The sequence below is a fragment of the Python bivittatus genome, unplaced genomic scaffold (assembly GCF_059951505.1).
Source record: "Python bivittatus isolate LINGU-HERP-01145 unplaced genomic scaffold, Pbiv_v1 ctg000070_np1212, whole genome shotgun sequence".
Classification (NCBI taxonomy): Eukaryota; Metazoa; Chordata; class Lepidosauria; order Squamata; family Pythonidae; genus Python; species Python bivittatus.
In genome coordinates this window covers 19832582-20120939 of record NW_028277034.1, presented here as the reverse complement: position 1 = coordinate 20120939, position 288358 = coordinate 19832582, and the positions used below count along the sequence as shown (strand labels likewise).

Genomic DNA, 288358 nt, shown 5'->3' with positions numbered 1-288358 from the left:
TTCAGATAATATAGGACTCTTGGTTGATATAATGGCTTTATATGTGGATACACGTGAATCTGCAGTGTTAGCTTTATGGGTGCAGAAAAGGCTTTTGATATGGTTCAAATCACATTTTTCATTCAAGAGTTGCAGAAACTCAGAATTCCTATAGAATTTATTTCTTGGATTACAGTTTATTATTTTAATGTTTCTGCTCAAGTAATTGCTAATGAGATTATTTTACCAGTTATTAAACTGCAAAATGAAACTTTTCAAGTTATTCTTTATCAGTTTTTATTTTCAATTCGGTGTTGAAATCCTTAGCATGCCCAGTAAGACAAACTTGGGAAAGTAAAGGAATATGTTTAGCTGAATTTGAATACAAGCAGACAACATTTGGATTTTTTTTTTTTAATGTTCATCAACAATCTTGACCTAAATTTGTAGAAATTGTACAGTCTGTATGTAAATATGTAAATACAATAAAATTAATTTTACACAATGAATTGGAGTAAATTACATATTATGCCAATTAATAAGAAAGATCATCCTTAGGAAAACAGGTTTTGTTTATTGACCAGAAGTTATTAATTACCTGGGGAAGAGGGATTATTATCCCCAGAACATCCAATTTACTTGATAAGAACATTTTAAAATGTAATTATCCAGAAAAAAAGAAGATATTAAAAAGTGAATGAGAATGCCTTTACCTCTGAGGAAAGAATTAATGCTGTAAAAAATAAATCTTGCATCAAGACTCATATGTGTATTTTGAGAGCAATGTCAATATTAGTTCCACTTAAATATTTTAAATAGATTGCTAAGTGGGGTGCCACAGGGGTTGGTGCTTTCTCCTGTCCTTTTTAACATCTACGTGAGGTTTGCTGAGTGAGCTAATCTATCGTCATGGGGGTGAGGTATCATCAGTATGCTGATGATACTCAATTACATATCTCCACTCCTGGTGCATTAAGTGATTCCATGAACGTTTTATCCTGGAGTCTATGAGGGTCTGGATGGGGAATAACAGGCTTAAGCTGAAGTGAGTTGCTGTGGTTTTTGGGGCTCACTGGTTCTACGCCATGCCATCTTTAATCCTGGATGGGATTGCACTACCCCAGACAGACCCAGTGTGCAATCTGGAGGTTCTCCTAGACTCACAACTACTGCTTGATGAGCAGGTAGCAGGCGTGGCTAGGAGGGTCTTTGCACGTCTTGTGCATCAGTTGCACGTGTTTCTGGATTGGCAAGCCCTGTTTACAATCACTCATGCCCTAGTCACCTCCAGATTGGACTACTGCAATGTGCTGTATGTGGGACTGCCCTTGAAGAGTATCTGGAAGCTATGCATTCTGTAGTAGCAACATGGTACAGAATGCAGCAACGCCGGCAGTTATGTGCGCTCTGAGAACAGCGCATGTTATACTTCTGCTCCACGAGCTGGATTGGTTGCCAGTTTGCTTCTGGGTCCAATGCACAGTGCCAGTTTTAACCTTTAAAACCCTTCATGGAATGGGACTGGGCTATCTGAGGGATATATCAGCCCAGCCCATCAGATCTCACAGAGAAGGCATGTTGCGGGTATCATCAGCCGGGGACCTGCATTTGGTGGGTCCCAGGAGATGTGCCTTCTCTGCTGTGGTGCCCACATTATGGAATATCTTTCTTCTCAAGATTAGATTAGTACCATTTCTTTTGCTATTCCAAAAGGCCTTCAGGACTTGGTTATGCGATTAGGCCTGGAGCTCCCAGAGAACTGGAGGCCTGCTTAGATGGCTCCATTGCTGAGGGGGCCATTTTTATTCTCCCTTCCCTATGGTTTGTATCTTGTTTTTTATGATATTTATTAATGTGGTTTTTATATTTTTCATGTTGTTTTTATACTTGTTTTTTATCCGATTGTTGTATGCCATCCAGAGTCGCTTTTGGTGAGATGGGTAACTATATAAATTTGCTAAATAAATAAATAAGTTAATGGTTAATTTTTTAGGGAAGGAATTTCTGTGTTAAAATTACATCTTTCTCTTATGATGATTTTAAGTTACCTGATTTCAAAAAAATTCATTAGGCTTATTTGTTAACCTTAGTCATTATTGGAATGGAAATAATGTGAATATGTAACCTTGTGGGCTCAGCTGGAAAGTTATTATTTAGTAAATTTGCAGGCTTGATCAATGCTGGGCACTAATTATTTGGAATTTGGTTACTTTTTCACCACTGAAAGTGGCTAGACAGATCTGGGCCTTAGTGAGTAGAGAATTTAAATTTGATTTTTCTTCTCATGAGAAGCTGGAAATCAGGAATCTTGTAGCACTTTTTCTGACTAACAAATTGTATTATTATTTTGTTTAATTAATTAATTATATTTATCATCAGATGCATGAAGTGAGCTACAGCTCATGAAAGCTAAAATGCCTTTTAATAAAATTTGTCAGAAAATGTGTTACCTAATTCATTCTGATTTTTTGGCTATCATAGATTAACATGGCTCCATGACACTCTGGAGTAATTTTTATTTGAAAATAGCTGATAACACATTTTTCCTGCAAATGTGCTTGTAACAGAATAATTACCCTCAGTCAGCTATTAAGTAATGATATTTTTAAAACTTTCAGGAGTCTATAAAAGGAATATCACAACTAGAAAGGATAAATGGCTATGTATATATTTGAAACACTTACTATCTATATTGTTCAATCATAATGCCCTTGCAGCCTTGAAAACACCACAGGTTTTAAAGTTGTTGGAGATGGACTTATGGAAACTATATCCACAGTTTATTATTATCAATTTTAAAAAAATATTTTAAAAACTGAATCTAACTTATCTAATTATCTTTCTTTATACCAATTTTTATATATGTATATACAAGTTATAAAAAGAGATAAATGAGATATTTAGGTGTTTTTTCATTATCTAGATTTTTGGTTTAGAATTTTTAAAACTTTTCTTGTTTTATGGGGTCTTTTAGGTAGTTTACTATACTATATCACTTTTTCTTTTATGTGTGTGTATGTGTGTGTGTGTGATGTGTCTGTGAGAGTGTCAATTAGGCATCTCTTTTAAACTATATAGTTTTATTCTAAAACAGCAAAATAGTTATATTTTTGAAGTTTAAATAGAAATGTAAAAAAAAGTCCCTATCTGTAGCAATGGCAATTTGTAGTGCGTAATATAATAAAGACTGAAAGGTCCTCAAAGGTCATTCAGGACAAATTTGCCAGTGAAAGAAATGCTCTGTCATAGCATCTTTGATAGCTAGTCATCCATTTTCTACTTTAAAAATCCATTAGCTTCTGGGTAATCTGTGCCACTGTTGAACACCTGGAATATTCAGAAAGATCCTCCTAATGTAAGTTGAAATCTCCTGTCTAGGTTTCAAAACCATTGTTTGGATCCTTTCTTCTGCAGTAACCCTAACCTATTTAGAGTTACAGGTAGTCCTCACTGAATGACCACTCATTCAGGGATTGTTTGAAATTATGATGGTGCTGAAAGAAGGGTACTTATGACGAGTTCTCATAGTTGCAGCTGTCACAGCGTCCCTGTGGTCACATGATTGCAATTTGGGCACTTGGCAGCCAGCTCACAATTACAACGTTGCAGTGTCCTTCGGTCAAGCAATTGCCATTTGTGACCTTCACTGCTAACTTCCAACAAGCAATGTCAATGGGGAAGCTGACCAGAGGTTGCAAATGTTGATCACATGACCGTGGGATGCTGCAACTGTGTGGGGTTTGCCTAGCGATGGCAACTGGGACTGTTGGAACCTATGCCTTGTGACTGCTTAGTTCCTGGTCCCAGTTACCATTGGTAAGTGAGGACTACCTGTATGCTAAACTTCACATAGGAGCAATGGTATTTGAAGGTCTTTCATCTGCGAATATTACTTCAGCTCTGCACTAACAATACTTAAGTTTACACTGGAAATTTCCTCTTGGAACAATAATTTTATTTAACAGCAGAATCACTGCCAGGAGATGGGTGGCCATATAAGTAATTTAAATAAATAAATAACACTTCATATAATGACTCAAAACACAAATCAGTGAAAATTAATAATTGAGTAAGCTTACAAAGTTTATCTATCCCCTTCACTCCCTAATAGGTTTCTCGTGTTAGAGCAAGGGATTAAGCAGAAATTCAGTTACTGAACATTTTTTCTAACATGGAGATAGAGTAATGAAAAAACAAAACAACTTAAAAACCCTCTAAGAAAAAATGTGGCATCCTTAGTCAACTCCTGAATTAGCCACTAAACAGGAATTAATGGATTTGCTGCCAATAGCTACAATTAAAATTTAAAATAGGTTTATTTTGTGGCCAAAAAGCTTTAAGGATTTACTGTTGCCCAGATAATGCACATCTGTGCTGATCACTTTTAAATCATTTTCTTTTCTTCAATTGTAGTAGGGTTGCTTTTTGTACTCCTCCATATGCATGTAGCTTGTGAATAATTGGCTGCTAAGAATAAAGTTGGATGAGTCTGAAGCAGCAAGAAAAACTGCATTAATTGCTTTGTGGGTTTTCTTGTATACAAGTTCCTTCAGGTGCAGATTACAACACTTTTAGCTTCCTCAGCTAGCTTTGGTAATGAATTAGATAGAAGGCCTTTAGAGCACATGCAGTCACAAAAAATTAAAAATATAATAAAGCCCACTGCCAACATATTCTAATAAGCTTTCTAATTGGCTCAAGTTGAGCAACTCCATGGGCATGAACAATTTAATAAATGATACCTTGGCTTTGTATCTTTGCCGGCAGCTGAAGACTTCTTTCAACTTTTTCTGCAGCAAAGGCAGATCTAAAATAGTAGGAAAAGTAAGAGTTCTATTACTAGCACTTTAAAATTCCCACTCAAAAGGATGAGGCCTTTGAGAAATCTCCCAGAGTTGCTGGGAGTCATGCAGCATATAAATTTAATATATTTACAATATATTATTCTATTGTATAAATTATTATTATGGTTGTTCATACAGTTAGCCAGATGTTTAGACTGGATTTGGCATTTTTGTCTACCTATCGAGCCCTTCCCAAGGACCTGGGATAGGCAGATGTTGTTGTTTGATGGTGTTAAGGGTATTGTTGCAGGATATAAGGTGTTCCAAGTAAAGCTGCCTTTCGCAATTGACGGTGATTTTATCAATGCTGATGGTGTTCAAGTGGTGCTCCAAATGTTTTGTTGTTGTTGTTGCAGTGGTATCTAGACAACCAAGCAGAAATAATTAAGGACTAATCTTGGCATATCTTCTGCTCTGTTTTGCAAAGGCTGATATATTTTCTAATAACTAGAATCCATATATAATTTTCTATAGTAAGTTTCCATAATTTTATTTTAGATGTGTTGAATCTGAAGCTTCCAGTATTCCCATTCATTGCCATGTTGACTGGGAATTACAGTTTTAGGTCAAAGCACTCCATTATTTTGGTAACCATGGACTGAAGGGCTCAATTCATAAGAAATGAATTTATCTCAATGGCAGAGTATATGCTTTTCATAACAAAAATCCCAAGTTCTATCACCGGCCTTTTCCATTAGAGCAAAGGAAGTCCTCTCAAGAAAGTGAATGAGGATATCATTGTGGTCAGTTCTAAACTAGGTGGATCTGCAGTAAAACAGAGTTCTATACTGCCCCATATTCTTTACTGGTTTGTTATTGGGACTATGCAAAATGTTATTCTAGATTCAAGGTAATTTGATTTAAACTCTATATAACATCAACTTCTAAATTGGATTATCAATCTGGATTGAATTGTTAAAATGAATTGGTTGCTTTTGAATTGATCTGAGAGTTTGATATTTTTTGTATGCATAGACATATTTTTTTAAATTTCTGAATTAGATCAGATAAATTTGGCAATCAAAATGGAAGTCCAGATCAAATCAACAGTCTGAACTGGATTGATTCAACAATTTGGATAGAATTATCAATTGTTAGTGTATTTTTTTGGCAAGACAATCTTAGATAGCCAGGCACTGGAATTCTAACTGAGCCCCAAATACATAACCATCTATTATGTCTGGCTCCTGAAATATTTTTTATTATGAGCCAAGTCTAAAAGCTTGTAGACTTTAAAGGGTAAAAGATGCACAGTAGTTGTAAAGCAATATCTATATGGCAAGCAAGAGGAAGAGCAAGTAAGTATAAGTTAATTAAAACACAATTAGGAGGTAATTTTGACAAGGGAGGAATTTAGTATTTAAAATAGATTTGGAAGGGCTGTGACAAAACTGCAGTCTCTTTGTTCTTCTTGTGTCCAAATTTTGCAAGGTGAAAAGAAGAGTGTAATGCACTGGGCAATTCACAGACAATTTACAGGTCTATCTGGGTGTATTTAAGGTTGCTGTTCTGATGTTTTCTACTTTTCTAAATGCTTTTCTACTTAGCCTTAAAGTATGGCTAACTTAAGATGTCCAAAGACCCTTAGAGGTGGGAGAAACTGACATCCATATTTTAGTTTTTTATCTTTGCACATATCAAATGTAAATATGGCATTTTTGTGAATCGCTGTGTGGAATCCAAAAAAGAAGGCTGTTTCTTTGCTCCCGCTAGGACACAGTATCTGGGCTCACATATTAGAATGTGCAGACTCTGTCAATTAAGCCAGAATGTGCTTTGCTTAAGTTAGGCTTAAGATATTGTGCAAACCCAGCAAATGTGTTTCATGAACCATGGCTTACGGACAAACTGGATCACTTTTGAGAAACCCATTAAACAGCAGCCCCTGCCCTGAAACTAGAAGGGCAAAGTTCACCGCAGTTTAACTTAGCGCATCCTACGTCATTCTTCATTTCTGCCTCTATTCATCTCAGTAGAGAGGCAGCGTTCAGTGATAATTCAAGCGAAGAGCAATATTCCCAGCAGCCTGTCATTGTAAGTAGGGCTGGAGGGTTCTTAAACATTCAGCCACTGTTGTCTTGCTTATTCACAGTGCTCCTTTTCTCTAAAGCTTCAAACACCTGCAACTTAATGAAAGCTTACATTGTTACTTCAAGTGGGGAGACAGCACATGCAGTGTCTACTTCAGCAGCAAAAGATGTGGAGGGTGACTTCCCATTTATTCACCCCACTCCCATGTGGGGGCATTGCCATTTCCGCTCATCTGCAGATTGCTGCAGCTTTCCCACTGGCTTTATAAGTTTAATATGAAACAAGTTGCTTTTGAACAGCCAAAAACATTATTCTAGCTTTGTTCTGGAAAAAATTCTCATGACTGAAATTGTTCATAATTCTCTCACTTTTATCCTAGAAACAAATCATAAGTTCAGAATGCAATGTACTACATTATTAGAACATTATTATTACTGCTACTTGTTTCTGTCCAATTTTTTGGAATAAGGCAGATGTTCATGTTAGAGAAAAGAATGCTGGGATAGAATGTCCTAGGTAATACATTTGGTAAAATATCAAATCATTTTGTCTCCTGACATAAATATTGTGTTAGGTTGGAACAGGCAATTTTAATTTCTATTTTTTTCTTTTTACCAATTAAAACTAGCCTGTTTTTCCCCAGTAATTTGTTTATTCAAGACTAAAATGTATGTTTGATTGTTCAGATACATTTTTTGCACACAGGTAAAACTAAACTTTCACCTAGCATCTCCAAGCAATTTTCCATGGCCAATTTTATCAAATCCATTTATGCATACTTTTTCACAATGTTTACATTTTAATGCACACTTTTCCTTAACACTACATATCTTCTCATGTATTTTGCATGGAAAACTGCATCACCAAATTCTGAAAATTTTGTTGGACACATTGTATGTATTGGATTCTTCTCTACCTTTGGGAGGTCTGAAGTAGGACTACTTGTATGAGCATTATGATGATTTCAACTGTTTATCCATATTTATTGTTAAAATAGCTAATGACTAAGAATCCCTAGTCACCCTGAATGTCATGAAGTAATAGGATGGGGTAAATCTAAATAAATAAACATATAATAAACAAAATATCTTCCTAAGCAGAGTTTGGCTGAATTTTCTGGAAGAGCCGACGATGTCTCTTTACAAAATAACTGAGGATGGGCCCTGGCTAGAAAATTTGTAGTCTAGTAGATAATCCATGACCCATTGGGTCATCATTTCAGATATTTCCTTATCTAAACAGAGGAACAGAATGACCATGGACAGGCAAAAAAGCAGTGGGAGCAGGAATGACTTCTGACTTCCTACTGGCTTCCCTATTGACTTGCAGGGAGTGTTTGAAATTTTCCTTCCTTCCTTCCTTCCTTCCTTCCTTCCTTCCTTCCTTCCTTCCTTCCTTCCTTCCTTCCTTCCTTCCTTCCTTCCTTCCTCCCTCCCTCCCTCCCTCCTCCCCCATGCATCCTCCCCCAGTTCCTTTGCACTTGTGCTGTATCGGCCACTCATGCACCCCCATGCACCTTCCCCAACCCACACCACACCCTCATGCACCCAACCCACACCACGCCCCCACACTGGACCCCATGCACCCCTTCTGACCTGCACCCTCATGCACCCTCCCTGACCTTCACTGCACTTTTGCTCATTCACACAGTCCCGTGCACTCTCCCCAACCCATGCCACATCCTTGCATACCCTCCCCAACCCGCACCTTCTCACACCATCCCCGACCTGTGTTGCATCCTTGTGAATCCTCCCTGACCCTCACTGCACCTCTTGCGCACCCTACACATGTCCCTGACCCTCACTGCACCTCTTGCACACCCACTCTCTCCCTCCTCCACCCAACAGCAGCCACTTAACTGCCTGCTGGCCTTGGACTTGCAACTTCCTGCCAGCTTCCCCACTGACTTTATTTATGAGAAGCTGACAGGGAGCATCAGCAATCACAATCTTCCTGCCGGCTGCCATTGACTTGTGGAAAGCTATCAGGGAGCATTGGAAATAATAATCATGTGACCGTGGCTGACTGCGGCAGCATGGTGGTGCTGAAGCGGCGGCCGTGCGGTAGCACTAAAGCAGCTACAACTTTGCCAAATTTCAGGATGGGATTTTGGATGCATTCTGTAATTGCATTCTGTATGTTAGCCCATTTGAGGTTCCTTTGTTGTAAAATGTTGCCTTATGATGCACTGTTTTGCCCAATTGAAGGTTACCAACAAACAGACACAAGAGCTTTAGTGGTATATAGATAACTGAACTTATGGAGGCAACAAAGGAAATAGATAAAAATAGAGGCAGAGGTAAAAAGGGAAAGGTTATGTAGTCTTTAAACAGTGCATTGGAACTAGGGTAACGTCCAGGATCATAGACTAAAATGGTCAGCAATATTAAAGTTAAGATGCAAAAACTAACTTGATCATGAACTCTTTTTATCTGCAAAAAGCTTTAAGAAATGTGCCTGTATACAGCTTATGGCTCTGGAGATCTGGAATCGTACAAGCTGTTCAATCCAGGACAATATAGTGCTCACCTTCTAGAAAAAGGAATTTAATTAGATCTCAGGTTTTCCTGGAAATATGTTGCTTTGATCTCAAAGTTTTTTTTCTTGATTCATGGGAACTCTTTGTAGTTACTTAATGGGGAAGGAACATGTATTTTGCACTTGTCTTCTTTTTTTTTTTGAGTCTATCTTAATATGTCTCAATATGTTCCAGGATTAAACTGCTAACATATAAAGCAGGTGTGGATGCTTAGTTCTGCAAAAATTAAACTCTGCAAATTGGATTACAGAACAGGCACTTTAGTCTGATAAATAGACACCTGACCTTATATACCATTTCATATATTCTAGAAGAAACATTTTTATGGATTTATTTCTTGTATTGGCAATTCTGGTAGGGAAAAAACCCCACCGTAAATAGCACTCAGTATTTTGCAGCATAGGGCCCCCATTCTCTTTTTTTTAACAAGAACTTTATTAAGTTATAAAAAGCATAAGGATAAAAGGAAACAAGATCTAACAGTCGTGGAGGAAAGTAGAGAGCAAGAAAGTTAGAAATAGAGAAAGAATACAAAAGTGGTGGAAAATAAAGAAGAGGAAAAAAAAGAAATACAAAAAGAATAACTTCTGACTTCTTATACAGCAGATGTAGATAAATCATATAATAACCTCTTACTCTAAAACTACTTCTTAACATACATATTTTGTATAACCTATTCATTTAACTAATCATCAAATCCATATATCATAATTTCATTTTTTTCTGTCTCCTGCAAACAGTCCAAAAGGGGCTTCCAACTGGCATTAATCAATGTTTTTTTTCTCTAAGCAAAGCTGTAAATTTTGCCATCTCAGCTATCTCCATTAACTTCACCATCCATTCTTCCAATGTAGGTAATGTCGAGTCTTTCCACCTTTGAGCATATAAAAGTCTAGCTGCAGTTATCATATAAAAAACCAAAGCTCCATGAGCTTTTTCCAATCGTTTATCCATGAGTCCTAAACGGAAATTCTCTGGTTTTGACTGTACTAACCTTAAACTCTTCTGGATTAGTATATGAATTTGAGTCCAATTTTTTTAGCTTTATTAGATGTCCACCAAAGATGGTAAAAAGCCCCTTCTTGTTGTTCACATTTCCAACATATATTTGAAACCTCTTTATACATTTTTGATAATCTTTCTGGTGACAAATACCATCAATACATCATTTTATAGAAATTCTCCTTCAAGTTACAGCACAGTGTAAATTTTAACCCTTTCATCCACATATTTTCCCATTGTTCCATTTATATATTATATCCAAAATTTTAGCCCATCTTATCATACAATCTTTACCTTGTTCATCTTCTGATTCAAATCTCAACAAACACTTATACATTTTAGCAATAAGATGTTTATCATTAGTACACAATTCAGTTTCAAAAACAGCTTTGTTTCATTCAAAACCATATGTCTAATGCCCCCATTCTCAACCCCCTGAGCTAGTCCAGAAGGATAATATGATTGATGGTATCAAAAACTGCTGAGAGATCAAGGAGAGCAAAGTTGGATGCACTACCCCCATCCCACTCCCACCAGACGTCATCCACAAATACAATCCAGGCCATTTCGGTCCCATCCCCAGGGCTGAAACCCAACTGGAACCGGTCCAGATAATCTGCTTCCTCCCGGTTCCTCCAAAACTGTAACTCAACTAGCTTCTCAATAAGCTTCCCTAGAAAGGGAAGGTTAGACAAAAATTATCTAAAAATTATCTAGCTAAGATTTGGTTTTTTAATCTGTGCTTCTATTTAGTTTTTAAAAACAAAATGTTGCCTCACTTAATTTCAGTGTTTGCAGCCAAAGCTCAGCAGTGGAGTCTGCTGTAGATGACAGTTTTTATTTATGGAGATTGTTTTGCTTTTTTTATCCGTAACTGCATGCATCTAACATTTTATCACTTCAACCTTCCAAAATTTCTAGTTGTATAGTACCTAACTTTATGTCCAGATTCCTTTCCCTTAATTGTTCTTCTTTTAAACCACCACTTAGAATCACCAATTCATCCTTGTGAATTGAAAGTAATTTGCAAAGGCTGGCTTCACATAACAAGCTAAGGCCAAACCAAACGAAACTCATTATGGCTTAGCAGAAGAAGTGAATCCTTTCAATATGTTTGGTAGAACTAAGGAATTATAGGATTACAGAGTTATTTAAGTGGTTTTTGTTTTGCTTTAAATATTGTAGTTTAATTTATTAGTATGGTGAATCTGTCTGAATTGCTAAGAATGTAAAACTTCTGCACAGTAGTAGTGTGTAATATCATCCATTCATGTGAAAGCTTTTGATCTGTAGACTGTGTGTGGCCCTCTGAAACCACCAGTACATCTTGTGCTCCTTGCATGTATTAGAAAAATTCCCTGCAATAAGTCTTATGCTCTTTATCTGTTAGAGGCCCGGCTATCACTGATAGGATATGTCCAGAATCCTGAGTCATTACTGTGGAATTGAAACAGGCAGTATTTAAAACATGGCAACCCTTTTATTTTTAGTTTTCTGGTTCCTGAGACTTTGGAGATTTCCACACTGATGCTATTGCACTTCCAAAATTCCTCAGAACCAGCTTGAAGGCAATTGTTTGTTTTCTTCACTCTGCCAACTTGAAATGCTGAGAACAAGAATTGAAAATTATTGTCCCTCTCTAAGATGCTGCAGATTTTGTAGCAAGAAAAATCTGTTCACCCACCACTCATGCAAAAAGGTTTGAGAAATCTGGTTTATTCTATGCTGAAAAGAAGACAGACGTTGACTTAATTGTCTATTTCACTTTTTGGTTCATTCTGTCTATGCTACTGTGGGAGAGCTGCAAAGTGGTCAAGATAGCATTTCCCGTGGAGGATGTAAAGTTCAGGGATAAGGCAAATTTTCCACCAGTGAGGAGGCAAATTTTCCACCAGTGAGGAGGCAAGGCCACCAAAAACAAAACCCAACAACAAGCTTAGTTTATCCTTGTCTGAGCTATGCTACAACTGAGGGGGAAATAAATTGACTCAGCTGTCCAATGCAGGCCAAGATTTATCAGAGTGACAAATAGTGCCAGCTCTATTCCATATATACTTGCTTGCAACCTCATGATACAAGTACAAAAGGAGCCACATTGTGATGTTGCAACACATTTCCTGATTTGCACTGTTTCCTGTCTCTGCAGACACTCCTGTTCACGGAGACTTTAGGAAAGGGTCTGGAGGATACATTCAAAGCTTTGGGGGAATACATGAGGTCTGGATACCTCAACTTCTGAACCTCTCATTAAAGATATGAACCATGCTTTTAACTATGGTTTATTGAATGAATCTAATTGGCTGAGTCTGTACAACATGCTGAAGTATAAACAACGAATTACAAATACAATCCGCAATGGCTGGGTTCATGCACCATGCTAAACCAAAACCAAACTAACTCCATTTTCACTTAGTGAAATATGTAAACTTAGCCAACATGTTTTATAAAAGAATATACATGAAGTGCACTCTTTCAAATAATATTCTCAGTACAAACTTTTTGGGGGTGTCTAATGACACTATCAAGAACTGCATCTAATACAGAAGTTCTATTCCACCTTCCAGGACTCTTATATGCACATGGGAGGGAATGATCTGTATGGAACTGAAGCAAATGATAGTATTGGTCTGCATGGGACATTTATGTTGTTAGCACTACATTGTATCACTCATAGGTATTTCATTCATCCACATACATATTTTCCAGGTCTGCCCCTAACTCCAAAAGGTTTACATTAGTTCACTAGTTATGGTGGGTTGTGCCTCTGTTTTGATTTGTGAAATGCTTAAAGTGTTGTTTTTTTAGATCATCTAGGTGGAGAATTATTCACAAAAACAGAGGTATTTGTGAATCTCATACAACTGGAAGGAGAACATTGGGTTTGTAGGCATCGCTCTTAATGACAGCACTCTTGGAGGACAACTTTTAGGCAAGACTGAGCGAGTCTTTCCCATCAGCTTCTCTTTTATGTGAAAACAAACAACAGTGAGCTGCTTGACAAGTTTCTGTGGGAAATACAAATGTTTTGTTCACTGTAATTCATGCTCTTTATTTCCCTAACGCAGTTGTCTGGTCCATCCAGTCATCTTTGTTTTTATCTGTGTTATTCCTTTTTAGATAACTTTGCTTGCTCCCCCCGCCCCCCGCCCCACCTTTACTTCTTTCGGGGACAGGCACTTTCCTCATGTTTTACCACCCCTTGTCATAGTCTTTTTTGCCTTTACTGATTCATTTCCTAGGCACCCTTAGGCCTGACTCACTTGTACAAGCAACTCCCAAGACCTTTGATGATTGCTGCAGATATGCCCCAGAAATGTAAAACCAAAGTCCCCTGAATCAGCAATCTGCAGCCTTGGCGCCAGAAGGAAAAAGTCCTAGCAAAATCCGTAGGGATTTAAGATGCACTTGCAAGCATTTTACACACCTAGCATTTCATGTGTGTATACTGCAGACATCTTACCACTTAGTTGCACATTTTTTTAAAAAAACAGCTGTTAAAAATCTGAACATATAAAAGGGATCCACCCAAAGTTCTCCTTGCTTTGGATATCTTTTAGAATATTTTTCAGGCTGAAGGGCTCACTTCACAGTATTGAATGCTATGCTGGCAACTATATCCCAAAAACTATGTGAAAACAAATAGGTGGGCCAGGGCAAAACCTAAGATTAATTTTATTTAATTTACATGTGTTTAAAATTTAATTAAATCTGTGCAGTTAATAATTTCCACCTTATAATTCAGTGAAATACTGTAGAGCAACGCTGGGGAAGTGTTTTGGGAATGGCTTGCAACCCTGAGCCCTTAAGAAGGGAGAACTTTGACACATTCCCCCATCTCACAGTGTTGTTGAGCTACAACTCACATCAAGTTGTAGTTTTGTAACATCTAAAGACCTATCAGTTTCCCATTAACTTAGTCTAAAGGATTTATTAAGCTGGTTTCTTTTTAGGATACATATCACCCAAAGCTCCTGCACACCAGATCAAGATTTGTATGTGCTTAAAATTAAAATGCAATTTGAAAAACATAAAACGCATATTGAGCAAACCAGCACTGTGGATTTTGAATCATGATTTCTAGTTTAGTGTGTTGCATAAACCTAGTCAGTTATGATTTCAATCAACCATTATTAAATCATCTCTAAGCATAATTTGTAAAGTCACAGTAAAGATACAAATAAAGCATTTGCTGCTATTAAAGTCTAGATTACAAGCACATGTGTAAGCAGGACTTTTCTTCAAGTTATTAGAAAGAGCACTGTGTGAAAAGACAATGAAGGAAAACATGCTAGGGCAAGGATCAAGGCAGAAAAGGACTGTTTACTGAGCTGCATCTGGGATAAGGGTTGACTGCTTCATGGATCACCAACCTCCACATCTGCAAAGTGCCAGAGAACTTTTGATTTCTTTAACATTAGCAAAGCTACTGCAATCTAATTCTTCCAGGAACACTTCAGTGCAATAGAATAAAACATTGCCTGTGCTTATCCCATAAGGATCACTTCTAAGCCTTTGAAGAGTCCTACTAGTTTGTTCTTGATAGGCCTCTCCAGTCACTGCTGAAGCAACTGTAGAAAACTGAAGGACAGGTGACTGGGTGGATGGATCATCAAGGCTCCTTGATTTTTATCTGCAAAGGAAGAGGTCAGGGTTTGAGAGAGACAGAGGAAATTTACCTGTGTTTTGAAACCAGCAGGACAATCAGAAAATTATCCTTCTGATCAAACAAGATCTTATTGCTCTTTTCAGTGTGGGTTAAGCTGCCTCAAAGAGCTAGTATAACTAAGCAAACCTCTTACTGGCTTAGTTCCAACACAGGGAAAGTCATTTTAGGATTGGCTAATTCCCACCTGTCACATAATCTACCTTAGATCCCAGCTTTTTGAGTTTGGGATTTCTCTCAAACAATTGGAGAAAAGTGCCCATGACATGTCCTAGCCTATTTTCACAATTGTTTGTTCAACATAAAAAAGGTATTACTGTCTGGGAGAAGAGGCTGTAATCTGCCTTGTTCTTTACAGGTAATACAAGATTATGCTAGGTAGAACAATGATGAGTTGTTCTATGTACAGTCTAGAGCTGGAACACTTGAGCAGTGCAGTGCATGGTAAAAGTTCCTGATTGCTCATGACCTTCAACAGCATAGCCACTTTTCATCCAGTGAGCTGCTACTTCTATTTGCAGTTGAGGTGGGTATAGGTATGTTTGGTGATTCTCAGGATTAGCAATGTTTGCACATAGTTCCAAGCCATAGGGTGAGTTTCCGCAACATTTGTAACCACAAGTCAACCAATTTTAGCTGCCATATTATGGGAGAACCCAGCCTGTGTGTTTAGTTTATGGTTTAGTGCAGTGTTTCTTAACCTCAGCAACTTTAAGATGTGTGGACTTGAATTCCCAGAATTCCCCAGCCAGCATGCTTTACAAAATATCTTTTCTTTGGAATTAACAGCAAAAGGGTGATTAGGGTGTTGATTTTAGAAAGTTATAAATGGACTAAATGTCCAGATGGATTTAATAAAACTTTGAAATTAAATATTAGAATTCTTCCCATGGGAAACTCCCATGGAAAAGAAGAAAAACATGATAAGATGAGACTCTGAAGGTTGGACACTGGAAGGCACCAGAAGGAAATAAAATAAAATAAAAGGAAGGAAATAAAATAAAATAAAATAAAATAAAATAAAATAAAATAAAAAGAAATGAGGCTCGGCCAAATCTTTTGTCCATATAGGCTATATTATGACTTGATGGAATCCCTCGACTCCCAGCCGCTTGACTCACAAGCAGACCACAAAAAGGTCAGTTCCTATCTTCTACTCATGAGGACCCATTGTTCTGAGTATGTGTGGGCGATCTCAGGATCTCTCCTTTTTGCCAGTCCAGATCCTGCATCCAGCCATCAATTTCAGCCATAATGTCCCTATTTCTTCAGTTCACTATGTCTTCACTGGAAGTCTGTAACATCTTCACTTAGAATTTCACTGAACTATGAGAAACCAAAGAGACTGAAACTATTGGAGTGATGATGAAAACAGGATGCACACTTCAGCCATTGTATAAGCAAAGCTTGCTTTGTAGCTGTAAAGATTGCTATTAAACAAATAAAAAAGTAATACTGTGCTGAAAACAGTATTCAGAAACTAAAACAGTTTCCCTTTTTCTACCAAGGAGAAGAAAAATTCAGATAAATACAGAACAGTTTTCAACACAATATCACCTATTAATAGCTTTAGTAGAATGCTTTATAGCTACAAAGCATGATTTGCTAAAGCTCTAAAGATTGCTATTAGTAAAGATTTGTTGTGTCTTTTAGATAGTTAGGAAACTCTGAAATCTCTTCTATGATCATTATGAATTATTACTGCATGAAAAATATGGAGTGAAAAAAGATGTAGAATACTTATGTATAGGGCAGTTTATTCTTACTGTTGCTATTCCTTCTTGCAATATCGCTTTAAAGAATCAAGCATCAAGATATAGGCAAATATATGTTATCCTCAATGTCTTCAATATTGTGCAATTAACTGCCTTTTCCAAAAAGATATGATTCTCCTGGTTAGACGGTTTTTTTCCCCCTCCTATGACTGAAGTCAGCTTTAATACTAGTGTAAATGGGTGTGTACAATTTGCTTTTGTATTTGGAACTTTTCACAACAGATTGGAGTGGGAAGGCTATACTGGCAGCAAAGCTATATGAACCTGAGATATAAAAATTGTGATCAGTAATAATGTAACATCAGCTGAACATTCTGTATGAGTAATAACCAATACGTTCTTCTTGGATATCAAAACAACTTTTTGGCCTTACAAGGCAATAAATTAGTTATGACCACTGATCTGCCTCTCCATGTATGTGCTATGTTCTGACAGCATATGAATCACAAATTAGGCAACTAAATTTTAGGAGAGAGATAAAAAGATAGATATACATATATAATAATTTAGGCTAGTATATTATGCAAATCCCATTTAGGTGGTTAGTTTATGGCTTGGTGTGTGGTATAAATCCAGATAATCGATTAATATCATAAACCAGTTGTGCTCCAAAATGGTGGATATGAAGCACCTAAGAGGGTTCACACCACTTTTTGAGAATGCATTTCAGTTTTGCTGGATGTAAAGTTGCCACCTGTTACCCCCTCAGAACCTCCAGTTCTTGGCAGTAGGCAAACTTCAAGCAAAGATGTTAGTTGCAGCTACTGCCATTTTCATTTTCCAAGTTGACTTTTATTGGCCAGAGGCATTCTTGGAAATAAAGGATGTTCGAAACTGGCTCTTGGTTTTCAACATGCCATTTTTCTTCCTCTTCTTCCTTTTTCTTCTTACCTTAACCCCAACTCTACTATCTTTATTTCAGGATTTGCATGTCTCAAAATTTCCCCATCCAGTTTGACAACTTTATTAAACATTCTTCCAAGGTATAAATTAATCTGCTCTAGTTTTTCATCAATTAACTAGCAATCAATTTTACCCAACACAATTATCTTGGATCCATTGATTTTCATATCGATAGTCCTCATTGCATCATGGAATCTGATAATATTCACTGGAAATCATTTGGATTCTCAGCCAACAACATGGCACTATCTGTATACAAAATACACATGCACAGTATACATAGCCCAAACCAACACATCCCTGCATTTCTTATATAGTATATTTATCTATAAATATAGTAAACAACCAAGATGACATCATACATTCTTTCCATACTTACTTATTCCCTGCTGAATGCTAAACCAATCCCAAAGTGTACCACTTAAATCTAACTTCTGCTTCACTTCAATTATATGCTGTTCTTATCACATTCATTTTTGCCCATGATCCACCCCAAAAATAGACTATCCCACATTCTGCACCTTTCATCTTGGTATCTTTTACTAATTCTCTTAATATTTCATCATAAACAATCAAATCAATCATACTTATATTTGTATTCATTCATTTAATTGATTAATTAACTAGCCATGCATATGTATAAATAGACTCATGTTTAAACTATAAATTTGAAGCATTTTTTCCTAAGCCTCTCCCTTATTACTGAGTTTCCAAATAACCTAATTACTTTTTATGTACTCTTTAGTCTTGTTTCTACCTATTCATTCATGTCCCTTAACAAAAAAAAAAAGTTTTTCTCCTGGAGAGCATTCACTCAAAATGTTGCATATTTTTTTCTGAAAATTCTTATCTAGTTCTTCCATTATTACTGGAATTCAAAATACAGTATAATCATCACCAACCTACTGATTCCTACTTTTATACACACTACAACAGACTAGATAATACCAATTCACAGTTTCTGACATTTTATCACTTTCTTTCATAATTAAATCTACATTTCACTTTTATGTATTCATCAGCTTTACTCCACAAGATCAGACCACTTCATTCAGATTTAGTACATCTTTTTCCTTTCCCTTAGTTTCACAGTTACAACATACATAATATTATTTCCTTCATTTTGTTAGTCAATTATGATCTTTACCGTTTATTTCTCTTACATTCCAAGTCATAATCTTCCATATGCACGGTCATCATCGGATGGGACCATAGATCTCCAAGATCGTCTTGTTAAATCAAAGCTAACATATAATGCTTTGGGGGAAGATAGAGAAGGCATATTAGGTTAGTAGCCATAGTCATACCAGTGACACATGCAGCACTCACTGTGAAGACCAGATCCACAGTTTTTGCTTGCCCATTGCCAGTACAGGCCATCCACTATTTCTTGCGAACAGGACAAATGATTTCATCTTTCATACCTGCTGCCTGTGTTTTTATGCTCTGCATTTTCACTGTTTTTTGTCCAGAGCTGTCTGAAGCCCTTCCAAGTGTTTAATTTACTGCACTTAATTCCAGTCTAGCAACATCCTAGCTCTGATTGCCTATGGCATATTCCCTCTTTCAGTGAATGGTGACTCTCCTGGGCTGCTATCTTCTAGCTGATTGACAGCTTCCTCTTTTTTTTCCTAGCTGAACCAATAACTCCATATAGGCCATGCTGTCCAGCAGACTCTCCTGACCACCATGTTTCCCCCACATCTTCCTAGTGAGCATCCTTTTGATTTCTGCCCGGCCTGATGAAACAATCTCCTTTTTCTTCTCGCCCTATGTCCACTACTGCAATGGCTTCCTCTCTCTATGATTGTTATTCCTTTGCTTCTGTGAACATGAATCATTAATTCTTCCTTGCCACAAAGTTTTTACGGACCTACAGTAGAATGAAGAAACAAATGAACAAGATCCTCCCTATCAAAACACAATGCTACAATGTGAAAAGAAAAGAAAAGAAAAGAAAAGAAAAGAAAAGAAAAGAAAAGATCTGTTTAGTGTCAAATGAGAAAACATGGTAAGGGGATGTGAAGGCATCCATGTGTCCAGGTAACTGGGAAAGCAAAGGAAAAGGACAGGGATTATTAAGGAAGGTACCATCCCTAAAATTAAAAAACAAGTACAGTACTGGTAGACTCACCCACATAGGGAACAAACAGCAAGGTTTTCTTTTTCTATATAGATGGGAATGAATAAAAGCAAGAGAATGACTCATCAGAGCTTATGGTGATCATAATCTGAACAGAGGCCCAGTCTAGCCCCATTGCTAAACCACTGCAATGCAGACTTGAATTTGTTAAAGTCAGCTTCAGCTACAACTAGTAGCACAAGCAACTTAGGCTGCCTGGTGAAATTGTCCTAAGTATCTGTCAGTCTGGGCATATTTTGGTCAATATGCCACAAGGGCAACTAACACCCATTTTTATTTTAAGCACACTATTCTATGCAAACTAGAATCTCTAAACTAGAAACTACCTTGCAAGCCGACATAATGTTGCCTACATTCCACCAACTAGGAGGTGTATGGAACATACTTACACACCCTTGTGATGCATGGTATCCTTATTCATAAACATTTTGCTAGCATAAAATGGCTGCTGCCAAGTTGCTTGACACTGCAACTCATTGTTTAGCTATTTCCTCTTAAACAGTGAAGAGATAATCACATTAAATGGTGATTTGTGGAAGGTGGCCATGTGCAATTTCTAAGAAAGGAAAAGGGGCCAGAATAAATTTGGAAAAAGAGAATACAGTTGAAGAGATTGAGACCAGAATGTGTTAAATCTTACTTCTTATTGCACAGCCTTCTTTTTGCTATGAGTTGTTTAGAGAGGATGGTGTCTCCATCAACTTTCTATTGCAACTGGGTAAGTGTCTCCAAGGGACACTTGTTCAAGATAGGCAAATGATTACATATATCCTGACAGGTGATAAGGTAGGGCAAGGATGGGGCAAGGGGATAATATAACTAGATTTTTTAGATCATTAGTTGATATGTGGTTTCCTGACAGATGCTGTAAATTGTCCAGAGGGCAAGCAGTCATAAATTGCTTCCTGCAAGTAGTGTATATTTACAGATCTTGTACAACTGTTGCCATGTACATAAATGCAAGTTAGGGTAGGGTTAAGTCTGCAACCTTGTGATTTATGAACGGAAGTTCCTTAGCATTTACGTAATAAAATAGCATGCCTAGAGTGTGTCATACATTATTTCATTAGGGTTACAATAGTCTTTCTCAACCTGGGGTCCTTTATAAGATTGGGATTGTAACTCCCAGATTTCTGAGCCTGCAAGTAGAATATACCTTGCATAAAACAGAGATCATAATTATTACCTTCATACTGCAGGTTTGAAATATGGCTGAAGCTAGAATGTAGAAATTTGCACGCTTCTACTAAATGAATGGTAGAAATGAATTCTTATAGTTCAGAGGTTACTATTAGCAATTACATTATGAGATTTCAGCTCTAACTTACAGCTAGTTTGTTATACTTCTATGGTACAGAAACTTATTAGTTCAGTAGTTTCTAGTAAAATAAATGGTACAGAAAAAATGCAGTAAGGGAAAATTATAGAAAACATCACTGCAAATGAGAGAGAAAAACAAGGAAAAGTGAGTTGCGCTAATTCAAAAACATTTTCCTTAGCTTCTATTTTGATTTCTCTTATTTGGATTCCAAAACTGAACTAACTGAACCATAGTTTCTGAAACTGGAGAATGTCTTTATTTTCTGAAAACAACAATCATTCACTCACATATTTAAAAGTAAGCTCGATTGAAAGCAACTGGATTTATTTCTAAATAGATATATATCTGTTCTGTCATTTTTTTCATGAGCCTTATATGCTGACATTTACATTCTTCATGTGTAGAAACTGGATTTGTCTCAAGTATTTTGCAATAACAATTAATGCTGTCACCTGGTGATTTGCAATTAGAGACTGACAAGGCATTACAATACTATTTATGAACAGTAGCAAAGGGAAGAAAAGATTAACTATCCAATAATTTCTCAGCAAATCTTTTCTAAATATGTGAACAGAAAATCAATTTCACCAGCCATAAATAAATATTTTACTCACCTTAATACTTCTTAAATAAAACCCAGTACTATTTGTCATATATATCTATTTTCTCCTACATAAGAAGTCAGTAAGGCATACTTTTATAGCAGCTGTTCTACACCATTCACAATTTTCCATCATGTCCTACAGAACCCAGCATAGCTTCCTCCCTTTTTATTTTCAAGATGTACTAAAGTTATATATTTTAGAGAAGAGTTATTTAATTAATTCATTGTCTCCCTGGTTTTAATACATAGCACAGTTCTTACTAGTATAGCAGTCTTTTACCTTCAACTACATTTAGTTTTTATTGAAAATAATTAGGCAACTTAGAGAAAGCAAATTAGGTATAAGACTTTAACTTTTCCTCAGCATGTTACTAACAAAAGTACATCTTCACTTAATTTGTTAAGAATTTGTTCAATCGGTTTTATAGTAACAAGACTGAGTAAGGTGCATTTAGTAACATCACTAATACTGAGTGGAGTTGAGAGACGGAGAGGGGTTTGGACAAATCCAGACAACCACATGACTCCGGGGAGTTCACATTGCTTCTCCACCTCTGTCTTAAACTGTCATAATATATCTTCTTCCGAGCATACATTTCATGATGGCCAAATAGAAATTGTATACTTCTATATGACAAAGCTCCTCAAGAATCACTCCTCAAAATTTGTGGGCTGCACAGTTAAACTAAGGAGGGCAATTTCACTAAATTTTCTTCTATGATATTTTGACTTAATTTTATTAGGGCATGCTGGTAGATGAAAGGAAAGAATGGGTAAAAGTAAGTATAACAGAAAGATTAGCAGCCAAGCCTGCTGCTTCCTTCAACCACTGATGTTCCTGACATGGAATACATTTAACTCAGCCCCACCCACACCTACAATTTGCATGGAGAATATCAACAGTCACATGCATTAGTAGAAATTTTTTCTACTAAAAATTTAAATTGGGACTGTAGTAGTGACACAAAATTAAATTTCTGCCTGTCCATTTTAAGTCCTACTCCAGGGCAAGTGAGCCCATGTTTATTTTTGAGTGAGGAAAACTCATTAATGTAGTTGGATTCTATGCATGTTTGAATCTTATTTGGCCCTGACCATATAGGCAAGATTCACAGCAAATTCACCTTGTGATTTAAACATCATATTTGACCTGAACATAAGCTTCATATTTAAGCATGTATTATAGTTGCTGCTGCCGTTTTTTAATTTTAAACTGCAAGTTCAGACACGTCGTTACATGAAAACTGGTTCGTGGTGCCACCAACTGGCGTTCTTCTCTCATGACAAGAGTAAGGTACTAGTGAGAAGAGATTTAATTATCCACATGGTATTGAAAACTTTGCTCTCCCCTGCTCTTAAAATGACAAGAAAGTGTTTCTGTTATGTGGCATGTATTTAGATTTGGATTTCCACCACAGTTCGCTTACAAATTGCTTGCATTTGTTTTCCAGAGGTTGCCTTCCTGGTGGGCTAGTGATGGGTAATGGAAATCATTGTGACCAGGGATCCATACTTACCCTGGAGCAAGCTTAGGGTAGGGGTTTTACATGCTGTTTGTTAGAAGGCAGAAGGTACAAACCTGTGGCCTTTTAAGGAGAACAAATTGCTTCAGCATAGCAAGATCCATTGCTGATGAAACACGCATAGGATTGCATCAAAAAGTAAATTAAATTATGTATATGTTCTTTCCAGTTATGCAAAAGGATATTGAATATCATTTTAAAAAAACATACCCAAATGGAGTAATTTATTGCCCTCTGGTTCTCTCACAAGGTGAACTAAAGTTAATAAAGAAATTAATCCTACTGTCTACTTTGCACAACTGAAATGGCTAAGAACAGGCATAACCACTTACATTATGGCACCAGCAAGCCATGCAACCGTCATGTGGAAATGTTGCTTCAGTCAGAGGTGAACAAGCATGTAAGAGTTGCATTATTGCAATTTTCAATCGTGTGTCCACTTTACAGTGATGGGTACAGCTTTTCCTGTGCCAAAAGCCACACTTAGCCTTTGACTGGTGGGCCAAAGACTGTACTCCAAAAAGCAATGGGTGAACCCAGGACAAAATCTGCATTTCGTTCCATTAATACTGACATTTAATTAAAACCAAATATAGCTACTTCTCCTTCTGTTGTAATGAAAGTTCCCAATTGCTACAAACAATTTAAGGGGCTACACCTAGGATTTTCACCAGGCCAAGTACGCCCCCCCCTCACCAGGGTCAACAGTATTTATAAAATGACAAATGTATTTCCATGAGTTCTAACAAAGATTGGGATATCTTCCCTTTTATTTTATAAATAGTTGTTGGATACCCCATATGGGGATGAGAAGCTCCTCTTCAAGATAGTTGAAAATTTCCCAAGCAAGGGCAGATACCTTTCTAAGTATGCCCAAACTGTCCTGGATAGCCTGAAAAGGTCAGCTCGTTATATGGTGTAAATACTGTTCTCATAATAAATAACTTCTTATATTACCTTCGGAACAGTTTATGATTATAACCTTATAATGTTTAGGCTTCTGCAATTTGCAACAAAATTTCAGAATGCTTTGTTTCTGGGGAAAGAGTTTGACAAACATAGTATGTTGTGCTGCGGCGGATGTCACTTTTCTTACCAACCCTTTAACCACATTTCAAAATTTGTAGGCTTGAGCAAGAATCCTTGTCCCTTTATTTACCTATATTAATGCTATAAGGCCCAGGATTTGGGGGAATATAAATGATTGTAGAAGTCAGTCTGACCTTTTGTACAATGGATAATTGGAACAGCCATGATAGACTACGATGGATAACAAAAATCTGATTCTCTTTAAACTCTTGGAACATTGCTAAATGACAGGAAATATCTTGATATTTTAGTTATGAAGGGGACCAATGAAAGGGAACTATATCTCATAAAATTCCAAAAGAATAAGATAATTATTCCTTGAGCTGTTTTAGAAAAAGTTGCACATCTAGAATTGTAGAATTTATTGTAGTCAATAAAACTGTAGGTGATTTTTATTAGAAAAATTGTAAATTGTAGAGTAGAATGATCCATATGCTGTCCTATGTGAGCCATTATCTAATTAATATAAATTATTTAATCTGCCCTCAAATTAGTGTAAATAGGGTGTTCACAGTCACTTGTAAAAGGAGGTAACACATATCTCATTTCACTTCCCTCTACTTTTTCTAGTTTTTTATCCTTATTTATATATATATATATATATATATTATCTTTCCTTATTTATAATTCTTTCTCCCTTTTTCTGATTACCCTTGGCTTCTGTTCTGATTCTGAGATAAAATGATCCATATCCCAGGATATAGGATGGATATATTTAAATGTTACTGTTTGTAATAGAATTGTTAGAACAGGCAGAAAAGCTACATAGACTCCACAGAGTTTTAGAAGAAAGATATATTTAATTGATTATTATCCCATTTTCTATTCAATATATGCAAAATTCCTGTTCAAACTACAGTGATTGCTTTATCACTAAATTCTAGTGTCAAACTTAAGTATATTGTTTTATAGACTGTTTCCTTCTACTATGTAATTTATAATATTTTCTCAAGAAAATGTTGCTAAATCAGTCTTCATTTTTATAATATTTTTATAAAAATAGTACTTTGAGATATTTTATATTAATAAATTGATTCCAATTAAAATATTGCATTTGTGAACTTTGGTATTAGTCATTGGATTCCAAACTAGAATCAGACCAATGCATCAGTACTTGGTACCAGCGTGTAAGAATAGCTGATGCATTTATTTACAATTATTTAGAGCGTGCTCCATGAGCTAAAGCTGCTCACCTTACAGTTTAACTAATTAAATGTTTATGCAATGTTTTGAAGATAAATGTTACATCTTATTAAGTGTACTTGGCATGGAGAGCTTGTTCCTGGCAGATAGCAATACTTTTCCATTGCAATTGAAGATGTTTTTTGTTTTTAATTGGAAAATCTAAAAGGTATAAGTATTTTTTTAGCAGCATAGATGAATAAACTAAAAATTGGGGTGGGGGGGAGCAGAATAGAAACAATTTGATGGCAAGCTTTTTGCCTGACTTTGAATAACAGGGTTCCTAAATATTTGTGTGCCCTGGATGCATTTAGTGTTATCTAATCCTGATTCCTGAACCTACAATTTCCTTTTAAATACAAAATATTGATTAGAAATCCAATCTACTATCTTTGGAATGTTGACTGAATGTCTTGATTACAAATTATATGGTAGAAAGAAACAAATATATACTATATATATTTGTAGTTACATTTTTGGAAGACAAAGGTTCCAAAGACGTTGGGATTATGACAATGAAATCTTTGCATCAAAATATAGCAATAATAATCTTATAATGAAATAATTTAGCAACAGATATTTTCTCATAACTGTAATATGTATTCATTTTTCAACTATGAAAAAAATGAAAAGCCTATGACTTAAAGTTATCTATAAAAATTAAAATTGTGAAAGAATCCTAACTGAACAGAAGGTACTGTAGAATATGGCATCACATTATGCAACATTGTTACAGTTCTTTTTATGTGATCCAACTCATACAGGAGAAAGTGAGATTATGGCAGTAAGTCCACTGTTACTACAGATATACTCATTTTCATACCTGCAGCATACTAATACAAATACATATTGATGCACATAGGTTCTCATTGTTTGAACCTTTTCACAGACATACACAACTTTCTCTACAAGTCAATGTGTATATAAGTTGTATACATATGTTGCCCAAAGATATGTTGTTCCACTCTCATTCTGCACATCTTTTATGCACAATAGTTAATACCAAGATGGGTTAATTGTTTTAATTAGGGGTTAATAAAGCACTAAGAGGCTAATTTTTGATAGCAGCTACATGATTCTTCCAATGGCTGTGGTTCTCATATTGTAGAATTATATTCTATTTTTAATCAATCCAAAAATAAAATAAAAGTGAAGACCGTCAAGATGCCTAGCACATAATGTATAATAAATATTCCATGTCTGTATCCCGTCTCTGTAAGAAGAACCTGTATTTATCCAGTTATATGGTTAATTGTGCCCCTTATCATCTAGATAAAAGATATAGTTGAGAAATGTTAATTGCTGCACAGGTTTCTTCCATATCAAGAATACCAAGGCAGTGTTGTCCCATTGGCAATATGGCTGTCAACTTATTTTCATAGTACATGTTTTGATCTATCTGAGCAGTATCAGGTATCTCCTGATTCATGGTTACAGGAATCAACATAATGGCTAAGATTCAATTAACTACTTTAGGCACACCCAAATATGTAGCATACCAAATGGAGTTCTTTTTTCATTAAACACCAAACTTTTCTTCTTGTGGTACATCTAAAACTGTTTCAGAAACTTGTATCAGTTTCTAAAATAATTGGTGGTGGTGAAGAATTACAAATCTGGTGACCCTGCCTTGGCTGTGTTAGCCTTGCGCAGTTTATTGAGTCCTGATCATGAATAGTTACAGACATAAGTAGCATTACATGATTGTGCCAGCAAAACAAAAAACAAAAAAACCAAAAACAACCCATAATCAAGTTATATTTTTCTGATTATATCCATGATTGTTCAGTACACAGATTATATTCTAGAAATGCCTAGAAATAGTTGGATCAGTTTACAACTATTTCTTCTGTCATTTTTCTTCCATGAAAAATTTATGTTAGTGAAGCTTCAATTGCTCCACAATGCCCTTGAGTGTCTAATGCCAGGAAGTACCCTATGGGAAAAAATAAATGGACATGTCTTTTATCTGATCCTTAAAGTGAAAAACAGCTTAAAATACCCCACATGAAAAGTATTAGGGAACTGAAAGAAATTTTAAAAAATGGGGACACATAAATGGGTGGGAGGCATGAGGAAGCAGAATGGAAGATGTATTTCAGGAGGGTGAATAGTTGGTTGAGAACATCTTTGATTAACCCATCATATCGTGGGCAAGAACACAGCTTCATTTTACCTCCCTCCCCCCCCAAAAAAGCAAGATTATGATAATCTCATTTTGAAGCCCAGATGTAGCTAATAAGTAACCGTTCTGCAAGCATTTGCATTACATAGCAGCAACTGTTGAAAAAACATTGCCTCGTAACTTCTTGCCTTTCCTTTTAATTAGTGCTGCTATCTGTCTATTGTGTGTGTGTGTGTATATTTTGAAGTCAGTTACATGGAGGCTCTGATTGCCAACAGTGAGACAATAAACCATTTAGGTTGGTAACTAAGCCAGGGCAAGCTTTCTTTGAAGTAAAAATGGCTTTGACTTGCTTGCTTTTGTCCTATTCAGTTTTAACTTTCTGAGTTAGTTATATAACTGTTCCATCTGGCCTGTTGTCAAGGTCTCAAATTAATGATAGCTATCCTGCACTTGGCTGAGGAATTGACACACAGGGTACCCACGTGCCAGTTCCCAGCTGCTAAATATTTGTTGACTGATGTATCTGTGGCAGAAGATGGCATATCTCTGCACAAAGATGCAGAAGTAAATTAGCTCATTACCCTAGCATAGAAAGGATGAGTCTCAAGTCACAAGACTCAGCCTCTGTTAAGAGTTGCCTTGGACATTACACACATGGGTGGTCAATCTCTGTGGCTCTTTACCTCCCCCCCCCAAAAAAAGCCTCTTTGGATCATGCAGCAGGTGGAAGGTGCATGATCACTTTCCTGTGCTTCAGTTTGTTTTCCCTCCTCTCTGGGAATCCAGCACATCTCTGTATGGCAGCCTGTGCCTCTGAGAAAGGGCAGAGTGGAGGTCTGGCAGAAGAGTTCATCCTTCCCCTGATGCACTCAGCTGCAGCTTTCCTTTTATTCCTGTACTGGGATTCCCATTATGCCAATAACATAGCATAAGCCCCAAAGACATCTGAGACAGAAAAGCTATTTAGTGTCTGCTGAGGTGACTCTGGACATGCACCGTGATGTTAAGTCACTTTCGTTTTACTTTTGGATAAGCATTAGTCAGGTTGTGCTACACATGAAAAGGATTCACTTGAAATGCAGAAGGGGGTTCAATTCAGCTCTCAAACAATGGCCCCCCTTCCCTTTCAGATGGTAAAGTATCTGTCATGGGGTAGCTTGGCTTCCTTGAGCCAAAGAAGCAAAGCATCAGGGTAGCTACACGGGACAGAATTGTTCTCTGCTGCCCCAGAAGACAAGAAAGTATAGAAATGGCAAGAAAGCAGATGTTGACAAAAGTTTATAAGAAATGTCCTAATGATGAGAAAGGTTAGGAATAGAACAGCTACCTCAGGCCAGCCACTGATAACACGAAAAGAAGCATCCTGACCTACAGGCTGTTTTCCACACATCCTTCCAACTCAGTGGCTGGGTTCTCATATCATACTAAATCATAAATCACAGGTAATCCTTCTGGAGCGAGGGGCAATCATCTCATTTTCATTTTCTTTTTGTTTTTGATTTCTGAGGATTGCATGGGATATGGCCAGTATTTTGATGATGCCACCAGATGAGGCAGAGCTAAATTTTCCTGCCCTTTGGAAAAGCTAAGAAGAGTTAATTCTTGAAGAGTGTTCAGTCATTTCTCTACTAGTGATTTGTAACTTCTTCTAATGTGCCAAAATAAGAATAATTAAAAGAAGTAAATAAATAAAAAAATAAAAATAAGACAGGCTTTGTTTACTTCAGAGATGCCTGGGTAATGCTATAATGATACAAATCACTAATATGGAAATATTTTACTTCTAATTCTAGAAAAAAATGAGATATTTGCACTTTCAAAAAAGTAGTTTTGCGATCAAATTTGAGTGTATGATCTGGGGCTGCTGGGCAAGTTGTAGTGTGGATATTAATGGAATCACTTGCACTCACAGTCTGCATAATGTTTGGTTTGAATTAATATGGTATGTGTGAACTCAGCCATTATGGCTTATACACCAACATTCATGATTTGAATGTTAGTAGGGCATGCAAATCTAAGCAATTGTGGCTCATTCAATAAGTCACAGTCTTGATTCACACATTGCGCTTAAACAATAATGTTTGTTTACTTAAGTCTGGTCAACTATGGGTTGAAAAGCATGGAATATAGTTAAAAAAACACAATTCAATATGGTATGTGAATCCAGTCTATGATTTTATGCAGTCAGGAGAGGCTTTTCACTTTACCTCCATTACAATTGGGGATATGAAATAATTCTTAATCTGAGTGGACTTCCAGTCTAAGTATTTACCTATTTCCTGGGACTAAATTATTTTTGCTAATATTTTAAATATAAAGTTTTTTAAAAAGTAATCTTCCACATTCCACATTTTCTGTTTCTTATACATACAAAATGTACTTTAATTCACATGCGTGATGGAACATAATGAATCCTTGTTTAGTCTCCAGAAAAAGAGTGTCTGGGAAAGAGACTTTTTGAAATCCACTTTCAGTAGGCACTTTGAGAGTCATTTCCTACTAAATTAGTTTCAGACAAGAATGAACTCTCTGTTCAAAATGGTTGGACTTGGTTTGTTAGCTACCTCCATTTCATATGTATTTGTTTTTAAGAGATGTGCAACATGGTTGGTTTGATTCACCTTATAAAGGGTTTATACACACACACACATGTTTATTACAAGTAAATTATTAAAAGGCCAGCAAAACCTTAAAATGTTACTGCTTTTATCTCTCATATAATCGTCACATTTAGGCAGATACTCTGAGATAACAATTTTGTTGAGCGTATGACTTCGAAAATGCTACACAATCTCAGTAACCTCTTTGTCACCCCCCTCGATTTTTGTAAAACCTTAAGTATATTTTTAAGTTTTAAAAATAACTTTTTGTGAATTAGTTCATCTCACCAAATTATTTTTTTTTAATGAATATTTTTATTCATTCTATTTGGTGACACTACAGTCTAAAAACATCTGCCATGCTGTCTTGAATGGCAGCTGGATAAATGTGCTTTTTCATTTTATTTCTGATGCATTAAGAGGTTAAAATAATTTGCAGATACCTTTCTGAGGCACATGAGGTGGAAAGAATTTACTGATACCTTTGAGGCACATGAGGCGGAAATAATTTGCTGATATGTATTTTCAGATATGATAAATGCTAAACTTGAACAATCTGTATGGAATTGGAAAGGGATTCCATAACCTTGAACATCTGGTTAAGCGCCAAGAAGTTAAATCTCTGAACATATGGTTCAGAATACATTTGAGTACATTTATAAGCTTTGAATTTAAGTCAAAGGAAATCCAGTTACCCTTTGATAAGCCACTGCATTACATGAGTCAACGTTTCACCATTAGATCTGTGGGGTTGTGTTTTTTTTCTCTCCAGGTCCTATCTAGAATGATCTCTCTCTACCACCACTTGTTGATACATTGGTCTACAACTCCCAAAATTTGAAGACACAGTGTGTTGGCAATGCTCCTTGGGAATTTGGGGACTTATATAAACAAAGGCCTGCTAAGCTATAATTTAGTTTGTTTCTTTTTTGGCTTTGGATGTTGAGTGAATTTAGGCTTTGTATTAATAATGCATGATTTATGCCTTAGGACAAAATGGGAACCCAGCCTGTATCTCTACCGAATGTTTAGTGAATCTCTATCCCATTCCTTTCCTTAGAATTGGTTGAGTTCACACAATATGCTAAGCTAAAACCAATTCTTGGTAAATAGGTAGATAGGCAGATAGGTAAGCCTGTAGAATAGAAGGTGGTCTCAAACCAACTCTCCAAGAAGACCTCTGGGTTTTCACACTCTAGCTTTGCTCTTAGGTAGCTGCTGGTAGTTCCTCTTTTCCAGAGATTGCATACCTGACATCCTCTCCCAACACCCACGTAGGAGAACCTCTCTCACATAAGGTGCTGCCCTTCTGGGGATTAAAAACTCAGAGTATAACAGCAGAAATAATTTATATAGTGCCACCTCCTGGCCATGGGTTGTAGATGCATGTGATTAGGGGATTTCAACTCTTCTTCCCACCCTTGGGAGATAGGCATCAACATTTATTTTCTTTTAAAAAAGAAAGACAGAAATAAAACTCTTTTTAACTGGACTAAAATGCAGATGACTTAAAAGAGATAAATTGCACAGCTGCCTAAATGAAATTAAAAAAGAAGAAATCTAAAAGAAAACCAATGTTCCTGTCAGACTGTAAGATGGTGATCAATTGCTTTAATAAAAATTCTTTGAGTATCTCTAGAGCAATATTAGAAAGAGGGAATACCCAGCATTATTACAAATTTCAAATACATTTCTAAGTATCTAAAGAAAAGATATTTGAATCCACCCATAAATATGGAATAACGGCTGACATTACACAATTCCTTAACTTGTACAGAGAAATAAGGCATAAGAAAAGAAAAAAATCTTTGCACCATGCAGCAAACAATAAAAAGCTGTTGTGGAAAATGGCAAAAATCATAGCTTCAGCCCAGCAATTTATGCCACTTGTTTTAAAATGACCAAGCCTTTTTAAAAAAATCTCCAGCAAGGGAGAGAGGGGCAGCAGGCTGGAATAAACTACCTCTGTATATGACCAAGTACATCTTTCCTTCATGGGGATTTTTTCTTAATTGAGCCTGCAGCCTGGAGAGCAGCTACAATCACAACACAAACCAACCATATTATGCTTTAGTATGTTGTATGAACTAAGGTTCTGTATGTCTAGTATATATATTTGACTACACAGCCATCTGTTTATCCTGAGTTGTTCTCTTAAAAAATTAGTGGGAGGTATGCAAAAGCTCCTTGAATTATCTCTTGCTGATTCTGGAGATCAATAGTAAAGGAACAAAAAGTCAAGAAATATGTCAAAGACTAGCACTTGGTAGAGCAACCACAAAGGCCTCGGAAAACGTATTTAGATGGTGAAGTGTGTCTATACTTACAGAGATCAGAATAGTACAGGCAATGCTATTTCCTGTGACACTCTATGGAAGCGACAGTTGGATTTTGAAGAAGCAGGATAGTAAGAGTATTGGCACCTTTGAAATTTGGTGCTGGAGAAGACTCCTGAGAATACCATGGACAGTCAAGAAAATGGACAAATGGATCATTGAACAAATCAACTCAGAGGCACAAATGACTAGGTTTAAAATATCTTTCTTTGGACACATTATGCAAAGATTAGTTTTCTGGAGACGGCTGTAATGTTGGAAAAGTAGAAGGAAAGAAAAGAAGAGGATGACAAGCAGCAAGGTGCTTGTTACAGTGGCAATGAGTGCACTGTTGAAAGATCTGAAGGACCAGGTTAGAGACAGATCATCATGGAGAAAATCCATCTATGTGATTGGTAAGAGTTGACACCAACGATGGCACATAATCAATATGCTGCAGAACTTACTATGATTTTGTTTGAATCACTCTTGCTTATAAAAAAATGGAATATGATATCAGACCAATAATCAAGGATGGTCGCATGAGTTCAATCCACAGAAAAGATTCTTTCAAGATGATAAAAAAAAAAACCCTCGCAATCTCCAATAAGGATTAAGAAGATTTATTTTTCTCTTTAACTTGTCGCACAGTGCATTAAAATACTGATGAAAGGAGTATTTCAGCCAGTTGTGTACACAGCATGCTTTGTTTAATTTTTTGCTATTTGCACACCCATGAAGGTTGCTTGCAGTGAAGCATGAGACTCTCTTATCATTAGTGGTTACACCTACTTCTGATGTGGTCCTGAAGTTCAGCTTTTGGCAGCTACTCTCAAAATAAAAATATTTATTTTTATGTGTAATTTGAGGTCTAGACCCTCCTCCTCTAGGCAAGGAACGGCTATAGTCTGTTCCTAAAATGCAGACAGTAAATTAATTTTCCATGATGTCTCTTCATTCAAATATAAATCAGAGGAACTTCAGCTTATGCCACTTTGCGAGCAGCTGCTAGGAGTGTAACAAAATGTTACCAATCTTCATTAAGGCAGCTTAACAAGCCCTTCAGAGGAAACAGATCTTTTGTTTCATATCCTACCAAACTTTGCATGCCTCTTAATTTGCATGGCTTTAGGTAGCACAGGAATACCTATGCGCTAGTCAAATTAGCTGCTTCCTATTTTAGCTTTGGACATGCAATTCTCACACAAGTCAAAAAAGGCTTTTGTCTGCTTTTTGATGAATATGGAGATAAGTATTTCCATTTAAACGTCCTTGATTTAGATGTTCAATTATATTAAACTTACCATATCTCTGTTGTTCATTTCTGAGGAGGCACTGACACAAGAAGTGAACTGACTACTTATTAAGCAGTATCAACTCTGACCTGGAACAATATAGAAGTCATCATATTGAAGGAACATGACATTACTGTCTATAATATGGAGAAAGACTTGGAGTAAATATCAATGTCATTACATCCCTATCTTTCTAAATAGATGATTTATTGAAGCACCATTCAATTAGTCTGTTCAGTTTTTTGATCTGCTCTGTGTGACTGAATAGCAGCAAGGGGAGGGGAAAACAGGAGCTCTTTCCTCACCTCTGATGATTGGAAGTAGGCACCCCTTGGAAGGCAGGCATGTGATTGCTGGCTGGCTCATATATGTATGTATGTATAGGCCGGGTGCTCTATATGTATGTATCTATGGGGTCTGCCAGTTCTGAAAAAAGTTCCACTCATATTGGGATGTTGTAATGCTTTCTTTGAATATACTTGTTTAATTATTTGGGGTCTAGGTAAATTCTCAGAGTTCCATACTTCTTGTGATCCACAATGATAGAATAAACCCATTCACTTGGTTTTTCAGTATGGAAACTAGTTTCTCTTGTTTTCTTTCTTCCCAATTCAGCTTTCAGTTTTGTTCTCAATACTCCTGGTACATTCCTTATGGCATGTCCACTGATTGGGCATCTTTACTAAAAAATAATCTGAGAAAAACACACAAAGGCCATGAAAGAGATTTACGTATCTGCTTAACTACAGTAGTTGAATGTGTGTGCGTGTGCGTGTACGGTATTTTCTCTGAGAAAATATGATCATTGGTAACTTTTCAGAGGTTTCTAAAACCAGGACAGTTCTTTGAAGATTTGGTATTACTAATTCTTTTATAACATATAGAGGGTATTTTTTCAATGTATTGTTTATTATTTGCATCTTTTCCTTTTTCTCTTATTTATTTCAATGTGCTAATTAAAAATATTTGCAGCTTAATAGAGATGTGTCTTGACTAGAAATTGGGTATGAAATGACTATAGATATCTAAGTCATCAAAGTGTATTAGAATATATTAATCATAGGATACTTTAGATTTGCTGGTTATTCAAGGATTGTTAGTTATCCCCCTATACTTTATTGCTTATATTGGTTTCAAATAAATATTTTAAAAAATACCATACAGAGGGTCTTTCCATTACAAATTGAGTTCATACCCACCCACTGTGGCTATTGGGTCCTCAGTATCGATGCTTGATTACTGGGTAAAGGTCTGACTTAGGTTTCACTCTGATGTATTTACTTTTAGTTATGAGACTGACCTGTGCCCTAGTATCAAGCTTATAAGTGGTGGGAATTCCATTAGTGATTCAGTTTTGTCAGCCTTGTTTCTGATGTCTCACTCTGTCCATATCAGTTGAGCCTGGGAAAAAAATCAGATTCATACTTTTTTGATACTTCTGTGTATAATATTAGATTGTAATATTTCTTTGGTCAATGACCAGCATGAAACTTCTGTGTATATTTCTTGAATGTTTTTGTTGTTTTGTGCATTTTAGCCATATAATTATATTTTCCACACTCGTCTCATGTCAGAAATGCAGGAACTAGAAAGGAGATAATTATTAATCTAAATTTTAAAAATTTAAAAAACTTTAATAAAAATATAGATTTATATAATTCTTGCCCACGTTAATGGTAAAGATATTTCCAACCAGCAAGTCATTCTGTGTGCATGTCTGTCCCAAGGGGCGCTGCAAAAGATGGATAGTTGTTTGAATAGCGCCACATTCACAGTAAATATCCTTGTCCTCAGGAAGAAACCCCCATTTTTCCATTTGATCTTTAGTTCTACCCAAGCCAGTGCACAGTCTATTTAAACATCTCCAAACCATCCACTCCTCCTCCGAACCTCCAGACGACTCCTCAAGTGGTTCTATCCAGTCATAAAGATGTTCTGCTTGGGATTTCCATCTTTTAATCGTTCTGTTTGAGGTGTGGTAGCAATCTCCTCAGCGCAATCTAAAAAGCTCCTCCTTGATTTCAATCTTTTTGTGGGAGGTACTTGGCCAAATAATGGGTGTGCCGGATCATGTAACACCTTTCCATATTCCACATCTTGTGCCATGCTCCCTCTAACACCTGGCGGGGCTATTCCCACCAAGATATACAGTTTATCAAGTGGAGTGGGGCGCAAACATCTAGTAACAATACATGTATCACTAAGCGCCCTATCCACATGTCTAGAATGTGCAGACCAGCCCCAAATGGGGCAGGTGTACTCTGCTGCCGAGTAACACGATGCAAGGGCAGCCATTCGTAGAGTAATAGGATGGGCACCCCTGGTAGTTCCAGCCAACTTTCTGAGGAGATTAATACGGGTGGAGATCTTTTGCTTTAAATTGCAACAATGTCTTTTAAAGGTTAACGTTCGATCCAATGTAACACCAAGGTAACATGGTTTCTCACAATGTACCAGACTCACTCCATCCCAGATAATATCAAGCCTATGTCTGGCCTGCCTGTTTTTAAGATGGAATGCACAGACATTAGTTTTTGATGGATTAGGTTTTAGTCCATTCTTGTTACAGTATTCTGACATATTCTTAAGAGCCAGAGTAAGCCTAACTTCCACCTCCTTGAAGCTGGCTCCCTGAGCAGTAAGTGCCAAGTCGTCAGCATAGATGAAAGACAATGATTTTTTTCTCCACACTTGTAACATTTCTATCCATATGCTGGGAATTATTTATAGACTTGCTTCATTCTATATCAGCTGCATTATTGGCATATACTTTGCTCTATTTTCAAGCTGTTTTGCCTACTGCTAGTTCCTTTGCTAGGACTAGACCCATGTTTCTGATTAGAGTCTGCCATCTCCTTCATCTCCATAAGTCTCTATCACAGGTGAGGGCCAACAGATACTTTGCTGTGTCCTATAACTTTCATTTGTGATTGAGCAATGTCTGCCGTTCAGTATGTATCAATAGCATTTTCAAGGAGAAATTCACCTCTCTAAGTCTTCAGCACACCATCACTGCTCTACAGGAAATCAGTTTTACTCTGAAAACATATGTTGTTAATATTATCAGAAGGTAATGACACAAGAGGTTAACTGCCTGATTATTAATATCAGCTTAAACGTAACTCTGATCTGTAACAAAAAGGAAACTTCAATATTGCAAGGAACATATCATTACTGTCTAGAACATGGGTAGCAAAACATCTAGGTTGCAAGAATCCAATGGGGATTTCTGTATCCATTAGATATTCTTATATTTTTGGAGTTTTGCATCTAGGATTGGATAGCCATAACTGTATGATTCTTATATCAGGAACAGAACACAAGTTGCTGCTGCAAAGGGGTTCATTAACATCTGTCCATACAATAATTATATAGCTGCTTTCAAATTTGTTGCATAACTTATTCCTATGTTTACATGCTTAGACATGTTTACATAACAAATTATTAGACAAATCATGATCTAATCTCAGATATAGTTCTTAAATTAGACATAGTTTGGTTGTCCCATAGATTTTACTGACTTTATTTCAATGGGTCTACTTTAGACATTATTAAATCTCAGTCTAACCCATATGGAATACTGTATTGCTTGCTAATTATTTGTTATCGCTTGTTGGATGTCTTTTGGTTTCTGCATTCTTGCATGAAAAATATAATGTAATGATGGAGAACACAGATAAATGTGCAGATAAGATTAATAAGTCACGCTATCTCACATATTTCTTTATTCATTTATGATAATATACAGCTTTCTCTCCATTAACTAGGCATTGAGCACAGTTCCCAACACAAATATATTCAGTTGGCTGAATGGAGCTGCTTTTTCATAAACGATGAAATACCCTTCTTTATTTCTATGGTCCTGCAAATGTCATCAGTATGCAAACTGAATAGTGCTAAATATGTTTGTAGCCATTAGGTAATGGAAATGTGTGGAACAGTAAAAGTCTATTCATGCCTGAGCAGAGGTTGCCATATTTGGTCATTTGGGCACTGACATATTTGCAAATGCAATCAGAAAAGAGTGAAATGTGAGATTTCTTCTTTCCAAACATGCACGCTTTATTCAGAATTGCGATTTCAGAAGGGGGTACCATGGTTCAAGTGTCAAAGACTTTGAGGGCTTTTATGAAGAAGTGGAGTAACACAAATGGAAGATAATGACATCTGGACTTCTTGCAAAATCAAGATAAAAACATTGTTTGGAATAAGGAACACAAACCCAAATCTAGCTTCCACCAGGGGGCACCAAAAGCTGATGATTCAAAGCAACTGGGTTTCAAATAACTTAAAGGGATAAAAGGTCTGTTAAATAACTAAGGCATGGAAAGGACAGCTTGCAGATCTACATCCATTCATTTTAACACTTACTCATCCAATACTGTTGTGCTGGTTTGACTGACATCAAAATAGTCACCAACATTAAGTGTTCCTTCTTTTTCAGTTCCAAGAGCATCCCAACCCAATGAAGCAGTTACATTGTGAAAAGCAATAATGTAATTATTCACTACAAGTTAATGTTTCTCTATTATTTGGGGGTGGTTATATGTTTGCCTTAATGAATCCCCTAAAGGTACAATGATATGGTATTGATTTTCAAGGCAAAATTTCACAATATGACCTTTACTGGGAGAAAATATTCTGAAGAATTGTAGGGAAACAATGACCATCTCAAGGGACCATTATCTCTGCACACTGACAGTGTGTGTAGGGGAGGAGATTTCCTACACACACACACACACACACACACAGATAAATAGCTTTTTTTTTTTTTTAACCTGAATGTGTTATATTTGGACAAAATGCTGTCACGGGAGGTTTCAAAGAAACTCTATGTCTGTCATATAAAGCTGTTGGAAAAAATGCAGGATATATACATGAGCATATATCTTAACAAAAATGTTTAAGACAGAGAAATTGTATGAATAGGTTTACCAGGGTCTTTCAGTACAGGCGGGGCTGCTAATAACAGAACTCGATACAAATGGGTGAGAAACTGAATCTGTGATTACTCAGAGGAAAGAGAAAATTTACAGTAACTTTTTAAAGGATAGGACTGACAGAACCCAGTGGGAGGAATTCGATTTAAGGGAAGTGTAGGAAGCCATGCAAGCTGCAAACTGCTGCATAAATAATAATAATAATAATAATAATAATAATAATAATAATAATTATAATTATAATAATTATTATTATTATTATGTAGTCATAGTAATTTTATTAAAAATTCTATTTACAACAGTAAAAAATTAATATAAACTAAAAAAACAGAATAATAAAAAAGAATAGAAGGTGCAGAAAAGGGAAAAAAGGAAAAAAATAGAAATAAATAGAAAAGAAAGGAAAGTAAGAATATAGTACAGAAAAAGAAAAATATATAAAGAAGTGACTTCCCACTTTCATCACAAGTATAAACAATTTTAGTAACATCGCCTCCTCTTAAAATACAACAAATGATCTCTTCTTCCCATATCCCATCTCTTAACAATAAATAAATCAATAAAGCATCATCATTTCAGTCCTGGTGTCAGCAAAAGTCCATTAAAGATCACCAGAATTAACAAGATATCTATTTTAATGTTGATCAATATTCCTTCCTTTTACTTCTAACAATCTTAATCTTTAGTCCATTCAAATAATGTCATAGAACTTGATTTATTTTCATGTTTTCTTTGTCCCTTCTCATGAGAGTCTTCAAAACTTTAACAAGCCTCTTTTGTAAATCCAATATAGGAAAATTATCCAAGTCACTCTCTTGGTTTATTGTTTATATATCCCTTTTAATTATTAAGACATCAGCCAGTTTCTTTTGTATGTCCAGTGTAACATCTTTTTCCATGTCATTCTTGTAGCCTGTTATTTGTAAATCTACTTTCAACTCAGTCTCAATCTTGTCAGGTAGAACTTCTTCCTCTTCCGTAACATATTTTAGATAGCCCTCCATAGGCAGATGTCTATGCTGACACTATTAAAATTAACCTGAGTCTATTGTTCAAAAACATCCTTCAATTTGTCCAATGTTAGAATATTTTGCTTGTCAAACTTATGTATAATTTTTAGTTCCCCCTAGTTCCCTCTAGTGTCCAATTTCTAAAATCTTATTATTTTTTAAAAAATAATTCAAACAAAATCATTTCCCCACAGGAAGGATTCTTTATAATTAATTCCAAAATCTTATTTCAAATTTATCTGGACCCTTAGTCTGTTTGTAACTTTCTAAAATCAAAGTTTTAATCATACTTTTGCTGTTTATTCCAAAGACATTTTTTTTAAGTTCTTAAACTTGTAGTTCAAACTTTATTTCACTAAGGATTGAAGGAAACTGCCTTGGTGCTGTAAAACTTGTTGATCCAAAGGTTCCTAATAGTTGAAAAGCAATTAAAAAACAATTTCGAAAACAATTAGAAAAGGAAGTATGCAAACTTAGTGTCCTTTCAAAGGCGCCAACCATGGTTTGAGCAAGATGGATATTCCCTAGTCTCCCAGAGCATTAAACCTGCCAGAGACCTCTATCTTGCAGTCTCCTTGTGAGGAGCAGCTACCTGGAGCACTTGTGGGTGATCTCAAGTTCTCTCCTTGCCCAGAGAGGAATTATTGAAGAACCAGTCTACTCACTGGCTCTTCATTCCGCAGTGGTTGTTGGCTCTGCTTTTTGGGGCCATCTTTAGTCCACCATTTCTTCCTCTTGAAGTCCAAACTGCTGCATAAATTATTATCCAGTGAAGATACAGAACTCAGGCATGTCTTTTCGCCACCAAGTTACTAAATTAATACCAGAATACAAGGAATCTCTTCACATTCTCTTGGTCTTTGAAAGAATTTTAACAAACTGAATGATTTTTTTTCTTCCTAGCATTTTTCCTGCATGTGCAGGGCCTGCTCCCACCCCCCACCCCCAGATCAACTGAATGTTGATCTGTTGGTTGCAACAGGAATTGACCAACTAGCTTGTCTCCTGAGCCTGACATTGGGGGCTGAGAGAGAGTGACTGGCCCAAAGTTGCCCAGCCTGCTTTCATGCCTAAGGTGGGACTAGAACGGAGTCTCCTGGTTTCTAGCCTGGAGTCTTAACCACTAGACCAAACTGGCTCTCAACAAACTGAATGATAATGATAGAAAAAAACCCTGGTACATTAAAAAAAAATCGGTCTGTCATTTGTAAATAAGATATGTGCTGGATTAAATGGCAAAAGAGAGAAAGTCTATTGTTGATTGACTAATAGCAAACAGCAAAGTAGGCAAAGTAGAGTTTGTAAAGCTATATAGACCATACTGTCTTACCTGTCTCTATGTACTGTATGATCATTCCTTGAAGCTGAAGTTTATTCTTTTATAGCATTCATATTGCACTTTTTCATCAGTGGCCTTTCTTATTTTATCCTTACAAGAATCAAAAGAATTGGTGATATTCAGATCACCCAGTTTCCTGGTCAAGTGTATCCATATTCCCCAATCCTACTTTAACCATTAAAGCACAGTGTCCCAGGATACCATCAAGGATATAGCCATCAGACTGTTTAGGTAGAAACAAAACTGTATCATACTGATCCACACATCTCTACTTTTCATTGGATCACCTAACTGATGGTGCAAGAGGATTCCAGGAGAGAGGATTCAAAAATTGAAGTACCACCCATACAAAAGTTTTCTCTCTAGTAAGCACCCATCTAATCTCAAGGGGAAAGAACATTATATGGAAAGATTGGGATGTTACATGGAAAATGAAAGTGTAAGAGACAGGTGTCCTTGGCCTCACTTGGCTTCCACATTATATACTATGGCAGCATTCCTTTGGCATTCAGAAGGAAGAACACAGGATGCTTTCTTCCCTGATGGCTTTTCCTGATTTGTTGTTTCTGATTCTTTCTGTAGAAAACAGATTTTAAAGTCTTCAGATATAAATCAGGGTAAGCAGACAGGCAAACCAAGACTTGTTGTGATGTATTACCCATCAAATTTGTGCTGCATAGCTGCCAGCTGTATGGAAACCCTGTAATACTGAGAAATACAAGAATACAAGCCCAAAGAAAATGAGGACAAGGTAGAGTCCATTTTAAATCTTTAAAAAAATCCTGGTTGTTAATTGCATTCAGAAAAAGATAGTTTAGGTAGACAGTTGGTTACATGTAGTTTGTTGTTCCTCTCCATAAAAATCCTTTTGCTAAAGGTGGACAGTTTTCTTTAGTTTTTTGATCAGAGAAAAGATTGAGAAAAGAAAAAATATATTCCAGATTTATGTCCTAACACACAGAAATGCTCATTCATTCAGGATTGTCACTGTGACTGAGATGATCTTCTGAGACAGCAGTAAAGTGGGAGTGGACTTCAAATCAGTGAACATTTTACAATTATTTCTCAAGTTGTGATGCCTTTCATTCTACTGTGCTCTGCAATCTTGGCTGCAGTTATACTTTTCCATATCTTGTGATATGATTGATCATTTTTTTTCTCTAGTATATGGGAAATACATGAATGTTAGAAAGTTTATTGTATATTTAGGAAAGCCTGTGATAAAATGATTGGGTTGAATTATGGAAAGTTTTATAAGGATACATAGTTGACCTTGGTTGCTGAATATAATCAAAGGGATATTTGATGGATTGATGGTCTGGGACAGAATGTCCATGAAGCATATTGGGGAGTATTGTTTTAGTCATGTGGTTTTTAGTTTTCCTAGTGTAAGCTGCCCAGACTCTTCTTAGAGTTGGGCAGCCTTAACAAATGCAATAAATAAATCAATAAAAATGTAGGAAAATAATTGAATGCTGAATGAATGGTTCCACAATGATCAGAGAGCAAGATAAGGATGTGTGAATGTCCCCTTGGTTTTTTAATATATTTATGGACAAATGTATAAGGCATGCTTGTAATGTTAGAGATATGTTACTGGAGACACGAAGATGCATGCAATTTTTCATGCAGATGATACCATGTTGTTGGCTGAGAATGACATGTCATGATGTAATGAGGAGTATAGAACTGAAAGTTAATGCATAGAAAACTAAGGCTATTGTGTTTGGAATAAACAATTTCAAGTTACACATAAATGGTGAAAAATAACAGCAGTTAGATGAATGGAAGAATGTTTATTAAATATGAGGAAAAGTATAGAGAAGTGTTAAGATGTGTAGATGCTGATATAAAGGTAATGAGTAGGATGTGGCCTGTTCCAAGGAATGAATGTCCGTTTTAAAAGCAAAACTGGCTAACATTGCTATATGGATACGAAGGTTGAGTACATCATGAAAAGCATAAAAGCAAGTAGAATGCATTTTGAATGGATTATTTAAGCAGTGGTGGGGGAGGGGTAGTTTAAAACAACAAGAAATTGGGTCAAGAATGAATACAACAGATGCTGAATGAACATAAATTGAATACAAAAGAAACCAGGAAGAAATATGTGCTTTGAGATGCTTTCATCAAATATAGAAAGAAAAAACCCCAAAACAAGGGATGATATGAAGGAAGAACAGATCGGTCAATAATAATAATAATAATAATAATAACAATAACAACAACAACAACAATAACAATAACAATAATACATAATGCCATAAACATTCACAGAATAGAAATTAGGAACCAAACTTTTTTCTCATGCGCATGCACATAACTAATTTTAAGGAAAACATAAAACAAGTTGTTAATGAATTATTTTAGTTTATTTATTATTATTATTTGAATAGAAATAAAGTTAGAGATAAACTAAAATAATTCATTAACAACTTATTTTATGTTTTCCTTAAAACTGGTTATGTGCATGCGCATGAGAAAAAAGTTTGGTTCCTAATTTCTATTCTGTGAATGTTTATGGCACTTATGTTCATGGAACAAAGTTCTCCCCATTCCTCTTTCATCTTCCACAAAATCTGTTAATGGAGGCTGAGGAGTCCTGGAATATATGAGGTGTTACAAATAAAGGAATGGGAGTTAAATCATCCCTCCAAGTGTAAATAGAAGAGCTTCTTGGCCCCAATTTTCTCTTGTTAAATGCAGAAGTATTGAAGTTTATGTAGCATTATTATATAGTCAATGCTTTATCAGATAGATTATAATATATAATATAATATAGTTATATAATAGAGAAGAGAAGAGAAGAGAAGAGAAGAGAAGAGAAGAGAAGAGAAGAGAAGAGAAGAGAAGAGAAGAGAAGAGAAGAGAAGAGAAGAGAAGATATGCAGCTCAGGGTTGCCAACATTTCATTACCTGACTAGGTAACATCATCAGTGCCATCATATGATGTTATCTTGTTGGGTAATGAAATGTTTGTAAGCAAACAACCAAGTTCAGAGAGTACAAAGGACTCCACAGGTTATAATATTTACATAAAAATAGCTTGACATCTGCTTAGTAACTAGTCAAGTTAATTGGTTTTGGTTATCAGACTTGAACCTTTTCAAAACAAACAGATGTTCAGCTATTTATAACAAAGAAATATAATTTTTTTTCTTGTTGAAGTTCTGATTTAAATGTTGTTTTAAATGCCAATTTCTTATACAACATGCCTTTTTAATTGCTATGTTACAAGAACATTTTAGTAGTATTACTCTCTTAATTTGTTCCTATAAAACCTATATTTATCTTAGCTGTTATGGCATTTTTCCCACCACTGAAATTAATTTGGCTAGTTAATTGGCATGTGAGGAAAATACAAAATGTATTGTTCTAACAGGATAAGGAGAGTAAGACAAATACAAATTAGTGGTGTAGTCTGACAATGGTCCTATATGACAGACCAATTACATTTTTTTGATTTTTTCCAAACAATGCAGAACTTCCACAAGCCTTGCCTTCATTAAATTCAGTTATAGTACCCATATATTAAACTTTCTGTATATGGAAACAATCAAGTATTGTCCATATTTTAGTTTGACAAATTATTTGACATAGTAATTACTTTGTATTCCAGAGATCAACCAGGTGCACCATAGTGCTGTCTGGTAGGCCCCTGGGTAGGCCCCTTCTTCCCAAGCATCTGCTGGAAACCAAGTGAATTTATATAGTGCCCAGGGGCAGACCAATTTAATAGTTCTATCTTCCCTACAAAAGTCAGTTATGGGCATGAGTCTCAAAGTGATCAGATTGTCACCCTGACCATGACAATGGATTGAAGTTAATGTTCTCTACCTTCACATATAAGTTGTTCAGAGGTGAAACCAGATCTAGCATATAGTCTGTCACATGAGTTGGCATCATTATGACTTGGGACAAGCCCATGACTATTATAGTAGGAATAAACTCCAAAGCTTCTCTTATCTCCTCTCTTCAAGGCAGAATACTAATACTTCCCAGTACATAGAGATTTGGGCAACATACCCCCAGGCAAGGTCAAAGAACTCAGGTAGGAAGCTGGCTGAACAACGGTGGGGTGGGAATTCTGAGCTTGACCCAGGTACCCAATTTCACATGAAGAACGTCACAAGATTATATCAAAGACATAAACTCTTTGCTAGTGGTCATCTGGAGTTTTGCAGCCCTATTTTTTGTATGTTCATGTGTACTAGGAAAGGGCTGGGGATGAACTTAGGCATTGCAGACTGTTTCAGGTCTGTTGTTAGGAGATGTGTCAGAAAAAAAGAGGAGCTGATTTCCCAGCTCCAAATCCACATTTATCTAGGATATGTACATCATAGTACTTTGAGGTTCATAAAAAAAGTATGCTAAGTTAGCTAAAAGTCGTTATATTCTACCTTTTTTCAGTCAGTTGTGGCTTCTCTTCTTCTTCCTCTTCATCTAGACAATGGAATCAACAAGAGAAGGAAAAATTATTTGGACCAGCTTAATATCCTCCTTTGAAGCCTGTGATTACACTACCTAAAATAGCTAGCTGAACTGGAAAATAATGGTAAGAGTCAGCATTTTAAATATAAGTTTTCATCTTTTCCATCTTTCTTGGCCTTTTGAGAACAATGGTTTATTCAGAGAAGAGGTTAATATTAAATCACAACCAAGTCAAATCAATAGCTTAACGAAGTAGTCATACTAGACTGCAGTTTGCTTGCACTGTTTTTTTAACTCCTTATGCTAGAGAAGTTACATGAGACAAGAATCAAGTTCTGTAGTAGTCTGAGGCTGTGGCAATAGGATCATATCATTAAATGGTGCATTTGATTATTATATATTTAAACAATAGCCATATGCTTATTTTTTTTCAAAAACTTTAGAAACTAATCTACTGTAACAGGGCATAATTCTAAAACTCATGGTGGGCTTCTGTAGTTAATCTGCTTTTGGATTATAGTACCAAGGTCATGGAATCTCTCCTTAAGTAAGGATGCTCAATCCCTTTGTGAAGGAAATGATATCATAAAGGGATGCCAAAATAGGGATATGTTTGAGCTGGAGATTGAGTGATACCATGCAGGACTGATAGCTATTTTACTGTAAAACTGGCAAATCCAAACTATTTGTTATATGGAGAGGTTATACAAGATTCTTCTGATACAAAATTCTTTTGAAAGGCAGCCTCGGGAGACTAATATTGGATCAGAAGGGATGAGAAACGCTCCTAGTTTTTTTGAGGAGTGTATTTTATGCACCACATCCCTCCTCCTGTCACTCCTTATTTATGTTTTCCACTATAGTTGGAAAAACCACTAGTAGAGATGGTTTGGCTTACAAAACAGTTCTAAAAAAATGGTTAACCAGCTCCTCCATTGCTCTTCCATTCTGATCATAATACTTCATGATTGCTTTTCATTAAATGGAAATAAAATCTTGCAGGAAAAATAACATTTAGTTATTTGGCCTTCAAGGAAGATTATGGACATGCTTAATACCTGCTTTATGTAAAAAAATTTTTCCTGAGACATAAAGTGCATATACTTAGGTAATTTTCACCGCCTCTGGGTCATATTAACATTTGTGTCTGGCTTTAAATAATATGTAAACAGATTTGTCCACCAAATTCTAAGGAAAGCTGGAGATCCTGGACTTGAAATGATACTAAAACAGATACTGTTGATTAACAGCTTCCATTTCTTTTTTGTTTCACCAATTTCCTCTGCTTTTCTTCTTCATCATTAGCAGTTAGTACAGTAGTTAGGCATGGGCAGCTTTCATGAAAAATTGCTTAGGAACAATCAGCATCAAATATACCAGTGGCTACAAATCAGTTATTTTCTGCACTTCTTTTATTCATGTGGCTGTATGTGGTGCTTATTGCAAAAACAGCAGTCTATTAACTTCCAGCCTAGATTTCTTCCAGCTCCACAGTTCAAAGATAATATGAAAATTGTCCTTATTGGAAAAATCACAATTATGATTCCAAGATGGATGTGGTAGTTCCTGTTCAAGCTCTTGCTAAAACATTGAGGTGCTCTGGGAGCTGTTTAGGTAATAATATTCTTGTCTTTTTAAGAATACTCTGTATTATGCAATACAAATTGTTTAGTTTGTTCTCACTGTTACATTTGAATTTAGGTTTTTGAAATTCAAAGTGTTCCACTAAAAAAAAAAAATCTGTGCTGAAGAGTTCAACTCTTTCAAAGCATTTCAAGGGATATTTTCTAGTCACTTTTTTCCTCTTGAAAATAGCTATATTTTTAAGTCCAGAACCAGGTGAAAACTCTAAATTAATTCAATGTAGACTGCTTATATCTGGGAGAAATAGAGAAAAATGTCATTAGTGGAACAAAATGTCGTTAAATCACATCCTCAGTATTTCATAATATAGTTTATTCCTAAACTTGATTAATTTGAAGGGTATTATTTTAATACATAATTTTATACTCTATATATATTTCACATAATGTATAACATACATTTAATAGTGCACTCTATCTCACGTTATGTTTAAAAATTTAACTTGCTTTTTGCTTTTTAAAGAGCACAGCATTTCCCCCACCTCATTTCCTTTAGTTAGTTCTTTTACCCAGAAACAGCTATCCGTTAGATGCCTGACTGAAACAAACTATAAATTAGCTTGGTACCAGGTAGAAAAAGTTGCCAAGAGAGAGGCCCTGAATTCCAAAGATAAGAAAGTACCAACATAGGATGTTTCCTTGGTAACAAGAAGAAGACAGTTGAACTTAGATTCACCTTCTTAGGACCCACCTTTACCCCTCCCCTAGACCATCCCAGAAATCCCTTGTATGGGCATGAGAGGATGTACTATCTGATTTGAATTTTTTTACACCTGTACATTTCTATAAAAATATCTGATGTTTGCTTTGCAAGGTATGGTTTCTTTCGACACTCATGCCACGGTGTTGATCGAGTCCACCCAGCTGCTTTTTGGCCAATAAATATCTGTTAAAATTTTTACAGAAGTCTCGTCTCAAGTTTTGTTTGGCTCTCTGAAACTTGGGTAACATTGAGTGCCTTACATTTTCTGGTGCCCGAACAGGAACCCGAAAGCGGGATCCCTTTGGGGTTGACTGCTTTTAGTCACCCCTGCATCGCCTTCACTACAGCGGATGGAAGAAACTGGCGAGGACCATTCATCAATGTCAAGCATGCGCCTGGGAGGTTTTCGAGTGACCTTGTGCTGGCCACCGTCGACAGACTCCACTCCAGCTGAACCTGAACGCATAAATCAAGACTTCTCATATCCTTTGTATAAAGACGGATCTGGGAAACTGGAGAGGCCGGTGAGTATAGTTTTATTAGGTGGGGAGTGTTGCTTTGTGAGTGCATGAGTGAGACGTGGGAAATTTCCACTAGGGATTTGCCTGTGAAGCAAGTACAGTAGGACCTGACCATGGTTCCATTGTTTGCCCATGTGAGGTGGGCGTTTTTTTTGTAGAAGAAAGGTTTAAAGGATGAAATAGATGTCTTACAACACAAAAGATATTCTCCCCAAAGTCCAAAATTCACACCAAAAGTGCCATTCTGCTGTTACCTTTGAACTACAAAAAGATATTGGGGCTGCATATTGTCTGAGGTCATAGGGTCCTCATCTATGACTTAATGGATATAATGACCAGGTATCTACTGTTTGAAGAACTGTCAGAAAGCACAATTTTGTTTGAAAACATCCTCAATTTTAGGAATTGACAACAGCTAGCAAGATCAATGGAAAGTGACTAGGAGGAAATCTAGTCATCTTTTATCTTCTAAAGAATTTGCTAGTCTGTCTTGTTTAAATATAAACTTATAAGGGAGAACTCTGAGGTTATGAACAATAAACTGAGCAAGTGATCAGCTTGGTCAATCTAGTTGATCATGGTGAGATATACAATAAATCATAAATTGAACAGACCTCAGTGAACTTTGGGCATGAGAGATAAAAATCTGCTGAATCTGAGTTTTGTCTATATTTCAGACAATTAATGGACTTTGCTCCAAATGTTTGTTTGGTGAATCAGTCCAAATAAAATTAACTGATTACCCTCAAAAAATGGAGCTCAATATTGTTTACTACACCATTTTTTCTTCTGCATATCTGTAAACACATATCTGATGCTGTCAGTGGCTATCTTGGCCTCTTTGAGTTCTCTCTGTTCATTGTCTTGTACCTGTATGAAATGACCTTCACAAATGTTGGTAAGAAATAATTTGTAAAATAATTTGTAAAATTGAAAAAAAAATTGTAAAAAAAAATAAAAATTAATAAATCATGTCTTCAAAAGCTCAGGCAGTTTTGAATGCTCCAATAGAGGGAACACAACCATTAATTTAAAAAATCAATTCATCAGTGATGAAGGCCTCACACTATCATATATTTTTAATGCCAATGAAACTGATTTGTAGGTTAATCCCCAGGAACACCCAGTCCTTCAAACATTATTGATTACTTATTTACTCAAATGTAAACCGATTCACAATTATACTATGCCAATTATAGCACAAAGATTAAAACAATAAAACAGAATTTGACAGCAATTATCTCCTCTCATGCCAAAGTCCAAAATCCACACCAAAAGTAAAAAAAAAAAAAGAAACTTCAGAGAGAATCCAGTTACACTATTCCCCAAAGGCCTGCTGGAACATAACTCTAGCATGAAAAGTCAGCAAGGAAAGATCTTGACACTAGCTTGTACTAACATCAGTGTGTTGCATATATTAACATCAGTTATTTTTGACAAGTCATGTCATCCAAGGGTATTATGCATCAACTGTTAATTATAAATGATAATTCAAAGAAGGCCTGGTTTACATCAAAAGTTTTTCATAACTGGTTTTTCAATTATTTTGTGCCAGAAAATATCACTGAAAATATCAGATAAACATGAATCTCTCCTAATTCTAGACAATGCTTCTGCTCATATGAAGATATATTGTTAATCAAAGATGAAAATATTCAGTATGTGGTTTTGCCAAAAATACAACATCAATCATGTATCCCATGGTGCTGGCATTTATTCTGGCAGCTAAAAGATTTTACAGTAAGAGATTTTTAGTTGCATTAGAGAAAAATCTGATAAGGAAAGAAACATACAGCAGCAATGTAACTTACAGTACCTCAAAAACTACTACTTAAAGCCAGCTATCTATCTTTCTTGCAGCTTGAATTTCAAATTTGGCAAATTGCTGGGAAAAACTCATTTATGGTATGCATGCTGACCTACTGTATATTTGACAGATGTGAAGTTAGTAACTAACAAAAAGGAAGCAACTGAGGAAGACGTCATACAATGATTAGAAGAATTTGAAGGCCATCCTGGATATCAGGTGAGATAGGGAAAGACATATGGCTAGCAGGAAGATGCTGAAAGCAACAAGGATGAGCAGTCAACTCCTCATATCAAGATTTCTGTGTTGAAATCCCAGGATCGTTTATGGATGTTTCTAATTCTCTCATCCTTAAATATACAAAGATAAGTGCTATTGTGATGACTTACTATTATATTATTGTTATTAGAGTAAAATATTATTTGTACAGTAATCTCCTGTTTTGAGATTGTTTGGCCCAAAAATTTCATTAGCTATATATTGGACTTTAGCCTTAAGGGATATTCCTTCTCCCTTTTTAGGTCATTAAACCTAGGGTTTAATGGTTTTATTTCTATTTAAATTACAGTAATTCTATTAATGGTAATAGAATCACTATTACAGATGTGTCATTATCTTAAACATTATAAGACTGCAAATGTTCATTATAATACTACCACTATATTATATCGTATTATAAGCTTCATGGCATGGCTGTGCTACTGTTTAAACTAGGGTATCATTTGAGTAAAAATGTTATCCATCTTCTATTTTTTGTATGACTTAAAAATGTCCACATTATTCTTTTCTTTTTTTTTAATGGGTTGCACACCTGTCTAAAAGGAGCAATATAGAATATATCAAGGCAGAACACTGGATATATGTCAAATTGAAAAGTACTGTTCACTTGATTAGAAATCCATAACCTGCTTTTTAATTGGGATTTAAGTAGTGGTTCTCTCACCATGGACTCCCTCCTCATACCATAGGTTCTGCTATGGTATAATGCTAAAATGAAAACACGGAATGTTTAATCTATATTTACATAAATTGGACTTTTGTGCTAGAAACTTCAATGACCAATTAGCATTCCCAGTGTAACTTTGAAAAGACCCAGATACTACAAAACTTCTAAAAACAGTCTTTCCTAAATTTGGGAATTCATAGGCAACATGCCCAAACCTAGAGACTGCTGCTCCTAGAATAACCTGACAAATGCTGGCAGTCAGTTCTGAGAGTTACAATCCAAACACGTATGAAGGAAACCGTATTGGGAAGGCTAATCCCAAATGACTTGGTATTAGCACATAGCATCTTTGAGCAAATGGCAGGGCTTCCTGTTGATGCCAGCAATAGGTTCCCTATTTTTTTTTAACTCAGAATTTCTAGCATTATTATGCAACTGGATTGAGCCTTCTTTTTTTTTTTCCCCATGTGTTTCTGAAAAGCATCCTATTGGGCTTTGAGATTCCTAAGACAAACAATTTGCTGAGCATCAATATTTGTAAAAAAAAAGGAAAAGAAAAATCTAGTGGGCAGGTGTCAATTATAGGACCATAGAAATCATTTAATTTTGGGTTCTTCAGCCAGCGAAGAATATTCTTTGTGTGAATAATACACAAAATGGACCCTGGTTTACAGCAAAAATATTGTTTGTAAGGCTTATTTAGAACACAATGCTTTCAGTATTTGAAAGGAATTAAGGCAGAAGTGATATTTTTAGTTCTGCAATAACCTTCTCAGAGAAACTCACTTGACAACAATTTATTTCTAGAAAATGTTAACTTTTTAAAAAAAGAGCAATTATCTCTGCTGTCTGCTGTCCATTGTCTGTTTTATTTATATCTTGCCTTCCTGCCCAGGCCATGTTCTCTCACGATGCCATCTAAACTCTGATTGGTTAGTTTATAGTCAGTGTCTTGTGGAAAAACAGCTACTGTTTTAACTTGCTTGCTTCACTGATTCTGTCATTAGGCATTATGCACATTCTTCTGTGACTTTAGTTTACATTTTTATATACAGACTTCTAAAATGTTTGTAAGCTATCCTGGGAAACTTGTGATTTAAATGAAAAGCTGCAGCCCCTCCTTGAAGTTTGGTGATCTTGAAAAAGCTATGCAGGGCAATCTTAGCTTGTATGGGATAGAGTCTAAAGGAAGTGCCCAGGCTGCAGACTAGATTGGGAAACAGAAAAAGCAGAACAGAAGAACACAATATGCTGTAAAATCAACTCCCTGTGATTGCCAAGATTGCAACAGGTACTCATCATGAGTACTCATATTTTCTTGGAAAAAATAAAGGACAAACCTGAAAGAGGTTCATAAGCATTTAAAAAAAAGTTGTTTATGTTCATAACTTTGCTTTTCAAAGGAAAATTCAAGAGCAAAACCGATAAAATAAATAATTAAATAAATTGAAAGGACAGCTTTCTGAAATAAAGGACTGTCCTTTATAATAAACGATGTACGGTCACTGTAATCAAGTGTCAAGCACAGTGGAAGGAAGGCTTACATGTATAGGAGAAATTAATTAATCAATTAATTAAATAGAAATAAAGTGCTAACAAATTCTAGTATTTAAAGCAGAGATGGACAATATACAGCCCTCCAAAAAAGTTTGAACTGCAGGCTTCCCTTATCAGTGCTAATTAGGGATGATGGGAATTGGAGTCCAATAACATCTGGAGGGTCACAGGCTGCACAGACTGTTTTTGTACTGCATTGTTTAATTAGTAAAGGAGATTTCTTCATTTCCTTTTCATGAAAACACTGAAGTGAGAGTGTAATGTAAATTCTTTCCTATTTATGTATTTGTTTTAAAAGCACTCTGAGCCAAATATTAGGCAGGGGTATGTACACTCAGAGAAGAATCTCATCTGGAAATTCTCTGAGAAGGTCCATTAGACTGAAATGCTTATTGATGTAGTTCCTTATGTGGCTTTTGGCTACAATTACTTTTCCTCAGCCTGAAACAGAAAAAGCATGGCCAGTTTTCATTATTCGTTATTTCCTCTTAAAGCTTAGGATGCAAATGTCACATCTGTTTCAGAGGAGACGCCTAATCTGGGCCATATAGATTAGGCACTGTTTCCATGGCAACAGTTGGGGAGGGAAATTTAGCTCTCTGCAGTTTCCACAGAAACTGCTCCCTGCTGAGACAGGTGCCTTGGAGGGAAAGGAAATGAAAGGGGTCACGTGGCCGCTGCGGCGGGCGAGCTCTTTGCATGCCTGCTGTTTTCCATGCAAGGAGCGGGGTTTGCTTTCCCTGTCATGTAGATGACTTCGGGATCCTCTTTGCCTGGGCCTACGTGGAGGTGCTTTGGTTGGGAAACGCCACATTCCGGGAGAAATCTGAGCACATCGGCTGTTAAGTTCCAGCAGTTCACGAATAGTTTTTACATGGAGACATTTTATCGGTAAATGAAAGCTCCTTGTTTTACGCTTCTTTTTCTAAAGAGCCAGCAAGTAAGAAAGGGGATTCAGGACAGGAGATTCTTCTCTGTTGGTGGCTCTTTTGCATTCATAAATTAAAATGCATGCTTAGGAAGCACATTTATGTAGTCAGTGGAGATGTATTTGGGAATGGTTTTGCTCTCGATTAATATAATGCTTAATTTATTTTTTAACATGTCCATTCCATGTCAAGTATGTTTGTAAGATGTAATAGCACGACCCTTTCGTTTAAATAATACAGCATTGTGGTTTCATTCGTTCTAGTTCTCAAAGAGGCAAAATGTGGCATCTCACTAAAGGCTTAGTACTGGCAGATGCACACACCGGCTATTTATTTTTTTCCATCCTCTTTATGAAGCAAACCTCCCAACAGAGGTGATTACCTCTGGCAGCTGTGTGGTCCGTGCAAAGGGAAAAGCAGCAAGTAGAGAGAGAGAGAGGAGGGAGGAAGCATGCACTTAGCAATGAGAGGCTTTCAGATGGCGACCTCCTTTTCCCGGCCCTGGGCTTGTAAAAAGTCGCCTCGAAAGACCTTTTCTCTCTTTTTGTAATTACAATATTAATCACCGGATTAGGGTACAGATCTCAAACTATTGCAAATGTTTTGGCCGTGAATATTCGGCGCGACATATTCCGGCCATGAAAGCCTTTGACAATATATTGCAAATGGGTTTGTGGTTTCTTTGCTGTTTTTTAGATTGCTAATTAAGGGTAGTATTTCGGTTTGGATTCTCTCCTTACCCTGTAACAACTTTAGTGTTCTTGTTGAAAGAGCACTGGCATGAAAGCCAAAGATAAAATAATTTTTTTGAAGAAGTATTGACCTGTCTTTCAAAGGAATGGTTTGTGATGCGGAAGATTTTGGGAGCTCTGCAGAAGAAGTATTGATGTGTGGCAGTGATAGACAGCAGATTTGCTGAGAGAGGTAAAATTATGAAACTTGACCCATTTTTCACATTACTTTTTAAATAAAAAATTATTTGAAGTATTATATTGAGGAACCTGTAAGGAATTACTTATTCCATAGAATAGGAGTCTTTGTTAATCTTGATGTCTAGTTTAAAAAATTGAAAAAATTGTGAGCTGTTGCTGAGAAATTCTACAGGATCTTGGTGGAAAAGCTGAGATAAATAGGCATTTATATTTAAACCTACATCTGAAGTGAAAAGAACAATGCCAGCAGAATGGTGAGCAATGCTTTTGTTTTGTTTTGTTTTTTTAATGAAGGCTTTTGTAATTGTATAAAGGGAGGATGGTCTTTCAGTGCCTTCCAAGCTTGAATGCTTAATAATAATGGTGCTTGGGAAACAGAAGAGTTGCTGTTTTTTCTCAGTGATTTAGACATGTAGTTTAATGGTAAGGATTTTACCCTTTTCCTAATAATAATTTTATTTATTTATTTATTTATTTATTACAGACTGATATAATAAAAGATTGACTTCGGGCACTTAATCTTTTTTGCTTGTTTGCTGGCCTTTGCTTTTGTAATAGATCAATCTTTGATCTTAGAATACCCGTATCTTTCTATATCTCATTAGAAACAAAGCTTGCACACTAGAAGTGATGGTTATGATACTAAATATTATTTGTATTTGAAAATTACATTCATAATGCCTGTAGTTTCCAGTTTGTCCTAGTTTCATATCTTGTTTATTTTAGGAATGTGTTACTTGCTGAATATCCAGTCACTGCATCCTGTTTCTTATGTCTTGTTGATGCTACAATTTTTTAGGTGGCTATTAAAGAGGGATGCATGAGATGCCAAGAAAACAATGATGTCTCAGTTATACATAAATACAAAGTAGAACAAGTACAGGTAGTCCTTGCTTACCGACTACTCGTTCAGCGACTGTTTGAAGTTACAACCAGTGCTGAAAAATGAGATTTATGACTGGTCCTTGAAGTTGTGGCTGTTGCAGAGGTCACGTGATCATGATTTGGGCACTTGGCAACCGGTGTGCATTTACTATGGCCACAGCATCCCGTGGTTACGTGATTGCCATTTATAACCTTCACAACCAGCTTCTGACAAGCATAGTCAATGAGTACGTAGGCAGGAAGTTGCAAGTCATGGTCACATGACATTGCATTTAACAACTGTGCCGCTTAGCAATGGAGTTAATGGTCCCTACTGCGGTCAGTGAGGACTATCTGTAATGAATTTGTGTACCTTGGTAGAATGCTGACTAAAGACAGAAAACATTTAAAATGGCGTAACAGGATGAGTAGTATGTGGTTTCTCATGAGGATTGTATGTTAAAACAGGTGAAACGGCGATGGATATGAGTATACTTAATGCCCAGTTTGTTATATGGAAGTTCAAGTTAAGCATGAAGTTGATGAAGTCATGAAAAAAGAAAGTTGAGAAATTTAACAAACAAAAGGCAAAATATTAAATACAATATTAATATGTGGAAGATGGTTTGCTTGGATAGGAAGAGATGGATAGGTATTGTGAATAGTGTTGCTGTAAACTAGCTCTATAGTCCATTTTTGTTATTTCATACCTTAAATTTCTATATCTTACTGTTTCTTTAGCCTTTTCTACATTCTGTATATTTATTTATTTATTTATTGTATTTCTATAGCTGCCCATCTCACATAAAAGAAAATAATATTGCTTACCCTGAAAGAAAATATAATGTATTTATGTGCTTATACATACATGTGTATGAAGCTTCTGTAATTGATTTTGGAAAGTTGGTGTGTGTGTGTGTATTAAAAATTTGTCACCGTCCATCTCGTTAGAAAGCGACTCTGGGCTGTTTACAGAAGAGATAAAATCCATTAAAATACAATATAAAACCATCTTAAATAATAAATATATTCCAAGGGATGATAAAATTGGCGAACAGCTCAGGGAGTGTTATCAAGGCGCCAACCACCCCCAGGATTGATTACAACTCTTGTCGCCCCATCCAAGCTGACAGAACCAGTTCTTAAGTCCTTTCTGGAAAACCGGGATGGTAGGGGCCCACCGCACCCCTGGGGGAGAGTATTCCCAAGGACTGGGGCAACGGCAGAGAATGCTCTGCTCCTTATCTAAACTTCATGTGGCAAATTTATGTTTTGAGTTCTCCAGTATAATTTTCTTCTCCTAAATACGGAAGACAGGGTTTCATTTGGAATAAAAAGGAAAATGTTGAGGATCACAAATCATCCTTTGCCAACCTGCCGCAGTCCAGCATTGGCTATGCTGACTGAGAGTTCTGCCCATTATCATTCTAACACATTTGGATGGCATCAGATTAGACAAGGCTGCATTATTTCTTCAGCTTTACCAAGTAGAAAAAAGAAACTACTTTGATTTTTTAAAAAGTCTGCCTTGAGAATGTATCATCAGAATTACATGAATGGCTGGGATTACATATGCTAAATCATAAATTGTATTTTAGAATCTGAACTGATTGGATTCATGCTGTTTTAAGTCACACTAACTGTATTTATGGCTTATTCAAAGTGAGGTTCCAGTAAATAGTAGCTATTATTCTTTCTGCAAGTAACAATAGCTGGAGGAGGTAAAAGATTTGGATTGGGTCAGTGATAAGGAAAAAAGGTCAATTTTGTCTCTTCTGTATAGCTGCAGTTAAAATAATTTGCATTCACATCTTGTTGTATTTAGTAAGATTGAAAAAATATGGCAAGTTTGTCAGAAAGCTCCCATATATATGATAGGTTAAATTATTTGTTTGTTTTTCAGTGGGTTTTGCAATTAGTTGCAGTTCTGTTGCTATGTGTACAAAGCACATATTTAAATTAATTCTCATTATGGTAAGCATTATGTCAAATGCTGCAATAATAGAATTTGAACTGAGCAAGAATTGATTAAAAAAAGCAGAAACAAATGTCATGTGGATGGCACCAGAAACTTCCCATGACATTTTACAAAATCTTTGCTGAAAGATTGTATTGTTGTAGTTAACAATTGCTGGTCCTTAGGCAAGCTATGCAATGGTACTTTCAGCAGAATAGAGTCAACTGGAGCCTCTCCCCTGCCCTGACAGTGTGCTGCTCCCCTTCTCATGAACACAACTTGCTTTCAGTTAGAGTTTTAACTATGATCAAATGGAATACTCACCCACATACAGAATGAAAACCAAAAGTATAGCTTTGACATCGTTTTGCAAAATAGCTTTTCACAAGCAAGTAACAAATTCTGACAGAAGTTAGGGCAACGCAAAAGATATATATCAGAACATATTCAGGCAGTGCAGAAAAAGTATAAGTACATTGTATATGCCTCTGATATATAATCTATAATTTAATTACTAGTGGTGTTATGTCAGCTTCCCTAAAGAGTCAGGCTTCTCTCAAGGAAAGCAAAATTGTTAGAATCTTATCTACTTGTTCACTGTATCTAATCTGGTGCCCAGTTGCAGAGCCCTAATTAAACATATGAATGTCATCCAGTGACATTCCACCAGAAACTGATTGATTTGAGTAATAAGTGATTTGTAAAGTCACAACAATTATGAAACAAATCACAAAAAATGTTTAATGTATTTTGAACAACATTAAACACTGTCCTGGTCATTGTAGTGGAGAATGGGGAGGAATAAACTGAGTCTATTGTTTGTATGCACAAGCATCATTTAGACCTAATTTTTAATAGCTTGTGTTCAGGGTGAATTCCAGGAAGCTTGATGATGTGTAAGGTGGCTTTGAATATTTGATACAGTTTATGCAGTGATGGTCATATGTGTTCCAAAGTATGGATTCTAGACTTGGTGATCCAAATGCCAAGTACCAAATAGCACTTTAGAATGTAAGCTGCCAGTGATATCACTTGAAACGCACGTGTACACACACTCCAGGCTTGCAAGCAAAGCATATTTTTATGTTCTCTCATTCTAATTGGGTTATTGACTGAGTCTTTTTATTATATTTTATGATTTCTTTGGAAGTATGAGAAATGCCTGTTAACAAGAAAGTTCATATAGGCAGATAAAAAATAAATTCCAGTGGTTAATTTAATAAAGTTGAATGAGTAAAGAATTGGATGGTAGTTCTCCCAACTTAATTCTCCCAAAAGTTTTCTATCAGAAGATAACACCAGGGTTGGCAACAGTATTTCACAAATAGGAAATAAATTATGCCAATAGATCATAAAGATCTGGAAAACTATATTTTTATATATTTTGTTACTAATAGCAGTGTTGTATTCCCATTAAGCAATTGTAATCTTGTGTTGTAATACTACTGTGCAGCAGGGCAAGAATGATTGTATATGAAAGCAGGAATCCATATTTTAGAAAGCTGTGTGTTTTATCAGATATAGGCACCATTATGTTCAGAAAACACAGACAAATTTGTGTTGTTTAAAACACAGGAATGTGTCCCAGTCATGCTTCAGCCATAAAATTATACTTTTACTTAGATAAATATTATAATGCCCTAAATATCATATGAGTCAGGCAATGGCATGTAGAATAACTTGAGACTAGCTATTGGGCATCTGCAAAGAACTCTTACTTTTGTATCCTGCTGCTGACCTGTAGCTGGCTGGGAGCAAAAACACTAAGTAAATATGTAGATTGTTTTGGAAATTACCCCCTTTTCTAGCTTTTTGGTTTTATGCTCCTTAGAAATGTTTGTAAGAAGTATAAAATATCACAGAAGGCTGAAGCTTCTCAGGTTAGTGCTTAGCGTGCTGGATGTAGAGGTGTTAAATTACCTGTCCCAAATAAAGATTGCAGCTGAAATGTCTACTTTGAGACATTTTGATTTTGAACAAGCAATGATTATTATGTTGCTCATATGTGGAACACTCACTTGTATTACTGGGTTTTTGCTAACCTAGGCCTGTAAGGTAGGAAAGATGACTACTTTACTCTACATTTCAGTTGAGAGGTCAAGAGAAAGACCGCCTTTAGACTGATAAATTTGTAGTAGAGTTGAAAGCCCCAGTATCCATTTTTCTCATTCGTTCCATCCTAGGAAGTATTTCAAGTAAAGCGCTAGTCCTAAAAGTATAGCAAGACAAACACTGTCCTCTTCTCCAGAGAAAAGGTCCATATAATTCTTTTATTTCACCCTTTCTCCCAGGAGGTAGACAATATTATGTATAGATGTATGCTTGTATATACAGGTAGTCCTCATTTAGCAGTTAGCCTTGGACAATGACTCTTTGCAGTTATGACAGTGATGAAAAAAAACTTGGTAACCATTTCTTGCATTTACGACCTTCACAGGTCTGTAAAGCAAAGAAAAGCTGAAGTAAGATCGTAAGCGTAGTTGTGGCTTCACTTAGCAACCGCTTCACTTAATGACCGAGTTGCCGGTCCCAACTATGGTTGCTAAACAAGGAATATCTGTACTAGGAGTTGATAGTCAACTTCATATATTCTATATGCTTTGTACTTTAAATCTTAGCCATGTTAGTTAGAGGGTAGTGATGTGCAGAATATTTAGAATTCAAACTGGTTTGTGTACAAGTGGGGGAATGAGTAGGCTTGTCTCTCCTTTTAAGAATAAAACACTATATCTTAACCAGTTACAAAAGAGGCTGATCATTGGCTGGAACTGTCCCATAATACATTGTATTACAAAGACTCTTGTAATCATTTTAGAAGTGTTTTAACTTGAAATTTAAAACAGCTGATTTGAGTTTGAAATGCTTCCAAAATTATAGAAACAGCCAGTCCCAAATGTGAAATAACTGTTTTGAAATCAAGCCATTTTAAATATGAAATGTTTTACAGAATTCCCTGTTAATTTTTCCTCTTTTTCTTGGAGGACTCCTCTAGTGGAAGGCTAGACTGAGAAATAGCGGCCCAAAGTCATGGCATGGTGTTTGTCACCAGGTTGGCAGTCCAAAGATCTAATCTAAACACTGGTAATTTTCAGTGCAAAGTAAAATTCTCCACAGTCTTTCTGTTTACACTTTTAAAAATATATTAGAAGCATAGAAAACATTACATGATGGCCTATCATGTAGGAATTATAGCAGACATGTGTCTCATAGAATGATTTGTATTTTTCCCTGTGCAAAGCATTTTTAACTCCTTTTCATTTATGAGCACTCTGGCACAGTTCTTGTAGGCTTTTTTCATCCCCCCCACTCTCTTTTTAAAAATGAAACACTATATCTTAACCAAACAGTTGCCAAAAAGGCTGATCATTGGCTGGAACTGTCCCATGAGAGAAAGGTCCCACCTCTTTGGTTGTGCTGACAAGCTGTTTATGTTTTTGCAAGGCTACTCTTTAACTCAGCTTCATGATCGTTATAATGGGACCAATTGTCTGAAGCTGCTGCGAGCAAACTCTTTTCCCCAAAGAGACTGTATTTCAATCCCTGCAAAGACATAATGGAATGCCTGTAAGTAAGCTTTGAATTATGCTATTGGGCTCTCTCTCTCTCTCTCTCTCCCTCCCACCCCTCCCCCTTCTCTCTTCTCTGTTTCTTATATTCTTCCGGGATTGGAGAAATCCTAAAAATGTTTGAAAAGTTTAGATTTGGGCAATTCATGACATTTTTGTTGGTCTGTTTTGGAAGGAACTCTTAAATTGGGGGAAAAAATGCTACTTTGTGTTCAGTGACATCATGCTTGTTAAAATTTCCATCAAACAACTGTGAGATTATCTTGCAGGGAAATAGTAGGAAAAAACAGTGAAACAAGGTTAATAGGACAAAATGATTAAAGATAGCATTTTAAAAGCAGAGTCGTGGATGAATGATCATGAGGAACTTCTCTAAAGCCTCTGAATGAAAATATATTAATGTGCAGCAGGACATCAAAGGATTTTTCTGTGCATGTGCTAGAGTGTGGGCATGAGTCATGATAGGTAATTAACAAAATCCTTTAGAAAACTGAAATTTCAAGGTATTAATGCTCCAAAAAATACTGAGCTTTAACAGTGGTGTTATGTGATGTATTTCTAATGTTAAATAATCCATGATATCCCATACCAGACTAATTTTTCCTCTCAAAGCTTATGAAACATTGTCTCGATTCTTACTATGGAATAATGTGAATAAGGTTAAAATTTCCTAAACGTCTGAGATTAACAAAAACATTTCTATAATTTTATAACACAAAATGTGGATTATTCATATAACTAAAGTTAACTGAAAACATTACAACTTTTATAAAAAAAACTTTTTTTAAAAAAAGTTTTTTATCCAATTGCATTGATCAAATTATATATATCACCATAGTACTGTAAATTAGGGAATGGTAGTCCCTCAAATCTAGATCTAGGTGATCTTTACAATTCATGAAAACTTAATTCCCAAATTGAATCAATATACAGTAATAACTTACTGCCTGGAGATGCAAGATATACCACTAATAACTTTAGAACTGCATTGTGTAGTATTTTGCTCATTATTTATTTAATCTCCACCCACTACTATCCTTTTTCTTAAACAATTAATAATTTTATATGAAGATATGCTTTGGTTAAAAGAATTATCTAGACTTTATAGAATGAGCAGAGTTACAGAGTATCGAGTGACATTACAAAAAACAAAACATACCCATGTTCTTTGCAGCTGATTCAAAGCTAAAAATCAGTGTAGCCAATGGATGAAATTCATCTAGTAAATTTCCATTAGTAGTAAAGGCTGTTAAAAGAATAAGGATATAAAAACTGATGACGTTACTCTAGATAAATATTAAATATTCAGATAAATAATCTAGAATCTAGAAATTTCTAGAATCTAGAAAAATTATAAGGAATTATAGAAGAAGGATTAAGGCAGTATTCATAGGCTTTATTCGAGTTTTCATGTAGATATTTCTAAAAGGGATGCTCAAGTCTTTGCTTATTTGCACAGGAGGATTTAATCACATATTTATATGACAGCAGGCAGTTTAGCAAACTGGGTATGCCCTTGTGCTAGTTTCACATCTTCCTCATAGGGCATCAGTGAAGAGAGACAGTCCTTTTACCTTGACCAGCTGAAATGACATTCCCTTGTACTTGTACTGCTGCTATTTCTGCTGCACGGATGAAACATTTACAGTATACAGACAAGAAGACTGAGATGCGCAGAGGGGGATCTGGTAAAGATAGCTTCAGTAGCAGTATATTTGCTAGCTTTTCAGCCTCTTTAAAAAAACTAGAGTTCTTATTCTGTTCATAAATAAGTGAATGTATTGTAAATTAGCCTCTTATATTATGGAGTGGGAACATTGTTAATATGCTAAATAAAGAAGCCCGATGTACTTCAGGCTGAAAACGTATTAGTGACTATATGAGCCTTATATTCTAAGCACATGTATTGGAATGCAAAAACTGGCCTCAGCATCACCTCAAAAACATGCTTAAAACACATCCTTATCTCCATCAATATATGCAGCTAAAAGGCCTGTAAAAAGGGAGATAAGGAAATTCTTGTATTTCCTGGAATTCTGTACAACACGTTTGCAGCAGCATCAAAGCATGGCTTGCCTGTGTGAGGAAGGGTTTATTGGATAAGGGATTTGTGTTTTCCAAAGATCACAACGTGCTTTTTTTTTCTTTGTTGGTTATTTCTGCCTGAAGTAAAGCAGCAACCATATTAATTTTCCTCTCGTACTGCCTTTAGCCCTCCCCTTCATCTGACTATTACCTTTTTAGCAGGGATGGTTACACCCAAGTTCTGGAGTCATTAGTAAACAGTTGTAATATACAAAAACATGCATCTTACCAAACTGAATTAAAGCCATATGCTATTGTTTGTTTTTATGCAATAACATACCTTACGTACGTGTTGAAATAAAACTATTATATTACTTTAAAATTAATGACAAATTCATATTTAGCGGCAGCTTACTATCTGATAGATAATTTCCACAGTCCATGAGTTGGGACAATCTCACTTAATAAATCAGGGTGAGATGATGGCACAGATAATAAAAATCAGATGGAGAGGAAATCCTCAAAGTCCCAGAGAAGCACCGTATAGCTAAATTTATTTAAGGGCACTGAACATGTCTTCCGTTTTCCTGAGTGTTCACAATTCACTTGCCTTTTATTTATGACCAAGTTTGTTTGTTTGTTTATTTATTAAATTTATCTCCGCCCATCTCTCCCTAACTGTGTACAGCCACAAGAAATAAAGCAGTTTTAATTGTCCTTAATAAAGGATATGGGATCTGAAACATATCAGGCTGCACAATAAACTTCTCATGGGCAATCTGAAGCTACTTTGACAGCACTGACCCACTAAAGTTACGATAGCAGCGCTGTTCTCTGCCATGTACTTTCCCAGGATATCTCTCAAGTAATGTCACTGACTTAAGAAACAAACGAGAGTGTGGGAGACAGACTGCTTTGCCTGCAGTGTGGAATTGTCCTCTGTATCAGGTCTGCTGGAGTGATACAGGAATTGATCAATTAATTAATTAATATGCTGCCCATCTCCCCCAGAGGGTGACTCGGTGTCTCACAATAAAAATCCAAAGCAGTAAAAAAAATGAAAATATAAATATCCATATCCACATTAAAATTAGCTAATAACAATTCTATATAAAAAGACTATACGATTCAAGATGGGGGGGGAGAGAGCAGTGTAAATTATCCCACCAGCCAGTTCCAACAATGGAGCCCCCATCAGGCCCCCAGTGTAAATTTAGCTTTTACACTACATTTCAGTCATATTTTGAGCAAAAAGAAGTGGTGTATGCTGTGGACTCAGCCTGGTTCAGTGTTGATTTCATTGGATATTTTTAATTTCACCTCCTTCCATGGTTAGATTTGGTAAGCTCAATGATTTGGATTCTGGTCCAGTGATGGAAACAGGCTAAATAAGAACTTACTCTATTTTAAAATAGATTGTAGAAATATTCATTTACACCATAAGGTTCTGAAGTTGCTTTGAAGGTACTTGGATGTAGTATCACAGTTTGAAAATAGTTTCCAATCAGCTGCACATGGACCTGATTTTTTAAAAAAGAAATACGCACTATTTCAATCAGTTAAGTTTAAAATACTCTGCTAATAGACTTTCAGGTTCTTTGAGAATCAGATTTCTTGCTTTGATGAAATGCTATCAGCAGCCATATGGAATGCATATCTGTGTTCCTCTCTTTGGTTTATAAAAAATAAGCACATGAATGATTTGAAAGCTGACATACAATATAATCTATTTCCCCCAAATGCTTTCAGTGACATGGTTTGCTTATTCTTCTTGGCTCATATTATTAGTGTATGTTCAAATAAAGAAAATAATTTCAGTTAGTATATATTAAACCTTAGTGCTTCATTGCTTATCTCATGATAGGATAATGAAACAAAATTAATTTCTGTTATTTTGCTGATTGCATTTAGAAAGTGTTGTAATTTATGTTCTTTTGCCACTGCTTTTCTAAACACTGTAAAAGTTATTTGCATTAATTTTCACCAAGATGCAGTGTATGAAAGTGTTAAAAAACACTTATGCTGAGATTTCTGACAATTCTGCTGGGTTGTGTGAAATATGAGATGCAGATGGGAGGAAAATGTCATGCATCGAAGCCTGGCTTTTTATGGGGGGGAGTTGCCCTAGGTGAGGTCAGATGTTGGCATGTTAAAAGTTTTATGCTGAATAAAACCTCTGTTTTGAAATTTTGGACACTGCAGTTTGAAAGTATAGAATATTAGCTAGAACCTTACAAAAAAAGAAAAAAAAGATTTATCTACTCCTGTGTTTCAGAAAGTGGCTAAAACATTAGCTGAAAAATTAGTTTGGGTGCCGCATATGCTCAGAAATCCATAACAAAGGGGGTGGGGAGGGAGGAACATGCACAAATCTTTACTGCTATTTTAAACAGCTTATTTTAAAGAAAAAACCCTCCCACCCTATCTATAGATTTTTTTGCCTATAAAATGTAAAAAAAGTGACCTTGTAGCAGGAATATGACTAACTAAATCTTATAGGAGAGGGAAGAAACTGTCAATGTGTTTTTAAATAAAAGTTTAATTAGTCTGTTTTTGTATTCCTGTGTTTTAGAACCAAATTCAACATTTTGTTCTTTTTTCTATTGTTAAGAAGACTGGAGGAATTAACCTGATTTTTAGTTATTTATAGATATTTAATGTTTTCGAAAGAAGCTGTTTTTGTTGAGTGCTCTTAGAGCAAGGGTGGGTAAACTTCTTCGACATAGGGGCCAGAGGTCATGTCTTTGAGTGGATGGCGGACTGCTGGATTCTCCCCTTCCTCTCTCCCCTCCCTCTCTGTGTCTCTCTCGCAAATACACTGGCACTTGGAAGCCTCTTGGGGTGAACCATTGATATGCGTTTCTTTCTTAGGGGAAAGAAAGGGATGGCCAAAGGGGAAAAACGAGGGCTTGCTCCGCAGAGTCTCCGGGCTTCTCTTGTGGTTGGGGAAAGCAGTGCTTATGGAGAGAGGAGGAAGAGAGCTCAGTAACTGAAGGTACACTATAAACACATATATAGATAGGCTTGTAAAACCATCCAAATCATTACAGTTTATTAAAGTAGTGTGGTTCTACATCAGGCCTGAATTCTTTTTTAGGAACACTGAGTCCAGGTGGATATTATTTCTTTTTGGGACTATGGGCCAGATAATTTTGGATGGCCGGCCAAATCTGGTCAGTGGGCTGTAAGTTGCCAATCCCTATCTTAAGTAATAATATTATTATAGGTCAGGGCCTTACAGTACTCTTTTCCAAGTAATGGTGAACATGCAACTTCCGAAATGCCCAGCCAGCAGCTTTTGTCTGAAAATTATGGGCAATTGTAATTCTGGCACATCTGGAGAGCATGTTGAAGAAGGCTTTGGGGGGAAGTTTGGAGTGATTTGTTTTTGCAGTTCAGTTCTTGGGGCTTTGATTTTAAATGATATACAAATGAAGGATAAGAAACATTTTTGGATTGTTGGAGTAGACTCAAATTTTATTCTATTTTTTAAAAGAAACTTGCATTAAGTCATTTTTGTATATTACTGTAGTTTGTAAACAGATTGCACATTTTTTTTTCCAGAAATACAAATCCTCAACAGTTTGAAATTCTCCTCAGGGCCGAAGTATAAGGCCAAGATAAGCAGCTTAGTACCCTCCAACCCGTGTCCATGCTAGCCCAGGCTGATGGGAACTGAAGTCAAAAACTGGAGGCATCTTGTTGCCATTACTTGGTAAGGCCTTTAGAAAACTGTTTATTTGACACTGTAGCATATAAAGGAATGCAGTATTGAGGGAAACATTAAAGGCTTAGGAGCTGTTGCAAAACCTGTGAAGGACTGTTTGATATACAGAATATGTGACTGGTGAAATACCTGCCACTGTCAGCAAATAAAGAAGTGATGAGCTCCTCTCTTTCTGTTTATAGTTCAAATCAGTTTGATATCCTTATTCATGTGGACAAGATAGTGTGGGTGGTTATAAAAAACCTGGAGTCTGCTTACTAACCAATGAAGCTAAGTTCACATGTTGTTTTCAGTTGTGTGGTAATTGCTTCCACTGGTAATATTTGAGACTGCAGTTATGTGAATACAGTTACTTTAATTATCAAGTCCAGTAGTTTTGTTTGTCATGATAACCCTGGATTTGTCCTTTGGTATGTGCTTTTTCCAAAGTTGAAGTTGCAGACACGAACAGAATGCAATTGTCCTGCACTCTGTCATCCTTCCATCTACAAAATTGGATGAAGGCTGGACATTGTTAGATAGTCAAATGGCCAAATATGCCTTTTCTTGAGCAAGTCTGATGCAAATAAGGAAGGGAAGTTGGATGCCATTGCTTCCAACTGCATGGTCATTCAGGTTACCTTCATGCAGAGACTTCCTCCTGGCCCTTTTTTAAATTATTTTTTATTTATCAAATTTGTCACCACCCATCTCATTAAATGACTCTGGGCGGTTTACAAAACAATTAAAATCAATTAAAAGTACAGAATTACAATAATAAAAAATAAAAAGATCCCAAATAATTGGCAGTCACTCAGGGAGCGTCATCGAGGCACTAGCCACCCCCAGGATTGGGTAGAGTTGTTATCCCCCATGCAAACTGGCAGAGCCGGGTCTTCAATTTTTTCCAGAAGGCCAGTAGAGTAGGGCCTGCCATACCTCTGGGGGGAAAAAGTTTCAAAGGACGAGAGCAACAGCAGAGAAGGCTGTCCTCCTAGGTCCCGCCAATCGACATTCTCTCGCTGACAAGACCCGCAACATGCGCTTTCTGCCTGAGTGGGTGGGACAGGTTGATGTAACAGGGGTAAGCCAGTCCCTCAGGTAACCTGGATCCATGCCATGTAGGGCTTTAAAGGTGATAACCAACGCTTTGAATTGGACCCGGAAGCAGACTGGGACCCAATGCAGCTTGTGTAGTAAAGGTATTATATGTGCCATTCTTGGGGAACTCAAAATTATCCATGCGGCTGCATTTTGGACCAGCTGTAGCTTACGGATACTCTTCAAAGGTAGCCCCATGTAGAGCACATTGCAGTAGTCTGGGTGAGAGATGACCAGGGCATGAGGGACTGACCAGAGAGCCTCCTGATCCAGGAAGGGGCGTAACTGGTGTACCACACGAAGGTGGGCAAAGGCTCTCCTGGCCATGACTGCCACCTGCTCCTTGAGTCCAGGAAGACCCCCAGATTACACACCAGGTCTGTCCGGGGCAGTGCAACCCAATCCGAAACCAAAGATGGTAAATCCTTGGATACAGAGGGGCCTCCAATCCATAGCCACTCCATTTTACCAGGGTTCAGCTTTTCATAGGTAGGTGAGGAGAAGAGAAATGCCTGAAGAGATCTGGCAGTGCTGCTGATGCTGGGATGAGTTTTTCCTATAAATGCTTTCTTTCCTAACAGTAGAAAGTTAGCAAATACAGTTTTGGCTTGTCAGAAACATGGCAGGGTGTTTGTAAAAAAGCCAAAGGAGTGGAGTACCTACTCAGACTGTCTCAAATAGGTGTTGGCAGCAGTTCCCAAACAATGGCTAGCGTAGCAATTTAGTAGCATTATAGCAACTGAGCCTAACTATATAATAATAAGTATTACTCAGTAACTTGTTCCATTACGTTTATCACAATTTATTCCTATGTAGTTTTATACTAGATTAAACATAGTAAGTATGTTGCATACTTCTTTATCAGATGTACATCTATAGAGCCACAAAATTCATGCATTACTGAGAAATACAAAGGACATTACCGGGCAAGAGCTCCCAAATTCAGCTGCTAATTTAGTTCAGTTCCATTTATATAAAGGTTTCTTCAGTAACCCAAACTTAGCGTTAGATTATGTAGAATAATTACAAAGAGGGGGATCTCTATAAGACAAGTAGAATATTAATAACATTTTTTAAAAAATAATTTTATTTATAAAATTAGGCATTTTAGATTTTTGAAATAAACAGTGATTCATAATGGTCAAAGTTTCTGGAAACACTATAATGTAATGCACCATTTTATTATGCTAGATTCAGTAAATGAGCAAAGACTGGATTTTATGTCCATATGCTACTCCCTCTTATATAGCATAGAGTGAAATCAAGTACTGTATTGCTAAATTAAGACCAAGGTTAATCTCAAATATGTGAAATATGCAGTGTGTATTATGGTATTTCCTGTCCAGTTGTCCTTATTGCTTGGAGAGCTTTCAAACATAGTGTTTTGTTTTCTTGAGACAGAAAGTGTTAGAAAAGTTTCATAAAATGCCTGGGTAGCTTGTTATGTAAAACCTGAATTGAGAAATAAAGAGAGGTAACATGCAGTAGTTTTCTACTATATGTAACATGCAGTAGTTTTCAGAGTTTTTTTTAAACCTCTACATGGTTTTTCTTTTGAGCTTCCTGTTATTTATTTCTGTTTGGTTTTTCAGTTTCTGGCTCTTTAAAAAAAAATCTGAACAAACTAATTTTAAAGTTGATAGGAGTATATTTATTATTTATGAAATTTGTCTACTGTCTGAAACCAACCAGACTTAGCCAGCTTATAGAACCTACATTATACAAACACCATACAAATATGCAACTAGAGTATGGGTAGTCCTCAACTTACGACCATTTGAGGTTATGAACCCGCTGAAAAAAGTGACTTTCAACTGGAGTCTGAATTTATGGCTGTTGCAGCGTCCCCATGGTCAGACGATCAAAATTTGGGCACTTGGCAGCCCACCTTCACTTATGACCCCAGGGGCACTTCAACTCCCCCTACCCCCCATCTCTTCCCATCTATGCCCTATTGCCACCCTGCTACCCTGCGCTCCACTGCCCAAGCTGACCTTTGCTGTCTTCTTGCTCCTGCTGCTGATGTGTGCCTGGCCTGACTGCTGGGTTGGGCTGGGCTTCGGCTGCAGGGGGGAAAAAAGCCAAAAAGCCCGTTTGCAAAACTCCTGGAGTGCGGCATGCCGAAATGCCCCTTTGCGCTGTGCTCCTGGGCGGGGTTGGGCTTTTGGCTTTTGCTTTGCCAAAGGCAGCCCCTGATTCGCAGTGCGCCAAAATGCCCCTTTGCAAAAAGCTCCTGAGCAAGGCTGGTTTGGGCTTTTGCTTTGCTCTGCGGGAAAAGAAGGCCAAAAGCTTTTAATTTTAATACTATAATGTATAATTTTAATAATACTTAAAAAATAATATTAATAATAATGTTTAATAATAATGTATAATACTATAAGCTCCTTTTTATTATATAAAAAAGGAGCTTATAGTATTCTTATTCCTGGCTACAAAATTAAGAATGACTGAAAATTAGAAATTTTTATTTCATACCTATCATTGAATAATTGGTATGCTAAAGTATGGTCAAATGCTATTATGTAAAAAGTTACTAATGAAATTCAAATGCTGACTTCTGAGAGGGAGGAATTATATTTTTATCAGATCTGGAAAGATTATCCAAGTAATGCTAATAATAACTCTTCTGATAAGTTAAGTATTACATATAACCTATGGTTGAATATTGAGATATATTGTTCTGGGCTACTATTTTGTATTGTATTCATGTTTTTTCTTGTGTCACAGAATATTAACAGTGAAAAATAAAATGGAAAAAATAATAAACAATACAAAATCAGACTAATAATTAAAATAATCAAGTTCAATTCTAAGTTAAATTGATACTTAACAGAAAACTAAAATTATGGAATATGGAATAGCTGGGCACAGTTACTCCTCAAAAGCCCTATGAAGAAATGATACTTTCACCTGCTTCTAGAAAGCCATGAGAGCCACAGCTATCCATGCTTCAGAGGACAAGCTATTCCAGAGGGGAGCTGCTACAGCAAATGCCCACTATTGGTTCACCTCACACCACAACTCCCGGTAGATGGCTATCCTAAATAGGTGCCCCCTAAATGTCTGGGTAGGATAGGCAGAAACTGTTAGGAAAAGGCAGCCCCTAAGATACCCAGGACTCAAGCCATATAGGGTATTATAGGTAGCAACCAACAGCTTGAATTGCATTTGGAAACCTAGTGGTTAGTGGTACAGCTCCCACAGCAGAAGTTCAATATGGCAGTACTACGATTTGAACACTGAGCATGCATCTTGCTCCATTCTAGATTAGCTGAAATTTCTTGGTGACGTTCAAGGGCAGCCCCATGTAGAGCAAATTATAATCTAATCAAGAGGGCAAGGGCATGAGTGACTGTGTCCAGTTTGTGCTGTACCAGACTGCACCTGGGGCACTAGCCAAAGCTATGCAAAATTCCTTCTGGCCTCAGTTTCCACCTCTTCTTTGAGTAGGAGCCTTGAGTCCAGGAGGACTTCCAGATCATTTCCAGATCATTCTGGGAAAGCACAGCCCCATTAACAGCCAAAAATAGTATTGTCCTTCTGGATCAACAGCTGCTGCTGGATCAACAGCCTGCTTTTCCCCATCCAGGTCTTCATTGCTTCCAGAAATCATGTCATGACTTCCACCACATTTCCCAATGGGCCTGGGTGGAGATGTAATTCATCTGCATATACAATCCATTACATTCTTCCATGCTTTCATTATTTTGATATAACTCAAAAGCATATGGAAGAAAGATATAGTCCCCTGTTTAAGGTTGAGTTCCGTTCCCAAGGTCTGTCCTTAAACTGAATTTATATGTAATCTGGAACGTATTATTGTATAATACTGTATAAGTAATATTGTGTAATTAACTTGAGCCATTGTGTATTTAACTCAAATCATTGTGTATTTAACTCGAATTTTGCTATAGTAGGCTCTTTTACTAACTATCACATGCTGTTTCATTATTTAAGATCTGATTATAATACTATTTCAGATATGATAAACTGAGTATGAAAAAATAACTTTTCTAGGGCATGAGTTGTGTGTGTGTGTGTATGGAAGACAGCATAAGTATAATGAATTGGAGTACATGCAGTTAGGGTCAAGTTACACCTATAGTAAGTAGCATTCATGGATAAAGGGCAAGAATAAGGGTGACCATCACCACTAGAAGCACGTAAGATCCTGGTCCAAGAGAAAGCAGAATTAAAGAAGTAATACATGTTTTATGTTAGAAAATCAAAACAGCACTTATAGATCAATTACTTAAGTGTTCCTGCACCATAGTTTATGATACTGGATATTTTATTTCTATAGTTTTCCACATACACCTTTTTTTACTGATGGCGCATGCTGTTAGGGATGATACATTATGAAATGGTGGCTTCATACACTATTTTAAGCTACAATCATGATTTACAACCCATATCATTGCATAATGCAATGTGCAAACCTGCCAGTTGACTTTATTCAGAAAGTTTGAAACAATCCAGAAGAAAGCAGTAGCAAATCACTTCAGTACAGATGCAGTCAACCAGGGGTCAAGCTTGGCTCAAGTACTTTTTCTTTTAATCCACCGCACTGTTGGTTCATTCAGTGAATGTTAGAAGTTAGTTTTTTATTTATTATGAACATTAGCTGCAGTTTCTAAAGCCCTTTTGGATTTATTAGTATTCTTTACAATGTGCTTAGGTTTTTACTGCCAAGAATAATTTTATGGTATCATCTGAAAGTCTCAGCAAGTGGCAGCACCTACTGTGGCTGGCCATGTCTGTACTTGGAAGCTAAGCAGGGCCAGACCTGGAAACTCCCAAAGCAGTATCCGATAAGGAAGTCAGGACATATCCCAGAAGGCAATGACAAACCATTTCCATCCTGTTGCCAATAAAGCTGAATGGGTGGTCCATGAAATAATCAGGAGTCAAGTTCAACTTGGAGGAGACTTTACCTTATTACATCATGTGAAATTCTAGCTTCCTCTGAAATTAGTGGGATTTCTTTCCATGGAGTGTGCCTTGTATTAGTTTTGTCTCTGATTACAGGCTGTTTACCTTTTGACCAAGGGTAAAGTACAAACAGTTAAGAAGAATATATGTTTTTAATATAGGCATCAGGGACCTGCATCAAAAAGTTGCAGCATAGAGAGTCATAGTTCAGGATTCCATTTAGTTCCCCGTCTTTTTCTCTAGCAGACATCATATTTCATTCCTTTACAACTATCATTCAAGTTGTGTCCACTGACCATATTGAGTTCCAATTGCAGGATTGCCACTAGACCTTTTCTTCCCATGACTTTCTGTAGTTCCACAAATTTTGATTTTTCCAAAAATTATCCAAGAGAGAATTCTCTTCTGTGTGATTATTGTTTTAGCTATATACACATTGGCACTCACAGACCGAATATTGGAAACAGAATGGCCTGTTTAAGGAGAAAAAGGAGGAAGCCCATTTGATAATGGGAACAGAGGAAATGGGGGGGGGAGGACCAAACAACCTGTCACATCTTTTCCCCACATATTTCATTCTCACAATGAAGCCAAATAGAAGTAGATCTTCTGACATAAATATAAGTGATACATAAGAAAGTTTTAGCACTTTTACCCCACCATTTCATTTATGTTTCAATTGTGTGTTAAGAGCAAAAAAGCACATAATTAATATATTTGTTTTATATAATTAACAAATACTTTAATATTGAAATTAGCTCAAATTTTAGCCTCTGAGATGCCCTAGCGTTCATATAACTTGTTCAGGGAATTATGTAACTCACTTGCTTCTAAAAAGTTTCTTTTAGGGTAAAAATAGATAAGCAGATGGTGGGATTGTCTGGATCGGCTTGGCTGGGAGAATTGATCTCATTCACCATATGCATTTTAATTGACTATCGGTTACCATATAAAATGGGGTTCTAGAGGTGTATCAAAATATAAATGGGCAGGGGAATAGAGGTTTTCTCATTATTTCAGTATTACTCATTAGTGCTTTTTAGATCAAGAATATTTTCTTCCAGAGAAATGTGCGTGGATCTTTAGTATTAGAGTCATACTTTTGTTTATTGCTTCTAAGTCAGTCTAGTTGCTGTCCCTGGCTGCTAATTTGTACTCAAATTCTGTGGGCCAGCACTGAGATTGAAACAGCTGATTGCTGACTAGGAAAGGAGAAGCAAAAAAGAAAGAAAGAAATCCAGCCAGCAAATCTCATTGCAGTTCTGTGCTGCAGCTCTATCCCACAATGCCTTGCACCATTTGCTGCAGTCTTTCAGCACAGATTGAGTGAGAAAGATGCACTAAATAAAGATTGATTGGCTGGAATCCTTTAGGGGTCTCCCACTTGTCTGTGACCTGGAGAGGGGGAAAAGAGAGAGAGAGAGCTTGACTGGGCCTCCTTTTTTCATTAATTTTCTCCCTGGAATGGAGCATTGTTACCTAAAGCAAGAAATATGCTGCATCTTCAGTAATGACTGCAATCACAGCGAATTTCTAACAGCAGAAAACGTGAGACTTTTAAACTCTAATATATTGCTATAATTATGGTTGGCTTTTTTGGACGACTGCAGGAGACAACCGCATCCTGGAAAAGATTTCTTACTTGGCATTGCATTGATTAAGCTCACTTTTTCATGAAGATGGGTATGTCTTGAGCATTTATGGTTATTCAGCTCATATGCTTTTTGCCCCTCTTATATATGTTTTTTCTGTTTTAAAATTAATACTGCATGATTTATAATATGTTCTTTAAACAAGAATGGGCTACAGTGATTAAAAGCAATATGGAAAAATAAATCTGGAAGGAAATAACATCTGTCTCTGAGGATGTTTGGAACTGTTTTCTAAGAAATAATTTGTCTGTATTTTAGTTCATAATATTTCTGGAAGGAAATCTATTGATTTTATAGCCTTTTTTCTCAAGTGGTAGTGTTAAAGTGGTGCATTTGTGGAATTCCACCTATATCATAGCCTGATTTTTGAACCAGTGTTCATATTGTAGAAATCTCATATTTGCCTACAGATTTGACAATTCTGTTGCAGATGTTGCTACTGGATACCTATTCATTCATAATGCATGGTTTAGACCCTGTGAGTCATTGATCAGTATAGGTGATTTAATTTTATCTTTGAAAGCCTAAGGACAGCACTGGTTGGGTGGAGCCCTGCTTTTATTTGAAAATGCTGTGCAGTTTGAACAGGCACCAACTATGATTTTTATAGTTTTTGGCTCACCTGAAAGAATCATAATACTAACTTATATAATATATTTTGTTGAAACTTGTAAATAATAATTACTTGAATCTTCATTGTGTCTTCTGTTTCAGATGGGTGTGGCCGCACACAATTTCTTTCTTCATGATTTCTTTATTAATGGAACAAAAACTTCTATAGGGATTCTTGCATTATAGTCACTAGCCTTTCATACATCTACTCTTCCTGTATCTTAAAAGTTATTTTGATAAGAAAGTGCTCATTTAAAGCAAGAGGATGATGTCATTTTCTGAAAATGTTAATGCCAACACCAGATTCTTATCAAGGGCTGCTTATTATTTTGGAGGTTATATTCTAGATTTGTTTAGCTAACAACTTTATTTAAAGGCAGCTGCTATTATACAAAATTGTGAAGTTTCATTTAGAGTTTCATTTTTTCTACCTTTTAAAAAAAATGTAGAATTCCAGCTTGCAAGAAACAGCTTATCTTCAGAAATCTTTACAATGTGATCCTAAAATTGTATGATATTCAAAAATAAAAAAAAAAAATGAACTTAAAAGGTATAATTCTATAAAATATAATTTCAACAAGAAATCATTGTGGCATAAGACTTTTGAAGATTTTGGATTGTGGAGATATGAATTAATTTCTTCAAACACATTGGTTGTATTCAAGTCTTCCAAGTTAGAGCTCAAGCTGTAGTTAAACAATTCAAAATAAACTATGATTTGATTCTAACATGAAAGAATATGTTACACTCTACATATTAAGGAAGAAATGATTGCTTGAGGACCGTGGTTTATTCTTACAACTTGATATGGAAGACTGGATGAATGCAGTTATCGGCTACACTTGGTCATAATATTGTAGCTTGGTGCCATAGGTAAAAATTACTTACGGTGCCCAACAAGGCACTTATTGCTAACAGGCATGCATGTAGGTAGTCCTCGCTTAGCAACCACTCGTTCAGTGACTGAAGTTGTGCTGGCACTGAACGAGTGGTACTTACAACCAGTCTTAGAAGTTCTGGCTGTCACACCACTCCCGTGACCACATGATTGCAATCTGGGTGCTTGGCAACCCCCTCGCACTTAGGATGGTTCAGCACCTGTAGTCATGTGATCATCATTCACAACCTTCCCTGCTGGCTTCTCACAACCAAAGTCAATAGGGGAGAAGCAGGGAAGGTTGCAAGTCACTCTGATAAGTCTCCCCCACCCAGCAGCAGCCACCCCTGGGCCTGAAATTGCATGTGCTGCTGCAGCCACCCACGCAAACAGCAGCTACTTACCTGCCTGCTGGCTTACTTGCAAGCTGCTTGGGACTTGAAACTTCCTGCCGGCTTCCCCACTGACTCTGGTTGTTGGAAGCCATCAGGAAGTTGCAAGGAGGTCCTCGCTTAATGAGCCACGATCCTTGCTTAAAATGGCAACAGGACTGCCGGGATTGCTGTCGCTAAGCAATGTGGTTGCATGACATTGTGCTTTACGACTGCATCACTTAGTGACAGAAATTCCAGTCCCAGTTGCCATTAAGTGAAGACTGCCTGTAAACTTCTGTTTGGAATCATACCTACTAGAAATTAATTCAGAAGGAAAAAAGATGATATAACCATATAACTGAATTATTCAGCCAACACTAGCACTGGTATATTTTTAGTGAAGTTTCTTTGTATTCTGTGTTAATGAATATTAAAGGAATGAGTATCTGAGATGTTATTTTTTGCCAAAGGAAATTTCGTCATAATTATCTCATGCATTCCTAACATCTTACTACAAAAACAAAGTGGCTATAATGCTTGCATTTTTCTGCCTTTTTAATATTAAAAATGGGTTTGTTATACTGTTTTGTTCCATGATAAAGTTTTCTATCAATACTTATTTCCATGCTAAGATGTGCACTACCTGCTTGAGTTCTGCTTAGACAAACATGTTGGCTTTTGTTTAAAACTAACCAGTATAATTCAAAACTAGATGTGGGGCCTATTTTTAGAACACTGTGGGTCGCCCTTCTTAGTGTGGCTCAATGTTCTATCACCAATGTTGATGGATACTGAGAACTGTAGTTTAAAATATCTGGAGCAATGCTGGGTTCCTATATGTATCTGAGGTAAAGAATACAAAGATATGTATTGTCGAAGGCTTTCACGGCCGGCATACGATGGCTGGTGTGGGTCTTCCGGGCTGTGTGGCCGTGTTCTGGAAGTTTGAAGAATATTCTGACACCAAAACAAGCAGCCAATTGTTAACCCAACCCCCCCACACACACACACACCCTTCAGGCACCCTCGTTGATCTCTATAAATACCCACAACAGGGTCACATCATCCTGGGCACAGAGAGAACTGCTCCTGCCTGTGCTCCTGCACTCTGAAGATGCCGGTCACAGGTGCTGGCGAAACGTTAGGAAACAAAACTTCCAGAACACGGCCACACAGCCTGGAAGACCCACACCAGCCATCAATACAAAGATATATTTATCAGGTGCTGAACACGCTGTTCTAGCAACCTGTTGTTTTTCAGTAGTGCTCTAATACTAAAATTATGCTTGGGGGTGGGTTATGGGATAATTCAAGCAAAGAGTATATGGCAAAGTAAACAACAGCAAATTAAATAGCAAAGCAGGAAGTTGAAAAATGACCACCTCATTCCCATATTGGTGATTGCAGCAAAGTTTAAAGAACATAGGACATTGCATATTGTTTGAGCCTTAGAACAGAATAGTCTGGAATAGGATCAATTTTAAAAAGTTATGCTAAATGAAAGAACATTTAGAACATCAACGATTCCTATTCCACTAAACATAATTGCTTGGGACAACAGGTGTATATTGATTTAATACTAAGTTTATATTTCTGCATGTATGAGTACTGTTTGTTTACAATTATTAAAAAAGATGCAGAGTATGACAGTGAAATCAATAGAATTAAAATCAGAATTAAGATTAGTAAGATTAAAACTAACCAACATTGAAAACTTGGCTAAATAGATCTGATTTTCCGTAAATTCCCCAGATGACGGCAAGCACGTATCCCTAGAAAGAGCCTTCCATAGTGTTGGAGCCACAAAGGAGAAGGTCCTCTTCCATGTGCCACGTAGCTGAACTTCTGACTCTGGAGGCGATAACAGAAGGGCCTATACTACTGTCTAACCGGATAAATTTGTAGGAGGAGAGATGGTCCTTCAGATAGTCAGGACTAAGCCATATTACAGCAAGAAAAATCCCTTGTAGTAGAGAGAATACTGTGTATATAATATGTCACATGTTTAATTCTAGCTTTTCTAGGCAAGGCTGGAGAAAAACTAAGTGAAACCCTGAAGATGGCAAGACTGAGGTAGTTGGACCTCAGCAATTTGATTTAGTTTCCTATGTTGTTTGTAATACCTGAAGTCTAGTTAGCAAAGATCAATGTAGGAGATATTTGCTATACACCAGTTTCCCCAACCTGGAGTCTTCCCAGCCAACATGACCATTTAGTTAGGCATAATTGTATATTCAGGGTCTTTTTCAGTTTGTTTTAGTATTTGGCTCAGTAGTTTCCCACCAAGAGACAGCAGAATAGGTGTCTGGTGGTTGTACTTTTTTTACATTTCATTGTTTTTTTGTTTATTTGTTAAATTTATTGCTTGATTTGAGGGGACATGAAAGTTCATCCTTGTTGGACTCAACTGCCAGTAAAAGGAATGATTGAACAAGCAGCGAACTCTCACATGCCTTCAAGATGGGACGTGGTGGTGGGGGCTGTAATAGGGATAGATTAGTCTTTCCCAGCCTGGGCACCTTCAGATGTGTGGATTAAATCCCAGTTTCTCAGCACTGGCCATGCTGGAATGGAATTCTGACAGCTGAAGTTCACATGCAGTTCTTCTGGTGCTGAGGCAGATGATATGATAATTTTTTAAACAAAGTTTCAGTACTGTTAGTTTCTGGATGGAAAATTGCCACTTCTCTCTATGCAGACTACTCTGAGATTACCTTGTGTGCATGCTTAATACAGTTCTTAGCAGCTGCCCAGATTTTTGATAAAGGAATAGTAGTGTACTGTTTCCAGGCACTGCCTTATTTCTAAGGGTAAAAAGAGCAAATGTACCTCACGTTGCGGTAAATAATTATTCAGTCAGGATAAAGAGCATCAAGGTTTATTGTTAGCAGGAATGACATTTTTCTTTTAACTTTGAACACTTTGTCATTTTAAAAACATTTCAGCAGTGTGCAGGGTGAAAAAGAGCAAGATCCATATGTCAGTGGTCTAGGATGGCCAGTGAAGGCTCCAATATCCCAAGCCCTGTGGTGCGTCAGATTGACAGACAGTTTCTGATCTGCAGCATATGCTTGGACCGTTACAAGAATCCCAAAGTGCTCCCATGCCTGCACACTTTTTGTGAAAGGTAAGTTTTTTTTCAGTGTCTTAGCCAACATGTTTTTACATCTGTCTGGATTGTCACATCAATGAATTTCCGGAAGTTTAGATTTACCTTTAAATAACAGTGAATTGTCAATGCAGTGGAAAGGTTTTCCTAAAATTAAAAAAAATTAAAAAAATAAACTAATAAATGCTCCTTGGCTGATTTTAACTCATCTCATTATTCTCTTTTATTATATTTTTATGGTGGCCAATTATCCCTTGGCAGTGATCAGTACATTGACATGAAATAAAGCAAAATTAGTCATTTTCAGTGTTGAGCTGAACTTAGTCTGGGAAGCCAGAGTCAGTCTATTCTATCTTGAAAGTCAGTTCCATTGATAGTAAATTTTGTTCCAAATATTCAGAAATGTAGCCTTAGCAACTGTACTGCGCTTAAAACTTTGTTTATTGTCAGTGTTGCTTTATGTGTCTGGCAGTACTACTGCTATTTTCTGTTAGCAGAGCTGCTCTGCCATAACGTTACATGGGAATTTAATGAATGGCATTTTTCTTGCATTGATTTCCATACCAATAAATCTAAATCTTACCATAGTGAGAATATTGTAATTCTACCTGAAAATAGAAGTAATATTTCCAATTTTTTTGTGTGTTTCATCCTCATCTACAATGTTTGATAGCATTTGCAATTTTTAAACAATGAATATGTAATTTTTAATATAAATTTTATTAAAAGTTTTAAAGATAGGATAAAAAATAACAAAAACTAATATAAAGAAAGAAAAAGGGAAAAGAAAGAAAAGAAGAAACAAAGGTGCAGAAAAAAAGATAAAAAGAAATAGAAGAAGCTTCTGATTTTCTTTGCAGCAAATACAAGTAAAATTACAAAGTTATCTCTTACTCTTTGGTTACAAAAAGAAAATCTCACTTTTTTCTATTATCCAATTTTTTTCCTAACCATCAAAACCACAAATCATAAGTGCATTTTTTTCTGTTTCACACAAAAAGTCTATAAGGGGTTTCTAGTCAGCCATAAATGTAGATATTGTCTTTTCTCTAATCAAGGAAGTCAGTTCAGCCATCTCTGCAAGTTCCATCATCTTCATCAACCATTCATTTTTACTAAATTGTATAATATTTAATAATTTCCTGATGGGATAGATATATTTTGATTTGGAATAAAGCCAGATTGATCCATATGAATAATTTTACCTATAATCATTTTCAGTCGATTAGCTACAGTTTATAGTCCATGTTGAAAAGTGAAATGGGCCCCAGAAGTTGCGAAATTCTGGGAATTTTTATCTGATTTAAGGATCAAAATGATCTTAGACTGTTTCCAAGACTCTGGTAAAGGGTTCCCTTGGGGCAAAGTATTGCATAAAAATAAAAATTCAGGTACTAAAATATCCTTAAATTGTTTATAAAATTCCCCTGACAATCCATCAGGGCCAGGAGATTTTCTATTTTGAATAGCATTGAAAACTTCAGAGAATAATTGAAAACTTCAGAGAATTTTCTTTTTCAAATAGAAAAAGGAAATTCCATAAATTGGATATCTTCTGGAACCAATACTGAGAATGTTAATCTATTTAAAAATTGATTAATTTTTACTGGTGATGGGTTCTTTGAAGAATATAATTGTTGAAAAAAAGGTTAAATTGTTCACTTATACTTTTGGTTTTGGACACAATTTGACCATTGCTGTTTTTAATTGTACTAGTACATTTTTCCTTAGTTTTTTCAATTTGTTTGCCAACATTCTAGAATTTTTATTGTGTTCATAATATTTTTGTTTAGCAGAAATAATCTGAGAGGATATTTTCGGTCTCCAAATCAACTAACTCTTTTATTTGCTAGCTGTTTGTAAATACTATCTATTCCAGTTCTATTATAGTTTGCTAATAAATTGTTAATTTCTAAATAAAGCTTACTTACCTTTTGTGTTGATGTTTTTTTTATCATACAGCTTTATACAATTTTCTCTTAATACCGTCTTCATAGCATCCCACCTTGTTCTCACTGATGTTTCATTTGTATTATTTTCTTGAAAAAAAATCTCAAAGTTTGAGTTAGTCGTTGCTTTGCTGCTACATTGTATGGCAATATAGGATTAAAATGCCAGTTATAGGTAAATGGAATAATTTCTTCTAATTTAAGTGTAATAATCACTGGACTGTGATCTGATATAAGAATTGGTACAATTTTAACTTGTTGCAGAAAATCTGAAAAAGTTTTAGATATCCATATGTAGTTTATCCTATTATGAAATTTATGTCTACCCAAATAAAATGTATGTGCTTTTGTTACAGGGTTCATAATTACCCATGTATCTATGAATCCATGACTATGCATTAAATGTTGAAGTCTCTTATACATTCCAGTCTGAAGTTTTAATGCAACAGTATTAAAGTCTCTTCTGTTATAAAATTGTCTATGTTACTTTTTTTTACTCTTCATAATCTTTTGTAGGAAACCAATCTGACACTAATTAGGAGCCTACAGTTGGGTGAAAAAGAAAGTACACCCTCTTTGAGTTCTATGGTTTTACGTATGAGGACATAATAAAAATCATCTGGTCCTTAGCAGTTCTCAAAAGTAGGTAAATACAACCTCAGATGAACAACAACACATGACATATTACACTATGTCATCATTTATTTTACAAAAAGAAAGCCAAAATAGGGAAGCCATGTGTGAAAAACTAAGTACACCTTATGATTCAATAGCTTGTAGAACTACCTTTAGCAGCAATAACTTGAAGTAATCATTTTCTGTATGACTTCATCAGTCTCTCACATTGTTGTGGAGGAATTTTGGCCCATCCTTCTTTACAACATTGCTTCAGTTCATTGAGGTTTGCGGGCATTTGTTTATGCGCAGCTCTCTTGAGGTCCCGCCACAGCATTTCAATTGGTTTGAGGTCTGGACTTTGACTGGGCCATTGCAACACTTGATTCTTTTCTTTTTCAGCCATTCTGTTGTAGAATTTGCAGGTGTGCTTGGGATCATTGTCCTGTTGCATGACCCAATGTTGGGCAAGCTTTAGCTGTCGGACAGATGGCCTCACATTTGACTCTAGAATACTCCGGTTTGCAGAGCTGTTCAGGGTCGACTCAATGACTGCAAGGTACCCAGGTCCTGTGGCTGCAAAACAAGCCCAAATCATCACCCCCTCCACCACCATGCTTGACGGTTGATATGAGATGTTTGTGCAGATATGCTGTGTTTGGTTTTCGCCAAACGTGGCACTGTGCATTATGGCCAAATGTTATGTCTGCTACTTAGCCTCTTCATACCTATGGAAGCAGTACTTTTTTTCCCACACAACTGTATATACTGTAGATGTTAGAGTTAATGTTTTATTGTCAAATCCCCCTTCTATAAATATATATCTACCTTCCCTATCTTTCAAAATCTTTTGAACTTTGAAATGTATGCCAGATTTAAAAAGAATGGCTATTCCCCTTGATTTATTAGACCCTTGTGCAAAAAATTATCAAAGTACCTATCGTTCATCCTATTTGTTATTTATGTTTCTTGTAACATAACCACATGAGGTTTAAATGATTTAACATAATTAACAATTTTTCCTTTTAATAGGATTTCCCAGACCTTTAACATTAAGTGAAATGATTTTTCATTGTTCTCCCATTACCTCCATTTTTTAGAGCACCTCTGTCTAATTTCTCTATGCAATGAAAGTAATTGTGCATCCAGGAAATTTTTGAAAGTTTATTACTCACAAAATCTATCAATATGTTGCCTGATATTATAAAGAGCATATAAAACATTTCTATTTACTACATAGATATCCTCTTCCCATTCTCTCTTCTCCCTTTGGAAATTGCCCTCTTCCCTTGCCGCTCCACCCATCCTATGCCCTTACTAAACCATACCACCATATCCAAACTCCCTGCTCTCCAGTCAACAGCTCCTAGCCATAGTTTTACCTACATTATTATTTTATATAGTTGTTTTTTCCTTATTTATTTAACTCTGTCCTTTTTCCCTTTCCACTAAATCTAGATTCAGCATAAGTCAGTATAATGTATGTTACTCTGCAACTCGACGTAGTGTTCTTATCTAATCTTCAGCTTGTGGTTGAGCTTCCTTTCCACAGTTCCAAGGACAAGTGATAGATAGCTTCCTTCATCCCTTGTTAGAGAGCTCTGCCAACAAGCTCTGCTTCTCAGTCAAAGTTGAATAACTTTTCGTCCTTGTGACATAAATACAATTAATTTGAAAGGGAATCCCCATTTGTTTTGAATCTCATTCTGCATAATTTTTTTTGTCAGTGGTTTGAATTCCTTTCTTCACTGCAATGTAGCTACGCTGATATCTTGGAAAAAGAATATTCTTTCAGTGTCCAATTTTATTTGTTCCAGTTCACATGCTTTTCTTATAATTTACATTTGAATTTACAAATCTGACCAAAATTTCTCTAGATTTCTCTGTATTCCTAGGAAAGTAATCCCAGTGAGCACGTTCAATATCTTTATCTGATAGTTCATGTCAGCTCATTTTAGAGATTAGTCAGATTAATTCCAGCTTTCTCTGGCACTCCTTTCATCCTTAAATTATTTTTCCTACTATGATTCTGTAAATCTGCCAACTCAATCTTTATTTCAGAAATATTCTTTTGAGCCTTACCTATCTCTAGAGAGTTATTTGTAGCCATATTATAAGCTTTACTGGCTACCTGAGCAATATCTGCTTTTGCCGTGACATTTCCTTACATTGTTTATTCATTTGCTCAGAATACCTGCCAAGTCTCTAGATATTCCCACAGCATGTTAGTCCCATTCTGTCTTCAGTTCTTTTTTAAGTTGATTTATTAATTGTCCAATTACCTCCATATCAGGTGTCTGTCCATGTCTGTGGGCAGTGCTTTCTTCCTCCATTACTTCTTCATTGCTGGGAAAGGGGTGCCTCCTCAACCTCCTTCAGGTTTTCCAAATAAGATCCCCTTTCCTTTGTGCAGTCTCCTTTCTTAATATCCTGCTTAACTTATCTTACTATTTGATAAGATATTTAAAAAGGTAAGTATATATTAAAGAAAATGGCTGGACCAGGGGAAGAGTAGAAATTTTCCTCAGTGGCTAACCATGCTCCCACTTTTTTTATTTTTATAATAATAATGCAAACAAATATACAGAAAAATGGAATGCAACATAATAATTCTAATGCCAGTGAATTCTGGCATTCACTGCTGGATGACAATGGAAGCTATTCCTCCTTCTGTTCAGTGCTGCCCTTTGCCCTGTCTATAATCATCAGCTGCATATACAGTGGGGCAAAAAACTATTTAGTCAGCCACCAATTGTTCAGGTTTTCCCACTTAAAAAGATGAGAGAGGCCTGTAATTTTCATCATAGGTATACCTCAACTATGAGAGACAAAATGGGAAAAAAAATCCAGAAAATCACATTGTCTGATTTTTAAAGAATTTATTTGCAAATCATGGTGGAAAATAAGTATTTGGTCAATATCAAAAGTTCATCTCAATACTTCATTATATATCCTTTGTTGGCAATGACAGAGGTCAAACGTTTTCTGTAAGTCTTCACAAGGTTTTCACACACTGTTGCTGGTATTTTGGCCCATTCCTCCATGCAGAACTCCTCTAGAGCAGTGATGTTTTGGGGCTGTTGCTGGGCAACACGGACTTTCAACTCCCTCGAAAGGTTTTCCATGAGGTTGAGATCTGGAGACTGGCTAGGCCACTCCAGGACCTTGAAATGCTTCTTACAAAGCCACTCCTTCGTTGCCTGGGCGGTGTGTTTGGGATCATTGTCATGCTGAAAGACCCAGCCATGTTTCATCTTCAGTGCCCTTGCTGATGGAAGGAGGTGTTCACTCAAAATCTCATGATACATGGCCCCATTCATTCTTTCCTTTACACGGATCAGTCGTCCTGGTCCCTTTGCAGAAAAACAGCCCCAAAGCATGATGTTTCCACCCCCATGCTTCACAGTAGGTATGGTGTTCTTTGGATGCAACTCAGCATTCTCTCTCCTCCAAACATGACGAGTTGAGTTTAGACCAAAACGTTCTACTTTGGTTTCATCTGACCATATGACATTCTCCCAGTCCTCTTCTGGATCATCCAAATGCTCTCTAGCAAACTTCAGACGGGCCCAGACATGTACTGGCTTAAGCAGGGGGACACATCTGGCACTGCAGGATTTGAGTCCCTGGCGGCATAGTGTGTTACTGATAGTAGCCTTTGTTACTTTGGTCCCAGCTCTCTGCAGGTCATTCACTAGGTCCCCCCATGTGGTTCTGGGATTTTTGCTCACCCTTCTTGTGATCATTTTGACCCCACAGGGTGAGATCTTGCATGGAGCCCCAGATCAAGGGAGATTATCAGTGGTCTTGTATGTCTTCCATTTTCTAATTATTGCTCCCACAGTTGATTTCTTCACACCAAGCTGCTTGCCTATTGCAGATTCAGTCTTCCCAGCCTGGTGCAGGTCTACAATTTTGTTTCTGGTGTCCTTCGACAGCTCTTTGGTCTTGGCCATAGTAGAGTTTGAACTGTGACTGTTTAAGGTTGTGGACAGGTGTCTTTTATACTGATAACAAGGTCAAACAGGTGCCATTACTACAGGTAACGAGTGGAGGACAGAGGAGCCTCTTAAAGAAGTAGTTACAGGTCTGTGAGAGCCAGACATCTTGCTTGTTTGTAGGTGACCAAAGACTTATTTTCCACCATGATTTGCAAATAAGTTCTTTAAAAATCAGACAATGTGATTTTCTGGATTTTTTTTCTCATTTTGTCTCTCATAGTTGAGGTATACCTATGATGAAAATTACAGGCCTCTCTCATCTTTTTAAGTGGGAGAACTTGCACAATTGGTGGCTGACTAAATACTTTTTTGCCCCACTGTATTTTCAACCTGATGGCTCTTTTGATCCATGCTATACATTGAGGAACATGTTCTACAAACTTAACAATTGCAGTTTAATTAACAAGTCATGGTTATTAAGCTATGGCTTAGCATGATCAATCAGACAGGGCATTGTGAGCTGCAAAAAGGAACCTTTTGGACAAGATGCACATTTTACTCCATTATAGATAATTCCAGCTGCTGAAATCTGTATGCCCAAGGTATGAAAACTACACATCAAGTTTCGGTGGGCAAAAAGTAGATGAAACCGACAGTTTCTCTGGCATCATATGCCAATGGTACATCATTTTATAAAATTCTCTTTAAAACTAGAACATAATGTACATTTCAATCCTTTCAACCACATACTTTCCCATTAATTCATTTGTATATTGTAACCAATTGTTTTAGCATATTTTATCATACATTCTTTCACTTGTTCTTCTGCTGTCTCAAATTTCAACAAAAGTTTATACATTTTAGCAATAACATGTTCATCATTTGTACATAATTCTGTTTCAAACTCAGTCTTACATTGTTCAAAACTATTTTTGTAATCCACTTTAACCTTTCTAATAGTTGTACATAGGAAAACCATTGACATATAACCTTCTGTTATCAAATCTTCTCTTGATTTTATTTTACATTCCCCTTGAGGAAATTCTAGTAGGTCACAATAAGTTAACCATTTATGTTTACTTATCATTTCTTGTCTATAAAATGCTTCTTGTGCTGAGAGCCACAAAGGTGTTTTGGGCACGACCTAAATTTGTATTTATTCCATATTCTCAAAATAGCATGTCTAACGTAATGATTTTTAAAATCTACATTAACCTTAGCTTTATTGTACCATAGGTATCCATGCCACCCAAATCTCAGAACATGGCCTCCTAACTCCAGTAGCCTTCTGTTTCTCAGCAACACCGAGTTTTTCACCCAAACTAAACAGCAAAGTATAATTTCAAAATATCCCTTGGGATATTTCTACAAATCTAGAATTTATTCTATAAACTTTATCAATTTTTGTCTCCATATCTTCCTCTTCCCAATCCAGAAAATTTGCCAAGACTTTAATCATCCATTCTCTAATATCTTCATCTGAAACTTTTAGAACAGCTCTATCTCTCAAACAAAATTCTTTCTCTGTCAGTTGCAATACAGCCAGATTATCTAATTCTTTTTCCAACTCTGTATCTATGACATATGTCTTACTCTCTAAAATTTCCACTATATCATTGGTTTGCTTTACCTCTCTAGATATTTGCTTTATAGAACTTTCCATCATTTTGATGTTTTCTTTTATTGCCTGTCTCAGCTTTTCAAATCTTTCATCCATTCTTTTTTCAAAACCTTCTAATTTATTTCCCATTTGTTCAAATAATTTCTTAAGCAAATCTAGTGTAATTGTTTTTTCTGCAGGTTATTCTAGCGATCCTCTCCTGCCCAGTCTTGTCATTTTTCTAGTTGCCATTGTATATTATAATCCAAAAGTGAAAGTATCTCAAACAAGCAAAAGGAAAAGGCAAGCCTCCCCCCCTTTTTTCCTTTTTATCTTTCTGTGGCTTTAATACTTCAATTCTAATGGCTCTCTGTAATTTCAGACCACAGCACACACCACATCTCCATGGCAAGAAAACATTACAGTCCAGATCATTATCTTTGTTATGTAGAATCTGCCAATTAAATGCATTCTTTAACAATAAACAAAAAGCATTCCCATGAAGGTCTGGTCTCTTTAACTGGCTTAATGCAAATTTATACCAAAGCACTTTCGTTAAAAGTAAAAATAATAAATATAAAAAATATAAAAATGACTGTCTCCTTTGTTCATTTTGAATCTTTCTTGAATCTTCTCTTTGCTTTTCTTAAAAGAAAATTAAAAGTTTCTTAAATGTTTAAATCCTTAAAGTCTCTCTTTTGTTTTTTGTTTTTGTTTTTGGTAATCCTGAAAGAAGGTTTAACTCACTGCAAGGAGTCTTATCTTTGCCACAAAGGAAATCTCTCTATATCTGTAGATTAATTATTTCCTAAAATGGTTAAGAAATGAGGATGGCAAGTCTTAATGTCTGCATAGGCTCCACCACAGTTGTGAGCGTAGAAGGAATCCTGAGACTCCTGGCTGCTCAACCCCCGAGCTGACTGCAAAAACTTCCATTTCTGCAGTTTACCCACAGGGAGCAGCCATCTGGAATGCAAGTGGGTTATCTAATGATCGCCCTTTAATGCAGGGGATTACGCTGGCCAGAATCCACCATCCAGCTGGTGTTCTTGACCACAGTGTCTCTCCACTCTTTCGGAGACATCAACCCACCATCATTCCACACCAGAAGCCTCCAATATATGTCATATGTTAATGATGTTATAATTTTTATTCCTATGATAATTAACAATAGTCTCTGCAATTATGATGTGAAATCAGTTCAGCCTTAGCCGTATGCCTTTGGCTATCATAGGTAGATTCAGTCTAGCTTTACCTTTAGCTGAAAGCTATAGCTAGCTAATTTTTACCTGTGGTGAGAGGATTTAAGCCACTTTGTGACCCACCGTAGGCTGGGAAGCAGTGCAAAACGATGAATGTGCTTTAGGCTCTAAGGCAGCTTTTCTCAATCTGGTACTGTGCAGGTGATTGGCACGCTGGCTGGAAGCTATGAGACATCTCAAAGACTCTTTGGAGTAAAGAGTATGTTCATAGTTCCCCTCCCAGATATGGCTGGTAAGGACAATGGATGCTCCCTGGTTCTGGGAATTGAGGGATGTTGATATAGGGATGGGGCTGGTGTTGGGGGCATGGGGGCAGGCCAGAATATTGTGGTGACGGGCATGGTGCAAGATGGGCATGGTGCAAGATGGGGAGCAGGCCATTCCCGGGGACCGTGGGACCGTTGTTTGTTGCCAGTTTCGTGTTCCAACCCCTCAGTCTTGGCCCCGCTACCCTGTCAGCAGATCTTCAGAGGCTCTGGTCTCTGGCTGCTGCTTCTAAACGCCAGGTCAGTCTGTAATAAGGCATTCCTCATCAGTGATTTAATCACGGATGAGAGGGCTGACCTGGGATGCATCGCTGAGACCTGGATGGATTCGGGAGGGTAGCCCTCGCAGAATTATGCCCAGCTGGGTTTCAGGTGTGGCATCAGTCAAGAGTCGGGGCAGAGGTGGAGGTGTGGCAGTTGTCACCCGGGAATCTCTTACACCTTTCAGGGGCACTGCACCACAGGTCACTGGATGTGAGACCCTCTTCATCAAGTTGGACTCTAGGGATCAGTTGGGATTGTTGCTGTTGTACCGGCTTCCCTGCTGCACAGCAGCTTCCCTGCCTGAGCTCCTTGATGCCATTTCTGGGTTGGCAATGGAGTTCCCCAGGCTTATGGTCTTGGGGGACTTCAATTTGCCTTCTGTAGGGATGGGGTCTGAGGGGGCTTGGGAGTTCATAGCCACCGTGACGGCCGTGGGCCTATCCCAAATCATCCAGAGCCCGACACGGAACAGTAGTCATACACCAGATCTGGTGTTCCTGTCAGAACAGTGGCTATGTGATCTGAAATTGGGGGAGCTTTTGGTGCCCCCCTTGTCATGGTCAGATAACACCCTGATCACAGTGGGATTCCCTAGCACCACTATCCACTGCAGGGAGGCTGGACCTATTAGAGTGGTCTGCCCCCAGCGACTAATGTACCCAGATGGGTTCCAGAGGGAGCTGGGGTTGTTCCTGTTGGTCTGCTGCACAGTCCATCTGAAGCCTTGGTAGCCGCTTAGAATAAAGGGGCAGCTGAGGCTTTGGATCGGATCGCTCCCATGCATCCTCTCTTGTCTTGGGGATCCCGGCACTCTCCATGGTTTACAGAAAAGCTAATACAGAAGAAGCAAGAGAAAAGACGTTTAGAGCGTTGCTGGTGCCCGATGAGGGATGAACTTGACTGAACACAGGTTAGAGTGGCTATTCATGTCTACTTAGTGGTGATAAGGGTGGCAAAGCGTCATTACTCCTTCGCTCTTACTGCGTCCGCAGATAGCTGCCCCGCAGCCCTATTTCAGGTGACACGAGCTTTCCTGGGTAAGGATGGCTCGGAGAACCTTCTGCAGGGATGTGCAGAAGAATTTTCTTGGCATCTGTCAGATAAAATCACTTGGATTCATTCTCAGTTGGACACTGGCTTTACTGCAGGTCCAGTGGAGGTGCCTAGGGAGGAGTCTCGCCCTGTTATCTGGAAATGGTTTGAACCTGTTGGACCTGAGGAAGTGGACAGGGTCATTAGAACTGTGAGCTCAACCACCTGCTCTTTAGATCCATGCCCCTCCTGGCTTGTAAAAGCAGCCTGGGCAGTGTCCTGCGAGTGGGTTCTAGCAATGGTTAATGCATCTTTGAGTGAGGGGGTTGTTCCCTCACCTCTTAAGGAGGCCTTGGCTCAAGAGGCCATCACTAGACATCACTATACTGGACAATTTTTATTCAGTATCTAACCTCCCCTTTTTAGGGAAGGTGATTGAGAAGCTGGTTGTGCAACAGAGGACCTCGGATGAAGCAGATTATCTGGATCTCTTTCAGTCCTGGGTATGGGACAGAAACAGCATTGGTCGCACTTTTGGATGATCTCTGGCGAGGGTGGGATGGGGGTTGTGCCTCCATCCTTGCCCTACTTGACCTCTCAGAGGCTTTTGATACCATTAACCATGGTATCATTCTGGATTGGCTCAGAGGTTTGGGGGTGGGCGGCACTATGTTTTGCTGGTTCACCTCCTTTCTCCAAGGCCCATTCCAGTCGGTGGTGGTTGGGGAGGAGAGATCCCGCCCTCAGCCCCTATTATGTGGGGTGCCACAGGGTTCGGTGCTCTTCCCCCTCCTATTTAACATACACATGAGGCCACTGGGTGAGCTCATCCATCACCATGGGGTGAGGTATCATCAGTATACTGATGATACTGAATTATACATCTCTACTCCTGGCGAATTAAGTGATGCTGTAAATGTTTTATCCCAGTGCCTGGAGGCTGTGAGGGTCTGGATGGGTTCATCCTGTTGGGATGAACAACAGGCTTCAACTGAACCCTGGCAAGACTGAGTGGCTGTGGGTTCTGGGGCCTTCTGGCGCTAGAGTTATGCCATCTTTGGTACTGAATGGGGTTGGACTGTCCCAGACAGACCCTGTGCACAATCTGGGGGTCTGTGATGGAATGGACTTATGAAGGCCAGGCTCAGGGAGATAAGCGTGTTCTTAGCCCCCATCTAGAGCATGGGAAGTTCAAGAAGATGAGGCTCCCCATCTCTTTGGGGAGATTGATGTCAGGTTCAGCCCAAAGAACTCCAAGAGACAATGCAAATGCAGTTCTGTTGCATTTATTAGCTACAACCTCCAGACAGAAAATCTCCCCAGACTGAACCCTAGTTCCCAAGCCAGCCAGCCAGCCACAACACCGTGAATTCCTGCCAACCTCATCTTCTTGAACTTCCCACACTCCTGCTGGGGGCTAAGAACACACTTATCTCCCTGAGCCTGGCCTTCATAAGTCCATTCCATCACAGGGTCCTCTTAGACTCACGACTCCTGCTCAAAGAGCAGGTGGCACTCGTGGCTAGGAGGGCCTTTGCACAGTTTGTGTTGTGTACCAGTTGTGCCCATTCGTAGATCAGAGGGACCTAATCATTGTCACTCATGCCCTGGTCACGTCCCATTTGGATTTCTGTAATGCGCTCTACATGGGGCTGCCCTTGAACAGTATCTGGAAGCTTCAGCTGGTGCAAAATGCAGTGGTGCAGGCAGTTATGTGTGCCCCTAGGGTAGTACACATTACACCTCTGCTTTGCCAGCTGTACTGGTTGCCAGTTTGCTTCTGGGTCTAATTCAAGGTGCTGGTTTTGACCTTTAAATCCCTTCATGGCATGGGGCCGGGTTACCTGAGGGACCACCTCTCCCTGATTACATCTGCCCGTCCCATCAGATCTGGCAGAGGAGGCATGCTGAGGATCCTGTCTGCTAGAGAATTACATTTGGCAGGTCCCAGGAGGTGGGCCTACTCTGCTATGGTGCCCACCTTGTGGAATCTTCTCCCCCCAGAGGTGAGATTAGCACCATCCCTCTTAACATTTTGTAAGTCCTTCAAGATCTGGCTATGTGATCAGGCCTGGGGCTCCCAGGGGGCCGGGGAGATTTTATGATGGCTCCCTTATTAATTTTATCCCCTCCTGTTTTGTGTGTTTTTACAATTTGTTATATGTACAGTAGGTGTTTTTCTGTTTTATTTTTTTAATTGTTGTACACCACCCAGAGTTACCTTGTGTGAGATGGGCGGCTGTATAAATATGATAAATAAATATTTTAAACATTATGCATGTGTGCATATGGTTATTAACAAATATTTGTCACACAAAATTGCCAAAATCGCATGAAATTTTGATATGAGTTCTTGTATATTGCAAGATATATGAGTTCTTACATTTTGCAAGATTGCTGTCTTTTTAGGGTGCTGTGTAGTAAGTGCCTGTATTGACCTCTGTGGTGTTGACCCCTGGTTTTGACTTTCTTTGGGGTGCAGTAATCCGAGTATATAAAATATTATTTTCTTTCATTCTTTCAGGGATGCCTTCCTTCTGTTTCACCTTTTTAAGGTGTGCAGCTATTTCATTATATCATTGTCAGAGGAATACAAATTTTAAGTGGTTAAGAGTTTACCCTCTTTTACTAAGATGAGTTGCAGAATTGGAAATATGAAGTGATACTAATGATTGCTCATCTTTTTATTATCCTCATTAGGTGTTTACAGAATTACATTCCAGCTCACAGCTTAACCCTTTCTTGCCCAGTGTGCCGGCAGACATCAATTCTTCCAGAGAAAGGGGTTTCTGCACTGCAAAACAATTTCTTCATCACCAACCTGATGGATGTCCTGCAGCGAACTCCAGACAGCAGTATTGAGGAGTCTGCCATCTTGGAGACTGTCACAGCTGTAGCTTCAGGGAAGCCACTTTCCTGCCCCAATCATGAGGGAAATGTAAGTGGATTAGATTCCCATAAGGTTTATCAGTTGACCGTTGAAAAGAAATTGAACTCTGAGATTAAAAGTGAAAATGTATTGCTTTAGATGCAATTGATTTTGGTAAAACAATATTTTATTTTCCATTGTGACTGCATATTTGTATAGTTAAATATATTAAAGGAGGCGAGTTAGGAGGAATTGTGTGTGTATACATACATATATGAGAGTGTGTTATATTAACTCTTTCAGAATACAGTCTGGAGTCTTCCTAATAGGTAGTCCTTGTTTACTGCCTTGTTTATTAGCAATTGTTCACAGTTACAGCGGTGATAAAAAGGTAACTTTGAGACCAATCCTCGCATTTACAACCTTTGCAGGTCTGTAAAGCAAGGGGAAGCTGAAGGAAGATTGCAAGCACAGTTGCATTTCACTTAGCAATCACTTAGCTTAATGACCGAGTTGCCAGTCCTAATTGTGGTCGCTAAATGAGGACTACCTTTATATTTTTGTTTTATAGAATGCTTATTGAAAAGTGCTAACACAGTAATGAAATCATTTAATAATGTGCTTTAATTGCTGTTTAGTGTAGTAATTACGTAATTCAGTACTTTTTTGCTTAACCTAAGTGGATTAATTAAATGGAGTTTACTGACTAACACTAATTAAAAGCAATTGAGTCCAAAGATGAATTACTTCTTTTACATCGTTGTTTCATAAATTACTGTATTTATTGAGAAACAAAAAATCTATCTTGTCTGTCTCCATGAATACTTTCATGCCCTTGGCCTGTGTAATCCTTGTTCATAATTTATTTACAAAACTGCATACAAAACTTCATAATTTAACTGTTGCAACCAGGTATGGCAAAATAAATATTCTAGTAAACCATACAACTTCCTTCTTATTGAATCAGTAGTGAATCTAGCCCTGAATCCAGTATTTCTGATAACAATAGTAAGAAGAAAAAAAATTGCATGTGCCAAAAAGGGACTATGGCTATATGTGAAGCATACGGACAGTGTTATTTTTATTATTCCATTTGAGCTGTCAGACTGGTTTCACTGCAGATATTGTACTGCATCATATTGTACTGCATGCAAAGTTTGTACTGCAGATATTGTACTGCATCATATTGTACTGCATGCAAAGTTTGCTAGTATAATGTGAACAATATGGCAACCTTGCTACACAAACACATTGAAGTCTTGGAAATCCTTAAACACTACAGAGATACTATAATGTAGTTTATGGCCAACAATGAAGGTGGGAGTTTCAGAGATAAGAGACAAAGCATGTTTCTTGCTTGTCCCTTTCCCTATTCCAACCACTTCAGTTATCTACCACTAGGCACCACCTTCAAGTATCACTTTATCTTCTAGATGTAATTCATAGTACTCTGTACCTCTCCACAAATAAGAACCTTGATGTGCTTCATTGACAAACATGTTTTACAGGATCATACATTGTTACGTGAGTTGGAATTCTGCCCACACCTTTTTTTATTTGTTTGTTTTTGGGGGGCAGGGACTACATAGTCTATACAGCAGTTTTTCGCTTGGTAATAGTCCTGGTAGTGTTAGTTGTAGTAGTAGTAGTAGTAGTAGTAGTAGTAATACAAAAATTCAGACCCTCAAGAATAAAGGTTACAGAGATTGATTTGTACCATAGAATCTTTTTCTAGCATAAGTAGTTTTAGGTAATTGTTTAGCCCCCTACTCTGGCCTCACTCTTTACCTGCATTGACACCTATGGCCAAAACCGCAAGGATTGGGGGCTTGTGAACATTGTCCCTATATATAAAAAATGGAGAAAAGGCTGGTCCTGCTAATTATAGACCGATCAGCCTCCTCAACACAATCAGCAAACTCTATGCAAGATACCTACAATGGAAATTCCAGGACTGGCTGGAAGAAGAAAAGATTCTTGCAGAGGAGCAAGCTGGCTTTAGGTAAGGCCAATCCACCATTTGTCAGTGTGTAGTACTCCATCATCTCATTGAAAAATACTCCTTCTGCAACACAACCTTCCTTTATGCCACCTTCATAGACTTCAAAGTAACATTGATTCAATATCCCGAGCTAAATTGTGGAAAAAACTGGAGGCACCCTCAATTGACCTACATCTGCCTCATTTAATATGTATGCTACATGAAAGGACTGCACTCAAAGTAAGATGTCACCCCCAGGGCCATCTCACTGGTGCCACTGAAATTGAGAAAGACATCAAGCAAGGCTGTATATTGGCCTCACTCTTATTCAATTTCTGTATTGACTCCATGGTGGGCCATCTCCACAACACAAACTTTCACTCCCCAAAACTTGCTGGAAAGCACATGTCTGTTCTACTCTATGCAGATGATGCAGCAATACTTTCAAGAACACCTATTGGCCTTAAAAGAGCACTGAGAGCACTAACGCAGTACTGCAAAGAAGACCAGCTAGAACTGAATTATCAGAAAGCTAAAATTGTGGAATGTTTCAAAAACTCCAAGAGCCACTCCTGGAGCATTGATGGCCACAAGATTGAGCAGGTCTCCTGCTTCAAATCCCTGGGGGTAGTCCTCCATTCTGCATAAAGCCAGGACCCCAGCCTTTATTGCCTGGGAATCCAACAGGTACTCTGCCTACCCTATGGTGTGCTTAACTAAAAAGTACCTAAACACTGGAGGGCCTTTACTCTGGTGCAATATCATGTCCTACCTTCAGCTGTCCTTGAAGGCTGATACAGGAAGATTCCTTACGTGGAGAGGCAATGCTCCTGTGACTCTGGACACACAGAAACAACAGAGCATGTGCTTCTCCAGTGCCTGTATTACTGTAGTGGATTGCAGCAGAGAGCAAGGCTATCAGGAAGGAGAGAGTGTATTCCAGGAAGGGAAAGGAAACAAAAGACAACAGAGTCTGCAGGACGAATGTGGGAAACAAAAGTTCAGGATATCCACTCTCTAGAATCTCCCAGGGTATATCCACTAATTGCAGTAGTACAGATTTAATCTGGCAAGATTCTATCTATGAGGTGTAACCAAGTAAAGGAACTGAACTCAACTGGACTGTTTCACTGCTGTCCTTGGGCTGGGCCTGATAATTACAGAGACATTCATACTAGCCATCTCTCATCATTACTACATAAATACCCAGGGCACACAAGACAGTTGTACACCTCCCTGCTGCTTTCAGATACCAACCTTACTACAACATACACTGTTGCCAGGTTCTGCACAGGAGTGCTTAAAATTAATCGGACAATGACATGTGCTGTAAACTAGTCTTAATGAGCAACTAGTTTGCCATACTAGAGTGCTCTGTAATTTGATAAATATAGTCTTCCACATACTAACCTTTATGCTCCCCTACACCCATATAATGCCCCTATCTGTCTTTTTAGATTCTTTTAGACTCTTGTTATACACACTTACACACACACACACACACACACACACAGATACATACACGTAGTACATATGCGTGCTCTCTCACACACACACACACACACACATATACACATACACTTTCTGTTTTAATACATATCTTTTTTTATAACTTCTAGCTTTTCATAATTTTCATTTTTTTTATAATCTATCTTTTTTGCTTTTTAATTGACCGTACCCCACCCTCCTTATGCTGGTCTATGACCTTAATAAAGATTTGACTTGATTTGTAATTGTTTACATTCAGAGAATAATTTCAGTACCTTTGAGGAGTTTGCTTTTATTTTGAAGAACTGTCTAACTCATAATCTCAGAGCTTCAAAAACTAATCTTTTTCTTTTTCAGAAATATTCTTTTAAAAAGTAGATATTGTCTCTTAAAGTACAGTATAAGTATGTATCTGCACTCAGACAATATCTAAGCTGTGAGACAGTTTAGCAGCAAACAAATAGTATGTGTTCAGATCACACTTGCCACAGGTGTTCTTCCCACAAGTGGTTTTGGCTAGCAAACAGGGATTTCATTATGATTAAGATATATTAATCATTAACATATATGAATCAGGAACTTTTGGTACCAGCCAGAAGGAAAAACCACACTTTGTTCTTGTCTTCTGTCTCTGGCTTTTGAGGGATAAATAAGTAAACATCTCTGGTAACACCACAAATTAAGGCTTAGGTATATAAGTTATATAACCTCTGTGATATGCACCATATTCCTTGAACTTGACAATTTTGTTTATTTGTTTATTTATATGATTCTTAATATTTTAAAGAATTAATTAAATAGAAAACTGATATATTGCAAAGCATTGGTTTCTAGCATCATCTTTGGGCAGTTGGATTTGCTGCAATTTTACTAGCGCAGCTCTTTGTGAGAAGGCTGACTCAGCTGTAGGGACCAGCAAGCTCCAACATGTTCCTTATTTGCTGCAAACCGTCTTAAGGATTAGTGTGTCATCTGAATCGTTCCTCTATGTGGTACCTAGAAGAAATATATTTTAAAAAAAAAACTTTTTCAGTATGTTATATAAATATTATGCTTGCTTTTATGAGATCTTAAAGCTCTTTTACTCATGGTACTTCTTTCTTTTTAAGGAGGTTGAACAGAAATACATTAATATGAAATAAGTATCCATTAATAGATGAAATTCTTGATTCTATTTCTATTAAACTGCCAGAAAACCTTGGCTGTACTGGCATTCCCACTGGTGTAGTTTATTTTAATCTGCTCTTGCCTTGTTTGAGAAATAACAGATGCACTTTAAGTCTGATAAACTTTAAAAACGTCAACCTAAGCAGTACATATTACTTTCTGTTAAATATGTTTGTGCCAGAAATATGGGCCTCATTAAATGCAAAGCTGATACTATTTTGATGTGTATTGCAGAAGGTATCAGTAATGCTTTAGGAATTTATGAAGTAACTTAATACTCCTAAAGCACAAGATATGACAGTTTTATTTAAGACTGAAGAACAGAGAAAATAAACCCACTGAAGAGTAATTTGCTATGCTTTAAATAATATAGAACAGTAAGATTGTATTTATTTGTATTTGTATAAGTATGGGGTAATTTTCAATGCTATTGGACATTATTATGCATAGCTGTTTATTACATAAAACAATTTTGGTGACTTTGTTTCTTGCTTTTGTTTTGTATATAGAATTTGTAAAATAAATGTTATCAGTATTTGATATTAATGTTATCAATAAACAGTACTGTGCATATCAACTTAGAGGATGCCCCATTGTATTCATTGGAACTTACATTTAGGTAAATATGCATAGGGTTGTGGGCTAAAACTGCAATCCTATACATACAGTGGTACCTCGGGATACAAACTTAATCCGTTCCGTGACTCTGGGCGTATCCCGAGTTGGTCGTAACCCGAAGGAAATTTCCCCATAGGGTTCAATGTAAATCCGGTTAATCCGTTCCGCCCTCTGAATTTGGTCGCACCCCGAGGCAAATTTCCCCATAGGGTTCAATGTAAATCCGGTTAATCCGTTCCGCCCTCCGCCCGAATTTGGTCGCAACCCGAGGCAATTTCCCATAAGGTTCAATGTAATTACCGTTAATCCGTTCTGGCGTCCATGGACCACACGGAAAGCGGCCGGGCGCGGCGTGGTGCGGCGCGAAAATGGCCGGGTGCAGCGTGGCGCGGCGTGAAAACGGCCCGGCGCGGCGCGGCCCGGCGCGAAAACGGCCCGGCGCGGCGCGAAAACAGCCCGGCGCGGCGCGAAAACGGCCGCGGACCACGCGGCAGGGCCGGAAAAACAGCCGCGGACCACGTGGCACGGGCGGAAAAATGGCCGCGGACCACGTGGCATGGGCAGAAAATGGCCGCGGACCACGTGGTACGGGCGGAAAATGGCTCGTACCCCGAGGCGGAGTTCGCAAACTGAGGTAAAATTTTGGGGCCAGAGCTGGTCGTAACCCGAAAAATTCGCAAGCAGAGGCGTTCGTATCCCGAGGCATCACTGTACTTACATAAGTACAAGTCCTGTGAACACATTAAGCTTTACATTGGAGTAGAGATGCAATAGAAGAGCAGTTGTAGTCAAATTGAATGTCTATAGCTGGTAACTGTTTTAGTAATCTTAGTCATCTCAGTGAAAACTAGTTTGGTGTAGTGGTTAAAGGTCCTGGGCTAAAAATTGGGAGACCATGAATTTTAGTCCTTGTTTGGAATGAAGCCAACTGAATGACTTTCGGCCTAGGAAGAAGGCAATGGCACACAGCTTCTGAAAAAGGTTGCTGAGAAAATTGCCTAAACTTGTCCAGGTAGTCACCAGAGTCATGACCAACTTGAAGGCAGGGGGGAAAAAGTCATCTTAATAGTGTATTTACAGGTATGGTGTAGAAAATGATTGAAACTGCATTCATTTTCAAAACCTTTGAATATGTAGGATCTAGAACTGAAAGAATACTCAATCTATATCATGATTAAACTGCCCCAGAATGCTTCACTTGCCTCTTAGAAGAAAGAGAGGAAATTACTTTGGATTTAACTGAAACATCAATAAAGATAAATGATCAATTAAAAGCAAGGGTGTACAGTCTGGGCCCCAGGTTCCAGAAGTTGCCTAGTGTAACAGAAGGGAGAAAAGATTACATGCATTGGGAATATTCCTGTTACTTTATTTAAACAATTTAACTGTAATTCAATATAAAAGCTAATTTATTCAGTTTACTTTCTATTCTGGCCCTGCTTTTTGGAATGTTCCTCAATGACATACCCCTCAAAAATTAAGTGCAGCCCTTGGCTTGAGAAATATTGCATGCCCTTGGTTTAAAACAACTTTGCATTGAAATGCATCATATCAAGAATTAGAAATAACTCTTGTTCCTTTTCTTGAATTCAGTGAGTTGTACCAACATTACTATTAATGTGAGATGTCAATATTGTATGCAGACTTCTGAGTTCAAAAATTCAGACATTTTTCCTTATTTTTAATCAGCTGATGGAGTTTTACTGTCAATCCTGTGAGACAGCCATGTGCCAGGAATGTACAGAAGGGGAACATGCAGAACATCCAACAGTCCCTCTTAAGGATGTAGTAGAACAACACAAGGCTTCTCTTCAAACACAATTAGATGCTGTGAACAAAAGGTGAAACTGAAACATTTCCTGATTATAGACTTGCATGTTAGGGCAATTTTCTCCAGGTTGGCACCTTCCAGATGAGTTGTGGTTATAATTTCCAGAGCATGAGTCTGGGAATTCTAAGAGTATGGGTCTCACATAACTAGGGAGTGTCATGTTGCAGAAGTCTGTTCTGAAAAACAAAAACAGATCATGGTTTATGGCCATTTGAAAATGCTACTTGTGACCTTCTTGAGAGAATGTACAAGGGACTTCTGCTTCCTGGACTTTTCCTCTCATGGAAATTTAGAAAGTTTATAAGGTGAAATAATATTCTTTGTTGAAAATGAAAAACACCAGCCCTGATTTATTATACCTTCATTCTTCCTTACCTTATTTAGAGAATAGTCCAAATAAATGCTTAATAGACATTGGTAGTATTCATATAATGTTAAGCCAAGGCTTATGTTCTTAAAAACCTTTGAGTCCTCAGGGCTTTCCCTTCTATCCACCCAAATTTTCTAATTATAACATCATTATAAAGTAGTATTACACAAATTCACTTGGCTCAAGCGCTGCACCAAGCTTTGAGGTCTGTATTCCAAAACTAGGTGGGTGAAGGCAGAGGTTGATCGGGAAGTGGGGGTTCACAGGTAGGAAAATGCAAAGATGGGACCAAACTTTTGACCCCATCTGCTGGGGGCCATGTAAGAAGACTGATAGGTTGCACGTGCCACACAGGCCACTTTTGGACCCCTAGTTTAAAACTTGGTGCCAAAAAACGTAGAAGATTCATAAATAAGCCAGTATATTGTAAAATTCATTGGCCACATTTATACCTAAATACAGGCCAGAATTATTTGGGATTTTGGCTCATTGGGAATGAGCAGCGTGCTGATGTTTGCTGCATAGTTTTTCCATTTGGTTCCTGCTGGCAGGAGCAGTTAAACAAACCCAGATGTTTTGATATGGGAGGACAAACCAGATTTCTTTGTTCCTTGTAATGATAAATCACAGGCAGAACTGTGTGCTTTTGTTTAATGCCCATGCTGACAGGAGGAGGCAAGTGGAATCAATTGTGTATTGAGCATGAGCATGCTGCTTGTTCTAAGTTAGCAGAAATTTTGATGAATTCTGGCTTAGAATTGCAAGTGAAGGTGGCTGTCATGTTAAACAGTTCAAGATTCCTCTAGAATTGACAATACTTTGTATAGTCTGAAAATTATAATGCTAACAAAACTTAAGAAAGCCAGATGTGTATATAAATTTGCTATGTCCCTGAAGATCACCAAGTGTGTGCTTGCTTCACATGTTGCTCTAAGCTATAGTTTACTGAATAATTACAGTTGATTGGGTTCACACAAAATACTAAGCTACAATCAAACAAATTATATTCTGCCTTAGCATAATTTGTAAATTCAGCTAACGTTTGTGCTACAGCTTTTGACATTGAAAAAGCATGCATCCAATCTAAATTTAAATCTATTTATTGATAACTATTATATATAATATATGGGAATAGATTAAATGTTTCCCACTAAAAAGAATGGAGAAGCAAATACCTAATGGTCAAATCTGTAATACACTGCGTTCAAACATAATATTTAACTATGGCTTGGCATTTTGTGTGCAGTTTCTTCTTGTTATTATGATTGAGAATTATTTAAAATTTAATAATTGTGTAATGATAATGCCATGTTTCATGAATGTTGAAGGAAAAACTATAGCAATGCTATTTGAAATGTTAACTGCTTATTTTTTAATAGGCTTCCAGAGATAGATACTGCATTGCATTTCATATCTGAAATTATCCATCAGCTGACCAACCAAAAGACCAGCATTGTAGATGAAATTCATTCTACTTTTGATGAACTCCAGAAGACATTAAATGTTCGCAAAAGTGTGTTGCTTATGGAACTGGAAGTGAATTATGGCCTTAAACATAAAGTGAGAGCTCTATTCTTGTCACTAAAATGTTGCTGGTTTTATAATGGGTGTATAGTATCATTGGGAAAAATGACTGAAATGGAATCTCTTTTACTGAAGAAACCATAGGAAATGGCCAGCGTGCCATATAAAAGTAACAGAATTCAACTGAAATTTGACTGTCTCCATTTCATTTTTATTATGTAGTAACTAATGTCTTGTACAAATAAACAGCTTCATAAACATTGCTATAACATTGGCTTGAAAGAAACAATAATTGGAGATGGTCTTAAATGAATATTTCTTGTTGGATTTTCAGGGCATACACATATTTCTTTGGCAGCGGTAGCGCTGAAGTAGAGGCCTGAGGGTGGCAGCAGCCAGCTGAGACTGCTGAAAGCCCCAGGCTTCTACTTCAGCCCCAGCACCCCCAGTGCCGCCGCCGAGGAGAGCTGCTGTGCAGGACGGCCAAAGGGCAGAGATGGGAGGGAATAGGTGGGTTGGGGGAGGAGACAGTATCTTACCTTACTGAGGCTTGGGGCTGGGAGGGACCAAGCCAGGAATGGCTTCGATCAGGTGATTCCTCCCCTAATGACTGGTGGGATTCAGTTAACAATGGCAATGGGGACTGCTGGGATTTCTGAGGATGTGGTCACTTGGCATTGCGCTTTATGCATGGCTTAGAAATGGAAATTTGGTCCCAATTACCTCTGTTAACTGAGGACTACCTGTTGAATTTGCAATTCTAATACATAGCTAGTTAGGATCAAAGTTTCCTTGTAGCCATGAAGTCTACACATCCTAGTCATGCTCACTACCTCAAAAGCTATTGTGATGATACAATGAGCAAACATCATCCTTGTAAGTCAGACTGGTAATAAGAGTATTGCAAGTCTTCAGGTATGTGACAATGCCAGAGTGGTTAGTGTGTTGCCCATAAATACCTTCCTTGGTGTCTACTAGATTCTTTGCCCATTTTATCTTTTTTTAAAGATTTATTTTAATTTAAAAGATTGGAAATGACCGTAATTGCCAGATCCTGTCATCTTATGGAAAGCCATGGTTTATTTTTTGTGCCATAGTAACTTGGTACACACATAAGAAATCATGATTTATAAATCACAATGATTTCATATAGTTATGTTAATTGAAAACCAAATAAACCACTGTATGTTTTAGAATTGTGTGAATCCAGCCTATGTTTGAGAGAGGGAGAGAGAGAGAAATATAGCTTATATATTATGAACCGGAGATGACTTGTCCTGGGTTCAGACATAACAGGTAATTATGACTATAAGGCAAAAAAAGGAAGGGATTGCTCACAAATCTAAAATTTTTCATTAAGCGGCTAAAACATATTAACACTGAACAAGCCTAGTCAGAAGTTTCCAAATTGGTTGATTGCTGTTTTTTTGGAGCCCTGCTGAACACAGAAATTTTTGTGAGAATGTTATTCAGTATATTTTTAAACTGAGTCCACCAAATATAATGCAGTTTTATCCAGTTTAGCACTATTCTTAGATATTTCCATGAAATATTAAAACTTGCTGATAGATGTGCTCTTTGTTTTATAACTTGGAACTTGCATGAAATAACCATACTGTTGCCTTTTATTCAGGTCCTGCAGAATCAGCTTGATACTTTATTGGAGGGACAAGAAAATATTAAGAGCTGTAGCAATTTTACTGCCCAAGCACTCAGTCATGGAACTGAAACTGAAGTATTACTTGTTAAAAAGCAAATGAGTGACAAGCTGAATGAGTTGGCAGACCGGGATTTCCCTCTTCAGCCCCGTGAAAATGATCAACTGGATTTTATAGTAGAAACAGAAGGATTGAAAAAATCCATTCATAATCTTGGTACTATTTTAACCACAAATGCAGTGGCTTCTGAAACAGTGGCCACAGGTGAAGGACTTAAGCAGACTGTGATAGGGCAACCAATGTCAGTCACCATCACAACCAAGGACAAAGATGGTGAGCTGTGTAAAACTGGAAATGCTTATCTCACAGCTGAGCTGAGCACACCTGATGGAAGTGTGGCAGATGGAGAGATACTTGACAATAAAAATGGCACTTATGAATTTTTATACACTGTCCAGAAAGAAGGAGATTTTACACTTTCTTTGAGATTGTACGATCAACATATTAGAGGCAGCCCATTCAAACTCAAGGTAATTAGGTCAGCAGATGTGTCCCCTACTACTGAAGGAGTTAAGAGGCGTGTTAAATCTCCTGGCAGTGGCCATGTGAAACAGAAGGCTGTAAAAAGACCAGCTAGTATGTACAGCACTGGCAAAAGGAAAGAGAATCCCATTGAAGATGATCTAATCTTCCGAGTAGGTAAGGAGTGCCTCTGTTTTAATTTTTTTGGGATTAATGCTTATAACTGTAGACAGTAGCCATAATATTATTTTAATTTTGAAAGAGACAGAATTTTTGAGAAACTAACAATATTTTAGCATGCATTCATCAGATATCCCAAAATCTTTATAGCCCACAAAACAATCATTTCTAGAAACTTGAAGACTCACTTTTTTTTCTGATGTACGGAAAAGCATATTTACATTTTTCATAATCAGTAAACAGTTTCGAAATGTGAATATCACACTGAACATCTGTATTAACTTTGAAAGAAAGGAAGAATTTACTTTGAAGACTGAAATATTGCAGTAAAAGTTGGGTGTGCGTGTTCAAGTGAGCATTCTAAATTTTTCAAGTACAAGATTGTTTCCACTATCATAAGTTTTGAGACATTTAAAATGCTGTGTAGTGTCTCACTTGAGTAGTAAAAGAAGCAATTCAGTTTGATCCAGAATCATTGAAGACTGAAAACTAGTTAAATACCTAATTGTTTTCAAAAGGAAGCATTATGGTAACATCTGAAGTGTTTTAAACATGCCTTTCCTAGTGTTGCTTTCTTGATACTCAATATTTTTGTCATATAATTTTTGCAATAAAACAGGCTGGTGGTAACAGCATGCAAGTGAGTGTTGAAAAGTCTAATGTGAGCGCTCAACTAAAAAAACATGATTTTGAACAGCTCTGCTGTTCTTTTCTAGCGTTCTTGATTATTGCTTACTCAAAATCTACTTATTTAATTAAAATTAAGTGAGATCAGTTTCATTTATTCATTTCAGTTAAATAATTGGATAGGTGTTTAGCATCTATGTTGACTGCAGAGGAAGACATTTTAAGTGTAGTCAGTACAGAAACACAGTCTGTTATGCTACTGAGTGGGATGATAATTTTTTTGCAATCTCATTGAAATATCAGCTAAGCTGTCTGATTTTTAGAAATGAGTGCATCCTACCATCTCTGTTAAGTTGGATATGTTCTTTCCAAACTTTAAAAAAAATGTCTTGAAGAACACTTGTAACAACATTGTCTTGTTGCAAGGATTTTGTTGCTAGTTGTCTACTGTAAAGTCTTTCTCTTCTCATTTCCTTTGGGCAAGTCCACACAAGTACTTTGCATTAGTTAATGATTAGTTCTGAGTGCAATTTTTCTCATGATACAATCTGTTTCTGAAGCTCAGTCAATTTATTTCAGACTTTGCTCCAATTTAGTGAAATCACAACAATTTTGGTATTTCCTTTGAATTGCTACAATTCTGCAGGCCTTTTAGGAGGCCCATATATCCTTTGGCAAGAATTCTTGTCTTACCACTTCTGGTTCTGAGCTCAAGCAAATTGTTATCCCTACCATATAATTTTAACATTTTATTCCTGGAATTTATCTCTTTGAATATACATTGCTTAAAACATGTCCCTTGCTGTTTACAACCAGCCTGTGTAGCGTCATGATCACAGCTATTAGGAAGAGCACTCAGTTGCAGAATTGTCAAAATGTTATCATTACAACTTCAGAAATCACAAGGGTTTTTAATGAAACAAAGGAATTCTGGCTGGGGAATTCTGGTAGCTGAAGTCCACATATGTTAAAGTTGTTACGGTTGAGAAATACTGCATTAGACTGTGCTGTAGTACTATCATCAAAGATTTCATTTTTTAAAATGTAATAAGCCTCTTTTGGTATCTGCTAAATATCATTAGTGCTCCACTGAGGGAGTCTTTTACTTCCCCTCACTTATTTACTATGTCCTCAGCATGGCTCAAGGGAAATTTTGCCAGAATCCAGTGAAATAGTGCCTGTATCCCTGTGGCACTGGCCAAATGGAATGTATCATTTACTGGGTCCTCTATTATCCTATCTATGTTGAGATCAGGCATAAAACACTGATTATGGATAATCTTAATAAGTCTGATGGAGAACAATTGAATTCTCTTTTTGTTGGCTCTATTCTGTTTGTCAGCAGTCAGGTCAATACTTCTGCTATGCTCTCTTTTAAACTGAGAAAAATGTTCTTAATTATAGGATTGGTTTTAGTTAAGCTAAATTTCTAAGTGGCAGTTTTTATGTATGTTGCGTTTATTTATAATTTTCTTTTTGTGTAGAGTGGATATAAGGGATTTTTGTTATGGATATGCTTCATGCTAGCTTAGGAAATGGGATAACTATAGGATAACAGTTTTTGTACCTGTTGGTTAGCTAGAAGGTAAGGTAGGTGGGCACTGATTGGCTTGTGGTTTTCTGTGTATTTTGAGACCAGCAAAGTTGAGTTCAGTTTCAAACTATCTTGTGAGATACTGTGAGTAGAAATGTTAATGTTATGAAAATGCTCTTCATATCCAGCAGCAGAATAAAATGCAGCCAGCTAGAAAGACTTGAGAGTTTTTAATTTTCTTTTTTCTTGCAGATAGTTACTTGACTTTCTTTCTAATTTGGTTTGTGTTCTTATCTTTTCTATTTTGTTTTGTTTTAGGTACCAAAGGGAGAAACAAAGGGGAATTTACAAATCTTCAGGGAGTAGCTGCATCTACAAATGGAAAAATATTAATTGCAGATAGCAATAATCAGTGTGTGCAGGTATGATTTTTGTTTTGTTTCTCCTTTCAAACTTTTTATGAAATGCACAGGACTCACCACATGTATTAAAGAAATATATATCCGAAGTACCAGAATTTCAGGGATCATTGTGGTTGATGCTGTGGAATTAATAATTATGTTAAATTTGAAATACAGCTCAAGTTGGAAGTATGCATTAAATTCTAATGAATCCCAAGCGTAATTAGGCTAGTTCTGACCACTTTTGAGGCTCCCAATTTTGAATTATCATCTCCATTATCATTAGAACTGCAGCAGAACTATCTAGCCCATCATTCATGATATTGGGCTTCCAAGCACTGAAGAAAGAAAACATGTTCCTTTTGATACTCAGTAAATGCCAGGGTGGGGAGATGGAGGGAGGGAAAGGAGTGAAATAATGAACAAATTTATTTTCTAAGTAAAGGCAATAATTAATATGGGACTCTTCAAAGCTGCAGAAAGGAGGGACACTGAGTCTTTTATTTTCCTTCAATGTATGGAATTTGATAAAACATAATAAGTTTAAGAAGCACATCCTAGCTTCTTTTTTTAAAAAATCAGCATTTAAGGCACTAGCATCCTTCAGTCTGTTTCTCTAAATATATGCAGATGTTATCTCAAAAGAAGTTACAATACCTGCAAATTTTACCCAAATGTTATCTCAAAAAATAGAAGCAGATGTTATCTCAAAAAATAGAAGGATTACAGCCAATTGTTGTTTTCATATTCTAGTTAATGGGAGACATGATGCTTCAGGTTTTGGAATGTTGCTTTAAGCTTGGATTCAGAATCAGATTGGGCGGTTTTTAAAATCTTGCAGCCAATCAAGACTCAAAGCTATTTTGCATGCAATATTCATTTACATCCATGATTATCCTTTTTTCTAAATATCGTAGAGCTACATTCCAGGTAGTTTACCATCCAGGTATTAGCCAAAGCCATAAGTTATTATCTTCAGAAGGTGAATGATTTTAGGCATATGTAGAATTAGACTATATGTCTGCCGTTTTACAACATTATTACAGTGAGAGATTTAACAATTAGGAGCGTGCACAAATGTATTAAGAACCTCTGAATTCTGTTGAAAATACTTTTGAATGCTTATTGAATTACCAAACGCTGCTTAATTAAAGACCAGTTCTCTCTAAAGCCTGATAGTTTGAACTCTAAGGTAGAAATCCTATTCACCTGCCTCTTTGGTGGTGGTGGGGTGTGAAAATGGGTTCAGTATAACTGTTATTTTTCTTGTGTACAGTGGAACCTCGAGTTATGAATTTAATCCGTTCCGTGACTCTGGTTGCAACTCGAATTGGTCGCAACACGAGGCAAATTTTCCCATAAGGTTCAATGTAATTACCGTTAATCTGTTCTGGCGTCCACGGACCACGGGTCAGGGGCGTAAAAATGGCCGCGGACCACGTGGCACGGGTGGAAAATGGCCGCGGACCACGCGGCAGGGTGGAAAAACGGCCGTGGACCACGTGGAATGGGCGGGAAAATGGCCGTGGACCACGTGGAACGGGCAGAAAAATGGCCGCGGACCACGTGGAACGGGCAGAAAATGGCCGCAGACCACATGGCACGGGCAGAAAAATGGCTGCGGACCACGTGAAACGGGCAGAAAATGGCCACAGATCCAGTTCGTAAGTCGAGGCAAGTTTGCAAGTCGAGGTAAATTTTTGGGGCTGGAGCTGGTCGTATCTCGAAAAATTCGTAAGTAGGGGCGTTTGTAACTAGAGATACCACTGTACTTTTATTTTTTAGCCTCACTGGGTTTTAGAAATATGTTCCATTGTTTTTGTAATGTTGAGTGCAGTGGGTTGTTCAGATCCCATTCAGGTGACAGCTGTCTTTAAAAAAAAGCATTGCCAAATTTGGAATATTTTGAAAAAAAAACACAGCATGATAAACTGGGAGCAGTTGACTGAAAGGAAAATTGGCAATTATCCATTGCTGCATGAGTCTGTTCAGATTACAGATTTCCCCCCCCCTGCATACAAATGTGGACTACTGTTATGTGATGTTAGAAGATAAACATCACATAACAGTAGTTTAATAATAAATAATGTTATTGATAGGGAAAAACATGAACAAAGCTGCTTATAAACCTAAATAATTTGAAATGCTATTTCCCTGCTCATTCATTCACGTATTCATGTCACTACACTTTTGGATACCAAGCCCATAGCAAACAGAATATAAGATGGAGAACATGCATTTGTCCTGAAGCTTGTTCATAGCACAGTCTTCACTGATCTAAAGCTTTTATAGGCAATTCTTTTTAGGTACATAATGATCATATTGGATCCAAACAGATTATTTTAGTTTTGAATGGTTCCCATTCTTGTCCACAAGCTGGTTGTATACTGGGACTTGCTTATTCTAGGAATCCATCCAGCTAAATCATTACATGCCAGAGAACCTAAGGGGCACTTCTGTAGACCACTTGTACTTAGTGCTGTTTATTTGTGGCTGTTCAGAGTTCTGCTTTCCACTGTAACGGTGACCTTCTTTAGCAGCTCATTTGATTCACTGAGTTTCTTCCCAATTTTCCCTTCATCTATAGTTTCCAACCGCCCTCCTTATCAGGTTTGCATAGCAAACAGTCTTCTTCTCTAAAATGTTTATATAAACATTTCAATAGTACTATAACACTGAAAAACTAAAGGCTTGAATTTCACATTTTCTAATACATAACCAATTTACCTGATGCTTAGTATCTTCTAGCACATGTCCTTATAGCAATATGTACATAATGGTCAAGGATTTATTTCTGGGCTGGGTATAAATAGTCCAGTGCCATTGTTACCAGACTAGTCACTACTAACGTTAGCACACGTTACTGCATAGCATTAACTCTTAATTCAACCCACTCTTGGATCACTCATTATGTTTCCATCTAATCTACTCCGTAGGTTGGTTTTTAAATAAGCATTACAAAATAAGTAAAAGCCATGAAGGCTACCTTGAGCTTCATAAAGAAAAGGTGGGATATAATGTAATAAATATAGCTTTCAATAAAATGTGTTGTTCCTCAATCCCCCCCCCCCCAATATTCAGCATGCAGTGATCACTAAGTATGGTCAATCTTGGTTAGGTTGTTTTGGGGATCCTCCTCCTATTTGTGCCTTAAAAAACAGTTGTACTTCTACAGATCATGGGGTATCTCTAAGCCAGGTGATAGGGTGATGTTGTTTTGGCTAAGCAACAACACTTATAGCCTAAGTGTCAGAACCATGGACACTTTGGTATTCAACCACTTTGTAAATGCATGAGCTTCCTCTTCTCTTTTCTTAAGGCAAATGCATGTTGCGCGTGGAATATTTTCCTGATCCTAGATGATGAGAGGAAGTAGAATTCCATATGCATATCAAAGGCTTGCCAGTGTTTGCCAGGCGTTTCAGCTGAATCATGAAAATGATTGTACGAAAGTTGCTATTGCTTTTTTTTTTTTTTTAATGATAGATATTTTCCACTGATGGCCAATTCAAGAATCGTTTTGGTGTACGGGGAAGATCTCCTGGTCAGTTACAGCGGCCTACTGGAGTAGCTGTGCATCCCTGTGGTGATATCATTATTGCAGATTATGATAACAAATGGGTTAGCATATTCTCTTCTGATGGAAAATTTAAGGTAGGTTTAAACTCAAAATGTAAAATACAAGGAAATTCATTTTCCTTTTTTTAAATTAATAGTTAATGGGCTGGTGAAAGCTGGTGGAGGGATATAATTGGCAGAACTGGTATTCCTCCTATATTGACTGAAGAGATGGCAGTGAAGAGTGAAAATACGGCTGTTTATTGTGGGATTAAGGGGAGGAAAGAATCCAATAATTGTCAGGATCTGATGGCTTTTTTAAATTGACACTTGCATTAATTCACTCCAGAATATTCTCCACATTTGAAGACAGTAAAAATAATGAATACCAGAGGAATTTTGGACTTCAAGATTTAATTAGAGAGTTAACCCTAAATACATTGTGATTGACCACTGAGTAATGGTCAGTGAGTGCTATGAAGTCTTAGTTTGTCCTTCCCAACATTATGAAAATACTTCATTTGAATTGTAATCCTATACAGAACATGCTTAGTACAGAGATAGCAGTGCACACAAAGTTACTTTTGAATAAATGTGTTTAGGAGTACACAATTAAAGGGGTTTCCTTGATATTGCTGACTCATTGAATACATAAAAGTCTCAACACAATGAAGACTAATCTCTGGCAAATGGTTAAGAAGACACAGCCTTTATATGGAGAGGCATTTTTTTTAAATGCCAATATTTTCTTTTTGCTTGTGATACAACAAAGTGAACTGAAGCTGTATATGGAGCTGCCTCCCCCAGTACTTTTGGACTGTGGTTGGTCCCTCTGGGAATTCTAAGAGTTGCCATCCAGATACATCTCAAGGGCATCAGATTGGGGAATACTGATACAGGCTGCATTCACATAACAGTGAAGCCAGGATTATGGTGTGCAACATTTAGTGGTCTAATGGTAGATTCATAATTAGTGAGTTGCACATCATGTTAAACCAAAAACAAACATGTGAACCATGTTTTAAAATATGATAGAAAAGAAAGAAACATGATCAGAAGCCTCCTGAGTGAAGAATAGGGTGTATATTCAGTACTGAGTTTCTTGTTTTTACTAGATTTTAAAACCTCCACATATATGAAATACTATAATGAAAGTGTTTACTGTGAAAATATTAATATTGATCTCCTTTGCGCACTACTGAATTACAGGTCGAACAGCTGTGCATTAAGAATTGTATCAGGAAGCAGCTGATTTTCTATAAACATGCATGTTTACTTTCTTAAGAATGTAGAGGTAAAACTAAACTTCACTTAGTAATAATATTAAATTAAAACAATATAAAACAGTGTAAAAATATATTTACTAGAAAAAATTACAGCATCAGCATGATTAACAGTTCAATATGGCAACAAAGACTCTTAAAAAGAGAAAACTGTTTTTGTACAACACACTGATCAAGTGTGAATGTATGCAATTCCACTGGGTTGCTCCTCCTACCCAGTCCACTACAACTTAAAAGCAGCTGATGCATAATGGATAATGGATAATTTAATGGATAATTTAATATTTGTTGCTCTAACAAGGCTGGAAGTCATGATAGTCGACAAATTTTTATTTATTTATGTTCATATCCTGGCTTTTACTCAGGAGCAGAAGGTGTTATGCATAGTGTTCCCTCATCCTTTTTTTATGTACAACAGCAACCCTGTGAGGTAGGTTGGGCTGAGAGGTAGTGAGTGGCCCAAAGTCACCCAGTGAACTTCCATGACTTGTCTTAACCACTACATCACACTGGCTTGATCTCAAAAGTAGCCTCACCAGTTGCTCAGCTTTTTGGCTTCTCTTCCTCAGTGGAAGGAGAAATCAACTGGACAATTGGACAAACTCATCATAAGCCATATCCAGGATCCTTTGTTTAAGAACTGCCATATCAATCTTTATTACAGACACTGACCAACCAAAAAAAAATCCGAGACCAAAAATAAATGATAGGACATAATGTCAGCCCTCTGAAATAGTTCAGACAAGAAGCACAAATTATGAGTACTAAGACTACCCTTATTGTAAGGTTACAATAACAGAATCTTGCAAGTCTTAAAGCATTTCTCCCCTACTTTACTTTTACTTTCCATAAAACTTGGGAGACGCTTCCCATGCCCCTTTTCCTTCTATGGGCTGAGTTACCTTTTGCATGATGGCTGTCTAGGCTGCAGCCCTACTTTCTGCCTCCCAAGGTCATTTCCACATATCATTACTTATAACAGCATCTATGAAATTGAGTACTTTGCAAGTATATGAAATTAAAGTCTGATTATATGATAGCATGGGAAGTTATATATAATTGTTGATTAAGGAGTTCTTACATAATTGACTATACCACTATATAATCTGCCTTTATCATTTATGAGATAAAAACAAAAGCTAAATAAGACTGTCATCTGTTGCTGGAGCCTGCCAACAGTCACACAAAATATTGCAACTCTATACAATTCATTATAATCCTGATGAGATGAAGTCCATTGCTGAAAGTTGGGAGCCTAGCAAGAAGAGTCTTCATAGACAGGGCAACCAAGAATGTAGACATTTGATATACTCTAGACTTTTGATATGTTCTATAATAGGCTCTCCATCACTGATTCTAATTAAGAAGATCAATATTGGAGAAGCTGCCCTTCAGATATTCTGATATCAACCACAGAGAACTTTAAAAGTCAACACTAGTGCAGAAATCAATGGAAGACTAAGGAAGCTGTTATAGCAGAATTTTCTGCTCTTTATAGGTATCTCTGGAGAATAATTTCCTGTCATGTTCTGGACCTGCTGAAGTTCCAGACTTTTTTCAAAGGCAGCTTCATTTGGACTTGCATACAAAATAAGAAGTTTCTAAGGCATGTGTTCCTGTGACTAGATACATTTATCGAAAATAAATTTAATCTATCTTTGCTTCCCTAGGCAAAAATTGGATCAGGAAAACTTATGGGGCCAAAGGGTGTTTCTGTGGATCGCAATGGACACATTATTGTAGTGGACAACAAAGCGTGCTGTGTGTTTATCTTCCAGCCAAATGGGAAAATAGTAACCCGGTTTGGAAGCCGAGGCAATGGAGATAAACAGTTTGCAGGTAGCAATTGTTGGTTAATACATAATACTCTTTTATGTTCTACATATGGTTCAGTGGTATTGAACCCTAGATAGACTAAAACTGAATGATTCATTACTTTCTTAAAAATGTGGTGCAATAAAACCAGAATATAAATACAAATAATAATACATAAAATAATATATTTTGTGATATAATGTGATATGATATATCTTAAATTAATCTTAAATTATGTGCAGCAGTCTATGATTTTGGGCTAGCTTTGCTTACCAGGCTAAAATTGATGTCTTCAGCCCTGCAAAAATCTTTCCAGAACCGAAGGAGGTTGGAATGGGGAGTGTAGCACTGTTGGCCCTGCTTCTTGAATGTCTCCTACATTTTCTTTAGCAACATCATTTAGCTGTCTTCCCACCAAACATATTAATCCATTCAGATTACAGCAGTATCAAATGAATGAATGAATTTCTCTGGCTCTGGAGCAGGAAAGACCAGCTGGAAGCTTGCCAGACCAACTATCCTATAGTCAAGGCTTTTCCAAACGCTTTAACTATGTCACTACTAACCATCATCAGTGTACCTTCTAACTGGGAACTAAACAAGGGATTGGAATCTTCAGATTTGCATGGAAGTCTGCTTTATTAAGTTCTGCGAAGGGTGACATCATATTCCACTTGAATTATTAAAACCTGTGTTATAGTCTGCTGCTAGAATCGGTGGCATGAATTTAAAAGGTATAATAATAGCCTTCCCAATCTAATGAGTTGTAACTGAATATTACAGATATTAGTAAGTATCCAAGAAATACGTATCTTTCATTCTCATTAGACTGTTGTATACTGAATACATATTATTTTTATAACATAATTATTTAAGTATGCAAGCTAATTTGAGATAGGTTCCAAAGTACAATACTGTTCATTGCTTGCATTTTCTGCTTAGTAATCTTCTTGTTGATGTTATAGTTAATGTTTAATCATTTGGGGAAATAACAGAGTTCTGTGGCAAATGCAGCCATCTTGATTAGGTACCAATCACTAGTTGAAACATTTCAGGTAACTATAATTTTACATCCTAAATTTTATTTTATGTTCTGAAACTGGATATTTTTCAGTGCATAATTATCTTTTAAGCTTTTCTTGCATGTAAAAAAAAAGTTTACTGGGAACATTATAGAGATGCCGTGTAATGTCAGGCACAGAGTTGTACAAACAATTGCAAGATGAAATGGCTAAGTAGTAGAGTTCATGTAAATTTATTTTATTTGCATGCACTGAAAATACTTTTTTCAAAGTTATTCAGTTTTCTCCCACTCCACCCCTAGATTCTTTTAAATTATTTTAAATCTGAAGAGAGTAAAAGTTACATTTAAATCACATTATTATTATTAATAGTGGTACGAACATTTAGGGGATATACCAGCGTCTCTGATTTTTTTTTCCCCCCACAAAAAGTGATTGAAGCTTAAAAATGAGAAATGTTGGTCTCTCCAAGCTCATTTTAAAAATCTGGAAGTGAGGGTGGCATAGAGGTGTACAATACGTGTACTTCAAATTTTGATTTACATCCCTGGTTTATTTATGCAGAACAGCAGTGCAGACATTTGTATTTGCTGATCTGCATAATCAGATTTTAATGATTTTATTAATGATAAATAATAAATGTTATGTTGATTTTTTTTGCTGAAGTTTTGAGTGATATGTATTGCTGGTATGGCTTAGACCTAGAATTTTAATGTGGAAGTAAAACCATGCCCTGTTTTTGTCTCCAGAAAAATAGGTATATTTATTTGATGGAGGGAAGGGGGAGACAACTGTATTGATAAAATTAATTTTTTTATTATGTGCTTTATGCATAACAGGGATATGCAAGTGTATATCTGTCCTGGTTTATCATGTCATTGAGTGGTTCCTACTACTTCTGGGAACTTTTCACAATTATCTTGCTGCAAATGGTCTATTGTGCTTCACTGTTAAATACTACTAGACAACCCATGACTTGTTGGGTCATAATTTCAGAGATATTTCCTTACTTAAACACAGAAACAGAATGACCAAGGGCAAAAAAGCAGTGGGAGTATTAATGACTTATGACTTGCTGCCGGCTTCCCCATTGACTTTGCTTGTGGGAAGCTGGCAGGGAGTGTCAGAAATCTCCCTCCCTCCATCCCTCCCTCCCTTGGATAATATAGGCTTGTGCCATTTGCCATCCCCCAACAACCCTCAGGAGAGCTCCAGTGAAGCCGCCGCCTCCTCCGTGGCTGACCCATGGAACTGCCTGCCACTGTGCTGGGTGAAGGCAGAATGAAGGGAGCTGTGGATTGCAAGGAAAACTGCACCCCCACTCTTCATTCTGGTGTGTCCCCAAGGGCCCCCTCCCTTGAAGGAGGAAGAGGGACACCTGTCGACTGCAAGCACCCCCCAACCAGCCCTACCTTGCCAGCAGGCATCTGAGCCACTCCCTCGTCCTTCCCTCAACACCCACTGCTGTTAAGAGATTTCAGATTTCGGCCTTGGTTCCAAAGCAGCCAATGGCTGCTTTCCCATCAGGCCTTGCTGCCAGCCAACTGGGTGCAGGGGCCAGAGGGAGGCAGGAAAGAGGTTGAGGGTCCCTCCCTCCCTCATATAAGATATGCTTGCGCCATTTGCCCTCCCCTCACGACCCTCAGGAGAGTCCCGGTGAAGCCTCTTCCTCCTTGGCTGATCTGCAGAACTGCCTGCCACTTTGCTGGGGAGAGGTAGAACAAAGGGAGCCACAGACCTTGAGGAAAACTGCATCCCCTGCTCCCCATTCTGGCAGGCCCCCAAGGACCCCCTGCCTCGAGGGAGGAAGAGAGTTCACCTGTCAGCTGCTGGTGCCCCCCAGCCAGTCCTACCTTGCGAGCAGGTATCCAAGTCACTCCGTCATCCTTCCATCAACACCAGCTGCCATTAAGAGATTTCAAATTTCTGCCTCATTTCCAAAGCAGTCAGTCACCACTTGCCCATCGGGCATTGCCGCCAGCTGATTGGGCACAGGCCAGAGGGAGGCAGGAAAGAGGTCAGGGATATGCCCATGATGATCACATGACCTGGGCTGACTGCAGTGGCGCAGCAGTGCTGAAGTGAACACAAATTTCACAAATTCAATCCCACAGGAGTCAAGGGTCCTGGATTTTGGATGCATTCTGTAAGTTAGCCCACTTGAGGTAACATTGGTTCAAAAATTGTTGCCGTATGACACACCGTTTCACCCAGTTGAAGGTTACAAGCACAAGAGTTTTAGTAGTACATAGATGATTCAACTTACTTTGCCAAGAAATGTACCTTTAAAACAAGATAAAAACTTCCAAATAAAATAATAAAATAGGAAGTCCCACACTTTCAGTTGACTAACATGGCTTGAAAAATGGTCTAGTGCTAAATAAAAGAGGATTCTAATTTTCCTTCCAACTTCATTAGGACTTGCGGAAAGGTAAAGGAGCAATCACTGAGATGCAACCTGACTTTTGTGGTTTGGTGCCATTCCCTATGGCAGTGGAAGAAACAATGTGATACTTCCTTTATTTATTAGATTTCAAAGTCCTAGGTGTTTGGAAAAGAATTCCCATTCCTTTGTTTTTTTTAAACTGAGTTGTAAATGGCCTTGTTTAATATTTATTTATTTATCAAATTTTGAGACTGCCCAACTCCTGAACAACTCTGGGTGGCTTACCATTAAAAAACAAAACATACAGAAAGAACACAATTGACCAGAAGAACAAAACATCAACCGTAACATAAGGATGGGAACCACATAGATCTCTGTTGGGGGGAGCTCATTCCAGAGGGCAAGTACTGCCACAGATTAGGGACATTTCATGAGTCCTGCACACCACCCTGCTGGACTGTACTGGATGAGCAGAGACAACTGGAGATGAGAGATCCCTTAGATAGCTAGGCCCTATATCATGAAGGGGTTTAAAAATGATAACCTTTAGCATACAATATTAACATATGCTAAAAACTAAAAATCTGACATTGGAAGAAGCCCCTCAAGCTGGTTTGAATATGGCAAGTAGCTATATACTCTCTAAAGTTATTGTATACTTTCCCAGATTCATATTTTTGGTGAGTTAATAGCTGCTATATTCTAAATATATTGGCTTGGCTTCTAAGTGTTACACCATCTGGCACTGTGGAGGCACTCCTCCCAAGCATATGTTAGCTTGAAAAAATAATTTTTGTCAAGTCGTTTTAAAAAATAAAGTTCTACATTAAATAGGATAGCATTCGTATATTCATGTCCATACTCAGTTTTAGGGTAGCAGAGTAATAGGTAGTGGCAACAGGAACTGTCTTCCAGGCATGACTTACCCAGTGTCTACCCCATAACTCTGATGTATTGATAGATGTAACTGTCGTTACCTATGCTGCCTTTCTGATGATTTCAAAATTTAAAAAACTGGAAAGAATTTAAGTAGCACAGTCTGTAGTTATGTAGGTAGAGGCATGGTATCTAGAGTAACCTTGGGAAATAGATCAATCTGACAAAGAAAATCTGGTAGAAAATCCAGTGGTGCGCCTCTGCTCTATAACAACATCAGATACAAAGTTACAAATTAATACTACTAACTACAAGAAGATCTTACAGCGGAAAAGATATTTCCTGGAATCCAGCCTGAAGTATGGTATAAAGGCTGTAAATTGAACACCCAGTTTCATAATTTGTACAGATAAATAAAAGACAGGAGTCAAACAAATCAAATTTTCTATGCAAAGTCTAGACTAAATCGTTTATTTCTACAGGAATATAAATTTACGTAGCAAAAGTTATCTGCTTCATATTCCTGAATTTTTCCCAGATTCATGGAAATTCCAAAATTAATCAGAGACTCTGGGAGACAATGGTAGCTTCATGTTCTTACTAACCTTGATACACAGAATTCAATGGAGTTCTGCCAAGTTCTGCCTTTTGTTTTAAAGCAACTAGATTAAACAATATGGTGGTAGTAGTATGTGTGCCTTTAAGTCAGTGTTGACTCCTGGCGACTGCCTGGACAAGCCCCTGCAGTTTTCTTGGCAAGATTTCAGAAATGGTTTGCCATTGCCTGCTTCCTAGGCCTGAGTGGGAGTGACTGGCCCAAGGTCACCTGGCTGGCTTTGTGCCTAAGATGGGACTAGAACTCATAGCCTCTTGGTTTCTAGCCTAATGCCTTAACCACTACACCAAACTGGCTATACTGCTACTACCACTATTCTATCAAAGTAGATGGAGGAATATTTATGTCTAAAAAACATGCTTATCTTTGTCAGATGAGAATGATGTGCTTTTTGGGTTTAGATTTCTTTCTACTTCTAAGTAGATAGTTCCCATCATCATCTCATCTTTCTCTCTTGTACTGCTCTTTATTTACCTTCCTGTATTTATTACAGGCCCTCATTTTGCAGCTGTCAACCACAATAATGAAATTATTATTACTGATTTCCACAATCACTCTGTCAAGGTATGATGCTGCTAGTTCTTTGAACTTTTTGTATTCATTTTATTTATAGTCCCAGACCAATAAAGAACTTTTTGTAAAAGAACCATTAACAAGAACAAAAGCTGGTACTCCAGTCATAATTAACTTTACAGATTACGTTAAAATAATAATTAGTGTGTATTAAGTAACCAGTTCTTTAACTGTAATGATGAAGGGATGATGTGATTGATACTTTGCTTTTATGTTAAGATAATATATTCTTTGTTTTAGTTCCAAGAAATACAATAAATGTTCCTCAAATTCATTTTGCACAATAATTGTGATATATTACTATACACTGATTTTAATGTTTAGAGAGCTTTGTTCAATTTAGATGACCAAGTATTCAAATTACCCTTGAATACTTAAATTATAATGGAGCTTCAGTATTTTTTTTTTTTCCTTCCTTCTGGGTCCCTCTCTCCATTTTTCTGTTATAAGTCTGAGGATGCTTCTAAACAGAACAATGAAATACAGCACTTTAAATATAACAATAATGTATTAAACACAAAGACCAATTCTGTGAATGAAAGGTTGTGCTGTAAGAGAAGCCTACTATAGAGCTCCATTAAGCTTTATAAAAGTTTATTATTTGAAATTAAATAACCACTGAAGAATGTAGACCATTCTTCATTGTCTTCCAGAATTAGGCAGGAAATAATTGTTTTTTGGTTTGGATTAAAAGGAAGAAATTGAATTACAAGAGTGGACATTGAGCAGGCTCCTGGCATACTTTAGCAGCTGGAGAGCAGTGCTGTTGACAACTGTATGCTGTTAGAAGCAGCAGTTGTTCAGTTGTGCAGGATTTCCTAATTTGACAGGAATGGTTGGTTTTATGGCCAGATTCCAACACATGACAAAATAAAAAAGGTAGATAATTTTTTGAAAAATCAGAATGTACTGCTGTCTTTGAAAAAAAAAAATTGAAGGATGCTCCTAATTAAGTTCTTAGTTCTAATCTACAAATTTCACACTTCCCTATGGCCTAATTGTAACTAATATTGTCCTCCCCCCTAAACAGGATTGCAAAATATTGCAATGGACAACATTTTAACCTTTTTGGCAACTTGCCAAAAGGTTATGCTTTTTAGTTCCAGGAAACCTTTTTTGAATTTTGTATTATATATTACAAATATATATTACATATTATATTATATATTACAATATATATATAAAAAGAAACTTAAAATAATATGGGAGCAAAACTGACAAAAATTGACACTACATTTCATTTCAGTGTTATGGTCTCTAATATGTAATATCCAAAATAAAAGGCAATGGAAATGTGAAATATTAGTTTTTTCCAAAGTATCCGTAATTGTATTGAATATTTTTCATGAAGCCAACTAATCTTTTTTGCAGGGTTTGGCCATTTTTTATCTTTATAAAGTAACTTTAATTTGGGAAATGTCCAAAAAGGATTATTCTGGCAGTCACTGATTTCATGTTCCTGACTTCTGTTGCATATGACATTTATGGGAACCAAGGTGATTTCTAGTTATCCAACATAATTGGTCTTTACAGTATAAGCTCCCTGATAAGCTTTTCAGCAGATCTCGAAAATATAGTTTACAAACTACTGCTATTAACCCATGAGCATCAATCTACCTAAATAGTCCTTTTTAATTATAGACATAAATTCAAAATCTTATAACACTACCAAGAACTCTGTATGTTAGCAGCTGTAAAACATGGCACCAATTTGTTGAGAGTCAGGTGGCATAGATTTAATTTTTTATTATTATGGCTGGTCGCATAGTCAGCCAGATGTTTAGACTGGATTTGGCGTTTTTATTTTCATCATAATTTTTGAAAATCTGTTCTTGCAAAGTTACTATAGTTTTTTCCTCTACAGATAATTTGGTTTCTGAAGGGAGAGAAGTGTCTTAAGTGTTGTATTTAAATGTCACGCAGGTATTTAACCAGGAAGGTGAATTCTTGCTGAAGTTTGGATCTAATGGAGAAGGAAATGGACAGTTCAATGCTCCAACAGGAGTAGCTGTAGATTCTAATGGGAATATTATTGTAGCAGATTGGGGAAATAGTCGAATACAGGTAAATAATATTTTCCTTTTAAGTCAGTGGGTACGCGTTACTTGAGATGGGTGAGAATTCTTATCTAGTCTCCAGGGTGAATTCATATTATCATGTCCTGCAGGAGTTCTCAGTATAATGCAGTATGCCCATAAATACTTCCCTTGGTGCCTGCAAGGCTTCCTTGTTCTCCTGTGTTTTTTTTAGTTTGTTTGATTACTGGAAGATGACCATGCAGTAAAATGAAACAACTTTATGTATCCTCTTTGTTACCAAGAAAGCCACTGAGTCCTTTGAGGATAATTATGGTTTCTGTGCTGAAACATGCTCAGTATGTGTGCGTGCATGAGTGTGCGTGTGTGTATGTATGTAATTTATTTATCCAATTTATATATCCACCCATCTCAAATATATCAGACTGGGTTGCTTACAAACAATTAAAAACAATTTAAAAACACCAAAACAACACAACAATTTAAGAACAATAAAACCATACAACAAAATTCATAGGATGGAGGTAATCACATCGATCAATAATAATCAATACAGCCACTGTACAGGCTTTACCACACTCCCAGGTCCCCCCAGCCATTTGCAAAACCAGATTTTCAGGGCCTTGTGAAAAACCCGCGGAGTCTAGGCCAATCATATCCAAGGGTATAATATATGTACATTAGCTACAGCATATAAAATTATGGATTTTATTCTTTGTCTTCACTATATTCTTTTAATCTAATTCACAGGTTTTTGATGGAAGTGGATCCTTTTTATCCTATATAAATACATCTGCTGATCCACTTTATGGCCCTCAAGGTTTGGCTCTTACCTCAGATGGTCATGTTGTAGTTGCAGACTCTGGGAATCACTGCTTCAAAGTCTACAGATATTTACAGTAATGGCTGGAGTTGGATCACGCTTACAAAGTTACTAGCTGCTAAAGGCCAGTGTAGATAACCTTCTGCTTCTTAAGTATTTCTTCTATTTCTTAAATATTTAAAATTTAAAACTGAAGGATCTCCAGTACTTTCATTCTTTTATTTTATTCCAGACCTACCTTGTTTACATAGGATTTATATGCTCTGCACTGAACTTATCACAAGGATTATTAATAAATAAGACCCTACTTCCCCCTACCACCCCCCCCAAAAAAACCTCATAAATCCAGTGGAATACTAGAGATATAAACTGTGGCTTGTAAAGCAGACATTTATATATATATATGACTGGATATATTCATGAAGGAGGGAGTGGATTTAAGAAGATACTTGATTTAGAGGGATTTATTTAAGTGTGAATGGGAGCAGTTGTTTAAATTTTCACATTTGAAAATTCTTACTATTAATAATGATTTAATCCAGCAGGACATCTGGGAATATTCTAGATCACATTGTTATAGTAGGTATTTCACTTGTATAACATTATTCAGACTTACTTAGTTAACTTTAGTAAGTAGTTCCTTTTAGTTAAAAAAAAATGTGAGTAACCCTTTCTGTGTTAATTGGCAGACCCAACAACTTAATTTTTAGCATTATAAGAACAAACAGAAATTTCCTGTGCTGTGTGGATTGATGTACATATTTAGCAACTTTTCTACTGCCCAATATCTTGTTGAGATTTTCTTGAAACCTGAAACTTTACTCTGGAAATGTAGGATAATGTAACTGCTGATAGTTTGTAGAATAAAGTTCCAGTTAACAGGCTAATTCATTAGAAAATTTGGTGACTGTTATATCAGTTTAGCTAATTTCACAACTGACATTTATGCTTCATATAAGTTCTTACAATGATTATGAAAGCAGTCTATTTTATTCAATTGCTTGTTTTTGCACAGGAAAACAGGCCTTATGTGTATCCCATTAGAAGACTTGTCTTGTTATAACCAAAGGAAGTTTGGGTAGGTGACAGATTTTGGGGTAGAAGTCAAGGGTTACCAAAGCAGGGTGTTTTTTGTTTGGTTTTTTAAATTTCAAAAATATTGTTGACTGTTGTAACAATATACATACATGGAGGATATTGAAGAGACTTAATTAGTGTGAGGCTACATTGGGATCATAATTTTCATCATAATATATGTGGATAATGTGAACATTTTTAAAAAAGAATTATAACTATAGGCATTTTTGATGTACATGTTTAGCAATTTTCCTAGTGCCATTTCCTGAAACCTGAAATTTTACTTCTAAAGCAACTGAGTTTCTTCTGTTATGCCTGCTTCTTGGTACACGTCTTGTGATTTCCAGTTAACCGGATTCACATCAGAGCACAAAGTATGTTTAAAAGGCATAATTTTGAATGATATTTAGACCAAGTAAGAATAAAACTGCAAACAGCAAATGATGTGATACAATTTTTTTACCACCAGCTTTATGCAGGTACTAGTCAGAATGTTGTCAACATCTGAAATAATCTTGTATTTATTTCAATTATGATGTCATCTAAATATTTCTCAGCTACAGTACTGGAATAGATGGAGCCCAATATCTTATTTAAAATACTGAAATAATAGATCTAATTGGAAGAAATAAAATAAATTATGTAGTTAATACTGGTGCTAGTTAGTTGCCTATGTTTTGAAATATAACACTGTTAAATTTGAAAGAAGGAAAATGATTAAGTCACTCTTTCCTAAAGTAATGATAAATATTGTTTTAATCCTTAACCAATAATTTCAAATAATATTATAAAACTATTGTCTTAAAAGGAATAATGCCAAGAATCTAATTTAAGAGTTCTTGGATAGACAAAGAAATGTCTGCAAAGGCAATATACACTAGATATTATTTGTCCTGGACACTGAACCCAACTTAAAAGCTGTTTGAATTCTAGGGGGAACTGGATTTACTATTATGTTTTTATGTATATTTATTAATCATATGAACAACAACAAAAATTGTAATTGTTACTGAGTTTCTAATATAAAAGGAATTTGCAAATTGTTCCAAATGTTATTGTTATAAACTTGATTCAAAACACATTGTCATACCAATCTGGCTTAAAGTTTGAGATGCCAATGCTTTTGTAAAAATATTCATGTGATAAATGCAAATGTTTGCTTGAATTTTTAAAAAGGATTCCGAGCCAAATCCTACAGTGACCTAAATGGAAATGTTTTTAGTAAAAATCTGGGATAGTTACATTCGTTTTAATGAAACTTACTGTAGTTCCAGTTCATTATATGAGGGAAAAGAACAGAAGCTAAATTGTCCTAAATTGATACATATATAGTAGTTCATGCATGCAGGCATGTCCATGCATTCCTTAAAATGCTTTCCTAAAATAATAGTTTCTCAATTCTAATAAAAATTACCTTAGCAACACTTAGTGATACTTCACTCAGATTTGAATTACTGCTTTTTTCCTTTGCAACCAAGCTATCATTTGTCAAGGGCGATGTAGCCTTCCCTTCCTTGAGAATTTTTTTGTTGTTGTTGTTATGCATGTTGTTATAACCAATGCTGAAGTAGAGATCTGTTGAATACTTCTCTTGAACTTAGCTAAAGGGCCAGGAAGTGATGAGGCCTGTTGAATTGTAGATCCTTGCTTGAAGTTGAAAGCATAGAATCATTAGACAGCTGAAATAAGGCTAGAATGAATTTACTCTAACAGTGAGTGTTTGAAAAATGCCTAGTTGAAATTAAATTGTTTCTTGCTCATCAATTTTCTAAAGCTCACTACTAAAGCATTTTTGTCCTCTGGCCAATCAACTGTTTGGAGAGTACTATAAAACTTGCAGTATTGCAGAACTGCATATAAAAGAAACCAATTTGGATCCAGATAAACATTTACCAGAATAGAGGTGTTTGCTCTTCTAAATTAATATTCAGTGGTAGTATGTGTAGGTTCAGCCCAAATCTGTGACTCTGCCAAACCTACAGTTACATTTTAAGGTATATCTGCACTGCAAATGTTAACTGAATTAACAGACTCTGGAGGCTGGATTGTTTTAGTTTATATTTGCAGGACAGACATACCTCTTGTATCAAGTGGTGCTTATAGCTGCATATGTGCAATGCATATGTGTTTATTCAGAGTAAATGCTTGCTTGATATAAGTTTTTTTAAAAATTGTTGATTCATTTTTGGATAAACTTGCAAAGTGTATATTGAAAGGTTTTTAACTGTAAAAAAGCTGTTAAAATTAGTTAAGTTTTTACACTGATTTAAAGTTTTAGCAATGTAATGAAAAAATGTTCTCCGTTGTTGCTGACCTTTGTAAACATTACAGGGCTTTCAACTTTACAGCTTTTTCTTTGATATAATTGAGGATCTAGCATTGCCATATGAAAAAAAGTGCCCATTAAGTTATGTTTGTTGTGTGAAGAAATGATAGCAAAGAACAAAGTGATGCTATCCATTGAAAATGCTATTAGACTGTGAGCAGTGATTAAAAAATGTATGTTCTGAAGAATGTATGAAAGATACTTTCCTATAGTGTAGAATGATTCCTAATTGTCGGTAGCTTCTAATGAATGTACAACATGTAAATGGATGTTTGTGCACAGCCTTAACCTCAAGTTCGCTTTTTTCCCCTTTATGACATGGGAATGTTCCATAATATGCAGCATATATCCCAGTGCTTGCAACTGAACTGTCTCATACATTGTATTCTTCAGTTCTTGGAATGAATTAATTTTATTGTTGTTTTGCACATTCCAGCTTTATAAGAGTTTCATCCCTGTTTCATTTTTAGGTACAGAAAGTTATTAAGCCTCATGTTCACTGAAAATAATACTTAAATATTGTAGTGTTCCTTTACATGTTATTCTCTCTCATCAGTTTTAATAGATGTATAATCTCTGTCTAGTTAAGGCTGAGGATGAAAGCTGTTCATTGAAGAATGTCTGTATGTAGATTTAGCTTCATGTGTGCCATGGTATTTTTTATGCTTTATCCTACAAAGAGAGCTTAAAAAACCTTTTACCTTATTTTGGAACAGTAAGAAAAACAAAGTCAAATGTGTATCTTTTATCATGCACAGCCCCCCAAATAAAAATGAATGAAAATTGTTTTGTGTTATTTTTCAGAATTGAAGATGGTTGGGTTACCACATTGTCCTCATGTACCTTTGTTGCTCATTTGTCTTTTTTAACAGGGAAGATCTCAGAAAGTCTACATACTGCATACAAAATAACGAAGTTCTTAATTGCAAATTAATGTTTCAGAGTATATGGTATGCATGTAGTAATAACTCTGTAAGTATATCCAAGGCAAAGATTAGGGATCATAATTTTGCTTTCAGTCCAACTCAAATTTGGACAATCTTCTTGTCCTCCCCTTCTTTTTGTTTTTTCCCCTTTCTTTTCTTCTAATATACATTGAAAGCACAACTGAAGAAAGATCAGAAAAAGAAATTTAAAAAGCAAAAGTAAGTAGAAAAGAGCTTTATAAACTATATAAAATTTAATAATAATTTTTGGAATAACATTAAATTAGAACTTTATCAATTTGGTGCTTTAAAATCATTATTAAAATCAAGTCAATATTCAATAATTAACAAAAGGAAGCAATATAGTAAGAATCATCAATCAGAATAAACAAGTAACAAGACTATCTTAATATAAAAAGCAGACCACATGTAACATTTTCAGGCCTTAAATAGAAACCCAAACGATGAATGTGGTACAAGTCCATATGCAAAATTATAATCCATAAATAGTCTCTAGGCTAAATTAAATTTTGTATCAGACTTATTTTTAAAATATTAAGTTATTTTGACATTAATGCACACTCCCGCAGCTTAATCTGCCATTCTTCTGTGGAAAGAATTATGTGTGATTTCCAGTAAGAGCTATAAAATATGCTGGCAGCTGTTATATCAAAGTCAAATCTGTATACTTCATAGGAATAGGTTTGGTGACGTTTAGCAGAAAAACAGCTGACAAGAAAAAGATTTGTTTGATTCTATAATAGATAGTCTTCCAGAATATCCCCCTTCTTCAGTGTTCACATGTTCAATGTAATATTTGAAAGGGAATTAGTTAAAACATTTCTGTTCTTTTACTAATAGAGATTGGCAGGTATGAAGTTTAAAGGATTAAATGGTGCTATATATTCTTCATTTACCAATGAGTGGTAAACCAAGTATCCAGATTTTTAAATTTATTTATAAACTTAAACATCATAGAATGGAATCACAATTACTTCTGCAGCTGATAACACTACTACTAATCCTACAAAAATTTCCCGCCCATTTTACTATTGTGCAACGAACTGCTTCTAGCATGGGCTATATATCTCATGCTGACTATACCCCAGTCCTCCAAAGCCGATCTGGAGACTGGATGGGGAACTGCATAGGAAAGGAAAATATGTTTCAGCAAGATTTCTGTTCTGCTACCGGATTACCACCCTTGGTTACAACCCAGTTTTATCCCATTCCAGCTAAACTTTAAAGTTTAACTATTAAACTACGTCTTAAATATTAAATTACAATTGCTTTTCTTTTACAACAGATACTCGCCCAATACTTGTACACTGTACCATCTTATATACAGATCGATGGTTAAGTAAACTATTGTTAGATTAGTTCCAGTTGAGAAATTATGAACTGTTAAAGGTAGCTTGATAAAGAATGTTTACCCGGTGTCTAATAATTAAAACTATCCATACACAATAACAGTGGAGTTGTTTGTGATTTATGGATTTGCTTATATCACCAATTGTGCAGTATTGATTAATGACTGGCCCATCTGTAAAAAATGTAAATCTCATTGCTTAATCTCAGCAATGAGGGTGACTGCTGCAGAATTTTATTTTATTTATTTATTTAAATAATTTATAAGGTCACCCATCTCTCAACAGTGACCCTGGGCAATATACAAAAATTAAAACACAACAATTAGTAACCCATGATGTGTCATAAAAACACATGAACAACAGGGCTAGCCTAACTTCCTTGCCCAAATCCCTGGGGAAACAGCCAAGTCTTCAGAACCTTATGAAAGGCCAGTAGGCTTGAGTTCTTTTGGGTCAAGCAGAAACAATGGGAGAAAGGCGGTCCTGCAAATAACTTGGCCCTGTGCCATACCCTCTGGCCCTCTGTAATTGATACAGAATAATGTCCAATCCTAAGTATTATGGATAAAAATGCTATCTTGTAATTTTTTTTTAATGCAGTAAGTGGAATGAGCAGGACTGAATTCAAATCTTGTTTGTTATTCAAGCAATCTTTTTTTTTTAATATTCTGAAAATAATTCAGTGTGCAAAGTCTGATCTCTGCAGTAGAAACATCCCCTTGCAGGCATTTGAGCCCAGTTGAAAATAAACTATTATTGATATCAGCCCTACAAGGTAGAACAGATTAAGAAACAGACACCTCATAGGCCCAAAACTATTTTTATTAGATTGGCTATAGTAACAGAATCTTGCAAGTCTGAATGTGCTTCCTCTTCTCCCTCTTTTATCTTCACCTGAATTAGGGGGCACCTGCCTTAGGAGTTTTCGTAAATCTCCATCTTTGTATGGGCTTAAGTTTATCTGTTTGTAGCTTTGGTAACAGATCTTCCCTCTCTCTGTCAAGGCCGTCTCTACAATTGATGAAAGCCAATCAGTGTGTGAACAGGGTAAAAAAAAAAATCCCTTTAACATAAATACCTGTCAGAGTTCATGATATCAGATATGGATGTGTCACACAGGTCTTATGTGGATCTTCCCAGTTTCCCAGAACATTTATGATTTTTCATTCTTCCTGTGCATTTAAAAGTTCTATGTGATAAGCCAGCCTCTCCAAATAAGATAACTACCAAATGCAGTAAACTACAACTGAAAGTTTGGAGATATCTGCCATATCCAGTTGGCCTTTGCTGAGGATGAGAGTTCAAGTGAGCACTTTGATTAGAGAAAGCATAGATCAAAAGAATTTTTTCTTTTCTTTTTTTTTAGCTTTAACTGTGTTTGTTATTTCATCTCCAAGTGAGAGAAGGGCACAAGTATAGGATAGAGGAGACCCATCTGAGTAAGCATTGCCTATCATGGCTTCACAGAACAGGCAGAAGACACGTGGGCCCCTATGGGTCAAAGAAATGCAAGGACCATATCCCTCTTGGTGGGTGGCGAGTAATTCCACATGCATACCTGATAGGATTTTGCCAGCGGTGTGTTGTCTTCCAGATGCCTGTATTTAGGATGTAGTCAATAGCCTGCTGAGATACTTCAAACCACCAATTATTTCATTCTACTGATTCATGTGGGAACAAATGGCACTGTCAAAAGAGACATTGAATAAATATCTAGAAACTATGAGGCTGGAAGCTGAAGGACCTGGCCAGGAGTGCAGTAACATTTTTGTCAATTCTTCCAGTGAAGTGCCACAGCATAAGAAGAGAAAACATAATCCTTGAAGTGAACAAGTGGCTTAGGAGATGGTGACCCCTTGAAGGGTTTGGCTTCCTTCACCATGGACTGTGTGGTTTAATGAAGGACACCTGGCAAGATACAGCTACATTTCACTAAGACTGGAAAGGACATATGTACCTCACCAATCTCAGAAAGGCATTAAACTAGAGAAAACAGGAAAGGATGTAAAAACTCAGAACTGAATAAACTGCCAAGAAGCAAAACCAACAACACAGAGGCAAAAGAAGTATGAGAATAGTTAAGAACTTAGAGATTGGCAGGAAACTACAAGAGTAATCAGTAGGGATACCACTTGCAATCTCAATATATTTCTACACCAATATGAAGAATATAGGAAATAGGGAGAATTTGAAAAGTTAAACTTACACAGAATTAAGTACAAGTTATTCAAAAGAAAAAGACTCAATAGAAAAGGAAGGGATGTGGTGGTGTAACTAAAGAAAGTATATGCCTGCATATAAGTATGCAAAAAAAAAAAAAACAGCATGGAAATCCTATTGACTGTATCTGTGTAAAAATAAAAGAAGAATCAAAGCTGGTATTGTGGGAATTTATTACAGACAGCCTGGACAGTCAAAAGATACTGGTGAGACCTTTCTGTGTCAGATTGCCAAACTTTCAAAGAAACATGCAGTAGTGATGAGATTTCAATTGCTCTCTCACCTTCTGGAAATCTTAATTTGCCTGGGTCAGAGGTCCAAAAATTTCTTGTTCTAGTTTTGTTTGTCAGAAACTGAAAGATGCTACTGAGATCTGTTATCCCAATAATAGTTAATCTTTACCAACTTGGAGGAATTGGTTGAAGAAGTGAAGAGATGATTGGAACCATGGAAAAAAGGTAATCATGTTATCTTTTGAGTTCATGACATCAAGGGGAGTACAAATTAAGAGTCAGATTTGTATACTGGGTTTCAAAAGAACAGATTTTGATGCATTCTGAGAGAATGTAGGGTGGATTTAGTGGCTTGAAATCCAGAGGGAGAGACAGCTGCATGAAGGATGGGAAACAAGATATAGAAGGTACAAACCCAATTCCTACCAGGAGAAAAGAAAAGATATTTTAATAGACAAGGGATATTCTGCTGAAAAAAATGGGATGTATTTAGGAAATGGAAGTAGGAGTGTGTAACAAAAAAAAAATGTGTGTGGTATCAGAAAGACAAACACAGAATGGGCTGAAACGTGTCAGTAATGTCAAAACACCAAAAAAGTATGTCATGGATTCATTAGGAACAAAAGGAAGGGCAAAAATATAGATCTGTTGCAAGGAGAAAGTGGATCGGTAATGGGTGACAGTGACAAGGCAGAATGTCTTGTACTTATGTCTGTTCTCTCAGAAACCCTGGCTAGCCATCATTGTGCCTTCAAATAAAGACCTGGGAAATTACAGGCCTACCAACTATACTGGGCAAGATCCTCAGATGAGTAAACAATATATTTGTGAGCATTTAGATGCAGTGCCATAATTAACAAGAGCCAGCATGAACTTGTCACAAACCATATCACCTAGAAACCATATATCATAGAACGTTATGTCCTTTTTTTAACGAATTAGGAGAATGCTGTAGACACAGCATACCTTGACCTCAGCAAAGCATTTGTCAAAGTCTATTATCATTAATAAAATGGTAAAATAAGAAGTAGATGATAGAGCTGTTAGATAATTAGCTAAATGGCCACATCCAGAGAATATTTCTAAGCGGCTCTGCTTCAGCTTGGAAAGTACTATTTAGCGGTGTGCCTAAAGGACTGTCCAGGGCCTTGTGCTATTCAACATTTTTATTAATGTTGAAGAGGTTGAGATTATTAAACTTGTAGAAGACACAAAAGTAGGAGCAGTGCCTACTTTAGAAGGAAAAGAATGTATTTAAAAATATTTAGACACGCTTGAATGTGGGTTGAAATGTATTAGATGAAATGTAAATTCCTGCATCTGGAGTTAAAAAATGAGAAGTACAATATGATAGATCTGGCTTGGTAGCATGTGTGAAAAGAATTTGGGTGTTTTAATAGATCATAAGTTGAAGAGGAGCCAATAGTCTATGGCAGCTACTAAAAAAATCAAATGCAATTTTGGGATGTATTAACAGGACCATAAAGAAGGCTGAGCGCCGATGAATTGATGCCTTTGAACTGTGGTGCTGGAGAAGACTCTTAAGAGTCCCCTGGACTGCTAGGAGGTCAAACCAGTCAATCTTAAAGGAAATCAACCCTGATTTCTCATTGGAAGGATTGATAATGAAGCTCAAGCTCAGATACTTTGGTCACCTAATGCAAAGAGAGGACTCTTTGGAAAAGACCCTGATGCTGGGAAAGATTGAAGGCAAAAGGAGAAGAAGACGGCAGAGGATGAGATGGTTAGATAGCATCACTGAAGCAATGAGCATGAAACTGAGCAAACTCAGGGAGGCAGTGAAGGACAGGAAGGACAGGAAGGCCTAGCACAATATGACTTAACGACTGAACAACAACAGGAGCATAAAGCCCAGGTCACAGGAAGTAATTGTCCCACTTTGTCCTGGTCAGTTCTGGGAACTACAGTCTAAAAAGAACACTGGCAAACTGGAAGAAAAACTATAAAAAGAACTGGCAAACTGGCTACCAAGATAGTGAGAAGACTGAAAAAGAAAAGATGCTGAACCTGAAATCAGTAAACATTAGCAGACATAACCAAAGCAATATTTTGGGTGCACAATAAAATAAGGTAGAATCTATTATAGTAGCAGCTAAATTGCAGAAAATGAAGTACAGCAGGGAAGGGAATAAGCATTAAGGAACAAGTTCTCTTTGTCCAGACTGCTGTGCTATACATATTTCCAGAGAGAAAAGCAAGTATAACTGTATGATCAATGACAAGGCTGTTCTTTTCCTAAATCAAACAGTTTGTTCCTAATAAGGTATGCAGAAAAAGGTGACGTAATCTATGTAAACTAACAAGATAAATTGTTTGCTTGCCTGTAAACTTTTGCCTTCTCTAAGAGAACATTGTATAGCTACAGAGCAATTATACAAAAAACAACAACTTCAAAGCACTTTTCAGTTGTTGGTTATTATTACCTATAAATTGGGATAAAGGAAGGAAGTTTTTCCTATAGTTCTGGCATCACAAACAGAATGCTGCGATCAGTGGAGAGCCACTGAATTAGCAACAGATACTACCGCTGATTTCAGCAAGTTCTCGCCTCAGAGTTTTGCTCAGAGATTCCAACATCTAACAGGCAGATGCAGTTTGTTAGGGAGAAGACCAAATTCAGCAGAGGTCTAGCACTGGTATGTTTAGTCTAGGCCCTGTCTAGGGAGACAAGGGATGTGTTAGTGGTCTTCAAGTATCTAAAGGATTGTCATACAGAAAAGAAGACAGAACCAGGGTTCTACAGGTAAGTAGACTCAGGTTAGCTACTCAGAAGAATTTGCTGATGGTAAGTGTCAAACAGTAGAAACGGTTGTCTCACAAAGTATGCTTCCTTTCACTGGACGACTTCAAATAGGCTAGCAAATCCTGTTTAGCAAATCCTGCATGGAGTTAGACTAGATGCCTTTGAAGCATATTACAACTCTAATTCTATGATACACTATAGGTTTAAGCTATCTCCACATAATACAAAAGAGTAACTCAGCAAGAGCAGTTAAGTGATCTGTAATGTACCCTGCATTAATTTGCTAGTACAGTATATCAAATAGAAGTTACACCTTTCATCTTACACAGTTCTCTAATAATACTTCTAAATTGTACTGGAATATTAATCACAGATACAGATACCTAACCTGTGTGATAATAAAGGAATATAAAAGTTGGTGAGTGTCAATAAGCATGTGGATGGAAGTGACTCTGTCAATATTGTATACCTGGGTTTTCAATGCGTTTTTTACAAAGTTATCTTCTTTTGGAGCTTTTGCTAAAATTGTTCAACAATGGTTCTTCAGTAAATTTAGAAATCATGGGAACTGGCTAACACCCCACCCCACCTCATAGAATAGAAGTTAATGGACAATTTCTTCAGTGTATGAAAATAAGTGGAACCCATTAAAGATGTGTTGGGACTGAGATTTTTAAGTTGTTCATAAATGAACTTGACTTGAGGATAAGGGTGAACTGGCCAACTTTAAAGGTGATACTAAGTATTCATGGTGGTGAAAACCAAGGCTGTGAAAAGTCTCAGGAGAATTGCTTTAAATCAGTGTTCTTAAAAAGAAAGACGATGGTCCTTAAATGAAGATGTAAAAACTTTTTCAGAGCAGCTATATTATCTCAGATAATTCGTCAGAAATGGGTGACAAAACATTAGTCTTAATAAGTGTAGCTTCATTTTGAAATTTTCCCCTCATAGTTTAGATGTCTTTTTATATACTTAATTTCAGTTTTTTCAGTTCTATTTTTTAATAAACTGATTAGGAACACCTGAAAGTAAAACGAGTACAAACGCGATAAACAATCTATTGTTTCTGGTTTTAGTTTTAATATTCCTATCCGTATTTCAGGAAAAAATTTTTTGGTTAGCGCTGATTGTAGGGAATAGAAATTAAATACGTAAAACCATGAATTAGTATGTTAGGAACAATATAATCTTCCATACGCTATTCCAAGTATGAAATTAAATACATAAAGAAATGACGCGCTGTTATCGTAGAGATGTACATTAGAAGACTTCGATGGAGCAGGGTAACTACTGTTTTAAGAAGTATTACAATGAAGTATTACAACTTAACGGGGGGGGGGAAGAAATCACTCTGCCCAATACTTACAGAACTTGAGAGAGCGTCCGCGTATGTGTGCACATTTTCCGCGTGTTTTCTTTCTGTTTCTGTCTCTATGGGACACTGCAAAACAGCAAAGGAAGGGCGGGCCCGCCTCATCCCCACAAATCCGCTGGTGGGGTGTAAATACAGCTGAGCGTCATCAGGTGGCGCTTTCTCGTCAAGGAGGCGGAACGGTTTCCCGCTGCTTTTCCCGCTTGAATTCCGTTCCCGCCGTTTGGAGGAAGACCGGTGCGGATAGGAGGAAGCGAGATGGTAAGCCGGCCCGTGTCCGCTGGGCTTGCGAGGTTCTCAGCTCGCTCTTTTCCCGGGCGCTCAACGCTCCCATGGCGAGCTGTGAGGTCCCGATCGAGCGAATGTGTATTTCGCCTGACCTCCTCTAGATACGTTGAACCACAGCTCCCCTCATGTCCAGCACCCGTTGAGGTGTCTGGGGAAAGTGGGAACTGGAATCCAATGCACGGATGGAAGAAGCTGGTGTAATCGAACCTTTTAGGCTTATCAGCTTAGTCGGGCTTGTAGGAAATTAGGTTTCAATTATCAGAGTACCCCACCTGACACTTCCTGACGTGTTTAAGCCTAACTCCGTTATCTTCAGCTACGGGTCGGTGACGGGGAGATAGCTGTAGCCAATCTACTTGGGGGGTGCCATAGGCAATCTCCGTCGCCTAGAAGTAAATGTCTTTGAACTCCATAAGGCTTTCTCCCAAGAAAGGAGGCACTGATCTGTAAATGACAGAAAGCTTGATCCCTTAAGAAATTATCCTCACCCCATATAATAGAACGGCTAAATTAGAACAAAGCTCCACATTAGTTTACTTACACCTTCACTCTTGCATTTGATCTTTTTAACAATCCTGTGAGGTGGGTTTGAGAGAAAATCAATACCAGTGTCACGCAGTGAGCTTGACAGATGGATGGAGCTTTCATAGAATGTCTCCCCTTTCAGGTATGTGTATTTCCAGCACCCCTTTGCTCATACAGAAGCCAATCATATACTTTAGGGGGGGAGTGTGAATGTGTACCATGTCTCCCCAACCTCAGACCAGTACTTGTGTAGCTACTTCACTACACTGGCTCTGTAAAATACACACAATCCATACTCTGGTGCCAAACACTTTCATGATTCTATCTAGTATTCCCAACATGTGGGGGTACTGCTGCCTGGGATATGTTAATCACTTAGAATAAATCCCCTCCACTCTTTAAACTCTTTTTTGTTAGATTTGTGCCTCTGCTTCTGGATTCTGCAGAATTACAGTAGCTACCAATCCTTGAGAGATCCATAATGGTAATGGTCATTCTTTGACATCATTATTTGTCCAGAAATTGTCTTTACAGTATCATGATTAACAGCTGTTAAAAGATATCTCTTCTATGGAAGTGAGTGGGATATTAATCGTGGAAATTAAAAAAAAATAAGCTAACTTAAAAAAAACCCTAAGTAATATTAATTTTATACAGGAGATTATGTTTTGATTATGTTATATATCATAACCTTTCCAATTCTGTTTACTGCACAGTAAAGCTTCCAGTCAAGGAAGGGAAGTGCAGACAGAAAAGGTATCTTGTATACGCAACCAGTAAAAACACAACTTAGGCACTTCATAGTGTATATAGCTGTGCAGGAAATAACTTGGACCACTGCCAGTTAAATGAGTGGAAAAACATTATTTTAAGCAAGTCATTTATAACTATTAGTCTTAAACCCTGTTGTTGAAAATTTAGCTAATATTTTGCTGTTGAGTTTTTGAAACTTAACACCTGTTGCTGCCCACACTGTTTAATAATCATAAGCCATTATAATAGGTTAAAGAGTATGTAAATAAAAGCACTGCCAGGCAAATATAATAGTACCTTCAGTAGTTAATATTGTATCTTCTCACAACTTTGGTTTATGTAACTTGATTGCCAAAGAGGTTGATGCTGTAGAAGGAAAATGGGTTGCTTTATCATGGCTGTCATTGCATGACAGTATTATAATATGTACTTTAGTCACAATTTCTTTCATAGTGGCTTTGGACTTTTTTAGTGCATTTTAGTTCTCTGTTATGTTTCTCTCAGGATGACAAGCTGAATAAACAAGCAGGTATGGAAACAGACTAGCGCTATAATATAGACGCTATATGCATGTGTGCAATAATTTGCCAGAACTTGACAACTTACATACTCTTGGTCCTAAAAAAAGGATTACCATACTATATATGTTAGATTTCTATTCTCACATAGACTGGCACAGCTATCGGGTTTTTAAGTCCTAAGAAATTACAAAGTAAAAATATTCATAAATACATGAGAAGCAAAAAATTTGCTAAGGAGGCACTGAACAATAGAAGAGGTAAGGTTTTCTAAAGGAAGACAAGGGGATTGGAGAGAACCTAACGTTTTTGCATTCATGTTCACTGTAGAAGATGTAGTATGGTTATCAATGCCCAAACTGACATTTTTCAAAGAAGAAATAAGAAAAATATATAATGAGATAAATGTTTAGATCTAATAATTGAAAAAATAAGTTTTAATATATAAATCCATATATTGTTCAAATGTAAGTGTTCACAGAGATAACTTACCTGTCTGAACTAGTAGTCATATATGTGCTAAAAGAGTCATAATTAATTATGAAAGGAGGAGGACACAACTTCACCCAAAATACTATTAGTAGGGAAAAAGAAGAAAACATCTTGGTTAAAATATTGTTCACAAGCCTAGTTACAGAAGTGTGTTTTAGCCACCAGTGAGGTCAGGCCTTTAATCTCAATAGAGAGCATATTCTAAAACTCAGTGGTAATTGTAAAATACCTGAGATGCTACCAGCTGTCTCAGCAACAGCTGCAGACAGACTTCCCAAATGACCTTATGAAGCAAATGGGAGTCTTGTAGAAAAAGAGGCTCTTGTTTATTAAATAGACATGTCTATTTATTTCCTATACTTTTATGTCACCCAAACTACCGATTGTTTGTGTGTTTGCATGTGTGTATTCAATATGGAAATATTAATAATATTATATAGAATATGTCTTTTAGGCCGCAGAAGAAGATCTTTCACTCAGCTTTGAAAAAAAACCCTGTAGTTTGGTCCCCTCTGTTTTAAAAAATCTGTTTATTTTACAGTGGCTGTGAGTTTGTTTATTTATAAAATACGTTTATTTTATTTTGTAATTCATACATTTATAAATTTCTTTTATGAATCAACAAGACTTTTGATTATACATTTTGTCTTGTATAATATGCAGACTGACTTCCCAAATGACTTTATGAAGCAAATTGTTTTATGTTTTTGTATTGTAACATACCTATAGACATTTTTTATGGATTATTATAAAAATCTGTTAAATACATATATGATTCTACAATGTCTACACAATATTCTTTGTGCTTTGAACATGAGTAATGAAACATACACATCAGAAACAGGCTTTATATTCTTTGAGTGTCTTATCAGTTTTGTAGCAGCTGCATATACTGATATTCTGTGTTGAAGAAAAGACGCAGCACTGGATTATTATAGGTGGTAAAATCTATGCAGATGAACATATATAAAATAATTTCTATGGCTGAAACCAGAGATGCCATATTTTCTTGTAATTTTTTTATATATAAAACTCTGAAAATAAATTGTGTGGGAAGTTCTCACAAAGTCTATCCAAACTGATGCCCTTCAGATATGTTGAGATGCTTCAGTCTCTCAGTGTAGTCCTTCATCTTCATATATGTACCTAAGATTTTTTTGTTTTGAAAGTAGTGTTACTTATGTAGCATGGGTTTTTCTATTTAGTCAAAGAAAAGAGGTCTGAACGTTGAAGAGAAGAGAACTCGGATGATGGAAATCTTTTTTGAAACGGTAAGTAATATTTTGTTGTTGCTTTCTGTTATTTTGGATGGTTTTACTTTAAGAAACAGGAACTCTGGTTTTATTTTAAGAAACATGCAGTTGCCAAGAGGACTGGTCAGAGGTCCTTGCTATATATACTAATGGCTGTAGACACTTCCATGATGCCTGAGAAGATTTTATCATGTAAACTCAGTTTATGTGGAGAGCTGGCCATGTCAAAAGCAGCATGCAAGTCTTTGACTTGAATGTTGCCTATGGTGTGATGAACACTTCTTGAATTCCACTTCTAATCTGACAACTGACCTTTGATAAATTGCCTTTTAATGTAAGACATTCTAAATTATTGTGAGAAGTCTGTACACTGTTTTAGATGGTTTTATCTTGATTTGAGGGAAGCTGTTTGTCCAAGCCATGTTTAGATCAAATAATTCCTAATTAAGTATAGATTAAAAAAACCTTTGCTATATCAGGAAGCTATGGTTATTAAAGACTTCCTAAATTGTTAGTTGCATCGTGAAGGGTGGAGCAAAGAGCTGCATGCATGAATAAACAGCTTTTTAATTTGGAATATTACCATATTTTTATGTTTAGAACTCTGAATTATATAATATTTGAGTGCTATAAAGTAAATGTCTTGTGGTTAATAGGTTTGGATGTTTTATTTGTAATTGCATGTGGAGAGTATTTTAATTTTCCATATTGAATATACACATGCAAGCACACAAACAATCTACAGTTTGGGTGACATAAAAGTGTAGGAAATAAATAAATAAACATGTCTATTTAGTGAACAATTTATTTTGAATTGCATGTGGAGGGTATGTGTTCTGTGTATTGTTAATTTGACTGACAAGGAGTGTGCTGAGAGCTACATTATGTGCGGTGCAGAAGTCCAGATTATCGCTAGATGGCAGTGATAATAAAATTAATTCTTTATAACCAACTAATGGTATTCTAGATTTTTGCAGCTCCAGATACATATCAGAGTCCTAGTGTGATGGAAAAACACTAAATAATCATATTTTGGTATTCTTACAGTTTAGTGTGTATAAAACTGTTTGGCTCTGGAGTACAAAACAAAAGAATTACATTTAGTGCTTTCCAAATTTAAAAATTAGGCAACACTAAATTAATTTTTTTACTTTCACAAATGTTTGGTGATTATTGTCCATATTGGGTGGTTTTTAAAGGTATTCCTGTACATACTCCTGTAGCATCAGTTCCATCTGATTTGATATATGAAAATGATGATTCTAGATCAGATAAAAAACACATGTTAGCATTTATGGATATCACTTGTCTAAAAATATTTATGAAGAAGAAATACAATGACTAGTATTTAGTGAATAACAGGTTGCAGTTAGTTTAAGAGTAGAGAAATGCATGTGTCTTGGGGGAAAAAAGCAACTTTGGAGAAATAGAAGCCATAGGTTAGGTGATAAATTAGGAGATTAACCAACTACTTCTACTGATTGTATGTGAAAATGAGGTGTTTTATATAAGTTTAAAAATAATTATTTGTTGTCTTGAAATGGGAAATTCTTATAACAGAAGAAGAACATCTAGAGATGCTGTATATTTGCATTTTCATCACTACGATATTACAGTGTTAATATGTTTCCTTTTTTCTTCTCTCTTTTTTGGTAACAGAAAGATGTATTCCAGTTAAAGGACATTGAGAAAATTGCTTCCAAAGAGAAAGGAATAAGTGAGTACCTAGACTTGTTTTGTTACTCAGCTTGAGCCATACTTGCATTTGGTTACTTTTTGTTTGTTTTTTCCAAAATCATCATGTTCTTATTCCCACAGACTTCTGAAAATAGGACCTAACTGGAATTATGTAAGAAATTATTTTTTTTATTTATTTTTTTATTTATTTTTTTATTTATTTATTTTTAATCTGCCTTTTTATATATAACTCAAGATGGCGAAGATACCTAGTACTCCTGCATCCTATTTTCCCTACAACAACCCTGTCAGGCGGTTGGGCTAAGAGAGAGGGATTGGCCCAAAGCCTCCAAGCCAGGTTTCATGCCTAAGGGAGGCCTAGAACTCACAGTCTCCTGGTTTCTAGGCCAGCACCTTAATCACCACGCCAAACTGGCTCTCTTTATGAATTCTATGCATTTTATGAATTCATGGTATTTTCAGTTTGCTGCATATTTTACATACTGTTTGACAGGTAGGTGGACACAAATTAATATTTACAGAGGTGAGGTGCTTTCAAAATTCATTAGGGAATTCTACATATACATATACTGTACATATATCTATTTGAATTCTATGACCCTTCTCTTCTTCTACAGTGAAATAGACAGTTGTAGGACAAGTGGATAACAGAGAAACAAAATCTACTATCATACTGCTGGTAGGGACTTTCTATAGGAAGATGGAACTCCTTTTTGGTGCCCTACATTTAGTAGATGTGGCTTTCCCTTAATTCAGATAAATAAATTTGGGGATAAAATTGATATCTCTACAAGACATAATAGCTTACAAAACTAATTACTATTTTTTGAGGAAGGCAAAATATATTGTATGTAAATATTTGGGGTGTATCTACTAAAACATAACCTTCTATGCCTATTTCCTTGCCAGTATGACATGTCAATTCAATTATATTATCTCTGTGTTCAGTATGGATAACAGAGATGCAGATAAAGGTATTCTTGACAGTATTACCATTTATTTATTCTGCAGATTGTCTGCAATATTTAAGCTATGTTACATAATATGCTTTTTTTTTTTTTTTGGACTGACTTTGTAAAGCTGAGTTAAATTTTCAGTCTGCACATTTCTTCAAAATCAGTCTGATTTTATTGCATATTTGAAAAAGTGTCAGCTTGAGAGACGAGAAGGATAAATCCCAGGGAAAATTATCTAGCTCAGAGCAGTACATTGTATTAGATACACTAATGGGAAAGATGGTTTAAAACCAATGTTCTTTCAGGGTTCCTTTAGAGATATAGTAGTGGATTGGGAAAATTTAGAAATTCCTCTGAATCTGTACTGAAGTGTCCTCTTGATATTTATTCCACGTGCTTAACAGAATTAGAATTGGACCATTGGTACTCTGTTGATCTGTTATGAATTTAGTTTCTTAGAGGAAAAAGCTATGTGAATTAATCTTTTTTGCCATCTTTTCATGGCAGTGATTTTAATGGAACTCTATTTTTTGATTTGCTATATGCATAAGCAAGCTTAATTTATCATCTGCTATTTTGTAGTGATTTGCAAAGTTTATGGGAATTGTTGAAAATGTCTCAAAAGGCATCCTGAATCCTTATTATGTTCTCTGATGTTTTAATGAATAATTTCCCCAATCCAACCAAGTTTTCAAAATAATAATTATTTCTTTGACAGCGGCTATGTCAGTGAAGGATATCTTACAGAGCTTAGTTGATGATGGTATGGTAGACACTGATAGGATTGGAACTTCGAATTATTTTTGGGCTTTCCCAAGTAAAGCATTGCACACAAGAAAACGTAAAATGGAAGAACTGCAGAATCAGGTAATTCTATTTGCCTCCTATTAGACAAATACAGTGATCACTGAAAGCCAGTCTATTTCCAAATGAGCATTTTCCCATTGTATTTAGTTGCACTGTATCTTTTTAAGTGTTTTCCTATTTGTATTATTTGAACTTCCTGGCTTTTTGTCTCAAATATTTTCAGTATTTAGTGCTGAATCTTTCAGTGGTTTTGAGTCATACACACAGTATAAGCTGGTGCTTAGGTCTTAGACATATGTATAAGCTGTTTGTTTAATAACAGGTAAAAGACACTTATTTTGTAACTGTAATGTTTTGAAGGGTTTAAATTTGATTGACACATTCTAGGTATCACTTGCTTATAGCCTTCACTATAGTATCATACTTTCAGGGTAGTGAGTGTACTCTTTATATCCTTAGCTATGGTTAGCATCAATGCATATATAAGAGTTAACTATGGTGAAGCAATAAAGTAATGTATGGTTCCCTTTCAAAAGTTGTGCCTTAGAGGGAAACGTTGGGGAAGGTGAGAATGCACAGTCCTGCAGACTGTTCTTGATGAATGAACAAGATGCTTTACATTTAAACTGGTCATTTAACACAATTAGATTATTCTTCATTGAGAGGATTTTTAAATATTCCTTCACTGGAAAATTATGTCAAACTTATATTTTTCCCAAGCCTGTTAGAGTGCCATCCATCAGGTTGAAGTACAGCTTTGCTGCTGGTTTTCTTGATTAGATGACTACATTTGTGGTCATTTGTAATAGAATATATACAGAAATACATATATACCTCTCAATAAGGTTTGTTTGGAATACATGTAGTTTGTCTTGCAGCAAATAATTAGTTGTAGAATGAAACATCATATTAAATAATTGTGCAAAAATTCTTTTAATTTAAGAATATTATCTTAATAAATTTCTGCAGTTCAAATAATAGCCTTTTATTGCAGTGTCAATGATAATATGAAGGAAGGAGACAAGAAGAATCCTCTAGCATCCCATGGTAGCAAAACTGATTTCTAAAATATTTGGATAAAAATGTGAATCGCCCAGAATTCCCCCATTGTGGGGAGATGGGCAGTTGAAAAATTTAATAAATAAATAAATAAATAAAATATTTCATAAAAAATTATTTGTGTATTGCCCACTAATTATATAAAAAGCGAGGTTTAGGGATCAAGAAGGGGTGGGGTGGGAATATGTCTAATTTAAGGAAAGATTGAGAAGAAGCTGGATGTGTTTTAATAGAAGGAGAAAGTTGAAGAGAAAGGACTTGGATAGTGGGGAATGGGATGATAGTACTAAAAGAAGAACAGAGGTGAAGACCAGCTGATACAATGTATTGGACCCAGAGCTGACTTGTTGTAAAGGTAGATCCTTCTCAGTCTTGGACAATGTAGAAGTAATAAGAAGGGAGACGAGTCAGATACATTGATTCCATATGGAAGCAATGATACTCAAGAAGTATCAGTGACAACCATTTTGGATCTAGCAGCCATGGAAGAGCCATTAAGAGACAACCAGAACAAATTGGTGAAGAAGGCGTAGGCTGTGAGAGAGGTAGTATTTCAGTAGAAACCTGTGAGAGGGGTAGAAGACCGGAACTTTGGAAAATGGGTGGCACAGGTAGCTGAGGATTAAGGCTCAAGCAGGAGATGACTGGAGGTTTGAGAAGGTTCTGGTAGAGGCTGATCTGGCTGTGGGGTTCAGAGATGGCAGTGAAGGATTAGTCTCATTGGAGTAATAGTGATTTCTGAATGGACTGGAAGATAGTGAATTTTGAACTAGATCTGGAAGTTTTGGCTACCATAGTAAGAAACTAGGAGCAGATATCCACCCAGGAATGAGAGAACAGGAGAATGAATTTTCATACATAGTATAGAGTACCAGTTACTCATGTATACTGGGTGGATATTGTGTATGGACATTGTGTATGGGTATTTGTTAGGGTGTTCTATAGGTTGTGGAGGGTAAGTAGGTGAGAGTGGCAGCACAGGAAGAGATAGTTGGTGGAAGATGTGCTATGCACATTACAGGCAATGCTGAAGGTTTGAGGGAGTGGCTAAATAATATGCTGGGGGAGGGGCAAAAGAAATTGAAGCCACATTAATCAGTGATGAACAAAAGAAGATATGACAGAGGACCACTGTGTATAGGCCATTTGCAGAAGAAAGGAGATCCACCGATTGGTACAGATCTCTTCTAACTAAGTATCTCATCCCTGTAACCAGATGCTCAATGGTGGGGTGCCTTGGTCTCAAGCTGCTGGTAGTACAAGAAAATACTGCATATTCTATGATTTAGCAGTGGAGAAGTGCACTGGCCTGGCATGTATTACTAAAACCTGGTTGTGCACAAAGTCAGAATTCTGCCATCCTGCCATAATGTCCAGCTAGGGAGAAGAGGTAGCTGTAATTATTAGTGACCACTGCCCTTGAGGTAGCTCTTTGCAACTATTTGTATGTGAAGTTGACTGTACGGACAAAAGTAGCTACTGCTGGTGTATTGGTAGGATGGTATTGGAATTGCTTATGCTATTGGTATTAGAGGACTTCAATCCTGGGATGAAGGGTCTAGCAACCATGGGGATGTCACAAGTACTCATGAAGGAGGGCACATGCTTGCTTGACCTTGTTTTTACTTTGGAATAGAAGAGATCTGGATATGAAGGACTTGGAGATTTGTCCTTTGCAGATTGTAAGCACCTTGGACTTCTGTGTGCATGAGGGGCCAGTTAGGATGGTCCACCCCAAGCTCCTGATGGATCCTGAGATTGTTTCTGAGAGTTTTTTCCCCCCAACAATCTAGCAAGTTTTTTTCCCCAACCATACATCTGGTTGATTTCTGGAAAAAGAGATTGCTCCTTGAGGTCTTCTTCTGTCACTAAACCCAACTGGCTCCCTGGTTTACAGAGAAGCTTCAGAAGCTAAAGTGTGAAAAGATGCTTAGAAGAACAGTAGCACAAGACCAAAGGTGAATTAGACTGAACAGTGGTACCAGGTTGAGGCCTATACAGTGTAATAACAATGGAAAAGACTCTATATTCCTCCATACATTGCATCTGCTGGTTCTTGCCTGCAGTCCACTTCAAAATAAATTGGATCCATTTAGGGAAAGGCAGATTGGATACTGCAATTGCAGGACAATCAGATAAGTTTCTTTTCTGATAAAGTCACATGCATTCACTCAGGTCTGCCAGTTGGACAGAACCAGCACAAAGTACAGATAGTCCTCATTCAGTGACCACAATTGGCACCAGCAACTTGGTTGTTAAGTGAAGCAGTTGCTACGTGAAACCACAACTATGCTTATGATCTTACTTCAGCTTTCCTTTGCTTTACAGACCCGCAGAGGTCATAAATGCAAGGATTGGTTGCAAAGTTATTTTTCATCACTGTCATAACTGTGAACGGCTGCTAAATAAGGCAGTCACTAAACAAGGCCTACCTGCAAGTAAAGTAGTGCTTGCACTGAAACATGGGATTCTTCTGAGTTTGTGGAACCTGAGGAAATGGATAGGGTTCTTCGTAGTATGAACTCCTCCATTTGTAGGTTCAATCCTTGCCCTTGCTGGTTCCTTTGGACAATTGAACAGGGTGTATGTGTGACTGGATTTGGGGAGTTAGTTAATGCCTCTCTGAAGCCACCTGCCTTGAAAGAGGTGGTTGTACACTTTCTGTTGAAAAGACCATTTCTTGATCTGACAACACTGGACATCTTCTGCCCAGTCTCCAATCTCCCCTTGTGGAGAAAGGTTATTGAAACAGTGGTTGGAAGTTAGCTTCAGAATATCCTAGAGGAAACAGATTATCAAGATCATTTCCAGTCAGGGTTCAGGATATGAAACACAAAACACCATTGGTCACTATGGTGGACGACTCTTATCAGGACCTTGTTGAAGGAATGTGTTTCGCACCCTACCAGATATGTCAGTGGCATTCAATATCATTTACTATGGTATTCTTATAGATCACCTACAAAGGTAGAGGGAACACAGTTTTAGAGTGGAGTGGTTCCAGTTAATAGTTATAGAGGATTAATATTTTAAATGTATGGCCCCATTTAGTCAATGGATTGAAGACCTGATTACACTTGCTACCTATGAGCGGATTGCCTATAGACATAGACTTTGTATGGACAAATATAATGAAATATGGGACTAATTTATACAAAATACACTGGGTTAAAAAAACAGGATACTCATATAACTCTATTAGAAATACAGTGTGGCAAAAAAGTATTTAGTCAGCCACCAATTGTGCAAGTTCTCCCACTTAAAAAGATGAGAGAGGCCTGTAATTTTCATCATAGGTATACCTCAACTATGAGAGACAAAATGGGGAAAAAAATCCAGAAAATCACATTGTCTGATTGTTAAAGAATTTATTTGCAAATCATGGTGGAAAATAAGTATTTGGTCAATATCAGAAGTTCATCTCAATACTTTGTTATATATCCTTTGTTGGCAATGACAGAGGTCAAACGTTTTCTGTAAGTCTTCACAAGGTTTTCATACACTGTTGCTGGTATTTTGGCCCATTCCTCCATGCAGATCTCCTCTAGAGCAGTGATGTTTTGGGGCTGTCGCTGGGCAACACCGACTTTCAACTCCCTCCAAAGGTTTTCCATGGGGTTGAGATCTGGAGACTGGCTAGGCCAGTCCAGGACCTTGAAATGCTTCTTACGAAGCCACTCCTTCGTTGCCCGGGCGGTGTGTTTGGGATCATTGTCATGCTGAAAGACCCAGCCACGTTTCATCTTCAGTGCCCTTGCTGATGGAAGGAGGTGTTCACTCAAGATCTCACAATACATGGCCCCATTCATTCTTTCCTTTACACGGATCAGTCGTCCTGGTCCCTTTGCAGAAAAACAGCTCCAGAGCATGATATTTCCACCCCCATGCTTCACAGTAGGTATGGTGTTCTTTGGATGCAACTCAGCATTCTCTCTCCTCCAAACACGACGAGTTGTGTTTAGACCAAAACGTTCTACTTTGGTTTGATCTGACCATATGACATTCTCCCAATCCTCTTCTGGATCATCCAAATGCTCTCTAGCAAACTTCAGACAGGCCCAGACATGTACTGGCTTAAGCAGGGGGACACATCTGGCACTGCAGGATTTGAGTCCCTGGCAGCATAGTGTGTTACTGATGGTAGCCTTTGTTACTTTGGTCCCAGCTCTCTGCAGGTCATTCACTAGGTCTCCCCATGTGGTTCTGGGATTTTTGCTCACCATTCTTGTGATCATTTTGACCCCATGGGCTGAGATCTTGCATGGAGCCCCAGATCAAGGGAGATTATCAGTGGTTTTGTATGTCTTCCATTTTCTAATCATTGCTCCCACAGTTGATTTCTTCACACCAAGCTGCTTGCCCATTGCAGATTCAGTCTTCCCAGCCTGGTGCAGGTCTACAATTTTGTTTCTGATGTTCTTCAACAGCTCTTTGGCCTTGGCCATAGTAGAGTTTGAAGTGTGACTGTTTGAGGTTGTGGACAGGTGTCTTTTATACTGATAACAAGGTCAAACAGGTGCCATTACTACAGGTAACAAGTGGAAGACAGAGGAGCCTCTTAAAGAAGTAGTTACAGGTCTGTGAGAGCCAGACATCTTGCTTGTTTGTAGGTGACCAAAGACTTATTTTCCACCATGATTTGCAAATAAATTCTCTAAAAATCAGACAATGTGATTTTCTGGATTTTTTTCCTCATTTTATCTCTCATAGTTGAGGTATACCTATGATGAAAATTACAGGCCTCTCTCATCTTTTTAAGTGCGAGAACTTGCACAATTGGTGGCTGACTAAATACTTTTTTGCCCCACTGTATATATGTACTTGAATAATATTTGTATTAGATAAGCAGAATTGGAACTGTGTACTATTATAATGATATATTAACTTTTTTTTTTTGGTTGATCATTTTCACTTTTATGTTAAAGCACTTTTATGGGTTTTTTTTCCTTTTTTGTAATAATAAATAATAATAATAAAAAAATAGAGGATTAATGTTTAAGCTATTAGCTACTCCAATGCAGGTTGCCAGGGCTTGGTTCTGTCCCCTATGCTATTTAATATATATGAAGCCATTAGGAGAGGTCATCTGTAGGCTTGAGGTGAAATATCATCAGTATGCTGATGATACTCAATTGTACATGACCACCCCAGACTGGGCTAAAGTGTGCTGACGTCTAACTGGTGCCTAGAGGCCATGGACTGGAACAGGGGAAACAAGATCAAATAAAACCCTAGGAAGACGTAGATGCTGTTTGTCAATAAACGTTTAGGTTTTCCAGAAACATAGAGTCTGGGGGTTATGGGGTTATATTCCCCTTGAAGTAGGTCCATGACTTCATGGTCTTCTAGACTTGCAGCTCCTACTTTCCAGCTCTAGTTCATGTACTGCTAATAGCCCTACCTATGCTGGCAAGAATTGGCAGTGGTAACTCCTGTTGGAATACTGCAATATTCTCTACATCACTGTTCCCAATCTGGGCAGCTTTGAGATGTATAGACTTTAACTCCCAGAATTCCCAGCCAATAATGCCATTGCTAAGAATTGTGAGACTTGAAGTCTGCACATATCAAAATTGCACAGGTTGGGAAGAACTGAAGACACTGAAGACAACCTGCTGGCTCGATTTGGTACTCAGTGCAGTGCTATTTTATTGTCAATACTGATGGTTGTATTTTATTGTTATTTATTATTTTGTCCACTGCCCTGAGTTTTGTGGGAAGGAGGTATACAAATGGAATTAATAAATAAACATTACATCCTGTAAAGCTGATTTTATATTTTCTGATTCTCTGTGTCTGTAGTATTTAACTGTGAAGACTCATAATGGAATTATTTGTTCTTTAACATTAGAGAAGTTATTTGTGATTAAATGATCATGCTATTCAATTGTCAGTTTCAGCAAGTTATTCCCCAGACTAATCCATAACTTCAGTTCAGCACAATAGCAATTTATTAGTCATATTATTTTGTTTAATTCTTGATTAACATGTTCATTAAGATTTCCTGGAAAATCTTAATTAGATGTTCTAGTTATAAAAGGATTGTGTTAGAAGTGTTGGCTGCGCTTTGCCCCTTTTCCTACACTGGCCAAATTTTCAAGGACAGAGCAACACTAAAATATCATTTGAGTAGCTGTTAAGGGCTGTAGTTAGGAGGATAATGATATAGGATAGCAAGGCCAAGATTTTCTGTTTTGATGTTGTTTTCTAGTTGGGACTAGCTTGAGGCCTATTTCTATTGTGTTAAGCCAATTTAGGGTTTAAGATACAGTTTTCATCTGTTTCATCAAAATAATGGAAAACTATTTTGATGCTAATTTTTTACAATTACAATAGAAAATTTGTTAAGGGACTTCATGCAGCCCTGGGTTTTAGGTTGCCATCTTAATCACTATAGAAATTTCTTATGAATGTTGGTAACTCATTAAATAAAGTTCGAATTATAGATATTATAATTATACATAATTATACATAATCCTTATATGGGAGAGAAGTCATATAACAAATCATGGTTTAACAGTAATTTTAAAAGGGTAGCTATTGTCTTTGCAGTCATTCATAAGTAAATATTAAAATTGGTTTTCTGATTAGAACTTGCCTTACAAAATGATAAAATATTCTAATGAAATTATGTATTATTTTACATATGAGTGATTCAATTATTTTAAGATATTTATAATGTGCAATATAGGCATTGCAAAATATTCTTTGCTACTGCTGTTTTTTAACATTTTTATTACCAATGTGTTATCCAGAACTCAGATAAGCAACATCTGAATTCATAAAGCACTACTGGAAGGACAGAATCTCATCCTGCATTAGGACTAGCAATGGTCACAAGGGCAGGATTTAACATTTGAGAACACATATGCTGAAATAATAAGCACTTCAGTATGCTGATTAATTTTTAAGGAATAATGGTTTTGTCGTTGTAATGTGCACTGCAGAATAAATGTAAATTGATGCTTCTTGCTCACCATCAAATTTTTGAAAAGGTCAGGAAAAGAAATCATACTTTATTGGGTTAATCCCATAGCATTTTTGATAACATCATGTAGGTGAGGCTGTGCTTTTTTCTCTTAAGATTGACAGGAATGCAATGTAAGCAATTATATGTCATTTCATAAGCACGTTTGTAAGGCTTATGAATACACAAACATGCACACACACAGATTAGCATAAACACTAAAAGTGTGAAAAGTATAATAAATAAAGAAGCATGGATAAAACAAATTAAAGCAGATTATAATGTCTGGGAAATTTTAAAAGTCGTTTTCCTGGGATTAAGATGAAAATTAGATACTGGTTAATAAATAACACAATCCTTTCTGGCCTATACAGTATTTGAGAAGGAAATGGAAATAGCACATTTGAGGAATGTGTGTCTGTGTGTGAGTATCCCGCAATCTGCAAACAGAAGTGTGTGTAAATAAATCCTTAACAAATTCCAGTATGCTCACTGATCTAGAAGATACAAAAATTTCAGCTATACTATCTTTTTCATGCACAGAAAAAGGAAATCCCATGCTTCGGTCACCAAATGTTATAATTCAAGTAGAACAATTTGGCTTGGTTCTGCTGTGAAGTTCATTATCTTTCTGTTGGTCTTTCAGAATATGCTGAACCACACCCAGAACACTTTGGACTAGCAGCAGCATCTGTCTGTCCCAGTCAAGAAAAAAGCCTCTTTGTGCTTAGATATTTTAACAGTATGGCTAAAGTAACTAAAGTGTGTGTGCTAACTGTGCAAGTGAAATGGCCTTCTGTGTCCTTGGAGATACTGTATATAACCATTTGATGATTGTAGTTGTTAAATTGACCATATTAATAAAAACATCTTGTTTGCATAAGTTTGGTAATGTGTGAGCCTTTCCCTGAACAAATAATACAGTAAGACATTTGTACACAGCAGGTTTTAATAACTTTATCTTGTTTCTTTATCATATTCAAAGATGTGTTAATCTCCTCCAGGCTGAAAGATTTGGCTCTAGTATCTCTGCTGAGTAGCAGGCAGGTATCTGTACACTCTATAAATACTTAAACATACTTCCACACTAGTGAGGCATGATGACTGAAAATATTGGAGCTAATGTCCAACAAATATTACTGGTATCTGATTGAGGAAGGGTGGATTAGATAGAGTCATGCATCTATAAATCAGAGTTTTAAAGTGATTACTATTCAATAGATTGTGTCCCAAAATCAGGCTGCAAGGAATCATAATTGTAGCAATCAGTGCAAGAACCACATAAGAATAAATACAGTAATTCTATATGTATAATTACATGATCTTAATCGCAGGTAAATGTAGCAAATTATAATCCATTAATCTGACTTGGAGGAGAATTAATTGATGATCCTATATGTCTTCAAATCAAATTCCTATTTCAGCTACAATCTGACTGCCTTGTCCTTTGTAGACACAGGATGCTGCTTCTCTCTCTCTCTCTCTCTCTTTTCTCTCTCTCTCTCTCTCACACACACACACACAACATTTTTTAGGTGGTTTGATCTGCATTACAGTTTGATGAGCATGGGAACAAAAGAAAAAGGCTAGGAGTGCTAGGTTCAACATTTTTAACATTTTGGAAGCTTCTTAGGTTGCCTTAACAAATCTGAAACTTATGTGAATAAGATGGAAAGTGTATGTTGTTCTGCTGAGCTGCTAGAAAATAGAGCAAACTTAGTTTTCTTAGCTGAAAATAAGTCAGCAAACTTGTATTGTCATTTTGCCCAAGTAATGAACATACCATGCAAGGACTTTAAACACCATGAATAACTTCATGAAACAGAGACCTGAAAATGTGGCTGTTTTTATGAATGCTACTGTTCTTTCTTTATAGAAAATAAAAGTTGGACATCCAGATGCAAATGTTGTATTTTATATATTGCATGGAGAACTTAAAAAGTCTTTTCAGATTTACTTTTTCTGGTCTACTGAGTTGCTATGTTGCCCTGCTCCTCTTAATATAATATAAAGGAACTTTTTTCTCTAATTTTTCTCTTTTATAAAAGCTCCAATATTATAGTTATTTTTTTACCACATGCAATTACCAACTAACACATATTTCTTCTGTTATCCAGATAATTGAATGTATCTCGTGGCTCTTGAACTTATTACTTTTTATTGGCAGAGCCGTGCTCTTACCTTCATAAGAGACAAATGGTTTTCTGGTAAAATTTATCTCATTATTGCTACTGCATGCTGGGAGAAGTTCACTTGTGCTATAAGAGCCCTGGCTGCATTTCAGTAGTTATAGGCCAGGAAAAAAAAAATTAGAACTGTTGGGTCCTTAATGGGAAGGAAGAATTTAGAGCATTTGAAGGTTAATAGCAGACTACATCAAGGCTAGTCAGAACATGCACAGTTTGATTTGTGGGGCTACTACAGAGGCCACTTCAGTGAGGACTAGTATAAAGAGAAAGAAGTTATCTTAAATAAGGTCAGAGGAAGGAATGCTAGGATGACAGAAATATTTTCAGCAAACAGTACAGAAATGGACAGGAGCACTCTAAGGCTCAAATTAGATGTGAACAGGGCAGCTATATTTGTATTTCTTTGTTGCTTACACAAATATAAGCCGGGGAGAGTGCTTTGTTTAACTCTAAAAGGATACTGGATCTAAAGAAAAAGTGGAATATTACAGATAGTAAAGCAATGAATACAAGAATCTTTTTGAAAATATGCAGAGTTTATATTGTCAAAAGGCAATTTTAGATAGGATATGCAGTTTACTATCAATCTGGTGTTGCTACAAGAAATAGTTTCATTCATAATCTGTACTTCCAGCTAGTTCATTGGACTAGATCATTAAATTACATCTGGCACTCTAGACATCAAAGCCTAGATGCCATCTTTAGTATTATCAAATATGAAAATACTATAATTAATTAATTTTTAAAGGCAGAAATAATAGCAGGCAGTAAGATGTTGATATTCTTACTTAAGACTGTTTGAAACTTTGGTGATATCTGAGATCACACAAAATCCTATGAATAAAATTTTGTGATTTTTAAAATTTTATTTTATTTTTTTTAAGATTAGTGCCCTAAACCTAAGAATTAGCTGACCCTTGATTAAATATTTACTGTTAAGATTGAAAAACTCAATAAAGGTTAGCTTCCCCTAACAAATTCTAAGGAAATGTAGCCGATTCATTTTTTCCAGTCTATAGAATACATTTACTATACCAATAGCACCGTATTGGTGTAGAGAGAATCAGCGTGCTGTAGTGGTTGAAGTGCTGAACTAGGGGCATGGAAGCCAGCTGGGTGATCTGGGCCAGTTACTTCCTTTCTACCCTAACCAGAGTTAGTGCAGCAAGGCAGCTGATAAACAAAGCCCCTCATTGCATCACACACTGATAGTTTTGCTGTAAAAACTAGGCAAGTGCAGTGCAACATCAAGCAGACCTTGGGGAGGATACGTCTATTTATCAAGGGACAATCACACTTACTAAGAAGCTACTATGGACTATCCCATCTCACTGCATTAAGATTACTAGGGTGCAAGAGAGGTTTTACACTTGGCCTCAGAATAAGTTTATCCATGGAGATGTGAAAAGTATATGTGAGATGTAGAGTGTATATATAAAGAGAGACAGAGAATAACATTTGCATATAATAGAGAATGGATGTATATTTGAGAATCAGATACTTATGTGTGGTCAAACTCTAGTTTTCCATTATATTTAAACTGATCTTGATTACGGTTGACCCATTTTTATAATTTTCATTATATTAAGATTTAAGCAACAGTTTCCTGTAAAGCTTAATAAAAACATTATTTTTTCTTTTCTGAATGTTATATTTTGTAGATAATTATTGTCTCTTGAAGTAGTTCATATAGATAAAATAAAAGAGAAAGAGAGCAAGACAGGTCCTGTCTTCAGGTTTATAAAGACAAAAAATGTATAGAAAGGAGCATAGAGAGAAAAGGAAAAGAAAGAAAATTGTTTCTTTAAAAGTCCATGATGAAGATATGAATATAAGTGGCATTAATATCTAACTTATGCCACCCCCATTTTCCTTTCATAATATGAAAGGAAGCCTGAATAATTACTGCCCTTCAGTTGTCCAGTGCCAGGGTACCATTCAGTAGAAACAAAATGCTCTATCTAGCAAGGCAGGGAACAACAAGCTCAGTGTCCTTGTTCCACTGTTGGCCAGTCTGAAGGACTGGCTCAGGGTACTTTATGTCTATTGCTATAAGACAGGAGGTACATTCACTCAGCTGTCCTGCCCAAGTGGTTAGTTGATGAGGTTATAGTGTAAAATAAATTCACTGCCTCAGTTGAATCAGGACGAAAACCATGTGAAGTGGGATAGGGTAAAGTTGACTTACTTATGTTCCAAACATCATAAGTCATATTTTATGGAAGTCTGGCTTATCATTACACTTGAACCTGGCAATTCTCTTTGTAGTAATTGTAGGACAGCCACATTTGCTGTTATATTAGCTGCTGACCAGTAGGAGGCATTGCACAACTGGTTTCACCCATACTGGCACTCTTCAGGCGTAGGTATCCTCTATAGGTATGTGTAGTACCTCATATTGGCCAGGAGCTAATATAACATCTAAAGCTATAAAAGGACCACCTTTAAGGGGAGGCAGTCTTGAAGCCTCTAGTATAAGACCCAAACCAATTTTAAAAATCACAAAAAAAAAATATTTCAACTATGAGGGCACACAGAAAAAAAAGGAATGCATACCTGTATAACTTCTATAAAAGCCATGTTAATTTATGGTCGCAAAAAATCAGGAATTTGGTAGCATGTTTTCTGACTAACAAACTTTATTCAAAGGCATACACTGTAGTTTACAAAAGTTTATGCCTATTAATAAAAAGTATTAGTTGGAAAAGGCATTAATAGCTGCTCCTGATTTTCTGGGCATTCTCTGTTATTCTAACTGGGAATAGAGCATACTTGCAAGATTTTTTTTCCTGTTTCTTGTAATGTGAGAGCATGCTTGGCATCATGGTTAGAGATTATTTTATGTAGGATTTTTGTTTTGATTTTTTTGTAGTTGACATTTTGCACACAAGGAATAATTCTGGGAAGTTTATAAGCATAGAAGATACATTGATTAGGATTTAGCTTTAGTACTGTGGTATAGTTTTCACTGTTTGTTGTTCCTGATTAAATAACATTACAGCTGAAGGGCTAAATCAAATTACTTCTGATGAAATATTGCAACATTTGGAGCTTTTTACCTTGGGGAAATATAATGGGCTATGTAAAATTATGCATTATCAAACCAAGTGAATAGGGTTATGATACTTGGTATCCTTATAATTTTAATTATATTTATATATCAAATTTGTCACCGCCCATCTCGTTGAAATAACTCTGGGCAGTTTACAAAACAGTTAAAATCAATTTACAATAGTTACAATATACAATAATAGAAAATAAATAGATCCAAGCATAGATATAAAATTGGCAGTCACTCAGGGAGCATCAATAATCCTAAAATCTTGAACGCATAGATAAAGGAAGAACTTTGCATAATGCAAAATTGTGTGGATTTGATGGTGACCAACTTTGGTGGCTTTAAAAGGCAACTGAATTCATGGAAGACAATATTTCCAGGTGCAAAAGCAGAATGCTATTCATGCTACTGGTTGCTGGAGAACATTAGTAAGAAAATGCCAATGCCCTTAAGTTTTATTTTTGTTTTCCTAGAAATGCCTGATAGATAATTATGTAAAAAGGCTGTTGGACCAGAATTGCCTTCAATCTGATCCTTCACTGATTGTCTTATATCCTTATTACTGTGATTATAAATATTTAGAAATTAGTTTCAAATAAGTCAACTTGTGCAGGATCATCCTTAGAATTCAAAAAGGTTTGCTAAACTAAGCAATAGTATAAGTTTTAAAAGATTTCTGTTTAGAACATTAAAATGCTGGGATCTAGAAGGCTGACATCCAAGACTGATTTTTCACATTTGACTGCAAAAGCGAGAGAGTTGCTCTATAAAGATATCCTGCACAAAAACACCTTTTGAAAGGCTTCACCATAAAAGGCAATGTGGATAGAGTGGAATCTGCAATTTACTTGTCAGTGAGTCAACAGAACAGAACCTTAGTAATGTAGTTTGTGTGATATGCTGTGAACCATTCTCAGTTTTAGCTGGAAGTCTGTTCATGAAAATTGCTACATTAGCAAACATTTCAGAGACATTAAAAGTGCAATACCTCATCCAGTAGGCTATATAGATATTAAATAGACATAGTATTGATTGTTAGTAACCTCAGAACATATAAAGTATTCAGATTATAGTACTTTTTCCAACTTTTAAGAATGCCTTTTTGTAAATTTATCAGCAGCTCATGTCATCCACAAAGTTAAGATTAACTCATGGAAATTAGCAATACCAAGTGGTAAAAGTAATGAACTCTTGCAACGTCTTAAAGGCTAACAAATTACCTTTAAGGAATGACAAGCTACTGAGTGTGTTTTGCTGCAGTAGATTAACCCTCTGGAAAACGATCTGATAAATTTAATATGCATACAATATGCTACCTATATATCCATGTTTTAGGTATGCTTCATTAGTTTCATATACACACACACACACATGTGCGCATGTGCGCGCACACACACACACACAGAATATCAGATCAGTGTTTCTTTCTACAAATATCTTGCTTTTTTGTCAGTCAATATGTAAATCCAGATATATTTTACTGTCAGGTTTGTCTCAACAACACTGGAACTGGAAACTGGTGAAAGTAGGCATCCAAGAACACAAATTCTGATAAATACTTTTATCACAGTCACTCATGCCTTAGTCATTTCCCAGCTGTAGTACTGCAAAGTACTCTACATGGGCACCTTGAAGACTATCTGGAAGTTACAACTGGTTCAGAATGCAATAGCGTGCACTGTTCTAAGTGTCCTGCAGTTTGCCTGTATTATTCTCCTACCGTGCAAGCTGAACTAGCTTCCAGTCTCTTTCCAGGTGCAATTCAAAGTTCTGTTTGTCACCTTTAAAACCCTGAATGTCACAGGGCCAGATTATTTGAGAGACCACCTCTCCCTGAGGATGTTTGCCCATTCCATCAGTTTGGATAGGGTGGGTATACTCCAAGTCCCCTCCCTTAAGTGTTGCTATCTAATAGGACCCAGGAAGTGTGCCTTCTCAATGGCAGCCTCTGCCCTGTGGAACACCCTCCCTCCCTGAGATCTGGCAGGCCCCCACCCTCTTAGTCTTCCAGAAGGCCTTGAGGAACTGGCTTTTCCCCCAGTGTTAGGCTAGAGTGAGGCTGGAGCCCAGTAGATATAAGTGTCAACATAAGGGAGTGTGGTTCTGGGGCTCTGGGAGTTGGGGTTTTTTTTATGCTGTTTCTATTGTTTTCTTTTATGTTTTTCACTATTGTTTTTGTAACCACCCAGGTTATTGTATATAATATGGGCAGCCATCTAAATCTCATAAATACCGTATATAAATTGTAACAGCTAATAAAACTATTGTAAAAGACTTTCAATGTCTCCTGTATTTCAGCTAGCCCCAATTATCATAAAACCAAAGTTTATATTGCGGTTTTTTTCCACCTGTGCAGTTCATAGGGCTTAAAGCACTGACTTTGTGGTGAGAGGGATGGTTTTTGACTGTCCCTTGTTTTTATAACAGGTTTGGTTTCTGACTGTTTGCTTATGACCTTGTGAGAAGTGGTTCTCACAACTATAATATTTTTTTCACACTTGCATCTCCTTATAAATGTGATAGTTTGTGGTCCCAGAGCGAGATTTTTCCATCTTTACATAGAGCAGCAAAGAACTGAACCATAAACATTAACATAAAAAGATTAACATAAAAAATATATGTCTTGTCACTGACTTATAATGATAGATATGATTATTATAGAAGGGATAAGCAGTGTGTTGCTGATGTGCTCAAGTGTGTGAATGGAAACTTTCCTTGGTTCTCAACAAAGTCCTTACCTTATCTATTTTAATTTTTTAAAATATTCTTTTAATTAAAAATAATAATGAGTAGAAAATTGGCATGCTGCAAAGCACCAGCTACTAGAATTATACTTATTTATAATACTGCCTTTAATACCTACCTAGTCCCCTTTGATAATCCTAGAGAAATAAAAGTAGCCTGCACAGGGGAAAAAAAAAAAAAGGCAAAATAAGCTGGGATGATAGACAGTTCAACTTTGCATGCATGAACACTCTACCTTTGTGTGTCTCTGTGTAATGTATCTCCTACTGGTTAGACTGATATTCTGTGGACTTTCATTACATACAGTACTTCCTATCTCAGTTCAGTCCTCTTTCTCATATGAATCTGACCTGTACAATTCAGGTACTAACCTGACACTCTCTTTCTCCATAATGGAGGAGAGCATTTTGCAGGTTCTTAGATAGATAGCTTAGGGTTTCTTATCACCATGTTATTTCCTAAATAAAACATCTTTTTTTTTTGACATAAGCACTAGCCTGAGAAATGCTTTCTTACAAAAATTATACCCCTATCTTAAGTGTTTTTCTCTCCACATATTTTTTGCACTGTATAAAGCTGTTATCCAACTGAAAAAAGCCACCTTAACAATTATGTTATGGAAACAATATGTTTCCAGTAAATGGATATTTTGTGATTAATCATATACTGTATACCATAGCCATTTTATGAACAGGCATATCACAGAAATCTAAGCTTGTTTGAAACTAAATGGCATTTCTTAAAATGAAACTGAAAAATAAATATTAGTGTTTATATAATCTGAGATTTGCTTTTTCTTTTCCTTTAGTTCTCAGAATATTGTCAGAAGAAAAAGAATTTAGAGGAAAGCATCAAGCACTCAAAAATTGGGCGGCAAGATACTGTAAGTTTTATTTAGAACACTTGTGTAATTTTGCATGGTGGCTCAGAGGCCCTAAAAAAATTAATGTATGACAACATTGTCAAATCTTGTGAGATTTTTGTGTTCTTTTATGGGGCATGGTGAGATGATTGAAAAAAAATCATGGGGGGGGGGCAGTGAGGATGTCCTGGCACCACAGGCACCCCTATTTTGCCATTATATTATATCGTTCAAACCCAAAATGTGGGTTTTTGGTGAGTGGGAGCTGTAGAATGCAGGGTTGTCGGTGTTACCTAAAACACAGCTCTGTGATAGTATTAACATTGTATATTATATGAGGGGAGTTTCTTTAAAATTCTGCTAAATTTGATGATTCCTTTTACAATTAGTTACACTTTCTTTAGAGTATTCAGACCACTCTTTCTGTACTAGATTATGAACATCGTTTTCTAAGGAGTGTGACTAGAGATGCATCCTAATAATCTGCACATACTTGAACCATTATTGCCAAAGATACACACGTTTTTGCACTTAGCTCTAAAATATATAATTAACAGTTAGTATAAATCTTGTCCCACTGTATTAATGTCATAATTACACACCTTGTGCTTGTATTTTTAGAAAAAAAATTGTTACAGTGCAGCAGTTTTATCTGCTACATTTGAAAAGAAATTAGATTCTCTGTATGCTTAGTGACCACTTGATACATTTTAATGATAATAATGATAATTTTATTTTGGATTCTCCCAAATTAAAATGTATTCAGGCAGAACGTGCAGCACTAATAAAGGAACTTAGTGCCTTACAACAGAAGAAAGACCAACTAAAGACAGAAGTAGATAAATACAAAGAATGCGATCCAGATATTGTTGAAGAAATCCGTAAGTTCTGTCTATTATTATAATCCCGATTTCTTCTCCAGTACTTTTTATAATAATCCCATTTACTGAATGTTGCTTTTCATAGCTTTCAGTGATGTTTTCACTGATGAATCTTTAACTCTGGTATCTCTTTCTTGGTCACAATAGTATATACTTCCTTTTTGGTATGTGTGAGTATGTTTGTGCATGTGTATATTTATGTGTATGCTGAAAGGATTAAATTAATTATGTACAGTATATGAACCTGCTGAATAGAAGGTATGTTTTGGAAAATAACATATATAAATTCAGTGGCTTGGATTAAGGGTGTCATATCTGTCATCTTGGTTTGTCTTATAGAGTAATTGTGAATTCTTGTGGAAGGACAGGATAAATCTATGACAAAGATAACTCTGGAGGTTGGTGTCTAAGGAGGAGTCAGGTAGCACAGAGAAGGAAGAAGAGGAAGAGAAGGCTAGAAAACTGGTTCAGCTGGATTCATGCATATGTGAGCAGTGGGTAAAACAGTATCATATTGGCAACATAGTCAGAGGTGTGGGTACTTTTGCCATTTTTGCTGCCACCACTTGAGTCAGGTATGCCGCCATTTGAATGGCTAGTGAAGATCAGGGCAGCCACCATTTGTAGCTTAGGCAGTCACTTTGAAATCAGTAAGGCTGTCTTAGGACCTGGACTTGGCTATTGACATGAATGATATTGTGGCGATGTTAGACTATGTCTGCTAAGAAGAGGAAGAACTGCTGTTGTTGCATCCACCTACTGACCCTCATGGGTTCACATTTAGATGTGCTGGCAAAGAGATATAGGTTACAGCCATTATTTGGGTAAAGGATGAAGAATAGGTGTGAAATCCTCTTTGCAGAGGAGACAGCCTCAACACAAGGGCTGCAGTGATAATAGGACTTAGTAAGGAGTAATTAACAAGAGAAGTCACTCTTGACAGCTGATTATAATAGGTTGATTTGAATAGAACCTGATAGTAGGCAGGAATGGTTGGCAAGAGCACAGGTCCTTCCAGTAGAAGTGGAATCAACTTTCTTGTAATTGAAACACATTGTTTCTTTTCATGTATTCTTGAACAATTCTGAACACTTTCCGCTTATTTTCCATATGACAGCCCTTTAGATATTCATCTCTTCAGGTATCATGTCTCCCTGTTGTTTTCTTCAGGGTGGACATCCAAAACTCCAACTGTTTATTTTGTTTCTACTTCCAGGTCTGTCATCATCTTGGTTGTTCTCTGAACACAGTATAGTTTGTCAATATGCTTCATAATATATGGTGCTCAGAACTGGGCACAGTATTCTAGGTATGATCTGACCAACCCAGAATAGAAGAAAAGAAGAAAAATGAAGACTTCTTTTCATCTGGACACTGCAGTTTCATATATAGCTTAATAATATAGCTTAATCTGAATCTTAGTTCAAACGTGGGCAATAAACCTCAGAAGGTGTACCAAGATTTCCAGTTGATCTTCTATACTGTTTATGATAAATGGGTGACCTTTATGACCCTTGGTCACCTTATGAGCAAAAGTTCACAAACTTGTTCTGACAATAATAAAGTCATAGCTTTTTCAGGGACTTTCCAAGGATTTATTGGAACACATCTATCCAGTGTATCCATTGACTTCCTCTTATGCTTCTCTTGCCAAGCACAATAATTCTTTTTAATCCATCATCCGGTTACTTCAAAGTATTTAAGTTTCTTCTTGCTGATTCTGTCTCTAGGGAGCAATTAGCCTTTGTTTGATCCACAACTGATTGACTGTTTCTTGTTGTAGACCCTTGTACTCTTTGTAATCATCTCCAGATCCATAAATCCAAGATGTATATTTTTCTTACTGTCTTTCTCAGTGTCCAGTTTTTACAGCAATACATTACTACTAGAAAGACCATTGCTGTAATTATTCTGATCTTTGCTGTCACTGAAATGTCCGTATCCTGCATGATCTCTTCTAGGCATCTTTTTCCTTCTGCTCTATGGTTAATCTTCTCTATATTTCTCCAGCACACCATTTCCATCTATTCCATCTATTTCCACTGTGAGGAATATTCTCTGCATCTGTCAGATAAAGTCGCTCGACTTTGCTTGGAGTTGACTTTGGCTGGGCAGATCTTTTGGAAGTGACTGAGACACACCTGAACCCTGTTATCTCGAAGGAGTTAGAGCCAGTTAATTCTGAGGAAGTGGACAGAGTCATTGTGGCTGTGAGCTCAGTCATCTGTGTTCTGGACCCATGCCCCTCCTGGTTGGTTGAGGCCTCCCGGGAGGTGACATGTGGCTGGATCCAAGAGGTGGTTAATGCCTCTTTGCAGAAAGGGATGGTACCTCCTGCCTTGATGGAGGTGGTTGTGCATCCCCTTCTCAAGAGGCCATCCTTGGACCCACCCATGCTAGACAACTTTCATCCAGTCTCCAATCTTCCCTTTTTGGGGAAGGTTGATGAGAGGGCAATGATGCTCAGCTTCAGAGGACCCTGGCTAAAGCAGATTATCTGGACCCTTTCCTTCTGGGTTCAGACCAGGATACAGCACTGAGACGGCATTGGTTGTGCTTGCTGATGACCTTTGGAGAGCTGGGGACAGGGGTGGTGCAACTCTTCTGGCTCTGTCAGCAGCTTTTGATACCATCAACCATATCTTCTGGACTGGCTTCAGGGGTTAGGATTGGGAGGCATTGTTTTGTGGTGGTTCTCCTTTCTCTGTGGCCTGTTTTAGTTGGTGTTGGCAGAGAGGAGAGAGGTTGAGCTCTATATCCCTGTAGTGTGGGGTGCCTCAGGGGTCTGGTCTCTCTCGTCTCCTCTTCTTTTCCTACATGAAACCACTGAGTGAGGTCATTCAATGGCACTGGATGCAATATCATGAGTATGCTGATGATACCCAGCTATACATCTCTACCCCTGGCTGGTCAGGTGATGCTGTTACGGTGTTGACCAAGTGCCTGCAGACTGTGAGGGTCTGGATGGGGAGGAACTGACTTCAACTCAACCCTAACAAGATGGAGTAGCTTTGGGTTTTTGGCCCCCCAGAGTTTGGTGATTTATCATCTTTGACTCTGGATGGGGTTGCACTTCCCTGGTGTGCAATTTGGGAGTCTTCCGGGACTCACAGCTCATGCCTGATGAGCAGGTGGCAGCGGTGGCTGGGGGGACTTTGCACAGATTGCGCCCTTTCCTTGACCCGGAGGCTTTGCTCATGATCACTCATGCCTTAGTCACTTCCGATTTGGATTACTGCAATGTGCTTTACATAGGGCTGCCTTTGAAGATCATTTGGAAGCTACAACTGGTCCAGAACACAGCAACACACACAGTAGTGGGTGTTCCTAGGCTCACCCACATTACACCTCTGTTGTGCAAGCTGCACTGGCTCCCAGTTTCCTTCTGGGTGCAATTCAAGTGCTGGTTATCACCTTTAAAGCCATACATGGCACAGGACCAGGTTATTTACGGAACTGCCTCTTCCTGAGAGTATCTGCCTGTCCTACCAGATCGGATAGGGTAGGTACGCTCCAGTCCCTTCCCTGAAATTTTGCCACCTAGTGGGAACTCAGAAGCGTGCCTTTTCTGTGGCTGCCCCTAACTTACGGAACACCCTCCCCTCAGTGATTTGGCAGGCCCCCACCCTTTCAGCCTTTCAGAAGACCATCAAGTTCTGGCTTTTTACCCAGGCACTGGGATAGAATCAGGATATCTGGAGTTCGTTGTGGGGCATCCCACGGGGATGATGTAGGTGCTGGGTTTTTGTTTTATGGTTTATGATTTTATAGTTACTGGGTTTAATTGTTGTTGTGAGCCACCCAGAGTTGTGTTGAAGATGAGCAGCCATACAAATCTTTTAAACAAATAAATAAATAAATATCCTAAAGTACAAGAAAACAAAATTACTTATCACCTTCACTTCCTCACTACCAACTATTAATTCAGCAACCATGCAAGTTTGTCAGTTCAATATTTAACCAAATCAGATTTTCCGTTTTTCCTTTTACATTCATAATGAGTTACAGTAATTAATTCTTTACTTTTGACTATCATCTGCATGTCTTGTTAGATTTTCAGTTTTGATTCCAGTTTTCTCCTTTTCTAATCCTGACATTCTTAATATTTGCTGTATAATGAAATTCCAGATTTGTGCAGATTAGTCAATTTGCATTTTACAAATACAAGTGCCTTTTATTTTTATTTCTTTGGTTTGTGTATAGCTTTGAACTTGATCACGTCAGATTCTGGCATTTTATTAAGGTATCACAAGCTGGATATAGTGCTATAGCAAAATATAACACTTGTATCACACAAGAAGGAACATATGCATCAGCTGTGCTCCCATCTCAATCAGTAATAAAACCTTCTTAGTAGGTTCCTGCATTGTAGGTTAGAAAATCCTATACTGCAATAATTATAAATTATGTGCTTAAAAATAGCATTTTAATGGGTATAAACCAGTCTTATTTTACATGGGATATATCTCTTATTAAACTGAATATATTTCAGGTATATAATACTCCACTAACTTTGGATCAGCCCTTTAAATTCAATCATATAATTCTGTCATGAAAGCAAATTTACATCTTAAAAATAAAAATTATTGTGCTCTAGAATTCACCACTTTTTCTTGTCAGCATTTGCATAGGTTTTGCCTAGAGTAGGTTATGCTTCTGATGACCTAGAGAAGAGTCATTGCTTTTACAGTACATGTCTCATTAGTTAAATACAAAGAATTATTCTTTCAGAAAAGTACATGCAGGGCGTCTATCAACTATGCATTTTAGAAGGTACTGGAATAAATGTATCCAAGCCTTTACAAGTTAGCTGTTACTGAAGTAGTTGTTCAAAAATGTCAAAAAAAGAATAGCATTACAGAAATGTTTTCTTTTGGGTAGGGGGGAAAGAAAGAATTTATTGTACACTGTGTTACATGATAACTAGGTTGAAAGTATTCCAGGGTATTTGGCAATTGTTAGCTGAAAAAGAAACCATAAAACTTGCTTGTTGGTGGATATTTGCAACCTGACAGCTCATACTGGTCCGAGCTACTTCTTGTTTTGTAAATTTAGCTATTCACACTTGATGTTTTTTTCAAGGTCAAGAGTTTGTTCCTTTTCCTTTTACCTTACTTCATTGCAATTGGCCTTAAATGGTAGTACTTTGCCAGTATATTCACATACTTCTCAATAAAAATTCAAATTATACTTAGTTTGTAGTGAGAATATATCTACCATCTGCTTGCCAGGTCTTTAGCACAAACTAATGAAACTACGGATAATTGATATGTCTGTTGCTCCTATTATTTTGACTGTACTGAGCATTTATTTCACTAGTATTGTCATCTTAAAGGTCATTCTTATACTATTATGTTGTTGGGAATACAAGAGAAGTAAATGTAAAGTATAGATACTGACATTTTACATAGTATTATCTTTTGCTTACAGGTTATCCCTCCCACACTGAGTCACCTTGATAAAGCAATTTTTTTAAAAGGCAACATAAATTTAAAAATAAGGATTTTTTTCCCTTTTTGTTGCTTAAATCCTACAATGTCATCCTTTCTGTATTTTTGGCAATTAGAATATTTTTAGTTCTAAATTCATTATTTATATCATTATTTGGCATTAGCATGTGGAAATAATTATTTCCATCTCAAGTTTGCATCATTTTATAAAAGTAGTTATTTGTAATTTCACAAGACTCCATGCTTTCTAAAATGACAATTTCATATAAAAAGTTGGTGGTTCTACATAATGCATTTAAATCTCTTTCTTTATCCCTCCCTTTTCCCCTTTTTGTTATAGTAAATCCTATATTAATAGTTAAAAATGTAGCATATTCTCAAATGTAGCAGCAGTATGAATAACTTTTGTCTTATTAGGTGCCTTCCCACAAAGTATCTTTCTCTACTGAGTGCTGTTATCTAAGAAACATGTTGACAATGGGAAATCTACTGTAGGAATTTTGAATGTCTTATAGTTCAACTAAAATATGAAGTTCTTTTATGACCTTTCCTGAAAATTATAACTGTCAGTAATACAGTTAATTCTGTATACTTCTCTTTTCTTGCTGCCTTTACATTGGTTATAGATTTTGGTGGAATTGACATCTATAGGTAGTCCTCGGTTAAAGACCGCCTGTTCAGCAACCATTCAAAGTTACAACGGTGCTGAACAAGTGGTACTTCCAACTGGTCCTCAAAGTTCTGGCTGTCACAGCATCCCCTTGGTCATGTGATTGCGATTCGGGGGCTTGGCAACTGGCTTGCACTTATGATGGTTGCAGCATCATGCTATCACATGATCACCATTTGCAATCTTCCCTGCCAGCTTCCCACAAGCAAAGTCAGTGTTGCTCCTACCACCTTTTCCCTTGAGGAGCCCACTACAGAGTACAAGATGCCAGGGGCATTGTACTCCATAGCATGCGCCCACCTGCAGCATACACACATCCGGCTGCACTCCATAGCACATGCCTACCAGCATGGACATGCTTGTGCAGCACTGCAGCACCCACTCCTCTGCCTGGCCACACTCATGTGGTGCCACAGTACCCTTCCACCCAGCCACACTCCATAGCACTCACTCACCTGCTGGCCTGTTTGCAAGCCACCCGGGACTTGCAACTTCCTGCTGGCTGCCCATTGACTTTTTTTGTTGGAAGCCAGCAGGAAGTCACAAGTCGTGGTCACATGATATCCTCCCTTAATGATGGCAACAAAGACTGCTGGGATTTCTGCTGCTAAGCAATACAGTAATGTGACATCATGCTTTATAACTGCATCTCTTAGCGACAACAGTTTTGGTCTCAATTGCCATCATGGCAAAGTCAAAAGTATGGAAGCTTTTCTAAATACTTGCACTTTTTTTTAAAGCAGCCATATGATCTAGTCTGCAAGTTTTAAATATAAAATTATGTTGTAGGATAGAACTTGGAGTTGGGCACTATACACTTGTTCTGCCATATATCTGATATAGTTCATTTTGCAAATTAAGTCTTGCTAATAGTATACCCTTTATAACAATTAAACATTTTATGTTGCATTAATTTTTCTCAGCATTCCTAGAGACAAACTTGTACATTGACTACTGCCACTAAAAATGCTAGGCAGTACTGGCAAACCAGGGCTGCAGGTGGGTATAAGAACTATAAATTATATCAGGATTTCAGTGTGGGACCCTGCTGGAGTGTGTATGCAGTTCAGAAAATGAAAAGAGACCTGAAAGAGCTTCATTTGCTACATCAGCAGTTTTCATGTGTCCTAATAGGTCCCTCCCCACAATCTTTTGAGTGCTCATAGGCTAGTCTAGAAATATTTCAGTATTATTTTGGTATGTGATTAAATCGTCTCATAAAACTGATGTATACATTCTTTGGGGGTGTTTGCCTTAACCAGCATTGTCTGTTTCTATAAGCAAACAAATGCATTGGTGTAGAACTTTGGATACAGAAGCTTTTTCAGTTTAGAAAGCATATTCTTACCATGAACTTTACTTGCTGCCAATTCCCATGTAACATTGGCCACTTTTGTAAATTCCCCCATAGCAGAGGAAAGTGAATAACAAGAATATATGAATTGCCACATGAAAAAGTTGCCCCAATAATTTATAACAAACGAGCAAGGGATTTTACAAAAGGGTAAAGATTCTGTAATTCAACCATGTTTTGTTTTATTATAAATCAAAGGTGAAAAGTAGAAATAAAATCATTATTTCAAATAAACATTCCTGATTATGCATCACAGAATTTAGATAACCTAACCTTTGTACAATAGATTGTCTCTTGTTAGAACATAGGCTCTTCTAATTCAGTGAAGCACTGAAGGATTCTTATTTTCTATACTGTGGCTGGATATACTGTATGCCAACATATTTCAGTTGTAACTGGTAGAAACTGTTGCTTCAGCATATCATTTCACTTTGATGTAACTTCACTAATCTTATTTGAGTATTGGTTGAATATTAACTTCAAAAGAATAGTAAAACATTTTCAAGTTATTTAAAATACATATTAGTTTTAAAATATAGTTTTATTCTTTTGAGCCTCTTCAGCTATGGAATTGCTTCTATGGAATTTTGTTTATTTGTTGTTCTTTTCAGGCCAAGCAAATAAAATAGCTAAGGAAGCAGCTAACAGATGGACTGGTGCGTCTGCATTTATATTATTTTACAGCATTCATACTTATATGAACAAAAATAAATTCATGGAAAGAAACAATCTTTAATATAAGGTTTTAACTACTATTTTTTACAGAAAACTGACTTATTTGCCAGGTAACAGATTGCTAAAAGATCATAAAATAACTGTTATTGTTGAAGTTTGCCATTGCTCAAACATGCAGACATAAATATAATTTTTGCAATTTTTGATCCATACGTTTTAATGTTTTTGTGTGTTCTTAGTTGTACCCTCTCAGTTTTTTGTAGATATCATTTCTATTTTTGTTAGAAAATAGCATTATATATAAATTTGACTAATTCAATCTGCAAGTAATGAACAGAACAGGAGATTTACTATGTTCTAAATTCATTTATACCCCACCTATAAAAGTAAGATATCTTTTTGAAAATTAACAAAGTACTTGAATTAAAAGCAGTAAAATATAGGTGTATATTAATTTGGAGTTACTTGGGATTTTAAATTAAAGTGCACAGTAGTATTTAGTTCATGGTACTCTTCATATAAAGCAGCTGACACTTGCACAATAAATTTGCTTGCTCATTATCAGATATCTATTCACAGTGATGATATTTTATTATATATGATTTTATGCATCATATTCCTTCATTGGAACAGTTTTCCAGGAATAGTCATGTGTAATCAAGTCCAAAATAATTGGCACATAATCATGTTTCCGCTGCATCAGTTTTTACCACTGAGAAGTCAATCTGCATATTTTACCTAAAATGAATCAATAAACATGCAAATAATTAAATACGAAGGATTGTCTTCTTCTGTATGAAGCTGCCAGCTAATTGAAATAGTTTTTAGAGGCTCTTCTGTAGAAGTTTAGAAGTGGCCAGCAGAGAGAGACCCTTCTTGATTTTAGAGCTGCCATCTTTGAAATGTTTATATTTACGGTTGCATCTGGCAAAGTTCTTTTTATTTTTCAAGACCTTTATTTTTAAACTTTTAAAAATGTTTTTCCCTGTATTGCAAATGTATGTTTTTGAATTTGCTATTTCAATTGTTTTCCAGCCACTGAAGGGTAAAAAACAGTGTGTTAAATGTTTGCAAGTAAACTGAATATGTTAGGTATTAGATACTTGATTTCCTTCCTTGTGATTTTTCATCTTTGTAAGGGTTTAATATCAGTTGTCATATGGTCATCTCCTATATAGAATTCACTCACACTGAATAGGAGTAAACTCTGGGATAAATGTGTTATATGTCATGTACGTGATGACTATCTCATTCACGCACCTCATGACATATGAACACCTATCCTTAAGGTACTGGTTTTCCTCAAAAATGCTTTCCCTCTGAGTGCTTTGTTGAGCAATCATGCATTGTTGAGTACAATTCTTTCAAGGTTACAGTACCATCAGTTTTACAGTTTTAGTATCCATTTGATACTAAACTGGATGTAAGATGCCATGCAGGAAATACTGTGGCACTTGAATCAGCAGGGAAAATCAAGTCAAGTTTTTTGTTTTTTTTAATCAGCACTATAAAACTGAACAGTCATGAATTTTATTGTATTGAGTTGTAGAGAAATGGAATGGCATTTCAGTCTTCTGCTTCAGTGTAGGCAGGGAAGGATTGATTTCTTTTTTTAAAATCCTACATCAGATGAATAGGAATGAAACAGTCTTGGTTCAAACCTGGACAGAACCTAAATAAACAGAGCAAAAACTGGTCCCTGCTAGTATAGCAATCCCAAGACACATACGACTTTTCAAACACATGTAATTCCTCAGTTAAAAAGTGTGTATCTCAAGTTCTAAACACAGCAGATACTGTGCTGAACTGTTTGTTCTGTGGCTATTGTGCAATTAATTGCCTTTTGGAGAATTATTACCACTGAAGTGTCTCATACAGGAAAGGGGCTTCAGTGTAGCTCTTGTCCTCATCCCTACATGAGAATTGGCAATTACAGAATAATCAGTGTTAGATGTTGCAACTAAAAGGTGAATAATGTCTGAGAAGGGGCCTCAGGATGACAATTTGTGGAGATGTTATTATCTTCAAACATTAAGGGTCTTTTATTATAATCATTTGGAATGGAATACTTAAAGAAAACCCTAATATCCATTATTTTTCATCTATTTTGTCTACAGATAATATCTTTGCTGTAAAATCCTGGGCTAAACGGAAGTTTGGTTTTGAAGACAGCAAAATTGACAAAACATTTGGTATACCAGAAGACTTTGACTATATTAATTAAAAGTGTTTAGAAAGGATACCACATAATTTAATATTGTTCAAGATGTTTTTATTTTTTCTTTCATTTCCCCACCATTACTTGTATTGAAGTTAATAAATCTGAAAACACTAAAGTAATTTTGCTTGTTTACACTTTGATCTTCCTGATAATTGTCTCAAACAGAAAGCTGCACACACTCTATGCTTTAAAATCTGTTGTATTAGTTGCATGAAAAAAAGTAAAAAGCTAGTCCTTTACAAAATAGTGAGAGAGATAGGAAATTATTGTAATCCTTCTAGAATTATTTGAAAAATTAAAAGTATTAAAAGACCTGTGATCTGAAGGGGTGTTTTTTTTCTAGATGTTGGGTGAAATATATTTATTAATTCGAGTATTTTTTTTCCATGTTTTTAATTCAAAAAGGTCCCAGAGCAATTTCAACAGCATAATTAAACAGGCTGGTGATTTTTTCACTCTTCTTAAACGGAACTGAAAAACACTGAATTATTTTTAAAAGTAAAATCCAAAGAAAAAGGCAATTCATATAATTTAGTGGAAGAAAGAATGTACGATGATATTTATGAGCTTGCTTCTTAATACTGACTTTTGATGTAGAGCTTGAAGGTTTCCATTCTTATTTTTCATTAGACCTCATAGCATTGGGAATAACTTCAGCAGCAAAATCCATTTATTCAGGCCAGGGTACAAATATAAAACAAAGAAGGAAAAGATTATTGCTTTAGAAATTCTGGAAATGTTACATTTTATATGTGAACAAATTTCATACAGTTTATTTATTTTTTCCTATAAGCCTCTTTCACCAGCAGCAATTGCAGAAGCTCTACACTGTGTCCTATTGTCAACTTAATTAGTTCTGCGCTTTGTTTTGTTCAAGCTTATATTATTTCAATTCATGTTCAGTAAGCTACTTTGGATCCCTGCTGAGGTTGAAAGGCAGAATATACATGTTTTAATTAATTAATTAATTAATACTTCTTCTTTGTCTATTTTTCTTCTTCATATCTCCCAGAAAATTTGTTTCAGAAATAACCAGCACAAGGACCACAGATACATAAAAGCACAAGTTTACAGATATACAAGTATACAAATATGGCTGCTGATAAAGATTGGCATTGTTTCACCAAATTCTCCAATTCTTTCCAGGCCTTGGTCAAAGTATATAGTTAGCAAAATATATGCATATACGTATATTTCTATATACATTTAGCCAACCTATTTTCACATATGAAATCAGTTAATGGAATGTACTTATTCCATTATCACTCTAGCCACTCAGATCACTCTTTATGACAGTCCAAAGATAATGCATGTGATACAGATCTCCAGCTGACCAATCCATTGTGAGCGTTTTGCCTTTAAAAGTTTAATGCAATTTACCAAGGGCTTGTTGTTTTTCAAGTTTTTGCTTTTCCTTTTTTTAGATCTTATTATATTCCTTTAATAAATATTTAAATTTAGACTAGCAGTTTGAATATAAATTTTGGTAATTTCTTCTTATCAACCACTTGGGCCAATTTTTATTTATACCAAAGTGAAAGTAAGAGAAGAGCTGATTACCACAGCTCTTTCCACAGTAACAGTAATATCAGCTGGTCAGTGTTTATAAGCAATTAATTGTTTTATAATTCTAGAACTTCCCTCACTGGATTTTGAGTAGGGAAGAGAAGGGTTTAGTTAGATAAATCCATTTTGTATAGTTTTATCTATATTGCAAGCAGTTGACATTCATTTGAACTTACAAAAATGGCTCCTCTTTACTAGTGAGTGGAATTTCAGTTGACTAGTTCTCAGCTAGAAAATAATAGACAGTAATGAATGGAGAAGAGTGTGAGAGAAAAATAGGGGCATCCCTGAATATGTCTGTGTGCTGCCACCAGCAAGTCGTCTTACAAATAGAAATATTCCACTTGTCCACAAGTCAGAGTGAAAGTTTATTGGAGCCTTTTAAAAAGTTCCTTGTTACTTCGTTCCTTATATATTCTCTACATTAAGATTGCAATTTTAACTATATCCAAATGTCAAATTATCAAATGCTTGGTTGGCAATTGTCCTTCTGCTCATTTCTCTGATAAACACCATTTGAGTTCATTTCATTTGTATATATTATATGGTCCTCTAAAATAGTTAAATCTTTTGATGTTTCTCTACATGTTAGGAAAGCCTAGACCTCTCTAAGCAAAAGTAATGAGCAGAAACATTATGGTTACTTACTCTAAATACTTGTCCTAGTTGTAATTTAGCACTGCATTAAAATATACATGAGTCATACATTACTTCTTACTATGGGAAAGAATCCCAATCCTTAATTTTATACATGGAATAAGTTCTTAAAGATTTCAATTTGGTAATAATTTTTGAAAGTCTGGCCTTTAGGAAATGCATGTGGCCTAGGAACTCAAACTGTGTCTCTGATTCAGTACATTTTACTTAAAAAATATGCACTTTGTAATGCAGTGTTTCAAATCCCATCTGCGTGCTGGTATTAACCAGTGCTTTGTACTAAATTCTTTGAACAATAATATCTTCAATAAACAATCAAAGATCCTTGTATCTCCTTAGGTTAAGTAAAAAAAAAAATCAGGAATTGATAAATTCCAGGGGATGAATTATTAATGGAGTAAATGCTACTGTAAGTGGCCCCATTTATATAGTGTAGGAACTTGTGCTTAAATTTACAATGTGTTATGCCAGTTGAAAATGCTTGCTACTATCACACAGCAGTTTTATTTAGTTCTGTAACTAAAACAATGAATAATGAAATTATGTAAGGTGAGAGTCATAAAGCGAACAATTACTCCAACGAGCAAAGTTTCCATTTAATTATGCATACTTTTGGAAAAATGAAAGTTTTCAGTATGGTCCCAACTGAGGATGGATCCATCCCAGTGAATGAACAAGGGTCCTAACTGAGGATAGAAGCTGATGTCCTATAAGCATTAATGCAATGTTTGAAAAAACCTCTATATTTTGATTGTTGGCTTCTAATTACCTTTCACCATTACTTGTTCAGGGAATATCACTTACCTTCCCAGCATAACCCTTTGTGAACTTAATCTGGGAGTGGCTGTAGTTTGCCCATTCTTCATAAAGAGGTCTTCATCCATTTTCATCCTTGCCAGCTTAATGGGACAACATGCTCCTCTTCTTTTGTAGTGTTTCCCATAGACACCAAGGTATTATAAGATTTACTTATCTTCTGAAGGTTCACAGTGTGAGAAATTGTAGAAGTTTTACTATTGTCACTAGGGACAATAGATGTAATCAGCATTAGTGTAGGGAGTTTTCTCTTTTTATTCCTCCCAACTATATAGCATGCCTCTAATTGGTAGATGAATATTCTCAAGGCTATTGTAACTTAAGTACCTGTTTCTGGTTGCCACATTCCATCTCTGATACTAGCGGAGATATTCTAGTAGAATATATAGTCCTTATCCTTTTACTCAGAAAACAGCTAGATCAGGTATTTAGGTTTTCTATCTAAATATAGTTTCCTGAAAAATACTGTCTTTAATAAAACAATAAGCACTGTTCTCCTAAAATCCTTCTGTGAATTATTCTATAATTTTTATTTCTTTCTGTATACTATTGTATTACAGAAAACTATATTTTCCCCCTTTGATTTAGAGTGGTAGTGTTTGCTGAGGATATCGTTGTGAAAGATGTTGAAAGCAAGCAAATGGGCAGAAGATCCCTCCTCTCTTGCATTGTTGGTCTTCTGGAATAGCATCCCGTCTTTAGAGACTTGAACAGCCCAAAGGATAGTCATCTTTTTAATGAACATTGAAGACCTGGCTTTTCCCCCAAGCTCAGGGACAGGTTGGGATGTGAATCCACCTGGATTAAATTATGTTGTGTTTGATGGTGGTATTTTTCTGTTCCCTTATTATGATAATCTTTTACTCTGGGGAAGGTTTTGTTTTTAATTTGTGCACTGCCCAGAGTTGCTGTGAAGTGGATAGAAATTTAGAAATCAAAAGTGTGAATAAAGAGATACATTTATAAAAGCAGATAGCTGTAACAAACACATAAGAAAGGGCAAACTTACTGCCATCCCTTCAAGGAGTACGCAAGCCTGTCCTCTTGTTTCCCTCCCCCTGTACAAAATGTGTGTCTGCAATGCAGAGCTTCCGCTATCCACACAGATAAGGAAGAAGCTACACTTTATGTATGATGAGAATGATGATAGCGTGCTGACAAAATAGAACTAGAAGATCTACGCCTGGTATGCGTGCTTACTTATGCATGGAGTAAGAGCCATGTAACTCATTGGAACTTATTACAAAGGTGAGCATGCAAGCAATTCTTTGTGCTTGCAGCTTAGCACTAAAACCTCTTACCGGTCAACCCATTTCTTTTCTGTAAACAAGTTCAAAGCAATTAAGTACCCTTAGGATCCCTTCACTAATTTTCACTGCAGATTACATGGAATAAACGGGGCTAAACAGCAATCCATAGCATAGCAGCCTATACATACTTACCAGGGAATAAGAGTAAATGAATTTAACAAAACTAATTTCAAAGTAAACATTTATGCTTGCTGAGCCCAGATTTCCAGTTCGCCTGTCTGTCTGTCTCTCCTTGTGTGTGCAGAGAGAGGATGGTTTGCATGTAAGATAATGCTTTGTATGTGGATGGGGATCAATTAATTTTGCACATGGAATGCCTTATTAATTCAATATTTATTTATTCTCATAACCTTGCTGGTTTTGGAATGGTACGCTAGGATATAAGTGTACATATTGTGTCATAATTTCTTGGGAGAAAAGTATCTAGTATTGGTTTCAGTAATAGTTGACAACCATAGTTGACAAGGAAGGAAAACTGAGCAGCACACAAAAACTTTGCATGTATTTATAACCATTTTTCTGGAATTTTCGTTTTGGGAGGGAGGAATAATTTTAAAGTCAATCTACCTTTTCTTTTTTGTTTTTAATTTGTACTAAATTAGAATGGATTTTGATATTCCCGAAACCTACGTACTTTTGTTTGAATATTCCAAGTTTTCCTTAATATAATGCACTTCTGTTTATCATTTTCGTAAACATGCATTATATGCAGATTTTCATCTATTTTTTAATTAACAATCTGGAACTTCACATTCAAATACAAAATAAATTAATTTTGCCCAGTTCCCCATTTAATTTTTCTTCTTAGACTTCAAGATCAATACTTAGCATTTAACTCCCAGCAAGTCCAGGCATGTTACATTTGGCATTTTGGTCATGATCTAGATTTATTTATCTAGCACAATGAACTTAGTATGAGGAATGTTGGCCTTTGATGGCTAGATACAATGTGTTTAGACTTGAAACAATCTTCAGTCTTGAAATCAGACTGTCTGACCTTTTCAAAACAAGTTACCAATATCATGGCACCCCAATAATTCAGTCATAACATTTCTACAGTTGTTAAATAAATAGAATAATTCCTCTGTTACATCTTTGGGAGACTGTGTATATTTGGTGTGTGTATGAGTAAAATGTGTTATGAGTAATACCATATATACATAGAGTTTAGTGATTGTGAAATGTAATTATTAACAAATATTGGCCTCTTATTTGTATTAACACGTGATATTTGCAGAGGATTTAATCTCCTGACAATAAGTTTTCAAGCTGTATTCTTTCTTAATGCAAAGGCAACTAATGTCTTCTCTAACATACACAAAACATCTTGTTCAGGAAAAAGTACCTTGTCTATCCTGAGGTTCGTAAAGGATAAGATACATGGCTGAATAAAAAGAGTAAAAGAAGATTGGATGTAAGGGTGAATTAAAGGATACAGACCACATTCACTGGAGCTATCTGAATGAAATATATTGGTTCCCAGTTTTTACTCAGTGGGTGAGCAAGCGAAGCAGTAAGGTCAAGAAAGTATAGTAAAACTACATTGTTTGACTGCTGGACACCAAATTAGTAGGATCTTCTCTGAAGTATGTGACTTATTGAATGTAAGAGTTGAAAGGGCTTATAGATAATTTAATCCAACCCCTGCACAATGCAAATTCACTGGAATTACTATCTTCATTTTCTGCTTGGACTTGCTGTTTTATGCCTTTGTTTTTAATATTGTATGCCACCCAGAGTCACCAATGAGTTGAGAAGCCTTAGGAATGTGATTCGTAAATACATAACGTTTGATAATTATATTTTCTAATTTCTTGTTGAAGCCATTTAGAAGTATTGTATGCTGAACAGCACAGAGCTTAGAATGGAGCCTTGCAGTACACTCTTCAACATTTTCTCCCAGGTCAATGTGCGGCTGTAGACTTGCTGGTTACAATTGTTCAACCAACTCTGTATCCATCTAATGGTAATTTATTCCCACTCACATTTTGTTATCTTCCATACTAGAGTCTCACCGGAGACTTTGTCAGATTTTCAGATTTGTTCAAGTAAAGGTACACTGTATTCACTACATTCCCATTGTCAGCTAAATTGGTCATTCTGTCAGAAAAAGGAATCAAATTGGTTTGGCATGCTTTATTCTTGATAATCTCATGTTGGCTCTTGTCAAGCAATGCATTCTTTTCTAAACATTCACAAACTAGCCACTTAATCTGTTTCAGACTTTGCTTGGTGTTGAGATCAAGTTGATGGTCAGTAGTTCAATCCTCTTTTTTCCCCTTTCTGTAGATATAAATTTTTGTCTTTCTCCACTGTTGTGGCACTATGTTCGTACTTCATGTTTTCTCAAAAATTACAGACACCTGCAAGCTCCTTCAAGATTCTTAGATGTAATTGGTCAAATTTAGAAATTTGGAGTTGTTCATGGGAATCAAATATTCCTTAACTAATCTCTTGAGTTGCCTTGGTTGCTCTTCCTTTCTTTTGTCATGTTCTGCTTAAGTGTATGGTACTTTAATAAATTCTCCTTTATGGAGGAGACTGAAGCGAAGTACGGGTTCTGTCTTGTCCTTGTCACCAGTTCCTATCTGACCATCTTCTGGCTCCTGACTGTTTCTGAAACGAATCACAGTGAAATGGAGAACTGTGTTCCTCTTGCATCTTTCCTACAGTCTTACAAGTAGGTGACATACAAATTACTGTAAAAAATAAATAAAAATAAAAACTAGGTAATTAACCTCATTAAAAAGTGCTTCCACTGAATCCTCGACTTATCCCTTTTCCATGCCATGGTTATCTAGGATCGTTAATTGACATAAAATGGTTTAACAGCTTCCTAAAATGAGTTGGAACATAATTTCCATTAATCCCAGTCAGCATGCTGGAGGGTGCCAAATCAGGAAGGCTGATTTAATAGTATTAATACTTACCACAGGAAGAGATAATTTCATGTTCTACAAAATGTACTGCCTGACTTGTCACAATAATTTTACTTAGGCTACTTTAAGTAGGTTCTACCTAGGAAAATCTTATGTGAATGGTGACGGCTATATTTTCCTAATGCAAGTGATGTTTAGTAGGTACATGATGAATACATCTGCTATGCGTTTTCTGTTCACCTTATAAATACATCTGATAAATGCAGGAGATAAAGGGGGCAATGTGTTCATTTTTCTAGGTCCAGTTTTCTGTCTGCAAAATTTCAAAATTTATTCAATCATTCCTGCACATTAAATATAGTTTTATAAAAAATCCTTACCAACAAAACCTTTGGAAAACAGAAACAGAGGTGTCTCTTCCAAAATCTTTGAGAAATGAAAGGTTAGCATATGCATTGTGTATTCTGTAAGGGAGATAATTAAGGAATATAACAGTAGAACAATGTAAATCTGTTGTTTAGTTCATAGGAATGCCGTGACGATAAAAGGACAATGAGGAAGGAAAAATAAAATTACTAACAAATACAGTGGAACCTCGGGTTACGAATTTAATTCGTTCCATGACTCTGGTCGCACCCTGAATTGGTCGCAACCCGAAGGAAATTTCCCCATAAGGTTCAATGTAATTACCGTTAATCCGTTCTGGCGTGGAGGACAGGGAGGTGGCTATTGCTTGGAGGGAGAGTCCCCCTCCCTACGACCACATGTCAGGGGTGGAAAATGGCCGTGGACCACGTGTCAGGGGCGGAAAAATGGCCACGGACCATGTGTCGGGCGGAAAAATGGCCGCAGACTACGTGTCAGGGGCGGAAAATGGCCACGGATCACGTGTCAGGGGCGGAAAAATGGCCGCGGACCACGTGTCAGGGGCGGAAAAATGGCTGCGGACCACGTGTCAGGGGCGGAAAATGGCCGCGGACCACGTGTCAGGGGTAGAAAAATGGCCGCGGACCGTGTCACGGGAGGGAAAATGGCCGTGTATCCTGTTCGTACCCCGAGGTGGAGTTCGCAAACTGAGGTAAATTTTTGCAGCCGGAGCTGGTCGTAACCCGAAAAGTTCATTAACAGAGGCGTTCGTAACCCGAGGTACCATTGTACCAAACACTCTACTCCCCCTCCTCCAAACTGTCACTTAACCAAATTAGGCTGATACTCTATGTGTGTGTATTTTTCAGTAAACATGTATAAACAATACCATGATCCTTTGAGGTCATTACATCTGACATGAAGTACCCTATAATTGGTGCTTATGTATATACAGTGGTGGCATATTCATCTACTAATGTAATGCCAAATGAAATAGGATGATAGGATCATACCTTGCCCAAGGTCAGCTCTACATACATAAAGACATTTAGGTGACCAAAGTGGTGGTTCCTGTCATAAGCCTGGTCCTGGATCTGGACTACTATGGGATGATATAATTTGTTTCTACCAGAGCCTCTACAACTATAGCTCCATTACTTTCTCCACAATCTTCCCCAAAAACACTTATGTTAAGGAGAGTAAATCCTGACCTGAAATAAAAACTTTATTGTGTTTGCATTTGCTTTTTCTTTCTATTTTTTCTAAGAAAATAAATTTGTTAAATTATGAAAATTAGCCAAAAGTTTATTGTCTTATCTACTAAAGTAAATGTAATATTAAAAGTGATAGCATATTAACATATGCTGTAAAGTTTTAAAGTAATCTATCTGACTATATGGGTTAGGGCTAGGGTTAGCCCAGTCTTTTGGGCTAGTAGGAAAATTTGGAACTTTGAGATTGTGGATAATGTCAGAAAGTGGTTGCCATGATGGATATGACTAGCCACAAAACTTCCATGTTTCCAAAGGGTAATTGGTAAGAGTGCTCCCTTCCAATCCAGTATTGTTAGGTTTATTTTCCTCCTCCCCACATTTGCGTTTGCCTTATTTTCTGGGCAGGTGGACACTCCCAGTGTTAGCCTGTAGTCAGCCACTACTTTATTTACTAAGAACACCTATGAATTTTAGGACTGGCAAGTGTAAGGCTGTCTCCACAGTAAATAAGAACTTTTTCTTGGCTATAAGAATGGCCTTGTGTGATGCCATCAATGGTGCCACTTCATTTTTATTTTCTGCCAGCAAGATCCTCTTTTTTCCCTTATACTGAACTCATTGTGCACTTATTGGAGAAACTTCAAGCAGAAGTTTGGTCAAGAGGGTCAAAGAACAAGCTTTAATTACACATGTCAAGGATACTCAACATACTTCTTTTAGAGCATGAGTAATTCATTTGGACTACTCAACTCTTAAGGCATACATCATCAGTTACATTGCAACCATTGTGTGCAAAGTATGAATCAGTATTTAGTTGAGGGAAGGATTATTTAAAGGGTGGAAGGTTCATCTGGCTATTCAACACAGAGACACACCTACATCTTTTTCAGACTCACCCAGTGTTGTATATTTTGAGCGTATACAATAGGCAAGCAGGTAACCATGTTGCAGGTAGATGGTGTAATTTTTGTAGTTCTTTTGAGTAAGCACTGTATGCATAAGTATGAAGTATGGACTAGATCTTTGTAAGACATAAATATATATTAAACCAGTATTAGCTACAGAACAGTATTCTAGTCCAGAATCTCATGATTTATGTTACAAATTACCTTACTATTTCATTAGTGAGATGATTCATAGGCCTATCAATGATCAGGAATAATTAAGACTCAAAGATGTCTCTTTCATATAAATATCAACTATATGGTATGGCCCCAAGCCATCTTTCAGCATATTTCGAATCAGTGGCTGCCAAAAGTTGTTAAAATGTAAAGGCCATTTTGGTGACAACTTAAGAAATGGCAAAGATTTGAAAACAGGTCCACTGAGACCTGATTATCCAACATGGAATCTCAGAAAGAAAAAAAAAAATCAGGGAATTGTAAAGGTACTATTATTTTTGAAATGTTCAGAAGTCTTTCTATTTTTAGCTCTATTGACATATAATGTAGGTTCTGGCACACTTTACATGCTTTCCATTATGAAGTTATTTGTATTCAGTCTTCCTTGCCTAAAATGACACATAAGTTAAACAAGTGATAAATAAATGGGTCTATTATGGAGTGATCCACATTAAAAAGCAGCAGATTTCAAACCATATAAGGGTTCAGTTCGGTTCTGACTGAAATCATGAACAGTCATAGAGGCTGTGGGTGTTTGGACCATCCCGATCTGGGGATATTCCAACTATGACCTTGGATGGGATTGCACTTCCCCATTCAAGGATTGTGTACAATTTGGAAGTCTTCCTGGACTCACAGCTCCTGCTCAATGAGCAGGTGGCAGCTGTGGCCAGGAAGGCTTTTACCCAACTTCATCTGATGTGCCAGTTGTGCCCTTTCCTAGATTGGGGAGCTCTTCAGGCAGTCATGCCCTGGTCACCTCACAGCTTGACTACTGCAATGCAGTCTACATGAGGCTGCCCTTGAAGATCCCCAGGAAGCTTCAACTGGTCCAGACTGCGGCAGTACAGACAGTGATATGCATGCCTCAGTATCCCCATGTAACACCTCTGCTTCGCAAGCTGCACTAGTTGCCGGTTTGTTTCTGAGTGATTCAAGGTGTTGATCACCACCATAGGGCCTGGTTACTTGAGGGACTTCCTGTCTCTCATAGTATCTGCCCAGCTGGTTCAATCTGGCATGCTCTGGATTGTTAATTAAACAATGCCATCTGTCAGGACCCTGGCCTTCTCTGTATCAGTGCCTACCCTCTGGAAAGAGGTTCCCTCTAAAATTCAAATGGCTCCCACCCTACTGCTCTTCGCCCAGGTCTTTGGCAAGGATGACTAACACCCCTTTCTTCTTTTTTGTTCCCCTCCAGATTTGTTTTCTTCACCATTGTTGTTCTGTCTTGTGCTGTGTGTGTGTGTGTGTGTTTTTAATTGATTTCTGTTCTTAAATGTTTTTAACAATTGTAAACTGCCAGAGTTACTGGTAGTCGGGCAGCATATAAATTTAATAAATTATTAAATTACTACTACTACTACTACTACTACTACTACTACTACTATTCTAGAGACTAAGCCCAACTGATAATTGTGACTGAATCCTGTCCCCTTCCCAGCTCCTGGCAACCCATTTTCTAATTTTTGTTGCTGACTATCTCTGGGCATTGTATTGCTTTCATCTACCGCTAGAAGAGTTGGTCTCTAATAAACCATGCAGGACCGTAAATATATGTTGTATTGGAGATGATGTACTGGAAAACTGTTTTAGACGTGGAGCTGTTTTTGAACTTTCCTTGTATAAAGAGATAACTTTTCAATAAAACCTGATGCCCCAAGTCAGTAGCATAATCGATCAACTTAAGATGCAGATGGGGCAATATATTCTCCCATAACATCTACTCCAGAAAACTAGATTAGAAAAGTGGACCGATATCTCTAAAATAGCTCAATGAAGCTCCCCACAAAGTGTGTGCATGTGTGTTGTATGCATACGTGCAAGGAGTAGAAGAACAAATTGATGAATTCATATTGTCGTAATGAATTAATGTTTTCTACAGAATTCCAATTTCCCATATCTATCAGGGACTGTAAGATATTCTACCGTTCAGAATTGCTTTATGCCCTATGCTGATTCCACAGGACTTTATATCCCAAAGTGTTCATTTCTTATCTTCTGGTAATCCTGCCCCAGCTTCAAACTCATCTACACAACTAGATAGAAACCCACTTGGAAGCTGAAAACGTCCATGGTTTTTTCAACTAAAAAAGAAGAGGAACATTTGAAGGAGTCCAAATTTGGACAGTATGTCATTTTATCTGTTTGAAAATTCATAGCTCCTGTTATACAAGGATTTAGTGTTTACCAAGTTAAATGTTAGGTTATCTTGCCTGTGCATTCCAGACTTTTTTTCCCCATTTTCTGAAATTTCTAATTTTTTATCTCTTAAATGTACCAGACATAATAAAAATGGGAATTCTAATAAACTAATTGCTCTTGCAAAAAGAGAGAGATTACTTCTTACCTTCTTGCTTACTGTATTACTAGGCATGTTATATTCTGTGGTATGAAACTAAAAGACCCGATGGAACATAGTTTTTGGCAAGAGATTTTTAATTTCTATAATTAATGAAAGTAATTTGCAGAGCAATGAATGCTTTGAAAATGAATCAGAACTACAAGTGTGAGCATAGCACTTCCCTGTTATTAATTAAAACAACCATGTAAGCCTGACCAAAAAAAGGTCACTGCTTTAAATACCACATTAAAAATATGCTGCTTTAATAACTTAATTAAAGCAGTGGTGTTTTTCTCATCCTTTGTCTGAGTCTGAAAAATGATGTACATGTTTTGATGAGTAGCAAATAGGGGCTGAGCTTGCATGCAATCTGAAGTACTTCTCTGGACAATGTTCAAAGTACGCACAGCCCTAGTAGTACTATTGTGATTTCATGCTGTTTCAGGATAGTGGGAATCAAACACATAGAGTTGCCATTTAGCCTATTCTGGACAGTACTGTACCCTGGCATAATGTTTCAGCTTTGATTACTGTCATTCATATAGTATCTATGACTTTAGAGTATTTTACTTTTTGGGGATCTGTACCACCAATACAGATTGTATTCTAGAAAAAGTGGAGTCCAGCTTACCTGGTAAATCTGAGTTACCAAATTACAGTACTGCTCCCATATGACTGTATCACTGAGTTTAGTATAGCATCAGAGAAAAGACATCTGTTGGACCAGCCTATTTGTTGCTTGGTATTTTGCTTAGCTTAAATATTTGATGAAGAGAGGGATTTTTTAAACTGTTGGTGGATCTTAATTTACTTGCTCTGCAGTGATGTTGCTGCTTGTCTGTTTGGGATTGGTATCATTTGTTATTTCAATGGAGACTAGTTTAATGATGTAAGGTATTATGGATATTAATTTAATGAAAATACAGAATAAACATAAATTGGCAAGACCAGTCATTCTTATAAACATGTTTATTATGAGAACAAACATGAGAAACTGCACGTCATCCAAAGATCCAAAGCTATGTAGTAGTAATAATACATGAGAGCCAGTGATGAAGATGTTGGATTAGGAGTTTGGACACTCTGGTTCTCGTCTACCTTCAGCCATGGAAGCTCCCTTCTAGATACCTTTGGTTATTGCAATTTGCCTCTCAGGCTTCTTTGGTCAGTATAAAATGAAGCGAGATACCCATGTAAGCCATGTTCAGCTCTTGGTGGAAAGAAGAGATATTACATCTAATAATAATAATATCATCAAGAGACAACAGCACAACAATTATTTCTAATTTCCCTTGAATGGATGACTCTTTGCATAGTTTGTTTCCTTCCTGTTTAAAACAAAGAATTTATATTCTTTGCACATGCTCAGGGTACCGTAGCCAAAGTATCCTTATTGACCCCACATGAAACTGACAATCATGCACTAGCTGCCAAACTGTTGCAACCAGACTGTTGTCCCCAAAGCATGCCTTTACCAATATATTTGTATTATCCATATAGTACTGACTTGTGCAATGTTAGATTATTTTTAAATAAGGGATTGATTGATTGATTGATTGATTGATTGATTGATTGATTTGCACCACACAACCTGGTCACATTGCTGCAACATATTAACACAAAAAATCCATTTTATAGCACTGTAAAGGTATAAAACTATTATAGTTTTGTGGACTGATGCCTATTTTCTCAGATGTATATATACTATTGCTCATGAAAGATCAAATAGGCTGTGTTCAATGCAACATGTCACTTTCTTTTCTTTTTTTCTTTTTTTTAATGAACATTAGGAAATTCTGGATAAGGGAGGTTGATCTATTCTGCTTCATGATAGTTATGGCTGTGTAAACAATAATATTCACCATGAATTGAAAAGTACCTGCTTGTTTAAGATAACCTATTTTTCTTGCTCATATATGGATATCCTTTTTCATTCTGTTTCAGGGTCTGCATATTATTTTTGTCTGCATGTCAAGAATCCAGAATCCTGAAACATTTTCTTATTGGCCACCCCAATATTTAAGGAAGAGAAGCATTTTGTTTAAAGCAATAAATTTGACCTTAATTATACTGGCTTGTTGATGAACATACTCAAGATTAGGCTGCAAAGTTATTATTTCTACTAAGTAATCCAGTGGTGGACAAGTTTTTTGACTAATTCCGAAGACTAAATAGTTACACTGTAAAATAGGAAAGCCCTCCCCTTCCCATGAATTTAGCAACATCCGGCTTCAAAATGGTATCCAGGCTATGAAACTCCTTAGTCTGGAAGGATACTTAACCTTAACTGATGTTCCAGTGTAAATTAAGGTTGCCTTGTTTCCAGTTGAAAGAGTTTACTTTAAACAAATACATATGCAATTCCATAACATGTGCTGAAAGGGAATCACCAGCAACATGACACAACATGCCACTGTTGTGATGGCACTGCCACATATTAGCTATACTAGAGCACACTGCAAAGACGTCTAATAGACGGGACTACCAGATTGAGGTTCAAAGCCCCAGACCTCCACTAGATAAATGCAAACAGGTATAGATATACACACACATACCCACACACATTTAATGGCTGTCAGGATTTTTATAGCCAGGACTGTTAGCCCTATAACAGTAATATTTAAGCAACTAAATGGCTTTTGCCTGGGAGGAGCGCAGTTACAAGTCCTTATTTCCTAGTCTTCCAGTTATGGAGCTCAGCAAATGAGTGCACATGGTATTTGCGGTCTACAACTACACTGCTGCATTATATCTTTGAACTTAGGGAAACCTATTCCTCATACTTAAAGCTGTACTATAGCCAGTACTGGCACAAAGCTATATTATTTATAAATTAAGGAAAATGTATTTACACAGAACACAGATTCCGAGCAATTCTCCCAGGCACTTGCTCTTCCTGTGAAAATAACAAGAACTAACATACTATCTGGAGCTGGCTACAATCTGGATACACTGTTATTTTTGCTAACATACTGACCCATAACAGTTATGTAGCACTTTAAAAGATACAATATTTTGATGTGGAGTAACTTCTTCCTTAGATACATACATATTATACAAATACAAATACAAAATACTTTAATGACCAAGTATAAAATATATACAAGGAATTTGTCTTCCGTGACGAACATCAAGATCAACGGTGCGTTTGGATAGCAACAGAAAAATAATAAACAGTAACGATAACACTACACAGTAAAATAACTTTTTCAAAGGGAGAAGCCACTGTCCAGCACATATCAAGTCATGTAGTATTTAACAGAGCAATGGCACAGGGGAAAAAACTATTCCGATGTCTAGATGTTTTAACATATGGTGCTCTGTAGCGCTGTCCTGAAGGAAGAAGTTGGAACAGTTTATACCCAGGATGGGAAGAGTCTTATCATACATGAAAAATCACGTAGTTGGGTTCACCCATCGCTAAACCATTTTTTTTTTAATGGTGGTGGTAAACCATGGGTTGTGGCTTAAGATGTTGTATGAATCTAAGTTATCCCCAGAGGTCACATTTACTAAAATTCTGCATCTTGCGTCTCCCAGCCTGAGCAGGTACACAACCGTCACCAGAAAACCAGTGTTCGTAATGATCAGAATGCTAGCACTGAGTCTGATTGATGCAGATTCAAATATTGATTGCGCCATACATCTCAGATGTCAAACATGCCACCAGTCAGGGTTTTAAGACTGAGAGCCAGAAGACTGAAGGATGTTCATTTGAACTTCTCACATTGCCTTCCACTGTATCCTGCACTAGGGTAATTTTTTTCCAATGTGTTTCCTCTGAAGCGGAGAGTGCAGGCAGAAACTGAAATCGCTCTTTGGGTCATTCTTCAGCCGGCTGTTTTACTGCCTTGAAAGAAAGGTATTAACGTACTCCAGCAATTATTCTAATACTAAAGCACGTGTTCAGGGGTCTCCATTGTGTTGACTCCCCACCCCTCCCAATACTGAGGCAGGCTCTCTTTGACCAATCTACTTCATAGATAAAATGGGTGGAGGGAAACGGATAGTTAGAAGGGTTTTTGGGGATCATTTAGTGCAAGTCTGTCAAGGCAGGAACCCACTACTGCAGCAGGACAGGCTCTGAAAGCTGCAAACGAGCTCGAGCAGGTGTAGACAAAAAGGCACCCAATGCCTGACGCAGAACCGAGGGCGAAGCGCTTACGCTGCAGCTCAGAACGACTGGCAGACAGCCCCACCTTTGAGAAAACAGCTTTGACGGCCTGAACAAGGGAGCGAAAAGCGAGACTCGGGCCTTCCCGCTAGCGAGGCCCGTCCTTCCCCTTCTGTGTCTGCTCGGCCGGCCTTCCATGTGCTCTGGGCGGCGGTAACAGCAGCCGAGCCACCGCCTCCGGGCGGAGCCCAGCGAGGAGGGGAGAGCTGATTCTCACTGAAGGCTCCACCGCCCTGTGCCGCGCAGCCTTCCCTATCTCTGCCGCACACGCGCGCGGAGCGGGGGAAGGGGAGGAGGAGGAGGTGGCCAATGCTGCCGCCGCCGCCGCCGCCGCCACAGCTGTAGCTCCGCCAGCCAGCTCGGGCAGACAGGAAAGCAGCCGCCTCAGCAGCATGGCGGGGCTGCGCTACCCGTCTCCGAACAGCTACTGCCGCGTCGCCACGGCCATGAACCTCCTGCTCGGCGTCTTTCAGGTCCTCTTGCCTGGCTTTCGTCTGGGAGGAGCGCAGGGGCAAGGTAAAGAGCCCAGCGGAATAGTCAAGGAGGAGCATCGATCTCTAGCGGGACGTGGAGGTGGGGCTGGTGGGGGTCGCCTGGAAGAGGAGCGGGTCTGGCAAGGGCGAAAGTTGAGGTAACCCGCCCGAGTGAGGCTGTTCCCCCTCGCCCCTTTCTCCGCCTCCCTTTGTGCAGCAACGGCTCTGGCTGCTGCTTTCTTCAGGGCTCCCAATCGCCGAGAAAGGGAATAAAGAGCTGTGAGCGAGTTCCCTTTGCTGCCTCGTTGCTTAAAGCTTAAAAAAAAGACCACTCGCTCAAAGCTCCCTGAGGCTCGTTTGCGTGAACGTGTGGCAGATCGTGTGGGGGAGCCGAACGGGCGAAGGCGTTTGCACCCTGGACGCGTGGTCGCTGCTTTCACGACTTGCCACCGCCCCCCCCCTTTCCCGCCCTGCTCGGATAACGCGCTGCTGCCATCGCCGCCGCTGCTGCGGTTCGCGTGGCTGAGAAAAACGACGCCACCCGTCGCCCGGGCTTTCCTTTCTGCCTGCCCCGGCCTGCCCCGCCGCCGGATAGAAGGAGGGGCGGGTTGTTCGGACTTGGTCCTGTTGAGATATTTACACCTTGGCCTGCTCTTTCAAAGAGTAACAGCCCAAACGCACGCCTTTCGCAAGCCGAGTTGGCCTCTTCGCCCTTTCCTTCCCTTCGCGTGTGGTGTCTGCAGCGGCGTTCAATATGGGAGCGCCTCTTAGCCTCGAGCCGAACAAAACAAAGCCTGACCGCATGTCTGGGCCGCTCTAAAAGGCCCAGTCCTGGAGCATAGAAATCCGCCTTTCTCTAAATATATTAAGATCCAGGTCTCCACAGTGGTCCCTTGACCTGGTTGGAAGTCGTGATTTGACACTGACTGAGGTTTCTCCCCCCCCCCCCCCATCTAGCGATTGATCCTATTCCCAATGTGGTGGAGTTGTGGCAAGCAGAAGAAGGGGAGCTCCTGATGCCTGCTAAGGTAAGAAAGAACTGGGGAGGAGAAAATAGCAGAAGGGAGATGAGGTGGCAACTATGGAATAAAATCATTTTTGCACTTAGAGGGGATTATTGTCTCTGGAAAAACACAGTTTCAGGACCTTTGCAGTGTTTTCCTCCACACTGTTCTGCAAGTCATGGTGGCCTCAGATTTAGAGATGGTGGTGGCCGTGGCTGGCAAGCAGCTCATGCACGTCACCTTAACCGGATATCAGCAGCATTGCAGGCTGCATTTTGCTGTAATTCTGGACTAAAATATGAAGATTATATACCAGAAAGGACTGTGATGCTGCTGCTGCAAGATTTTGAAGTCTAGTTGCACCTGATATTTGTAGGACAAATCTGATTGACATATGACTGCAGTATTGCTTCTGTAAGGGAAGGCTGCTGTGAGCAGATCTTATGAACTTGCAAGATGTGTTTAAAATAAAGTCCTCTTCTTTAAGAGGAGCATTGTGTCAGGATATGTTTATAAATATGATTCTTTTTATGCTTACAATGTAATACGTTGACTTCCCCTGCCCCCCCAATATCCCTAATAAAGTGAGGGAATATAGCCACTTAACATTTACTGAATTGTGAATGCATATGTTTGATCCCAGTATAAGCAATATTTTAGAAAAAAAATTAAGTATCATTGTGAAGAGACTCAATTTATTAATCTTAAGTATTTAAGATGCAAACTTTTTAAAACATTCTTAATTGGAAGGTAGGATGCTTTTCATATCATTTTTAATAATTACAGATATATTTTCTCTAGCTAGCTATCAGTTTGCATTTTTTTTCATAGTCTGTAATTTCACACATTCATAAACAGTGCAATATTGATGGCCAGTATGATTTTCTGTAATCGTGTCTACTAATTTAGGTATAATCCCAGTGAGCTGAAAAGAGCTTAAAGGAGCTTTACACATCTGGGAGCCTGGTGCTGCCCAGATGTGTAAAGGTACAACTTATATCGTCACCAGCTGGTGCAGGAGTTGATATGGTAGATGAGGGCCTGGTATGGCAATATAGCTTAAGGCCTCGAGATTGGGAAAAACTTCTCTATAGGATATTTCCCATGGCTTCCAGAATGAATACCAGCAGGCCTGGTATGGAAATAACTTACTTGAGGAAATGTCAGCTTCTTAGTTCCACGGTGATCATTTGTACACCCTTATAGCTCCATCAACTGCCTAGATAAAACAACCTCTCCTCTTTGGACTTATATCTATGATAGAAGTAAAATATGTGCAAGCTGAGACCATTTCTTACCATGCAGAAGTGACTCTTTATGTAGAGTTGTGTGGATTAGTATCCTAGTGCTTGTGTTCTTTAGTCTTATGAAAGGTGAATCCCCTGTGATGATCTTGTCTGGAAGAGGAAGGTCCCAGGTACTTGAAAACTCAGTATGTTTAGTTTTGTGGGTTTAGCTTTTAATTGATGAAGTATTTATTCATCTAAATTGAAGGTGGTGTAACAAAAATTATTTGCTTTTATGTTTAGCTAGTTGTAAACCCCCAAGCTTTGATTAACTTGAAGAGTGCCATGATTGTTGTTACTACATTTTATTTATATTTATTTTTGAATTTATGGCATTATTAGCTACTGAGTTATATTTGGAAAAGCAAAGGAGGATGTCAACATTAAGTAAAATTAAGATTGTTGGTTTTTCTGGATTATTAACAAACTTTGGCTAAAATAAATTACTGTAATGTGGTATGTTAACAAGTTGTATGCTGAACTGCTGTTTGTTCAATATGTTTGTGTGCAGAAAAGAAAAGGACAGCATAGTAGCTAAAAGCTTGTCACTGTAGTGTATTTAACATAGTTTACATCATCTGAATTAGATGTATGTGTACTATATTTTCATGTTGCATATAAATAAAGATTGTTCCAAATTATTGCATGATGCCATCAGTTAATTACATATTATTAATAAATCTATTGATCTTTTGTTTCCCAATGCTCTTTTTCTACCTTTTTCCTTTATGGGCAATAATGCATGTTGCATGCAAGGTGGACCTTTGTTTTTGCCATGTGTAGTAAGATAAAGCAGCCCTCATTGCTGCATTAGCTTAATATGAAGCAATGATTATCTTTACGAAGTAAATGACTTTTGAGAAAAGCTGAATTTCAATTTTGTGCAGTTGGAAACATTCTGTGAGCATCTTCCTATATCTGTTGCCTTACAGTTATGTTGCTACTATCATAATTCCTAGGCAATAAAATAGTGCTTTTGGCAATATGGGAATGGTTGTCAAACAACTCTGACAGATATCAAAATGAAGAAGTTGACTGTGAAACTTGAGTGGAAAGATAACAAACTTTTTTTTTTTTTTTTGGAAGAACATGTTACTTTAACCATAACAAAAATATTTTCTTTTTTTCTGTAAAGGGTATACTTTTCTTACATTTTTTTCTCAGAGAAAAAGTTTTAGTAATATGACTTCCTATTCATATATACATTTTTCAGACATTAGTATGAAAATAGATTGGTTTCAGTATACCCACAGTCTTCAGTTCTAAAAAGCAGAAGTGAATTTAGAATAAAGATTAATAGTTTCTTCCTTTGGCTGCTGTGTGATAGCTTGAAGTGGATTCCAAACAGCAGGACTGTATTCATCCATATTTGGATACTTCCTAAATGCCTTTTTAAAGAGGAAATTCAGTTTTAGGTTCATATTGTATGGCCTGTAGTATTTTGTGTAATCTGTATGTAATTTTGATGTCAATACGTTAGCTAGAAAGTGAATTAAAGTTTCATTTTAAATTCTCGATTATGAAGTACTCAGACTCTAATGTTATTTTAGGAACTGGTGGAATCTCAAACATTGTTGAGTAACTTTGAAATGCTCATGAAGAGAATAGTCTTTCTCAATAGTCTTTTTCCAGTATTCTTCAGGAATAGATATAAAACATAAAGTGAAAGTGATGAAGATTATTACATGAAGTACTATAATTATTATTATTATTATTATGTACATGAAGTACAACAGTTCAAAAACTGCTTTGCTAATAAAATCTTAATGGCATTTTCCTGCATTATGCTAATGTAGTCAATTGTTACATTCTGTTGATTTCTAGAACCAACTGCATTAAAGTTTCCTCAACTGGTCACTTATAGATAATCCTTAGTTGCTAGGGCAAATTATACAAGTGACAATTTTTATGCCTGTGATGATTTATAAATAACATATCCATTATGATATTGTGGCTAATCTTCTATGTGCTCATGGCTGTCTAAATTCCTATGTAGGAACAGAACTAAAATGAGACTGATTCTCCAGTGGATATTTTAAAGTCTTTTGTGGGTGCATTTGTTACTCTGTCTTGAATGGTATTTCTTCTTAATTTTGTGGAACTTCTGTGCATAGATTAAATAAAATAAAGAGGCTGAAAATGTATTCTGAAAAAGGAATCTTGTCCCATTTTTTAGAACATTCTCATTGGTGCTTTACCTGAATTACACACTTGTTCTAAAGTATTTGTGAGGACTGATTCAAAAGTGATTACCTTGTTGTAATGAAACCTGATATTTGGGGAAAAAAATCAATTAACCCTAAAGACCAAGTTTAAAAATGCAGCTATGTCTGTCTAAATATGAATGCTGGGTCAGGGACATGAAGAAATTAATGCAGAGGATGCTAGCTGATTTGAGTCCTGTCTTCTATTTTGTTTCAAGGGATAATAAAATCTGATAACATTAATCACTAATTGAATAGAAAAGATGATGAAATAGCCTTTCATTTGTATTTTGACTCTGCTTCTTGTGTGACTAAGTCCTATTTGGCTTTAGATGATATAGTAGGGCCTTCCACAACTTGCTCACTTAGAATTCTGGTGGTTGCACCTTAAAAAAAGATGTCAACTTCCTGGTTGTTGTTAATTCTGGGAGTTGTAGACCTAACATATTTAGAAGGCACTCATTATTTGTTATATTTATGGATCAGATGTCAGAAGCACAGCTTACAAGCTTAAAAAGTGTTTTGCTTTAGGTTTCCAGGTAGAAAGTATTCAATTAATAGTATATGAAGGTAGTTTGTATTCAAGTGAGCAAGTAGTGTTCTAGGATGTTTTAGGTTATTGGTCCCCATATCTGTGGACAAGGATATATGCCATAAAAAGAAAAGACGCTTGTGTTCTGTGTGTGTTTTACATGCACTTACGTGTGTACTATGAAGCCATAAGAGCTGGATGCATTTTGTAATTTAGAAAGGAAGAAAAATTGAATTTTAATTTTCTGTGTCTATATTAAGGATATGGCATATATGAATGAATGCGGGAAGAGGAGGAAGTTACATTCTGTAGTCAGAAATACAGTACTATTACATATCTTGCTATTTCCTTATTAGGGATGAACCAAAAAAAAAAAAAAATCTCAAATGGAAAACCTTTTAGAAATCTGTGCCTTAAGCAAAGTCTATTGATACTTCTCAGAAGGGAGATGAGATGTTTCAGTATTATTTGAAAGTCAGTGGAATACACAAGGATAATAGCAGTGAATAAGTGAGCTACTCACTTTGGGATTTGGAGATACTGCTTTCCCAGGTCTACTTTATAGAAAAGAAATGCCATTTGTCATGTCTTACATGAAATTATGATTTCTGGGACTTTCCCATCTTCATGCAGCTATTAAATGCTGCTTATAGGCTGGCTGTTGTCCACCTTTTTTGTTTAGTTTTTATTTATTTATTTATTTATTTATTTATTTTGTTGCAATGCTCTTGTATTACATATCTGAAGATTTGAATTTACTTCAAAATGTTTAAATTTTGCTAGTAGTGTTTTTCAAATATTGGTATGCAAAAGGAAGGAAGCTGGTTAAAACATATTGTAGTGTGGAAGCCTAATTAACATGAAATGTTACTGAGCAGTTACAATACTGGCATTGCTGAAATAAAAGTATATATAGGAAATGCATGTTTGTTGCTGAAAAGCTTTCATGGTATTCTCTTTGCTTACTAGGCTGAATCAGAGGAGGAGGTGGAAGAAGATCCACAAGAGCAGAGGTAAGTTAAGTCTACTTTCTACAGAGTCAGACCATTGGTCCAGCTAATCTTCTGTTATCAGTTCTGACTGGCAATGACTGCATTTTAGTCAGGAAGTTCTCCAGATCTACTGTGTAGCTATGGCATATCCCCACCGAACTCATTTTGCAGCATTCCTTACAGTATCAGTAAAATTGATTATTTTGAATAATTTAATGAACATTGCTTTTTTAACTAGAAAATGTAACTCTAACATTTATAGTGTTTGTTTTATAATAGCATTCATAATTATCTTTAAAATCTTTGATCTTGTGCTTTTATTCAATTCTCTGAGAAATGTATTTTCTCAACAAAGCAATATTTTCCAGGGAGCAATATTTCTAAATGCAGATCAATGCCAATCTGTTTAATCCTAAATGAATTTTATTTAGAAATGCAGTCTTAGTTAGAGAGACATACTTACAGAATAATTAATATAAATAATGCCATTCTTCCTGTTATAAAAATAACATTGACATTATTGTTCATTCTCTGTTAAAGTACCACCCCTCTTAACATTGGAGATGGATCTTTATAGATAAAATATGGATACTACATTTCAGGATATTCATGTAAATATTTTTTAAAATGCAGAAACTTTTATGAATTTTTAAAAATTTAAAACTGAATGCTGGTTTCATTATTTGTAGTTATTTTAGTCTCCTTACTAATATTGGAAAAAAATACTTGTACCATGCTCTTGAAAATGGTTGAGTCATGCCTACAACAATTCATTGTTCCTTGCACTTTTTCTTCTTCCCAAGAAAGAGGAAGATTTTATTAGGGAACCCGCACTTAGTTGTAGGTTGCCTTAAGTTTTCAATCAACCAATATGTGTATGTTCGCCGATTAATGAATCTACATATTTGAATCAGAATCCCAATATGCCAAGAATGATAATCAGTTTTTTTCCCCTTTAATTAGCTAGCTTCTTTTCTTTGTTGCATCTGACTGTCCTTGATTTTATAACCAGTATGCTTGCATTTGCTTATAGCAGGCCAAATCCAAGAACCTCCGTGAACTTTTAGTAAATGCCCTGTATTTTCAGCATTTCCCCATCGATGAATGGGAAAAGGTGAATGCGTAGCAATTTCTAAAGTGTTAATAAAATATCCATAACTTGGAACATTCACAGCATATAATATAACAATACCTGTTTCTTTTTAAAATTTGAGGTTGATTTTAAAAATAATTGGTGATACTAGGCCTTTCTGTATATTCTTGTTTGTATACTTCAGAATATCTTTGCCCTGTTTTTTTCAAATAAAGTGAAGATAGGATGAGGAAATTATGTTCTTTGTATATCAAATTATTATATTGGATTATTTCGTTTCTGTATGAGAGAGAATAATTGAATGCATAACTTATGTATTATAATTGGCAATTTCATGTGAAAAGATTCTGTTCCATTTTAGGTACTCTAGGGAGAATATATAATAAGTAATAATGTTGATTGGTCTGGATGTAATAACTATATAAATCCATAGAGATCTGTGATACCTCTAGAGGCAATAGATAATTATGTGTGGGAAGAAGCTTCTGTAGAAGCATACTCCATTTTGTATATGTATAAAGTAGTTATATGCCATAAACCATCTACAGATTTTTTGAATATTTCCTTTCTCTGTAAAATAGACATCTGTTTCCCATTCTCAGTGTTTTCACGTTTCTTTAGAATTTTTTAATGATGTTCTTGACTTACTTTATTGTTGCTAGGCAATGGAGAGTGTTCATTTTCTTCTCACATCTCTCCATCACTCATAGCGTACTTGGCTACTACAGTTTTCCAATATGAAAAAGACTCCTTGGAAATGTTCCTTTCTGATGACCCTTAGGATTTAATTGAATTCAGAGAGCCACATTAGTGCTGATTGCTGTCAAAGTCAGAACACTTCCATACATCTTGACTCCCCCTTGTATGTAAAATAAATAAAGTAACTCTGTAACTCGAGTATGCAAATTTCACTAAAATGTTCTACCTGAGTTAGACTTTTTCAACTCTGTTTTCATAAAATTGAAGAAGAGTTGAAAAAGTGTAGAATTCATTTGTATATTTTGTAATAAAAATGCATTTTTCATCACTGTTCCTTATCTTTTACTAGTTTCAGACTGTTTCTTAGAAATGCTATTTCATATTTTTTCATATTATGCTTATTTACTCAACTATAGATTTGTGAAATGAAAATAATTTTAAAATTCAAGAATATATGACTTAACATATTCCAGACATAAACACAGTGCTTGAAGGTGTTTTCCTATACAACGCTCATTAAGCTGGATCATAGTTGCAAAGAAGCACAGATTAATATGCCAGGAGTGTTTAGGGTCAGTTTTTCTCTACTTAGTCAACTGGCTTTGGTTTTTTTTACTGGGGTGCGGGATCATTGGATTGATTACGGGCAGATATAGGAATTCATAACGTTTAGGAGCATTGCCATTGCTTGAATATATATCTTGATTTGATTATTGTGGACTTCCGTGCAATGCAATTTAGAAACTTTGGAGCCTACTGCAATTGTCACAATAATATTGCATATTTCAGGAAATACAGAGATGTTTCAAGTGCTGTCAGTATGTGCTGTAGTTTTAAGGAAAATGCTGTTCTCTAAACAGTTCTCGTGCAAAATGTGTGCTTTTGATACATTGTGAACCATTCATGCAGTATGTATCACAAATTCATGTGTGCTTTTTTCAGGCTCATAATTCTGTACAGTATATTGCATAGTTCCCAGCTTTTTCTGTTGAGGGATAAATTTTAGTGAAAGGAAAATGAAAACTTTGTTTAGGGGAAAAAGACTGCATAAAACAGTTTGGCATTCTTTAAACCTCTATTGATTAGAAACAGGCAGAGCTGTGATATTTGAAACATTCTTATGAAAGTTGGTATAAATGCCTTCAGTCATTTGCATTCCTGGCATTTTAAGAAAAACTTTCAAGAGCATTTAGACAACGGGTGGGAAGCCTGTATGCCTTATATGCTGCCCACCAATAATGTGTGGTTCCTAGTGTTACCAGAAATTTCTATATTGTCACTGAATTTCACATTACCATTTGTCTGTGAGGTCCAAGTATGAAGTAAAAGGAAAAGCATTTCCACTTTTTTTCCTCTTGAATCTGCAGAAGTTAAATAAATAAATAACTAAATAAATCTAACATGGAAGGGCTCACTGTATCTTGTGAATTCCTGGAAGAAGACTGAAAGAATGATATTGGATTAGTTGCTGTTTCTCAAAGAGTTTCAAAGCACAGTGAAATGTCAAAAGGTTATAAATTCCAAGATGAGTCTGGAAAGATGCATGGTCCAATAATGACTGCATTCCAAATAATATTTTTGATGAACTACAGGAAAGGGCTAAAGAAAGTAGGATAGAATATAGGAATGGCATCATGTGAATAGTGGAATTCAACTTAAAATGCCTTCAACTCTTGTGTAACTGCATGAAGGATTTGGGGAATTGCCTGGGCAAGAGAAACAATTCCAAACTAATTTCAGGAGGATTAATAGGTAGTATATGAACATTGAACAGTGCAAGTTTATTTATTTTTCCTCCATGTTTGATTGTACTGTGTTTCATCATTGCTCTGCTCACTGTAAGGACATGGTACAGAGTGTGGAGGTTGGTTGGGAAAAAAGAAAAAGAAAACAGCAGAGCACTCTGGCATTAACAAGCTTCTACTCCTTTATTTAGACCAGGGGTTGGCAACCAATATTTTATGTATATTTATCTTGGGAAGTGGGCATGCTGCAAATTAAAGCACAGTATTTATATTCATGGGCCCAGGGAAAACACCCTGGGGAAACAAGCCAAAAAAAAAAGTGAACTGAGGTAATACCAAGAATCCTTGTGAGGAGATATTAGAGCGTAATGTCACTGAATACATTTTGGATGAATGTTTCGTAATTGGCCATATCCACTGTGGCAATCATTTTGTTATGCCATTTTCAGAAAGTCTCACAAGGTTGCTTTATACTTTACTTGTCAAATTAAGAATAATTACCATACTATGTCTAAAAAATCATATAAAATATGAACAGGTTCAGGGTATGTTTTGCTTTAAATTAATGTTCAGAAAATGTCTCCAGTATAAGAATTTAACCATGCTGAAAATTGGAGTTTCTAGTGCAGTAGGTCGTTAATATAAGCAGTGGTGCTTAAAAGTTTGTGAACCCTTCAAAGTTTCCAAAGCCAAGATCACACCAAGAGCAACGCATGTAATACTTGGGGAAGTCTCAGAGAACCCCAGGGTAACATCTTAGCCTCTGTCACATTGGTGAATGTCAGTGTTCATGAGACCACCATCAAGAGAACACTGAATAACAATGGTGTGTGTGGCAGGTTTGCAAGGAGAAAGCCACTACTCTCCAAAAAGAACACTGCTGACCATCTACAGCATTGGTTCTCAACGGGGGCGGTAACGCCCCCAGGGGGCAGTGGGAGGATGCTGAGGGGCGGTGAACTTGTTTTGGGCGGTAGGGGGGCAGTGGGCATGTTTTGGGCGGTAGAGGGGCGATGAGCATGTTTTGGCATTTGAACTTAATTTTAAAACTCCCCAAAACATTTATTAAATAGATTATCCTGTTTACACCATTTCTACCAGCAATAAAACGAACTTACGCGACACCTGCCCTCACGCACTCCTAAGAATGGTGAGACGAATTTGTATTCTAGGTAGGCTGACCTTGAAGAACTCGACACTACGATTCTTCTCCGATCCCAATCAGCACAGTGCATGCATCAGCTGTTTTCCCACGTGATTAATCGCAGCGCGTGCATCAGCTGTCTTCCCGCGCGATTAATCGCAATGCGTGCATTGAGCGTCCTTTCAATATGAATGTTTGATTTGACCCATGTTTCTTGAGTTGCTTTTCGTTCGCTTCATTTCTGTTTTTTCCCCTCAGTTTCGATTTACTTTCATTGTTTATTTGGCCAGTCGGCTAGGTAAGTGCGCTTATTAGTTCTTTATTGTGGTCGTGAATTATTAATTTTGAGAAACTAATGAAACTTTGAAAGCCAGCTTCCAGAATGGTCATCGTCTCACAGAATTTTGGCTTCAAAGTAACATCAATCGCCTCTACCCAGGACTGTGGACTATCATCAAAAACATTTTAATTGCCTTCCCTTCCTCCTACCTTGTCGAGAGAGGATTCAGTGCTGTGACTGATCTAATTACAAAAAAGAGAAGTCGACTCCAAATCGTGGAAAGAGGGGACTTGCGCCTTCATCTCTCTAACAATATTGAACCGAACGTTCAGAAACTGACTCTGAACCATCAAGCAAAACCATCCCGCTGACATAGTCAGGCATATTTCATTGATATTACTCTTTTAGCGTATTTTTTTGCTGTTTTTTAAATTATCTAATTAAGAATAAAGAATTTTTAAACATTAAAAAAGCATTTGCAAAATTTTTTAAAAAAATTAAAAACAAGCATCAAAAAATTAAACGTATTTACAGCATTTTGAAATGTATTTACATAAAAGAGCATTTTAAGTTTTTTTTTTTTTGCATTAGTCATTTTAATTTTAATAAAAGGAATGCAATTACCTTCCAGGGCAAAAGTATCGAGTTAAATCGAACAAATTTGGTGTGTAAGTCTACTGAAAAAAATTACTTAAAATTTTTGCCTTTTATAATTCAGTAACACCCCCCCCCCATACCCTAAATTACCGGATTTTCACAAAGGGTGGCATTGAAAAATTTTCCGCTCTTTAGGAGGGCAGCAGCTTCAAAAAGGTTGAGAATCACTGATCTCCAGTTTGCTGAAGACAATCTGGATAAGTCAGAAGACTATTGGAAGAATGTTCCTTGGATGGATGAGACCAAAATAGAACTTTCTGGTTTGACAAAAGGCAAACACTGCATTTCAGCAGAAGACCCTTATCCCATCTGTGAAACTTGATGGTGGCAGTATCACAGTTTGGACCTGGTTTGCTGCCTCTGGGCCATGATGGTTTGCCATCATTGATGGAACTATGAATTCTGATTTGTACCAGCAAATTCTACAGGAAAATGTTAGGGTGTCTGTCCGTAAACTTATGCTCAAGAGAAAGTGAGTCATGCAGGAATGCAATGACCCAAAACACACATGTTGTACAAAGAATGGTTAAAGCAGAAGAAAGGTAATGTTTTGGAATGGCCAAGTCAAAGTCCTTACCTTGATCCTAGAGAAAGGTTGTGGAAGGATTGAAGCAGGCAGAGGAAGCCCATCAGTAAATCTTAGCTGAAGCTGCTCTGTTAGGACGAACAGACTAAGATTCATCCAAGCCAATGTGCAAGTCTCGTCAACAGTTGTCGGAAATGTTTAATTGCAATTATTGCTGTCCCAGTTACTGAAAGCAGAGGTTCACGTACTTTTGCCACATGCAAATATATAGCTTTGGATCATTTTCCTCAATAAATAAACAAGTTTAATGTTTTTGACTCTTGTTTAATTGGGTTCTCTTCATCTCGTTTAGGACTTGTGTGGAGAACAGATCATGTTTCAGGTCATATTTATACAGAAATATTAAAAATTCAAAACATTCACAAACTTTTGAGCACTACTATACTTTGTGTATACATTTTTACCCTTCAAGTGAATAGATATTATGAATATTATGGCTAATATGGCTAATGCTATAATGCATAATATACATGCACAATGGCTAAACTATAATATACAATATAGTTTAATACTGGATAAACATGCACAAGACTCTGCATTAATATCTTCCAATTCAAATTGCTCAACAAGTCAGCAATAAAAATCACAAGACATCTTATCCTTACAATACATCTAATCTAAAATTAATTTAGTAGAAGTTTTCCTGATGGTGAATACTCAACACAATATTTTCTAGTGTAGAGAGCTATTAGTGTTACTCCCAGAACATTTCTAAAATTATAGCAATTCTTCAGGACCACCTGCTCTAAACAGAATCTGCCCATCCTGTACGTTTGTGATGAAGACATGTTCAGTACCCCCACCCCCTATGAAGTGGAATGGGCAGGGGCTAGGAGGCAGGCCTTCTCTCTAACTGTCCCAGTCTCATGGAATACCTTGCTCCCTGATGTAAAGATAGCCCCCCCCCCCATGGACATTTAGGAGGGAAATGAAAGCACTTCTCTTTTGCTGGGTTTTCAGAACATTTTTAGGAATGCTGTTGCCATGCACTACTAGATGAGTTTATGCTTATTCATTTTTTTTTCAATAGTCTTAAGGTTCTTTAAATATATGAGCCTGCTAGAATGTAATGATTGGGATGGTATATAAATCATGTAAGCTAATTAAGTAAATGTAAAAAATAGCAATTAATCATTAAAGGATACCAGTTCTTCTCTGGGGTAAGAGCTGAAGAGTAAAATGGGACACGGTGGCACAGGGCTTAATGATGCTGGAGTTTGCCGGTCAGAAATGGTCGGCACTCCAGCAGTTCGGCCCAGCTCCGCGGGACGGGGTGAGCTCCTGTCCCTTGTCCTAGCTCCTGCCCACCCAGCAGTTCGAAAGCTATTCCATCTCTGAGTAGATAAATGGAGACTCCCGTTTAGATGGGAGGAACCGGCAGGGCTGCGCGGGGGAGCAAAATACCGGTGCTGGCCGAACTCCGAATGCAACTGGCACGAGCGATGCGAGCGGCGAGAAAGATCTATGGAGGAGGAAAAAGCCCGGATGACCCCCCTAGCGACCCCTGTTGGTCACATAGCATAATAGATATAGCACTAATTGTAAGATTTGTCACTCTTAGGTTTATATATATGCTTTGTGAGCAGCCCAGAGTTCCCCATTGGGGGGAGATGGGCGGAGAATAAATCGAATGTATAAATAAATAAATAAAGTATAGAATACAAATTGGTTCTGCTGACTGGTTCATTTGTGTGTGCATTGATAACAAGTTTCCATTTGGATGGACCTTTAGAAAGTGTGTGGCTCTGTATTGGGATTATTTTGGTTTTACTTTCATTTTGAAATGAAATTTTGCTTTAAAAAACAGGACTTCACATCTATTGTCCCTATGTATAATTTTGATGTGTTCTTTGTACCACTTAGCTTGTTAACCTGCCATTCTTCTTTTGAGATACTCTGACTCTCTAGGTTTCCTCTCCTGTTTTCCTCAATAATATTTTTCCCAATTTCATCTTTTGGAACCTTGTGAACTTTGGCGTCTGTATTGTTTATCAGTTGGAAGATTCAAATGTAGGGTATTTCACTAAAATCAAGGATCCATTGAAACTGAATAGGTAGTGAATCATAAAAAGAAGAGATTAAGAAGTGGGGAAAGTTTTAGTCTGGGTCAGACATACAGTGGGGCAAAAAAGTATTTAGTCAGCCACCAATTGTGCACGTTCTCCCACTTAAAAAGATGAGAGAGGCCTGTAATTTTCATCATAGGTATACCTCAACTATGAGAGACAAAATGGGGAAAAAAATCCAGAAAATCACATTGTCTGATTTTTAAAGAATTTATTTGCAAATCATGGTGGAAAATAAGTCTTTGGTCACCTACAAACAAGCAAGATGTCTGGCTCTCACAGACCTGTAACTACTTCTTTAAGAGGCTCCTCTCTCCTCCACTTGTTACCTGTAGTAATGGCACCTGTTTGACCTTGTTATCAGTATAAAAGACACCTGTCCACAACCTCAAACAGTCACACTCCAACTCCACTATGGCCAAGGCCAAAGAGCTGTTGAAGGACACCAGAAACAAAATTGTAGACCTGCACCAGGCTGGGAAGACTGAATCTGCAATAGGCAAGGAGCTTGGTGTGAGGAAATCAACTGTGGGAGCAATAATTAGAAAATGGAAGACATACAAGACCACTGATAATCTCCCTCGATCTGGGGCTCCATGCAAGATCTCACCCCGTGGGGTCAAAACGATCACAGGAACGGTGAGCAAAAATCCCAGAACCACACGGGGGGACCTAGTGAATGACCTGCAGAGAGCTGGGACCAAAGTAACAAAGGCTACCATCAGTAACACACTATGCCACCAGGGACTCAAATCCTGCAGTGCCAGATGTGTCCCCCTGCTTAAGCCAGTACATGTCTGGGCCCGTCTGAAGTTTGCTAGAGAGCATTTGGATGATCCAGAAGAGGACTGGGAGAATGTCATATGGTCAGATGAAACCAAAGTAGAACATTTTGGTCTAAACTCAACTTATGTTTGGAGGAGAGAGAATGCTGAGTTGCATCCAAAGAACACTGTACCTACTGTGAAGCATGGGGGTGGAAACATCATGCTTTGGGGCTGCTTTTCTGCAAAGGGACCAGGAGGACTGATCCGTGTAAAGGAAAGAATGAATGGGGCCATGTATCGTGAGATTTTGAGTGAACACCTCCTTCCATCAGCAAGGGCATTGAAGATGAAACGTGGCTGGGTCTTTCAGCATGACAATGATCCCAAACACACCGCCCGGGCAACGAAGGAGTGGCTTCGTAAGAAGCATTTCAAGGTCCTGGAGTGGCTTAGCCAGTCTCCAGATCTCAACACCATGGAAAACCTTTGGAGGGAGTTGAAAGTCCGTGTTGCCCAGCAACAGCCCCAAAACATCACTGCTCTAGAGGAGATCTGCATGGAGGAATGGGCCAAAATACCAGCAACAGTGTGTGAAAACCTTGTGAAGACTTACAGAAAACGTTTGACCTCTGTCATTGCCAACAAAGGATATATAACAAAGTATTGAGATGAACTTTTGATATTGACCAAATACTTATTGTCCACCATGATTTGCAAATAAATTCTTTAACAATCAGACAATGTGATTTTCTGGATTTTTTTCCCCATTTTGTCTCTCATAGTTGAGGTGAATTTTCATAGATGATGAAAATTACAGGCCTCTCTCATCTTTTTAAGTGGGAAAACTTGAACAATTGTTGGCTGACTAAATACTTTTTTGCCCCACTGTATATCAAAATCTGATTCTTTCAGAATTGGAGTGGCACAGGTCTGATTTTGATAGTAGTGATAAACAACATTTCCATGGTAACAGTTGTTCTGGGCCTTTGGGTGGCATGTAGGATACAAATTCCATATAGTAATATATGGATTCCATATGGATGGAATTATTTGATCAAGACAAATATTAAATTAAATTACAATTTACATTGAATTAAAATTAAACATAGTTAATATGATTGCTCTCCTGTCATATATTAAATAATGTTCAAGTTCTGCTGTGTTAAAAATTACACTTTGGGACACAGTTATTCCAAATTGATTTTTAATTTTTTTTTATTGTTTTAATATTTAAAAGAGAAAAGTGAAAAAAGTAAATAACTAGAAAGAACAACCCCTCACCTCCCCATATACATATATATGTGTGCGTGCATGTGTGGACGTATGTATCAAGAAAAGCATATCATATGTACAGAGAAAATCAGCCCAATTTTTTAAACAGGATCATTATTTTTGCGGCCCGCAAACAACATCCAATTGTTACCCAGATTGGATGGTAATACTTCATTTCATATACAAGGCCACAATGTATGGTTTGTAACTTCAGACTGTGCACATGTGTCAGTAGTTTCAGTTCGTCTGTCTTGGGAATCGTACAGTTGTCAATATGGTTTAGTATCCCACCCTATAAATATATATTTGTAAATTGGTGGTTTTATTATTCCGCCTTTTTGAATATGGATGTTCCAATCATTTGGCTTATCATTAGTGAGTGGAACATCTGGAATTTTGAATTTCTGCTACTGACTTGCAACAATCTTGTTTTCTTATGTTAATATGTGTCAGAATGCAAGTAAAACCCAGAAGTGTCTTTATTGGTGTCTAAATTAGTATTATTATACTAGGATCTGAAGCTAATAAGAATAGCATTCCATAGTAAACTCAGTTTTCTGTGGTGGAAGCACAGTGGTATTACCTATAAACAACAGGAGACATTTCCATGTTTGAGTGGAGCATTTTCTCCAGGTTATGTGGAAATTCAGGAGGAAAGGACTGTTCCTTCCTTTGCAACAATGAATATTGCATGATTATCCTATAACAATTTTATTTTAACAATACATCAAGAAAATACTGAAAATAAAAAGCAACATTATACAGTACCAAAAAAGACAACACTCAAAATTTGTATAGAACCAAGTACTTCAAAAATGCCTTTAAAAATTAGATTGATTCGTAGTTTACTTTATGGATATTAAGCCAATGTAGATATCTTGAAAACGAAGCTTGCTTTCTGCATTTAAAAAAACTTTTCAGTCTAGTCTATAGCCCCAGGCTTTTCTGGTGGCTCCCATCCAAGTACTAACCAGGTCTGGCCCTGCTTAGTTTATGGAGATGAGTCTTGCATAATGTTTGTATTATAAAATTATATATAGAATGGTAACTGTTTATCATTGTAACAACATATACTTTATATTATTATTTCCTGTTGTATTCTTTTCACTTATTACTTGTTTAACCACTTGTTATGTATTTTTAATTGATAATATATGCATTTTTGTTCCCCTTTTTTTCTTTTTCTGTTATTTTAAAAGCAAGAGAGAGAGAGTGTTAGTGAGTTAGTGGACATAAGCCAAATTGGCTAGGTGCTTCCACCTACCTGGCCTAATTTGAGATGCAAACTTTTAAACACCATATTCAGAATCACTGTCTACAGAGCCCTTTGTTTTAATAGTTAACCTGTTTACATTGTTTCAGTAACTTAAAAGTGGATACCAAATATGAGTACTGTAAAAGTATCCTTCACTAAAAGATTCTTTAAAACTCTACTGTTAAAAGTTTTTCAGGTAGTGCAGTTTTCACACTTTTAACAACTGTTATTATAAAAGAAGAGGCCCGCTTGTTTTTCAATGTTTGCTACAGTGCTTAATAACAAAAATTCAGTTAATTTCTTCTGTTGCACTATTTTACCAGTCTTCAACCTTTGACTTTGGTAACTGGGGATATTGGCTATTAAAGTGCAGATATCTGATGGGTGTTAGGTTAGAAAAGGTTGTCCTATCCAGTTTCTGCGCCCTGTATTATCTTTCAAGGAGAGGTTTGCATTCTTTTGCCCCCCTCTGCACAAAGAAGCAAGTATCCATCATGATTTTATAATAATAGTAGGTCCTGGTATGCAGCCCTTTTCAGGGACCTCAGTAGATAATTAATGAAAAAGGAGTTAGAACAGACCACCTGCAGCAGTTGAGTGTATGTAGCAGAGACCTGTCACAAACGTAAGCAGACTTTTACAAATCCGCTGGCCAAATAGCTTGGGACAAAAAAGAAGAGGGGGAAAAACGTATCTTGCTCTGCCAGAACACTCAGTATTTTAAGAGTGCATTTTAAGAGCAAAATTAGACTTCCAGAACTCTTCTGGGAATATTGCACGTTCACTTGGTAAGCTGGTGGAAGGCTGCACCATTTTTGGTGTTCTGATGTTTTTCAGTATTATTTTTAGTTTCCTCCATCGCTAAATCTGTTACCCCATGCAGTTTCCGCACTTAGTTTATGAAGATGTTTCTCAATTTAAGATAATATTCCTTCAAAATACTTTCCAGCTACTGTTGACTTCGTTCCAGTGATAGGTAGATGTATAGAAGAATAGATGGAAGATTTGAGTAATCTATTTGTTGACAACTGGGACAAAGTATAAGACAGTTTCCAAATCTCCTTCTTATTTTACCTAGTTCTGTAATGCTGGCTTCCTTCCTATGGCATCTCAAACTCTGCCTTTCTTCATCTCTTAGCTCTATTTCTTTTCTCCAACTGTGCTCACTGATGATAGGATTTGTAATGCAAAAACAATTTGGAGAGGGAAAGGTTGAAAAAGGCTGACATAACTTTATTTGCTAAATATTATATCCTTTACTGTAAAAATCCCTTCCCCCTTTTATTTTCCCATCCATCTGTTAAATAGCACAGTCTAAGGATCAAACTCTGAAATAATCCAGTCATTTGTCCATCTTTAAGAATGGACAAATTTGTCAATTTTACTTTCTCTCAGTTTGCAATATTTATTTTTTATATCCCATTTCTGTACTGGTTAGTTCTAATTTTTTTTAAAGAAGCACCAAACATGTATAGCATCATGCATATTTCTGCTAATATAACATATTTATTATCTGTATTTTCTCCTAAATGCAATTATTTGACACTGTATGGCAAAATTTTAAATATGAACAAAGAACAGCTTTTTTTTGGTTGCTGTATCCATTTGGGAAATGTGAATTTGATGAATTTGTATCAAATTATAAAATAAATTTAAGAAAAACCCTCCATTCCAGTCTCCCCTTAACTTTCCAGGTTACTTCTAGATAGCCTGATGAGCTGACAGTGTTCTCAACTGGGCCTTCATGGAAGCACTTCCATAGTGAATAGGCAGTCAAGCCTTCCACACCCTCAGTGATTTCATAGCCAGACAGCCTAAAGGACAGTCCATGTCTGAGGTTCTGTCAGCATTGATTGTGAAGTGACCTGAATTTTGTCATATGCAGTCAAGTCCCATTTTACCCCCTCCTAGGAAGATTAAAGCTTTAGCTTTTTTGTGGAGTAGGAGTTTTTGTGATTCTGTGTAAAATTGAATTAGAAAGGAACTTCTGATTCAAAGAATTGTTACTTAGATAAACATAAGTAACTGTCTAGTTATTGTGCTGAGGTTATTCTCTATTTTCTGTGTGCTAGTTAAGATTTTTAAGGTCTCTGATGTTTATTGTATCTATATTAGCTTAGTTATGTACGTTTGATGTCTCTTGTGATCTGTGAGCAACAGATATATCATATTTTGTCATCTGGCCCAAGTTTTTTATAGAATATAACTTTAAACCGCTGTTTGTGATTTTACCAGTTTTACATTTTTTATTTTCAGGACCATTGATTGTTCAGGTTATTGCCTATAGTTAAAGAAGAATTTTTACATTCTCATTTCCTTTTTTAAGGCAATCATTTTAATTATACCTTGGATTAAAAAAACAGAAGCCATATTTTGAAATATATGTATTTTCTTAAGCAATATTTAACATGAACCACAGTATATGAGACATTTGGCTAAAATAGCAAACCAAGATTAGATCTCTGTGCACTTGTACTAGAAGGAGAGATGTATGATTTGAAGTTTTGGTAAAACAAAACTATAGTTTAATTTTATATATCATCTAGTTTTGTGATAAAAAGTTATATTTCATATTCTAATTTTGTAATAAAGTATTCATAAAGAAGGCATGTCAGAAATGATAGGTAGAATAAAGTAAATCAAATGAGAATAGGAAATTGATTAAATAAAATCTTCAACAAGTTTCAGCTATCTGTTGCATTTGTGGGCTACAAAATTGCAGAACCAACTTTTCAGTTTGCTTAGAGAACTTCATTTGGATTGTAGATCCAGTTGGATTGTAGATCTTGCTTAGTTTACTACTGAGAGAAAAAAGATTAACACCTACTGTCACTGTTAAAGTATGTGCCATCTTTAATAACACTGTGTTGAAATGCTTTTTCTACAATACTGTGCTGTTTGCTATTTTCAAATACTGTTCAAGGCTAGCAGTACAGAATGGAATTGAAGGACCTCTGTTTGACCAGCTCTTTGACCCATGACATGCATGCCATGAGCTACTTTTCCTCAGTGCCAGCTTGATTTCTGTTGCAGTGTTTCCAACTTTGAGAGTTTTCCTTCTCCCTTTTCCTATAGTATAAGAGTTGTTGACAAGAAAGATTACTATTTGTAATCCCATTCTTTCAAAATTAATATATTTTGAGATTTGACCTATCTAAATTCTCTTTAAGTTATAGCTGTTTTTAAACTTATAAAATGACTTTAAACTTATAAAATGACATATTTGCATAAGAGTACTTGTTTTATATTAGCCAGATGATTGTTAAACTCTTTTCTATGCATGTACATACATGTATACCTATCAACCAGATATGTGACATAACAGATACCACAAGCCCACTAAAAGTTATTTAGCCCTGTATACTTGCTTCTTATGCCTACAAAATTATGAAGCAAGGCCATTTCATTATCAACCATGATTTGTTTGTTAAACCAAGATTATTATGATATACAAAAAGAGTTGTATGCTGCTTTTGCCTGGAAGAAGCACAGTGAAAAATACTGGTTAATGCCTTCATCATTTTGTTTCTTTTGAATGGAAGATAAGATTCTGAAGTTTGGCTAGCCAAGTGGTGGATATCTCATTAGCTGCGTTCAATTTTGGTGGGGCAGGAAGTTTGTGCATGCTTTTAATAAAGTTAGAGAGTGCGTACTTACAGCTCCTTTGAGATTTATATGGATTTCTCTGGTGATTAAGCTACAGAACATATTTTTTTCTCTATGTAACTCTTGCTCCTGTTTTAAAAGAAACAGATACTTGGAGAGAGTACTACACTGCTCTTGAATTTGCAGCTTACTTAAACCAATTTTACTAGCAGACTGTATTTGCAGCAGAATTGTGCAGTACATATCACTTTAAAAAAGTCTTATTCAGCTCTGTGATAAGACTTGAACTATTCATGTTACCTACATTGGCAGATCCTTTATATAATTCCAAAATCTAGTTTATGTTGTTAATCTGAGGGTGGGAATTGGATTGTATTAATAATATATTAAAATGTGGCTGGATGTAATGGTATTTAACCTAGTGTGTTAACTTTCTATTGCTTCAAATTGCATTTCCTTTTTTACAGCAGAGGTAACCTCAGTGTGCATAGAACAGGGCGAAACACTTTTTTTCTTTAACCCTTTTATCTGAAATAGATTCCATGGCTATTTGGATCAAGATTATCCCTGGTCATTCCATGGGACTACATCTGTGTATTAAAACATAAGCCTTTGTCTTACCAAACAAAAGTTAAGCTGGATTTGCATATACAATCTCCTTTGGGATAAAAGATGTCAGTGCAGATTGCATGGACATTTGACCTAAGTGATTCACATATAGATATGAAGTTCAGTATATAAAATATCAAGTCAGAGAATAGAGCAAATGGCTGGTTTCATGCTAATCCCTTACAACATGTACATGCTAATAAAAGATGTTCTTGAAATTTCGTTTATTTTTAAAAACCTTTTAAAACTCCATTCACAATTACTCATTTATAGATATTCATAAAGTATATTAAGTTGTGAGAAATTTATAATGGATTTTCTGTTTAGAATTGTCTTATTTATAAAATAAGCCTCATTTCTTCAGAATTCTGGCGTACAGACAGTCCCCTAGATACAAACTTTCAAGTTGCGAACTTCCGCCCATATGAACAAGATGGACCCGGAAGTCAGAACTGGACATCAGGCTGGAAGTCAGGAAGAAGGTGCACCGCAAACTAAACCTTTCCCGCCATCTCCCAACTTCCAGTTCCAACTTCCAGTCCTGACTTTTCACATGGTCGGTTGTGTTTGGTGTGTGGCAACTGCAAATTGCAAACTGAAAATGTCTGCAATTAAGCACAAGAGTGCTGATGGGGAGGGGGTAGCACAAAGAAGCAGCAATCCATTACGATGCTCACAAAGATGGAGATATTAAAGAAAATAGGGGGGGGGGAGAAGATGGCAAACATGGCACGATCCTATGGCATGAATCGTTTCATAATTGGAATGATCATTAAAAACAAAGGCAAGATCACGGAACACATCAAAAATCCAGTGCCTATGCAATCCCCGATATTAAGCAAGAGGAGAGGAAAAGTGATGGAAGAGATGGAGGTGTTGCTCTGCATGTGGATTGAAGACCAGCATCAGCGGCATGTGCCGCTTAGCCTAATGGTGATCCAGAGAAAGCTAAGAGCTTATTCCATGACTTAAGAAAAAAGGCTGGTGAAGGTGCTACTGAAGAGGTGTTCGCTGCAAGCCATAGGTGGTTCCACCACTTTAAGGCTTGTATGAACCTTTATAAAGTGAAAGTCAGTGGTGAGGCAGCAAGTGCAGACAAGGCTGCAGCCAAGGAGTTCCCAGAACCCCTAAGGAAGATGGTTATTTGCCTCAGCAAATATTCAATGTGGATGAAACAGGGCTTTATTGGAAAAAAATGCCGGGCAGAACGTACATCAGCAAGAAAGAGAAGACCATGCCGAGCTTCAAAGCTGTGAAGGATAGGCTAACTGTGCTGCTAGATGGCAATGCTTCTGGTGACCTGAGCCTAAAACAACTGCTAGTCTACCACTCTGAGAACCCATGAGCTCTCAAGAACATCTCAAAAAGCTAATTTCCTATTGTGTGGAAGGCTAATGAGAAAGCTTGGGTTGCCCTTCTCATCTCTGAAAATTGGTTTTTCCACCATTTCATCCTGGAGATGGACAGATACTGCCACGCGAAAAACATTGAGTTCAAGATTCTGCTGATATTGGATAATGCCCCTGGTCATCTACATGAAGGTTGTATATCTGTCTCCCAACACCTCCTCTCTCCTGCAGCCCATGGGCCAGGGAGTGATAGCAACCTTCAAAAAATACTGTCTTTGGTGCATATTTAGGCAGGCAGTCCAAGCAACCGAAGTGGACTCCCAGATGACTTTGTGCCAGTTTTGGAAGTCCTACAACATCTACAAGGCCATCAAGAACATTGATGCAGCCTGGTGTGAGGTTAGCCCTGCAAATATGAACAGGGTGTGGAAACGTCTGTGCCCTCAGTTCATTCATGACTCTCACAGGCTTGAAGTGGCAGAAAGGGAGTTGCAGGCTGTTATCAGCAACTTGGTTGCCCTCAGCAAGGAGCTTCAGCTCAACCTGGAGGAGGGGACTTTCATTAGCTACTAGGTGCACAGATAGAGGACCTTTCCAATGAAGACCTCATGGAGTTGGAAGAGCAGCGAAAACAAAAAGAAGAGGATCAAATCACTGAAGCGGTTGATGGCACAGAGGTTCAGCTTAATTGAGAAAGCACTATCACTTAGATGCAGGACCTAACATAGAGCGCTTCACCAAGATGTCTGCAGCTGTCCATGATGCAATCCAGTGCTACAGCATCATTTATGTGGAGAAGAGGAAGACTACCACCCAAAGTTCATTGGACCGCTTCAGGAAGGTGGAAGAAAGTGCTGCTTCAACTACAGAGGACGAGCCAGTGCCATCTCCGCAAGTGCCTACGCCATCGCTGCAAGCACCTATGACATCGCTGCTCCTTGTGTAAGGTATGAACTGCACTTGTTTTTTATGCTTGTTGGACTTGCGAACAAAATGGATATATGAACAGCATCTCGGAATGTGACTAGTGACTTAATCTTGTGCCAGTATTAGCTTATCCACTTGGGTCCAGTGGCTGTTCTTATGAACCGGACACCTGATGACTTATGGACAACTCCAGCATGGCTGAATAGCAGTTTTATAATTTCATTTCAGTTTTGTTCCTCTAAGTGGAAATAATCCAATTTGGTTTGGATATCATGTTAAACTAGGCTTACGCAAAATTGTAGCTGTGGACATCAGTGGGTCTGCAGTTGCCTCTCTTGGAGCCTGTTTGGCTGCCTTTTATTTTATTTTATTTTTATTTTTATTTTTTGTGCCTTCAAGTCAGTCTTTGACTCCTGGTGACTGCCTAGACTAGTCCCTGCAGTTTTCTTGCCAAGGTTTTTTGGAAGTGGTTTACCATTGCTACTTTTCTAGGCTGAGAGAGAGTGACTGGCCCAGTCACCCAGCTGGCTTTGTGCCTAAAGGGGGACCAGAACTCATGATCTCCTGGTTTCTAGCCTGATGCCTTTAACCACTACACCAAACTGGTTCTCTAATTCCTGATGTGTTTCTTGAAAATGGTGGGAATAGCTCAAGATCGTATTGTAGAAACTGGTTGGCTTAGTTCTTCACCTTTACCCTGACTTAGAACTTGCATACGGGCAGTACATGGTCCATTCCAGTCAGCCCTTGGCAAAATCTTTGCTGTTATAACTGAGTTGTTCTACCTCCTTTTAGCAATAATGTTGTCAATCTGATTTCTTTGTGTTCCATCTGGTGATATCCATGTATATAGGTGTCATTTTTGCCGTTTGAAGACTCTATTAGTGATGAAGACATCATTGGATTGACAAAAACTGATAAGTTGTTTTCCTGTTTCATTTCTGTTTCCTAAGCTATATAGTCCAACTACATTTTTCTCCTTGCTATTTCCAACATTGGCATTCAAGTCTCCACATCTTACCTGCATGTTCTGTAAATTTCAGATTGAACTTGACCATAAACCTCATCAGCTTCCTATTCTACATTATGATTAGAGCATAAACTTACTCAGCTGTCCCATCAACTGGTTATCTGAAAAATCTAGCTGATAGATTTGGTCATTGACTACGGTGTACCCAAGTACTGTCTTTGCTTTATCTTTTCTAACTTTGAAAGCAGTGCCATTACGTCTTTGCTTTTTATCTTTTGAGTACAGTAGTAAGCAGTATGATCTTCTGACTTAGTGTCCTATTCTAGTCCATTTCAATTCTCTGATGCCGAAGATGTCAGATTGTAGTCAGTTCATTTCAACTTTCACTGTGTTGACCTTTCCTGTCTTTCTGCTGCTCACATTCCAAGTTCCTTCTGTACTTCTGTTTTTGCAATTTCACATATTCTTTCTTTCGTTTGCATGGCAACATCAGCAACTTGATATACTGAAAGCTTTAATATAGTCGCATCATAAACACTATTCCACCTGAAAGATCCTCAGCTCTTCCTTAGTAGCATACTTAGTGCCATCTGACCTGAAAGGCTCGTCAGCCAGCATTATATTGCCAATCGCTTTATCTTGTCTGTCCATGTGGTTTTATCATTGCCTTCTGGCAAGTATGAAATTATGCCTTTGCCATTGTCACTAAAATGATCATCTACTTCCAGCATCATCGTATATCACTGCAGCCTAATATAGATGCCTGCTTATTTTAGCTGGTGTCAGCTTTCCAAGTAGGCCAATCAGGAAATGGACTCCACTTATTGGAAATATTGAAACTCTGCTTTCTTGATATAGTAACAGAATCTTGAAAGCCTGCATTTTCCCTTCCCTCTTATACCAAGGAAAATCAAGGCATTGTCACTTCAAATTTCTTCCCTTCCCGGAGTTAGATCATGTTTTGTTGTGTCACATTCCTATTTCAAAGTAATCTCTGTAGTTTTCTGTAGCTGGGCAGCTAGATGACCTTCACGCCTTGGGTAATCCTGTTGGAAATATGTACTCTTGATGTACACTCCCAGTGCTTTTTATTCACTCGACCCAGGAACACTCCTTACCCTACCACAGTGAGGCAGCATAGCTGGACTTGATGTGATGAGAAGCAATATTGAAGATAGGAGATGAAGTGGTTGCCTGTTTTGTAAGGAAAACATTCTGTTTAAGGCTTTCCAGTATTATAAACTAAATGGTGCTTTTTCACTGTTCATATTCTTATCTGGCTATGCAGTCCACTACAGAAGCAGATATATGTGCAACAACTGGATCTGTCAATCTAAATGTTATGAAATACAAGATCAGAGGGAATTAAGGTTTTTAGACCAGTTCTGTTAATATGGACAAGGCTACATGGCAACTAAAAAAAAATTACAAAAATGAGAGCAGTTTCATTTTTGAAAAGCTGATTTTTTCTGTTACTTCTGATTTGAAACAAATGAATGATCTGGACCAATACTAGGTGTTTGTATAGTTTTATTTATGTACCTACCTACCTATCAAATTTATATGGCTGCCCATCTCACAAAAAGTGACTGAGTGGCGTACAACACTGAATGAAATAAAAATAAATATATAAAAATCATGATTGAAAATACAAAAATATAATTAAAATTGTAATAAAGTTGTAGTGCTGCTGATTGCATTCATTGAAATTAATATAGCTGTAGGCTTCTGTTCTTAGAAGCCGATTCATGCACAAAAATTGATTCATAGGTGTGTGGGGAACAGGTATTATCTAAATGAATGCATGAGAGAAAGCTAGGAAACTGCAAACTCAGTAACATGTACTGCCTTTGGCATTGTGATTAAAACTAGGATCTGGCTCCAGTGTAAAATTTTGGATATGTTATATACCATTAACAATTATTTTTTGTCTGAAATAGAAGCCTCTGAGAATTGGGCAAGTTTTCTCCTGTAAAGATAAAAATAAGTTCACATATATGCTTGCTGCTGCTTTTAATTAAAAAATAATAAATATAAACTTTTAAAAGAGAGCCACTTCTTGAGGGATAGATAGAAGAAATAAATATCAGAATACAATATTAACACTGCTATCATGGATGAGCTACATGGAAACTGATGAGGCAGGGGGAGCAGAGCCCTGCTTATTCTTCTGAACCTCTGCCATCTTGCTGATGGTACAGAAGTTCTGTCCTTTATCCTTTGTACCCAGATTGGTAGGTCAAGAGTCAGTATGACTCAGTGATTTTTTTTTTTCCATTTGAGCAGAGGCTTGTGACTTTAGCGACAGGCAGATCATACAACATACTCTACTTTGTCCTTGTTAGGGACAGATTGTTGTGCACTACACTACCTTGCTGAAGCCAACAAAGAAACATTGAAATAGTCACTTTAAAAAAAAAAGAGAGAATGGCCATAAGAAGATTGCAGTCTCTTAGATCTGGGGAGCACTGTGATATTTCCCTGTCAGATCATGTCCAGAAGATAGTACTGCATGATTCCGTTTCAATAAATAACTCTTCTACAAGATTCCATCCTATATCTGTGCTATTTAACATCTATACAAAATCACTGGAGGAGATGTTAGAGATTTGCATACTATAAATATTCAATAACACTCAGCTCTAACTCTAATTCTGTCCTGAAAGGAAGAAATTGGTACCTCTGAATATTTCCTACATTTGATGATGAACTAGATGAGGTAGAAAAAAACTGAAATTAAATGTGGATAAAGGGTGGAGGTACTATTATTACATAGGAATCTGGACTTGAGAATTGAGGACAAGTCCTAAAAAAGTACAGTGGAACCTCGGGTTACGAATTTAATTCGTTCCGTGACACTGGTTGCAACCCGAATTGGTCGCAACCCGAAGGAAATTTCCCCATAAGGTTCAATGTAATTACCGCTAATCCGTTCTGGCGTGGAGGACAGGGAGGCGGCTATTGCTTGGAGGGAGAGTCCTCCTCCCTACGACCACGTGTCAGGGGCGGAAAAATGGCCGCGGACCACGTGTCAGGGGCGGAAAAATGGCCGCAGACCGCATGTCAGGGCCGGAAAAATGGCCGCGGACCGTGTCACGGGAGGGAAAATGGCCGCGGACCGTGTCACGGGAGGGAAAATGGCCGCGTATCCTGTTCGTACCCCAAGGCGGAGTTCGCAAACCGAGGTAAATTTTTGCGGCCGGAGCTGGTCGCAACCCGAAAAATTTATTAACAGAGGCGTTCATAACCCGAGGCACCACTGTAGATCCATAATCAGGAAGTACTTCTTGGTTGTCACTGGACTTGCAGGAGGTAGCAGTTATTTCTGGTGTACCAGATACAGTCCTTCTTGAGTCACTTAGATTTGGTGGTAGTTACCCATGCTATTGTTACTTCCTGCCTTAATTGTTGCAATGCACAATACGTTGGGCTACCAGAGAAAAGGTGTATAAATTGCAATTGGTGGATATTTGCCAGTATGTACAAATAGATAACTTCAATAATGCTTTCTGTAATGTATTTATGTAATAGGTGTGCTCTGATTGCCTCATTCTTCTCTCTAAGAATATTAGTTTAGCAATAACCCGAACACCAGAATTAAAACAAAAACAAACAGAAAAGCACCAGATGGCATGCCATGCATTTAATTGATGGAATCTTTACATATTCCCTGATCTAACATGATTCTATCGTTATTGCTATATTCTTTTTCAGGTTCTCTGCAAAAATGCCTAATGGGAAGATTCTTCATTTTCACCCTTCTATTCTCCATTTTGGAATGCAGTGAGTATTTTGCACTTTTTCAGAATAAAGGAAAAATAATATATCAAAATAATATTTTCAGGAAGACAGCCGTCTTTGTTCCCTTCATTACAATTATTATATAAAATACATCTACCTTTTCCAGGTGATCATGAAAAGGAAGGTAAATCATGGGCGACATATGCCAAATATTTTTAATTATGAAGGAAGCAACGTTAACTTTTAAAATAATTACAGCTCTTAAGAGAAATATGTAAAATAACTGTATAGACTTGTTTTATCATCTAAACTGTTTATTTACTTAGATCATAAACTTAGTGTTATACCAAACCATGGTCATCATGACGTGATCAAAGTCAGGCTTATGTGCTTCTATGTTGAGTCTCCCACAGTTCCTCTGTAGGTCAGCCATAGTATGTTGTTGTCCTTAAACCCAATTCAGCATATTTATTTTTATTATTATTAAATTTAATATAAATATTAATTTATTAAATTAAAATTCAAACAATATTCTTAATTTCTGGTTTGGAAAGCAAATGAAACCAATATTTGGATAATACATTCAAATCAGCAAATTTTGAGAGAGTCATAGTACTAGAAAAGGAGAATTCGTTTCTGTCATTCTAAATCATGGCTTGATACTATGTCTGAGTTATTCCAAATTTATATTTTTTAAAATACTGTTGGAAATAATGTTATTTTTTTGGAATATAATTGTGGTATTTTGAGTTTTGAAACTGAATTGGAACAAAAATAATGATCTGTCATTTTAGCACTCTCCTATTTCTCGTTTTCTTGTTTCCCTAGGTTACTGGGTCTGCCCAAAGCTAAAATGCTCTATGCTTACAACCCTAATAAGGATAGAGACATTCTAGTGAATTCAGTGTTTACAATGACTAGACATTTTCATGTGTCCCCTGCTCATAACAGAGTGAGTATTAATGTATTTTTGAAAACATTGTTGGAGTAGAGCGCCAAGTTTAAACTTTTCATTCACCTGAAGCTTTAGCTAAATGGTCTCCTTTTTCTTAAATTTTCCCAGCTGCCAGTCTATTCTTCATCTTGCAGCATATTCTACCAGAATGAATTGGATGTGCCCCTGTGAATATTTTAATTGGTAAAAGAAAAAAGTTAAGATCTTCCCCAGCCTGATGTATCTTAAAGGACTTTAAAAAAAAAAAAAAAAACACCTTCCCCCTTTTTTTTTACATTACCAGATTTTTTGGGAGGGGCAATTGGATGGTGTAGTCATCTATATGTTCAGTTCTGTTTGTTTATAATCACCTTCTAACAGTGCTCTTGTGACCCAGATTTGCCAAAATGGCAATGGTTACATTGGTAGGCAGAGGATCAATTTATAATTAAAAAAAGAAGTTATATCCACTCATATCTGAAAAGAGCATAACATTGACTTGCTGTTGTCACATAAATAATCAGAAGATGGAATGCATTGAAGGGGATACAACTTCTTTTTTTAGTACATTTCCCTGGTAGAAAAAAAATAGAGCCTTTCCTTTATATCATTCAAAGAAGGACAGAATTTTGTTGGAAGAAAAAAACTTGCAAAAGAGAGCAAACATCGCACTTAGAAGAGAGCAAACATTGCTTGTAAACATACATATACAGTTGTGAATAAAATATTATACTTTATCAAATGTACATAACACTGAAACATTATTCCTGATATATTTTACTTATGTGTGGTTGTAGAAAAAGTGTTAATAATATAGAGCATTCAGTATAAAAGCCCCATTTATAACCAAAACTTTGGTTTTTTGTTAAGATCCATTTATTCTAGCAATAATTGTTGTATCACAATAATTTAGCCGCTTTTCTGGTATTTTAGAATACCAGTCGTTTAATAGCAAATGCAGAATTGCTTGTTGAGGGCAACCTGAGCAGTTTATGATTATAGAAGACATTAGCTCCAGCATCCAAGAATGATATATGAGTCATTTCAAAAATACGTATGCAACTGATTCAGTATCTAAACATATACATAAATACTCTTGAATGTGAATATTATTGAATATCCCCATCAGTGCCATTGAGGGCATCTAGATGTGCCAGTGTAGACCTTTCTGTGAGGCCACGAGAATGTGATAAAAGATTTGAAAGCGATAAAGGAGGAATGCATAAGCTCATTGTAAGCAGAATATTAGATATCAGCTTTATCCTTCTCCACATTAAGATCTAAGATTCTTTGCTTGAGTTCAGATTTTTCCTATAACCAGCATAGATATAGATTGTGAGTAGACCTGCAGTGAACTGGCTCACTGTTCAATATCTGTGTTATTATAAATGCTGCTGCTGTCTTCTCTGCAGCTACAATGAAGTCCTCATTCATTAGTGCTATTTTATCAGACTGAAACACTTGAAATCAATCTCAGTCTTCCATCTCTTGAAAATGTCAATCCTCAAATCTTAAATTGTGAATACAAAAAGTTTCTAACACAGTAACAGAAGCTGTAGGGTGAGAGCTATGGGTGCAGCACCCAAATTATTAAAAGCTGAAGCACTAAGCACTCTTTTATATGGTCCTGCATGTGCAAGGATATCAGTGTCCTATAAACCTTTCTGCTGAGGAGGCCCATTTGAAGCTCTGATAGTCTAAGTCTAAGACACAGAGCTGAGGTTTGACTCCACTTATACTGATAAATAGACACACTTTCCTGTGGAAGAACCAAATTATGTCTGATATTTACAACCTGGTAAAAGATTTTAACCAATAAGTTCATTTATAACTTTGCATTATCATATCACATTTTTAAAAATAAAGGTGAGTTGACAGCATGTTACTGTGATCTGTTTCATTTTGGGGAACATATTACAAAGTTTTTTCCCCCTTCTTGTAAAACTTAATATTTTTCCTGTTATAAGCATATGACGTGAATGCATACAGGATGCAAACAGCAAGTTTGAAATGTGGTTTCCTGGACATCAGCCCCTGAAGTATAGGCCAATTGCATTTGAAACTGCAGAGACTGATGTGGGATGAAAATCTATATATGTGTAATTCTCATACATTTAGCCTCAATAGGCTAAGCTTTAGCAGAACGTGAAAGCAGTTGCATTAATGAAATATTTAAAATACGGTTTGCAGAGTTTAAGTGTATGTTTTCCTATTGCAAAATAAAATTTATTTGCAGTACAGCCCCAATGATGTTTACTTTGAAGTAAATCTTCAAAATGCAGCCATAAACACTGCCAACATTTAGATATACCTAAAATGTATTAAATTGTTTTTCCATAACACTTCCTCTCTACCCCCATCATGTCACAAATTATTCTGAAATTGACCTGATTTCAGGGGAAGCTTATTATGTTGCAGGTTCAGTTGCTGTTGAAAAGCATAGGTCAACATAAACCAAATATATAGAAATGTAAACCTATTTCCATAGAGATTTTTGCATCCTGTCCTGTTAATTGTCATTTTTTTTAAAGCAAGGATCTTTGTTATAGTAATTTCATTAAAGATTACAGTTTACAACAATAAGAACTAATACAAACTAAAAAAAAGAAAAAAAGAAAAAATAAAAGTGCAGAAAAGAAAAAATAGAAAGAAAAGAAAGAAAAAAATAAGAATATAGTAATATATTCTATATTTATATATATTTATATATATATAAAAAGAAGTGACTTCCCCCTTCATCACAAGTATAAACAATTTTAGTAACTTATCATCTTCTCTTAAAATGCAACAAATGATCTCTTCTTCCCATATCCCATCTCTTATCTATAAACAAATCCATAAAACATCATCATTTCAGTCCTGATGTCAGCAAAAATCCATTAAGGGTTATCAGAGATAACATATCTATTTTAACCTTGATCAAATAAACCATTATATTCCTTCCTTTTACTTCTAACAGTCTTGATCTTTAGTCCCATCAAATAATGTCCTAGAACTTGATTTCTTTTCGTTTTTTTCTTTGTCCCTTCTCACAAAATTCTTCATGGCTTTAACAAGCCTCTTTCGTAAATCAAATATAGGAAAATTGTCCATGTCACTCTCTTGGTTTGCTCTTTATATATCCCTTTTAATTATTAAGACATCAGCTGGTTTATTTTGTATGTCTAGTGTAACATCTTTTTCCATCTGATTCTTGTAGCCTGTCATTTTTAAATCCACTTTCAGATCAGTCTCAGTCTTGTCAGGTAAAACTTTTCTTTCATAACATCTTTGAAACACAGTCTATCTGTAGAGGCAGACACTCTTAAAATTAACTTCTGGGTCCATTGTTCACAAATATCCTTCAATATGTACAATGTTAAAATATTTTCCTTCATCCGTATTAGTAAGTAGAGTTTGAGTGTTCTTCTCCTTTAATTGTAATTTTTAGTTCTAGTTTCCTCTAGTGTCCAGTATTTAAAATCTGCCCTTAAGTTTTTTTTTTAAGAATTCAAAACAAAAGCATTTTCCCATGGGAAGGATTCTTTATAATTAATTCCAAAATCTTATTTTAAATTTATATGGACCCTTAGTCTGTTTGTAACTTTCTAAAATCAGAATTTTTAATCACTCTTTTGCTGTTTATTCCAGAAAAAAAAACTTTAAACTTGTATTTAAAACTTCTTTCACTAAGGATTGAAGGAAACGTAGCTGGTGCTGTAAAACATGTTGATCCAAATGTTCCTAATAGCTGAAAAGCAGTTAACAAGCAAATTCTGAAAGTTATTAGAAAAGGAAGTATGCGAAGCCAGTGCCCTTTTAAAGGCGCCAACTGCAGTTTGAGCAAGATAGCTATCCCTTGTCTCCTAGAGCTCTAAACCTACTGGAGACCTCTGTCTTGTGGTCTCCCCATGGGGAGCAACTATCAGGGGCACTTGTGGGCAATCTCAACTCCTCTCCTTATCTGGAGAGGAATTATGAAGAGGCAGTCTGTTTGCCTGCTCTTCATTCCGCTGTGGTCATTGGCTCCGCTTTTCACAGAGCCATCTTCAGTTGGCCATTTTTTCCCTGCAAGTGAGCTAAAGCAAGCATCTTAATTTTGCTTCTTTTTTGTTTATGATAAAGTAAGAGTATCTGTTGCATTTGTTAGCTGCTGGTTAATTTTTTCAGCTGAGAAACTTAGAACAAAGAGAATAGTTCATTTCAGAAGAAATGCTAAGCTGTATTGTAGGGTAAACACCTTAGGCTTAGGAGCTCCTTTTATCCTCTGCTCTCCTGTAGCTGGAAAGAGTACATCATTATTTTTAAAGAAGTTTTTAAAGCAGTTTTCAACACCAGAAATGGGTCCCTTCTCTGAAACAGTGCCATCTGATGTCACCTAAGAGCCATGCCTGATAGCCTAATAAAGGTTTTGTATTGCATTTTAATTGGAACTTTTTATTTTGTCTTCTGGGTTATTGTACGTCACCCATAATCACAGTGTTCGAGTTGGGTGGCCATGTAAATGCTTTATATAATTACACACACACACACAAACACACCAACTAAACAAAACTAAAAACTCAAAAAATCCACAATATATCTACTATAAAGTTATATAAAGCCCATTTAAAGAAAAAAATCCATGCTATTAATATTATACAACTTTCTTCAATTTTAACATTATGATTCAATTTTTAAGCAATAAATTAAATTTAGACTGTATGGAATCATATTGTAGGTTATGATAAGTAGATTGAATGTAGATTAGTAGATTAGAAGTATCCAGTATCTCCTATGTGAAAAAGACATCATATAATTAGCCTGAACTAGAATTCAACAAAGCTTTGTATGCATGTAACAAACAACATTTAGTTTAAACTATGACTTGGATTATTTCAATTTCCACATTAAAAAAGGAACAGATAAATGCATGAAACCACTGTTAAACTCACCAAAGTTTATTACTGTTACAAGCGATAAGATTAAGTTCCTTAGACATTGTAGCTGTACTGATTTGTGACAGACCATACATTGCCATTTCATCCAGACCTTACAAGCTGTGGCTTACAGTTCTAGTGTAAGAACAAGCCATGAGGAATGAGGATATGTGAATATGATACTAATCACTGCTGTTGCATGAGGGGTGAAATCCATTTAAAATGGATTTTGTACTAAGCCATAATACAGTCATTTTTTAGCCTGGAGTAATTTGTGAATGCATCCATTATGAAGTAGTGTTGGTTGTCAGGCCTAGCCCAAAGAACTCCTGGAGACCATGCAGATTCAATCAGCAAGGTTTATTTGCCAGCGCCTGTTTACAGTTCCCAGGCTCTACTATCTTCTGGAATGTTTAGGGATGCGCCAACTTTCTCTGCTTATCTCCAGAGCTTTGCTCTGGAGACAAGAGCACCGTTTTCACCCCCCTTCCTCCATTCCAGTCCATCACATTGGTTCAGTCATGCCATTATGGTTTGTTAAACTGCTATGCCTGCAGTCTTAATGTGAATAGCTAATGGCTGAATTCATGACCCAATGTTTAGCCATAATCTGGGTTTATATGGTTTTTGGCTTAGTTGTGTATGAACTTGGCCACTGTGACTCATAAAAATGGTTTGTAGCTTAGTGTTATGGTAACTTAGCCATGCTGGTTTATCAAAGCATGGTTAAAACAAGCTATGGCATAGCATATATAAGCCCAGATATTAGAACATCACTACTATGACACTTTGAAGACAACCATTTCCCCCTGTGGGTTATAGGACAGTGTAATACTTCTGAGAGTTGGTGTCTAGACTAGATGAAATGATGTGCAAGTGAATATTGGCTAGCTTTATCATAGTAGGGCAAAGAAGCAGTGGCTATCCCTTTGTAATTTATAAGTCTGTAATAACTTCATGGCAATTTAAGTATATTGAACATCAGATACTTTTTATTTTACTTGTAGGTGATTCCAGCAATGGGAAAAATTTATTTCAGAGTACTTTTTCTTCCAGTAGAAGAAGGCAGTTTTGAAAGTTCATTATTTATAAATACCTCATCTCATGGAATATTTTCATATCAGGTAATATTAATTTACAAGCTTGAGATACAGAAGATACTTGTTTTCAAATGATGGTGTAGAGGGCAAACCAGTGAAATCTGCCAGAACTGTGCAGTCTGAATAAATACAATTTGCAGAACATTGCATGATATGCAAGAGATTGAAACTTAAAGGTGCCTGTTCCTCTGCTGTTAGCTATCATGAAAGGATTCTACATTAATGTTGGTGATTCTCCCCTTCAGAGGGATAAACTTTATGAATTTAGAAAATGATTTAAAAAAAAACAACAAGTAGTTTTGTAGGGAACATTAATATTTGATAGTCACCTCACATAATTTTAAACTATGTTATACTATTTGGCCTTGAGTTGTTCTTGTAAGGTATGAGGACACAATCTAGGTTTTATGTTGGACTCTTGCTAAGACATAGGCAGTCATGATACCTCATATTTAATTGAGGGAGTTGGTATTACTAGGGCTTCAGAAGTTGGCATGAGTAAGGAGCATTTCTCTGGTTTGTGCAGGTGCCTCTGGATTTTTGAGCAGCTTTGTGCAGTCCCAGTTTGATACAGACTCATTCCTCTCTTTCCTACCAGGAAACATACAGTGGGGCAAAAAAGCCACCAATTGTGCAAGTTCTCCCACTTAAAAAGATGAGAGAGGCCTGTAATTTTCATCATAGGTATACCTCAACTATGAGAGACAAAATGAGAAAAAAAATCCAGAAAATCACATTGTCTTATTTTTAAAGAATTTATTTGCAAATCATGGTGGAAAATAAGTCTTTGGTCACCTACAAACAAGCAAGATGTCTGGGTCTCACAGACCTGTAACTACTTCTTTAAGAGGCTCCTCTGTCCTCCATTCGTTACCTGTAGTAATGGCACCTGTTTGACCTTGTTATCAATATAAAAGACACCTGTCCACAACCTCAAACAGTCACACTTCAAACTCTACTATGGCCAAGGCCAAAGAGCTGTTGAAGGACACCAGAAACAAAATTGTAGACCTGCACCAGGCTGGGAAGGCTGAATCTGCAATAGGCAAGCAGCTTGGTGTGAAGAAATCAACTGTGGGAGCAATAATTATAAAATGGAAGACATACAAGACCACTGATAATCTTCCTTGATCTGGGGCTCCATGCAAGATCTCACCCTGTGGGGTCAAAATGATCACAAGAATGGTGAGCAAAAATCCCAGAACCACACGGGGGGACCTAGTGAATGACCTGCAGAGAGCTGGGACCAAAGTAACAAGGCTACCATCAGTAACACACTATGCTGCCAGGGACTCAAATCCTGCAGTGCCAGATGTGTCCCCCTGCTTAAGCCAGTACATGTCCGGGCCCGTCTGAAGTTTGCTAGAGAGCATTTGGATGATCCAGAAGAGGATTGGGAGAATGTCATATGGTCAGATGAAACCAAAGTAGAACATTTTGGTCTAAACTCAACTTGTTGTGTTTGGAGGAGAGAGAATGCTGAGTCGCATCCAAAGAACACCATACCTACTGTGAAGCATGGGAGTGGAAACATCATGCTTTGGGGCTGTTTTTCTGCAAAGGGACCAGGATGACTGATCCGCGTAAAGGAAAGAATTAATGGAGCCATGTATCGTGAGATTTTGAGTGAACACTTCCTTCCATCAGCAAGGGCATTGAAGATGAAACGTGGCTGGGTCTTTCAGCATGACAATGATCCCAAACACACCGCCCGGGCAACGAAGGAGTGGCTTCGTAAGAAGCATTTCAAGGTCCTGGAGTGGCCTAGCCAGTCTCCAGATCTCAACCTCATGGAAAACCTTTGGAGGGAGTTGAAAGTCCATGTTGCCCAGCGACAGCCCCAAAACATCACTGCTCTAGAGGAGATCTGCATGGAGGAATGGGCCAAAATACCAGCAACAGTGTGTGAAAACCTTGTGAAGACTTACAGAAAACATTTGACCTCTGTCATTGCCAACAAAGGATATATAACAAAGTATTGAGATGAACTTTTGATATTGACCAAATACTTATTTTCCACCATGATTTGCAAATAAATTCTTTAAAAATCAGACAATGTGATTTTCTGGATTTTTTTCCCCCATTTTGTCTCTCATAGTTGAGGTATACCTATGATGAAAATTACAGGCCTCTCTCATCTTTTTAAGTGGGAGAACTTGCACAATTGGTGGCTGACTAAATACTTTTTTGCTCCACTGTAGCAGGATGAGCTCATTACTGTCTTATGAAGAGCAAAGACTCCCATTCCGTCTTTGTGGGGATCAAGGCATCACCTCATCTAAGAATATAGTGTCTTTGTTGTATCTCTAGTTTTTATACTAGTGTAGAACCTGGGTGAAATATAGCACTTTGGTGTGTTAAAGGCAGTTTGAAGAATGTAATAAAGAGCACATGCATTCACACAGTATATGTTTGAACAGAAAAATATAAGAAGTCTTTTAAATACTGCAAAATATACAAATATTTAGAAATAGCTTCTTTCTTTCAAGAAGTCCTTTTGTAGTCAATGCTTTTGCATTGTTCCTTTACATTATTCCCTCCTTTGTTTCTTTTCAAATACTTAAAGAAAGGAACTAAGCAGTTGTCGGACAGACAGAAGAGAAAGCTGTCATTTTCATCCTGATTAAAACAAAAACCATGCAGGGAAGCAGGGATATTTTCTGTCCATTTATGTTGCTTGCCTTTCAAATTTTCTTGGGGAAGGGGTTTTTGCAATTCCTGGAAGGGGAAGAACCTCTTATTAAAAGGGAGGAAGTCTGTTTTTAAACAGCTCACAGGAACCGTTTCAGCAGGATCTCCTGGGACTTGGATAGATTCCCTTCTTTCTCAGGGACATCATCTAGAAAGCCCCTATCCCAATATCCAGTTTATATGACTAAGCAGAAATAGTTGAAATCTCATCTGTCTTTCAAATTGTTTTTTTCTCAGAAATCCATCTTGCAGACTAAAATTCATTTTTTGAAATCATGTTTTAGTAAGCTTATTATTGAAAAAAAATTATATTTGTTATCTTTAATTTGTGGAGTCATATGTACAATTCTGATATAAAATTGTAAAAAGTGATACCTTATTAATACCCATTTGTGTTCTAAATATGTTCATTTGTAATCCATGTGCTGAAAAAACTTAGCCAATAACATCAGTTTTTTTAGACATGTTCATGCTGCCATCCTTTGCAGAAAATGTGTTTTCTTTTTAGTAGAGATGTATCTAGCAGTATATAGAATTGAGGCATTCATGGGTGCTCTGGATCTGGTGTGGGTACCCTCCTTATACCCATTGGCTGCTCCTTAAAGGAGTGGCGTCTTTTCCTGGGCTGACATGGTAGCTGTACCAGCTTAAGAAAATAGAAGTTGAGTTCAGGACATGTTAAAGAACTGGGCAGTGGCCCCGTAGTTGCACCTTCTCTTTGACCCCCTTAGCTAAAATGTGTATTTTTCTGAGCCTGTGTAGCTACTGTGATAGCTCAGAAAAGTTGTCGCTTCTCTTCTTTGTAACACTTTTTAGGCATACATGAAGAGGGCAGAAGTATGGCATACCAGCTTCCACTTTTAAAATTAAATCCATATTTTGTTTTGGTTTGTTATGTTTTTCAAAAAGTTAAAGCTAGATGGGTAAGCTGGTTCAAATATATTGAAGAGAGCATTATGCTGGATATTCCAGCAATAGGTAAAATGTGTTGCTGCATGTCCTGAAATATAAATATATATGAACTTTTAATGCTAATAAGGTACAGTAAAATCTTGATTAAAATACCATAGAGAAAAAAGTGTTCATTAAATCTGAAGTTCTGTTAAATCTGAATTGGCAAAATTTACATCATTACATCATTGACATTTTTGCATCATTTGTAGCCATTTACATCATTTGTATGATTTAAAACACAGGCTGCTAACAGATACAAATAACAAAAATATAATTTACATAATTATGTATTGTGTATTTACATAATTGTGTAAATTACATATATTTTCAGGACTGCTTTATAAAGAACATAATTTGTCTGTTGCTTGGTGGAGTAGGCGTGATGTCCAAAATAAAATTTAGTCGCATCTGAAGTTTCCTGAATGGAGCTCTGAAAATTGAGGTTTTATTGCCCTAAATGTTTACCACTAACAGTACCTTTTTACTATTTTAATACTATAACATGCCATCTTATTTATAGCTTTAATTAAATTAATTTGTAAAAACATTGCAATTCATTAATAAATTTATTGTTGGAAATAGTCAATATAGCATGCTGTTTTACACTAGGTATTTGGAACCGGAACTTCAGAAGCTGTTACAGAAGACTCTAGACAGGAGTTAGCAAATACTTATTTACTGCTTCCACATATCAACAGTATTCAGATCTCACAAACACTGGTATTGTATACTTTTAAAAAATAACTATTTATCTCAATTTCCTGTATAATATTAAGTACAATGTTAACAAGGAGTTTTAAATGCATTGATTACCTGGAAAATAGAGAATAGGTATTGACACTACGACATTCATATAATGAGGTTGTAACAAGTGGGATAAGTAACCCTATTGATCAAACAAATAATTAAAGGCTTGGGATTTGCAGACAAGTGTTTTTGTTGCACTGAGGTTTTTATTTTTTCCTACTCTGCCACTCTAAAAATAAATAAAGCTATCAGTTTTAGCTTTCTCATACATCCATACAACGTAATTCTTCATCCACCTGAATCAGCCAATTTAAGCAGGCACAACAATTCCTGACATACACCAGCTTGGTATATAACTGGTAGCTTGGTATACAATATGAGGCTGCCAGAGAGAGAGAGAAAAAGAAGCATTATATGTGATTACATATACATCGATTCAGACTTTTAAGAAGTGAACACTGAATACTGTTTGGCTAACTTGACAAACCTGGTAGTTTTACTTTTTCTCTTATTCAGGTTTTTAAAATATCTTTTCATCTTGTTTACAAAGAAATATTAATAAGGATTTCATTACATTGATTGCTGCTGTTACTCATTCAAAACAACACAGAGAAAGTTAGACCAATCTATAGTTATTCTGAAGCAGTCTTAAACTCTTTTACATTAGCCAGTATTGTGTAATACTGTGTGCAGTCTAATTCCTGAGGCTGCATGCATCTGGAAGCCCAGAGGTTTCTAAAACTATTACTAAATTGCAATATGTAATGTGACAGATGCAGCAAAATCATTAAACTCAGGACTTCAGGTAATCATGTAATAATATTTAGTTTTAATTAAATTACATTTACATGCAAATATTGTGAAATTTATCTGTTTAAGCTGATGAGTGTGGCTTCATGGGCTTATATCTGGCTTATGCCCTCAGCCTGGAAAAAAGTGTGCATCTTTCTTGTAGTATTTGTCTCCTGAAGCGCTCTAATAGAATGACCAGTAGCTAATGGCCATTTTATAATAGATTGTTAACCAGAACTGAATTAATTGAATGATCATACCGACAGACCACTTTAGAGCAGAAAAAGCAGGAGGGCAAATTTCAGCACACAAATCAGTGTGCTTTCCCAGATTTTTTTTTCCTCTCATGAACTTTTCCTGTTTGTGCCACTGTCTTTAGAAACTTTAGACAAAATAAAAGTGCCTTGGATTCTGTAGAACATAAATATGAGATTTATATGTGAAAGAGTAAAGAGTAAGGTGTGACTTGCGTGCTAAGGGTTCGGCTTCCCATTTCACAAGCAGGAAGAATATAAAAATGAGCTAGAGCTGCAGATTACTGTGTGAACTTTTCTGCTAATGGTTGAGGCTATTGAGGAAAAAAAGGCTTTATTGGCCATTTTGTGGATAAATATGCTTATACAGGACTGGATACATTTTCAAATACTCTTAATAAACATAGAAAAAGGGTGATAATGAGTTTAGGTCTTATTTTAAGTGAGAAGATTTCATGCAAACTCGATCACTGGCTCTGCGTGATGTAGCAGAAGCAAGGGGAACAGGTTTGCTAAATTAAATGTGGTAACTGAAGTATACTAGCCTTAAATGTAGCAAGGCTGCTTACTCTGTACCATGACAACATAAACAGTTCCTAGTTTATTAAAAGTTGCATTGATTGTATTAGTTGTTATGCTATTATTTGTTATACTGATTTGTTAAATGCTCTTTCATGGTAAGTCTGAGTTTAAGTGTAGGGTCTTGCTGATTCTCCTATACTGTATTACAACAAAACCAATAATAAGCACACATTTGGACCATAGGTGGTAATGGTTATAGAAAGAATTTAAGTAAAATCTTATGGCTCCCCCTTGTGGAAATCTAATAACTTTGAGCATAAGAATGAAATGAAATTAGCAACAATACTACTTAAATTTATTAATTTTTATGTTATGTTTTTATAATGATTTATATTTTAGATGCAAACTCTTCAATGAGTACCTTTGACAATCTGATTTGAGACCATAAGACTACTAAATTCTAAATACTTTATAACGTTTATTATTATTTTAATACAAGTGAATAATATAAATTACAATATTAAAAAGCATACATGCCATTTGTATCTTGTTAAAGTGTCTGGAATTACATAGAAATGTTCTTAAAATTATGTAAGTGTCAGGGAGCACGGACTAAATCAGCAAATATATATCCGTAATATTAGACGGAAGGCTTCCATGCTCAGCAGCCTTGGCTCCAATAATTAGAGACCCAGATTTCTCATTTCTGTTAGGAAGCCTAAGCTTTTAACAAAGTAGAAAGTACTTGTCTGTACTTTGACACAGGCTTTTGTTCTATTTAGATATTATCAGTTTCTCCTTATTTTCCTCTAGATTTCAATTTCTTGGACTACTTTATAAAACTACTGGTTATGTATTTTTTTCAGGCAGAAACTAGGAATGTCAGTCATGTAAAAGTTCGCCTTGAATGCAGTTTACATAACAAATTGTATCATTATTTTAAGGTATGGCATGTATGTTTGCTCTTAAATTTGCTTTTAAGACTATCAGCATTTTATGTATGAGGAGTAAGTTGAGCTGCTTTTAGGTATGGCTTGAACCTGTCCTGATTCATTGTTCAGGTAGACATTAGTATATATACTGAAGTTATCTTTTCAAAACTAGTTCTCCCTTCTTTATCAGCTTTAGGTCTCTTTCAAGTAATAGGTGCCCTAAAGTGAGTGCTCCAGGGCCCATTTTAATTTTTATTCATGAACATTATTAGAATTATTTAACAATTATTCTTAAAGATTCTCTTCTGGGGATAATTAGCTTTGTTAAGCATAGCCACTTTTATCCTAGGTATTTTTTCTCTTCAGTTTCAAGCTAGATATTATCTAACAGGTTTCTGTGCTATGTTTGCCTTGATAACTTCTTGATTCTGTTAATATATTAGAGATCTTAAAGTAGTATAGTCACAACTATTCCTCTTATTAAAGTGATGCTAGGGATGTGCAAAACATGCCATTCTAGATTCTGGGAACAGAATGTTCCGTCCCAAGAACAATTGGATTGGAAGTATTCAGAGGAAGAATGGGACATTACAAAATTATCCAGAATATTCCCTTCTCAGAATCAATAGTTTTGCATGTATCTTTTGTGATACCAGTTTTCTTAAGTTTATCACTCCATCAATGAACAAAATAATTGGTTTCAAGAACTCTTTCTTCCTGGATCACTTTTATGGAGGAATAAGTCAACATTGACATCTAACATCACATTAGCAAAAGGTAGCACTTGGAGGCCAGCTTTCCTGAGTCTCACTTCTTTAGGAATGCCCTAAAGCCCCTTAGATATCGAACAAAAGGTGGAGGGGGTATTCCTGAATAATGGAGAGCTTTGGAAGTTCTGGAATGAAGGGCAGTTAGCTGCCAGGAATTTCCTTCTGCCCACACAGTATGGGATATCAAACAAAGCTCTTTCTTTAACACTGTGCTGACCTAAGTCTAAAGACAATAAGATGGAGTTTTCTCCCAATTTTACCTATAGAGCTTTGAGTTTATGGAACACTCAGCGTTGGTGATGAGGTGGCACCTTCAACATCACCGGAGGGCAGGAGAGTAGTTTAGCAATTGCAGGGCAGGCTAAGGTATTCATAACTCTGTTCTTCATAGAAGAGAATAGCAGTGAGATGCGACTGCTGCCCTCTTCATAATGCAGGCATTTAGAGCGTCAAGTGATGGCTTCATTCTGTAGTAAGGCTACTTCTGCTTATTTAATATGATCAAACTTTTTAGTTTCAAATGTGCATTCTGACTTCTAGATCTAACAGTGGATCTAGTGATATTATCAATAATAATATTGCCACCCCTCCCATGCTTGCCTAATTATATGTAAATTATAAATTTAGTTTACATATAATTATTAGACATGATTACATTTAAATTAGTTACATTAAAGTAACATAATATGTACGATACTGCTCTCCTTTGGGGTATCCCTGCCAAAAAATATTTCCTGAGCTAGTGTATATCATACAAGAAGAATGCCAGCAGAGCACCCCTTCACTTGTTACACCAACAGTTTTGTTTTCTTGATGTGGGTAACTCCCATTTTTAAGACTTGCATTTACCTGTGATCATTTTTGGATTTTCCTTTCATTTTATATTAGAATTGTTGCTTTGCATCCAATGACCTGCTGCTAGAAATAAGTTTAATGGTGCGAATGAAAAACGTGCAGCATGAATTTGTGGATCTTAGACAATACTTACTGGAGAACCTTTTTGTAATTTATGTAGCAGCGGATAAAACACAGACCTCAGGTAAGGCCAAGATATATGACCATTTTGACTTTAATTTTTTACACTAAAATATAATACTATAGTAGAGAGTTTACACTTGATTCTGGTTTTATTCTTTTTGTATAGATGCTTCTTCAGTAATCTTGTATGTATTACATTCGGGGAATAACCTTTTGTACGTGCAGGTAATTTTTTTCTATATTACACTTTTGTGTTGTTGGTTTTTTTACATTACACTTTTGTGTTTAATAAATTGCTCACAAATTCCTGTTGATCTATATCTATGAGTTTTACTGAAAAAAGAAATTGGGACAGAAAATCCCCAATTCAAGGAACAAAATGCAAATAGGCATTCTTACCAACATGTTTATGATGTTGAGCAGAATATTCCTTATTTCACATTCTGGTTTAGAAGCAGAAGTTAACCCAGTTTTTTGAACTAGTCAAAATTAGAATTTAAGTGCTGAACCAGGGATACAAGGAAGGATCTCTCCTGGAAATTAGTAGATTGAAATAATAAATAATAAAACCATCTTGTCCCCTTAAGCATCTCTTTCTCTGGGTAACCTGGTACCCAGGCTAACCATTGGGGAAAGGCTGCATGATTCAAGAAGCCTTTAGCCAATGAAGCAAAAAGTGAAAAGTTGCCTGCTGACTTCTAACAGATTAAGGAGGAAGGGAAATGAATACAGGATTTCCATTTGGGGATATATTTTTTTGTTCGCTGTCTTTATGCATAATTAGATATTCCAAAAATCTCTTTCCGTTTCTCATTAATAAAAGGAAAAATCAATCACTTCTAATGAGTATTGAAGAGAATAGGAAATACTCTTTGTGTAAACTGTGAATGAAAGAATTTGCAATGGAAGTAGGGAGTGGGAAAGTGGTAGTTAAAAAAAAAATCCAGCAGAATTTTGTGTGCATTAATTCTTAGTACAATACTGACAGTCTTGAAACTAAATTAATGTTTTGTTTAGTAGTGCCAATTCAGAATAAGAGTGGCTTGATGGGACAAACTGCAGGGACTTGCAACTTTTGTTCGTCAGTTTATAGCAGCTACAGCAGTAATAAGGGCTATTGTAATACAGTTTGCTTTCTTTGCAGGATGTAAAACATTTGACACAGGAAAAAATATTTTCTATGCTTTTTGAGCCAATATTGCTGCCATCGTTGACTATGAATTTCACAAAAGTAGCTTCTATTATTTGTAAAGGTACAGTATTTGCTAAAACTACTTTAATTTTAAGCATTTTTGTCTATCTTTCTAATAATAAAAAAGCAAAACATATTAATGTAGTACTTTATAACTTGGCTTTTTAAAGAACATTCCAAATGTAGCTTTTATTGAAATCCATGGTCCTTTTGATAGATCTATTAAATATAAGGCACGTTATATTATGCTATAAAGTATATATATGAAATACATGTGCATATATACCGATAGTATAGTCTGATCATTTAAATATGCCTCAGTTTATTCATCTTGATAAAAGAGTATAATAGAAGTAAGAAATTAAAGGGGTAGGACACCAGTATATAGTATGATTAGGCTACAGGAACAATGATATGTTTTCCAGGTAGCTATCTTATTTGAAAATATTTTGTGTTACAGAATATTTTATTTTTTTTCCATCCCTAAATTCCAAAGTGTGTGTTCTATATTGATATAGTCAAATGCATCCTCAGTGTTATAATTAAAATGTGTATATTTTTAGTTTTGAATTTCAAGAGTTAAAAAAGCATGAATTGGCTGCAAAACTGATACATTCATATGTACTATACTTTTAAAATACATACATGCATAATTTTGACACAACATCATGAAAAAGAATTAGTCCAAAAGTTTGATTTCATTCGTTTTCTTTCCAAATATCCAATTTCAGACATCTGAGAAATTGCTTCCCTCAATTTCTAGTATTTTTTTCTTTTTCTTTTTGCTTTTTACCCTCTTCATTTCTGGGTCTTCATATCCTAAACTCCAAACATTTTACAAGCATCAATATCTATGGGTATTTTTTGAATAATAATTTTTAGTATTTAAAAATACTAAAAGTTTAAAAATACAGAGATAAAAAACTAATATAGACTAAGAAAAATATAAAAAGAAAAAGAAAGAATAAAAAGTACAAAGGGAAAAGAAGATTTAAAAAGGGTGGGAGAAGGAAAAAGAATATATATATAAAAGAATATATAAAGAAATGACTTCCCCCTCCATAAAGACAAGTCCAAACAGTTTCGGTAACTTAACACCTCTCTAACATTTCAACCAAAGATCTCTTCATCCCGTATCTGATCTTTTATCTATTAGTAAATAATAAAACCTCATCATTCAATCTTAATCAGCAAAAGTCCTTTAAGGGTTACCAGAAATAGTAATATATATAACTTTAAACAAGTAAATCAATTTCTTTTCCTTTCCTTTCCTTTCCACAGTAACTTACCATTTTCTTTAAAAATACAACAACAAAAATCTCTTCTTCCCATATTTTATATCTATAAGCAAACCTGTAAAAGTTCATTCTTCAAACTTAATTTTAAAAAAATTCAATTAAGAGCCACCAGAATATCTTAATCTTTTAACCCTTCAAATAATATCCTAAATTAATTTCTTATTATTTTCTCTTCATCTCCTGTCAGAAATTCCTTCACATATTTAACACTTTCTTTCAATTTTAACATCATAATCCATCACTTTCTCTAATCATACAACAAAAAAACTCTTCTCCCTATGTCTTATCTAATAGCAAATCTTTAAGGTCACATGATTCAGTCCTGGTCAAGAAAAATCCATTAAAAACTTCTAGAAGAAAAAACATCATATATTTCAACCTTGATCAAACAAACCAACTTCATAATCCTTCTTTTTGGTTTTAAAAGCTTTAGTATTTATTCCTTTTAAGTAAAGTCCCAAAAGCTGATTTCTTTTCATTCTCTCTTTATCTTTTCTCAGAAGCTCCTTCATAAGTATAATGTGTCTCTTTTGTGTGTTTTTTGGGCTCCAAAATAAGAAAGTTGTCCAAGTCACTCTTCTGCGTTGAAATCCACACATCCAAGTCACTCTTCTGATTTATTATTTGTATGTCCCTTTTAGCTATTAAAACATGGTTTCATTTGTAAAGTCCTGTGTAGCATCTTTGTCAATATCATTCTTGTATTCTGTCATTTTTAAATCCATATACAAAACAGCCTGATTTTCAGATGTATCCTCTTCTCTCTCCTGTTTAAAACCAATTTTTTATAGTATCAATCTTAAGAGAAAGCTCTGAGTACATTGTTGTCAAATATCCTTGAAATCTTCCAAGTTTAAAAGTTATAATTTAAAATACTTTTCTCCATTCTGTATTAGTGGATTTTCTCCTTTAATTGTAGTCTTTAGTTCTTTCTAGTTGCCTTTAGTAACAAGCCTTCAAGGTCTCCTTTCATCATGTTTTTCTCTAATCCACACCATTTTCCCTTGGAAAGATTTCTTACACTTAACTTCACGAACTTCATATAGTTTTAATAGGATTTTAAACAAATCACAGGAAGGATTCTTATAGTTAATTTAAAAATCTTATTTCCAGTCAATCTAGCCCCATAGTCCATTTATAACTTTCCAAAATCAACGTTCTAATCACCTTTTCACTGCTTATTTCCAAATAAAAATGGTTTTTCTTTAACTTTGTTAGCTTACATGAAACTTCTTTTGTTGAGGATTGAAGGAAATCACCCAGTGAAATAAAACTTGCCTTTCTGAAGGTTCTTAGTATCCAAAAAGCAATTTACAAGCTATTTTCAGAAGTTATTAAGAAAGGAAGTGGGTGGACCCAGTGTGTCTTTGAAGGCTCCAAACCGTAGCTTGGACAAGATGACTCCCCCAGCTCCCAGAGCTCTAAAACTGCCTGGAAACCACTGTTTTATGGTCTCATCTCGGGGAGCCTCTGTAAGGAGCACTGTGGGCGATCCCAAGTCCTTCCCTTTGTTGGAGAGGAGCGCCGATCCACTCGTCAGCTCCTCATTCTGCTGCAGTTATCGGCTCCACTGAAAGCGAAACCATCTTCAGTTTGCCATTGTTTCCCTAGAAGTCCAATATCTGTGGGTATTGATACAGATACAGATTAATGAGTTGATACAGCAGTAATTTTCTTGAGAAACTGTTAGGATTCTAGCATATATATGAAATGTATGCCAAAATTGCATGCCCCTTTCTTTGGCATAGGTATACTATGTGGCCATGAAAACAACCAGGAAAGAATTAATCTACTGGATCGAACAACTTTGTTAAAGCCATGTCTTTTGCATCCAGTGATAGAAGGGTGAGTTTTTAATGCAAACATGTAATAACCTACTACAATGCAAAATCATCAAAAATAGAGGAAAGCATATTCTACAATTTAGAATTAAATCAGATATCATAACACATTTGACATGATTTCAAAACAAACAATTTTGTTTTGTTTCAATGAGACTCCATTGATTTTGTAATGACTCATTTGGAACAAATATGTTCTACTACGTATTGAGATTAAGTTGCAGTGTTATATCAGAAGGAAGGAAGGAAGTAAGAAGCAAAGGCAGTTTCCAGATTCATTTTCTTTTTCCTTTTTTTTCTTTTTATTATATTTTGAAAAATCTTGATACATTGTTTCAATACAACTATATTTATAAATATTAATTAAAAATTATTGGCAGTCTTCACATCTAATGCTGCATTTTATCTCTAGGTATTTTGGCATTAATCCATTTGCAGTGGTATTTCACATAGAACCATATCACAATATTTCAGCATCTTGGTCTGTATGGTTTACAAATAATTTCGATTTTAGCATTATGCTAAATGATGTGTATGTATCAAGGCAAACTAAGGACATTCTAAAGGTAAATTTTTTACTTCTGGTCTCACAGTGCACTTTTCCTCAAATGAATGTCTATATGTAACAATTCATTCAACCAAGTCACATCTCCCTTTTTTTCTGTAATTTATTTGTCTGCGTGTATATATATTTATATTTATATATTTGTATTTATATTCATTCATTCTACATAAAAATACTAAAACCTTATTCTGTGACCAATATAAGTTACGAATATTTATATGAAGAAAGTATTTATGGTCAGTAATCACATGAGAAACCTTATACTAAAAACTGTATCATAAAATTTAAATTTGAAATTCAATTCAGTGCATCCTTCACAGGCAGTATTGCACAGTGCTGTAACTATAGAATCTCATGCCAAATTGTAATGCAATTATACTAAATTTTGCAACACATCTGGATATCATTATTGATTTGTCAGCTAAAATGAGGAGCAAACTACCAAAACTCTACAGTAGTTAGTCAGAAAAGGCAAGAATGAATAAAAGGAATAATGGAGAATATGACCAATTGATTCAACTTTTCCCATTGAACATAAACAGAGAAGTTTCTGCCAAGGGACAGTATTTTATTTCCTTTTAATAATGTTGACGGGAACATGTCATATCTAACCAATGTGAAAGCTCTCCTGTGATTTGGGTATTGGTTGTTGGTGAGATACAAAGCCATTGAAAAGGTCTGCTAATAAACCAGAGTGATACATTTGGAGCCTTGTTCCTCCTGATTTTTATTTTTTTTTGGACATTTGGTAACTGAGTGTAAAGTGAACTATTTAGATTCCTTATTCTGTTACAGCTTATAAAATGCCTCTAAGTATCAGTATACATTGTAAAATTTATCCTATTGGTGCCTGAAATTTTGAGGCACCAATGAAATTGTGAGGATGTTGAATCTTGAACTCATAATCAAATTTCACTTTGGGACAGTAGATTTGAAGAATGTATGCTAACCTTCATGGGCTTTAAGGACTTTCTAGGAATGGAAGAAAATGGTCCTGCAGCAGAGGGAACGTAGATCATACTGTACTGATAGTGCAAAAGATAGCAGGACACATATACTCTGTTTGCTGTTTATTTTCATATATACTGGAATTAGAACCAAAAGATGTAAAACAAAATAGTATTTGTACATGTTTATGCACCATCAGCTTAACTTAATTTCTGCCACTAGGTTCTGAACTTCACAGGAGCCCTCATTCTATCTCCTGGCTGTTGGAATGTGTTTTCCTTGAAATATCACATACAGGAATCTGTAACAAGTTTATTTTCCAGTGTTTTTGTGACTACAAATGTGGGAGTGATATTTGAGATTCCACTACAAATTTATTCTGCTTTGTCTCAGGTACTATATTGCTCTAAAGTTATATATGCAGAATTCATTGAGTAGTTATATTATTTCAGAAGTGATATTGTCTCTTCTACTGGCAATTTGTTATCTATGGAATTATTCTCCATAAAATATAAAGATAGGAAAACTGTTTATGACCTAAAAAATAGCTCCCAGATGGGGTTCCCATCTGCGGAAGTATATGAATGAGATTTTCTAGTCACCTATTAATGTTTTGGATTTTAACTGAAATTGTTTTGTTTTTTAATTTATTATATTGCCACCTGCAGTCATAACGTTTGCATATATAGTACTGTGCAAAAGTTTTAGGCAGGTGTGAAAAAATGCTGTAAAGTAAGAATGCTTTCAAAAATATACATTGTAACTGTTTATGTTTATCAATTTACAAAATGCAAAGTGAGCAAACAGAAGAGAAGCCCAAATCAAATCAATATTTGGTGTGATCACCGTTTGCCTTCAAAACAGCATCAATTCTTCTAGGTACACTTGTGCACAGTTTTTGAAGGAACTTGGCAGGTAGGTTGTTCCAAACATCTTGGAGAACTAACTACAGATCTCCTGTGGATGTAGGCTGCCTCAGATCCTTCTGTCTCTTCATGTAATCCCAGACAGACTCGATGATGTTGAGATCAGGGTTCTGGGGGGGGCCAAACCATTTCCAGGACTCCTTGTTCTTCTTTACACTGAAGATAGTTCTTAATGACATTGGCTGTATGTTTGGGGTTGTCGTCCCACTGCAGAATAAATGTGTGGCCAATCACACGCCTCCCTGATGGTATGGCATAATGGATAACTATCTGCTTGTATTTCTCAGCATTGAGGACACCATTGATCCTGACCAAATCTCCCACTCCATTTGCAGAAATGCAGCCCCAAATTTGCAAGCAACCTCCACCATGCCTCACTGTTGCCTTAGACACTCATTCTTGTACCGCTCTCCAGCCCTTTGGCAAACAAACTGCCTCCTGCTACAGCCAAAGACTTCAAATTTTGACTCATCAGTCCACAGCACCTGCTTCCATCTTTCTGCACCCCATTTCCTATGTTTTCGTGCATAGTTGCTTAGCTTTGTTTCCACGTCATAGATATGGCTTTTTGGCCGCAATTCTTCCATGAAGACCACTTCTGGCCAGACTTCTCCAGACAGTAGATGGGTATACCTGGGTCCCACTGGTTTCCACCAGTTCTGTGCTGATGGCACAGCTGGACATCTTCCAGTGTTGAAGGGAAGTAAGCATGATGTGTCTTTGATTTGCTGCATTAAGTTTCCTTGGCCGACCACTGCATCTGCGGTCCTCAACGTTGCCCGTTTGTTTGTGCTTCTTAAAAAGAGCTTGAACAGCACATCATGAAACCCCAGCCTGCTTTGAAATTTTTGCCCAGGAGAGACCTTTCTGATGCAATATAACTACCTTGTGTCTTGTTGCTGTGCTCGGTCTTGCCATGGTGTATGACCTGTGACATGAAACTGTCTTCCACAATCTCACCTTAGCAGCAGAGTTTGGCTGTTCCTCACCCAGTTTTAAGTCTCCTACACAGTTGTTTCTGTTTCAGTTAATGACTGCGTTTCAACCTACATATGAATTTGATGATCATTAGCACCTGCTTGGTATAATTGGTTAATCATACACCTGACTCTAATCCTACAAGATCCCTGACTTTGTGCAAGTGTACAAAGTGTACAAGTGTAAGAATTGATGCTGTTTTGAAACCAAACTACTAAATATTGATTTGATTTGGATTTCTCTTCTGTTTGCTCACTTTGCATTTTGTAAATTGATAAACATAAACAATTACAATATATATTTTTGAAAGCATTCTTACTTTACAGCATTTTTATACACCTGCCTAAAGCTTTTGCACAGTACTGTATATGGCAGCCATATAAATTCTATTTAAAAGATTAAATAAATAGTTAATTGAAGCAGTTTTTCCTGAGTCTGAATTAAGATGCAAGGGTAGACCCAGGATTTTCTGGACCACTTTGTATTATAATGACAGAAAATGAAAGCTTTGGGGCACAGGAGTTTACCATCTTCATGCATCTTTCTAAATTCAAATAGTGCAATTTTTTAAAAAAGCCAAAACCACATAGATTTTTAAAGCATGTAATTTAATTTGTATAATATTTGTATTTTAAAAATTAGTGAAATACATAAAAAGTAAGAATGAACCGTGGTGCATATGAACCATATGAACCATGGTGCATTCTGGCTTGCATTTAGAAATTTATTTTTGTAAAATAAAATGCATAGCTTAACATTTCCAATTGTTTTTCAGCAAGGAGAAATTCGTTTTGAAGCTATAGCACATCATGATATGTACTGTTCCTTGAGAATGTCAGACAAAGGTAAATGTAGAAAAAAGTGATGTTTTAATCTGTTGTCCTAACAGATAAAATATTACAACTAGCATTCATTTCTTGGCACCACTAGGTTACAGGGTAGTCCCTGGGTTAAGACTGCCCAGTTTAAGCACAACCCATAGTTAAGCACGGCGCCTATTGTAGCAAAATTCAATTTAAATACACAACGATTCAAGTTAAATACACAGTGGTTCAAGTTCATTACACAATAGTACTTAATACAGTATTATACAATAATACTGTTCCAGCTTAAATATGAATTCGACTTAAGGACAGACCTTGGGAATGGAACTTGTTCTCAAACTGGGGGATACTTCTATTCTTTATAGATCTCAGCAATTTCTGTCCTCACTGTTTAACATTTTGTAGTACAGAGCTTTAAATGTTTTTTTTAAACAATTAAATGATAATAACAATCACAATATATATTTTTGAAAGCATTCTTACTTTACAGCATTTTTATACACCTGCATAAAACGTTTGCACAGTACTGTATATTGCAGCCATATAAATTCTATTTAAAAGATTAAATAAATAAAAATAAAACAGGAAAATAGAGCATTATAGTGCATCAGAGGAAAGATAGTCAGATGCTGCATCCACCAAGAGAATGAGAAACAATAGCAAAGGGTGTAGTTGTTTGCATAAATCACATGTATTAATTAGAGAAAATTTGTTCTTTAAACTTTTTTGGTTCTTTCTTGAAATCAGATGCTGATCAGAAAAGAATTAAAATAAACCTTGCATATAAGTATAACAAATATTACTTTAATTTTAGCAAACCATCTTTGGGAAAGAAGTCTTTCTCTGGATAGTTCTACATGGAATGTGGATTCTGATCTTGCATATGAACTCCATGAAAAATGGCAAAAAATTAAACAGAGTGAAATTTGCAGGTTTGCATTATAAATACATTTTATTTTAATCTTAGCAATTTTGTCTGCAGTTAGAGTCATGGCTTATAAATAACTTTCTGTATGTGACACAAATAATCATTCAAATTAGGGAAGACAAAATGCTTAGGACTCAACTATGGGTAAAATGAGTGGTATAGAGTGCAACATACTTTTGTTGATTTAATCAGACCATAGACTTGGGTGGAAGGACTTGGAACACAGTCTAGAAATAGGCCCCCATCTGGTTTTACCAGGTGTTGACATTTTTCCTTTTCTCTCATCCCATTGTTATCTTTTTTGTTCAGCCACTGATGCTTGTGGTGTCAAAATTAGTCTTCACTTTTTTCTTCTTAAAAATATTATAAGCAGTGGAGTAAAAGAAGCACATTTCTTTGTATTGTGACATCTAGCACCATGTTGGTTTTCTTCAGTTCCCCTCATGGTGAAGCCAACATAATGACTTATATTTATGGCAAAGGCACATATAAACATTTGAAAATGGAACCTCTGAGGTGATGGCAAAGATTGACCCTCCTTGCACCTGGCTCTGATGAATAGGATTAAACACCAGTTGCTGATGCCAAAGAGGGATTGAATAATCATTAAAAGCAAGAGTGAAGCTTTTACTGGATAGGGAAGTAGAGCTAATAACCTAGTTAACATTTTCAGCAACACCTGGTGGTAGTGAAACATTAAAAAGTCTCAAATCTATTTTGTTTAAAGATTTATATCTCCAGTGATGGTTTTTTTTAAAGTGAGAATTAAACTCAGATTTAAAATATTCCCAAACACAAATGCATAATTGATATTTATATCAAAACATGAAAGCTATTGACCATTGTTTTACAATTATTATTATCTCAACAGGAGAAATCTTAGGGAAATGATTCAAGCTGCCTATCAAAAAAATCCTGAAGAAGAATCATCTGCATTATCTTTTCCCCATTTGGTGTCAGAGGTTGGTCTTACATTGAACTTCAGTGCAGCTGCACCAATGAATAGCATGGTGAGGTGATATTTATATTATATGTTAACGTGATTTTGGAAAAAAAGTTATAAAGGTTGAGTATTACATCAATTTAAAAGAGTTTTGACATTAACTGCTTTGTTAGTGTCACAGGTTCTTTTTAAACAGTACCCAATTTGATTGACTCAAACAATCCACCAAAAGTACTGGACCCTAGATAGTTGGATTTTTATATCTCCCTATAAGGGTTGGGGAGATGTTTTACTTTAAAAAAAACTATCCAAAATACAAAAGTGAAGTGCATATATGTGCAAGTTCTTTTTATGACTGTTATCTTATCCTAACTGTATTACTACTGATACTATACAATTTTCTCTATACTATATTCTACTACTATTACTATACTATATACTATATAATATTATGGTATTACTAGTATACTACTGCTATTATACTACCACTATTACTAGTATACGACAGTGTTTTACTCTTGCAGACCCTGATCTGTCTTTAAATCCTCTCTCTCTCTGGGATTTCTTCTATTATTTCTTTCTTCTTTATTAATTGGCAACGTGTAAAGCACTTCCACTTTGCCAGCATTGTGCTTGGCTCTGCTGTGCCTCTTCCTTTTCCTCTGGACCCTTCTGTCTCTGTGAAGAAAAAGCACCTTTAATTTGGCTGCTTTTTCTGTTTGTTGTTGCTGCTGCTGCAGACCTTCCAAAACGCACAGATCTCCTTCCACACCTGTTTAAAGACTGCAGCTTTATTGGCAACTCTGCTGTGCTGATGCTGGGGAAGAGGCTCACACAGGAGGGGACAAAGGCAGCACAGGGGCCTGCCGTTTTTCTAAACAGCCTGCTCTTCTACAGTTGGAAAATTGTACAACCAGACTGAAGCCAGCCATTCAGATTTAGCGTATTGCACATCCTTCAAAATTTGTTGAAAGAAAAATGTTTAGATTTTTATAATCATGTAAAATATGGTAATTAAGTTGTAAACATTTGAAAAAAAAGATTTTATAAAATTTAAAAAATACTGTGTCACAAATTACATATTAAGAACTTGAATTCTTGTATTTTAATTATTTAGGTAAAATATTTTACGCTAAGAAACCCTTCATATTTCCCAGTTACATTGCAACTTCTGCCTCTGTCTTTCTATCCTGATCCTCAAGCTCCATTGAGTCTACTCAGCAAATGGTAATCATCATAGCTATTAAAGAATATGACTTTTACTTTATTATCTCTAACTAACCCATATAAAAAATGCCATCCATATATCTACTGAATATGTGTAGTGGGGGGAATGCGTGACATCCACTAGTCATCTATTACATTTATACCACTTGAAGTCACTCTGGAATAGAACAAATTATAAATAAATAAACTCTGTAGTTTATTATTAAGTTTATCAAAAAAGTGTTTATGTATGAAAATGATAGAGAAAGAAGGAGAGACAGTATATGTAGCTAGGTATGTATTAGGTCTGTGCTCTTAGTGGCCCCAGTTGCACAGAGTTCCTGATTCCACTTGCTTTTCCTTCCATGAACATGCAGAAGTTGAGAGTAATCCTATGCTTTTCTCCGCATAATCAATGATTACAGTGATGGGGGGGCGGGGGGGGGGGAGCATGGAGAAGCAGAATGATATGAAAGTGGCATTACAATGAAGCCTTGCCCCTTTTGTGCATGGATTGTGATGATGTGACACTGCTTTCTTTATTCTGACAAAAGCAGCAATCTCCTGTGGATGCTGCTGAATATTGTGTAGGAAAATTTGTCTAATTCTCAAAATTATTCTCAGTGGTCCCTTATTCCTTCTGGCAATGAACTTTATAATATTCTTATCAACTGTATAATATCCTTTCTTCCAGTACATTGACAAGAACAATATTTCAAAAAAGCCAATTAAGAATTTGTGGCTAGTATATGACATTTAATACTATTCCTTCAAAACAAAAGATTCAAATTAGATAGGATCTTAAAACAACTGTCTTCTTAGTTATTTCTTTAACATATTCTGTATTGGGTGTGTAACTATTTTAATGTATTTTGATACAGGTTTGGTGCAAATATACAATCTATTAATTTTACAACCACTGAATTCAGATTGACAGAAGAGCATTCTCACAGGGTAAGTTATGTCTTGTATTAAAGTGAGATAATATATTCAAACAGGAACTTATAAATATATCTACATTAAATACATTTTCTAGCAACTTACTTTTCCCAGAATGTGTGGTTTATATACAGGAAAGTCACTCAACTATTCAGAGTTATTATTTGCTGTGAAATATAGAATTAACTCTCACCTGACCCACAATCTTTATTCATTTTAAAAAAGAGAAAAACTTTCATTGTGTCTGTTGCAGATCTTTCATTTGAATGGAAAGATCAAATAATGGAGGGTGGATCACAGAAAGATAAATCATACTATTAAAGAGCATATATTAAAAGAATGAGGTCTAGGTCAGAATACAGACTTTACTCAATAATGGCATTTAAAAATGGGAACAAAAGATAAAGTTTTGGTAGGCAGTCTGATGTTGTACTGGCTCTACCATGATTGCCACAGGTAACCAATGGCAGTAGGTAGAAAGATTGTCTACAGTGTTAGTGTTGAAGAAAGATTCACTTACTAGTCTAGTCTGTTTGTTTGTTTGTTTAATATATTAGGGCTTTTTTTTTTTTTTGTCTGCGCTCAGTCATGGCTGACCCTGCAGTGACTGCCTGGATGAGTCCCTGCAGTTTTCAAGGCAATTGTTTTTCGGAAGTGGTTTGCCAGGGCCTCCTTCCTAGGGCAGAGCCCAGCTGGCGAGCGCAGGAGGCGGGGTTTCCGTTGCTTCGCGCCCTTTTTGGGCGCGCACGGTTTTTTTTTTCGTGCTTACCGGCAACTGCTCCCAACTCCTTTTTTGCAAGGCGCCGCCAGCATTTTTCCTCCCACTGGAGTGAGAGTCCCCATTTATCTACTCACGTGAGTTTTCGAACTGTTGGGTTGACAGGAACTGGGGAGGAAACAGGAGCTCACCCTGTTAAACGCGAAGGCTGAACTCGAACCGCCGAAGCGTCAGCCATTTCTGGCCGGCAACTTTCGGCGTCATTAAGCCGCTGCGCCACCGCGTCCCCCTATATTAGGGCTATTATATCTTAAATGCAAAAATCCAGACTACTGCTAGATGATAGCAAAAAGATACAGAAAACTAGTTCTTTGTTGCCATCTAATGGTGGTCATATTATATATATAGAAGTGGCAGTCACTTTGTATGTTCTTTTTCCCAGGCAGCAAGAAGTTTTAGGATGACTTGAGAATGATATACAGTATCTCTAAAGAAAAAATAAAGGCTTTAGATAGACTGCATAATTTTTATCTGATTATGTATTATTGATTATATTATATTATATTATATTATATTATATTATATTATATTATATTATATTATATTATAATATGATTATGATTATGATTATGATTATGATTATGATTACGATTATGTTCTGTGGTAAATTGGTTCCAAATTAGTAAATTTTGTTCCACATGTAACAAATTAAGTCATGCTTAATTTGTTCATTGATTTCACCTAAATTAATCTGGAACTAGTCTATAGATTTTGGTACAGATGTTCTATAGTTCTGATTTTTCAGATTAAGACTGCTGCCCTGTGTGTTACCTAAGCTTTTGTTTAGGTAGTATGTAGTAGGGTGAAAAGAAGATCCCTTGATATTAGCATTAAATTTTATATCAATTATATCAATATTATATCAATTTATATAGCATCCATTTCATAATTATAACTGTGGATGGCAAACTTTTTTCATGATTTGTTGCTGTTTTGAATTAAAGGTAACACTAAGAAAGTCTTCATCTCAATAACATCCGTTTTACGTGTATAATATTTTTCTTAGTAAAATAATTTGAAAAAGAACAATTTTCTTACAAAGGGAATCAGAATATTTCATTGATTTTATTAACTTCTATTTTAAATGCACTTTACTAATCAATGCTAAGTGATGCCATAATATGCAAATATAAATAACATGTTCATATTTTTATTTTACTTGGGGGCGAACCACAGGAAGGCCATGATTATTTCAGGTCTAGTTCTGAGATGCTTCATTTGAAATTGCAACCTTTAGAAATGAAGCGAGTTGGTGTTGTTTTTACACCTCTTGACTACAGAAGAGTAACTTCCCTTATATTGGTCAGGTAGGTCTACTTTTTGTTTCTTTAAAGAGAGTGAAGATAAAAAGTTTATTGTAGAATTTTAAAAATGCTTTAGCTTCACATCTGAAATATGAACTATAAATGTAAATTCAATAGTTTATATAGTTCACATGTATAGTGTATATATTACATGTTTTATTGTGAACCACCCAGAGTTACTCTTTGTGAGATGGGCCGTATCTAAATTTGATAAATAAATAAATAAATAAATAAATAAATGTCCTTGAGTATTGTTTTATGGTTTATATGTTATCATGCCTCCAAGAGTCACTTTGGTGGCATACAAATATAATGCTCTTAGCTTTCCATCATTGAACATTCCTATGTTTTGTCCATCATCAAAGTCACTGTCAATTCAAGGTATTCCTATTCATGAGATTTTTGCCTTTCTGGCAATAGGATAAGTTAATTCATTATGTAATACCTCATGTTGAACAAAAGGAATAATCGCTGTATGTGTGTTTCCAATTTTTGTTTTGAGAGCTGCCAACACTGTGCACTGCTGAGTGATTTGTGAAGGTGCTAGCTTTTTCTTTCTTAAATTTAATTACAAAGTTTGCCTTGATTTATTGCAGGAATAATTTGACAATTCTGGATATGGTTTATGTTGAAGGCATTGGAGCAAGAGAATTATTGAAAGTAGGGGGAAGGTTACCAGGGGCAGGAGGATCCCTTCGATTTAAAGTGCCAGAGTCAACTCTTATGGACTGCAGACAACGTGAGTGAGAAACTTACACATAAACAGATAAGTATAGTTAGAAGAAAGGTGTGTAGAGACTTAGGTTCATAACATACATGTATGTTTATTCACATATCTCTCATTCCTGTTGTATAATGATAATAAACATATGCCATAAATGCATGGATAATATATAATATTAGACAACCCGTGACCCATTGGGTCATTGTTTTAGAGATATTTCCTTACCTAAACAGAGAAACAGAATGACTAGAGCAAAAAAGCAGCAACAGTGTGAGCAACTTACAACTTGCTGCTGGCTACCCCATTGACTTTGCTTGCGGGAAGCTGGCAGGGAGCATCAGAAATCTTCCTTCCTTCCACTCTCTCTCCCCGCTTATAATATAGGCTTGCACCATTTGCTCTCCCCTCATGACCCTCAGGAGAGTCCCAGTGAAGCCTTCTCCTCCTCCTCAGCTGGCCCATGGAACTGCCTGCCACTTTGCTGGAGAGAGGTGGAACAAAGGGACCTGCAGACCACGAGGAAAACTACTCTCCCGCTGTTCATTTTGGTGTGTCCCCAAGGACCCCCTCCCTTGAGAAAGGAAGGGGGGTCACCCGTCAACCACCGGTGCTCCCCAGCACGCATCCGAGCCTCTCCCTTGTCCTTCCATCAACACCCACCGCCGTTAAGAGATTTTAAATTTCTGCCTCGTTTCCAAAGCAGCCAGTCGCCACTCACCCATCGAGCTTTGCTGGCGACTGATTGGGTACAGGGGACAGAGGGATACGTCTATAACAATCACATGATCTGAGGTGACCACAGCGGTGTGGCAGCGCAGCAGTGCTGAAGCAGCTGCAAATTTCCCAAATTTCAGTCCCACGGGAGTAATGGGCCCCAGATTTTGGACTCATTCTGTAAATTAGCCCATTTGAGGTCCCTTGGTTCAAAAATTGTTTCCCTATTACGCACCATTTTGCCCAGTTGAATGTTATAGACACGAGAGTTTTAGTAGTATGTAGAAGAAAGTATAGATATTTTCTGCATTAATACAGGGAAAGTGTGGCATCTGAAGGGACGTTGCATATCATTGCTATTCCCATCAAATCCTCTTGTCTTGCATATAAATGAACGTATCATAGCACCATTATGAGAAGATTTTGTTAGCATTCCAGTACATCGAGATAGGTTGACTACTATAAAATAACAATGTATCAATTTTATGATTTTCAGAATTGAAAGATGGCAAGCATGTTCTGTCTATCACAAAGAATTTTAAAGTTGAAAATATTGGTCATCTTCCTATTACTATAACATCTATGAAAATTAATGGGTACAGTTGCCAAGGATATGGGTTCGAAGTACTTGACTGCAGAGAGTTATTTTTGGCACCAAATTCTTCACGTGAGATTAGCATTGTGTAAGCATTTGTGCTTTTATTGATAAATGTTTTTTTTTTACAGTTGTGTTTAAATCTCAATAATGGGTAGAACATTCATTCCCTAAAATGTTTTCATAGAAAATATTATAATACCCAAATTCTTTCCAGTAAGGATTTTAACAAGATTTTACTTCTCTAACTGTTTTAGCATGTTTTGTAACCTACAACATTATTTCAGATGTTAACTTGGGATTAATCTTTTAACAAGACATTACTTGCTTTGCTAGCTGCTGAAATAATTATTTATGGTCTTTTTGATCACAGTTACCTATAACAATAATGTTGAAAAAATTATGGTTTGTTTTGCTATCTAAATCACTCTCTGGAAACAACTCATTTTTCTTCCTTTTCAACAACAAACTAAATATAAATCACGTCATACTATATTCATAAACTCCAGTTTTAACCATTATCTTCGTTATGTCTGAAGCCAGACATTAGGCTTATTCCTATTTTTTCCATTCCACTGAAACTCCCAATAAGAAAGAGGCAAAGAGACAAGACCGGCTATAAACAAAACATTTCTATAGGCTAGTTTAGATTTGTTGGTGCTTTAGCCTTTTCTCTGCAATCTTCTGGCAAAGTCATTTCTTGTTACACTATTCCTCGAACTGTTTTGCATTTCACAGTTGCTGATATTAGATTAGATTAGAGGGATGTTTAAAGAGACTGCAACAAATATATCAGTAAGATTATGCAGTCAAAGCACTTTCTTATTCTGTTAGGATACTCCTTTACACTCTTTCACCATATGTAGATAAAGGCATTGCAGGGTGAATATAAGAACTATTTATCTTTCTGCTAAAAATGGAACATATTTCTGGGATCCTGTCATCCAGGCATTTACCACTTTTTTTTTCATTGAGTACTTTGGAACATATCTATGTGGCTGCTTTGATATCATTCCTGCTTTTGAACCCTTCAGAGCAGTTACTCTAGTCAGGCCACCATGTGGATATATGGCTTCAGAAGGTCTCCTTGAGCAGAAGCAAGTTATTCACAGTTTAAGGGGGGGGGGGTGTGAGAGAGAGAGAGAGAGAGAAAGAGAGAGAGATTGATTTTTCTGAAGCATCAGGGAGTGCCTTCGTGAAAGTATGTTTCCACAAAAAAGAATATTGATATCCTTATCCAAACTGATCCTAAGAGCTACAAAGTTCTATGAAAGGTTGTTTCCCTATAATAAAAGGAGAAATTGTATGGATTGTAGGGAGGTGGCAGTAGGGATTAATGACTTTGATCTGTAAGAAAAAAATCAGGGTTTCCATGGAACCTGGACTTCCAAGTATAGATAGTCCTCAAGTTACAATGGCAGTTGGGACCAAAATTTCCATTGCTAAGTGATGCAGTTGTAAAGCTTGACGTCATGTGGCTGCATTGCTTAATGACAGTAATCCCTGTTGCCATCATTAACCAAATCCCACCGGTTCTTAGCCAAGGACCAACCCCAATCCAAGACATTCTCGGCTTGGTCCCTCCCAGCCCTGAGGCTCAGTTCTTCCAAGATAAGGGACTTCTTCCCCTTCCTTTCCCCCCCCACTGCCTATTCCCCCCACACTGCAATCTCTTGCCATGTTGCAGCTCAGGGACTTCTTGGCACACCGCAGCTCTGGAGCTGCAAGAAGCCCCTGAGCCGTGGCGCAGTGAGAAGCTGCAGCCATCCCAGCCCAGCAGTGCAGTGTGAAGCCACAGCCACCCCAGGAAGCCCCAGCCCAGCCCAGCATGAAGCCCCAGCCACCACAGCCCAGTCCAGCCTAGCAGCATGAAGCCACAGCTGCCTGCACCACCCTGGGCTCTGCCATCTCCAGCTGACTGTCGCCGTCTGCTGAGAGGGCATGCCCAACCTAGCCCTTCATGAGGCAGCTGTTGGCCACATGAGGCCTTTTTCCCCAGGTGTTGTGAGGAAATCGCCATGCGTGGTCTCAGGAAGAAAGCCTTGCACAGCCAGCAGCTGCCTCATTAAAGGCCAGGCCAGGCCAGGCCAGGCATGCCTTGTCAGCAGCAGGAGGAAAAAGACAGTGAAGGGCAGCTGGGGGAGGCAGAGTGCAGGGCAGCAGGGGCTGCAGAGTGCAGGGGGCAAAAAGGGCAGAGGTGGGAGAAGAGGTGGGGGGAGGTGTGCCCCTGTGGTCATAAGTGCAGGTGGGTTGCTAAGTGCCCAAATTTTGATCATATGAATGGTCGTAACTCAAGGACTACCTGTACTGATCTTACTCTCAGCAAGAGCAACCATGGGTAAGGACCATTTAAAAAGCACTAGCTTCAATGTTTTGGTTTCTTTTTCTGGTGCAGGTTTACTCCAGATTTTACATCATCTTGGGTTATTCGTGAACTGACTCTGGTTACTGCTGCTGGCATCGAGTTTCACTTTACACTCAATGTGACTCTTCCTCACCATCTTTTACCCATGTGTGCAGATGTGGTACCAGGACCCAGTTGGGAAGAGTCATTCTGGAGGCTCACAGTACTCTTTGTCAGGTAAAGCATTAAGATTCTCAGGATGCTTTCAGTGTGGTCCAAAGAAGTAATAAACTTTGTAACTCTGGAATAATTGTCAAATAATTTTAATAGCTGTGAATTTTTTTTTTAATGAAATGCCACTGAGCTTTTCCTCTAGTAACCTTTTAAATTTTCATTATAAAAAAGGATTTTTTTTTTTTTAAGATTAATATTGATGAATACAAAACTCTTACAATTACTCATACAGATGGTAGGTCTCAAAGCTGTTGCTTGGTATCCAGTCAGGCGTCAAAGAACATACAAAAACAGGAACAGTTGTTAAACAGAAACTAAGATATCTGAAGACACTTAGTCTGAAACCCAGCTTATTCTGGTGGAGAAGAATCATACATCCCACAATCATGTTCAGTGGACTTCTGTGACATACTAAGCTCAGTAGATTCTGAAATCTATCAGGATCATGGATGGCTTTAAAATAGTATTGATAGAACTCATCCCATACAGTTTTATGTACTGAACCCCTTCCCAAACCAAGTTTAGGGTATGGCAACTTCTATAACAATAGTCATCTTTTGACTATAACTTCTTGGTGCCTTCAAATTTATTTTATTAAATTGAAATTAAGTGACTTTAATTTTTGCAATTTCAAGTTATTGTTCTGTACATGTTTTTGTCACTTGCAGTTTGTCTTTATTTGGTGTGATCTTAATAGCTTTCCAGCAAGCACAGTACATTCTAACAGAATTCATGAAGTCAAGACAACGGTCAAACCACAGTTCTGCACTGCAAAACAACAATTCTGTGGACATCATCAGTTCTGAAACTTACAAGTAATACATTTTATCTCTCTATATAAAATTCCTGGAAATCGTTTTTAAAAATTAGAGATCAGTGATGATTGGTATTTCTGACATCTTGTGTGGGATAACTGCTCTTTCATAGTTAGATGATAAATTAGTGTTTTAAAAAAGTTGTGGGCATACATAATCTAGGTTTCACATTTGCATATCAAAGTATATGCATATTTGCATATCAGAATATCTCCCCAGTGGAGAAGAAACAAAAATGAATATTCTGGTTATGACATAAATTTAGGGAGCCAGGAAGTACAAAACTGAAGGACATAAAAAATGCAGAAATTCTTTGTGAAGTATCAACTTGGTTTCAAGCTTAGTTCCATGTTTACAATTTTTTTACTGCTTTGTTTTTGGCAATTGTCTATTAAACATGTAACCTTTTTACAGTTAGTCTTGTAATTTTATTTTAAAATCAGGAGTAGCTGCAAAGCGTTTACTGAGACTTACAGTTCTTCTGATAAAGGAAAAGGAAAAGGCTCCCTTTTGGTGGCTCCTGTAACCAGCCGTAGCCAGAATGCTGCCAAGAGGAGCCCAGCAACGTACAGTCATTCTCAGAAGAAACATAAGTGTTCTGTATACTATGGGAAGCAAAAATCAAGCACAACAACTAGCAGCACCGTTCTGACAACAGATGATAAACAGAACCAGTCAATTGAAAATCCTATTTCAGCACCAAAGGAAGACATTTGTACTGTTAATGAAAACTGGCTGAGCCTGAAATATGCAAATAGCGTTAACATGAACATGCAAAAAAACTTAACACACCCAGGGAACTTTGTAGATAAAGAAGAAAGTGCATTAAAAAGTGCAACACTTATGAAAAACATTTCTTCAGAGTGCAATTTGAAGGAGAGTCTTCAAACAAATATGTTTCCTAAGGAAACGAATCTTAAGCCTTCAGAAAATTTAGCTGAGCTCAAAGAACCTGAGTTATGTCCTTCAAAGTCATCAAAGAAATTGTCTGAAAGTCGCTTTCCAAGATCTTCACCTCAACAACAACCAGAATTTCAAGAGAGTTCTAGGAAAAATAATGGTAAAAATTATTTAATCGAAAAGGTGTCATTTTGAATAAACTCAGCGGAGAAATATGTATGCCACAAAATAGCTTTTTGTTAACTCCTAGAATTTTGAAAATAATACTAGGATTATGGTAACAACATGCAAAAGCTAGAACAACATTCAAATATTTTATCGACCATAACATTATAATGCAAACCCAAGCTTTTTTAATGCTTTTTAAAGAGTGGCAATAAATTGGATTTTAAGCATTTAACAGTTATAGAAGATACACAATTATGACACAAAGGCTGCAGTTTTATGCATATTTACTAAGATTAAGGTGAATTGTAAGTGAGGAGATGCCATCATAGTAAATTTTAAAGTGATTGGAATGCAAGGATAGTTTTATTTAGCTTTATTTTATTTTCCAGGGGAAAAAAAGATTTTTGCCAATGTTACTGAAACTCAGTTTTATTTATCTGGTCAGAACAAGTGGATTGGACCCAAAGATTCTCCTTATGTATCTGATGAAAGAGTTCTTTTCAGTTAAGAAAAGAAATTGAGAATTTTTGAATCCAATCTAACATGCGAAAAAGCTTCTGATGCTAATATTTACTATAAATTCCAAGTGATATATGTGTCTTATCCCCTAATTTTTCATGGTGTAATAGTGGTTATTACAATTGGTGGAAAAGCACATGTCTTTTTATTTCTTAAGGGAATAGTCTGCAAGTGCCTCTCAGGAATGAAACAGAAAACTCTGAGACGTTGCAAAAGGAAGCTAACTCACAATCTTCCACAGAGAAGATAGTGAATAAAGGACTTAAAGATGAATTGCTGTATTCTGGAAAACGGGAATTGATTTCTGCTGAGGTTTGTATTCTACATCTCCTTGTAATACTTGAAAATAACTTCTGAGCTACAGTCTTCAGTGTTGTTGCAATTAAGATTCACTTACAAAAAATATGATAGATGGGAAGTAGGGTTAGATATGAACCAATTTGAGGGAAGTTTTGTGGAAGCTAATAAAAGCACAGTAAATTGTGGCTGTTGGTTAAAATGCGGTGAACCACATTTCCTTTCTTGTTTTATACTTTTTAACAGCTACCTACCAGTATGCCCATGCATTGTGTGTGTGTTACAGTATTTGGGGCTACTAGCAATAAAATACTAGCAATCTGAATGTAAACCATTGTTAAAAAGTATGAGTATTTTCAAAATGTGAAGATTAGTTGAAGTGGGTTAATGAGCTCCATTTTTACAAATTAGAAAGTTTAAATGATTTCATTAAAAAAAAACATTTTTTTTTCAAGGCTCTACATGGTCTCTTAGATCTGAGTACATACTGTATGTCCTATGTGAGACTGCTTATATGAATCCCTTTAGATGTGCGGTTTTGTGATCTTAATACCAAAACAAAAATGTGTTTAATCTGGATGAAACTTAATTTTCTGTTTGATTAGCACTGGCTGGCTTTTTCTGCAACTATGCAATCTAAAGCTGAAATAACTTTTCAGGAAACTTTAAACCTCTGAAACAGCAATAACAGTGAATAGAAGATACAAAAGAAGAAGAAAAAAGTCAAAGGGAGAATTTATAATGGGTCTTCTTGTAGCCAGGCTGTTCTGCTTTTAAGTCAGTCAAAACTGTATTACTTATTCTTGCTCCCATTTCAACCCTGTTTGAATTTCTAACTCAAAAAAGAATAAAGGAAGAGAAAAGGAAGAGAAAGAATATTGATCCTCATACATTCAGTATCATATAACTGTAGTATTTCAACAGTTGTATCAGTTACATTGTATGCAGTTCTAGCACACGTATATTTAAAAAATTGGTTGTGTCTTTCAGCAGGAAGAAGTTCACCGAAAACGTGGGTCTCAAGATAAAAAAGATGGACAGTTGCCTAACATAAGCTGGAATAGACATAGGACAAATAGAAAAAATAAGAAGAAGCATGTTAACATATCTTTGCGGTATGCATCACTGCTTTTACATATACACATTTTTAAATTAGGAGATCAGTGTTTCTACCACTTAAATTTTATTGGGTGTGTTCAGAGAGTGCTTCCACTGTAGCAATCCTTGAGTGTATATTTTCTTCTGAATGTTCATGTCTGCAACAGGAAGGACAATTTTTTTCTAGTTCCTTCCTCTTCTTCCATTCCCCCTGCTGTTTCAGAGGGTTTCCCAATATTTTGGAATAGTTTTATGAGGCTCAAAAAGGACTCTGAGGGAACAGAAGATGAAGAAACCAATTTTTTTCAGTAGGGTTCTTTGGCTGGGTCAGAAACCTTTGCCAAACAGGAGTAGTCATTCCACCCATTATTTTATAATTGTTGTTTATTTTATTCATTCTCTTTTTAATATGTATTCCGTCCATCTTCCTAGGAGTTTCAGTTGCTATATATGCCAAGCATCTAATGATCTAAATACAAACTGTTCCCATAACCATTCATTCACTGACTAAAGGGCGGAAAGAGAAAATAAGCCTTTTTTGGGGGGGGATATTTTTACAGGGTTCCTGAGCAGACTGAGCTGAAGCATGTGTGCAGTGACAGACATGAACTTAGAACTAATTATAATATAAGAAATTGGTGTGCTCAGAGCAATGGGGAAACTTGTAAAGGAGATGATAAATCTACACACAGAGAAACAGGTAGGTAGTAAAATGTAAATGGAAGGCAAGTAATATGAAACAGTTTCTCATTTTAAATCCTTTTTCGTGATTACAATCCTCAAATCAAATAATTAATTCAATGAACAAATTGATTTGCTTAATACTGATTTTATGCTATAATGATGAGAAAACCTTAGGCTTTACATTCTCCCGTTGATTAGGAGAATAGGAACCAGTTACAAAAGTAGTCCACTGATCCGTCCGTATACATATAACTGTGAAGGTTTGCAAACTTCATAGGTAGAAGTAGTTTAGGAATGAGATCTCTCTTATTCTGCCATTTGCTGTTTGTAAATTTACTGTTTTGTAAAAGTTGTTTAATCTTTCTATCCAACAAAAGATGGAATAGAAGAGAAAGTCTGATGTCTTGGTAATCACATGCTTGCTTATCGGTGAAAATGCAATGATATGAGCGTTAAAATTTGGTTTTGTTAACTGCTTCCTCAAGAAGGTTTCTACCAGTGGCCTAAGAAGAAGTGCTTGGAAAGGTTTTGTTCAGATTCAAGTTCAGACTGTGGAAGTTCTTCTGGAAGTGTACGTGCCAGTCGGGGCAGTTGGGGAAGCTGGAGTAGCACCAGTAGTTCTGATGGGGATAAGAAGATTCCTAGCAGACACTTCCTTCCTTCAAGTATGTGGGATCTCTACGTGTATTCTGTGCTATTTCTGTTTTTGGAAAATGTCACTATATGCTTACTGTGCATGTTATGTTCTTACTTGATGTTAAACACTGAAGTTTCAAAAAATTTCATAATAATTGCTACTAATCACGGAATACTTTTCAGTAAATAATTTTGAGTAACAAAAAAATCCGAATCAATCCTATTAAAGTGTTAAAAATAGGCATAACTTGAGGGGGGAAGGAATCCAGAATAAGTTTATTTTAAAGGGATTCTGATTAAACTAAATTTCCAATCAATTATTAACATATCCTTAGATATCTGCACATAATTATTAAACAAATTAACTAAATATTTAAACATAAAGATGATATGGGGTGTCTGCTTCTGGCATTTTTAAGCTTAAGAGCTCTAACTACAAGTAGTCCTCACAGCCACTCGTTTGGCAACTGTTTGAACTTACAATGGCGCTGAATGAAGAGACTTATGACTGGTCCTTGTAATTGCAGCTGTCGCAGCAACCCCAGGCTCATGTGATCACAATTCGGGTGCTTGGCAACCAGTTCACAATTATGACAGTTGCAGCATTCTGCAGTCATGTGATCACCATTTGCAACCTTCACTGCTGGTTTCTGACAAGCAAATGGAGAAGCTGGCAGGACGTAGCAAATGGTGATCACGTGACATTGCACTTAATGGCTGTGCAGGATATGCTTAATGATGGCAACTGGAACTGCTGCAACTGCCATTGTAATTCAGCATGGTCATGTGAGGTAGCACTTTACGACATATCACTTAGCAATGGTCCCAATTACTGCCATTAAATGAGGACTACCTGTGTAAACAATTGAGTATTTTCATTAAGAATTCCTATTTGTTTTTCTTGTTATCCTTTATTAAATTTATTGGGATTGCTATTTTGAATGCATTTTAATAGTCTCATGAATTGTTAATAGCATAGTTTAATGGGACAATGAGGGCAAAGCCATTATGCTTTAAAATGTATTGTTTGTGAAGGTATGGAGACAAGTTGTAATTCTTACTGGCATTGGTGGTCTTAGATGCTAGTTCAGGATGGGTGCTCTATATCAGTTCCTCAATCTTTTTTCATTTCTGTGACTTTTTATAATCTCTGCAAAAAGAAAGAAAATCTCTATAGAAAGATAATTAAAGTCCTGTTAGGGACTGCTCTGTTAAATCCACATAGTCCCGAAGTTAGTGTACTGTATTTATGTTATTCCAGTCCCTGATTCTTAGTTTTGCTTTGTGCAGGGGAAAGTATTTCATGTAATGATTTTTCACCTGATACTCCCATCACTTTAAATCTTTCCCACAACATCTGCAACACCAGGTAAAGGCTTTTAATAGTTCTTCTTTCCTATAGATCAGTCACAGGCCAACAGTTCCAAATATAGCTAGCAAATAAATGAAAAGCAAATGTTCTAATTTTAATTTTATTTATACATTTGATAGTGCTTTTTTAGTGTTTATTTCATGTAAAATAAGAATGTGCCCCTTTTTTTGTCCCAACAATTTAAATATTTTTTTCGAATTCTACTCAGCTCTGGTAACTTCATGATCATGTCCATGCTTTTGGGAGCCAAATGGAATTGGTTTGCTATAGACCGTGGGATGTTTTTTCTCAGTGTAGCTACAGTCCGAGATTTTCCTAGTAATATTTACCAAGTCTGACTGGTTTGTATTTTGAGATCAGCCAAGAACAGCCATATGCTACCTGTGCAAATATTTTGATCAAAAACCTGTTTAGCTATTGCTCTATTGGGTTACATTATGCCTAGATTTGATACCATGACTAGAATATATGTGGATGTCCATTTATGGAAACAACGATAACATATTCTTTGCAATGGAAAAGTTGTGTGGATCATTAAAAATATAAAAAAAAATTATCTTTATTTTTAGTAGAGAAGTGAATAGTGTCACACAGTATCCAGAGAATTTGTGTCCCAGCTTCGCTGACATAACTGCAGACCAAGACAAAAATGAAGGTTGGTTAATTAAAACAAAGATCTGATACTGTAACTATAAATTCCATGTTTATTTCCAGGTAATTCTTATTACGTGTAGTGATAAGGCAGGTCATCCAAACTGTTCTGCACTATTCATTTTCTTTCAGTTATATCCAATTTTATATGGCTAATATTTGCCCCATCTTTCATACTGTTTCACTGAGATTTATGTAACTCAAATGAAACTAAGCAGCTTATTTAGGATGAAAGATTGCTTAAATTTGACTAGCTTTACAGAAATACATTAGATATTAAAATTCTCTTGTATTCCTTTATTTTTTCCTCTTATGACTTCTCAAGGTTTTGTTATTGTTAATTGTGTTTTTTTACATTTCTCATTTACCAAAATGTCAGTCTTTCTTCATGGAAGAAATTATCTTGGAATGAATTGGGAGGAGCTGAATTATGCTAAGGCTGAATAGTAACTTTGATTCAGAAATCTGAAGCTTCATTGAGTAGAAACATCTGTATCCCTTTATTCCCCTTTGTCAGAATTAGATGAAATTTACAGGCAGTATCCATTTAAAAGAAGATAAAGCCTGCCATATTTTAGAAAAATAAATAAATGGAAAGGTTGCTCCTAATCAACTTTTTAAAATGTAGTTTTTAAATATTAAAATATTTAAAAGATATTAAAAAGTTACTAAAGTTGTTTATACTTCTTGTGATGAAGGGGGAAGTCACTTCTTTATATATTTCTTTTCTTTTTCTTTACTATATTCTTATTTTTTCTTTTCTATTTTTTCTCTTCAGCACCTTCTGTTTTTTTCTATTTCTTCTTTTATTTTTTAATTTGTATTAGTTTTTATTGTTGTAAATTTTAATTTTTAATAAAATTACCATAAAAAATTAAAATGTAGTTTTTTCCCCAAAAAAGGAGCTGCTGATGAGTTTATTGCTGACAAGAAGTCTAAAAAAAGTTTGATGAGAAGTTTTGTCAGAGCTAAAATCAGTTAGAAAGGAGGAAATACACTTGCAAACTTGAGTTAGTCAAGCATACCAAGTTTCACTTGAATAGATCTTTATTATTAATATATTACAATAATCTAAAGTTATGGCGTTTACTTAGCTTTTTATGGGCAGGTATTATGAAAACAACATATAGCAACATTTCAGAAGACAGGTATAAAATTATGCCAAATACAAATAAATGTACAAGCAAATTAAGCCCTTTCTGCTTGTTTTATTGTCTAATTAATTGTCATCTAAATCATAGAATATGAATGATGAATGGGAGCATATATTAGTTAGAGCAGAAAGACTTGCTCATCCAGCATTTTCAGAACAGATATCCACTGTTAAACCTTCCAGTTCCCACATCTCCACCTTTTAATATTCCTGCTCCGAGAAGGTATATTAGAAAAGACTGGAATAGTCCTGTGAATATAATAATTCAGCATCCTCCTTTGAAATCTATTAGTCTCAAACCGACAGGGTTACAAAGGAGAATTGGGGGCTAATATATCACTTTCTGCAAATACATTAACTTTCCATGTCCCTCTGCATCTCTAAATTTTTGGAAGGATTTAGATTGGTCTACAGATAGTCCTTGCTTAATGATGGTAATTGGGATCAGAATTTCTGTTGTTAAGTGATATGGTTGTGTGATGGAATGGAATTATGAAGACCACACTCAGGGAGGCAAGCATCCTTTTTCGTCTCCAGAGGGACGAGGAAGAGATAAGAGGATGAGGCTGGCACCTCCCTGAGGAATTCACTGTGTTTTCATAGCTACTGTGGGAACGGAGTTTTCAGTCTGGGAAGATTCTTGATAGAGGTTGTAGCTAATAAACATTGCTGAACAGAACTTGCATGGTTTCCTGGAGTTCCTCGGGCTAGGCCTGACAGGTTGTAATGCACAAAGTCACCTGACTGCATCGCTTAATGATGGCAATCCCAGCAGTCCCTGTTGCCATTGTTCAGCAAAGATTGTGGGTTGTTAAGCAAGAACCTCACATGACTGTGACTTGTGACTTTCTGCCAGCTTCCCGCAAGCAAAGTGAATGGGGAAGCTGGCAGGAAGTTGCATGTTCGGGGTAGCTCGCAAGCAGGAGTGAAGCGGGCTGGGAAGAGGGTGCTGCTGTGCTGTGAGAATGCATGCAGCCCGGGGAGAGGGTACTGCTGCACCACAGAAGTGTGGCTGGGCAGGGGAGGGATTGCTGGGGCATGACCATGTGTTAAAGAATCTCATACTCCCTTGGGAGAAAAACTTGCAACCTTCTCTGCCGGGAGCAATTTGCAACCTTTTCTGCCAGCTTCCCCATGGACTTTGCTTGTGGGGAGCTGGCAGGGGATCTGCAACCAAGCCAATTGCCAAGCACCCAGATCATTATCACATGACCAAGGGAATGCTGCAATGTCCAGAACCTCAAGGATCAGTCATAAGTACCACTCATTCTGCACTCTTGCAACTTCAGATGGTTGCTGCATGAGAGGTCGTTAACTGAGGACTACCTGTACTTCAAAAGACTGCTGCTTTGATTCAGATATCTCCTGAATTTGCACAGGTTGATACTGGCTGAATATAGTATATAGTCTTAACTTTTACCAAAAATTCAGATGATGGATGATCTTCAGCCTAGTGCCCTTCCAATATATTGCACTTGAACGTTTGTATTAAAATTGAAAAAGCCTCAGCCAACTGAATGTCTGGAATATTGTATATTGTAAAACACAATTTACTTTTTTGGGTGTTTCACTTGAGCAGAGATACAATGTTGTAGAAACCAACATTGCATAGCATTGTAATGCTGGTGCTTGAAAGTTTCTTAATGTATAGATGGCGTATTAATATATAATAATATGCTGTAATACTTTACTTTTCTAGGTCTCTACCCAGCAGGAGATCTGTGGTCACCCCAGCCTATCTGCTTGACAAATAGTATGAATTACAGTCTTGAAAACAACGTACCATGCATGATCCAAGAAAACCCTTCATTACATAATGGGCAGGTTTTTTAAATTTATTTATTATTATACATTTTTACTACTGTTGTCTGAGATTGTGTTGGGACTTGGGGCTGTGAGTTGGCTGGAAGATGTCACATTAGGAGGGACTGTTTTATCAGAAAGATGTTTTTGTTGTGACTTTTCATGTATTTGTACAGAGCCAAGGTGTGGGGTTTGATTCAGTGTTTCTGAAATCCTTTTTTTATCTTGCAGTAGCTTTGTTGATTGGAATGCATCCTGTGATGGCCAACTTACCAACATGTACTGTCCTGTAGAAGTGAATGAGTATGGTAAGTCTTCCATATTAGCATTTTATATGGAAATAGATGCGCTTAACAGGCATTCAGAATGCCATTGAACAGCTTTGGTTGTTATCCTAGCTTTTGTATATGCCTTTCAGACTCCTGCCCATATTGCAACTTTAACATCTGTGAAATGGATATTATTCTTCACTTACTCAACCTATATTATTGTTTAGTATAGACTGTCTTCTCCTCTCCTATATAAATGAACAACAACAAAAAAAAAACAGGATATAAAAATGAAATCTACTTTGAGTCCAGATTGATTTGTGATGGACTATGCAGATACGTCCATATGGTAGCAGTGGGAAGCGGTTTGCCACTGCATTATTTTGGGAATTTTAAAGTTTTGCAAAAAGCCCTGGGGACCTCCCATGCAAATACTAACCTGGGCTTCCCCCTCTTGGGTTATGGAGATTAGCCAGGGTTGGTTAGGTGGTGCTGTCAGCTGGGCATAAATACAGGATCTAGGATTCAAATACAGGCAGTCCTTGGGTTAAGAATGCCCAGTTTACAGACAACCCATAGTTAAGAATAGAGCCTATTGTAGCAAAATTCAAGTTAAATACACAATGATTTAAGTTAAATACACAACAGTTTACTTATACAGTATTATATAATAATATTGTTCTGGCTTACATATAAATTCGACTTAAGGACAGATCTTGGGAATGGAACTCGTTCTTAAACTGGGGACTACCTGTAATAATTATTCTGATAAATAATGTAAATAAGTTAACATAATATATGTTTATTCATATAATATGTAGAACCACACTTTGATATAAAGTTGACTAATAATGGCAAACTCTCCTATCTCCTAAAATAAAGAAAATATGAATTACCATAATGGCTTCCCATGCACAGAAGAAATTCAAAATTCGGGCTTCATTGATCACAACTGTCAGTCTACATGGAACACCCCACCTAATCTCCCTCCAACGTGGGAACCCACAAATTATGTCAACCCAACAGTGAGTATTACAAGTGGACTGTTTCATGCATTCTCATTATTATAGTCCAGATATAATCTTTTGGGGTTGTCCTTTATATATTCTTAGTTTTTTTTTTTTTTTTTAAGAGTGGGATCTTTAACATACATGTTTCAAAATTTAACCTAGGTGGCTTCAATTTCAGTTTTGATTGTAATTTTGATGCATTTAATAATGCATTTTCTGAGTTTAATATGTTTCGTTGTTGTTCAGTCGTTAAGTCTTGTCCGACTCTTCATGACCTCATGAACCATATCGTGCCAGTTTCATAGTTCAATACATATTTAAATGCATATTTTTATTACATATGTAATGGAAGAGTAACAGAAAATGGAAAAATGCTGGATATTTTTTATGGATATAAAAATTATTATTATTTTTTTTTACAAACATCAGCTGTAATTGAAATTCTTACTGATCATGGCAACATAAAATTTGTTAAACAAAATAGGTAAAATAGCATAAGAAATAGAAGAGTAGTCTCTTCAGTGACCCCTCTGTAACTATATTCAGTTTCACAGAGACAGGATTCATGGATTCATAAAGCATTAATAGTGTTCTATGTACCATTTTCAGAATTCAATTCTTTTGTTTTGGAAAATATATTAAGGAAATAAAATATATTAAGGAAAACTCTTGTCTGCCAGTCTTAAAAACCATTGTGCTCAATCTTACGTTTTGAAAGAAAGTGAACTATGTACTTTGAGAATGCTCTATTTTTAAGCACACACACAGAGAACCTATTATTTTGTCATCACAGTTTTGCTCATTTTGGTAGAAACATGGTGGCTATCCTTTGAAAGGTCTATTAGAAGATCTAACTTGTTTCCTTAGTGGAGCAAAATTTTGGACTGTTGTTTTTCTAGGGCCCTTTCACTTTCAGATGGCAGAGAAAGACTCTGTTGGTGGGACAAATCTTAACATGTCTCAGTTCAGTACAACAGAAACTTAGTTTTTTGTGTTCCTTCCTAGTGCAGGCTCAGTCTGGGCAACCAAAACCTCAGGTTTGTTTTTTTGTCCTTTGGAGAGCAAAGAAATGTGGGAGGATAAGAAGGCATACCGTCATTCCAAATGTTAAATGTTTCTATATTGGATCCTAATGTTAATTTTCATTTAACTGACACCCAGTGTGGCATAGTGATTAAGGAGTAGGATTTGGGAAACCCAGGTTGAAGTCCATTTTTAGCCAGAGAACATGCTTGGATAGCATGGGACTGCAAGGCATGCACATGTTGTTATGGCTGGCCCTTCACCAAAATGTGCATTTAAAAAAAAAAAATTCCATTTTAATTTTATTTCCATTTTAGCTTGTTTGCTTCAGTTTCCCAAGTGATATTTAAATTCCATGTTCCTAGTGGTATGCAGTTTTTTTCTCTTGTCTTTCAGTCCTACCTCTCAAGCACCAGGAGTTTGTCACCCATGTCTGGACTCTTCGGTTCCATCTGGGCCCCTCAGAATGATGTCTATGACAATTGCTGTCCAGTCAGTGCTGCCACTCAGCATTCAGCTCAGGTGGAAAGCCAAACAGTTATATGTAAGCAGGAATGCTACCCGAGATTTAACCCATTCCGTGCCTATATGAACTTAGATATATGGACTTCAGCAGCTAACCGGAATGCAAATTTCCCTCTTCCTAGGGACTCGGGTTATTGTGGAAATGTGTGAAAAAGAATGTCATTTTTAAAATGTGAACTAAAAATGCTTTTTCTTTTGATTACTAGAATAAGCTGATTGTTGAACTAGAATTCAATGTTGGTGGTTATTTTGGCACTTTTGTATGGAAAATAAACATTTTTTTTTTTTACCAAGGCATCTGGAGTTTCTCTTTTCTGACAAACTATCTTTAATAATAAGGCAAACAATGGTGTTGAAGAAGCCTTAATCAGTGGCATCATACCGTTGACCCCACAGTTATGGTCACTTTCCATTTTGGGAAAGAAGAAGAATCATTTTAAGTTTTGTCTTGTTTGTTTCAGGAGGAAACTACTTGTAACCAGTATTTTCTGACTTCTTTAGCTTTTATTTAGTATATTTTTATTTAGCAAGTTTATATTCTGTTTTTTCTGATACTTTAAGGCAGTTAACAAACAGTTAATAAACAGGAAAAAATAGCCATATAAATAATTGTACAAAACAAATCAAAACCAAGCTTTTTAAGTAATACACATTAACAGTATAAAAATCAAATAAAACTTAATATCCCCATAACCATGTCTTCAACAATTCTAGCACTTTTTGTTCCTTCCAGAAGTTATCCCAAAAGACAATTTACAGTTGAGACTTCTGATGGGAAACTCCTTCTATTTGTATAAAGAATGTTCTTCCATTCTCTTCCATTTGTGTTCAGCGAGCACAGCAATTAATTCAGGAACATATTTTGCTAAGTTCTTGTTCATCTTACTCTTTTTATACTCTTAAAACTAAAAAAAAGTTGCAAATAATTTCCCTTGCTTCAAAAAAAAAATGCTATCAGGCTGGGTTGTTATCATTCTCTGCCATTTGTGTGTCAGTAAACAATACATATCCTTCATTTTAGAGATGGCCACATCCTCAGCATTTCCACATATTGTCAAAAAAGCAGCTGCATGAGCTGGTTGGTTTTAGCAGGCTTCTTCCCTGCTAAATCAAATAGGCTCTAAGTGACCTACAGAATGTCAAAATAATAATGTTAAAAACATCCTATGAATATATCAGTCAACCATGACAGCACTATCATGGGACAGGCTAAACCTCCACTTTTTCAAGTGCATTCCTAAGGAGACAAGTTGTTGTGGCCCTTTGAAAGGCTAATAAGACTGGATATCCAGGGACACGCTGTTCCATAGAAATGAAGCCATTGTTGGAAAGACTGGCCCCCTTGGTCCTTCTAGGTGGTATTTCCCCCTTGAGACCCTCAAGAAGCCCTCACTTCTGATTTCACAGTGGTTTCCAATACAGTAATTGGACTGCAAGTGAGGCACAAGTCATTATGCACAAAGCTTCCCAATCCAGAACCAGCCACAGCTGGTGCACAAGATGTAATGTCGCAAAGGTTTTCTTGGCCACAATTGCCAACTGTTACAATGTTGGGGTCCAGGAGAACTCCTGAATTGTAAGCCACCTCCATAAGAGGGATTGCGACTCTAGGTAGAGATTGAATATTTCCAGGTTTAGTAGGTATTTGAATCCACAACCATTTCATCTTGCTGGTGTTTAAGCCTGTTTTTCACATTCAGTCCTTCACAGACCCCAAGTCGGACTTCCAGACTTGACCTGAAATAAGGCTATCCTAGCAACCTAATAGTCAATACTCAGAAGATTGAACTCTTGTCTATTTGCTCACAACTGATCACAAATGTGTCCCAAACAGAGCTTCATTTTGATTGCGAGAGATATGCCACCACTCTCTAGCACCAGGCAGGTAAAAGATACTTACCCAAACACTCCTGGCTGCCCTTGCAGCTCCTCCAGCACCAACAAAGGAATTGGTAAAGAGGAAGGATTCCATTTTCGCCTCTGTTGGAGGAAGGATTTGCCTAAGATGATAAGCAACACCTTATCTGGAAATAAGCACCACTGAGTTCATGGTTCTTTAAGGTAAGAATGCTTATAGATTTAGTCCTGTTCAATAGTGTACTAGATTTATTCTCATTCCTTTCTATGTATAGGATCTGGAGATCCTTTCTATCTATGTAAAGTCCACTAATGGAGAGCCTTGATTTCTCTTGGTTCATAGATAAAGTTCCCATTGTAAAAACAGAGTGGCTTTCAAAAGAGGAGGTTCTCATATAGCTGCTTTCTCCTGGCTCTGTTTCAGCTACTTGCTTTCATTATTTGCACTTCCTCTCCATTTACTGTCCTTCAACTGCTTTCCTATTACAGCCTCAACTGACTGTAAATTACAATTTACAGGAAAAAAATGTTCTCCTTTTGGGTAAAATGTTCAGTCTTAATGAGTCCTATGCCCATTCAAGACAAGAGATCCCAAAATACTTCATTACATCAGAGGCAACGCACAATTTGCACTGCAGAGAAAATCTACCTCCCATGCTACTACTAGGAGTAGGAAAATAAAAGCCAGCATTATTATATCATGTAGTTTGTCCATGCTTTTTTTCCCTTTTAAAAGGCTGTCATTTCATTTCTCGTGAGCCCTAGCTCCACAGTGATACCATTTATACAGCAACTAGGTTTTGTAAGGTACATTAGCCTATAATGTAGGGGGGTCAATTTACACTAAAGAAGTTTATTCACAAATCTATTTCTGAAGATACCTACTTGTCTAAATTTATTAGGCAAAGTACTTTACAAAATTAGATTTTGTTCGAGACTTAATTTAGGACGTACTACTCTTGTGTCTGGAAAGAAAAGAGGACGACCAGCAGCAAGGTGGATGGATTCAGTTATAGCGGCAATGAATGCACGATTGGAAGACCTGAAGGACCAGGTTGGGGACAGATCATCATGGAAAAAATCTATCCATGTGGTTGCTAGGAGTTGAAAACAACTTGATCACACATAATAATTGACTCCCATGTCTCACCCTTTTTTGTGAATTTCAGTGACAATTTCTAACCTGCAGCCGGCCAACTTTCTCCTAATGTTTTTGTACAATATATTTCTGACATTGCTGCTTATATAAAGCCATTTCATTGCCAGTCAATTGATTCTTCTTATTGAGCATCTCAGATACATAAGAGTCCCAATATTCAAGCCTTATTGACCAAAACAAAAATGTTAACATGCTTATTTTTTCACCCTGTCAGACCTTTTCTTTCCCTATGTGTGTTCATATTAACAAATGGTAGAATATAAAAAGTATATTACATACATAGTACAATTCCAGTACAGCTCACACTTAAGGGAAACTGAGACAGGAGTTGAAAAGCCGCCACCAGCACGTGGAGGGTGAGGAAAAAATAAATATATAAAAATATATACATGTCTGTTGGTCAAGCAGTACAGCTGAAAGTCAAATTGTGAGAGGTCATGCTTAATTTAGGACATGCAAGCCATTAAAAATTATTTTAACAATTATTTTAATATTAAAAAAGGGAAGTCATATGGCCAAAAAACAAAGTACCAGTCTCAAATAAAAGCTCCAAGAATGTTCCCAATTCTAACATACTTTCCAGAGGTGGTATTTCAAAATAAAAATAGTAGGAAGCAGCAACCCAGTGTTGAGTTTATATATAGTATTGTGGAAGGACAGGAGGTTACAGGAAACTTTCCAGAAAATGTACGTGGCTGCATCCATCATGCTAGCTATTTTTGTTGGAGTACATAAAACATGCTTTCAAAAATATTTTTATTAATGTTTATGAAGTTCTTAATAAACATAGTAAAAACTAATACAAACGAAACCAGAAGAAAAAAAAAGTGCAGGAAGTGCAGAAAAATGAAAAAGAAAAAAATGGAAGAGAAAAGAAAATAAGCAATAAAGACAGTAATAAAGAAATGGCTTCCAACCTTCATCACAACAAGCATAAACTAATTTTCACCCTCTTTTTATGTTACAAATAAAAAAAACTCTTCTTCCCATAGCTTAACTTTTATCTATACACAATCCAGAAATAATCCTTTCAATCTTAGTTCAGCAAAAAGTCCATTAAGAGTTACCAGAAATATCAAACATATAGTTTATTTCTGGCCAAATAGTCCAACTTTATATTTCTTCTTTTTGCTCTGCACAATCTTGATCTTTAAATCATTCAGGGTTTTATCTTTCATCACTCTTTGGCATTTAAAAGGAGTCTTCAAAGCTTTCACCAGCCTACTTTGTAACTCCCATAAAGAGGCATTCATCCAGAATTTCTTGTTGCAGCTGTCCCATGTCCAGATCCTTTCTTGATGTGTCTTTTGTATTCCCATTTTGATAATCTGGATTTTGTTCTCTTTCATGCCTTCAAACTATATAAAGGTAGCCCTTGCCTAATGACCACAATTGGGACCGGAATCAAATTGCTGAGTGACGTGGTTAAGTGACATGCCTACATAACTGTTTCAATAACTGCAATCCAGGCACCCCCAGTTCCGGTCATTAAGCAATCTTCCCGGTAATTAAGTGGACAGAGTGAAAGGGCTGTCTGCTGAAGGATTTCAGCTGTGAAATCCTTCAGCAGACAGCCCTTTTCACTCCGTCCTCTTTCCCTTCCCTTCTGTCAGCGGCATGTAGGAACGCAGCTCAGATCTTCAGGATTTGAGCTCCGTTCCTGCACGCCACAATGTCACCTTCACTTGCAACCTTCCCTGCCGGCTTCCGATGGGGAAGCCGGCACAGAAGATTGAAAATGGCAATCACATGATCATAGGGGTCTTGGCAACTGGTTGTAAATGTGAGTACCCTTTCCAAGGCCATCATAACTTCAAACAGTCATTAATCAAATGGTCGTTAAACAATGTCTATGTCAAGTAAAAGGTTTTTAAAGTTTTTCTCAATATCTTCTAAAAGTTTATCCACTGAAATCTGTATCCTTTCTGAGATATTAATTATTAGTACTTCAGTCTATGTTTGAAAAAACTCTTTTAAGATAAGAAAAAGTTATAGCCAGTTTAGAAATTTTAACTCTTTTCTGCCTGGTCCTTTAGTTCCCTCTAGTGTCCATTTGCAATCTTCATCAAGCCTCAGTTCCTCATACGGGGTATGTATGTACAGTGGGGCAAAAAAGTATTTAGTCAGCCACCAATTGTGCAAGTTCTCCCACTTAAAAAGATGAGAGAGGCCTGTAATTTTCATCATAGGTATACCTCAACTATGAGAGACAAAATGGGGAAAAAAATCCAGAAAATCACATTGTCTGATTTTTAAAGAATTTATTTGCAAATCATGGTGGAAAATAAGTCTTTGGTCACCTACAAACAAGCAAGATGTCTGGCTCTCACAGACCTGTAACTACTTCTTTAAGAGGCTCTTCTGTCCTCCACTCGTTACCTGTAGTAATGGCACCTGTTTGACCTTGTTATCAGTATAAAAGACACCTGTCCACAACCTCAAACAGTCACACTCCAAACTCTACTATGGCCAAGGCCAAAGAGCTGTTGAAGGACACCAGAAACAAAATTGTAGACCTGCACCAGGCTGGGAAGGCTGAATCTGCAATAGGCAAGCAGCTTGGTGTGAAGAAATCAACTGTGGGAGCAATAATTAGAAAATGGAAGACATATAAGACCACTGATAATCTTCCTTGATCTGGGGCTCCATGTAAGATCTCACCCTGTGGGGTCAAAATGATCACAAGAATGGTGAGCAAAAATCCCAGAACCACATGGGGGGACCTAGTGAATGACCTGCAGAGAGCTGGGACCAAAGTAACAAAGCTACCATCAGTAACACACTATGCCGCCAGGGACTCAAATCCTGCAGTGCCAGATGTGTCCCCCTGCTTAAGCCAGTACATGTCTGGGCCTGTCTGAAGTTTGCTAGAGAGCATTTGGATGATCCAGAAGAGGATTGGGAGAATGTCATGGTCAGATGAAACCAAAGTAGAATGTTTTGGTCTAAACTCAACTCGTCGTGTTTGGAGGAGAGAGAATGCTGAGTTGCATCCAAAGAACACCATACCTACTGTGAAACATGGGGGTGGAAACATCATGCTTTGGGGCTGTTTTTCTGCAAAGGGACCAGGATGACTGATTTGTGTAAAGGAAAGAATGAATGGGGCCATGTATCGTGAGATTTTGAGTGAACACCTCCTTCCATCAGCAAGGGCATTGAAGATGAAATGTGGCTGGGTCTTTCAGCATGACAATGATCCCAAACACACCGCCTGGGCAATGAAGGAGTGGCTTCGTAAGAAGCATTTCAAGGTCCTGGGGTGGCCTAGCCAGTCTCCATGGAAAACCTTTGGAGGGAGTTGAAAGTCCATGTTGCCCAGCGACAGCCCCAAAACATCACTGCTCTAGAGGAGATCTGCATGGAGGAATGGGCCAAAATACCAGCAGCAGTGTGTGAAAACCTTGTGAAGACTTACAGAAAACGTTTGGCCTCTGTCATTGCCAACAAAGGATATATAACAAAGTATTGAGATGAACTTTTGATATTGACCAAATACTTATTTTCCACCATGATTTGCAAATAAATTCTTTAAAAATCAGACAATGTGATTTTCTGGATTTTTCCCCCCATTTTGTCTCTCATAGTTGAGGTATACCTATGATGAGAATTACAGGCCTCTCTCATCTTTTTAAGTGGGAGAACTTGCACAATTGGTGGCTGACTAAATACTTTTTTGCCCCACTGTATGTATGTATTTAATTTATATAGCTTTCCATCTCACCACAGGCAACTCTGGGCGGCGTACAACAAAGCTAAATACAGTAAAATACATTACAAATATATAAAACAAAATAAAACAGAGAATAAAAGGATGTTAAAAATAAGGGAGCCACCTCATTATTTCCCCTGTCCGCAGTCCCCAGGCCTGCTGGCATAGCCAAGTCTTAAGGGACCTCTGGAAGCTCAACAATTATGAGGCCAGTCTCACCTCAGGGGGGAGAAGATTCCACATTGCAGGCACCACAGCAGAAAAGGCCCACTGCCTGGGGCCTGCCAATGTAGCTCCCTAGGTGACGGAACTCGTAACATGCTCTCTCTGCTGGAGCTGGTAGGACAGGCAGATGAAATTGGGAGAGACAGTCCCTCAGATAGCCTGGCCCCATGCTGTGAAGGGCTTTAAAGGTCAACACCAGCACCTTGAATTGGACCCAGAAACAAACTGGTAACAATGCAGCTCATGAAGTAGAGGTGTAACGTGTGTTCTACTAGAAACATATAACTGCTCACACTGCTGCATTTTGCACCAGCTGAAGTTTCCGGATACTCTTCAAGGGCAGCCCCATATAGAGCTCATTGCAGTAGTCTAACTGGGAGGTGACCAGGGCATGAGTGACCATAAGTAGATCCCTCTGATCTAGGAATGGGCACAACTAGTGCACAATATGAAGTTGTGCAAAGTCCTTCCTAGCCATGACTGCCACCTGCTCTTCAAGTCCAGGAGGACCCCCAGATTGCACACAGGGTCTGTTTGGGGCAGTACAACCCCATCCAGTACCAAAGATGGTAAAATCCTAGAACCAGAGGGGCTTGAAACCTGAAGCCACTCAGTCTTGCCAGGGTTCAGTGGAAGCCTGTTGTTCCCCATCCAGATCCTCACAGCCCTCAGACACCAAGATAGGATGCCCACAGTATCACTTAAGTTGCCAAGGGATTTAAGATTTTAGTTCCATTTCAGTTGTTTCCCACAAGTATATTATTTAATTATATACTTGTTTTTCAAATCTTACAGTAAAAATAACCAGTATTCCAATCTGTTTAAAATTTTCTTAAATCAAAATCTGTTTTTTAGCTTTGTTTTTTGCCAATTATATATTATGTTAAATTCTTAAGTCTCTGTTTAAAATTTATTAAATCTGAGGAAGGTAAAACTTACCATGTGTCAAATTAAGCCCACTATTTTGAAGGTCTCTAATATCCATAACGTGGTTAACTTGAAAAGTGATTAGAAAATAATTAGAAAGTGAGTTTGGCTGGTTTAGGGTCCTTATAAAAGGCTCTACTGCTGCTGAGAGCAAAGATACTGTCTCCTTGGCTCCTGGCACTCAAACTCATGGAAGACCGCTGTTTTACAGTCTTCTTGCAAGGAGCTGCCATTCAGAGCACTCATGGGCAATTCCCAATATCTCCTTCTCCAGAGAGATTTGAAAGATCGGTCTACTTGCCGATCTTTTGTTCTTCACAATGGTTCTCATTGCCTTCAGTCAGCCATGACTCACACCGGAAGCCCAACATGCTTTCAAAATTTCAAATGTGCTCAACCATTTCCTCTTCTTCTTTCTCTATTTAGTTACACTTGATTATTGCGACAGATTATTGCAGATTAAAGTCAGAATTCCAGACAATATTCTAAATAAACATCTTTTTGAATCGTTGAGGATTATATCTGATGGGTGAAATGAAGGAGTTGGGTTTTATGCACTCATCAATCTACCTGAGGTGTTCACTATTTAACATCCTGTGCCTAAAAATGGTAATTTGTGCTACTTTCAAAAATGAGTCTTGTATTTACTTGGTACCACAAAGAGAAGCCTCTTCCATATAGCCATAAATAGAAACACAACTACCTTCTAAGTTTATGAAGCTGCTTTTACTTCCTTCTTAGAGCTTTAAGGTGGTGGGAAATCTGGCATCAGTATATTTCAGTTTAAGTGACTCAGTTATTCTTTTCCCATATAGCTTTTACCTAGACACATATCAATTTTTGAGACCCTTAATTTTTAAAACATTTTTCCAAACTTGTAGGACCATGACCACCTTCTTAAAAGCACATTTTTACTTTTGTGTGTTTTTCATTCCAAAATATTATTACTTTTGAGGATGACAAAACTTGCCACATTCCAGAGCCATTCATGCGGATAGCAAAGGCATATGTTATCATGAGACCAAAGAACAGTCATGATAGCATATGACACTCCTGGGACTGAATAACTTACAAAATCCTTACAAAATTTATAAATGAAATTTGCAAACCTGAGGCCATGTGGAATAAAATCAAACATAACTTTACAAACACTGATGCCAACAGTGAGCTATTGCTTCTTAATTCCTTTTAATATGAGTGTAATTTTATTGACACATTGACTGACTAGGTACTGAAAATATTTAGATTTTGGAATGCTAACATCAAACAACTTTCCTGCCAGTTTGGGACAAAGTAATTTGTAAATAATTTTCTAAAGCAAACCAAATATCCTTTTTTTTTCTTTTACAATTACACTTGACCTCTCAAAGCTGACTTAGCTGTGCCTGATCCTTCATTATCCTTGCACCAATGATTGATTGATTGATTTGTATCCCACTGCAATAAAAAAAGATTCTTAGTAATTTATATACATCAATACAATTGCAATAAGGCATTCACAGTATAAATATAAAACAATCAATGTTAACAAAATTACGTATAAACTATAAGCAAAACCAAATAATCACACAGTCTAATGGCATCAACTCATCTCTAAGACTCTCTGAAATTATTCAGTTTTTAATAATTTGTAGAAACCAAATTACATGAGAGCAAATCCAGTTTATGGGTTGGCAAAAAATAGATTAAGGGAATTAAATAGAAATTGGAAACAATTCCTAATGCTTGCACAAATATTTACTGCAATTATCAGTTGGGGTACAATGGGAGGGAAGAGTATAATTTGTAACCAAGCAGTTTCTTAATAATGTTACTGATTTTGATTTTTCATTTGTATATCAATATATTTTCTTTTTTTCCCCTTTTCTTTAAGACTATTTGCATTTATTTCCAAATACTGTAATTAAAAAAATATAGTAAAAAATAATTTTTGGGTGGAGGCTGTTTCAAAGTATGTAGAGGCATTAACAGAAAAAGAGCACCAATGGGTTTTCATCCTCCTCACCTCACAAAAATGGGGGATCACAAGCAGGTATCCCAGGAAATATCAGTTGGGCAGTTTGGATAAGATGGTCCTGCAAGTACTGTGGTGCCAAACCATATAGGGCTTTAAAGGTCAAAACCCAAAACTTTGAATTGTCCTTGGCAGGGCTCAAAACACTGGCTGATATTGGTGAATACCCAGCAACAGCCAAGTCACTGCATTCTAGACCAGCTGACGTTTCCAGATGGTTTTCAAAAGCAGCTCTAATGAATACTAATGAAGGCATGAGCTGTTTTCACAAGGTCCCTCATGTCTAACTAGTGCTGCCCCAGTGCATTACCTGAAGCTGATTAAAGGAGCCCTTAACATACATTCGTTTGTTCATTCATTCATTCATTCATTCATTCATTCATTCATTCATTCATTCATTCATATATATTTCAAATTTGTCACCGCCCATCTCACTGTGGGGAGACTCTGGGGGTGACTCTGCGCCTTCCACTGCAGCAGCACCATGAGTTCAAGAGGACCCCCAAATGCAGATCTAATTCTTGGGGGTAGCTCTACCCTGTTAAGAGACAACACTGGATACATCAAGGATCCTCACGGTACACACAGCAGCTCAGTCTTGCCGGTTTCAACTGCAGCCTGTTTCTTCTCTCCAGACATTAGGTTCAAGACACTGACTGCATATCCTGTATGGCCAGAGGCAGTGAGGTTCAATTGGATATCATTAGCATATTGATTATGCTGTTCTTCAAACTGATAGATAATCTTCTCCAGTGACTTAATATACGTGTTGAAAAGTAGGGGAGAGAGGACCACGCCCATTGGCCCTCCATGAGTGGTCAATTGTTTTATTTTTTCATTCTTTTCTTACCAACTGGAATCACACACTGAGGAAAGAACAGAACTACTGTAAAAAGTGTCTCCAATCTCCAACCCCTGCAGGCAGTCTAGAACGAGACCATGGTCAATGGTATTGAAAGCCACCAAGAGGTCCAAAAGTACCAGGAAGAATGCACAACTGCCATCGAGGTCAGAACAAAGGTGATCCATGAGCTACCAACATAGTCTCTGTTCCACGTCCGTATCTGTATCCAGACTGAAAAGCACCAGGATAATCTGCTTCCCCTAGGGGGTTCTCTTGCTGTACACTGATCATAATTCTGGTAGTCTTCCCTAGAAAGTAATGAAAAATTGTAGATCAATTGTATAAGTGAAATTATAGAAATACTATAAGAAATGTTTGTCACAGGGAAGTGATTAGAAAATCCATACAGCTAACTTCAAGAAAAAGCTAAAAGAGTGGGGGATAATATATCTACTAAATACATTTGGCATGCCTCCTCCCCTTCCCTTCCAGATGTAAAATAGGCATCAGACATGACTCTTCAGGGTGTACTGCTTGCCATTGCAGTAATTCTGTTGGATTAATTAAATAAAACCAATTGTTTTAAAGAGTCCAAAGAATGAATTGATTCTGACATAAGTGTCATTCAGAACAATTTATAGACAAAATGCATCAATTAACAGAAAAACAAATGTATCTTTTCTGCCAATTGTAGTAGTTAAATGTTAACTTCTTGGAAGCCAGAAGCAGATAAAAATCAACTGCACAGAAACTCTCTTCTAATAAATTTGGTCCTACTGTTAACAATCTGTATTTTTTATGTAATTAAGTGTACAGTTTGATTTACTTTATAATATTCTTTGGCCATTAACAAAATAATTTTTTCTTAGGTGATTAATTTTACTGTTGCAAACACAGCACCTTTGAACGTTACAAATCTCAAAAGCAATCCAACACCGTGTTCGTTTTAAACCTGTCTTTTTAATTCCAATGTGTAAGTTGTAAATGCTGTTTCTAATTTAGCCAAACTGGGGCAAAATGGGAAGTAACAGCAGCCTTATGGAGAAATCAAAGTTTTTCTAAAGTATACAAAATCTTTATGGGAGAAAAACACAGAGTGGGGAGAACAATCAAAATTCCAGGCCAGTGAATTGCTCAGTGGCCATGGAGTGCTTACCAACCATTATGAAAACTTCAGAAAACTTTTGTGGGGGGATGGAAAAGAGTGATTAGAAATATATAAGACTTCACACTGCAACATTTTGTTGAATGTCCCATTGGCATTAAATTGGACAAATAATTCTCTGGTTTTAAATTAGGAGAATATATGTGTTGTATGATCATTATTCATGATGACATTCTATAGATTCTTATGGTCATTCATTTTATATCTCACTATTAGCACACATCTATTCAATGAGATGTATGTTAACTTGTTGTAGATTGAAACTCCAGTAAATGAATGCAGGTGTTTCCAGAGCAGAAGTGTACAATCAAAACACAGGTTTTCCTCCAAAGCCTTGATTATTCTCAGACACCCTCTGAAGGCAGCCAGTAAATTATATTTCTAATAGTAGAGAATATATGTAGGTCAGGGTTCTTGGTTGGATTCTGGGTGTTCACTGAGCTTGGCTGTTTTCTTGCAGGTGTTTTATTACCAGGCTAGGTAACATCATTAGTGCATGGGGGGGGGGGGGGTTTGCTGACTGTTCATATCCAACTCCCTTTGCCAGTTACATAGTTGGGGTACGATTTCTTCCTTGATGGTTTTGTGACTAGGATATTGTTTCTTCCTGGATTGTTTACCTGGTGGTGTTTGCTGCTGATCTGGGTGTTAGGGAAGATGTACTCTGGGCTTTTTGTAATTACATTTAAATGAAATGAAATTGATTTGAGGGGGGTGGTGTGTAGTCACCAGCACAGACTCATTTTCCAAGTTCACTCCTAACCTTATGGGCAAGTGAGTAAATGCAATTTTGACTCCAAGGATAGGTATACTAACAAAATGGCTGTCCTATGAGCACAGCTACCCATAAAAAACTCATAAGTAGAAGGCAAAATGCTGATATGAGGTGTGTCAGGAAGAGGAGCCCAGGGTGGTGTTCTAGGTGACTACTCCTCTCCTTTTGAACAGCTTAGTCCTTGGTGGCCAAGAATAGTCCTTGCTGTTGTAGCTTTGTAGACAATGATTAAGACGTGGCTTTTGGGAAAGACCATTGCTGATTAAGCAGCTAGAGCAAGATCAGCACCCAATATGGTTTTGTTACTGTATACTGATTTAATGGTTTTGTTGTTCTGTTATTCTGCATTGTAAAGAGTTATTTTATATACTCCTAGAGTATTTGGAGTAAGGCTGTTTAGAAATCTTATACATAATTAATAAATAGCTGAGATTGCTCTCAACCATTCCTTCTAACCTTCTAGGATACTCTGTTAATATTTTAGCTTATCTCCCTCTGCTTGAGGTTGTTGCTACTTTGCTTTGCAGTATACTCATTTCCCAGTTGTTTTATTTAAATGATCACTAAGTCAGGTAGAGCAGAAGATTTGATGGGTGTCAACTAACGAATGGACACTGTTGCTCATGAGTGACTCATCGGAGGTTCAACTACAGAGCTGTTAGTCAATCCTTTTTGCCCTTAATGGATAGGTTTGTTTGTTTTTTAATGTAAGAAAAGAGGTGTAGTTGCAAAACACAGGAGGATCATAAATGGATGACACTGTCAGCATCCCTTGTAAAATTCCACGTAGCATATGATTAAAAACTTCATCTAGTTTTGCTCTTCTTGGAAGTGGAAGTGAGAGTAAAGCATACAGTAATGTTAGCATTACTTAACTCTTGCATTCATTGCATAAATAGGAAATGGGATGAAGATGGTGTGGTCACTTTGTGAACTGCTGGTTTATTTTAATTGGGGAAGTAGTACAAGGAGAAAGGTTCAGTTACTCATCAGTATTACAATATAGTTATGACTCATATCTCCCCCTAACCAGTATTTAAAAGAGAAATTCTGGCTGAAGATTCCTACTTTACTTTTGATCCAACCTGAGAGTGAAAAAAAGGTGTCAAAAGGTGTCTTTTCTACCAATAGTCCTCCTCAAAGACTACCTGGTTGCTAAGCCTGATTTCAGCTCCCATCAATAGGGGCTGTGGTCAATTCTAGAGGAACCAGAAGAATATTTTTTAGGTAATTGCTCTATATTTAGCCTCCCTTTCTAAGAATATTTTGAAAATTGCTAGAGTTAAAAAGGATCTTTCAGCAGTATGGTATTTGATGCCCATCAAAGGAAAATAGAAATAGCTACTGACCTAGTATAGCATACTTTTTTCCCATTGGTAGTGAATCAAATGTTTCAGGATTGCAATAAATCAGGAGTAGGTAATATTTTTCTGTTGGAACAGCATAATTTCTCTTTTGCTCTGCTTGAGGGTCGCAAGGTTCATGGCTAATACAGTACTCTCATAATATCACCAGAGAATACATAGCTGAAATTTTGGGACTTGAAAAAAAACTTATTTTGAAGGCATTGGCATAGTTTTAGGTGTGTGAAGCTATGTGTGAAAAACTAAGTACACCCTTTCTGCTTCCATAGATATGAAGAGGCTAAGTAGCAGCCAGGTGCTGCTAATCAAATGCCCTTGATCAACTGATCATCAGCAAATGTGACTACCTCTATAAAAGCTAAAGTTTTAGGAGTTTGCTGGTTTCGAACATTGAGGTGCGTGTTAACACAATGCCAAAGAGTAAAGACATCATCAATGATCTTAGAGAAGCAATTGTTGCTGCCCATTAATCTGGGAAGGGTTATAAGGCCATTTCCAAACAATTGAAAGTCCATCATTCTACAGTGAGAAAGATTATTCACAAGTGGAAAACACTCAAGACAGTTGCCAATCTTCCCAGGAGTGGATGTCCCAGCAAATTCACCCCAAGGTCAGACAGTGCAATGCTCAGAGAAATTGCAAAAAAGCCAAAAGGGACATCTCAGACTCTACAGGCCTCAGTTAGCATGTTAAATGATAAAGTTCATGACAGTACAATTAGAAAAAGACTGAACAAGTATGTTTTGTTTGGAAGGGTTGCCAGGAGAAAGCCTCTTCTCTCTGAAAAGAATATGGCAGCATGGCTTAGGTTTGCAAAGTTGCATCTGAACAAATCACAAGACTTCTGGAACACTGGGAACCCCAGTGCAGCTTTAATATCTGGTACAGACTTATTTATCTATTGTTCTTTTTTCAGGAGCATTACAGCAGGGATGAGCAGTCTTTTTGTGGCTAAGGGAAGCCATGGACATTTTTCCATGTCTGTATCTGTCAAGGCCACACCAGTGGAGAGATAATGACAGGGCCAGGCAAAGATTTTCAACAGGAGTGGTCAGAGATGCATTTTGTTTCAAATTTCAACAAAAGTTTATACATTTTAGCAATTACATGTTCACCATCAGTACGCAATTTATTTCAAATTCTGACTTACTTTGTTCCACACCATAAGTCTTTTTATCCATTTTAAATCTTCAAGTAACTATAAATAGGAAGATCATTGAAAACTCTATCCTTCTGCTGTTGTTCTCTTGATTTGATCTTAAATTCCCTTTGATAGTTTTCCAATGAGTCCTGATACATCAACCATTTATCTTTATCTGCTATTCCTCTTCTATAATATGCTTCTTGAGCTGAGATTCATAAAGGTGTTTTCAAGCACAACCTGGGTTTATATCTATTCCATATTCTCAATATGGCACGTCTAATAAAACAATCTTTAAAATCCACATTAATTTTAACTTTATCATACCATAAATATCATGCCATCCAAACTTCAGGTTGTAATCTTCTTGTTTCTCAGCAACATCCATTCTTTCATCCAGGCTAAACAACAAGCAACAAAATACAATTTCAAATCTGGTAAACCCAATCCTCCTCTTGCCTTTGCATCTTGTAACACTTCACATTTAACTCATGCTTTTTTCCCTTGCCATATAAATTTAGATATGTCTTTCTGCCATTGTTTAAATGGTACATCCACTGTCAAAACAGGTATTGTCTGAAACAAAAACATCATTCTTGCAAAACATTCATTTTTATCACAGAAATTCTTCCCAACAATGACAGTTTTAATTTCTCCCATCTTAACATGTCCTTCTTAATTTCAGTCCATGTCATAACATAATTATTTTGAAATAACATAGAATTCATATTAGTCACAGTAATACCCAAGTATTTTACTTTTTTCTCAATCTTAAAGCCAATTTTCTCCATCAGTTATATTTGATCTTTTAGTTTCATATTTTTTGTTCACATCTTTGTCTTTTGATTATTAATCTTGAAACTTGCTAATATACCAAAGTCCTTTAATTTTCCCATTAATGCTTCTACTCTCTCCAGTGGGTCTTCTAAAACTAACACCAAATCATCTGCAAATGCCCTTAACTTATAAGTTTCTTTTTTAATCTTAACTCCCATAATTTTCTGATTTCATTTTATGTCTCTATTTAATACCTCAAGATCCAAAAAGAACAAAAGTATAGGCAGTGGACATCCTTGTCTTGTCCCTTTTTGAATCTCACAAGATTAAAGTGCTGCTGTAGAACTGGTCTCTTGTCTTCTTCTGACAAAGTGCACAAGGACATCTCTTGGAATGTTTCTTAATTTTGCAAAACGTGTATTGATTATATTGACCTTATCAATTTCTCTATCAGTATCGTCTTCCTTCCAATTCAGGAAGTCAGACTGAGATTTAACAATCTTTTCTCTGATATCCTCTCCATGTTCTTCTAGAATTGCCCTAAATCTTAAGCAGAATTCTTTTTCTCTCAGTTCCAGTAATGCCAAATTGTCCAAATCCTTCCCTATCTCTCTATTTTTAGCTTCTGTCTTACTTCGTAAAACTTCCGCTTTGTCAGTAATTAGTTTTAAATCTGCAGCTAGTTGCCCATTTGAAACTTTCTTATTGCACAATCTTATTAAGCTTTTTGCTTTTAAATTAAAATCCTTTTTTTCTCTTCTTAATTTCAAAAAGAAGGCACTTACTGAGTGTTTTTTTATCTTCACTGCCTTTCGGAGTATCTCTCTTAGGTTGTAAAGTGATTAAATCATAAAGTGATGAAAAAGGTGAGGCTTTTGCCAGTCCAATGTCCATAAAGACTACACAGCAATCTAAATTGTAAATCCCGGCTCCCAAGCTACTCAACCCACAATCAACCACAAGAAATTAAATTCCTGTACTTTTGTCATGAGAAGCAGCTCTTCCAGACCACAAATGGTTAATCCCAATTTCTCCTTCCTTGGGAGAAATTTCTGTCAGCCAGAACAGTCTCCTGGCCAAAAACTCTACTGCTGTTCTGTCAACTGCTTGCAGAGCCACATGCAGAGATGACTAACTGGCATAACAACCCACCCGGAAGCCAGGCCAGTTATATCTCTAAGACTCTGATAGCTGCTCTTTCTTATTTTTCAAACATACCTATTTCTGGGTAGTGATTCTGTCTTCCAATAAATGAAATTTAGTGAGTTCCTGGGAATAAATATATGCCTTCAACCAAACAGGACTCATATCCAGAACTGTCCCTTGAACAATAGGATCTCTCTGTTATCTGGCTTACATCACCATGAGACAACCTAACTAGCCATAAGCTATCTCCCACACAGATAAGCCTCGTACCAGGACAGAGTATTATTAGCGAAAAAAGGATACTGCAACGTGAGCCATTTATATTGCAAACTTTAAAAAATCGTGAAACATAACAAAACGTTAACAATCTTTTTCTCTATCTTTAAAGGTCTAAGTTATCAAAACATTAGAGTGTTAATAATCTGTAGTCAATACTGTATAAATACCATTGAATGGAAATAATATATTGTATTATGTCTTATATAATATAATAAAACAATTTAAAAAAATGTTAATGATCAATTTACCAGAACTAATAGCAAAAAAATATGTGATATATTACACATTGGAACATTAACAATAGCGAGCCTAAAAAGTTATGACACATTAAAAATTGGCTACAACCTTGTATTTCCATAATTAGCAATAAGATCCACTAAGTAAAGTTGAGATTACTTTTTAATAGATATGCATAAGATTCTGCTCTAAAAAAAACTACTGGTTAACAGCTCATAAAAACAGGGAACCTGATTACTCAACATTGACCATACATTTATAAAAACACAGCTGTGCTAAAAGCAGATTTAAATACAGCTCTGAATAGGCCATTTTTTTTCCAAAAGAATAGTTAAAACATTCTCAAAGATTGTATTTCAGGGCAGCCGCTCACTCATCTGGCTCCTGTTCAGTAACTAAAATTTAACAAGTTCACGTCATTTTTGACTGAGCGGGTGGGTTCCTGGTTTACATTACTGAAAGTTAAAGGATACAAATAAACAAAATGAAAAGTATTTTTAAATCACTTAGGGAGATTCCAGGGCATGCTCAGAAACTTCAAGTACGGGAATACTAGAATCATCTGTTTTTTGTAATGTAAGCCTAAACAACAGATTTTTCACAAATAGAGTACTTTTACCCAGACACACCAACTATATGGAAATCCCAACTAATGTTTTTAAAAAATGAATTGGCAGAAAAGAGTATACACTTTTTTTTTAACATCAGGCAGCAGTAGAGTAGCAAAGTTTCCAAAACATGGACCCCCCCCCCCAAAAAAATCATTTGTTTTCTAGATTCCAGAATGCCACTGGACATTCTGGAGTCAGAGACAACAAACCCTATCTTTATGCCAGATCCAAAACCTCTTCTCTTTCTCTTTTGTCTCAATGAGCTCTTGGCTGTTCTTTTCCCAGCCTTAATATTGTATTTGCATCTGCACAAGAACTGTGTCTGAATGAGCAGTGCTGGTTCCCACCTCATTAGCTTCAACCCTTACATCTATCTTGCAGCTCATAGATTACTCCTGAGACAAAGTAAAAGAGTTTATCTGAATCATGCTGAAGGACTGAGTTTGGAGCTCACATAAACTCATAATTATAAATTTAAAATGATCTCATTGTTCTTCTTTGGTATCTTTTGGTATTCTTCTTTCAGATGCTACAAAAATTATTTTGTAGCATCTGAAATACTGCCACAGCCTGTTCCCCATGGCAAACTTTTAATTTTTTTGTAATAATCTTGATTTTAATTTTAATTGCATTGATTTTACTGTTTTATATTTTGTACTTTTTAATTCGTGTAAGCCACCTTCAGTGTTTACAGAAAGGCAGGTATATATTTTATATTATATTATATTATATTATTATATTACATAAATAAATAAATAAATAAATAAATGAAATTCATGTATGTTAAAGCTAAGTTCTTTGGTTTAAGAAGTAGGGGCTTTGGAGCTGTAGTCACACACTTCAAGTTCTCAGTATCAAAGTTACTATCGACTATTGCTCTCCAATGACAATAAGATTGCTTCTGCAAGTTAGCCTTTCTTCCTTAATAATTCCAACATGTATAAATGCATGAAAGAAAGGTAAGATAAGAAGCTGAGAAAGTTATATTATATTGGCAGACTCAAAGGTATCTTCCACAGAGCATAAACTTGCAGATTTTCTAATGTATGCTGGAAAATATTAGGAAATATTACCAAATATTAGGAGCACTGAGCACCTGTTTGTTTAGTTATCAAATTGGTGTGCTGCCCAACTCCCAATGACTCTGGGTGGCTCACAGCAACTAAAACAAGAGAAATACAATTACTAGCAAGTTTTTTAAAAAAAAAAGACAGGAAGAATGACAAACCAGACAGGAACAAAGCAAAGGCCTGTTGCAATTGCTGATATTGTTCAACCTTCTGAATGAATGTGATCCCTGGAAGACTATTCTGGTAGATGACATGAGTGGGAATGAGACAAGAGTACTGATGAAGTAACAGGGCCATTCAGAGACACAAGAACCATGAGCATCTGTTTACAAAAAGGTCTGTTTGTTTCAAATATGTGTTTCAAGTCCATTTATCCATACCTAGTACGCTATAGAGGAAACCAGTCCTTTCAATTAATATGTAACTAAGCCTGGCTACCCAGGAAGTTAAACTGCATATTTTCAGATGAGGTGATGCAGAAAATAGCAGGTGTTCCAACGGTGCAGTTTTTTATGATGTTTTTTTAAACCTCGGTACACTCAGCAGCAAACAGCAACATATTTTGAGTCCTCAGGGTCAAACTCCATCCAAATCAAGTGTCCCACTGAAAAGAAATGCCTTTCTGGACAGGAGCATGGGTGAGAAAAGCAGCACCGGGATTGACGTTTCCTTCCTCCCTCTCCGCGAAATTGAATGCCTGGAATAAACTGAGACTCCCCACGTAGTTTCCTTCATCGGTGCTGGTTCAAGAAACAAAACGGAACAAAGCATGGGGTGTTCTGAGCTGGGAAAGCTGCACAGGGCCTTTACCTCAGTGTCATCTGCTCTTCCCTGGCCAACCCGAGGCAGCTTCGGAAGAAAGCCTTCAGCAGCCAGGCAGCCCAAGCGTAAGGAATCGTGCCCGGGAGAGGGGGCAGCGGGAGGTGTGGCTATTGCGAGGGAAATTCCCGGAATCTAAGTCTGTATTTGAGGCGAAGGGGCCTCCCACACCCGCCACAGGCTGCAGGAGGTCGCCTTCCGCTCCGCCTCAGCCGCCCGGCGCTTGGCCCGCAGAGAGGACGCGGCGCGGGATCGTTCGTGGCGTTTTCTGAGGAGGCGAGTCAGGCGTTGCGAAACCACCGCGGAAAGCTGCGTAATCCCTACCCGGGGGATTTCGGAAGGCAGCGGAGTGAGTAGTAACGCTAGAGGCGCTTCTTTATTTCGCTGCCTCTATTTTCTGTTCTTCTGACTCTTTTTTTAGCGACTAATCCTGGATTTATGAAGCGTTCCTAACCAAGCGAGTCCGCGTCCAGGGTCCCAGTAGTTCAGTGGGAGTTTTGAGAAAGCATGCGTAGGATTGCTTTTATATTTTACGTTTTGCCTTCTGTGGGCAACTGGAATGCAAAGGAGCAGTGCCGAGAAGGTAGAACTCATTTGGACGCGAACTGTCTTGTGATGATATCCAAGTTATCGCGTCTGTGCAGATGACCGGAAAGGGGTTCTAAAGGTGTTCCCGGTGACGTGTATGAAGGAAAACATACTGGGAAAACGTTGTCATGTGTTTTAAGTTTAATATCCCAAATATTAAAGGTGCAATGACGATATTGTGCTTTGGGGAATATATGAATTGTGTAGAATCACTGCTGCTCCCTTTTATGTAGGGAGGAGACTTGCAAAGATTCATTTGATTCTCCAACAGTGACCAAGTTAGGTAACTGTACAGCCCTTAACCCAAAGTCATATGTGTGTATGTATGCTCATACATGAAGGTGTGTGTAAAATAGACATAGTATCACATGTAGCACCTTTGCCTGTAATTTTCATTTGAAGTTTGAACCAGCTGTGTTGACCAGACTAAGCCCCACCCTACCATTCAGTTATTATGGGTCCTCACATTTCTTGTACTGTGCAAGATGTGATGAATTAATATGCAGGACTAATTTTTTTGCCAGAAAACAAACACTGTTTGCACAATCACCTTGCTAATGAAAATATGCAACGCCTCTCTCTGGCTGCTGCCCTCCTAATGTTTAAGTGCACGGTTGACTTCTTTCTTTCACATTCACTGTAAGAACTGGTTAGTCTCAGTTACTGTTGCTATTGCTGTGGCTATGATTTCTCTGCGTTGCTTACTGATAATCAAACTTGGGCTGCTAATCATGGTCATGTTCTTACCTATTATATATTCTGTATAACTCTTATGGACATCTACATGATAGTGATAGATCTACTAGTCGTTGGAGTACACTGGCAAGAAGTACTTGAATCTGTACAGCCTTCAACACAAGAGTGTCTTATCTGAAGTCACTGGTTGATTCAGCCTAGCATTCTCAACACCGACTGGCAGTGGTTGATCCAGAATTGCAGCTGAAGTTTCCCCAGCCGCTGCCACTGAGCTACAGCCCTACTTGGTTTGTCTGTTTCATGGATCATTTTTCTTTTAAGCCATTAAAACATCAGAAATAAGACTGGCTGGGTGGAGAAACTCTGGAATGGGAAGGGATCTATAGGCAGAAGGCAATTTCATGATTCTCCATTTATGTCCCTTGGTGTCTAAATTTAAGGCAGATTCCATCATATGTAGTCTGGCCCAGATTTGTCACAGATGGGAGATAATCATGTTGCCTGGGCATGCTTAATCCTACAAGAAGTAAATGGATGTAAATGCACTACAGTTTGTTTCTCCAGTGGGTGTTAATCACAGAGAAATAGGGATGGCATTCCCAGAATACTCAAGGGAATTTAGAGAAGCAGGAAGAAAGTGATCTATCATTCTATAATCGATTATAATCTATAATTTCACCCTTCCATTGCAGTCACACTGCTCATTGTCTTGTGCTGAAATTTGCTTGAGGTCTGTGTACAGTATATTATTCCCCTAGTTGTGACAGGAAATGATAATCTGTTTCTCTCTTGAAACAAGGATCAAACTGACCTGAATGTTTTAGTCTTCATAAGTGGTTCCTTTCTCAGGACAGAATTAAGTATGTATGGTAGTAACGTATTTGGAAAATAAACTCTGTGCACTTTGTTCAAACATACTCATTTTTGTTGAGTAGCACTCAAGAAAACTAATCAGGCGCAAGAAAATTCCTTCTTGGGTTCCTTTTGTTTTTTTCTTCTGTGCTTTTCTCTCATTTTGTCTTGCATCCCAGCTCTTCAAAAGCCAGGTATGCAAGCCCTGGTTCCCAAGGAATCAGGGATTGGAGATCTAGGAACCAGTGCAAACCACAGCAAGTTAAATCTTAATTTTGTTTTCGGGAAAATGAACAGAGCTGTACCCTTGTTATCATTTCTCACTTTCTTTTTATATTCCTGAGACAACCCTTGAAGAATCCATTGTTACTGGGTAGTTCCTTAACCTTGATATACATAATAAAGGCTTGATTTTGTTTACTGAATCTAATTAACATATTCTCTCTTCTTGTCTAATCTAACCGACTCTGTAAATGAGTTTCTACCTCATTAGTAAACTCTGCAGAGAGACTTTTCCTTGGAATAAAGTAGGTAGGGACAGTGTACTAAATAGGCTGTCTCTAGGTGTGTGAGAAGGTACGGGAGGACTATAGGCGCTCAGCAGGCCTCTAAGGAGGCAGGGAGCCCATTCTGGCCCATCCCTATGTGTGTCTACAACAGTGCATCATATTACTGCTTTCTGTGAGTTTTGGAGTTCTGATTAATTTCAGAATTCACTCTATGCTGTCTGAAATGACAAAATTGTATGGTTACATATCATACTAGTACAGTCAATAGAAGCATACATCTTGTATGCCTTACAAACTTACTCTGTCTTTCTGAAAAGTAAGATATATTCTTTTTGCTTGTACAGGTTAAGATGCCGGGCATGAGGTGCAGGAAGGAGGAGGTGGGTAGAATATTGGTTGACTGCTAGTTTTGCATCCTCCAATTGGCCAGCCAGAAGAAAGTGGCAGTGTACAACAGTGAAGAGACTTGTGAGGCCCCACAGAACTGTTTCAGAGGATAAGAGAGTTGAAGCCATGGAGATGCCTTATATTCCAAAAGTTTCTTGTTCCACTCTGGATTGTTCTCTGGCATTCTTACAACAAACCATACATAATTCTGATACATTTTTTTTAAAGACAAAAATATAGCTATTAGTGTAGTTCCTGAAGCTTTGGATTTCCAAACATTGCTTTGGATTTGGCTCTGAGTTGAACTGAATGACTTAAATCTGCCCATGTTGAATCAAGCAGCTTTCATAATGGGGTATAAACTGTATTTTATTCCCTATCTGGGGTATAAACTGGATCTTGTGGTCAATATATAGTCTAGCTGAATGCATAAGAAATAATGCCCAACTGTCATTAAAGCTCTGTGTATGTCTGTAAATATTGGCTGTATGATAATTTTTTTACCAAATTAATTAAAATTAGCCAGATATATTATGCATTATAATATGCTAATGATATTATATATATTTTTTACCTTTTAGATAATCATGATTTTGCCAATTTGGAGTCTTTGGTTCATCTCAACTGCTGGAGCTGAAAGTCTTTCTACTGAAAAGATCATTCCATTTTGTGACCTTGCTCATTGCAACTTTTCTGGGAAGAGTTTGCACACTGTTCCACTGGGTATATCAGATGTCGTCTTGGAACTGGACCTGGCCTTCAATAACATAGTACATATCAGAGATGGGGACCTGAAGTTTGCAGTCAATCTTACAATGCTTTTGCTTCAATCCAATTTAATTCACACAATTGACAAGGATGCCTTTGACTTCCTTGGAAAGCTAGAGTATTTGGATTTATCAAAGAACAATCTGACCTACTTGTCACCCTCTTGGTTCAAACATCTTTCTTCTTTACAGAAGTTAAACATAAAAGGGAACTCCTATTCGAAACTGGGAGAAATTCCATTATTTTCTGGCTTACAAAAGCTGGGATATCTGTACTTGGGAAATGATAAGTTCTCCTCTTTACAGACAAAAGATTTTGAAGGAATTTCAGTTCTTGAAGAACTGGAGATTGAAGGACAAAATCTTAAACAATATCAACCAGGAACTCTACAGTCTCTTGAGTACATAAATCAAATGTTTTTGAATGTTCCTATCAACTCCATATTGCATCAGATAATAATTGATGTTAGAAATTCTGGGGTGTCTCTTGAGTTGAGAAATATCCAACACCACCACCTTTTATCCCTTATCTCTTATTTCAGAGAGGTTCCAGTGACTGCTCAGAAGCTTGTATTTAGAAATATTGAACTTTTAGAAAAACATGTTGCGCAGTTACTTGATGTGTTATCCCGTATGAGTCAACTACAAGAGTTAGAACTTATAAATAGCAAATTACAGGGTACTGGGTATTTCAATAATACTCAGACTATTTCAAATAATGTACATATAATAACAATTAGAAATTTAAAAATAGATTCATTTTATTCATTTTCAGATCTTTCATCTATGTTGTATCTTGTAGAGAATATTACCAGACTGACAATTGAAAATTCGAAAGTTTTTCTTGTGCCTTGCAATCTTGCAAAAGCATTCCATTCAGTGCAGTACCTTGATTTCAGTATAAATTTGTTTCAGGATTTGTTATTGGAGCATTCATTGTGTCCAGGCAGTTGGCCTAAACTTCAGACTTTCAATGTTAGTCAAAATTCTTTGAAAGATGTTGATAGAATAGCTCGAAGTGTGGCTCATTTAGTCAGTCTTACTAATTTGGATATAAGTCAGAATACCTTAGAACAAATGCCAGAGTCATGT

The 288358-nt window shown here is 36.8% G+C and overlaps 4 protein-coding genes, 1 long non-coding RNA gene and 1 other non-coding gene across 31 annotated transcripts in view; 5 read left to right on the top strand and 1 right to left on the bottom strand.

The window, feature by feature from the left end:
* The first annotated feature begins 53506 nt into the window (after positions 1 to 53506).
* Positions 53507 to 126330, top strand: TRIM2 (tripartite motif containing 2). 7 transcript variants are annotated; one of them, XM_088132735.1, is made up of 14 exons: positions 53508 to 53724; positions 65978 to 66101; positions 66671 to 66821; positions 79306 to 79487; positions 93099 to 93336; positions 100211 to 100362; positions 102102 to 102282; positions 103880 to 104603; positions 107086 to 107189; positions 110655 to 110822; positions 113680 to 113848; positions 119218 to 119288; positions 121221 to 121361; positions 122084 to 126330. In XM_088132735.1, exons 4-14 carry the CDS (start codon positions 79354 to 79356, stop codon positions 122234 to 122236), a joined length of 2235 nt encoding a protein of 744 aa, XP_087988861.1. In that variant the 5' UTR covers positions 53508 to 53724; positions 65978 to 66101; positions 66671 to 66821; positions 79306 to 79353; the 3' UTR covers positions 122237 to 126330. The 7 variants fall into 7 exon arrangements, with proteins under 7 accessions (XP_087988866.1, XP_087988861.1, XP_087988864.1 ...); XM_088132734.1 differs by lacking the exon at positions 53508 to 53724 and adding an exon at positions 60930 to 61079; XM_088132736.1 differs by lacking the exon at positions 53508 to 53724 and adding an exon at positions 62751 to 62769.
* Positions 96924 to 134562, bottom strand: LOC148216854 (uncharacterized). The gene is made up of 3 exons (XR_015794530.1): positions 134439 to 134562; positions 99724 to 100528; positions 96924 to 97732 (listed from the first exon to the last, which is right to left on the bottom strand). It is a non-coding gene; the product is annotated as an uncharacterized LOC148216854 (long non-coding RNA).
* A 21-nt stretch (positions 134563 to 134583) lies between these two features.
* Positions 134584 to 184284, top strand: MND1 (meiotic nuclear divisions 1). Of its 4 annotated transcripts, XM_088132742.1 has the most exons (9): positions 134656 to 134705; positions 135675 to 135741; positions 138226 to 138291; positions 139933 to 139990; positions 141646 to 141794; positions 158561 to 158635; positions 159381 to 159495; positions 167581 to 167625; positions 169762 to 170161. In XM_088132742.1, exons 2-9 carry the CDS (start codon positions 135739 to 135741, stop codon positions 169866 to 169868), a joined length of 618 nt encoding a protein of 205 aa, XP_087988868.1. In that variant the 5' UTR covers positions 134656 to 134705; positions 135675 to 135738; the 3' UTR covers positions 169869 to 170161. The 4 variants fall into 4 exon arrangements, with proteins under 4 accessions (XP_087988870.1, XP_087988869.1, XP_007442385.2 ...); XM_007442323.3 differs by lacking the exon at positions 135675 to 135741 and having other exon boundaries at positions 134591 to 134705; XM_088132744.1 differs by lacking the exons at positions 135675 to 135741; positions 167581 to 167625; positions 169762 to 170161 and adding an exon at positions 184083 to 184284 and having other exon boundaries at positions 134584 to 134705.
* Positions 184285 to 186543: 2259 nt separating this feature from the next.
* TMEM131L (transmembrane 131 like) lies at positions 186544 to 263636 on the top strand. 11 transcript variants are annotated; one of them, XM_025165027.2, is made up of 35 exons: positions 186550 to 186828; positions 187743 to 187813; positions 192781 to 192824; positions 215543 to 215611; positions 216398 to 216521; positions 222409 to 222525; positions 226756 to 226866; positions 229328 to 229405; positions 231052 to 231202; positions 231308 to 231366; positions 232286 to 232394; positions 235380 to 235476; positions 235885 to 236038; positions 237208 to 237378; positions 239665 to 239734; positions 240528 to 240645; positions 241513 to 241651; positions 242702 to 242811; positions 243672 to 243744; positions 245684 to 245814; positions 246408 to 246550; positions 247746 to 247932; positions 250240 to 250425; positions 251091 to 251237; positions 251681 to 252297; positions 252982 to 253136; positions 254115 to 254236; positions 254780 to 254919; positions 255389 to 255568; positions 256830 to 256908; positions 257481 to 257566; positions 260415 to 260535; positions 260750 to 260826; positions 261670 to 261812; positions 263217 to 263636. In XM_025165027.2, the coding sequence occupies exons 1-35, from the start codon at positions 186705 to 186707 to the stop codon at positions 263493 to 263495; spliced, it is 4782 nt and encodes a 1593-aa protein (XP_025020795.1). In that variant the 5' UTR covers positions 186550 to 186704; the 3' UTR covers positions 263496 to 263636. The 11 variants fall into 11 exon arrangements, 10 of the variants coding, with proteins under 10 accessions (XP_087988859.1, XP_025020795.1, XP_015743127.1 ...); XM_015887641.3 differs by having other exon boundaries at positions 254112 to 254236; positions 255392 to 255568; XM_015887642.3 differs by having other exon boundaries at positions 254112 to 254236; positions 257484 to 257566.
* On the top strand, positions 228395 to 228525 carry LOC112540348 (small nucleolar RNA SNORA66). Its single transcript, XR_003084419.1, has one exon. It is a non-coding gene; the product is annotated as a small nucleolar RNA SNORA66 (small nucleolar RNA).
* Positions 263637 to 283201: 19565 nt separating the features above from the next.
* TLR2 (toll like receptor 2) overlaps positions 283202 to 288358 on the top strand; it is a 7378-nt gene continuing 2221 nt past the window's right edge. Inside the window, exons 1-4 of one of the 7 annotated variants that reach the window (XM_088132730.1) lie at positions 283202 to 283816; positions 284289 to 284338; positions 284847 to 286492; positions 287081 to 288358. The exon at positions 287081 to 288358 is cut by the window's right edge and continues 2221 nt beyond it. In XM_088132730.1, the coding sequence (XP_087988856.1) occupies positions 286463 to 286492; positions 287081 to 288358 (1308 nt within the window). In that variant the 5' untranslated portion in view covers positions 283202 to 283816; positions 284289 to 284338; positions 284847 to 286462. Of the gene's footprint in view, positions 286493 to 287080 lie in introns of all 7 variants that reach the window. The other 6 variants (XM_025165023.2, XM_088132731.1, XM_088132729.1 and 3 more) reach the window with 6 other exon arrangements.

Coding starts and splice junctions, on each gene's coding strand:
- TMEM131L (XM_007425610.4), top strand. CDS start 186,705: ATGGCGGGGCTGCGCTACCCGTCTCCGAACAGCTACTGCCGCGTCGCC. Junction 231,203..231,307: donor GGATAAAACACAGACCTCAG/GTAAGGCCAAGA, acceptor CTTTTTGTATAG/ATGCTTCTTCAGTAATCTTG. Junction 261,813..263,216: donor CAAATTATGTCAACCCAACA/GTGAGTATTACA, acceptor CTTGTCTTTCAG/TCCTACCTCTCAAGCACCAG.
- TRIM2 (XM_088132740.1), top strand. CDS start 79,354: ATGGCCAGTGAAGGCTCCAATATCCCAAGCCCTGTGGTGCGTCAGATT. Junction 79,488..93,098: donor CTGCACACTTTTTGTGAAAG/GTAAGTTTTTTT, acceptor TATCCTCATTAG/GTGTTTACAGAATTACATTC. Junction 107,190..110,654: donor GCAATAATCAGTGTGTGCAG/GTATGATTTTTG, acceptor TTTTAATGATAG/ATATTTTCCACTGATGGCCA.
- MND1 (XM_007442323.3), top strand. Junction 159,496..167,580: donor AGATATTGTTGAAGAAATCC/GTAAGTTCTGTC, acceptor TGTTCTTTTCAG/GCCAAGCAAATAAAATAGCT. Junction 167,626..169,761: donor AGCAGCTAACAGATGGACTG/GTGCGTCTGCAT, acceptor TTTTGTCTACAG/ATAATATCTTTGCTGTAAAA.